Consider the following 286,771-nt stretch of genomic DNA (forward strand, 5'->3'; position numbering starts at 1 on the left):
CTCTCCGGCATGTCAGGAGGAGCTTTAAATTATATCATTATTCAAGCGCTCTTCTTATGTATTCCTGTCAGAAATCCAATACGCAAATTGCCTTTTATTAAGCTGAAGGATTGCTCTCTCACATAGCTGCGGCTGTTATGATCCCAGAGGATCTATACTGCAGGGTATGGATCTTGTCAGGTAGTCAGCATTGGAAGGTACAGATTCCGGTTTAAAGTTTGTGGAAATTAGGGAAGAAAATTGCAACAAGCCTTGATTAGACTCCCTTCGTCCCCCCAAACAACCCCCCCCCACCACCACCACCACCACCACCACCTACAGCCCTTCGTCTTCCAGTTGCTGTATTGACAATGGGGACCAAACTGCCTGAGGGTATTTTTATTCAGTAAGGGGGTGGGAGGTAAGGTGGGGGTGGGTGAAAGTGGCAGGCTATCTCATTTCCCCTGCCTGGAGGGGGCTCCGAACCAAACGCTCTTGTGTATGGCAAAGGCTTAGCTTGGGGGGGTCCCATGATACTATGGCCGTCACACCCTGTGGCCAGGTACAGGGGACAGGAAGCCCCGGCGTGTGATGAGATGTTGAGCACTGGAGTAGGAGTAAATTACCTCAATGACAAGGTCTGACACTGGGCCACCGACACTATTCCTGACCCCCCTAATAGTATTGTAATTCAACTCTATATATGCACATCATTTAAGATGTGTACATGCACAGGGCTGGGAAGCTTCATCTAGATAACAGGAATGATGGTTATCTCAGAGTCAATGCATTACTCTGCTCTGTATGTATGGGTTGCCCTCCAGGTAAAGTCTGTGGAAATTGCTCCCTTAGCCGTCCCTATGGTATTAGTTGCTTTAAAGCTTTAATATTCCCAGACTCATCTGAAAAAAAATTCCACTCCATACTGATACAGCCTGATGACCAGTCTTCCCCCTCCTTTACCACCAGCCCTCTAATCTTCACATCTCACCACACACACACTACACCCCTCCTCTCCCTGTCTATCTCGCAACGTGCATTAATTTCACCTGATCATGCTGCTCCACCCTTCATAGCCCACTCCATACCGCTGTCTTCCCACTCAAGGCTCCCCCACTTCTACACCCACTTCCTATTCCTTCCCAACCCCCCCCCCCCCCTTCCCCCACCCCCCACATCAGGATAGGCAGTGCATTATCTGAGCCACCCCGGCGTTTAGAGTAATGGACCCGATAGCGTGGGAGACAACACAAGCGAAATAAGGTTTCCCGCTGCCCGGCCAGGAGAGCACACCTGTACCCTGTAATGGATCCTTTCTGAGCAGTGGCCCTGAAGATATTCCCAGCCCCTGCGCGAGGTGGGAGAGGGGGAATAGAGACAGGGGCTGGGAAATTCATGAGCTGTCATTTGGTTGCCATTACAGTAGTGCTAATCAGCTTTGGAACTCCTCATAACTTTTCTACGAAAGAGATGGTGGGGGTGTTTGTGGGGGGGGGGGGGGTTACGGGCACTGTGGAGTGAGACGGAGGGAGAGGCAGAGAGGGAGCGGAGCGAGGCCCCATCTGTGCTACCGTGGGAGCGGTGGGCTTCTCAGCGCGTTCGCTGTAATCGTTTTCTTCTGATAATTAGCTGTAATTACCGTTGATGGTGCTCCGGGTGGCAGCTCCCCTGCGAGAGGGCTACCTTTGTTAGCGCGACGCGCGCAGGAGACGGGTTGCCACGGCGGGGCACGGTGCCCCCCCTGTCTCGCGCGGACACCGCGAATTGTCAGAGACAGCTGATGCAAATGCCGGATAAAAGATTTATGTTCTGTGGTTTGGGTAGCAGAATTCTTTTATTCTCGGCTGCGGGTAAGGCTGATTGTTTGTGAAAAGCGCCGCTGCAGTCCAGACGGTGTGGTTATCAGATGCCAGGCTGCGTTCAGGACTGCTCCTTCACCACTCTTTCCCTTTCTCAGTGTGCTCTACAGAAGTGTACTGCACTCTTTCTTTTGCAATCTCCTTCATTTATACTGTGTCAGTGTTGGAACTGATTCCAGCACTGCGATGCTACCCAAGCCGACCCCCCGCTTCACTTCATCTGGATCAGAACTGCAGACGTGGTGGTGCAGAGCACGCATCTGACCATCATCCACAAACCTATTCTTTCATATCACAAAGACAAAAAGTCATGGAAGCATATCTCTTCCATTCGTAGCTCCATACACTTTTTGTTAATTACAGTTCTATCTTGGACAGCTGTTTATCATTGCATTTTTTTTCAAAGGGAGGCTCCATTGTTGCCTTCTGTTAGTTTATCAGTTCAGTTATAATGACTCACACAGGCAAATTGCTAAAAATACAAGCAGACATCATGTGTGATGCCATTGTGGAGTAATTGGAGAGGAATGACAGACGCAATAATTTTGATTTCCAAGTTCTTTCAGATGGCCTTTGTCACCTCATCTGTGGCTACAATCTGGCTATGATTATTCGCAGGATAATCAGTTACAAATTGGGGGCTAATTTATCGCACTTATAATGGGGAAAATATGACTTATCCAGCTGGACTATATGTGCATTAATAGGATATAAACACACACACAGACACACACACACACACATACACTCACACACATGCACACAGTCCTGTTCCAGATATTTTCTTGTAAAACATTTTCCGCATGCAAGGATTTGTAATTATGGTCTGGCACAACGGTTCTAATAAACCTTTCCCAACGAGCCCTGGTTTCCGTGCTGGTGGAAGTACAAACCTGTGTTCACAAGAGCAATAAAAAGCTCTCCATTCAGTTTCACTCTGCGTGTTTATAAGCATCCTCATTCACTCTGTTTATCTGTACCATATCAATCTTTCCTCAGTGGGTCATGGTCACTGCTTTCCTCATTGCTTATTTTCAAACACAATCGTGTTTGGCACATATCGGTTCCTTTGGGACGACGCATAAAAACTGCTGGAATTGGCTGTTTATCATACCATCACTCCAAAAACAGCCTCCTTTTTTTTTCATTGTGTATGTATAAATTGTATTTATTTTATATAGTTCTGCAATACAGGATTTTTTTACATGCATTGTTTATTTTTCCTCAGGTAGTTAATTTAAGAGGAATAGCTTTTTATCAGAATAGATTAATCTTGAAATTGGAAGCGATATCTTTTTCTGCCATTACTGTGATCACATATTACAGTCTGCTTTATAGCAATCACTTCACTGAAAGGTACAGTGCTAAAGTTATACTGTGGAAGAAGGTGAATGGAACATGTAGTGGAAGCAGAAGTAACTGATTCATGAGAAGTAGCTCCTTTTCATCTTCTCTCACTTGTCTTTACCCCTGCAATAACATTCATACTCTTGAGGCTCAATCAGTGAGGTGCTCGTCTTGCAGGCTGAGCCGTAAGGCCTTAGTTCGAAGCCAGCTGTGTGATCTTCCAGCAACGGCCAGGAGCCTGCAGCAGTAGAACAAATTGGCTTTCTAGTGGGGTTTCCTCATCTCACCGATCTCAGGCACCCTGCAATTCATCAGGCACCTGCAAGTTGCTTATATAACATTGAGTGGAGCAGCGCCCATCCCCCAATGAGCACCCACTTCACTGGGGTGCACCGTGTAACTTGATGTTCGGAAAGTAATGTTGGCTGCATGTGAGCGTATCAGAGTATCGCATTCGTCTCTCTTCAGAGCTCCCGCGCTAGTGCGGAGGTTGTCACAGTGAGACAAGCCTAATGCGCAATTGCCATTTCTAAAACAGGGTCACATTCAGAGGAAAAATATCCATACTCCTTGTTTTTTGGATGCATTTAATTGTGTCCACCATGAATTTTAAATCAGATTTTTATGTTTAGTTTTTACTTCTACTCTTTGGCATATACAAAATTCAGTGTCCATTCATTCGTCGACAACATTAATTAAGTTGACAGAATGTCTCAGACAATAGGATAATATGTTTTAAAGATCTGAGTTGGATATACGCATGACATTATTTAAAACATGGTGTAATTTTGTTTCTTTGACAAATATACTGAACAGCACAATCCAGCCAATTACATTCAAAACAATCTCTCCCTCTTTCCTAATCTCTGAATTACCTTGGAATGTGTTTTGTTTAATATCACATTTGACCTAGTGGTGCACTCGCAGTTTTGTTATTATTATTCCTTGCTGGTGGATTTCCAGGCAAAAGAAATGTCCGAAGATGGAGGGTGTTTCACGTGTCAGACAATTCAATCACAGTAATAAAGACCTGAATTATTAATTCTATTTTCTCTTCAAACATAATTTAATAAGTCAGCCCCAAAAGAAACTGCCTAATGTCATCTTTATGAGACGCTAAAAGGGAAACATGACTTTGACCGGCACAGTGCTGTAATGAGCTGCAGGAGATTTAGAGGGAGAGCGGTGCAGCATGCTCAAAGTGGAAATCCCCAGTAGGGCTTCCAGTCTTAAAACATCTAGATATTCCAGGGGAGTGGCAATTAACATACTGTATCTTGTTTATCAATTCAAAATGGCTTCCGCCTCTATGTGAGTTTGCTTTGCCGTCCTTCTTTTGGTTGTGAGGGAAGTAGTAGCAGTAACTGTACTGTAGTAACTTCAATTATACCCTGGGATGGTAACCGGGCCCATTGGGCTGTGGGAGCACTGCAGAGAGATGTAGACCCCACAGTAAGATGTAACGTGCAACGAAGGCTATAACGACACTCAGATGCTCAGTGGATGCCAGATCAGACCCCATAATGCATCGCAGCAGGGAAATGGCTTGTTCAGAAATGGCTCATTGGAAAATCACAAACTGCCCTACATGTAGTACAGTGTCCCACATATTGCTGTCATATCTTTTATATCCCAACCCTGCATACAGTAAATAACAATACACCGAGACCAGCATACACACACACATACACCTGCACGCACATTGCACTATTGTCTCACCCTATGACACAATAAACAGAGGTCCACACACCACCACTCTATCTCCAAAGTCTTCCATACATATATGTCATGTGGAGCAAATACACATACACAAAATATAGCCTGCACCTCATACACACAGGTACTGCTCTACACTGTAGTTCTCATGCCTTTCCACACTTGCTTTCCCTTGCTGCCCCCCACACACATGACAATGCAGTGCTGATTCACAGTGGCAGGTGAACACCCGGGATGGTGGTTTTGCTGTTTGGCCTGGAGGCATTATCCAATTTTCAACTGTTCTCCATCCACCATGTCAAAGTTTATTTGGCGAGCAGGGAGGACACGTCACCGGCTATCAAGGTCTTTAGGCTTAGCACGGACAAGCGGCATCCCTATTGGTCTTTGGGCTGGGGGTAGGGAGGCCAGGGATCTAACAGCCGAAGTCTCCTGCACATGTGGTCCCAGTCCCCTGACACATTCAAAGTGTGCTATTTCAACAAGAAGGAGGACACCTCTGCTTCCCCATTGTCACAGACTTCAGTGATTGATTTTTACTGAGACGCATTTTCATTTATTCCCCTGACCAATAAGCATCATCAGAGCCGTGTCTCTCACAAGAGCCCGGGTTCTCTGCAGCCACCAGGTCCTCCCTGTAGAGGAGATAGCAGGTTGAGTAAGTCGGGGCAGAGGGAGCTGTGGGAAGGGGGGGGGGGGTTGGGGGGATGGTGAAAGGATGTGATCACCAGTCACACTCACCAACACACTCCCTCTGAGGCTATTCATTGCTAGCAAATCCACCCCCCCTCCTCCCCCATACTCTGCACACAGGCCTCACGCACACAGAAATGGCCATCACCCTGTGAAGACAGGGGAACAATGTAAGGGGGAGAGAAGATGAAAGCGAATTTTACAGGTGCACACTGCATTAGTTCAGGAACACATACCGTATTCTACTTGGAGTTTGTTATGTCTGGAGATGTTTGCCACTTAAGATGGCTTCACAGTGGACACAGTCAGTTCTCTCACATGGCCGTGGCTGAGGAAAGGACTGAAGAGAGGACATACAGCCAAGCTGCTCCATAAAATGCACTTCAGCAGTAACATGTCTGACATTTGATGAGGCAGCAGTAAAGACCTTGAGAGACAGCTCACTCTGTCACTCAACAGTGAAAGTAAACTCACCTCCCTACTTAATCTGCCTCTCAGCAAGGCACTGTGCCACCTGGTGGCCAAACCCTGCAACTGAGCCTCTACAAAGTCTGGAGGGAAGACTCTGTGGCGTCTCCATCTCTCAGCTGCCACAACCCAACCTCTGGCACTGCAATCTTGGCACTCCACAGAAATCACCACCTTCTCCTTCCAGCCCGGCCATTACGAGAGATCTGCCAGCCGCTTGTGTAAACCTCCAGAACGAGAGGAAGACACCCCTCTCTGGATTGCGGTTTGGGTAGGCTGGCCTGCATGGGCTGCTGGCTTCGTCCCAGAATGCCTCGGTGCAGTGACAGTGGTGGGAGAGGAGCTAGGGAGGGAGGAAGCCGCAGTGTTTTGACTGGAGTCAGACTCGTGACTCTGCAGTCCGGGCTCCAGTTGTCAGCTGGTTGTGAAATGGCCCCGCAGCCCGGCGGAGCTGAGTGAACAGAACCAGCACCGTGCCCTGAAGTCACCCTCCGGGCGGACCACACCCGAGTCCACTTCAGTCCAGTCCAAGCTCACTACAACCACAGAACAGTTTAGATGCTGTTTCCACCATGTAGGGAAGCCATGAGTGTGCAGCCCTAGTGTTGACGCCAGGAATTCTCTTTTTACCAACAATGATTCCAGCTTTGCCTCTTTTCTCAGACTAACTCAGATTCAGTTAGCCAGTGAGCTGTCCTATTTTTACAATGGTTGGTTGAAATGTCAGTTCAAACACCTCTGATGAAATGTTTGTTCAGTGCAAGAGAGGGCAAATGAACACCTTTGTGAGTTACGTGTGTGCGGAGCCAAAAGCTACCTCCACGTGTAAAAATACACAAACCTCTGGGGTAAATGCACATCTGCTCTGTGGAGAGGGTGATCTAGAGAGAGTGTGACTGGGAAAGGTCTGTGTTTGATGTTTACTGACTGCATCTCTGCTGCTTAATATGTTGGAGTCATGTTATAAAGCCATAACAAACAGCTGTAAAAAAAAATGTAAATGATAATATAACACCAGGGCCATTAAGAGGAGCCATCTCTTGAACGTGTATCTGTAATCAAGGCCTGGTGTTGTAAATCCCCTGCTGGTCCCAGATCAGCTGAGGTGCTTTCTCAATGGCCAAAGAAATATGGATTGACCGAGGTCAGGCTATCTCACTGTTCCAGTCTGAATGCAAAAGCGTATTGACCTAGGCATTAAACCGGACTGAACCGGCATCAGCTTTGACTACCACAGGGAGGTGAGTATGGACTCTCCCCAGCTGGGTTTCAGCCATGCGGAGTTAATGATTTCAGAAGGACAAATGATGAAAAACAAAAATGAAGTGACCCAGAAGCATTCATCACAGTCTTGTTTTACTTACCTGACTGAAATCACGTTGAGCTTCACAGTGGTTCTGTTTGAGTTCTAAGGAATTCTCTACAGTATAGTTTTAGACTGGATGTGTTTCTCTCTGTCTCCCTTTGTTTTTTATCCTCTTTGCACACTGGTGCTCACCCTGTGCTGTCCCCCACCCTGTGCTGTGCCCCACCCTGTACTGGCTTCAGGTCCTGCTGTTTTCTGCCACTGGGGGACTCTGTGCCGAACCAAAGACGAACCTGGGCCAAGTGAGCTGTATTACCAAAGCCAGCTGGTTGCTGTCCCCTATCCCTCACCCATAACCCCCCTCTTCCCTGTCAAAGCAACCTTATCATTGAGCTCCACTGTATCTCCTCAAAGAGACATTTTTAGGACCGTGACAGAAGGTCCTCTTGGCAGCTGTGACTCATTTTCTCCTCTCTCTCCCAATTTTACTGGAATGTTTTCCTTTCTACTTCTCTCTCCAACAGTCTTTCGGTCGATCGCATTTTTTCTTTTGTGGTGTTTTTAGTGTCAAAGGGGGGAGGGGGCAAAATATTCGAGCTGCTTGTAAGGTTTGGATTATTACATCAATTTTGCTAGGGCTTTTAAAATTCCTGCCACGGAGCAGGAATGCATTTCCTCTTGTGTGTCACTCTTTGATAGAAGCATACACGAGCCTTCTCGCAATAGGCGTGCTTAGACGATGAACTGCAAGCAATTATCACCTCTCCTCCAACACGCCTCACTTTCTCTTGTGCCTAAACTGCGATAATATTTGTTTTACCTTAAATGTCATAGCGCATGTCAAACGGCCAAGGGGAATTTACTGCGCTGACGAAACGCAGTTTCATCACCTAGCATGTATGGTCAGAAAATAATTTGACAGCGCGGTGTTTTGGTAAGAACGTATATCCCCTCCGTTTGAGCGGATCGGTTTCGCTGTGGCCATGACCGATTCCCAGAGCTCTGACAGAGCCTTCCTGACGTAAATCTCACCCAGCGAACATATGCCTCAGCCCTGGCTGTGGGACAATATACACAGGACATGAAGGAATAGCTTTTAAATGACTTCATGAATGAGACGTGCTCGCAATCTGGTGATAAAGTGAATTTAATGTTCATCATTACTGCCTTTGACTCTTTTACGCTGCATCTGCATCCAGCTTTCAGCGTGTTAAACGCTCACAGGACATGACATTGAAGCACCTCCCGAATGAGCCCTCCTGTGTTTTTACAGTACTGCATACACACTGTATCCCTCATGTATCTCTTACTTGGAACATGGTTCCACCATGACAACTGTGCACACTCCATTCAAATGTGCCATTGTGAATATTTTAAAAAAAGAGTTTCTGCATGTGGTGAGTGTAAGAGAGAGTCACTGCATCATCACTGTGTGTGTAAGAGAGAGAAGGAGTTTGTGTGTGTGTGTGTGTGTGTGTGTGTGTGTGTGTGTGCATGCAAAAAAGTGAGTATTTGAATCTGCAGTTTTACACACATTATAATTTATGAAGTCAAAAATGAAAAAAAATGCACTTTCACCTCTTATGTATCTTTCATACACTATTATAAACTGAAAGGCATAAAAAATTTTACTCCCCATAATTTTATGTGCGTATATCTTTCACAGACATATTAAAGCGCACACTTTTATTTAACAATTTAAGTATGAATATATGTAAATTGTGCCTGAGGTAGACTAACTTCCAGTATCAAACTACCCTTAAACAAAAGCCACAGTAGTGTGGGTGTCCATAGCTTTACAAATTTCACATGTCCTCCATGAGAAGCCATCAATGCTTGTATCTGACAAGGTACAGATTTCACAAGGACATTCATCTTCCTCTGCTGCATAATCTGTCAATAAGAGCAGTTCAGCCTGCATCCCGCATGTTGGTACTTGATACAGTCGATACATGTGTACTGATACACATGCTGATGCAGACCACTGAGTCTGTGCACTTTGTGTTTTTCTAGATATGAATCAGTCTCCTGGTGCACATTAATCTTCCAGCTATCAGCACACCTATAGCATGTTCCCTGCTCACCCCCGGCAGTTAATGCATTTGGGCCTGTGTGTCCAAAATGAAAGTTTCCCCCTGCTTTTTATACCAACAGTGCATAACCACCGGAGAGAACAGGTGACAGCAACACAGGCCCGCTACTAAAAGAGTAACATTGGAGCAAGGAGGATCACCAGTGACCATGTGGCAAGTAATGGCCATAATCAAGACGAAAGGCATTCAGACATCAGACTGAGAGCCTTCAGATATGTGCACAACACATGATAAAATCACTGCTTCAGAGCATAAAATTTGGCTTAAGGTACAACTTCAGATGGACATTTTTATAATGGTTTTTGTGGCTAAATACAAGCATCCATAATGTGCTTATTTGCAGCTACACCTGATGATTTCTCAAGCAAATATCCACACACATCCTTCTACATTATAGAAATTTTGATCTTTTTTGCATATCAGGATAAATTTTATTATCTTAACTTCTGTATGTCTGTTAACATCTAAGTCTAATCATCTAAAGATGTGCTGAATCAGTGCTTAAATAATACTAAACCGTCTTTTCTGTTATAAATTCCAATATTGAACATATCCCAATATCTGGGATTAAGCCACGGTGTTTGGGTTTAAACTAATTGTGACCTCTGACCTCTCTCTTCCTCCAACGGCTGTGGAGGAATGGTTTACAGTCTAATGGCTGTGAACCCAGACCTTCATATTTCATCCAGATGCTTTCTGACAGCGCGTTTCACCACCCATTTAAACTGCCTGCCGGAGCCAAGAGCTTGTGTTTCATAATGAGGTGCTTATAGCAATGTGGGAAATGGGAAACGGGAGAAACTGCAGGGAGGCGGCGGGGAAGGTGAGCCTCGAACCCGGGCTGCAAAGAAACCTGGGCCAGGAAGACCTGCAGGAGGAAGCCATAGATCCAGCACATCTGGCCGAGGTTGACAAGGGTTGCCTCGTTTTCCCTCTCGCTTCCTCCTCTGCTCCATCTTATTTGGATTTTTGACTATTGCTCAACATGGTATGGAGCAAAAAAGATTGCCTGCAACAATTGCATCCTTTGTGGAAATGATTGAAAAACCATCTCCAGATTTAGCTCTTGGCTACGCCCGTCGCTTCGCTGTTGGCAGACTCATCCCCCTTGCATTGTTTTGCCAGTGCAATTAGGGCATTCCTGCATTTTTCGCATGAAACTTTACATGATGTTGTGTTTGTTGTAATCCACAAATTAATTTCTGGCGCGGATGTAAATTCTGAGGGTAACCGAGTAACCCACAGATTGACAGGGCTGTCTTGCTGCTCGCTGTGGGAAACACAGACATGCACCTCTTCTCTTTGCCTCCCTCCTCCTCTCCCTCCATCCCTATGGGTTAGAAACATCTATACTTTCAGTCATTTTCACATATTTTACTAAGGCTAATATTCCAAGTTGTAAAAGTGTACATATATATAGAATGAGAGAATTATAGATAGGTAGATGGATAGATAGATACATACATACATACAAACATAGACACAGTTGCATAGATACAGACATATATAGACACAGATACATGGATGCATAGATACATAGATTTTAGATAAACATGTTCCAATATTCAATTCAGTGATTCACTGTTTTGCCCTCTTGTTTCTTTATCATTCAGTAACCATCACAATGTACTGGTGGAAATTATTACTTGCTGATGTGTAATTCATAAATAAGTCAGCATGTCCAGATCCAGGACTTTTTTTGTTCCAGACATAAAGCGCACTCGTGCCGTTCACCACGCTGACTTTGCCGCTTCGCTGCGACACACCCTCGTGTTAACATGTTTGGCATGTAAAGAGCAGAGAGCACGAGGCGAGCCTTTGTCCTTGAAAGTCCCTCATTGGCATATTTTCATATCTTCTCCTTCTCTCCATTTATCACATTAACTGTTAACTACTCCAGATGTTTTTTTTCCTCCTTTTTTTTACTCAAGCTAAATTGTTAATTGAATCTGGTCATAAAACAGCAGATGCTTTCGGGCCCAGAACACAGTGTCTCAGGGCGGGGAGACAAAATGAAGACCGTCGTATTCGGGCTCTGCCTGAGGATCGTCCGCTTAACCCATTCTCTGCCAAACCTTACACCAACGGCAACTGCGTGCATCTTCACTGTACTGTAGGGTTCCAGTGCTCTTGTGGTTCATGGCTCTGTGTCAGGCAGCTAGTCCTTAACCCTGAGAGCTAGGTGTACGGAGTAGATAGGAAAACATTTCGTGGGCCCTGAAAATATCTGAGGATCTTCACAATGGGAGAACAGCTATTCCCAGCCGAATAGGCTTAGATCTCTTCAAAGTCGGAGTGCAAACAGCTCCCCTTGCTCAATTTTCCAGTCTGCCGTAAAACGTGAGGAGCAAGCAGCAAGCCAAACCTGAAGCGCGCCGAGATCTCCCATGGAGCCTGAGTCTCAGCTCCACACTTGTCCTGAAGTGCCTTCACACCCACAGCCTTCCCGATGTGGGGGGAGAAAAAAAAAGAGAGGGGCCTGTTTATCCAGGCCTTGATTTACGCTTTCTGTTGATTTATTTTGGTTACAGCCCTGGAATGCCTTCATTTTCTGTTTGCGCCATAAATAAAACGAGGGTTTGATTATGAGCCCCAAATAGGGGTGTCGCGTTAAGCGTCGAGGCCGTTGGAGTGGCACTGCGGCCCGGCGCGTAATTGGGCCGACACGATCGCGGCGAAGGCGGCGGCAAGGGCCCCCGCGGATGCGCAAGACGCCGTGTGACCGCGCCGTGCTTTTCTGTGGCCCCTGGGCCCCAAGTAAATGGGCGTTCATTCCCCTCTCTCTCTGTCTCTCTCTCTCAGCCCCTCTTAAAAACGCCGTAAAATACGACGGCGTTTTCCACCAAAGCCGATGACACAAAGGAGCCTGCTCGGTTGTTTACCCAGAGGAATGCGGGCCTCATTTTTTGGTGGGGCGCACAAAAGACATGAGCTCACGTCAAGTGGGATTTTCCAAAGGATTAAAAAAAAAAACAACACCACCGCGAGCGCAAATCAACACACACGCTACATAAAATGCACAGATAACACTTTCCTAAAGAGGCGAAACCCAGGCGCGATGCCCGTTACGGAGCGAAAAAAATGAACTGAATGGCACACCGCCTGCAGCTGGGACATCCACAGACCCCCGCGCTACAGATACTAATGATATCGAATGAGTCAGCACTCGCGGTGTTCCCGAATCCTACGCCCGGTAAAAGAGTGAAATCAGATCTCCGCTCCACCATCACCTCTCGGTGGGAGAAACTGCAAGGCGAAGGAGTAGGAAAAACACGGGACCATGAGTACTTGTCAATTTCCATGACTGGTAATGGAGCGGCCCTGTTTACGCAGTCGAATTTCCCATGACAAATGCGGTCGGATCATCATTTGCGGTCGGGAAAGCAGTCCAGCTTTCTTTATAGGATAGCAAAAAAAAAAAAAAAATGCAACAAACCGAGTGTGCCATTATTCTTTTCTCGGCATATGTTTCCCATTTGCAGACACACTATGAGGCAGTTTTTTTTTTTCTTTTGGTTCTTTACAATGCCATTAGAAAACAATGTTCTTTGTTCATAGCATTTGCTCTAATTTTACAGCATTACAGATCCGTGCCCACGACTCAGTTCTCAGGTTCGTAATCACATTATTGGCCCGGGATATCTCCCTCTCTCCATGCTGTTTTATTTAAGGATGTTATTGTTGGCTGCGGCACAGGCCACAATCAGACCTTGGGTCCTTTTCCCAAGCGAGATAACCACCCACATGTCATACATCATCTGACCTGTCGGCGTGACACGTCACCTCTCCCACTTTTCTCTCAGTCTTTCAAGATGCTGCGCACGCTGGGAAGAGGGCCCGCTCTGAGGAGCGGCGCTGGAACAGAAACAGCAGGGAGAAAACCGACACACACACACACACACACACCAGAGCAGCCACACAGCGACTAGCTGTGACTTTACCACTGCAAATTGCCCTGATTTTTTTTACAAATTGAGTTTTAATGAAGTGGGTCCCTACATCCTATCACTCACATTCTCCCCATTTACATCTACTACCAGTACTGCTGATGCTACTTAATACTACTACAAATAACATTTATGATAAAATAATAATAGGCATTCTCACCATAGTAAGAATAACTGTACTAACTATATAATAATAATAAACAATACAGCAGGACTGAGAGATCAATGAAAAGTGCATTCCTCAATCAACACGTTTGTTTCTAACTTGACATTAGTTAATGTAATATTTGAATATTAGGAAGGTCCACAGCGCCCCCTACTGATGATAAAAATCTATCTCATTGCATTCCACTGATCTCAACACTTTCCATTTATATTCATGTGCTATATTTAAACACCGAGACACTTTGTTTGAAACTAGTGAATCCATATTATTTGTGTGTGTGTGTGTGTGTGTGTGTGTGTGTGTGTGCGTGTGTGTGTGTGTGTGTGCGCGCGCGCGTGTGTGCGTGTGTCTTAGAGACGCAGCATTGATGTTCCATCCTAATGCCCCTCGTGTGAGTACTGCTTCTTACCTGTAGAGGGTGTAAATGCTACAATGCTAAAAGTAAATTACAGATTGAATTTTCAGCTATAAGTTTTCAGACAGTGCAAAAAGAATTGCAATTGTATTCTGGACCGATTTTATCACCTTCAAAGGAAGAAATGAACTATGAATGACACACGCTCCCCCACCCAACACAGCATTATTTCCCCCCCAAAAAAGCTGTGATTTGTGCTGCTGTCTCAGACTTTGATAAGAATGTCAGTTAAGCTGTTATATTATTGTTTCAAAGCGTTTTACTCGTCATGTCTGAACGTTATTTTAAGAAAAGTTCTGCCGGCTCATATATCAAAGCAGAAGAGAATGAAATTCTGCCACATATTTTGTGGTGGACGTTTTGGATTGGAAAGCTTTTCTGACGGCAAGCAGCTCTCGTTACAAAAGTAACTTTGAAGTCTGGGAGACTGTTCTCGCTCTATATAAAACATGAACTTTACTGATGCTTTTGTTATCTTTCTGATTCGGACCTCCTATTAATCTTGGGACAGTACAAACAGTACAAATAATATTCAGAGGGAAAAAAAATCTTATTACATTTCTTCTATTTTATGATTTATGCTTTTTTTCAGTGCAAAATATTTTTTAAAAGCTTTACCATTCATTTTGCATATTGATCTGCAGCTCAGTAAATAGTGAAGAATATAGGCTATTTTAAAATTATTTTGTAACTTGTGAATGTGCACGCATGCATTTGCGGAAGAATGTATAGAGGGAGAAATAATATTCCATTATTGTCATAATAAATAATGTGGACTGCTGCAGACAGATTGCTGAGTCTTTCTGAGATGAGGTGGATGTTAGTGTGCGGAGTGAATGATGGAAAGGACAAGACTCTGATGGAAGAAAGCAGGACTCCATCTCCACTTGTATTGACAGCACTCAGCCCTCCGCTCTGCGCTCCGGCAGCTAAGTGTGTCTGAAAGCCATCGTTTACTACTTAAACCCCTCTCCGTGGCCTCAGCACTTTTGAATACTTCATCGTGGGGCCCCGGAACAGTTTTGTACAGGAGTGCCGTCAATCACCGGCAGGCCTCAGTGTCAAAAAGGCAAATCGTTTGTGAAGGATCGGATTACCGAATGCCTCCCCCCCCCCCGCCCAGCCCTCTCCCATCTCTACAATCACTTTATCCATAGGCTGCTTCATCGGACGCATGCTGGTAATTGAGTTGGCTCCCGGGGGCACGGTGCATTTGGGGATGTTAAGTGCTGTCTCTTGTCACACTGTGTTTTCTCTCTGATGGGCCACTTTTTTTGGGGGGGGCGGGGGGGGGGTCATCATGTGTTTTCCTCATTCTCACGTTTTTCTGTTTTTGTACATTTCAGAGACGTGTGGGTGAAGCTTTCTGTCGGGCTCCTCTCTCCCTCCCGGCAGAGATCCACCGAGTGGAGAGAGAGAGAGGCTTGTGACCGCACCCTCCCTCAATCCCAAACTGAACCCCCCGGCCCCAAAGTGCGCTGCACCTTTTTACGGAGAGTCGAGGCGACGCGGCTCTTGAGAAATGTACGGGGAATTGGAGCTGACACCCGGAAGCCCCCCACCACCACCCCCACAGTGCCTTGTGTTGATGTCTCGTGTCCATACGGAGATGGACGTGATTGATTCAGGACGACAATGTGCGCTGCCACAGCCATATTTTCAAGGCAGGGCCTCATTTTTCTGCCATGGTAGGTTTACGGACGAAGAATGAAGTTGTTGTTTGTGGCAGTTGTGGATTCTGCATGCACCATTATAGCTTTTTTGTATACTTTCTTTGGTGGTTACAAGAGAAGTCAATAATTTCATGACAACCTCAAAACAGCAAGTCTAGTAGTTAAAAAAGCAAGGGGCTAGCAATACTCCTATACTCCATTTTCTCTTTTCTAACTATGAACTAGAAGCCTGAGCCTCCGGACCTGCATGTTGAGAGTATCGCTTTGACCTGTACTGTGGATGTTTTATATATATATATATATTTTTTTTTTTTTTTTCCATAATCTCTGTATACACAAAAAAAATAATTTGCATTCCCTGCCTGCACAAGCAAATCTTTGCTCTCATAGATGTGTCACAGCAACAACCAGAGGTGAGGTCACAACCATACAAATTAAGATGGAGAGCTAGTGAAGAACTGGGAAGAAGCAAACCAGCTGTGCCTGATACGCCAGTCCAAGCTTCCACATTCCTTCACTAGTGGATGCTGGTAAAAGAGATTCAACCCTGACCTTTCTTTTGTCAGCAACAACACCACAGCTAAAAGTTGTAAGATGGCGATAGACCTCATTGCGCAGTCCAGACTCCCACATTGCAATTCAAATCCACCCAGCTGTGTCACCAAAGTTCAAAAAACCTTCAAGAAAGCAAAATGGTGGGAATTCAAAGAAGATCTTGAAGTAACAGTAGAAGACATCAAGTTGAACCCAGGAAACTACACTCACTTTGTTAACACAGTAAAGGAGACAGCAAGAAAACGCATCCCACAAAGGTGAAGAACAAAGGATATACCAAGTCTTTCCCTCAGCTTGGCTAGTACATACGACAACTACATCAACATATATAAAGCCAAGACTTTCTCTGGAGACACCACCGTGTCTAAGGAAGAACTAGCATCTAAACTGACAGAAGAGTAATCCATATAGTTGCAGGAAGTGTTTGAGAACACAAACCTGACCTACAACAGCAATAAAGCTTGGAAAGTCATAAAAATTCAATAATGGCCAAGAGAAAACTGCAACATAGCAATGCTGCAGTAATCCAGGCAATAACAGTTTCCCCCACTAACATCAAGACACCTCCATCCATATAGGGTCACGCTGTTAACATCTGGCCTTCTGAAGCACGAATATGTAATGTACAACACAGAAAGCCAAATAAAGTAGGGCAACACTTTCTAGACTGAGAGGTAAATATCCTGTATTACATATCCATCTTCCAGGCAGGCTAAGGTAATACGCCAATTGCTCCTGAGTGGCTAACCTGCAAAGAATCAATCCAAATGGAACTTAATCTTAATTTGAAATGTTTAAGGAGAAGATAATCAAAATCAAACCAAAAGGAGAGTGCTTAGTTGGACCGTTCAAGGTATTGTTTAACAGAAGGAGAGTGTGGATCATATAGCGCACGCTACTCAAATCCTAATAAGGAATTACAAATCAGATAGGCAGAGAGTGCTCCTCTTGAGTCTCATTCCCTCAGGCAATTATGGAGTGACTGCAGTTGCCTCGCCTGTACCTATTTAGCTGTCTGACATTGACGTGAGCTAAGTTAGTCTTGATTTATCATCCATTTGTTATCTGCAGCACAATTCATTATTTGTGCCATTTTTAATCCCGCTGTACGAGGACACAGAGGAGGGAAGATCTTAATTACAACTGCACTGATTCAAATCTGTCTTTTAGTTTCCTCCGACAGAGGCATGTGATGTGCAAACGCTTCTGAAGATTTGCTGTGATTAAAAAACCCACCTCGGCTCTAAACAAGTGAGAATGCTCCAACTCTCAAACAAAACATGCATTTCACAAAGGCTAATGAGGATGCTACCCTTACAGTAAATAGCAAAGTGGAACCCAAGGCACACAGAATGCATCATTGGCTTATTGCAGTTTCCTCTCTAATGAATTTTACTTTTCTCTGCAACTTTACTTTTACCCTCAAACAGTTGTTCAGTTTTATACCTTTGATAAAGAGATTTCTCTCCTTGTTTTTCATGTTGAAGTCATGAAGGCTGTTGTATTTCTGATGTATCAATTTTAAAGGGTGATTACAGAAAAATCTAGTTAAGAGGAACATTGCACTCGGCAATAACCTGTCAATTCAGTGTCTATGTATTCACAGATAACCATACAAAGTGATTAATACAGTAAAAAGATAAAAACTTAATCAATAAAAATTTAATTGAAATAAAAAACAATTGAATTGCTTTAATAATTGATAACAGGTTAATTAGATCAGTTCTGTTGTATTTGTTCAATAGATTACTTAAAGTAGTGACAGTTCAGACACTACTGGCAGTCGAAAAAAAATCCTTATGGCTGAGTCCTGACTCATATTCAGCTGTGCTTCTTTTGTGAATATAGAGGAGGTAGGACTTCCTATGAACCTGTTCAGTGTTGCTATGGTTCATGTCCTGGGCCATGAGAACAAAAATATTTTGTATAAAACTGTATGTTGAAACAAACGTTAAAACATTTACACATATGGCGATTCCGTCTATCAAGTTCAACCACCTACTTTATCAATTGTACAAAACGTGAAGAGAATGCCCCCAACGCCTGCTGGTTTCCGTACGCGCTGCATCAGTAAGGACTACATGTCCTACAATACTCGACGCACTCTGCGCCGATGACGTCTCAAGGACGTCTCCGTAGTAACCTGCCCGGCCCTCTGCAACCGCCGCTGAGTAGAGCCGGAGACTTTTTGAGGGAGTTGGGTGACTGGTTTTCGTGACAGAAATCCAAGTCCATCGGTGGTTTAAGCGGACTTGACAGCGGTTTACTGAGGCGGAGAGCCCCTCTCGTAGAGCCAGGATGCTGAATATGTGGAAAGTCAGAGAGTTGGTGGATAAAGCGTGAGTATTCTCGAAATTTTGCGAGACGAATTTATTTCTTGGTTATCGTAGAGGCCCCGGGTTGTACCTGACCGAGAGAGACACGTATCCAGCTTTTGACGTCACACATAGTGTTCTCAGCTGATACTAGCCCATCATGGCTAACTACCACCGAGTGTGTGGAGTTCAAAGCATGGGAATTAGTCTTACTTCCTTCTCCGACAATTTACCATTCTCTCTTTTCTGAGTCTTGTTCTAACTCCACTCTTAACATACAAATAAATACTCCGAACGTTACTTCCTCCAGGTCTTGCTTTCCAAACTATGGCAGCTACCTGGCTGGCTAGCTATATCATTTCCCTGTTTACCAGTGATTTCCGTGCTTCAAACCCTTAAAAGATTGTGAGCTGGCTAGTTGGCCCCTTTCACGTTGATCTAAAACGATGTCATGCAGCAAAAGCACTTCCCTGGCTGTTTCTCTTCTTTGATTGCCAAGGTGTTGATTAAACTAGGCCTTAGGCTGTCGCTATTATTTAGCCAGCTAGCATACCATGTCTGTTTTTCGTATTCCAACTATCCGTCTAGACCACGAGTATTTGTTTCTGGTTGTAAATATACACTACTTAATTTGCTGAATGCTGACTAGCTACTAATATTGTTGGCCAGTGAAGCTAGTTCCGGGTTTTAAACGAAACTTAACCGTTTTGCTCTGAGCTGTGTCAGGTCAGATTTGTTTGCAAGCCAGCTTCCGGGTTAGCCTGCGTGGTAGACAGCAGTGAGGTTCGCAGTCCAACTTAGGAAAATAAACACCAATTGTTCAAGTAGCTTGCTAGTCAACTTCTTTAGGTGTCATCATCCATGATTGCGAAGTCGAGGCCGATTTCACAAATGTACACCCTGATTTGTAATTTACGTGAGGACAAGCAACTGAGTAGTAGCTAGCTTAGCTAGCTGCTTTGTGGGAATTCTTCTGTCTTTGGGTTTCAAAAAATACGTGTACAGTGTTATTCTGCCTTCATTGATTGCTGTTGAGACCCGCCCAACTCATTTGATTGAGACAGCTATCATATCACAGTTTTCTTCTGTCCTTTCTGTTAAGGTAGTTAGCTAGCTAGGTGTTGTTGATGTATTGAGTAGAGCGATTTTTGTAGTTTCAGCTCAAGACTTCTTCGAAGGAAATGGTTTTGCAGCAAATGCAACCCGAGTAACACTCACAGTTTTGAGAGAACGTAGAACAGTGTTATCTTTATTATTGAGAAGTACCCGGGTGATAACTTGTGGTTGTGAGTAATTTATGCAATGGCATAATCTATTTCCTTGATGTGTCATTTCTCAAGTCAGGGAGGAGAGAATAAATTTGTTTCTGCCCGGAAGTTACGCATTTCAAAACTATATGAGATAACGCTAAAGGCCACTTAGTAAGTTTATTAAGCCATGTGGTAAGGACTCTATTTGAGGTCAGCACGTACACGTACACAAAGCCTGTTACCCATTGTGGATGAAAGTTGTTAACCAGGTTAAAACTGCTATCCACACAGGACAAGGCACCAGAACCCTGTGATTTGATCCAGCAGGGCTACAGCAACTTATTATAAAAACTTGCTGGAGTGAATGGTATGGTTAGGCTTGCATGCCATTCCCCTGAGCATGCAATATTTGTGTTTCTGCATGTGAGTTCGCTTGCTCAACTCTGAAGTGTTTTTGGCCTCCCTCTGAAGGTGAACTCTGTGGCTTGCTCATGATTAAAATGGCAGTGCCATTACATACTCCATACAGTAGCATGGAATCATATTCAGGGTAGTGGGTCAGTAACCTCAAAGTAGCCATTGTACCCTTGACAGGGTACATTGATGATGTGCCTGCTGTCTTGTGATCTTCTCCCTGCTTATTAGCCCTAGAGTTGGGTTGAGAGTGGACCTAAGTGAAGACACACTGGTGAGGTGTTATATGCATCAGATATGCATAACAAATACTTCTTGTGCGTTTCTGGTCATTCTTTAATGGGTAAAGACATGACACATTGAAGCAAAAGGAAATATTGTTTATCTATGTATGCTTTAAGATTCTGATTAGGTAATATAGCGGTGATACTTTGAAAACAGACCATTAGTATACATACATGTATTCTACCTACCTGTGTTGATGTATACAGGCTTTGGATTACGGCCTGGTTGCCCATTGTCCTGCACCTGAATTTATTCTGTCAGCGTTTTTGTCAGTTTGAAGTTTGCAGTGCATAGTTGCTGAAAAGCAGAGATTTGTTCTCTCTTCATTCATTGGATGCGGGGTGACAGGGAGGAGGCCACTGTGAATCAGGAGTGGGCATGAATCCCCCATAGCTTTCACCTCCTGTTGAATTAATGTCCCGCACCAGCAGAATCTCTTTTAGTTGGAATGAAGCTGGAAGGTACATAAACAGGCAGTATCTTGATATCACAGTATTGTAGAAGGTTCATGGCCTATGTGTGAAGAGTTCCGGTATGGAATATTGTTAGCCTACATATACTCTGTTCACTGGAAGGTTACGTGATATATGCCTGTGGGTTGGGCACTGTTGCTCTGCTCCTGAGCAAGGTACGTTATCTGAATCACTTCACTAAACCTCAGCTGCCTCACTGAGTCCCTGTCCTAGAATATGAACTGTCCTTTGTCTGCATTTTTCTGGAAAATAGAGTGCCGTGTTGACCAACTGATGCACCAGGCCCTGTTTAAATGCAGTGGCAGCCAGTTATGCAGCTCGGTGCTAATAAATGTGTAGCTAACTGCTACCTTTTGGCTAGCTTCCAGTAAATGCATCACAGGGTCATTACTCATTACACAAAAATAATGCTTTGGAACATCCAGGTTTCTCCTGCTTCTGTGAGTGATTTTCAGTGGAACTAACATGGGCACATATTAACATATTAGTGTCTCTCGAACTGTGAAGAGTTCAGTGATCAGATTTCCTCAGGAAATCTTGAGCACAGAGTGAAAGCCACCAGTCTATGATGACGGAGCCTCATGACCTTGAAAGCGCCCTGCTTTGGCATTGGTCTCATCAGGACATGCCTAAGAAGCAGCAGCTCTGGATCTTTTTGATTGTGCAAGAGATGCACAGTAGCTGGGTCTGCGGTGCAGTCAGGCATTAATCTAAACTCTAATGTTGAGGCGGGTAATTGTGAGTAGCTGTTATGTGCAGATTCTGAGTTTTTGTTGAGCCCTCATCTCCTCTACCCCCTGGTAAAGGCCTCTCTGTGCAGGCCTTTATTTATTATTTCAGATGCAGTGTGCCCACTGTGCCTGGGGTAAGTCTCCACTTTTTTTTTTTGCATAATCCTAGCTTTAAAATGCTTGCGCGAGTTCATAAGCAAAGCAACAGTGAGACGCCAGCCTTTGTCACTGAGATTGTCCTCTTGAATGGAAGCTGGTGTCCTTGGAAGCGACTGATGCACAGAGAAGTGGAAAAGAAGACATTTCTTTCTCTCTTCAGTCTGAACCGAAGCTCCGCAGCCTCCAGTGGGTCACAGCTCAGCAGCGGCCATAATGACGAAGCAGAGGATCGCTGGGTGGTGGTAAAATGGAGGGAACAGGCGGAATGGGCCTCCCTCCATAGCTTTCACCTCTGGCTGAATGCTCTTTTGATCCTGCTCTCTCACCGTGACCTCTGGGTGTAATGATGAGATGACTGAGAGCAGACTCTTTGCGGGACGTGATTGAAAGCTGCCAGTTGAATTTGCCTCAGGTCTGGCATGGTACCGAGGCATGGGGTTTGTTGGAGGCGTTGGGGGCTGAAGCTTCAAGAGACTAGGAAGAAAGGTGTAAAATCCTCACTCTGGCACAGTGGGAGAGGGCTTTGAAACCGCTCTTTGAACGTGGCAGGTGGAACCGAAACGGTCAAGCCGGGATTTTCCAGTTTCCCTGAAATCATCGGCAGGTCGCAGATTTTCCAGAATTCACGATGGGGAAATAAAAGCTCCGTTCTTTCGCTTAATTGTTATGCAAACTGCCCCCCCCCCCCCGGGAGTTAAAAGTGAGTCTGGTAGAGTTGTGTCGCTTCATTGTTAAAAAGTTCAGTCCTGCTCATCCCAGATTTGCCCTCGGAAACCTGTTCTCCCTGTTTGGCGGGTGCAGGTAGTGCGGAGAGCACACACAGTCTGGCCCGCCGTAATGGATGCTGTAGCTGACACCGCCAGCTAAGCACGCATGATTACAGCTGAATAGGGGTTGTCATCGATACAGCAGGCTGCTATCAGAGCTGGCCTCGCCGCTGCTCCCCACAGGCACAGAGGCTTTGAGAAACAGCGAGAAACAGAGGCACACCTTCATGGCTGCGCCGGGTTTAACACTTTTGACTCCTGTCTGCCGTCATTATGCCGTCTGCTGTCATTACGGCCTTCCCAGGCTGGTTTTTGCCGGTACATTCCGGTTGTTTTTGCGTTATTTTTCCATTTAACAGCTCAGACTGATTACTAGAGGAGTGTTTTGACTGGAGGAGAGTGCCTTCCTCACCGGCAGGAGATCTTCTATCTTGAAAAAGCCGTCTGCATCCTCCCTGCTGTTTTCAAGCAAATTCACTTCTTCTGTGTGATTTTCCCAGTTTGGTGTGATATAGAGGGTCTAGCCAAAACAGTGGAGACACCAAATGAAAAATGACTCCTATTATGAAGCGACGAAATCGCAATTAAAAAGGAGTCTGCATGTTTCATGTTAATGTCAATGTGATTTACCAGTATGTTTCTGCTATAAAAGAGGTCTTAAAATCACCATACTAATATGTGTTTCTGAAGTAGCATGAGGGAACCAACAGATTCTGAAAGCAGTAAAATTATGAAGTGGTGCCCGAATTGCAGGTGCGCGAATCACAAAAAACGGCAACATTATTTAATGTGTCAACAAGAACAGTGTCAAATCAGGGCGGCATATGCGAAACGAGGAAAAACTGCCTCAGGAAAGAGGAAGCAGCGGTTACAAGTTGAAGCTCACTGACAGGGATACACGTTCAACAGTAGTCGCTGAAAACCACAAACTGTTGGCCCTAGAAATTACCGCAGTTGAACTTGACTGAATTTACACCTCTGTGACCCAGTCTCAAGATAGACTGTATGTTGTGAGTTTCACAAAGTTAAAATTCATGGTAGGACAGCCATTGAGGAATTGCTTGTAAGCAAGGCCAGTGCGCAATAGTGCGTAACTGTGAGCTATGAGCACGAATCTTGGACTTCTTAGCACTGGAAGAAAGTAATGTGGTCTGATGAGTCTTTTTTCATACGTCTGGATGAGTTTATGTTTGGAGAAAGTCGAAGAAAGCCTTCAACCTACATTGCCTGTTCCCAACTCTCAAGCATGGTGGTAGACCTGTTATAGTACTGGCCGTCATCTCACGGGAGTCACTGTGTCCGATTATTACTCTGAAAGGTAGGATTACAGCCAAGGAATACAAAGCCATTTAGGTGACCAGGTGCAGATTTTGTTTCCTCAAAATGTTCCCATAGTCCAAGCTGACAATACCCCCATACACAATTCTAAATGGATTCAAGAGTGGTTTCATTAACACCAGAATGACACCAGAATCCCCTGTCTCTGGGTCTAACATCATTGAACATTTATGAGAAGTTCTGTAACAGAGTGCAGTCCTTCCCCTTCTCTAAGAAGTGGAGGCATACCTTATTGAAGAATGGTCAAATACCCCACTAGATGCAGTTCAAAACTTGTATAACAGCATTCCAAGAGGGATTGAAACTGTTCTGAAGGAAAAAAGGCAGCCCAACTCCTTTTGAATTGGTAAATATCCATAGGTTGTTTGGCGTTTCCATTATTTTGTCTACCCACTGTATGTTTTTCAACAGGGCAGTGCACAGACAGTAGCCTCACCTAACCTATGGAGCCACACGAAATTGTGGGATTCCTGTGTGGGAATGTGATGCAACAGTTGCTGCTCTCAGAAATGTGTTGTCATCGGCGAGCTTTAGCGTGGGAGAGCTGTGAATAATCCACCCCTGACCACACCCCCCCAAACTTGGCCACACCCTCTTCCCCCTCTGGAGCTCGACCAAATGAGCAAGTGAATTGTCGTGTCTGAGGAACGCAAAGGCGTGGCATTGACGCGCTTACCGTTAGTAGACAGTCATGCTGAGAAACTAAATCCAGTATTTCTCAACTGGTAGGTGTGGCGGTAGCCCCCTGTAAAGGAAGCCCTGACTGATACTGTCTCACCCATAATGTCAGCTGATAAACGGCCTCCCAAGGTCCTCACAGGGCCGATAATACCTGTTAATGATTTCCCCTGCTACTCCTGTTCACTGGCCTTTTGTTGGTATTGCGTATCATACTAGTGTGAGTTACATTGCCATATAAAATGTAGTTGAACAAGTGATCTTTTCTGTCACTCCAATTTGTTTTTCCTATTGCTTTTTACTCAGCGGTTTTTTTTTCTGTTGAAACCGTTTAGATAGATCTGTATGCATTTCCTGGCTATTCTGTTAATTGATTTCTTCTTGTAGCAGTTCCGATTATTACATTTTCCCCTCTGAACATCAGCGAGAGTAATAACAAGGCTGTTGGTGCATTTTCACCCGCCGGGGCTAACAAAAGCCTTTGTCGTAATCTGACCCAAACAGTCCGTTTCGGCTGGTCCGTAGCGTGAGACCTTGTGTTGAGGACTGTGACCTGTGCGCACGAGCGCTGCCCTGATTACAGCGATAAGCGAAGAGCCTTCGAAGCGACGCTCTCGTACCCTTCCTGACAGCTCTGAAGAGTTTCCCTTTCGCTTAAGCGACACATGAAAGCGGGCTTCTTCAAAAGCCCCCCCCGCCTCTTGGAAGTTGCGACTCCAGAACGCGAGACATCAGAGCAGGTGGAAGCGGCAGATATAAAGGGGAGTCGACCCGGGGCCCGATCTGCCGCGCAGCGCCCGAAAAAGCCGATGCCAGACGCAATTAACAAACAGCAGCGCGCCGCGCCGGAGTCTGTAAACACGCTTTGTTTGTTCGCAGCGCAAAAATCGAGCCTCCCTTTTTAGAACAGAAGCCACGACATGTCACACTGTTGTTTTTATTTTCCCTTGTATTTCTGTCAAGATCTGAGGCCCCCCCCCCCCAATATGCTTCATTTCTTATAATTCAACAAAGTACCAAGTGAGAGAAGACAGAAGAAATAGGCCCTTCTAGTTTGGAAACAAAGCAGGGGTGAAAAAATCTGTAAAAATTAGGCTACTCCTGAAAGTTACCCAGATACCCCCCCCTTTCTCGCTCTCGCTCCCCCCTGTGGTAAGTGACGTCCCCGGGCACAGAGCAGACACAGAGCTCTTCTCTGTCCGGCCGTCAGCATGTGAAGGCAGCCTTGTTCCCTGCCCCTGTGCTCTGTAGTTACAGGTGGGGTCTCGCAGGGTCTCAGCAGGGGAGAAGTGAAGAGAAGGAGCCGCTGTGCTTACGTGGCGGAGCAGAGCCGGTCCAGCCCTGTGTCTGAAGCAGCCTGAACCACAGGCATGCTGGGAGGCAGGAAGTCGGCTGTCCGTCGGTTAATGCACCTTTTGTTAAGCAGTACAGTTTACATTCGCTTTAGTCCTCTCCTAATGTGAAACGTGTTTTCTCAGTCTCTGCTTTTACTGTAGGAAGAAATTAGCCCTTTATGGATTATGCGCAGACTTTGAGGATTTCGAGGCTTATTTTTGAACTACGCCTCACCTTTAAATACACCAGTCAATATGAATCTGCCCTTTTTTAAAATATTTTTTCCTTTTTTTATCAGAACGTCACAGAGAGAGTGAGATCCTCTTACCTGTGTGATTTAATGACCGTGGGTGCAGTTCCAGATTGCGCAACCACTTGTTGGCTTTAGAGGAAATAAATCAAATGAAAGACAAGTTCAGTGTTTACACAGCGCTCTCTTTTGAGGGCATAAACACTCCACTTGTGAGTCTTTTGCCGTAACCAGAGCGTGGTTCGTAATCAAATCTTCACAATCTAATTGTAGAGGTACCAGAATTAAGTTGTGTTTGGGCATAATGTCAAGTAAAGCTCCCTGGAATATCTGTTCCAACGCTCCGCGCAAGATAATGTTATTGAGTCAATTTGAAATAATGTAACAAGTTTTTTTTTTTTTTTTTTTTCTCGAAGCGAGCGAACCTGTTAGGCCAGGTGAGGGCAATTCCACTGAAGGGCTGGGTGCTGCATAGTGTTTACAACAGGGCTGATGGCAGCTGGAACTGTGCTCATTAATCACCCCATCCCTCTGGACTTGCAGCGCTCTTTGAAACAGTTGGAGCACGCTTTCGAGTGCAGGGCAGAGGTTTAGCGGCTATCCCTGAGCGATACCTTGAGCATTAGAGGAGCTGGCATCCAAAAAAATGACTTCATTAAAAAGGCACCTGATAGCGACTTCATAGATTCGCACGTGGTGTGTTTATGTTATTTAGGCTACTAATGCTATTTTCATAGGAAACCTAAATTCAAATGGGAGATTTTCATACTGACGCCAATCTGCCAAAATGGCAAAAATGAAATTTGGATGTGGTGATATAGGACAGAGCTGTTCTGTGGAAGAGCACGGGTACTACACCGCTGTTTGATTCAAATGTAGTTGAATGATATCATCTTTGTACGTAAGTTAACAGGAAGAACCACTGCAGAACTGTGGCCAGTTGCTAATCTTACTCCAGATCTCTGTCTTTTCACATTGTGATGGCAGGACCATGTTGTACCGTGTTGAAATTATCTGGTAGTGGAAACGTATTATTAGATTAAGGCATCTGTATCGTAAAGCCTTGCGGATCTGTGCTGTGCCCACTCTAATCTTGTAAATAAATAGACAGGCTCTGGCTCGGTTAGCTGCACGCCTACAGTTAGTTCAGCAGGAGCGGTCCCCAGAAGCATGTGGAGCCTGGAGCCTAAATGGAAGGCAGCCTTTTTTTTAAGCTGCCCCCCTGAATTTCCATCCGCATCAAAGTGTGTTTTCATCCTCGCGTGGTGCGTTTCGCGGGATTCAAAGACGGCAGAGAAATCTCTGTCCCGTTCTCACACTGAGCGCAAAGTGAGCACGCCCTCACTTCACACCCCTGCCTAGCGGGGCCCTGCCTAATTAGGCGAGCCGCGAGCGGTTTGTCCCCCCCCTCCGAGGGTGGCGACTCTCTTTCGCGTGTCCACAGTGAGCCCGCGTGGGTTCCCGCCGGCCGGCTCGACACTGAGAGTCGCGGCGACTCACTGCGCCCGGTGCTGAAGTTCCCCACCCCCCCGACCCGGTGTCCGTTACCCCTGGCGGCTCAGAGGGAGTTTCGCCGCGGCGATTTCCTCCTGCGCGAGCCGTTATTCAGGGGTGGAACAATAGGAGCGGAGCCGGAGCTGAACAGATTTAGGAGAGCCCATTCACGGCAAAGCCGGCGCTTTACGAGGAGCCGTTAAGGGTAAGCCCTCGTTTGCGGGCTTGGCGCGGCCCCAGGGCGAGGCGGCGTCCCGTCGCGGTTGACGCGTTCGGCAGTGCCTCGCCCCCACTGTCGGATCCTTCGCACCTGAATGAATTTGTTTTCCTCTCGATGTCTCCTTAAGTGTTTAGCTGATTGAGCCACTGGTCCCTACGTGATCCTGTCTGCCGCGTCACAGACACCACCCTCCCCCTGCTTTTCTGTCCTGGAGGAGTCTACAAATGGACCGTTGGAAGTCTCTGGGGGAACCACAGGTTCAGCTGACCCCGTCTCAGGAATCTCTGAGCTTGCTTAATAATTCTTCTGCTTTGCGTGTTGAAGTGGCAGGAGCGTGGACTTTGATCCCCTACGCTGACCCTGTTTGGATCTACGCAAGGCTCTGCCTCGTGGCTCCCAGCGTTGCCATAGCAGAACACTTTAAGAAATGCAGAGTGCGGGAGTCTCCAGAGTGACCTTTTAACGCCACACGGAAAGTACCAGATACACCACCTGTGTTGGGCAATTTTGTTTTTTCAGACAGGCATCTGTCTGCACCTGACACCGCTTTGAATAACATCAAGTTAGCTACCTCAAATACTAGTCACAAGCATGTAAAACGGACTCTGGGAGAAAGAATTTTGTTTTTAGGGAACTGAAGCCTAAAGCTGGGCTTTAACCTGATGGTGCTTTACTGCCGTTCTCTGCGAGGATCCCTAAGATGGGCCCCGGCTCTCCTTGCTTGTGTCAGGAGAGTGAGGGAGGACAGTTTGGCTGGAGCCGGCGGTGAGATACACATTGCACCAGCCCTGGCTTTCGAATGGCGCTGCTCTGCGCACCAGGAGGCAGAAAAGCCTATTGTCAAGGGATGAAACAGGCGACGGGGTGAGCTGGTTACCGCTGCGCCAGACAGCCGGACGGCAGAGCGAGGAGGAACGCGCTCTCTCCGAGCTCCGCGAGGCGCGGGCGCACCGCCCCCCCGTAGGCGGAGCCGCGGCAGTCAGGTTGTAACGCGGTTGGCGCGAGGAGAGAGAGAGCTTACACGGGCCGGGCGGCGCGCGGTCCCCTGGGCCGCTACTCCCCAGGCTACCTCCGCCAGCGCTCCCCGCTTCTAATGATCATCAATGGCCGCTTTCATACGCTCTCTCGGCTGCCGCTGTCCCACCCCCACCCCCCCCCCCTCCTTCCACAGCCCGTCCCCGTCGTCATCTCCATGTGAAAGCGCGAGGGCCGGGAACGTCAGCTCCTCAGAAGTGCCAGGTAGCGGGCGGCTTTTTCGCGGGGCGGTGGTGGGGAAGGGGGAGGCGGGGGGTGGGTGTAGCGGTAGCGCGCTAGCTGGGGCGTTGTTTCATCTGCACTGCCTGCGCTTTTGTGGGACAGTGCTTTCTATGAATGCGTAAGTAGGCCGGTACCCGCAGCGAGCGGGAAGGAACATGAGAGAAACCACAGGCCCAGGAACAAAGAGGCATTCCACAGCTCAGGAGCGCATGGAGGGCGGCTGCCTGCCTTCTGTTTGGGGTTCCTCCTCTCCTCTGCTTTCTTTTTCTTTTTTTTTGTTTTGGTGGGGGGAGGTGGGGTGGGGGTGAGGAACAGTTCACCTCACTTTCTGAATATTTTTGTACACTGTGTATGTACTTTGAAATATGCACATGGTTTGTGCGGAATGTTCAGGCCAGTCGTTTTAAAAACCATCATTTATTATTTATCGGGCTGGGATTTTCTTGTAATCTTGGTCTCCCTTGCTGTGGAAGAAGTCGCTCTCTTGGTTCCTCTCTGTCTCTCTCGCTATCTCTCCTCCTCTCTCTCTCTCGGTCTCTTTCTCCTGCTCACAGTTGCGTTGAAACTCTTATCGCGGCATCCGCTGTTTTATTGTTGTCGTGTTATGTAAATGACTCCTACTGTTCAACTGCACCTGAACTTTCAGAGCAGCTCCATCCAAACGCGAGGCAAGAATCTAAGCACAAAGTCCAACACCGTTCATTATCTGTCCCGTGAAAACAGTGCTGCCTAAAACACATTAATCACAATGCACTTGGTTCAACTTTTTCTCGTGGTAAAATGTAATGAGTCCTTTGATCCGTTTGAGGAATTGAACATTGTTATTGTTGCCGCTATGGTATGAAAATCAAACCTGTCTGTGAGACAGAAGGCGTGAATACTGTGCCATTGTTCAAGCAGCTTGTTGCTGTAAATAAGGCCTGGGATTATTAGTGTGTGTGTGTGTGTGTGTGTGTGTGTGTGTGTGTGTGTGTGTGTGTGTGTGTGTGTGTGTGTGTGTGTGCGTGTGTGTGCGTGTGCGTGTGTGTGCGTGTGCGTGTGTGTGCGTGTGCGTGTGTGTGCGTGTGCGTGTGTGCGTGTGTGCGTGTGTGTGTGTGTGTGTGCACATGTGCGCGCGCATGTGCTGGTGTGCTAGTGGTAGCGGGATTTGTTTATAACACTAACATAGTTGTTCGACTGGTAAAAGCCTGTTGTTGCTGGGCATGCCACACTCTTAAACGATGGACGCAGAGCTTTTGGCTGTGAGGGCAGTGAATGAAATGGTGCTTGAGCTTTCAATGTCTTTGTGCTTTTCCACGCCGTACTTTCACTCAGCAGTGCAGAAGGTATCGCCTTTTATTTGCTTCTTTTTCATGGCTACTCACCTGGAATTTGGAAGTCTTATCATCATGCTTATCCATCATGCTTAAAGCATGTAGCATGCGTCTTTCTCACAAGCAAGGGGCCCTGACTGTAAACCTGCCTCACTGCACAGATGTGCACCTTGGACCCATATCTGAAATGGAAACATTGCCCTGGACCGCTGGCTGAGGTCTTAAGGAAAAGTGCAAGTGGCATGTGAATGCAATCTGCATTCAAGGTGTCGAGATCTGAGGTTTGGTTGTATGGACAGTTGTGCCACACCTTCCATTGTCAGGCAGAAAAGAACTCCTCAGTGTGGTCAGGAAATGGCGGGTATGGAGGGAGGAATTACATGGACATAAATTATGGGCTATAAACCACTCTTACTACATGAGGGTGGTGGAAAAACTACAATGTCTCATATAACCATGAAGTTCAGCATATAAGGCCTCAACAGGCGGGACGCTTCCATTGTGTAAGACCTTGAGGAACACAATTAGGCTATATTGTATGGTCCAACAGGTGGAATTTGGGAAGGAATGCCGTCTCTTGAAATGGCTGCACGTGTGGTAATATTCCCACCTCTTTGACTGCAGCTCTGTGAATGATAATGTTCCTCCAGCATCTCACTTTAGATCCATGCATATGGAGGAATGTGGCAACACATTTGCCTCACGCTCCATTACTTTCTAGGAGAAACTACAAATAAACACAGGTATCCATTTCAGCTGTCAGCAATGACATATTTGAAGAAAATAGAATGTCGTGATGAGCCCTTATCTGTACACACTGGAACCGAATCTCCTTCACTTTTCCAGTGCTCCTTTCAGAAGGTACCCTGTATACGTGTGTCATCCTTATTTGCTCTCAGACTGACACTTGCAGGGATTCTAAAAAATGTTCCGGTTTTAATAACTGTAGTCTTGATGTCCCTCGTGTCGCGTTGTTTGAGACCACCACGTCTACAGCAGAAGCCTGCTGTTGAAGACAGTTTTCCCTGGCCATCATGAAATCTTGATGGTCCAAGAGGATGATTGAAAATTGCATATTGCACTAATACAGTGAAGTCATATATGGTCACTTACTGCATTTCTCATTCTCAGTTCTGAAGCTTAATTATTGGTGCCACGGCTGACCGGCTTAGATGGGGTTATAAATTCTGCTCAGCCCTTTACAGTAAAAGACCTTGATGTATCACATGGTGGATGGTAGTGGCAGGTGTACAATTGTATACACCTGCTCTGTCTTCCCCTTTGAGCAGCTCTATCACAGCGCTTGCACACGCCTCTTCCTTCCAGGGCTCCTGGTTGTGCTTCCCTTCCTTCTTTCTTTTGGTTGCCCTGTGACTCACTCTGTTCCCTGCCAACACCAGCTCTCTGGTAACCTCTCTCATGTGTGACTGTGGACTGATAGTTGATTGAACAGTTGAGTAATAAGGATTTGCACATGTGCAGTGGAGACTCGTGCTTGCCGTAGTAATTGCTATCTGCTGTGAACAAATTATCCAATTTTGCTAGAAGGGAATTACCCAATTGACTTTTGTGTCTTGTGTAAAGAGTGGTGGTTTCGCGAAAATGTGCTTGCCATTTGCATTTCGTGTGAAAGGAGCCATAAATTACTTATTTAACTGGCACTATACTATTCTGCTCATTTATATTAGGTTAAGTGGACCACCGTTTAATTCAAGTTTAACCTTAACAACCGAGAAAAATGCGTATATACAGTGTAACTTGCTGAGTTGCGATTGGATCAAATTTTGATAATTAGTTCTTTTTAAGGCAGGAGAATTGCATTCATCCATTGTAGGCCTAGTGTAAGGAATGTGCATTGTATCTTGTTTAATACCTCAGCCTTCTCCATTACACTTGCGTTCGTTCACAGAAAGGCCCATCTTCTTTACAGATGGGCTGTAATTGAGGAAGTTGAAGTTCTCGATAAGAACGCGCCCATTACAGTTGAACTGGCTGTGCTGTTTTTAATTTGCTCGTGTTAATTTGATTTGTCTAATGGCAAGGCGGAGGAAGCTCTCTGGAGGTCCATTCACACACCCTCCGTGCCGTCAGGCCGTGAGCTCATGGCCAGGGGGCTTTTGAGGGCCTGACCTGTGAGCGGCCATCTGTGAGCATGCTGAGCAGTCTGGAAAACATGCTGACCTGCTGGCTCATGTCCACACAGCACCTCTCTGTATTGTACTGGGGTTTGGAAGGGTAGATATTCTCTCTCCTTCTCACTGCACCGTTTTCCCTGCCCCTTCTCTCCTGCCTCTCTGTTCTACATCCCTGCCATCCTTATCATCCACTAACCGCTGTTTTCTGTTTGCTTCCTGTCCCTGCTCCGGGCTCCTGTCCGGAGCTGTAGCCCAAGCGTCTCATCCTGTTTTCCGGTCCTGCTACCTCGCTGCCCTGCCCGTCAAAGCCAACTGCGTTCCAAGAACCGGACATCCTATGGGACATTCTTATAATCGCTCTGCTGTTAACTACTAATGTCTGTGAATCGTTAAATGTCTTAAATTACATTGTATAACTTGTCTTTAACTCTATCTGCCCAGTGCCGGCCAGAAGCAGATGGGCTCCCCCTCTGAGCCCGGTTCTGCTCAAGGTTTCTTCCTGATAGGGAGTTTTTCCTTGCCACTGTTGCCTTAGGCTTGCTCTCAGGGGGCCTCAGGCCTGGGAACAATGTAAAGCTGCTTGGTGACAACTTGTGTCATAAAAAGCGCTATACAAATAAAAATGAACTGAATTGAATTGAATATAAGTTCAGGAGCTACACGTGTATGCTCCTTCAGCTGTTTTCTGGTTGTACAATTAACGTTTCAGTGATGAGCTCAAATAAGCCTGTCGTAGTGGACCTACTGAACTAATGGATTTCAGATGGCATAGTAAATGGCTGTACTTTATATAGCTATGTAGTTATCAGTTTGGCGAACCATCAACGAATTCAGTGTTGTGTATCCGTGACCCCTGTAACCAGATGTTGTGAAAACTGGGCAGTGATCCTTGCTGACTGCAGATGTGGCCAGCAGTTATCACCCACAGTGTTGCCAACCATCCATGCGCCCCCTGGTGGCCGTGCAGACATCTGCAGGATGAACTGAGTTTCAGGCTTTGCTTGCGTGGCGAAGGGTTTCAGTCAGAGAGAATGCTTGGAACAGCTGGCTGACTTGCTCAGAACCCAGGCTGATGGCGCTGGTACCCTAAAAGAACAGTTGAAGGCAGCTGTTTTTTAAGGAGTACTGCTGAACATCGCAGTCCTCATTATCTCAGCAACAGAACACATTAAGCACTGCTGTTCCTTAGTACTGTCACTTGTGAAGGTGTCAAAGGTGTCTCAGTTCTGGCCCTCAGCGACTGTTTCACATTCCACTGAAACTTATTTTTCTTTCTGTCCTCAGACCACATTCCTCAGCCCAACGTCGTTGGTTTTTATCGATCACATTCCTCCGGCACGGTCACTGTTTTACACACACACACACACACACACACACACACACACACACACACACACACACACACACACACACACACACACAGACTCCAGATCAGCCATCGAGAGGCTGTTCCAGTGGATAATCACTTCCAGAGGTTTTCCTTGGAGCTGGACGCCCCACTCGCAGCTCCCCAAACATCTGGGCAGGCCGGGCGCCCTGTTTTTGCTGCGTTTACTGAGAGCGAGAGAGCGAAGCGGTTACTGCAGCTTTTCCTGTCTAAATAAGAATCGCGATTGAGAAAGTGCTCGCAGCTGCGGAGGAAGTGAGCGAGAGCAGGGTTGAGCAACCGGCCGTATCTGCCCGGTTTTATCAGGGAGAGGAGAGAGGTGATGTGGGGTCTACGTGGGTGTCGGCCCTCTCGGAATTACTCCACTCCTAGCGCCTTCCGCCATCTTGAAACCATCTGGCAGGCTGTTGCAGCGAGAGCTTTTATATTAGGTGATTGTAGCTTTGTAAAGTTCGTTACCCATCTCTTTTATGTTGTTTTTTCCCCTTTTACTCCCCAGGGAGAGAAGTAAAGGATATGGGATATACTCTGAACGGAATTAAATAAGCGTATTAAGGCTTTGGCGTCTCCCTCAGTGGTGTGTGGTGCTGTGAAAATGCTGAGTGTCATTTTGTGGTCTGAACCCGGGAGCGGCTGCCAAGTGACTCAGTGCGTTTCGCGAGTGCTGTTTATCTTGCACGCGTCCGTTTAACAAGGTGTTTATTTTTTCCCATTTTCCACCCGCCGCATTTCTGTCTGGCTGAAGTGTAGCCGCCCCCCCCTCCCCCCCCAGAGTTACTTTGCAGTCTGTCCTGTGACGGGCTGTTTTTACAGACGTGGTCAAGAGTGTCCAGTCCTCCTGACCCTGACAGGAAATCACTTAGTACAATGCTGAAACGCTTTCCATGTTCCGGGCTACACCAAACCGGTCGGGTCCGGTGCGCCGTGTTCTCTTCGGGGTTAAACTGACCGGAACCGTGTCCTCTGCTCCTGACCCGTTAATCCTTCATGAAGTCTACCGGTTTTGCTCCACTTGTTCCGTTTGTCAGCAGTCATGGGGGACGGAGTAACTGCAGCTGGAGCGATGAGCGGGAATCGGGAAAAGCATGGGAAAGGAAGACTGCCATTCCTGTTCTCCGCCTTCAGAATCTTCCGCTATAGCCTCATCTTGGATGATTGCCAGTCCTTTTTTTTTTGCTTTTTAATTTGCCTCTTTTTGGTTTTATCTCTTTCATTATGGCGTCCATGCATTCATGCCTGATGGGTCTCATTCTGCCTGCTCGTGTATGTCCTCACATCTGCATCGCTCTAAGGGGGGGGGGGGGAGACAGAAAGCTTCTCTTTGCTGTAGTCAGCCCATGAAGGGAGACCATATGCTGAACTTTCTCCCCCCAGCAGTTAAACGACTGTCATTGCAAACCCCCGTAGTGCAACTCTCTGGGTTCAAACTTCCGTGTCCAGCTGTCTCCCAGCACTTCCAATCTGAGTGACACTTCCAGGGAGGGAATGTAGGAGAAATGAGGCCTGACAGGAAATTGACAATGTCCATTACCAGCGCCCCAGATTCCGCGCGGAGCTGAGGCAGGAGGTTGTCCAGGCCTTCTCACCGCCGCTCTCTAATGGGCTGGAATACACTTCTGTCACTATCTAATCTGTTCACAAGTGCAACGGTGCTGGAACCGGACCCCGATGGCCCCAGACACACTGATAAAGCGCCCAGATGGGGCGCGAACCATTATATCTCAGAACAGCTTTCCCGGTGTGCTTAATTTCACCTTGCATTAATTCTCCATTTCAGGGATGGGTGTGTTACTCAATTTGCCCTGTTTTTTTTTTTTTCTTCTTCCCCTCTTTTCCCCCCCAGCACCAACGTGGTGATGAATTATTCAGAGATTGAGTCCAAGGTTCGAGAAGCCACCAACGACGACCCCTGGGGGCCTTCAGGACAGCTCATGGGGGAGATTGCCAAGTGAGTGCCGTCCAGGGGAGGGGATTTGAGTGGAGGCCATTGGGAGTGGGGTGTACTCTGGGTTCTGGGTTCATCTCTGGTGATGTTGGAGTCATCCTGTACAGACAGGCTCACTTCCTCATTTACCAGCTGATAACAGCCACTGATTATCAGAACATAAGCAGCTTTGCTCATGAAAAGGACTGTTACTGTTACTGTTCATGTGACTGCTCACAGTTAAATCACCACATATTTCAGATGTAATGTGCTGTTCCTTGCCTTAAGTAGGTATCTGTGTTGAAAAGCATTTTATTTAAGTACTCACAAGAGCTTATTTAAGAGCTTATTTGAAGGCCTTTATGTGGGCTGTCTAACACTCATACAGATCCCTGAATATAGTGCTCACTTCCCCTTTGGATTGTAGCCAGTTACATTTGCAAATTTAGCTGTTCGTGCTTTTTGAACACCATTGTTGATCACTTAAACTCATAAATTCAGATTCCAAATTCCTATCTATCACACAGATGTGGCCTAGTGCTGCGCCTCACTGTTTGAAGTCTAATCCTCGTGCTGACAGGCAGGAGGGGAAACTCATTCAAAGAGCTAAATCAAACGGAGCACCCTCAAATTTTAAGGAGTGTCTGCTTTTTGGTAAAAAATATGCATGAAGTGTTTCAGGACAGGCAGATGTGGGGGAAAAATGCCTGGCCTGGCCTGGATCTCACAGAGGGGTAGACACTAACATCTGGGTGAGAAATACATTGCAGAAGGAAGCTGTTCCTTGCTTTTCAGTACACATGCCTGCTAAACTGTACGGTAAGGAGCGAAGCTGGCATTGAGTCCTGTGATGTTTCGAACTTAATTTGCATTTAACACAGGATCATCCCTTCTTTGCACGAAAAGAGGTGGGTACAATTGGTAGTTCCGGTTGTAAGAGATGGGTTTTTCTGGCCGGATCGGCGTTTTGGCTCGCGTCCCCGGCGTAGCGACAGTGTTCTTTCCGTGACGTCTCGCGCGGCTCGGTTCCGGCTCGGCGCTCTCTCTCACACTGGCCTGAGCGCGATGTGCTAAGTCCTCTCTCCCCTGTCCCCCCTCAGGGCCACCTTCATGTACGAGCAGTTCCCAGAGGTGATGAACATGCTGTGGACCAGGATGCTGAAGGACAACAAGAAGAACTGGAGGAGAGTCTACAAGGTGCGACGCGCCCCCCCCCCCCCCCTTTCTCTGAGCTCGCCCCTCCACTTTAACCAGCCCCCACTGGCCCTCACCTCGGCCAGGGGGTGACAGGGTTTCGAATGAAAGGAGGGAACAGGACACTGCTAGCTGGATGAGCAGTCCTAAAATCAGCCTGTGTTAATGTACTTTAACAGGGAGCGGGGAGGTAGGCTTTTCCTCCCATTCCCACATGGGGATGGATGTAGTGTAAGAAACACAATGCTTCATACGGTCTGTTGGCTCATGTGAACCTGGTTTCTGTGGCAGGAAGTGTCTTCCTTTAATGCGCCCTGCTGTCGCTGGGACATTACCCACAGTGCATCTGACATACGGAACTCCAAGAGGGACTGGGTGCCATTTTAAATTTTTCTCCTCAGTGTAACTCGACAGAGTTCTCAGCCTTTTCTCCCTTAGCGGGGGGGGGCAAAACCGGAGCCCCACAGAACACGCCCGCTCACAGGGGACAGATCAATGGGCAAAGTAAAAGCTTCTGGGCTTGTAAACTGAGGGGGTTTTTTTTTTCCTTTTTTTTTCCCAAGGGTTGTTTGAACCTCCTTATTCTGCGTGACGGTATTGAATCGAGAGGTAGAGCAGGCGCGTGTTCTTTTGAAAAGAGGCGAAAAGCGGGCGCTCCAGAGATGAGGGAACGAGCATGCTGGTGAGGGAGACTCTCCCTCCCTCACTCGCCCGCTCATGGCGGCTCAAAGGGTGCTGCATATGCGGGGTGGGGGAGATTCTCCTGTTACCACACGCTCCGTGGAAAAACGCTGGATGGCATTACCACTCCAGTGGCCACCACTGGCAGCCTGTGCCAGCCCTTTAGAGGACCAGGCTTCTTAGCGTGAGGACAGAGGGCTTTGATATGCAATTGCGTTCAGCTGATGATAGGTGGCTGATGATGTAGCTGTCCGCCTACATTGGGGAGAAAAAGAGGAGAAAAGAGGACAGTAATAACATCCTGCACTCTGGTCTGTCTGTTCTCCATTTCCTAACGGGAAGCAAGCTGGGGACAGTGAGAGGGAGATGAGGCTGGGTTTGAATGGTCTTTAGTAAAAGTGTGCGTGTGGTGTTTTTTTTTTTTTTTTTGGGTAACATTTCCCTAATCTCTTCTCCCTCGCCCCCCCCCCCCCCCCCCCCCCACCCCCACCAGTCCTTACTGCTGCTGGCGTACCTCATCAGGAACGGGTCGGAGCGGGTCGTCACCAGCGCCAGAGAACACATCTACGACCTGCGCTCCATAGAGAACTATCACTTCATAGGCGAGTACCTGATCGCGTGTGTGTGTGTGTGTGTGTGTGTGTAGTGAGAGTTGGGGGGGCTCCAGGAGTGGCCTCCGCTGTCTGTCACTCTCCCGGCTCTCGCTCGCCCCCTCTCCCGCTGGCAGCCGTGGAGAGAGAGAGAGAGGGGGAGAGAGAGAGCGCATTCTCCTGCAGGGACCCCAGAGGATTAATTAGCGCAGACAGGAGAGCGACTGAGCACAGAAAACAGGAGAGCCAGCTCACTGCGAATGTATGGGTCTGTGTAAAGCGAGTGTGTGTGCGTGTGTCTGTTTGTGCGTGTGTCTGTTTGTGCGTGTGTCTGTTTGTGCGTGTGTCTGTTTGTGCGTGTGTCTGTTTGTGCGTGTGTCTGTTTGTGTGCAAGTGTGTGCGCGCGCGTGTGTCGAGGGAGGATACTTGTCCATATTCTAATTGATGCTAATTGCTAATTGGTGTCAGATCACTGGAACAGAACCGGTGTACAGGCTGAGGAGCGGAACCTAATGGTTCCGGCAGTGACCGCGAGGCACAAGGCCATGCTGGCTCTCTCCTCCTGCGCTCACACCCATAAGCCCCCGCTGGACAGAGCCAGAGCTATCACTTTGAAAAGGGAGTTATTTTCAGCGCCACATTTTTAACGTGGTGTATTTACACTGATATGATGAACAAAGGCTAGTTACATAAGGTTTGTGTACGAAACAAATAACATCCCCGGGCCTACTTTTGCGGACAATGGCCGCAGTGTTCGCCTCCACAGAGTAGCTTTAGCAGCCCGCGTTAAAGCCGCTTGGGGCTGCCGCAGCCAAAGGAAACCTCACAAGACCCAGTGAATGTGCTGAGTCACTCGGTTCTCCCCGGGCCCGACACAGCACAATACCGCGCCATTACTGCGGAATTTAATCCTTTTTAAGAAATCCCAGATTCGGCCCGCCGAGCCCCCCCGTGTGCCAAGATCAGTAGTGATACTATGCGAGCGTCTGCGAATCCGGCTCGGAGCGCGTGTGACGGTGAAGAGGCGGTGATGCGTGCGCTTTTCTCACTTCCTGTGTCCTCTTCCCCTGTCCAGACGAGAACGGGAAGGACCAGGGCATCAACGTGCGGCAGAAGGTGAAGGAGATGGTGGAGTTCGTGCAGGACGACGACAGGCTCCGGGAGGAGAGGAAGAAGGCCAAGAAGAACAAGGACAAATACATCGGGGTGTCCTCGGACAGCATGGGGGGGTTCAGATACAGTAAGTTCAGGTGGCCCTGGGGGGTTGGGGTGGGGAGGCGGTGATCAGAGAAGGGCACTGGGAACCCAGCAGGGAAAGAGGGTTGGGGGGGTCATTATGTACCAAATAAATAAAACAGGAGTCTGATCCCCCCACTTTAGAGTCATTACATTATTGTCACTTTGCAGATGCTCCTATCCAGAGTGTCTTACACAGGTTTACGGTTTTACATCACACGTTTATACAGTGGGACGTTTACTAAGGCAATTCTGGATTTAGTACCTTGCCAGAAGGCACAGCTGCAGCCCCCCAGCAGGGAATTGAACCAGCAACCTTTCAGTTATGAGACCCACTCCTTCCCGCCGCACCGCACTGCTGACCTTAAGGTCAGAGGTTCAGATCCCGATGGGTTCACACGTCCTGGGGCTGCGGCCGAAGTTGCTGAGCTGTCGTGCGAACCTGCCAAGTCTCTTCAGGTTACATATTTGCGGCGACACTGCGAAGGCGTTTAGAATTTTTGCGGCAAAGATGGATCTCGGCCAAGAGTTTCCGGTCATTCCTTGCAGGGGCAAAAATGAGTGCTTTTCATTCAAGGGGATGGTCCGTTGTCAGAGCAGAGCCAAAGGCCGCTACCCTGGCCAGGTATGGCAGCGGTAGAGCCTGGCTGTGGCCTCCCCGCTCCGAACGCAGCCGCATCTCCGATGGGTCCCGGCGTATCGCTCCCTAATCCTTTTGATTATTCGCCATCTCCCCGCGGACCTGCGCATCCACATGACTGATCTTTTGATTAGAGTTGTTTTGATACGCCGCGCTCGCGCTTTCATCTCCACCGCGCGACAGCATCCGTGGGATTTGTGACGTTCGCGTTCTTTAAAAAATCCCGTCCTGTCTTTTTTGTAACGGAACATATTTTTTAAATTAAGCGCCCTCAGATCTGAGATTCATCTATCTTATCAAGGGAGATGGAGGGTCCCCTGCCATTTCATTAATATTAAGGCTAATGCAGCGCATTGGAAATCTGTAGCATTTACACTTTTAAGCATACATGATTTATTTCTCTCTCCTTTCGTAGGACGCAATTATCAAAAGGAGGGAACAGTGTGAACTTAAGGCATCTTTGATTTTGGCGCTGCGATTCCTTCAGTTAATTAACCAGTCGGCTGTTTGGATTTGTCAGCTAATGATACGGCAGGCAGTTCTGAAGCCCCGTCCATCAAACGGGACAGAAACTCCGCAGATGGGGATCGTGTACTTTTTTGGAGTACTTTATTGGGTCGCGCTCGGAGTTAGGCCTGAGCGGGGGTCATTCAACGTCCCTCAAAAGTGATGTGTTCATTAGAATGGATGTGTCCTGTGTCTCTCTCAACACCCGTGGGACAGCAGTGAGTTGCAGTGGTCAGAGCCCAGGGTGCCTAATTGCTGGGTTGTGTGTCTGAGTGTCACTGCTGCCACAGTGCAGTTGGATGGTAAAAAAAAAAAAGTATCATTTAAGACGTCTAATTGAGAACTGCAGAAAGTGCTGTCCACACTGGAAGCAGAATCTGTTTAAATCTGTCTCCCGGACTCCCATAGCAGTCCAAAAGCATGAGCTGGAATTGATTGCTTTATGCAGACCGTCTCACCTGAGGGCAGCTTTGGCTGGCTTCTCAGCCCCAGGCTTAGAGGGGTTGCTGATCCAGCAACAGGGCACAGGTGTGATCTGTCTTGACTTTCCGACCTCACCTGCTGTATCTGCTTGCCCCCCCCCCCCCCCCCCCCTCCCCTCCTGAAGCAGGGGACCGGTACGACTCGGAGCCCAAGTCCAAGTGGGATGACGACTGGGAGAAGAACAAGGGTGCCTTCCCCTTCAGCGAGAAGCTGGGCGAGATCAGCGACAAGATCGGCAGCACCATCGACGACACCATCAACAAGTTCCGCAAGAAGGACCGGGACGACTCGCCGGACAGATTCAGGTACGGAGGGTGGGATTGGGGTGTCCTGCTATGGCCGAAGCCGAGTCGCCTGGGGGAGTAATCCGTCAGTGCTGGAGATTCCGCTCAGTGCTGGCTGGGGCCCACAGTTTTGCGCTGACCCAGATCAGTGCACTGTCTCCTGCACTGTCACAAAGCTCTGTCCCCTCTGGGCCCCCTTGGGTCCCTTGGTGGATACCAGGATTCAACAGGGAGAAGCAGAGATAAATACTCTGGGTGGAATTGGATGTTCAGAAATAAAGGAGCATTGCTATGGAAAGTCAAGCCCTTTGTCTGAATGGAGGGAGATTGTATGAGCGTGTGAATCACTTTGGTTCTGGCAGCTGTTGTGGGAGGGTGCAGAACTGACCAGCCAGGCCGTACAGCAACTGTTGTGGGAGGGTGCAGGACTGACCAGCCAGGCCGTACAATGTAGAGAGCTTAGAGGGGCTGACACCTCTGGTTTCTGTCGCCAGCGACAATGAGGAGGACCGAGACAGAGCGTCCCGGAACGGCCGGCCCGCAAAGTCGGAGTTCAAGGACGAGGAGGAGACGGTGACGACCAAGAGCATCCAGATCATGCAGGCCACGGAGACCACGGCCACCCGCAAACGAGGAGCCATCCCCTCCAGGACGGTAGACCTGGGGGCGGCCGCGCACTACACCGGGGACAAGGCCAGCCCGGACACCAATGCCAACAAGGTGGGGGACACCACAGGGAGGTTTGGAAGCACAGGGGGGGTCATTCTTTCACTTAGTATATACAGGCTATTGTTCCGTCCGATCTGATTGATCACAAGCTTCCCCTTGTCTGTCCTGGTTGCAGTTATTTGATAATATGTTGCTGGAGTGATATCATGAGAGTAGATGCAGCTGTCAAGTCTTGGAGCGGTTTTCCACGCAGTGTGGTCAGCTTAGAATAATCAAGTCCAGAAGGTATCTGGTCATGTCTGTCTGACTCAGATTTGGCTGAAAACCACAAAGCTGAAAATTCAGTCGTAAGTGTTTAAACATTAGTCTTAAAGTGACAGGTGTACACCGAACACATCTGTCCGCCTCATTGTCAGCGCGGACCGCACACTAATTCAGTCCTGCTCTCGCAACATTGTATTGAAGGTTTCTGCTGCCATCTTGTGGTGGCTGTTAGAAGTGAAGCCCGTAGGCGGCCTCTGAGCAGCCCATCGTTATTCACAAAACCGCACCGTTTCTCTCTCCTGTCTCCCGCTCTCAGGCCCAGACGACGGATGCGGGAGCCAGCCAGTCGTCTAGCGGCGGCCTGGCCGACCTGTTGATGGTGGACTCTGCGCCCAGTCAAACGGCGCCGACAGGTGAGAGGAATCTCAGGGTCGACCTGGGCGCCCCTCAGGGTGGAGAGCACCAGGTGGCGGTGGGTAGAACAGTGGACTCGTGAGCCCCAGTGCTGTCGTAACAGCCATTAGAGGCACCTTTTCCGAATTACTGCCGCAAATCCTCGCGGTATGTAATATATAATGAAAGTGCTCTGGGACAAGTCCGTCTGCTGGGAAACAAAGAATAGATTTACTGCGGAACACAGAATATCTGGTACAGATTCACTCAGGATAGAATTCGTTCCAGACGCGGAACGGCTGTCGACACGCCGTAGATCAAATATTTAAGCATTTGAAGTATGCGCCGGCGTGCGTGGGGGTTTGGAGTAACGGAAAAAACGGTGCCGCCCGGATCCGAGCCCTTTGGAAGGCTGAGATGCTCTACGGCTGGAGCGTTTCTGAGAGAGCGTGTGGCAGCGGGAGAGCCTGGCGATCCCTGGGCCTGTCCGCGGCGGCGCTGGTGGCTGAGGGCGCCAGATGGGGGCCGCGCATCTCGTGGCTAAGAGGGCCATTTAGCGGCGCGGGCCAGATGTTGCAGCCCCCCCCCCCCCAGCGGAGGCGGGAGTGCGGAGCAGATGTCGCCGGTCCCCACCTCGTCAGATCCTCGCCTCCGCCGGGGCGAACAGCTGGCCCACGTCTCCTCTCGTGTACCGCCAACCGCTCAGTGAGATCGTCCTGACCGGAGCCGCCGAGGGGGAGGGAGAGTCGGTCTGACCACGCCTGTGGTTAAGTGTGTGTGTGTGTGTGTGTGTGTGTGTGTGTGTATACAGTATCAGTACCAAGTTTGGACACAACTGATGAAAATAAAGGGAAAACTGCATTCAAAGATATCTTGATCTAAAGACTTATGCTTAAATGCATGAAATTTGTTTTTTAGACAAATATGAAGTGAAATTGATGCCTGTGTATAAATTTCTTTCCAAAAAATATATACATTTATTTTGAAGAATGAAAAATATAAGAGTTTTGATTTGTCACACTTTTGATTACTGTGTAACTCTATTTGTGTTATTTCATAGTTTTGATATCTTTACTATTACTCTAAAATGTGGAAAATAGTAAAAAAATAAAGTGTGTCCAAACTTTTGACTGGCACTGTATGTGTGTCAAATTTCACTGTCCAGTTATTGTCCAATAAGTAAATGCTACAGAAACGGTGCCTCCCTAGTTGAGGGTTTTAAGTAGGTTTTTATTGTGCGTAGCAGACAGCTGATTGCGTCGTAGCTAACCACTCTGGTGTCTCCCACAGGTGGATCTACAGACCTGATTGGCGGATTCGCAGACTTCTCCTCCCCAGCTGCCTCCGCCAGCCTCCCTTCGGCTGGTAGGTGTGAGGGCGTGTCGCCCGGGAGGGGGGTTGGGGCGGGGGGGGGATGGGGGGGTCGCGGTCCCTCGCTCGTGTGCAGCATGTCCCGTCCCCGCTCCCTCACGTACGCCTTTCCCAATTAAACTGCCTTCATGTGAGGGTCAGCATTTGTCCCCCCCACTGCATGAAAAGCGAGCACTCAAAACTCATTCATGGTAATGAAGCATAGTGGTTAAGGAGCAGGACTCGTGACCAAAAGGTTGCCTGTACTGCTGCTGGGCAAGGTACTTAACCCCCAAATGCCTCAGTAAACATCCAGCTGTATAAATGGATAGCGGCGTAACTGATGTAAGCCATGTCTGTTAAACGCTAATAATGTCGTAATGTAATGTAATGACAGGCAAGGCTACACACAGCCCGTTCTGAGGAAGGCTTTGAGGTAGCGAGGGGATGCGCAGGGGTGCCTGGGAAGGTCCCCTCCGCCCCGCGCGCCTGTTGCCTCCGTCTCGTAAAAAGCGCTGAAATATTGATGAGGCGGGGAGCTGTCCAGATGGAGACGCTACCTGCAGAGGGTAATGAGGACGGACACATTTCAGTTCCTGTTATGCATGATTCACCTCCCCCCCCCTGTCCTGCGCGAAGGGGAGCAGGAGAGAGGGGAGGGCGCCCGCCAGCGCCCATCTCCTCGCATCCGTCCCGAGCCGAGAGCGACACCGGCCCCGTGAATTCACAGCAGTCGCTGTGCTTTTCCTAAACATTGGCATTTTCCCCCTCTCTGTTCGAGGAGGGCAGAATTGGGAATCTGAGCAGCGCACATGAATGCCCTTTAGGCACCGCGCGCCTGCCGGTTCTGCTTTCAGTACTGGCTGGCTTTGGCTTCTCTGTCAGTTCTTTTCTCACACAGGCTTTGGTCCTCCCTTCAGGTGGCTGAGCTATCCCACAGTTCCTCAGGGAGGGCCCCATTCTCCCTCAGGCGGGAGCAGGGGAGGGTGGTGAAAGGAGCCCACGCTGAGGACTTGTGGGAAAGCACAGCCACGCTGTTGTCCTGGTAGAACGGCGCTGGGCTCCTCCTGCACAGGGTGGCGTCTCACTCCTCTGGTCCTGTCTCCTCTCAGCTCCGGCGCCCAGTGCGAGCAGCGATTTCGGGGACTGGAACGCGTTCTCCTCCAGCACGCCCGCCCAGCCCCTCAACCCCGCCGGGACGGACCTCTTCGCCGGCGTCGCCGCCCCCGCCGCCGTCCAGGCGAACACCTCGCCCTCTGCCGACCTCTTCGACCTGATGGGCCCCTCGCAGTCCACGCTCAGCTCCTCCCAAAGCCTCAACTTCTCCATGTCCAGTTCGCAGACCATAAGCAGTAGCACGGGCCTCCCGATGTCCAGATCACAGGTACTTTCCATGGGCGCACAGTGATGGCCTCATCTCACAGGGGAGAGGGTGGGCAGGCGCATGGTGATGACATCAACTGAGGGGAGATGGTTGGGCAGGCGCATAGTGATGACCTCATCTCTTAGAGAGGATGGCGGCATGTACCTGGTAGTGACCTCATTTCAAAGGGTTGACGGTGAACAAGTCCTCATGGACTGCGCTGATTACTTTTTTTCTTTTTCGGTGCAACTTGAAATGTTTGGAGTTTTAAACATGTTTGACCTTAATGATGTTCCTTACATACAGCACGTCCATTTTAGACAACATTTCTGTCGATGTTGCATTCTCTTTCCCTCCCCAGTTGTAATTAATGCAGTTCATCCCGGTATTTTGCGCTACGCGCTGTTTGCACAAGCGGAGGCCCATCCTGGCAGGGATTGGGAGGCCGCGGTTTTGAAAGGAATGAAAATGAAAGTGTGACGAGCGGAGGGTGGGAGGGGGGGGGGTGGGGGGGTTAAAACGCAGCAGTGGCACAACTTCCAGATGCGCCCCTCCCCGTATCCCAGCATCCCCCCCTGGGGAGGCTTGTCACTGAGGATGGCAGAAGGAGGAGGAACTACTCAGAGTCAGAAAACCATTAAACTGAAACAAAAGCCTTGTGCAAAGATGGTGTTTGCATGTAAAAGGCCTGACCTACTTTTAAATGGCAAGTTTTGTTTTTGTTCAGAAAAAGTTACCCCCCCCAACCCCCCATCCACCGCTCCTCCTTCACAGGCACACATACACGCATAAACACACACACACACCACTTAGTTCTAAAAAGGCATTGTTTGAAATGCCTTTTTGAATATAGTTCAGTGCGGGAAAAGTTTTTTGATGTTTTCAGAGTATTTTGATCAAGAACAATGCTTGATGAATCAGAATTCAACGCATTTACAGTCTGAGAAGCCACAGAATCTTCTCAGCGCAGAAGCATGTGACCACCGGATGGCTGAATAAGAGAGCTAGAATATACCTGTGGGCCCCCTCCTCTTTTCTCTTACCTTTCTCTCTCTCTCTCCCCCCTCCCTGTCTCTCTCTCTCTCTCTCTCTCTCCCCCTCCCTGTCTCTCTCTCTCTCTCTCTCAGCCTCTGCAGGGCCTCGGGGATCCCATAATGCCTCAACAGATCGGGGCCCAGAAACCCGGGGCCGGGGCCAAGCCCTCCATGCCGGCCACGTGGTCGGACTCCAGCGTCAACATCAGCCTGGACTTCCTGTCCCCGGGCATGCAGCCACCCAAGCCCGCCCAGCCCACCCTCAACATGATGCAGCAGCAGGGTGAGAGACTGCGGGGTGTGTGTGTGTGGGTGTGTGTGTGGGTGTGTGTGTGGGTGTGTGTGGGTGTGTGTGGGTGTGTGTGGGTGTGTGTGGGTGGGTGTGGGTGGGCGTGTGTGGGGGTGTGGGTGTGGGTGTGGCTTCCCTTCCCAGCCTCTCCATAAAACACTCTTATCTCCTCAAAACAGCTGCTATTGCCTTTCTCTCTGGGCCAGTGTGCCAAACCTGGCCTCACATGCATGAAAACCGATTACAGTGGCAGGCATGACAATCAAACAGTTAGACAATTAACCTGTTTTAAATGCAGTAGATTGGCTGTTGGAGGGTTTGAACTGATGAAAGACGCATTCTGATTTGTCACCAAACTAAAAAAAGGACAAAATTTTTATCCAGGCCACACTTTGATTGTGTCTGGGATGCTCCCTCGTGTCCTCCCCTTGAGATTCCCTCACAAATCTTCACGTGACCTGGTCGGTCCCCAAACTACGCCCCTCTCCTCCAATCCCATAATTCCTCCGAGGCGCGGACGACAGGGGGGACGTTCGGCGTCCCTCTCGTGGCATAAGGCCGAGCCGCCCGTCCAGAGGGGCCCCCGATGTGAACGGCGCGGAGATCTCCGCGGATTCCCCGGGGCCCCTCTGGACGCTCTGCAGCCGTCTGACGCCTCACGTGCCCGCCACCGCCACGGCCGCCTGCCTAAATAGAGCTGCCAGGTATTCCCCCGGCAGCGGGACACGCAGCTCGGCGGGGGACTCGGAGGGGGCGCTGGCAGGAAACCCTGGCCTCGCTCGGGGGACCCGGCTCTCTGAGAGCTCTCCAGCAGGAGCCATCTGGAAGCCTCTCCTCGCCCCTCTCTCTTTTCGCGTGCGTGCGCGGCCTCTGAGATCTGCGCAGACACCGAGGCGCTCCCCAGCGACTCCGTTTCGGATGTGTACCGGGGGGGTTAGGGGGGGTGTTCGTTTTATTTATCTTACTGTTTGATGTGGGGTTTTTTTGCCCCTGTTCTCTAATGTGATTTGGCACTTGCAATTTAGCAACAGCCTGAGAGAAACGCTCACTTGATGTGTAAGAATACAATACTAGGTACAACAGTGTGACATACAGCGGGTGAATTATATGGAAAAAAATATCAAAATGTTTAACATCCTTGTGTTGAAAAGAATGTGTTACGTTACTTCAGAAGACAGATATGTCTTTGAACTACCTCAGAGAAAATGGCGATCAGATTAATCTTACTGGTGAAATAATAATTACATGTGAAGAGAAGTAATAGAGGAACTCCAAACATTCAAGATGCAAAGCTTGAATCTGCCAGCAGTAGTCACAGCTGCTAGTGCTAAAACATCCTGTTTTTAAATGCTGTGGTCACTTTACAAAGTATTCGATGCTGTAGCAGTAATAGAAATCCCCATGTCGATTAAGTCTGTAATGTCCAAATGAGCTCACATATCAGCAGAGTAGGCAGTATTACATTACATTATAGTTGCGTAGCAGATGCTCTTATCCTGAGCAGCTTGTAGTTTACATGCTATCCATTTATGGACCAGGGTATTTACTGAGGCGGTTTGGGTTAAGTGCCTCGCCTAAGGGCACATTAGCAGGGGGAAATCAAACTGACAACCTTCGGGCTACATGCCGTGCTCCTTACTGCTACACCACACTGCAGGTATTATCACTACGCTCTGCAACCATTGAGCACCCGACTGTCCCATCCTGACGGGGCCGATGCTCCCAGACATGATCCCTGTCTGTACCGGTCCCTCAGTGGTGGAGTGAACTCCCCGCAGGGTTCAGGACAGCAGAATCACTGGCCATTTTCCGACACAGACCGAAGACCGACCTCTTCAGACTGCATCTCGGTTCCACCTCAGTCCCAACCCCCTAACACCCGCTGCTTGTATTACGTGCTGTTTGTTTTGCATGTATTATCGCGATGTGTTTTGGATTCTGTGATCTAGCGACTGATGTACGGTAGTATACTTGGCTCCCTGTGTCTAGACAGGTTGCACAAGTTAACTCATGGTAGGGCTTGAATGGTGTTATGCTCACGCTCACTGGTTTGGGAGTGTCGTTCACCTGGTCTGAAACTGTTGCTCATTCAACTTGAATGGACACGCTTCTGTTCTTCAGCACTGGAAGCCGCTCTAGATAAGAGCGTCTGTTAAACGAATGTAATGCAGTGTAATGTAATGTAATGTGTGGTAAGGTGACGCGCAGTATTTCAGTGTCCGGGCGTATGTGACCATGGCGGTTCTCAGAAGCCCTCACGGACCTTGTTCCTGTCTTTGTGTCCCCCCAGGTGTGCAGCCCCCCATCAACATGGTGGCACAGAGCTTCGCCGGAATGAACCTCAGCATGCAGCCGGCGCCCGCCCCCGCGCCCATCCGGCCGGCCGCCAGCCCCATGATGCCCGGCGGCACCGTGCCCGCGGGGATGCTGCCCAGCATGGCGACGGGCACGGCGGGGATGGGCTCCCTGGGCATGCCGCTCAACCAGGGCATGATGGGAATGAACATGAACATGGGCGTGCCATCGGCGGGCATGGGCCTCCCCGGTGGCATGGGCATGGGGATGCCGGCGATGGGCATGGGGGCGGGCATAACCCCCGCCATGGCGCCGCCCAAACAAGATGCCTTCGCCAATTTCGGCAACTTCGGCAAATGATGGGGGGGGGGGGAGAGACGGGATGAGGAGGGAGAGGGATGAGGAGGGAGCGAGAGGGCGATGAAGACGAGCAGGTTTCTGAGCGTACAACCATGAAGGATTCTTAGAGCTGCATACAAAGAGTACTTGAGAAATATCCAATGCCGCCAGGCCTCAGTTTCTTTTATATATTCAAATATACATGAATGTATGTATATTTAAATGGGTTGAAACCAAGGACATGTTTTGGTGGGGGGTGGGGTGGGAACGCACGTTGGCTGATTTTTGTATGGGGGCAAAACTGAGTGATTGCACATCCACGAAAGCGCGGGGTTCTCTGCTTTTTCTCCACTGTGGCAACCCAGTGTGTGAACATAGCAGTGGAATTCTGGCACTACCACTCCAAATATTAATGGCAAAAAAAAGATTCTTTCTCCTTCAATTTCCCTGCTTCTCTCCCTGTTTTTAACCTATCCGACTTCATGCCAGAGACGAACTTCTACTGTCCCTTCTTCTCATAAATCAAAATGGTCAGCTTGTAAATATCCCCGGGTGTGCAGACAAGTAAATTATTGCGTTAGAACTTTTTTGTAAGGTAAGAGTCTGAAGAGCAAGCTTCAGAAAGGACAGAGGTTATTTAATTTTTTATTGTGTTGTCATCTGAGACACAAACTATTGCAAACCACCTTTCTGCTATCTTGCTATGTTTAATCAAAAATACTTTATACTTTTGAGTCACAGTCGCGCTCTCGAAAGCGGGCTGTTAATATTAGAATGAACGTTTAAATTAATGAATGAATAAATACAAAAAAAAAAAATAATAATAATATGAAAGGCTGTTTTAACTACAGGCAACCGCTGTGGCCTTTTTTTTGAAGGGTTTATTTTTTTAAGTGAAAATGTGATTTTACATCCAAATATGACTGTAGAGTGTGGTGCTCCTCTCTCCGAGGGGCTGCTCTCTGACTGCTGCATGGGGTGCCTGGTGGAAAGTCGGCTGCCTTCTTTTCTTTACAAAAACGACCTTACTAAAGACAGACTCCAATGATGCAGTATTCGTCCGAGGCCATGTAAGATATGTCCAATAAAGTATACGGGCGCGCCTGTAAGCGTGCGTTTGAAATGTACGGCATGCGCACACACGCGTGCGCACGCTTTATAACCCTTTATAACGCCTATCCCTAGTACTTAGTCCTTGGTGAAATCATGCCGTTGGGAAACGATTGGGATATTTGGTTGCTCTTTTGTTGGAATAGATTTTATGCAAGCCTTGTTTAACCCAATGAGCTGTGTGGCACAGAGGGGGCCTTAGTGAAGAAGATGCTGAGGGGGCAGGGGGAGAGCGAGAGAGCGAGAGAGAGAGAGAGAGAGAGAGAGAGAGAGTCATGTGCGAAACGACCACCCCAAGAAAGCAAGGGAGGCACTTGGAGGGTGACGCCCACCCTCCCTCCCCCCCCTTCCCCCGCCGAAAACCCCCCTCCTGACCCCAGAAGCTTGAGAGGCCGGGAGTGTCTCACACTGTAGATACAGGAGCCGCTATGTAAAGACTTGAGGCACTCTGCAGCCTCGGTTGTGTGCACAGACTCAAAACGGTAGCCCTCTGTTTGATTCAGAGGCATTATAGATACATTCTAAATGACCAAATTTTATTTTATTATATTTTTTAAAAGAGTGACTATTCAAGAGGGGCTAGTTTTTTTTAATACTTAAAAATCATACGGTCTGAGATGAAGTCCATTGTGTGTGTGTGTGTGTGTACTGTTGGGATGGGGTGATGACTAACACTATTAGTTTCTACATGCGTGGGGGGGAGGGGGGTGGGGACGAAAACCAAGGCCACCTCTTTCCTAATAAAAAAAAAAACATAGAAATTTCTTTTCAATCCATTAAGTCTGTTTTGATTGTACTCATTATGATCTTTTATGTATATCATTAAACAGTTAATTAAAACATGGTTTTTCAGCTGGTTATTTGATGTTGCATTGCCAGAGAGCCTGGCTGTCTTTTCTGCAGACCCATAAGGAGAAGAGGCCGGCATGGTGCTTCAGCACGAGTTGTTGAGGCCATTGTCCTTGGCTCCTCAAGCAGAGTAATTGGAAACCAAGAAAGAGCTCTGTGAATGAGTACCGCGTTGCCCTATTTTCCAGCCAAACCCTTAACACTGTATTTTCTAATTAGCTCGAAATTAAGTCAATATTGGCTAACGAGGAGGGGGGAGGGTGGCTAACATGAAAGGGCTTCGTTAGCCGGGCGAGGGATGAAAAGGGCTGTAATGAATGCTCCTATGTGCTTTTAATGTGTCGCTAATTTTTATTCCTCTCAGACGCGGTGTGCCGCCCCCACCCCCGCAGCCCCCTCAGATGTGCCCATCTTCTGCCCCTGCTGTGCTGCCCCCCCCCCCCAAACCCTCACGCGTTCCCGAACCGCAGTGGCGCAGTTGCTTTTGCGGCCGACCGAACTTCAAGCCTTCGTTTTTATTGATGTTAAAGCGCGACGTCAGAGCGTGGAGCTAGACGCGAGCGGATCGCGGAGTCTTTTCTCGTTTGAGACAAGGGGTGTATGCGCAGCGGCTGTTGCTTCCCTAAGAAACATTCATTTAGGAGCTTGAGGGAGCTGTGTATAGAAAGTTTAAATAAAGCTAATGTCAGGTATCTGAATGGGTGCAGTCCTGTTAGAAATTGACACAGCCGTCTCTCTGAATGAGTGGACTTCTCAGTTACCAGGTTGACCCCAGTGTCACGCACCCATCCCCTGGCACCCAGAAACGACGACGCGGTGGGCCGCGCTTCCACGGCCCTGCTCTGATTTGACACGGTGAACAAACTGCTCTGCCGGGGTACCTGACAGCCTCCATATGCAGCGGCCTCCAGGAGACCGCGGCCCTGCAGATGTTCCGGGGCGGGGCACCAGCGGGGGGAGCATGGGCACGGGGACGCAGGGGACGTAAGGACTAAGAGGCGAAATCGGCCACAGCATATTGCGGAGCTGCAAGCTCATATTAGCGTACTGACGGCTCTGCTCTGTCGTTCAATCCCAGGTGCCCTGGGTCTGAGCTTTCTGGAGGGGGGAGCAGAGGGTTGATGGAATTTCAGAACAATCGCTCACGTCTCCATTTTGGGGGGGGGGGGGGGGGTGACAGAGGTAGCATCCTCACCATCCTCAGGGAAAACCCTGTCCGCTCCACCAGCATCTGCTTTCCCACGCCAGCTGGCCTCCTAATGAATACGCATCTGTTTTAAGGGTCCGAATTTCATCAATAATGGAATCGGTGCAGAGGGGCGGAGTCTCACGCCGCGCGTGGTGGCAGAAAGTGTCACTGTCACATGGCACTCGGGGAAGCAGGCCGAGCGTTGACATTCCACGCTAGGGCCTCACAAATCCGCTCTGTGCTACGTCCTCCTCCCATGGTGCATTGGGACCAGGGGCTCTTGCTGCACTGTGTGAATTACCCAGCCATCAGGGCTAGGGGGCGAACCTCTGGGACCAGGTCTCTTTCACTCACTTTCCCCTTCCATCTGTCTCCTCTGAGTGGCTTTGTGTCTGGAAGGACCGGGGCAACTGGGAAAACATGAGGGGGGGGCGCGCAGAACAATAAGCGGTCTTAATAAGAAATTAACCTCATTTTTTTTCATACGAGGAGAAGACATGTTTGACAGTAAGTAGGTCAAACTCGCTTGACATTTGGTGGCGGTTTGGCAGTCGTGCGTGCGGAGGAGCGCGCGCGCTCAAGTGGGCAGCAGCGGGCGGCGGCGACCTGTCACATTGTCACATTCGCGGGGGGTTCTGAATCGGCATGAAATTGGAGCCTTCGTGCAAGGACACGGTCACATCGCAGCCATGTGCAAACTAGTACCTCTGTTTGGTTACAATTATTGCGCTCAGAGGATGCCAAATATAATTCACTCCAACAACAGTAACATCTGTCCATGCTTTGGAGCTACGTTGGCAGCATTGTTTCAGCTTTTATAATTTCTGGGAAAAAAAAAAATGGTTGGAGCCCACAGATAATTTCTCCTCGTGGACTGTAAAGGTTTTATAACGTAGCGTAGTCCCTGTGCATTAAGGGAAGGAAGCACTTGAAGCATGACTGGAGCAGGAGAGTTAGCACGGGGCTTGAGGGAGCTCCAGTGATGTTCACTCTGAGAGGAGAGCTTGCAGGAGGAAAGCAGGCATCGTGCTGGGATTTATCTAACTGTTTAACTAAACATCCTCGCTGTAGCGCTCAGTGTGTGTAGGCCCTCACCTCAGAGGACCACTAACTCCCCTCGGTGGGCCGTGTAGCTCCTCATTGGAGGCTGAGAAACAGGCTGTGGACTGTCACCCTGGGCATTTATGACTCCGGGTTAGGGAATTACACACATCACTAGTATCTCCCAGCCGGGGAATAATGGCTGGTGTCAGTGGTCTCCCAGCAGTGGGAGAATGGAGTTTGGATTGTGTAAGAACCGTATGAGACATGAAGATTTATTGTTTTTTCCTATTTCATGGTGCTTAAGTGTGTAATGTACAGTGCGGAAGAGGTTTCTTAAGGTGTAACTCAGCTGCTGCTTGACAGTAATTTCACACCAACAGGCAATTCTCGCAGGGTTTCCAAAAAAAAAAAAAAAGCTGCATTTCATTGCAGTCAGTTGTATCTTCGACTCTGCTCTAGTCATAACAATGCAACTTTGCTGTTAAACATGCAGTCGCCAAATTAATTTAATTCCTGTCACATCTCATAGCAACTTCAACGCCTGTCAGTAGGTGCCACTTGTGTTTGTCACTGGGCGGGCTTTGGATGCATGACCGGCAGGCCGTGGGGGTCACCAGGTTACAGCGGGCGGAGCAGGGAGAGTGTGCCCTGTGGTGTTTCCTGCCGGACCCACGCTGGGACACATTCCCTGGCTTTGTCTCACCCCTTCCTGCCCTTACTCGGGTTATGAACTCGGCAGGGCAGGGGCACTCCACTGACCATCTGACCCCTGTTCCCACAGCACACTACACGCGAGGCACTGTCTAGCTGTCAGTGCGTCAGCCTTTACCGTCTTAGGCTATATTTAGCCTCATGGAAGGGTTTTGTAAATGTTTGGCTCTTAGCTTCTCACTCATGTAAGTGATAGGTACAACCTGCAGCCAGTGTTAGTCAAGGTGGAATTTTGGGGGTTCATGAGACAGTTCACTATAAATGAGTCCTCTTTTTTTTTAATTTAAAATTTGTTTTGCACTTAAAATAGATTTACAGACACATATACACAGATGCATACAGATCCACATGTTTAGAGTGCAGAAAACTGTTCCATTCATTCTGCACTGACCCAAGTTTAAGCATTAAGCCATTATTTGCGTTCTGAATCCATCTGAAATGAAGCCCCACGCGGTGTTCCTCGCACTGAGGATGTGAAGGTGCGGACAACAATGGAGCCCCGGAGCATGCGTGCCGCTGTTCGTCCCAGAGAAACCCCCCGAAGTTTCGAGGAGAAAGCGCAGGCTTTCAGAACTCCGAGACGCAGGATCTCGTGTGTTTATGGGTAATGTACGCATTAAAGAGTAATCACAATCAGAAATGTCAAAAACAATAACAGCGGCTGAGCGCCATTTGCGACTTCAAACTTGGGGGGGGTAAAAAAAAAGATTCAATAATTCATACTGCATTTTATGAAGTCCGTTGAGACCCCATTGTCATTTCTATCACAATAGGCAGAAAAAAAATGGAATTAAAGAGGACAGTTAAGAGCAACTCTTTTCCTTTCTTTTTTTTGTCTTTGACAAGAAACACAAATTGTATTTGCTAACTGAATCTTGAGGCTGAGGTATGGGTAGGAAAGGGCAAATGGCCAAACCGCTTACAGGCATATTTCATATCTTACATATGTGTACATTTTACATTTTCCTGTGATGTGCTGCCCTGTGTCTAAATGCATGCAGAATGCAGAATTGCTCTTTGTGTATGAACGCTTTGTGAATAGATTGAGATAAAGCTAGTGTAGTGACAGATAATTCTGGAACAGTGAGAGTGCACTGGTCATACTGCTCTGGCACTGTTCTGAACAGACTATGGCAGTAAGCAAACCAGGCTTCAAATGACTGAATCGGAGTGAAAAAAATCAGGTGACCTGAGTACAGTACTCATCTGCATGTCACAAGTATCAGTTTAAGACAAGCACTGCACAGAATGAGCAATCTTTAGATTGTGATTTAATCACCTGCTCTCTGTTGATCCAGATAATATAAGGTTCAGGGAATCTGACAATCACCTGCTCTGAACTGACCCACCTGAACAAACATGTAATCAGTAATTATTAAAGAGAACTTGTGAGGACTTGAAGTGCTGAAACCCTTGACATCTGTTTTACTGTCTCATAGCTGGTGCCGTGTTATTGTGAGAGTAGTCTCACTGTACAGTACGTGTGTCTGAACGAGGCAGACCTGACATATACCTGCTACGGGAGGCTATTATGAGAGTAAGTTTTGTTCTAATAAATATAGTATGAGGGATTTTTGAGACCTAACCTCCACTGAGTGAACTAAATTAGTGACCTGATGAACTTACATTTACTACAGCTCCATTAGTTTTGTCCTGTTTGAAAATTAATACAGAAATACTGAATCTTTGTGTCGGAGTCCAATTTAAAATGCAGTCTTCTTTCCTGCTAGGATGTAATTCCACAGAACACTAGCTCAGTAATCCACCCACTGACAAAAAAATGGCTTAGAATGTAGCAAGGTGAAAATGCATTATTTCTGGATAGTCCTGCTGTTTGAGAATGGCTTACCACAGAAATGAACCCATGCTGCCACCTATTGGATGATGTCTGCTACTGTAATATGATTTATTATTTCAAATATGGAAATAAAATCATGGCACATATAGGGCAGGGACATAACTATTTTAGGACACTAAGGTCAGGGCCTTATTAGTTGATGCCCTTTATTGGTTTGTTTCCTGTGAGAAAATAATTTCATTAAAACACAGCTGATTGGCTGTCACTGCACAGTTCCTGGGCTTATTTTGCCATTACTTTAACAGCATTATTGCTAAGAATGCCTGGCTCAAATGCCACACAATGTCCGGGAATAAATAACCCAGTGGCCTGGTAAGAGTAAATAATGCTGTGAGAAGACAGGAATTTGAACTATTTTATACCAGGACTATATTAGCATTGACCTCTTGCTGATTTTAGGTATATCTTTATAGCCATAGCCCGCAACTGTATGTTTGTGTATTAAACAGTGTAATGGCCTGAGACCGAGAAAGCAGGGAAACAAACTGAGCAGCAATTTAAAGTTTATTGTAGGCACTGAATGCTAATCTCCCTTCCCCTGATAACATAAAGATACAGCTGGAGCAGCAATGACTGGAGCCTAAGAACAAAATGGCCCCCAACATTTGACTTGTTGTAAGGGTGATGAGTAAACTCTCTCACAAAAAATGTGATCTAAACTTATCTTTAAGGTTAGATTACATGTCCTACTGCTGTCACACTGCCCACACTGCCCCAATATTGATGCAATCCAATTGTAAATCCATAAATGTGCACAGTTACTTGGTAACAAGTGTAATCTGAATGCCCAATCTGAGCCATGGTTAACTACTTCAGGTCTCAAAGTAAATGCTCCTCTGCTAAAGCCTGGCTTTTGTAATTTTATTTCAGTTAGTGCCAGAAATCTGTATTGTTGGCACAAAGTAAATTTTCACCATACTGGCAGACTGTTGGCTCATTTCACCATTTGCCTGTAAATACCCTGTTGGGTGCCATGCTCAGTTATAATACATATCTCGGTTTGGACAGCAGAAACAGAACATGAATCAATCAGATCATTTATTTTTTCATGACTCAGTGTTCTAAGGTTAGAAACATAAAAATCCCTGACGCAAGAACTACGATGCTGTTTGTACATAGGATGTGTGACTGTATATTAATGTCGTCGAATGCCTGAGCAGAAACACAGTGCCGCCCATCTGAGATGAACAGATTTATTCTACTAATGTAAGTTGACGAGCAGAACATTTTCTCCACGAATGAAGAGCTGGTTTATGTGGCGTGTGTGTACCCACTGATAGTCCACTTTGGGCTGTGACGCTTTTTCCCGAGGGCCTTTCTCAGTCCTGGAGCCCCGCCTCTCGGACACAGCCGTCCGCCCCTCGCCGCCACGATTCGGCGCTCCCTCTCCTGCCGGGGCCGACCTGGCGTCCGCCCTGACACCTTTCCGCGGAGACCGGCGCAAGTGAGGGGTGGGGGTGTCTCCTGCGGGTTCTTTCGGGGTGATCCCTTTTCCTTGAGCATGGCCAGAACTGCTCTTCTTCTGCTCGGCCCCGCAAGACTCTGGGCTGTCCTGCAGCTTCAGCCTGTCGAAGAGCTGAGAAACACCCAGACTCACAATATGAGCTGTAATTATGACTATAGGAGATGGCAACACTTACGGCGTGCACTTATATGTCAGCTGAGTAGTATACACCCTTAGACCGCACTCCTGAATGGTATCTCTGGCTACACATGACCTCATTCCTCCTCCAGTAACCTCACCTTCAGCCATTGCCAGTGACTCTCACCACCTTCCTGCCAGAGACCTATGACCACTTACACAGCAATTACTTAAACCTGTGAGCCCAGTTTTTAAAGTAGATCAAGATACTTTTTTATCATTCACGTTGTTCAATCTAACATAAGCTGGTTGGCTCAAACAAGGCACAGAACAACAGCCACAATATCTCAGGTGGTTAACTGGAAGATGTAAAAGTGTGGAGATAAAGAAGTGTGACCTCAGTAACTGGGCTTCCAGGTCTGATTCAATATTGTGGCATCCAGCAGAAACATCTGTAATATTGCTGTAAGAGTGCCTACTCCAGTGACCAAACGTGGGGGCTGACATGGTGCGTTCAGTGTATGGCCTGATGATGATGAATACTGAGAACAAAACGTGGTGTAATGACCAATACGCACCCTGGTCACAGTGAGAGCCCGGTCATGGTGCAGGGCCTCCCCTAGAAGTGGCTTCCTGTACGTCTCGTCCACGTCCACCATAGCCTTGTAGCCGTGGGAGCAGAGACACAGTCAGAGAGGACACGAGCGCGCGCGCACACACACACATTCTTAACAAGCAGGGGCAGAGAAGCCCATCTTACCATGTTCCAGAACTTGTCAAAGGCCACCACAAAGCCAGAGCACACACCACGGAGTCCCTTGAAGGTGCGGATGTGCACTTTGACCCGTATCCTCTCCTGGACACAGCGGTGCAGCTCTCCAAGCGGACTGCCTTTGTGCACTATACAGAGAGAGACCACCAGAGAGTTTATCACTATACAGACTATAAACTCTGCATTGATTATTATCCAACTACGGACACCCGATGGAAATTTCAGTTCTTTTTTTTAGATTAAAAAAAACTGTTAATATAGGCCTAATTTGCAATTACTGTTCTCTACTAGCAAATTAGATGAACCATACAAAAATGACAAAATCGTCATTCAAAACATTAAAATCGTAATCATAATTCAAGGGCAAAAACATTTAACTCCATAAAGCAATTGAAAGGAAAGCTTCACAAAACCGAGATGACGTGACAGAAAAGAACAAGCGCGCAGTGTCGTCATATTTACCCCCCAAACAAGGAACAGGTTAGTTGCTATAACGAACTAGCACTTAGATATCTACAAAGTCGAGCAACGTGATACTGCTGAAGTAGCTAGACAGCTAGCTGACGTTACCAAGCTAAAAACAAAATAGTCGTGGGGTTTAAGCTTTGACTGAGTGTTGCCATAGACTAGTCAAAGGCATGATATGCAGGGATGCCGATAGCTCCGTAACCAGTTGACACAGCAACATTGACAGTATGTAGCTACTCAGCTGCCTTGCTGATGTGACAGCTGATGTGACAGCTAACGTCAATCGCTACTTTTACGTACGGGGCATCCTTGTCAGGACATTTTTGGCTGCCTTCTGTTTTCGGGGAGGCCTCCTGTTACCGCTGCTCCCTGCTTCCTCTGACGGCACATTCACCATAAGCTTTTTCAGTCTCTCTATCCTCTCTGGGTCCGGAACACCTTTCTGCGCTTTCCTGAGCCGTTTCTCCACATTCTCTGGCTTGGCCCTTCCACGGCCTCCTTTAAGGAAGCTCTCATACTCGGCGATGTTGTTGAAGCACTTGATATTGGGGTAAGGCAAGGGAACTTGTGGGGAATACAACGCAAGCAATGGGTCAAACTGATCAGAACTAACGTCCAACTTCGAGTCTATCTCATCTTCTGCTTTCCGATCACTGCCCCCTTCCGCAGCAGTAGTCGGGCGGTCAGGAACGCTACTGGTTGATTCGATTTCTCCCGTTTGTCTTCCTAGACACTTCTTATCTCCAATTTCTCTTTCTCTTTCCTCCATGTTTAAAAGAACCGCAGCTGTGAATCATGGGAAACTTTCCCTCCCTCCACATTTTTTACTGCACCCAACTTGCCACTAGAGTTCACCAGAGGTCTCATAATGTTTAATGGTAAGCATACAGGGGAATTATGTATTTTCTCTCCCTTCGTACTAATACATGTTCTATATTTACCGAGGCAAATGCATTGTATGTTTTAAATAAACATATTTTTAAATGATTTTTTTTTTCTCGGACTCCGGAGCACATTATTTTGTTGTCTTTGTCTCGGAACCAACGTATCAGCGCTGTGTTCTAGTACGACTGTATTAGCAGAGGAACTGTAGCAAGTTGATGAATGAAGCCAGGCGATTTAGTCATTCTGGTGACATGGTGAAAGCATACTGCTCTCACAGCATAGACATTACATCTTGTAGGCGCTGTTACGAATGACAAATGTTAGCTTTCATATGTGGCTCATTCTGGTTCCCAAACGGAACCATAGCGAACTAGCTTGTAAACCTGAAACACAGCGAACAGTTCCCACGTGGGTGAGAACATTTGTTATGACTTGATATCGTACAGATGACGAGAACTGCTTGTATGTGTAGGGAGGGGTAACATCATTTTTAATTACTAGTACGTATCTTGCCAGTTAGCTAACGGTACATATTGGTACTTAATTAGCTGGCTAGCGGCTAACTACTTGTCGTTACGCTTGTCAGTTGATTGGTTGTTGTGATCGAACTGTTTGGGTAAGACATACAATATATGCGTAGCATGGGCACGTCACAAGGGGACAATATTTGTGCATCGTTGTAACAAGCTAAATTGAGTGTGGAACAACTGTGAAACAAGGTGCAGCGTTTAACTACCACGATATGCTTGTTTCCAGGAAGCCCATGTTGAGAAGTTTGTCACGTCCATTTCTCAACTGTAAGTCCTGTCCACAATTTGGTGCGCGGATAGCAAGGAGCAGTTACGAAATATTTGTTAGTTTCTGCACCAGCCCAGTCATGGCGAAGAGCAAGTTCGAGTACGTCCGCAACTTCGAGACCGACGACACATGTCTCCGGAACTGCTATATCGTCGTGCGCTTAGATGGACGCAACTTCCACAAGTGAGTTGCTGGCTGACGCAAGTTACAAAATCACTGACTACCCAGCAGCCCAGCTAGCAGTCCGAATCCTTTTGTACTTTGGTCGTTTTTTATTTATTTGCTCTGAAAAAGACCGATTTCTTAGTTCACAAGTTCCCCTGTTTCATGTTTTGAAGGCATGGTATTCATAACGTTAATGTTGCCAGGTAATAAACAGCCAATGAGCAGTGAAGTAACACTAAGACCTAAGGTCCTTTGATTTTACAGCTTTTGTTGGGTTATACCCAAGACCCAAGAACATATTGTCGCCCAAGAAAATTGCCTGACGAAATGAGTCCTAGTGCTTAGGGGGCCCTAATTTCTGTTTCTCTCTCTGAAGTTGCTGAGTTTGATGTTGTCTTGCAGGTTTGCTGACCAGCACAACTTTGCAAAGCCTAATGATGACCGGGCCCTGGACTTAATGACACAGAGCGCTCGCTCGGTGATGGAGGAGCTGGAGGACATCGTTATTGCATACGGACAGAGTGATGAGTACAGCTTCGTTTTCAAGAGGTCCTCCAACTGGTTTAAGAGGCGAGCCAGGTAAGTCTAGTCTCAGACTTTAACTGGTCTTTGCACACCTCATCTTGGCAAAGGTCCACCTGTTGCTGCCAGAAAGCGCACAGTTTCAACTCGTAGTACCACTTTGCGACATCACAGGGAGGCCCTCCATTCTGTAAAATTCTCTGGATTACATTATTACGTGACATTGTATACTTTGGTATAGCAGATTCCATTTTCCTGCGTTAGTTACATATCATACATTTTATATATTGTACCTTTGGACAGACTGAGAGTGCAACAGCAATGTCATAATCTAGGTTTCAAATATTAGTAACAGATCTGCTTCTCTAATAATTATGTCTTATTGCTGCTACTCTCTAAGAGTTTGTTTGATAATCCTTGGGTATGATCACTTTCAGCAAAGTAGCTGTAATCCTCATTAGCACCATCACTCTCATCAGTTTCACAGAGAATGCTGACCCACTGCAACTGATGTTCAAAAAGACATTCAGTTTCTCTATCAAGGCATTATGATGACTGCTGAAGAGGGGAAATAGGTGCCTAGAATTCAGAGAAAACTGTTACTGCTTGTGACAGAGTGCCGTCACTACGGTTGAGTATGCGCTCTCACTGCCATACCAACGAGCCAGGCTCTTTGGCGTCGCGGTCGAAGTCGCATGGTTGGTACCCCGTAGACCTGGGTTCGAGGCTGGGTAGGATGACTGCTCTCGCCCTTCGGTACAAATGGTGTTAGCGGTGGGATGGTTTGCTATGAGGCCATTGGAGGCGTGCCCAGTGTGTGTGAGCCGTACGTGAGCCAGGTTCGGTTGACCCCAGTGTGTGAGGGACCCCAGAGATGGGTGAAGCATGGCGTGAGGGACTCCAGAGGTGGGTGAAGCACCAGTAAGTGGGGTGCCCTGGGATGGGAGAAGTACGGTGGGGGATGTGCGAGGGACGCCTTGGTGCGTGAAGCGCGTGGGCGTGCTTCCCGAAGGGGACGGCAGTGTGACGGAGTGCCGTCACTACGGTTGAGTATGCGTTCTGACTGCCATACCAACGAGCCGGGCTCTTTGGCGTCGCGGTCGAAGTCGCATGGTTGGTACCCCGTAGACCCCGGTTCGAGGCTTGGTGGGGCATCTGCTCTCGCCCTTCGCTACACCACTGTACTTGAGAGACTGCTAGGATGTTTGTTCATGTTCACTCTCTCTCTCTCTCTCTCTCTCTCTCTGCGCAGTAAGCTGATGACACATGTGGCCTCCCAGTTCTCCTCCAGTTACGTTTTCTATTGGCGGGATTATTTTGGGGAGCAGCCACTGCTCTACCCTCCAGGGTTTGACGGCAGAGTGGTCTTGTATCCCAGCAACCGCAACCTGAGGGACTACCTGAGCTGGAGACAAGCGGACTGTGAGTGCTAACCTATCAACCTCCACAGGGATGGTAACAACACATTAGCGTTGCATGCTAGTTTCCAGAATGATTAATGCCGAAGTGCACTGAGAGGATTAGTTGCCTAGTAGGTGCATACTTTTTTCTCCACTGTTGTCTTTTTTTTTTTTGCAAATAATAATTTTTGTGTTTAAACATCCAGGTCATATTAATAACTTGTACAACACGGTGTTCTGGAGTTTGGTGCTAAAGGGCGGTCTCTCCACTACCCAGGCAGAAGACAGATTAAAGGTAAGAGGAGCCAATTAAAAAGTTTATGTCAGAGTCCCAGGTTTGCACACACGTAATTCAGCATAATCACTGCTTTCCCTTTCTTGCTGTAGGTTTGTGTGTATGTTAGAGCAGGCAGGCCGGTGCGGCCCTGCACGCATCATCTCTGCTGCTGTCAGGAGCTTTAAAGAGCATTGCAAATGAGGGCCCTGTAGCAGGTGCTGCAGAGAGACCACAGTAATTACAGCCTGAGATGCTTCACTCAAATGTCAGTTAGGTGGATCCATAATAATGTTGTAACTTGTGGTTTGCTCTGTTGTACGCAACTTTTTGCTGTTTCAGGGCACTATAGCAGGTGATAAAAATGAGATCTTGTTTTCGGAGTTCAACATAAACTACAATAATGAGCCCCCCCGCCACAGAAAAGGTACAGCACTCATTTGGGAAAAGGTGAGCAAGGAAACCCATTCGGAAATCAAATGTATAATGGTGGGTTTAGAGGAATGCATATTTGTCTCTCGGTAGCTCGTTATTAATCCACTTGTCCATTTTCCTTAGGTAGAAGAAACCACCACCAAACAGATCAAACTGCCAGCTGAAGAGAAAGAGGTGACGGTGACAAGGAGTCGAAAGAGAGTGACCGCACATCACTGTGACATTATCGGGGACCAGTTCTGGAAGGAACACCCAGAGATACTAGAGGATGACAGCTAGGCAATCACAGCTGACAAAGCACCCGCAGCAGCACAAACACAGTGTTGAGCTGGCTAATAGCAGCCCTGATCTGCACAGGGCCCAGAGTGGGTGGAGATGTTTTGCAGTGATTCCCAAAGGACAAATAGCTCTCATCAAGGATTTTGGACTGGTTGCAGTTTTACACCTTGCAGAGTCAGCTGTAGGAGGGGTTGCGCAAAGAAACTTTTCATGTTTTCATATGATTATGGAAACTCTATTCCCTTGTTACCTGCCAAGTCAACCTCAATAGATGTCCATTTTGACATTATCTCTGATAAATGTTAAATTGGCATGCTGTTATTTCCTGCAAATGGCCTTATTGTTATTTAGAATGCATTTATGCTTTTATTTGAAAAATGTTAATGTTTTATTGACATGTTTATTCCTTAAGGAAACAAATCATACAAGGTTAGAAAAGTTAAAATGCTTTCCAGTGTATCTGCACATGTGGTGATTCAGTAATTGCTCCTACCAAGACCAACTTATGTACTACGTATAATTAGGCAAATGAACAGGGATGTAGATAAAATATTCTTGATATTTTGGGATACACATTGACCTTTCAGTGTTTTTATTTTTTTAATTAAGGGTGAGTAATATTACATACAGGATGTTCCATAAATCCTGGCTCGTATGAAGATATATCTTTAACCCTGTTGCACATTGAATGATAAGAAATGGCTAATATGGGAGATGGTTACACTTTGGGGAAAAAAAATGCAAATTGGTCTTTTACTTTTTTTGCCGCTTCACTTACTGTAGCTTCATCGAAAACTTTGATATGCACATGCTCCTTTGGTGCATCATATTGGTAAATGCAAGTAGTACAGACATCTTATGGAAATAATGTTGTAGGTCAAACTGTAATGTGTTGCATTTGTGATTTTGATTTAAAGCGTAACCATGAGAGTTGACAAAAGCACTTTGGGTTAGTCTAGCCCTCCAGCGTAGCGACAGCTTGAAGGCGTTCTCCTCATAATTAGTCCACATTAGTTTATGTTTTGCTTCCTGATTTCTTAAAGGTTTTTACATCCAAAGGCTGCAGCCACCTCATTACCTATGCACCACCACCTTGCTGATTAATGAGATGGAGTAGGGCTTATGCAATAGTCAGTCACTTCAGCAAATGAATGATCAATTAAACTAATGACAAACATTTAATCAACATCCCAGATCAGCATGCTATTTTTCTTACATATGCGTGCATAAATGGTTTGTGATCAAGAAACAAAACAAGATTAACTGTCATTAGTCAAGTTGACTTGCTTCAAAATAGCAGTGGTGTAAGGTCCACGGTAAATGACAAATTGTAATGAGATGACACATTATTCTGTTACTATATTGTACAAACTACATCTTAATGATTGTGAGAGCAACCTCACAGCAGCAGCAAAAGCCTTGTCTTCAGGACGATGCATTTATCTGCACAAAGTATAATTGGACTGAGATGCAATAGTCTTGTGGTAATATTTCCAATGAACTTTAAAATTTTGTACAGTAACTGGCCATGAATCAGGATGAATTTTCTGTCTTATTACACAACATGAAATATTTCCATTTTGAACTCTAAATATGTCCAATTTGCTATACAGGAAAATGCTTCAGAATGTCATTAGTCTCAGAAAACAGTCTACCATACTCTTGTACCAGACCTCTGATTTAATATTTAACCCTTGCATAATCTGTGCATTTTCTTAAGGGTCATTGAAATCTGACCTTACCTCCTCTGCTTATAGGAGAGGGGGATGGATCTGTCACTGAATGCATTATTGTAGGCTGCATGGTGCATCATCATAATTTATTGACTGATTGACAGCAAGCAAAAGCTTCCACACACCTAAATGTGTTTATCACACTCATGACAGAGCCAAGAACAGGGGAGGATGATTCTATTACTGGGCAAAGAAGACAGTCTCAGTACAAGTGAATTGAGGAATGGAACTCGACCAAAGAAGAAATGTATATCTGCACTGGAGTCTTCAGCACATGGGGATCGATCACTTCTGGTTCTGAGTCCTTCACAGAGGGAGTGTACTTCCGCTGCCCTGTGCAATGCAGGAAACGATAAGAGCCCCTATGTCACAATCGGCAATCACTTCTAAGAGTTTGCGACCAGGGAAGTTGTGTGAGGCTAGCTGCTGTTCTCTTCCCTTCTGTTCACTAGCTACACTGTCTAATGCAGGTCTAGTCAATTAACTACAAATGCAAGGGGGGAAAAATGCAACAAGGAAGTCCTCCGACACAAATATCAACAGATGTTCCCCATTTAAACACAGCATGGTACTTGCAAGCCAGTGCAACCTACTGGTACATGTCAGAGTGATAAAGATGGAACAGATCTGATACGTGTTTGCTTGTGCATGTAAATCATGGGGACTCCTTTCTTACAGCTACATCTGTTCATATGGCATTACTCCTCTGATCGGAGCCTTAATTTTTATTTAAGGAATAAATTTGAAAGGCTGGAATGTTTCAAGGAAATTCAGTGACTGGCAGCAGGAGCAGTCTTCCAGTACATATGGAAAGCTGCTACCAAATGGCGGAGGGATTGTAGTCCTCCCACAGTGACAATCTGCTGACCCCTCTCCTGCGTACATCTACATTTTCTCACCTGTCTTTCAGGAGGTGGGGAAAGAATGGCAGGGTTATGCCAGCAGACACAATTGATTTAAGGTCTCTTTTTGGTAGCAAAGCATTTTTACCACTTGCACAAATTTGCTGTAGCACTTGTATTTATGACAGTCCTAGTTATCACAGCACTGTGATGGATTGACACATGTTTAGTTGTGGTCTGTTATGCTCTATATGTACCGTTGATCCTGTGACTGTATCAGATGCACTTTGTACTCTTGCTCTCTAAGTTGCTCTGGTTACATACAAAGTGGCTGAATGGGAATGTACCAGTCCACTGAAAGGATTATGGCATAAAAGTGTTGACATTATGTTGTCAATTATTTTCTATGTAATTATTTTCTAATATAATTATTTTCAAATTAAGACAACATTTACGGTATTGTACAGAATAATGTAAAGATAGGAAGTTTCTTCACCTGTGCTTAAGTAACTGTGCTGCTTTACTGACTAGTATTGTCTTTTGAATATTTACATGATTTTTCAAAAATTGTGCACACTACTTTTAAAGAAACTCCAAAAAAGCAATAATGATGCTGCTTCAGTTATGTGATTTATAGGTTTTTTAGGAGTTTGAAAGTCAAAATTTGACTGTATGCTTATACTGTTTGTCACTTCCAAGGCATAATCACCACAATGTCCCCCAGGCCACCAGGAGCTCTCTGATTGGCCCCCAGCCCACCAGCTCAGCTCCCATCATCCCTCAGTCCACATGCCTGCCTTCCTACCAGCCGCTGCCCTCCTCATCCACTAGGGTGCCAGAGTGGAGTGGGAGCTGTCCCAACATGGCCATGCCAGTCTATCTGCAGTCCAATAGAAGGAAAAGCAGTCCAACCATATTACATCCCTACCTAGGTGCTGCCCTGTTGTCTTCCTTCACCCAGCCCTGTGCCAGAGGCCTATGGAACACTAGCTTGTTAGTGTTCCATAAAGACACTGTCCTGCAAATGAACAGTGATCTTCACATCTTGCGTTTTCTCCTGTACCTGTCACAGCATACAGTTGAAGCTAGAGTCATATAGGTTCGAGAATGGTCATGACTGTGATGTCTGTAACTTTTGAAACGGGTCTACAGTACCAGTCTAAAGTTTAGACTCACCTACTCATAGAAGGGTTTTTCATTCTTTTCACTATTTTCCACATTTTAAATTAATAATAAAGATATCAAAACTATGAAATAACACAAATGAAATTATGCAGTGACCAAAAAAGTGTTAAGGAAATCAAAACATCTAAAATCTTATATTTTAGATTCTTCAAAGTAGCCAAAAACACTTTAAAACTTTTTTTTTTTTTGAAAGAAATGCATACATAGGCATTAACTTCACTATTTATATTTGTCTAAGAAACAGATTTCAAGCATTTAGGCATACGTCTTTTGGTCAAAATGTCTTTGAATGCATGTTTCCAAACATTTTACTGGTACTGTATATTTCACTGTATCAGGTATAATATTTTTATTTTAATTTTTATCCATTTAACCATTCCTTAACCAGGCAGGTCAGTACCCATTCTTACTTTCGATAACATCCTGGCCAAAGGGCATAATAACAGCAGTAAGCTGGAAGTACAGAAAACAGAGTGGTTAAAAATAGACATTTGCAAACAAGCAAATATCCAGAACACTATACATAGCGCACTATGTACAGGACCCTATACTGTATATGTGATACACCACTGAAACAGGTCAACAAGACAGAGAGTCTGACAGGATATTTGTGATTGCCTGTTTAAAAACAAATAGTAAGATTTCAGACTTTGAAATTTGTTCTGATCTCTATAGCTGCATCAAACTCGATCAAACTGCAGCCAAGATTATGTGAACTTTAGGAACATTTAATTGAATGTAATCAGCTGAACTCAAGCTGAATTTACAAAAAGAGGAAAGTTTTTGTCAGATAGGGGGGTATCAAACAGCAATCAAAGTACACATACAGGAACCAGTGTATCTGGGGTATTGTATGGAAGGATGGCCAGCTAACTAAAGAGTAAACTGAGTATTGTAAGGAGTGTGTTTTACAAATATGATAGCAGAGTAGCATAAAACACAAACGTCTGGAGAACACCCTAGAGGTGAATCTGCAAATAATGTTTCTGTCATCCGTGATGGGGAGAATAGTCATCTGCATTAAAGTGATTTGGCAAAAAGATTTTGGCATGACATACAGCTTTACTTTTGCAGAAGGTTTTGGTTTAGCTAGTGTTCAGCAGAAGGTGGAGGACAAAAAAAGATTTGATGGATATTCTGGAAATCATACTTATGCAAAAAAAAAAAAAAAAAAAAAAAAAAAAACATTTATTTATTTATTTATTTTACTGAGCAATACAGGACTTCTTTGCCTTTTTTCATTCTGCCAGCATCAACTGTATGCTAGATATATGTGCCTTTTATTCTTACCTGCTTGACTTAACCTCAGTTTAACTGTTTCCCCAGATTTTAAATATTTGAATTTTGATTAGTTTATACGCCTAATTACGGATATCAACTAAATCCATACAGATTATTCGGGAAATTAAGCGAGCAGGTTCTGATCGGGGTAATTTTACTGCAAAGTGAGTACTATATTGAACAGATCTGCTATGCTCAAAGTTTATGCAACAATTTTGTGTGAAAACAGCACTTTCAAATAATGCTTTCTCTCGGAGGACTAAACTGTGCCGTGAATAATTGTTAAAAGTATGGTAATTCATGGGTATTTATCTATGCTCGTATAAAGCATTTTTTAAGACACTCTTTTAGTGTAATACTCCGTGATTGATAAGGAAAGTTCTGCGCAATCACATGGCATCTAACAGCACTGTTGTGAAAATTCAGTATTTGTTTTTTGTTTTTAACAGTTTGCCTCATGTAAGAATATGTGAGAAATATGTACACTTACTGGAACGATCTCATTCAATTACTGAGCTGAAGCCGCCAGCCGGTCTCGGCAGCAAGCACCGGCTCTCCCAGATGTCTGAAAAGGGGGAGGTGCTACGGATGCTAAAGAGGACGAGGGGGATGCACTCGGTGCCCAGACGAGCGTATCTGTCGCTTCTGCGAAAGAGTGCGTTCAGCTGTCAATATTCACCCGCTGCCTCCATATCAGGAACAATGTACAGGCTATCGTGATCAAAAGTAGTCATTCACTGAATATCTGAAGCGCCGCTTTTGTTTGTATTTGCACATTCGGTGTGGTGCTCTGCATTTACAATGTGTAAGCGCGTGCATTTTAGCCACTGGACTGGCGTCTCAGGCGCAGTGAAATACTGTTTTTATCTTTATCTGATTTCTTTTCATCTCTGTTTGAAGTGCATGGTGTGTGGACAGCAAGTATATGTTGGTAAGTCCGGTCTTATATTGTTATCTTTAAGCGATGCAACGCACACGATGTAAGGAGAATTATGTACGTCCTACGAATGTGCATTGATTTTTTTGTCTCAGATATTGCAGAGTGAATCATTTAAATCTTAATGTCTAACATGGTCTAAGTATAGCAATAAGCATTATAGTGGTTTGGTGTTGCAGTCGCAAAATATTGCACTGTTTAAATGTTTATGAGCGTTTACTGGTAGTCCTAACCGATGTTGTGTTCGTATAAATGTACGCATAATCGAAGAATGCTAATTAGTAATATAGTCTGTCCTTACAAATAAGCATAGTTAACACAAGGGCGGTATCCCTGCCACTTAAAATGAAGTGTTTTCATTATAATTTTGGCATTTTCTTTTTTGGTAAGAAAGTGCACTTGTAAGAAGCAGGTATGAACTTTGGAGCGAGATGATCAGTTTCTAAAAAACAATATTTGTTTATATAATATAATTTAAAATATAATTTATATATGTGCTGAAATGTATATTCAAGCGATTATATATGTCTTCTTGGTTAAAAGCAACTTTGTAACTGTTATTGATTGGGTATCTTTATTCTTGCTTGTAGAGGATGGGTCGCAGTATCATCAGACGTTCAGACCTGACCATATAGAGCGATATGAAATTACGTATCCCACGTGGAAATCTCCGGCAAGAAACGTCACTTCTTCCACCGACAAGGTCAGTTTTTATCACGCCTGCAAGTGACAGATCTGTGAAATTATCCCTGGATGTTGTCTGATTCAGGAATTCCTCAGTTCTGTCTGCAACGTCTTGTTTAATACAAGCTGATCCTTGCAGTAAGGGAGGCAGGTTACAATTGGGAACGGTGACTTGATTTAAAGAGCCTGTGTGGCAGTGTCATCGGTCTCTGTGGCAGTCAGTGAAAGGAAAGCCTTGACACCCTGCTGTGCTGTTTTCTGCAGCACCTCCCAGAGGCTGAGGTCAGCATTACTGCAGAGGGAGAAGAGCTGGTTCTTCAGCTGCACAAGAATGAGTGAGTACTGGCATGTTTTCACACAACCCTCTCGGTCGGTTTGGTTTCGATCTGCACGTTTATTCACTCCAGATGGAGCCCAGTTTTATATAGTGATGAATGTCTTAGTTTTATGGCTGAGAACTGGCTTCTCAGACTGTGTGTTTTATAAAGTTGAGCAGTCTGAAACAATTTGCTGGACACCTGCTGTTTATTGTAAGTCTGTTAAGTTTCCCATCGTTTTAGGAATGAAGCACGTTTGATTGGGCCTTGATTGGTGAGAAAAAGCTGACTATGCAGAAAAGGATTCACATTTATGTCTTGCCTTGCAGCCCCCCAAAAATACCACCTTCTCATAAGGGTTTCGAAGTGACACTTGTGGCTAAAGGTGTTAAGCCTGGCACTAGATTATAAAATGAGGAAGTTGAGCGCATTACCATGCTGTTCCAGTTGGTTTGCAGCTGCTATTAAAACGCTGGATGCTGGCTGATGCTCATTCGTTTCAGGCTTATTGTTCCTCTGTGGAAACACCCAATCCCAGGATGCTGACAAAGTGAATGATTTGTGCCGTTCTGAAGTCAGTGGGGGGGGGGGGGGGGGGGGGGATCCAATGCGCCTGCCTCGGGGTGTAAATAAATCTCCCCCTCTAACCTCCGCTGTGCCGTTACTCCTGCCCTGCTGGAAACCAATGTTCATGCACAAGTTGCAGACCTGTGAATGAGTCCCTCAGCGGGCCGTGCGGGTGTGGGGGAGCACTCAGCTAGGCTCTGAGTTGCGATGACGGCATCATACAGCTGTGTGGGACTGTGCTGGCTGCTTGTTTGGAATATGTAGGTCAGTCCCTGTCATTTGCACACATTTAAAAGGTGCATACTGCACAAAATAAAGGCATAGCCTGAGGTGCTTCGAAGTCATTCTCAGGTCCACGATGGAAAATAGAGGGCACCAGTCTTATGTTCTTTAAAGTCATAGCATTTTGTTGGTACAGGATTCAATTTTGCATCATGTCAGAGTTGTTTTCTTTTCCGCATGGGCTTCCTCATTACTCTCACACCAGTATCTGAACATCTGTCGAGCACCGTCTTTACAGGAAGCAGAAAGGAGGAAGGAGATATTTTCTTTGAAATGTTTCCTGCTGATAACTTCTGAGGCGATACCCTCAACACTTCCGACACCACTCGATGGCATCTCCCAGAGCCCAACCAATCAAAGAGGGGCAGGGGTGGTCGGGGGATTGTACTTGTTTTCGGCTGATTGATGTCACCCCGCTGTATGTCAGAGTCGGAACTGTACGGTGCCCCTGTTCCTCCCATGATTCCTGCAATTCGGAGGGGATGTCCTGTTCCTGTCAGGGCTGAGGTGACCCAGGCAGAGGTCATCTCATGTGCCGGATCAAAAGCAGCACTATCTGCCCTGCAGCCACATCGCCATCTTCCTGTGTCTCTGTCTCTACACTTCCTGCCACCCCCACTCTCCCTCCGCATCCCCTGCGGGCAGCGTTCCCACACAGACTCAGCCCTCTCTCAGGCTGATAACGCTTTCCTTTATCCAGAACTGTCAGCACACACCAGGTACCTGTGGAGCTTAGAGTTGCAGTCTCTGTGTCTCTGTGCAGTCTCTGGTGTCACACCTCTTTATACCTTTGATATATTTGTTGAACATCTCAACATTTGTGTTGCTCAAACTCAGTGGGAAAATGATACAAGAAAATGTGATGAGCAGGAAATGTATCACTGCAATATGAGCTCACCAGATTTCACAAGCTTTGCCTTATAAGTAAAAGCACCCCATGCATCTTGACTGCAGTCCCTATGCTAGAAAGGTGAACAGAAAACAAAATACTGTTTTTTCTCTATCATTACAAAATTAACTACAAAAACAGCTGTCACTGTGACTGATCTTTTGAGATTACAATTTTGTTTGGTATTTATTGTCTATCAATATTAATTGATAGACTAATATTGTCAAAGAAAAATGCATGATTTTCAGTAGCTGAGGGAACAAATGGTAAATCGTGCAAAAACAGTTTCCGTTTTTCTTTTCTTTTGTGCGGGAGAAGCATGCTGGTAGGTTTATATAGATCTGCGGTCAGGCTGGTGGTAATCGACTCTGAGGCAGAAATCTAGCCAGTCCCCATAGAGCCGGGTGATGTCATTGAGTCAAAGAGATGTACATTTAGGAAAGAGGGGCGTGTCCCTTTGAAGGGGACCGGGATGGAGGGAGAGGCTGGCCATTATGAAATGAGCTTCACCTCTCCCATGATAATGAAATTGTTCTGAAAATCAATTTCCTTTGTCCATAAATCTGCCCTCGCTACCATTGTCATCAGTCTCTGAGTGACGCGTAAGGCAAAGTCATCCAAGCTGTGTGTGTGTGTGTGTGTGTGTGTGTCTGTCTGTCTGTGTGTGTGTGTGTCTGCTGTGTGTGTTGGTTTGGTGTCTTTCACTGGTTTGGAGAAAATGTAGTAGTTACATTACACATTTAGTCCCTTTTTATGCCAGTTTTGTGACCACCTGCATATGTTCCCCCCTTGTCAGAGTATTATGAAACCTTGTTTTTTCCATTACTTTTCTCTGAATGACTCAAGCAGTCCTAAAGTCATTTCAGAATGTATCACAATTCCATTCACTTTTGAAGAGATTTAGCTTTATGGTTTTATGATGTATAAAATTCAGAAGGAGGATTTTTCACAACCCATTGAATGGTATTTCACACCTCTAGGAAGCAGTACAAATCCTATAAATAGGTTGCATTATGAAAATAGTGTTTATGTTCCCTCAGTGTTGTCCTGGGTGCTGTACGCTGTTTGTATAGCTCAAAGATGATGGAGCTGGCTGTCTGTGACTGGCGCTGAAACTGCTCTTCTCATTCACTTCCTCTGCTGTGTCCAGGGCCAGTTCCCAGAATTATCAGGGTAGGTGGTCTCATAACACAAGCTTCGCGGAGTTGGTCCTCCGGCATGGAGATGGGACAGAAATCACTCTGGCCCATCACACGACAGGGAAAAAGCTGCCTGGCAACAGTGGAGTCGGTGTGGAAAAGATCACTGACTGTAATGGAATGTAACTTAAAAAAAAAAACTCAGCAAAAATCACCCACTTATGCGTAAGCGTTGTCACTCTAAATGCTTGACGTGGCAATGTTAATGTCACCCAGCAACAGAGGCATTGTGGTCCACTCTCCCTCTATTTGGGTCAATAAGAAGGATGGATCGAGTCCATGCTAATTAGATTTGCTAATGAATGCTTGGTAGTACAGGCACAACACTGTACCAGGCTCACTGGCCTGAGCCCAGATAGCATGCCAGCCACTCTTTTAAGTACAAATGCGCCCCTGGTAGACGGTTGGTTTTTACACAAGACAAGGCGGCAATTCATGGATTGCAGCACAGAGTAGCGCCTTTTCTCTTTTCTCTCTGTCTCTCTGTCTCCTTGCCTTCTGTGTCCCTCTCTCTCCTTCTCCCTCACTCTCTCTCTGTGTCCCCTCTTCTTCTGCATCCCTCTCTCCTCTTCTCGCTCGCTCTCTCTCTGTCTCCTCTCTCTCTCCCTCCATCCCCTGCGTTTCGTCCTCTCTGTCTCTCTTGGCTCAGGGCTCCGTATCACTGACACAGAGATGGGGAAAGCAGCTGTGAATCTGCAGACGCGTGTAGCCGGTGGCCATCTTCCAGGGCCCGGCGGATTCCGTCTCTGCTCTTCCTCCGGCCCCGCCACAGGCTGCAGGCTTTTATCCTAATGAATGGGCCGGCTCAAGACGGGCGGTAATCTGGTTTAGAGCCAAGCGGGGCCGTGCTGACTCAGGGACGATAGGCTGTGAGTGATTGGGGGGGGGGGATGGGGGGCGGACGGGGTCAAACTGGGGCGGGACCACAGCCCACGAGCTGCCCGGTCGTCCCCCCTCCCCTCCCCGTCCACCTGGCCGCACTTCCTCCAGATGCTCCGCGCATCGTCCTCCCGCTCCCCTGTGACCACCTACGCTGGCGAGGCCGTCTCCTCCGGATCAGTCAGCGCGTCCCTCCCACCCCCCCCCCCCCCCTCCCGGAGGACAGCGGAGACAAACACATGTCCAAGGACACTTCATCTGTCTCCCTCCCCAGCTCAGCTGCGTGGACGTGCCACGTCCACACGTCCAACACCCAACGGCAGATGCTTTATTAAAGTGAGCCCGCAAGTGCCAGCTCCTGTCTGATTTGGGCTGCAACACCTACATCTTATTGCTTTTTTTTTCTTCTTATTTTCCTCTCCCTTAGCACAGGTCTCTGTTTAATGACATTGTGATGACCCCACCATTGAGAATGGCTTTCAGATCTGTCAGAACTGTCTTACCAACTACAGTCGAGCACCCTCCATTGTTCCCCCTGACAGGATATGGGTATCTTTTACACTTTTATTTATTTTTTTTTACAGTGTGTGGTCTTTTCTTGTGTCGTCACCACCCCCACCCCCCACCGCATCCCCCACTTCCACACGACCGGCACCCCCACCACCCCCGGTCAATTACTCCCCCAGCTAGGATGAAGTCATTCGATAGCCTGAGAGAATGTGACCCACTGACCCCGGTGCATTAGCTCCCCTCTCCGCCACGGCTAAACAGGACCTTTGTTTCTGCAGCCGGTGGCAGAGCCATGTTTCAAACAGCGGGTAGTTAATCAGAGCATCTGTCTGGATTCACTCCAGCGCTCCACTTCTGCGCGGACAGTAAATGATCTTCATTGTGCCAAACGTACAGTAGCCGTGGCAGGAAGAGAAGGAAAAACTGGGGTCTGATGGGGCTGAGAGTTTAGTTTTGTAGTTTAACGATATTTCTCAAAAAACTTCACAGATGTCCCGTCCTGACACCCAGCTGCTGACATATTGCATTCCTAATAACGTTTGACCTGGTTTTGCCTAGGGGCTGCTGTTCCTAGAACAACAAACAGGACAGATGTACAGAAGAAATTATTTTTGCACTGGCAATAACAAACTTACTGCAATGGAATTGTGCTACAACAGGACTGGGCTAGTGCTGATGATAACAGGCAGAAAGATACCATTAATCATGTGAGGTCAGTGACAGTCTAGCTCCAGCGATTGCAGAATCTCGCATGAACTGTGCTTGCTTTTTTTGAGTTGCTAAATGTGACCTCAGCAATTTTACATAGCATAATCAGACGAAAATGATCAAGGACAGTGAGCAGACAAGTCCCTAGATCTGATTGATGTTACTTTTGCAGAGAGAACAAAGAAACTCATTTTCTTCACCAACAAGCAAGACGTCTCGGCTGTAGTGCACATTTGCACGTCATCCGATTTCCCAACATTCTTTAGAAAAACTAACACAGTTTTTTGACCTGTTTTTCATAATCATGTACAGCTCTTCAGCTATTTTGCAAGAGCGAATTTTGACATTGACTGCACTGTGCATTCTGTAAGACAAGAGGAACTGAAGCAACTCAAAGTAACAGTATCCAGCACACAGCGTAACTGTACTTTTGAACACATTAGGAAGGACAGCAGAGGCATTTCTAAGTATTCGTGAATAGTTCATTCTGAGAAGCTTACTTTATGGCTAGTCGTTCTGAGTTATCGTTGCAATCATTTTAGCTATTTTGACTCAGGCATCTTGATATTCTTTTGAACATGTGTGCCTGTGAACGAGAATAATTAGCCACATGTTCATTTAGGGTAAAGAAGCAAAGTCACCCTCATGGGACATCAATAGAAAGAATGGAACTTTGTTCACTGGGAAAAGAAGCATCGTCTCTGCTCTCTGGTTCACAACAGTGCAGGAAACCCCTTTAAGGCTTTGCTTCCTTTGTGCCGCCCTTGAAAACTACTCCAAGGTGCCATACAAACAGCGGGACAGTCCCAGCCCGTGGCTCCATTTGGCCGTCCGGCCTCCTGGGGATGCAGAGTGATTACCTTGCTGTTGTGGCTCGCTAAGTCCATGTTGTGTCTCTGTCTCCGAAGAGGCAGGAATTACAGGCCTCGCTCTCCCCTCGGATACTCTCCACAAAAGTGAGTCTGTTCTCTCGCAGCTGCCAGGCATGTGTAGATATGGACAGATATATGGAGGGCCTTCGGGGATGTGAGACATGGAAGTCTCAGTGGCTGTAACCACCCCCTACCGGCGGTTCACGACCTGCCTGCGGGAGGGAGGGGAGTAAATGATTGCTTTGGCTACATGAAAGCCAGTGCACCTCTTTAAAATGGAGTCAAATATCGGCCACTTAAATGCACCATTTTACTGAATATGTCAGGCAGGCACACCTTAAATAAGCAGTGCATCTGTCGTGCTCAGCTCCTCTGCTTGGATAAGAGAATATGTCCGATGCTCACAGTCATTAGCAGGATGCCTGCCACCCTGGCTTGCAGAGGCCTGCTCTCTGTCTTAATATAGAAAGCCTTGTGGAGTCTCTCTGTGTGATGTGGCACGGAGACCAGCAGTGGTTTTTTCTCTCCCTTGTGTTCACACATGAATATCTGTGGTCGCCTTCAGATTCTCAAACCGATGCCGAAGTGTGAATTCTCGTTGCTGTGCCTCCAAATTCAACGCCTCTATTTTTGCAGTGTAATTTGTGTTAAACCAATGTCTGCGAAGAAGCACAGTGACCCTTACTGCAGGAGGTTGTTTGCAGAGTAGTCGATCAATGCTGCCTTTCTCACTTCCGAACATTGGGTTGAGCTTCAGACGTGGCGCAGAGTTTTGAAAATGGGTGCGCGATCTCTGTCGAATTGGGAATGTGTGTGTGTACGTGTGGAGACCTTCACGAGAGTCTCATGAGCCTCAGCGCGTTGGCAGAGCGTGGCTCAGCAGCATTAGAAGCCCTGTAGCGCTCCTTCCCCCTATTCTTCCCTTGATCGTTTTCTCCCGTCTTCCTGCCTGTCTCTTTCCTGCCAATTTCCCCCTCAACTTTGTTCACCTTAATCCAAGAAAAAGAGGTGGGGGAAAGGAGGATGTAAAGCGTAGTCTCATCTCAGCAGAATTATCTGCTAAAATGAAAGGGTTTTAGTGTGGAGGAGAGAGGCCGCAGGCTGTCTGAAGAGCTTGACGCAGTGATTTGAGGAGTCATTTATCTAATATTTAAGATGTGCCCTTGCGCTAAGGCATGTCCACCTCTTAAAGGAAATTTCCCAGGCTCTCCGCGGCTGCGATATCTGCTCTGCGATCCGTCACTGTCCTCCTCTGACTGGCGAGTCTGGAGCTGTCCAATCCAATTACGGGCAGCGCTGAAGCCTACACCACAGCGCAGTGTAAGGGCATTACAACAATGCCACGCTCTGCAAATAAGCATAGTTAGCGCAGCATGACCATGCAGATTTCCCATTCTGACCCAAGGTCTGGTGTGTGTGTGCGTGTGTGTGTGTGTGTGTGTGTGTGTGTGTGTGTCTGTGTGTGTGTGTGCGTGTGTGTGTGTGTGCGTGTGTATGTGTGTCTGTGTTCGTGTGCATATGCATGTGGACCCACAGCAGGTATGTAGGCGTTGTACTGCACATACTGTACTATGGCATGGATCAAACGGTCACACAGCAAGCCGGTTTCCCATGGTGCACTGCAGACATCTCCATATGTGTATGTCGCTCAGTGTCTGGGTGGTGGCCGGCCAGAGCCTGGACTCTGTCCACTCGTGTGGGAGTTGCCAGTATAAACAGTGGGAGACACCCGGTCGACCGCTCCAGCAGAGATGAATCTCGGCATAGTTAAACGATTCTGTTCTCCCACACCCGAGGGAGAGAGAGAAAGAGAGAGTGTGTGTGTGTGTGTTTGTGTCCGCACACTGGACCACTGCCAGAATCATACAGCGGCACCAGACACATCAATACTTGGTCCTCTGTTTAGGAAAGACATATCCCCAGAGCTGGGAACAGCGGTCTACATTTACACACTCATCATATTCGCATTACATTCTTCAGTTACATGGGACTGTAATCATCTCCCATTCAGGCAAAACCAATAATAAGGCATCTTATCTTATCTTAAATAGTGATTATTATCAGATCATTTTTATGAAATAAAATTAGAAATGATGCGATGAGGCCGGGAACAAACAGACTAACATTCCCACAGCATTTGAACAATAAAGAAATAATGTGAAGCACAGCATTTTTTGCAACCGGCAGCCATCAGACTTTTGAGTTTGTAAAACAATCTGCATGTTCAGCCGTGGCCAGCATTTCATTATTATTCCCACATTTACGGTATGCTCAACCTCAGACCTCGTACTGTAATTCCAACGCTGCAGAGCTGAATCATGCATCAGCTGAGGAGGGTAGAGATGTTCGCTATTCTCTGAAGCAAACAGGAGCTTGAGGTCATGTTAGTATCAGTCAGACTGCCTCTTTGCTCCGAGTTCTTTCAGGTTGAGTGTTGGTCTGCCGCTGGGAGTCCCAAAGCAATAATGTATGAGAACAAGTGCCGTGGTAAGCAGGGGCAGGTAAAAGAACTGAACGCCTGTATGCTGCTTGCGTGTTCCCAATCGTGTTGTTTAATATAACATTTCAATCCTGCCAGTCTTTGTGAAGTTGCAGTGTAAAATGATCTGTGTATAAGACTACTTCGCCACAACTCAAGGGAGAGTGAGGCTTTGTGAGAATCCTAAAATTTGTGTGGCTATCGTGTGTTATCAGTGCCTTGCTAATCTGAACCAAACTTCTGTACAAAACAAACCAAGTTGTTGGACAGCAAAAAACTTCTATGTATTTATCTTCAGAAAAAAATAGGAGGCAAGGTGTCAAAACACAAGGGAAGAGAGCAAAATAAGAAACACTTTAGCTGGTAGGTACTTTCTATTCAATAGCTCAGAGTGAGAGTGAGAGTATTAGTATCATACATGCAACTGTTTTATCCTAATTATGTACTGTAGGTACCAGTATACCTTTCCAGTGTGGCACATGACAGTGTGCATGAAGCCTTGGTCACACTACAGTAAGAGATTTTCAGTTCACAGGATTGGTTTTGATATCAGAATCGTCACAGATGCTATAGTGGTATGATATTTTCAGCTTAGAGATCTCTGTGTAAACATAATGCCTCCATATACAGTACCCTCCACTCCGTAGTCTTTTTACTTCCTCCACAGCTATAAAATAACACAAAATATTTAAGGGATAGACTCTTTTAAAAAGATTTCAAGAGGAGAAAGGCTGGAGCCTGCCTGCTGATAGGCTGAACGTGCCAGGTCTGGGGCTGTTTCTGGGTTTGCTCTCGCTGCTCAGCCGACTGCCACAGCTTTAATGGCGGACGAGAGGCAAACACAGACTGATTGATTTGCTTTACGTTTTGCCGCCTGCGTTCCGGTCAAAATCGAATCGGGTAATTTACTTTGACGTTTCACAGTATCCCTCGGAAAGCCCTTTCCATTAGTCAGCAGTTGAGGTTTTCATCGGCGCGCGGCAGAGCGTTGGGATACGTTTGCCGTAAATGCAGCCGTTCGGTGCGATAAGGGACGCGGGGCCCACTTCGGCCGTTCCGATCCATCACAGGCCCGCGGTGAGCTGCTTCTCTCCCCCAGCAGCCGGATGACAGCGTCCCATTACTGAGGATGTTGAACACACGACTGCCACTTGCGAGCTCAAGCAGCTCTCAGAAGCTGTGTTAGAATGAATCTTTCATGAGCTGAGCCGCGCCAGAGAACCAGCTATCTGTCTCTGTACCTCTCTGGCATTTTCCTTCAGAGGAGAGCAGCTTCATCTTCTTGAGTTTCCCCTTTTTTAGAAAGGAAACGTCCTTCCTCTTTCATCACAGTTTTTTTTTCTTTTTTTGCAACAGTGCCCCCCTGCCTTCGCCCGTCTCTGGGGGCGAGCGGCACTCGCAAGGGATGAGCAGGACAAACAGGAGGATGGAGCCTAGAGCGTACGGCTCGAATCGAAACGCAATTAAAAATTGTATGGGCTGGCCACAGTGGCTGGCAACTGCAGAGTCTGTCAAAGCCAGCACACCATATGGGTTTGAAATCAGGGCGTGGTAGCGTGTTTCACCGCCTCAGCATTTAGCTGGGCTTATTCACCATGAGTGTTACCGAGCTTGGTCATTTTTACGCCAGCTTGCTCAGAGGTTTTGCAAACTTGTGTATGTCAGCACACACTGGTGACAGGTACACAGGCAGCATGTGCACTTACGGTTTTCGGGAATTGCGCTGCGTTAAATTTGAGTGTACGTGAGCCGAGTTTCAGCAATAATCAATCACAGAAACCACGTGAGGGATACTGTCAGGGCTAATTGCTTGTGTATTCTAGGCTTGAGAGAGCCTGTTCCACCCAGGAAAGGTTTGAGATGACCTTTTGCATGCTGGGGAGCTGTTTATCATGCTCTTGTATTGACTCACTTTATCACTGGTGTCAGTGTCTAAATCCAGTCTGGGCCCCCTTCACCCATGTTTCTCCTCTGTGTCTTGAAGGCAGCTGTTTGCCCCTGGATTTAAGGAGACGTGGTACAGCCCCAGCGGGGTGCAGCACACCTCTTCTCCCCCCAGCTCGGTAAGTACAGTGGGCCACTGATGGCTGGTTCTGGCAGCTGTCCTCATGGTCACAACATTACCTCTTATTTTAGTGGATACCAAAGGAATTCAGAACCTACTGGTGTGCGCTTTGGTTCAATCAGGCATCAAAACCTAGTATTTAAATGATTAATATATAGGACATTTATGTCTTTGGGCCTTACTGGCTTTGTTCATACATGCTTTGCTTTTTAAATTTTTTTTTTTTTTTCGCTTTTTTTGTTCCAGGAGAACTGTTTTTACCATGGTGTGGTCAGAGGTGACGAAGGCTCAAGTGTGGCTGTCAGCACTTGTGGAGGACTGAAGTAAGGGCACTGGCAGGAAGTGATGTCACACACGCACGGGTCCTCTGACACTAACCACACTCTCAACAGAGAGTTCTTTATCCTCCACAGTGATGGCGAGGGAAAACAGCCATTAAGAACCGAATTGCAGTCGATCCCGAGCTTGTGCTGTCGGACACATCGGGCGGGTCAGGCGCGGGCCACGGAGGGAGGGAGGCCATGAAAGGACAGTGGTACTTCCGAAAGGGACCCAGAGAAGAGGGCTGTAGCTGCTGTAGCTATCCGAGCGTGGTCTCCGTTAACCCCGAGGGCTCTGCGTAAAAAGCAGCGGATCGATTCCCGTCCCCTACTCCTCTGGAGCTGCCATTTCCTCTCAGAGGTCCTCTGCGTCTGTGGGGAGAGCAGGCGGAAAAAAACTCAAAACATCAACATCTGCAGGAGAATTAGAACAGCTCCAGACTAATATACATCCTCCGGAATAGAGCGGTGGAGAAAGAGCGTGTGGGGATTCCATTAGGGAGGGAGGGAGGGAGGGAGGGTGCAGACCTCAGTGGCTGGAGGCTGGAGAGGACAGAGGAGCGCGTGCAGATGCCTTTCACAGCTGCAGCTCACAGTTATTTCAATTATATGTGTGTGTCATTCAATGTGAGTATTTGTGTGTGTGTGTGTGTGTGTGTGTTTGTTGCTCTGTTGAAGATCTATAGACAATATGTCAATGGACCTTTCCACCGTGTATATGTTTATATGTGTTTCAGTGTTTTCGTGTGCATTTTGCGTGTGTGTGTGGGTGCGTGTGTGTGTGTGTGTGTGGGTGTGTGTGTGTGTGTGGGTGTGTGTGTGTGTGTGCGTGTGTGTGTGTGTGTGCATGCACAGAGTAGCAGCGGATCATGCTGCTCTGTGATTAGGACAGAGCTGACACACTCGCTCGCGTGTAAACATGGAGGAGCCATCTGGAAGATGCTGTTCCTCAGAAAGACCTTTTTGGCGGCCAGTATCTCTGCAGCTGATGTTCATACTGTATACAAGCAGACATGTGTCTATCTCATTCAGTGTTTTAACCAGTCATTTTACATACGGATCAGAATGTAGAGCACGTTTGACCAGTGCATCCTGTTTTCTTCTGTATGCTCCTGCTGGCTGTGTCCACATGCACAGCATCTGCATGCTCACCCCACGTCCGCCAAATGGGCCAGTGCTGGAGGAGAACATATGGAAAGTTCCCATACAGCCAGGGAGCCAGTGATGGGTTTTCATGCTTCACCTTTATTGATACTACAGGAGAAGGCTCCCCTTTAACCACATACATTCCACACGTGTGCAAAATGACAATTACAGTTTAAATGAGGCTGATAATGAGAGAATTCTCTGTGGAAAGTTTGGTAATTGGAAGTTAAGCCAGTATCCTGTAAATACACTTTGAACACATTCACCGCTTGTCAAATTTACAGTATATTGCTGATTTTTTTGTATTTTCATATTTAAAGTTCAGTTTGGGGATAGGTGGTTTTGCAGGTACTTTGAGGCTCCTCCTTCACATAAAGGAATGCTTTTTGTCTGGCATTTTTGTATAACTGTGTGTCTGCTGAACTTGCTAGGAAAGAAAGAAAGATAGAGAAAGAAAGAAAGAAAGATAGAGAAAGAAGAGCACCGCCATTATTATCTGATGTTCTCTTTTAGAAATGCTTGGCTCTGCCTTCCAGATGGGGTTTATGGACCACATCTATTGTATGTGCCCTAAATATGTGTCATTGCATATATGAATAAATAACTTCTCCATACCCCAGAGGCACTCTGCAGTCCAAACTATATGGCAGTTGTTCTCCTTTTAACGAAAACTAAAGCATGGACTGTCACGTTTACTAAAAGTTAAACTGCTATGTATAGCTGTGGAAGACACAGACACAGACATGTGTTGGTCAGCTTACTTGAGTGTAATTTTTTATGCTTCAAAGTATCATTCTTTGACCAGTCACCAGGCTTAACAGCAGTACTTTGGTGTTCGTTTTGGTTTGTTGCGGGGGGGTTCCGGATAGGGATAGATCTTATTCAAGGCCTTGTTATATGAGACACTGTTATGGTTGGTTTTTATATGGTGGGTCTGAGATGTTCCGGAACAGCTGACTTAAATAGAATTGCCTGAATAGATCTGTGGAGGAGTCGGCCTAAACCTGCGGCCTGTCTGTCGTCGCCAGGGGCATGATCACGGTCAACAGCAGCGTGAGCTACCTCATCGAGCCGCTGCCCAATCGGACGGAGACGCAGGAGCACGCAGTCTACCGCGCGGAGAGCCTGAAGCTGAGGAGGGGGACCTGCGGGCATCGCCATGGCAGCCAGGCGGATGGACTGGATGATCTCATCAGCGGGATGGCACAGTCGCACCACGGTGGCAGGGTAGGGTCTCGGATTGGCTGGTGGAAGAGGGCAGGGAGAGAGGAGGGGGTTCAGACCTGCCTCAGAAAGCTCACTAACATTAGCTGAGCTTGTTAATTAGCTTATTAGCAAAGTTATGACATTTCAACTGTAGTAGCATCTGTCACTCTTCGTTTGATATGCTGAAGTGCATACCTAACCTGACATAAAGATCCCTCCATAACTCCATAACCTACTAACCTGACATAAAGAACCTAAATGATGTGAGTCTCTTTTTACAGGAAAAGAGGGATGCCAGCCAGAACATGAAATACGTGGAGCTCATGGTGGTCGCTGATAATGCAGAGGTAAGATGGTGGCCATAGTCCTTAAGGGCGTGTAATCAGAAGGTTTTCCTGTGAGAAAGATAGCCACGGCCAGACTTCCTCAGCAAACACCAAGCCATATCAATGGATAATGTTTAAAACTGATACCATAAGCCACCCTGGTGAAGGTGTCTCCTGAAGCTAATTTGTGTCAAAATGAAAAAGCACAAACCTGAAAGGGTAATTGCAAATGGACATTGCTAAGTGCTATACTCAATTCCAGTGTTTTTTTTTCTCACTCTTGGCACTTTTTTGTGGCAATTTGCATAGCTTCATCGTGCGTCATTTGCACACTTTATGGCAGATGTGTCAGTACCCTCAATAGAACTGGCTGTGATTCCAACCACACTGCCAAGTTCTGTAAATTGTAAGTACTGTGGACAGAGGCTCCGGGTCTTAGAGTCTAATGGCACAGTGAAACAGATTGGAATCATTGTGCATTATCATGGGAACCCCTATTTAAGCCTTTTAACTCCCAGAGGCTATAGCGTCTTGGGTTGCAAACATGCAGTACAGACAATAGCCTCTAGCGCACACATGATATATAATGGTTCACACTATTTCCTGTTTGTTGGTTTTTAAAAAAATAACCAAATAAAAATAACAGACTTTAACTTCATTACATGCCAGCAAGCCTCCCCTGGTAGTAACAATAGTCATCGTAAATATCTTAATCATTGTAACAACATTTACATTTACATTTACATTTATTCATTTGACAGACGCTTTTATCCAAAGTGACTTATAAGTGAGGTAGAGTACAACACAAGCGAAAAACCATACGAACTCAACAATATTAGAAGCACTGCACAACCAGGTTTCAGTGATTGGCCAGGCACAGTACAAACTAGCAGGTAAAGACTGCAGGGCATGCTCAACCAACCAATGGCATATGACGACTCTGAAAGACATTTAGTAACAAAATAAAGCAAAATGCAAGTTTCCTGAATGAGTCACCTATTTACCAGTTGATAAAATAAACAGCCAAACTCACAAAAAGGGGGTTATAAGTCTTTGCGGCTGATGACTCACATAGCATCATCAGGGCTAATAATGGCTCCCCGGTGGCCTCGTCCTGTATCCTGCTCTGATCACGGCAGGGCTAGTTTGCATGTGAACCGGGGGCTTAGATGCTCCCTCTCCCTCAGAGAGGTGACGTGCAGGTGTGATGCGCTTCCTGTCCCCGCCGCAGTTCCAGAAGCACGGCCGTGACTACGAGAGGACCAAGATGAAGCTGCTGGAGGCGGCGAACTACGTGGACAAGGTGAGAGACGGTCTCGGAGTGGGCGGCGTGGACCCACTTCCTCTCATAGTTATTTACATCCAGCGACCGACGTGCTCATATACATGGCATTTCACACCTAAGATATATATTTGGGTGTGAAATGATATGTGTCAACATAGATATGTCATCAAAACTATAGGGTATGTCCATTTTCTTTGTTGCTTGTGAGTGAACCAGATGTCAATGTAAAGTACGAATGTAAGAAACAAAGTCCACTTTCTTTTACTAATTGAGTATGTGGCGTGGCTTGATAAGAGGATATTTTTATTTTCCCATAAAACTTATATTTTACACGAATGTTTTATTTTCCCAACAATAAGTGAATATATTTGAATTCACAGTGTTCTTGGTCTTTTCATTCAAATTTGTTAAATCAAATATCATGGTGATGGATACCTCGTTCTTCAATTATATCTCTTGTTCTTCAAAATCAGAACTGAATATTAAATGGGACAGCATTTACCTATTATTTAGCTCCTCTCTCTTTTGCTGCTGTTAGCAAATGTGGCCACTGTCGGCTTTCTCTACACCCTCTGGCTGTTGGTTACTCTATACTGACATCAGTTATTGGTGTGTTTTGAAAATCCTCTCATATTGTCCTAACAGCACAGCCCTTCCCCCCAGTGTGTTTAGTGTGTGAATGTTTGTGTCTCTGCACTCAGTACTACAAGGCCCTGAACATCCGCGTGGCCCTGATCGGACTGGAGATCTGGACGGACCAGGACAAGATCAGCGTGACCGACAATCCCTACAGCACTCTGGGTGCCTTCCTGGCCTGGAGACGCAAGCAGCTACCACACCTGCCCAACGACAACGCCCAGCTTGTCACGTCAGTCCCGCAGTCCAGCAGTCCGCACTGCTCCAGTTCTCTGCATCTCTCTCACTCTCTCTGTCTCTGTCTCTGTCTCTCTCTCTCTGTCTCCTCCTCTCTCTCCCTCTCTCTCTGTCTCCCCCTCTCTGTCTCTCTCTCTCTGACTCAGTTCAATTTCAATTCAATTCAAAATGCTTTATTGGCATGACATATTTTAAAATACATATTGCCAAAGCATAATAATAACAACAATCAGTCATAACAATAACAAATGACAATACAGAAAAAAGAACATTACTAATAACAGTACAGTGGAACATATTCTGAACTATGTCTAGTGAGCTATATTCTGTTTAAAATTAGAATAAAGAGTCACTGTTGTCTCTCATCCTGTGGCAGGTAGTCACGTATTTTGCAGCCAAATTTACACAACGCCCCTTCTCTCCAAGAAGGATTTGTAATATCTGTGTTTCGGGCAGGGTTGGGAAGTTTGGGTATTGTAATTGAAATTTTGGAAAATAGGTTTCTCGAATTAGTTTGTATTTCTCACATTCTGTGAGAAAATGCAGCTCTGTCTCGACCTGCTGTTGGTTGCAGTGTCACTCTTTATCTCTCTCTCTCCGCCTCCCTCCCTCTCTGTCTCTCTGTCTCTCTCTCTCTCTCATTTTTTAGTGATCACAGGGTGATATCGTTTTATATTGTCTGGGTGAGGATTTTTCATAAGGGTTGTTGTTTACAGTCCTAAGTATGCGGTGTTGAAGAAAAGAATTGATTGTTGGGCTGAATTATTTTATTTGGACAAACCAAGACACCAATAAGGTTGTCTTGGAAACATAGAATTACAGGGAATGGGGTTAACTGGTCCTTTATTTGTGCTCAATAGTTTACTTTCAGCCAGGCTGCAAGTTGAATTTGCTTAGTGGTCATTAATTCTTGGGAGTTATGTGGGACTGAAGAGTGTCTTTGTGAGGTCTCTGAGGAGGGTGTCTGAAAGCTTCATTTTTAAGATTTCTTGGTGGTCACTGTGACATGTATTTCTGTCATGTCATTATATTTAATGATGTGTATATATTCTTATTTTTTCTGTTTTGTGTTCTTTTTTCTTTAGGTGTTAGCTTTTAGTTCTTACAGCTTTGTTTTTTTTAGTTGGTAAATGGAAACGTATGTTGAGCCCCTTGCCCCCTTGCCCTAAATGACCTTTGTGTCCTTACAGGGGAATATCCTTCCAGGGCACAACCATCGGGCTGGCGCCTCTCAAAGCCATGTGCTCCGAGTACCAGTCAGGGGGTGTCAACTCGGTAAGACAGCCTCGCCAAACCCAGCCACAGGAAAACAAGAGGCGTGTTTATGTTCTGCTGTACTGCCGTCCAGAATGGATCACTTATACTACCTCCATAACTCTTTTTTATATCTTCACTGTTGTGTATATTGAGATTAATGTTGCTGTTTTTTACACCAACCCAAATGTTTTGCCTAAAATAAAAAAGAAATATATGAGAAATATAACGCCTTGCTAGCCCACTTTGTCATCCGGACTCCCTCCAATGTTTTGCAGTCATGTCTTGTCCCCTTTCTCGCCTGTTCCAGGACCACTCAGACAGCGCTGTGGGGGTGGCCGCCACCATGGCCCACGAGATGGGGCACAATTTCGGGATGAACCACGACAGCGCTGGATGCTGCCTCACCAAGCCGGACGATGGAGGTTGCATCATGGCGGCCGCAACAGGGTACGAGTGTGACTGAGTTGTGCTTCATATACGCTGTGACCCGTGATGACAAGCACCGAAATACGTCTTGAAATTACATTACATTGTTGTCCTTTAGCAGATGCTCTTACCCAGAGCGACTTACATATGCTACAATTTTTACGTTATCCATTTATACAGTTGGATATTTACTGAGGCAACTGTAGTTTAAGTACCTTGCCCAAGGGTATAAGCAACCTTTTGGTTACAAGCCCTACATCTTACCACTATGCTACACTGCCACCTTCTCACACACCAGTCATGCTTTTTATATGGATGAAATGGAATGTGGTTATTGTGACACCAGGCCAAATGAACTGAAATGTGTGCAGTTTTGTTAGCGTGTTAACAGGTTAATGTGGTGCTGTGCGTCTCTCTCTCTGCAGTCACCCCTTCCCACGCGTGTTCAACCACTGCAACCTGAAGGAGCTGCAGCGCTACCTGACGTCAGGCGGGGGGAAGTGCCTCTTCAACCCCCCCAACACGCGGGCCATGTACGGGGGCCAGCGCTGCGGCAACGGCTACCTGGAGGAGGGGGAGGAGTGCGACTGTGGGGAGGTGGAGGTCAGGGGTCACCTCAGATTTGACACGTCTACATTACATTACATTACATCACATAATTTAGCAAATGCTTTTACCCAGAGCGACTTCCAAATAAGGGCATCACTGTGATAAGAGTGGTTATTGCAAAGCATTACAAGAGGTTAGTAAGATACTGAGTTAAGTGCTAAACTATTGTAGAGCACTTTTTTTTAGAAAACAGGGATAGATAGGATCGACAGAGGTAGACAGAGAGGAAGGTACACTAGAGATACAGCTTGAAAAGATGAAAAGATGATGTCTAGGCAGGCGTGTGCCTAATGGCTGATGAGATGCTAATATGCCACATTAGTTTCTTATCTCCCAGTTTCTTTTTTTGGATGTTGCCTTTCTAGGAGTGCTCCAGTCCATGCTGCAACGCCAATAACTGCACCCTGAAGGTGGGCGCTGAGTGCGCCCACGGAGTTTGCTGCCACAACTGCAAGGTGCGGCCCACCTCCCAGACTCCTTTCCGCATGCACACGGGCTCAGAGCTCCGAAGGCCCCAGTGTCTTGTGCTTGTAATTTCACGAGTGCCTCACATCCCGCTGCCATTTTCACCGCCGTGCCCCCTCTCCCGTTTGCTCTCTTCACTCCCTCAGCTGAAGAGCCCCGGGGTTTTGTGCCGCCCGCCCTCGGGGTCATGTGACCTGGCGGAGTACTGCGACGGGAAGTCGGAGTCCTGCCCTGCTAATTTCTACCTGGTGGACGGGACCTCCTGTGCCAGGGGCCGGGCCTACTGCTACACCGGCATGTGCCTGACCCTGGAACAGCAGTGTCTGTCACTCTGGGGACACGGTAAGGACAGGGCAAAGCAGTGATGGAAGGGACGAGCTGACAGAATCGGCAACTGCTTCCAAAATTTAAACAATGTCCTGCCAGCGCATAACTTGGCGGACGGCATATCTGCCGTCCTAGTGCTTTACAATCATGCATATTTTTTTTACTGCACCCCAATTACTTTGTTCCTGTTAGTATCCATAATTTTATTACATTACATTTTGGCAACTTAAACAGCTTACATTTTAGCCGTTTGTACCAAAGGGCATATGCTAGACATTCTACTGAAGCTATTTAAATTAAGCAACATTAGCTTGCCTGAGGGTATGATTGCAGTGCCTAGCCTAGAATTTGAACACGCTGTACTATCAAATTGACCATTGGCTACACCACACTGCTGTCCTTATTATGAACACTTGGCTTATACTCTGTGCCTCAGAGTAGTGTATTCACTTGAACAGTGTTTTTTACTGTTCTTTTCAGAGGCAGTGTGTTAGCTCAGAGTCTGGGAAGAGAAAAGGAGGCCCAGGTGGGGCTATCATGAGTTACCAGTGACTGATTCAAACGAATCATAGCATTTGGTAATGGAGAGCTGGGTCTTCTGATTGGTTTATGTGAAGTAGTTACTTGACAGTGCAAGATGGCTCCACTGATTATGGGGTTCATGAAGCTTCAGTCTTCTCATGTCTGTGGGTGTCTGACGCTACCGAAGTGGAACATGTGGCAAACGCTTCTTTCTGTCTGTCCCAGATGCGCGGCCCGCCCCTGACCTTTGTTTTAAGAAGGTGAATGAAGCGGGGGACCCCTATGGGAACTGTGGCAAAGACCTCATGGGGAAGTACAGGGGCTGCAAAGACAGGTGAGAAACAGTCCCTTCAGCTCAGCGCTCATTACAACAGCCTGGTGTCAGAAACTAGCCTTAGTTAAAGACACTGTAATACAGTGCAACTGATAATCATCATACACAATGCATCAGTGTTACATTGTATTTCCCATGAGATAAACCACACAGATGCTTACACATAGGAATGTGTATGTGTAAGCATGTGTAAGTACATTCACAGTCGCATTGATACACTTACATGTATGACATACACACAGATATACGTACAAAGAGATATTCTCAATCACATTAACACACACCAACGAAATGAAATGCTGATACCCACATATTCCCGTATTTTGGACCCTATGCCAACCTCTCTGAGCTCGTTCCAGAACCGAACACCACCCTCTGCTCCTGTACTAGGGATGCCAAATGTGGCAAGATCCAGTGCCTGAGTGCTGCCACCAAACCCATAGAGACCAACGCCGTCTCCATCGACACCAACGTGCACCTGGGCGACCGAAAGATCCTCTGCAGGGGCACCCACGTGTACCGGCCCGGCCAAGAGGATGACAACCAGGGGGACACGCTGGACCCGGGCCTGGTGATGACCGGAACCAAGTGTGGGGAGAACGGGGTGAGCGCAGGAATGAACTCTTTGATTTAAAAGCAGTCCTGTTTTGAGTGTGTTCATTGCGCTGGCCTACGCGCTGCACCCGCAGTGTGGAATTGTCCGTGTGGCCTATGAAATGTGAGCGTTTCTGTTGTGACATGTCTGCTTGCCCTTGAGCATGTTTGTGTGCCAGGTGGTTCGGTCAGCGAGAGAGTGGTGGGGTGTGGCGTGATGCCGCAGTGCTTTACTGGCAGGTGACCATCCACACCTCCACCTCTCACGTTCTCTCTCTCTCTCCCCCTCCCCCTCCCTCTCCCTCCGTCCTCCCTCCTTTGCCTTCTGTCTCTTTCCCTCCTCCCTGCCTCTCCTTCCCCCCCCTTCTCTCTCTCGCCCTCCCCCCTCCCTCTCCCCGTGTTCTCCCCTCCTTCTCTTTCATTCTCTCCCCTCTACCTCTCCCTCTCCTCCCCCCCCCTTTCTTTCTCTATCTCACCCCCACGCTCTCCCCATCCTCCCCCCCCTCCTCCCTCTCTTCCCCTCCTCCACAGATCTGTTTTGGCGGAGAGTGCCGGAACGCTTCCTTCCTGCGAGCGGATGAGTGCAACGCCAAGTGCCATGGTCACGGGGTAGGGGAGCATCTCTGGGTAGCAGCGGGTAGCTGGCAGGCCCATTCCGCAGTACCGTCACAGTCTTCACACCCCCGTCACCCGGCGTCACCTGAGCCAGATTCATTAGCCACGCCTGGCGTCCGTCTCAAAAAGGAACAACACTTAAACTCCCCACAGTCGCTCAGCATAATGTCACATATACCCGGGGCTTCTCAAAACAGGTTATGATTTTATTGACGCAAACAAATCCTCCAGAAGATTAGCTGACATGTGCTATGTGAGAAAGAACAAAGAGGAACTTGAGATCAGTGTGTGTTTTTAGAGATGCTGAGTTTTGCTAGGTCATTACTGAAATGCATATGGATGTTTTGGGGCTCGCTGATTAATTCCGCATTTTCTTCCTACTCAGTTTTGCAACAATAATCACAACTGCCACTGCAACATCGGCTGGGCGCCACCCTTCTGTGACCAGATGGGGACAGGTGGCAGCGTGGACAGCGGACCCGTCATCAGTCAAAGTAAGACGCCTGTACACTGCGTCTTACTCTCTGTCCTCGCAGTACTTGAACAAATCGTCATGTAAATGCCACCAGCGCTATCATATGAACGCATTGGATAACAGTCAGATATAAAGCACATCAGATTATGTGTTGACCCTGTGTCTCGGTGTTGCATGTTTCTGCAGGCAGCCTACTTCCTGTCCTCTTGCTCCTCCCCCTGCTTCTGTTCCTGGGATTGGCCGCTGTGGCACTGTGGTGTTGTTACAAGCACCGGTCCCGCCCCGAGAAGAGCCCCGCCCCTCCACCACCACCAATGTGCGTCAGATGTTTCACTGTTATGCCAGTCTCTTTCTATCTAGCGAGTGTGCGAGGCCGCCTCTCCGCAGGGCCACCCTGACACTGACTGCTTGTCTTTCCCGGCAGGCCCGCCCCTGCAGATGTCAAAGCTTCTGCTCACGGTCATGCCAACCCCACCTTCAAGCTGAAGAGGCAGGACTCCGACAGGCTGGTAAATGAGCCGCTTTCGTGTTGCAAATGTCATATGGAAATGCGAGGAAAGAGAACCGTGTGAACAGCCTCCCCCCCCCCTCCCCCCTCCTCTCCGCAGGCCGGCGCTCGGCAAAGCCCGTCCTGCCCCCCCCGGGCGCGCCACTCCATCGTGCGCCCCACCGTAAAGCCCCCTCCTGTCCCGGCATATGCGGTGCAGCAGCAGGGCCAACAGCCCGACCCGCCCAAGCCGCCCCCCGGCCCCAAGCCCTCCCTCCCCACCCCGCCGAAACCGCGGCCAGCCCCGCCGAGCAGACCCCCACCCCCCTGCCCCTCTCCCAGACCCGGCCAGGTAAGAGAGAGACAGCTATTGAACTTGAAGTAGAGATCAAAATCTTGAGAAGGATTAATCCTCCATTTTTTGCCATTCGTGTTGCTGAATTAACAAGTGTACCGATTAACTAAATAATCCATGTCCATTGGCAGGTAATCCACTATCTTGAAATTATAGCTCACGTGGTAGCATTCTGTAAGCATCACATGACAGAATTCAACCAAGAAGGCAGAGATTTAGTAAATGTAACCATTACAGTGACAACACTTTTAACTTGAAGAGGTAACTATTGAATGTATTGCATATTGCATGAGCTGTGGGTGCAGAGTGCGACAAAGGCTAGTCAACAAACTGTTCAGAAAATCGAAATGTTTAATGAGCATTTAAACCGCAGCCTGCACCAATTAACTGATCTTCACCCTGTTCACACGCCTGGGTTGCAGGTGCTGAGAACAAAGGGCAGAGAAACTCACATCATCAAATAATCTGAACACGGGTGAAAGCTGTACAGTTTTGCAGGGTCAAGTGCTACAACTGGATACAGTTGAGAGAAAGGGAATTTGCTTCATATTGATATGGGTTGTTCAGACAATGAATTTCTTGATTGTGTACACGCAGAATAGAAATAGGTTAAAAGAAATGACTAGTTCAAAAGTAAAATTTCAGCTAGATAGCCGTCCTTGGAGAGAAAGGTCAGCCTGATGTGACAGTGTTGATTTCTTTGATTTGTCTTTTCGAAATCAGTTAGTTTAACTTCAAGACTAAATTATAAACCTCCCTCTCATATTCTTCTTTCATTTTTTTTTCAAGGAGTTGCAGCGTAAAACCAGTCCTCAGGTATCTACACATTCGACTCAGAGCAGCGAGCCCACACTGAACCACAAGAGACCGATGATGCCCCCTACAGGACATATACCCAATGTCAGGTAGTCAAACCGCCAGCAAACACACAAATATTCAACAGATTCAGTGTCCTCAAAAGACACAGGGCCTAAAAACCATTATAAGTCTATTTACAGGTGATTGACAGCCCACTGCAGGGAACCACTGAACTGCAGGGAAGTCAGTTTAGTTTGCAGGGAAATGCAATTTAGTTTATCATCGATCATTCCACCATCCTATCTCATCGACTAAAATGTTATGTTGAATGTGCTCTCTGTCCATGTTTTAGGTTTCAGAATGAAGTGAGCGGGAACAGCTGAACAGCAGAATTGAGCCCCACGGAATTATGGGTACTGGCTGTTGTACCAGGTACACAGAAGACATCCCACCACAGAATGCAGAGTGATAATTCCACTGTAGAACAGGGGAGACTCCACGGCTATAGTGCTATACCTGCCTTATTTACTTGAAATCAGAGGTTGTGTATACCTGTGTTGTTTAATGTTTGCTAAAATCTCAAGATTTTTTTCATAAAATGGTACCAATCTCAGTTTGTCATATGCTGGCACATTGTGTGGTGAAAGTGACATTTGAGTCTATTTATTCTCGAGGCATTCAAAAATGACTAAAAGAAAAGTGATATATATATACATATATATACCAGTATTGTGTTTCCATAAAGCATGAGTCTGTATAAGTGTCTTATATTAAGAAAAAACAGTGCGTAGATAATGATTGCACGAAGAAGTAACTTGAGGAGCTGCCCTGTATGGATTTATACAGGGAAGTCTAGACACATGGAGTCCCCATGCATGCAGTATACTGTAGTCTGAGGTGAGAGACCAGGCTCCTTCCTGCTTACTAGCAATACCTTGCCGGCTGTGATATTGAAGGGAAATGTTTTTTATTTTCATCTCGCATGATTTTTGTCGATGTTTTATTTTCTATTAAACCAGCTGTCATGTCCTTGGTCAGCTGTGCTGCCCGTTCAAACCAGCCCTGAACTGCAGGACTGTTCAGGCGCAGGACTGATTGAGGTGCTAAACTTTTGAGTTTCGGTGCATTATTTGTCCCCGCTGTGGACAGCGTTTTGCTTGCACTTGCGGTGCTACTTATGTCCAGCAGTGGGCACCAGACATCCACTATCTGCTAGGGTGTTACTGCTTTCCAATTTATGGCTGGAAGACTCTGGGCAATGTACCTTTCAGATAATGGTGACCAAAAAACTAAAGGGGAGAGACAGGACTTGTTGTTTTTCTTTTTTTCATATTTATCCTAAAATTGTTTTTGATTGTTTTGCAATCTCTGTTTTAATCATAATTATTAAGTTCAACCAAACCTTGTACTGATGAAACATATTTGAGGCAGTCATATTAGACATAATTACGTAAAAAAAAAGAAACAGCTGCTAATGGGAAATCCGTAATACAATTAGTGGGGTTTGTCAACCGTAAATATAAACGTAAGTTTGGTGCTTCCCCTATTTGGAGCAGCTATCACATCGCCAGAATCGGGTACACCAGAATCACCGGAAGGGAACGAAACTGGGATGTTACCAGTGACTGAAAAGGTTGAAAGCAGCAGAGATCAGCTGGGCCAAAGGGACTTCCAGCTCAGAGCAAACCAATGTGCCAAACAGCTGCACAACACACAACTGCCCTGCGTTTTCATTTGTAACAGAAAAGTCATTTTCCCGAGAATTTCTCTTGAAACGTGTCTTCCGTGGGTTCGTTGCTATTTTACATTTAATAAGCTTTGGCAGTCGTTTCAGTTTATGTTTTGTTTTTTTGTTTTTTTGTGGTTGACACGCACATTTGTCACGAAATGGAAATGGACAAAAAAAGCTGTCCAGGTGCAGTACTTGGAAAACAAGGAGAAGTGCACTGTGTGTCACAGGAAAACACACAGTTAGACCGAGACAAAAGGGAGACTAGACAGTGCACGTGGTTCTGTTGATATCACATCTTCCATGCAACTCCATGTACGCAGAGCTGTCATGTGCTGTCATCGCTAATGTGAAATAGACACAATGTTGTTTCCGAATGTCATATTCCGTAGCGTTGGAATCCTTGAACAAAATAGTGAATATATTACATACATATATATGTAATTGGTGCTGACAGTTAAACACATAGATCGATAGATAGATATAGACAGATAGATAGATAGATACATAGATAGATAGTGTCCTCCACCCTGAGTAGGAAAACATTAAACATGCACAAAAAAATGTGATAATTTTTTCTGCTTAATTTTTAAGTTCCACTTAATCTTCATAACTTTAACCTTGACAACATTGTGAAGAATATGTAATTTTCACAAATCATGATCATCATAATTTTATTCCAGAAAACTTAAGGGTCAGATTTGTTCAGACCCTTATTATTTGTACTTTATTTCTCCCACTCATAACTTTAATGAGGTACTGGCACTTCAATGTTCAATTGGACTGAATTATGCAAATTGAGATGATTAGTTCAGCATATTTACTTTGTGTTCAGTTAATCATTTCCTAATCATTGTCATCCTGTAATGTACATTATCAGCCAAGTCTGTCATTGTTGGCCAAATTGTCTTGGTACATGTTGGAGTTCATACTCCCTTTATCTCCAAGACCAGTACATACAGAACAACCCAAGACACGAGAAACACCCTTTTTCCTTTTTTCACCCTTTTTTCGTGGTATGCGTTTGTTTGCAACATCAGCTTCACCTTTTCATGCCAAACATGAAGCTAAGTTTGTCCAAAAGGCTGAATTTTACAGTACATCTCATCTGACCATGAGACATGGTTGCAGTTTCCATTCAAGTTTTTCTTTCACCGCATGTTTTTTGTTCCTATTTAGTCAGTGGTATTAATAAATATGGAGGGCACTATAGGTGTTTGCGCGCGCGTGTGTGTGTGCGTGTATGTGTGTGCGCGTGTATGTGTGTGTTTGTCTGCATGCGTGTGTGTGTGTTTAACTGTCAACTTTCAAATTTGTGATCAATTATATGTGGTGGTTGGCATCAACTGACTCAGTCTGAAGAGCATTGTGTCAGTTTGGGAAAATGTTACTATCACTATTTATTTTTATGATTGACTATGTGTAGGAGTGCATCATAAAAAACAGCATTGTTTAAACTGATGAGCTCTTGACCTATGCAAAACAGGCTGTATGATGCATTGTGCCTTCTTCTATATTTAAATAAGAATAAACTGTTTAAAATTATTTCAAAAGATTTGCTCTCCTATTTTTCTTTCTTTTGTCATTTTGGACAGTCTGTGTTTGATGAGACAGATGTAATCTGATGTGAAAACACTGGTCAAGAGTGTCATGTTCAAAAACAAAGATTCATCACTCATCGTATCTAATCCTACATCTGAATGAAGTGTTGGTGGTTTGTGTCACAGAGGAAACTGTACTGTGTGTTTCTGCTGCTTGCAACCATCACAGCCCTTTGGGGGCTATTTTCTTAGTTATATTAAAGTTATTAATAGCAATAAGATCGATGTTTTGACTGAATCATGCAGGTTACAGCTTTTTTTCTAAAGTGACTGTTCTTACATTGCTAGCTACTGCAAGTAATATTCTGGATATTAGAAAACATAAGACATTAAAGAAAACAACAGTCTTTAGCAAAGTGTAGCTCAGATTTGTTGAACTTTATAGTACTTGGATTGGCTGAGTGGGCTCAGTGGATAGGAACAGAGAGACCCATCCGAATTAATTAAAGATTAGTGAATCTGCATGGCAGCAGCACAAAAAACAAATCAAATTAACTACAGTATGTTCAACAAGGGGATCCCTACTATCATCTATTCACGGTTGCCCAGGCAAGCGGCTCTGTCAATAACTCCTCTCTAGATACCCTAACATAGATCTCTTTATTAAATGAACCCTCGTATTATATTTCTTCTCATTAAAAAAAAACTTGCCATACATCACTGTTAAATGAAACCTGTTTAATATCACAACCCAGTTATTATCAGCAATTATGTATGCACAGCAAGGGTGATTTTGTAACTGGACCTCTCAGTAATTAGTAATGATCAAATTTCACAGATCCAGCCTCTGGAGAAATCTGGGGAATAAGAAGAAAAGCCATGTAAGTATTTAGCATTACACATCTGTCTATAAACTGAAAGACAGAGACAACTGAGCGCTCAGTAATAAGCTCAGTAAAACAGAGCAGGTCTGCAGATGTTCTGCAGGGGTCCTCTAAAACATTGACCCACTGAGCTATGGGCCGCCCAGACCCGGGACTTCCTCCTTGGTGTTCTCATCCATGAGTTTAAGCTGGTCCAGGAGGGGTGGGCTTTGGGGAGCCGTGCCACTATAAATGCTCTCCAGGGCTGAGCCAACAGTCTCAGAGACGGAGCTGCCTGTGATATACACCTGATCTAGGCCAGACGGCATGTCCTGGTGGTCCTCGTAATGCTCACAGCAGCCCAGGTTAGCCATGGGGCTGGTGTGCTCTGGGAAGCTGTAAGTGCTGTGGGTGTAGAAGGCAAATAGCTGAGAACCAAAACCAGACTAATTTTCAGGAAATCGGTCATATTTTAGAATTCTTCACATTCAACAAAACCAAGCAGGACCAGCTAATTTGACGAGCACAGTTAAAAACCCACAAACTGGCCCCTGCTCTATGGATCATAGTGCGGCGCGTGATAAAAACAATTCTAATATCTCTTTTAAGACGGCCCAATGGAAAGATGGTAACAGTCTAATGTTAAGATGCTGAAAGTTAGTTCTGCTAGTGCTGACACAAATACATTACGCTCAGCTGGTACTGAGATGAAATAATCACCTTGATGGGCGAAACTGAGACCCTGAATTGAAGAGGAACGGTGGGGAGCTGGGGGCAGGGAAGTGGCTGGCAGGGTGTGGCAGAGGGGCTGTGGGATACGTGTGAGGGTGGGAGATGTTGGCTGGGGTTAACTGGAGGCCTTTGGTGCAGGCGGACAGGCTGGGAGAGGGCAGATCTCTGGGCAGCTCCATGGCTGGGATGTAATATGGCTGGACCATGGCTTCCTCCGCAAAGGGAAAAGGCACCATAGTCTCGGTCAGTGGAGTGAAAAAGGGCTCAGGATAGGTGGGCAGAAAGACTGGTGTGGCCATGCCGGGACAGCCACCACTCCACTCTGGCACCCTAGATGATGACGGAGGCGGTGGCTGGCAGGAAGGCAGGAATGTGGGCTGAGGGATGATGGGAGCTGAGCTGGGGGTCTGGAGGCCAATCAGAGAGCTCCTGGTGGCCTGGGGGACAGTGTGCTCATTATGTCCTGAAAGTGACAAACAGTATAAGCATATTAGTGCCTATCAGTACAGTGAAACATAAGCTTTCAACTGTTTATACATCAGTAAATTCTGTTTTTTGCCTTGGAATTCCTTTAAAATGCTACTTCACACAATTTTACAATAATACTGAACAGAACCACTACAATGTGTAACCCAGAGTAGCTAAGTTAATATTCAAAGTTTACAGCTTTCCTTTCATAATATCATTGGGCCCTATCCAGGAAACAAATAACATAATTACTTTATCCTTCTTCAAACACGAATGTTTGGGCAGTGGTTGTCTCTAGATTTTTTTGTAAAAAGGGCGGGGGGGGGGGGGGGGGGGGGGGCAGTTTGTGAGTTATTGTACATGGTCTGTGTGATTACAGCATGTTATTTATGGTGTGTTTATGGCCTGTAGGCAGTGGATGGTGTGTCTCAAATATATATTCCCTTAGCCATAAGTCACACTGTGTAGCATCCACTGTCCTTATAGGACCTGCAGCCAGAGAGTGTGATGTGTTTACTTGTATTCAGAGTGTGTGGTGTAAGTGTAATGTATCTGCTGTCAGTGGGTGGTGTATGTCTCAGGTGTGTGTACCCTCAGTGTGTAGCGTGTGTCCAAGGCATTTACCTGTATTGAGAGTATGTGGGGCTGGGAAGTAGTATGGTGGCTGGACCCTGACTTCCTCCTCAAAGGGCATGGGCACCATTGTTCCTGCTAGTGGAGTGAAAAAGGGCTCAGGATAGGTGGGCAGAAAGACTGGCATGGCCATGCCGGGACAGTCTCCGCTCCACTCTGGCAACCTAGTGGATGAGGAGGGCACTGGCTGGTAGGAAGGCAGGCATGTGGACTGAGGGATGATGGGAGCTGAGCTGGTGGGCTGGGGGCCAATCAGAGAGCTCCTGGTGGCCTGGGGGAGAGTGTGCTCATTATGCCCTGAAAGTGACAAACAGTTTTCCGTTATGTTCAAAAGCCATATCTCTGCAGTCAGACCAAACCATTTAGGTTTTCAGAGTAAATGGAAGTTTGGCATCCATCGAGGCTTATTTATCAGCCATTTATTGATTTTTCTGAAATGACTTTAAATGCTACTACACATAAATTACAAGTGCCACATAATAATATTCACCGCACACAGGAATGCAATAAGCTATAAACTTAGGTTGCTAAATTAATACTCAAGAATCAGAACTATGTTTTATGAGATTAAACTTTTCTGTAGTCCTCTGCAGTACAACTGGCAGAACGTTTAGCTTTAACACATGTGAATGTTTGCATAATGGGTTTATCTACAGTCACAGTGGGATGGTAGTTTGTGCATGTGTGAATGTATGTCTGTCTGTGGTCTGAGTGATTGGAGTGTTATTTTAAGATGTGTACTTAAAGTATTTTGTGTGTGCCTGTATAAAATGTGTGCTGTTCACCTGTAGTCAGAGTATATGAGGTATATGAGACTAAATTTAGGTGTAGCCAGTATGTGATGTGCTCAAATATTTGTCTACAGTTAGAATCTCCTTTCCTGTAATCAACGTGAGTCTACTAGTAATCAGACTATGTTCCCCTGTTGTCAACATGTGGTATGTAACAGTTGGGTTTACCTGCATCCAGAGTGTGTGGTATAATGTGTGAGTGTAAAGTATCTGCAGGCAGTGGATGGTGTGTCTCAGGTCTGTGTACCATGAGTGTGTAGTGTGTGTCCCAGACGTTTACCTGTATTCAGAGTGTTTGGAGCTGGGATGTAGTATGGTGGCTGGACCCTGACTTCCTCTTCAAAGGGCATGGGCACCATTGTTCCTGCTAGTGGAGTGAAAAAGGGCTCAGGATAGGTGGGCAGAAAGACTGGCATGGCCATGCCGGGACAGTCTCCGCTCCACTCTGGCAACCTAGTGGATGAGGACGGCAATGGCTGGTAGGAAGGCAGACATGTGGACTGAGGGATGATGGGAGCTGAGGTGGGGGTGTGGGGGCCAATCGGAGAGCACCTGGTGGCCTGGGGGACACTGTGCTCATTATGTCCTGAAAGTGACAAACAGTATATGCATATTAGTGCTTTTAAGCACAGTTCTAAGACCAAACACCTGCAGCTACATCATTTGTTACATTAAACATTAATGTGAACGCAGTGGCATGTACTGCAGATCAGCATTGGGTTTTGAAATAGTGTCTCTGGATTCAGAAAGATCCTTTTAGCATTTTAATTCTGGCAGCGTTCTCCTGTATTCAGAGTGGTCTGCATGAGGTAAACGGGGTGTGTTTACCTGCAGTTTGCAGTATGGAGCTGTGGTTGCTAGCCATGGCGGTGGGGATGTACATGGAGCATGCTGCAGCAATGGTCCCATTCACTGCAGACGTAGAAACAGGAATCTGGGGGGCACCAGGCACGGTAGCCTCCCCCACGGCACGGCGGTCTCGCTTTCTCTTCCGAGGCACTGGTTTATACTCCCAATCTTTTAAAAAATGCCAGGATTAAGGGGAATCAAAACTTCAGTGTATTCATAAAAAGATTGCACTGCACTTGGTAAAGCAATGCAGCATTAATATGAAAATGATTTCATCTATTATTCATGCTCTACCATTATAGGAAAGATAATGTCACCAGTATAATGTGGAACTTCAGCACTCAGAACAGACAACAGAAGATACCAGGTAATTTTGAGTGATGCCATCATCATTAAAGAAGCAAACGTTGCTACAATTTACACAAATGCTCCTGTACATTTGCAGACACACAAACCTAGACAGACATACACGTACACATCTTTACCCACCACCCACAAACCAGTAAAACTAATATTAATTGGGAACCACATCATGGATGGCAATCTGACATTGAAGGTGAGTATTAAAATGATTTCCACTGCCACCTTGTTTCATACTTGCAAAAAACACAGCCAGTAATAGCAGCTGAATGATGGATAAGCCAAGCATGCTGTTTTAGCCCCCGACAACTCACATCAGGTGGGGGCTACGGTGATGTACTTGTACCGTGTTGTTTTCTTGATTCATCTGTCCTCTAGTAGAGTTGTAAATATGATAAATTGTTCTATTCACATTACAATGGTCCCAAGCAGAGATTTTATATGAGAATAAGCTTTGTGTCCTCTGATATAATTACATCATTTGATTTTCTTTCCCAGCTCTAAGTGTGATGACGTACTGTAGTTTTACAGGGGAGGGGAAAGACAACAGATTGTCTCTGTGAAAAACAATCCCTCTGCTGTTTAATGACAGCTTTCCATATTCACTGGGAAACAGTCTGCTGGCAGTCACTGACTATATCTACAAATCAGTTTTATTCCTCAAGTTTAAATTAAACTCTCGAGTGGAGCACTGCAGAAGTGAAAATCAGAAAGACGCAACTCTTAAAAAGGACTGCCTGTGGTTCAAACTCTAAACAGATGCCACATCTGTTGCTATACATTGATAACTCTCTGACATGTGAAAGACACTTATGATGGTTTGTGCACTGTGTTGTGTTTAAGTTTACCAGGGAACTCCTGCTCATGTTTGACTTTGAGTTTGAAGGCTTCCTCATAGTACGGCATCTTCTGTTCCTCTGAAAGCTTTCGCCACTCTTCTCCCATTTGGATGCTGATCTCCTGGCTGGTGGCAGTTGGGTTGGCTCTTGTCAATTCAGGTCTATGGATTCTTGCCCAGACCAAAAAAGCATTCATTGGTCGCCTAATTTTACCATCTTTGTCCCTACCCAGAGGAAATTCACCATTTTCTAAAGAAAAAAGTCAAGAGACAGGCAAAATATATACTTTTGTGAATTGATAACTTACATTTTACAGTTATTAGCTACACTGTGATTTGTTTATAAGTGAACCAAAGGAGATTTATATTGATTTATGTAGATCTACAAATAGGCCTACAAAGTCAGCCTGTGAGAGATTTAGATGTACGTGTAGCTAGTTAACAAGCACATAGCTTCAGACAACTTCTCTGGTTACTATCTCTTAGTAGAAGCCATGACAGACATACCAGCCTCAGATGACGAGACATTACCTGCTTCAGCTGGAATCAGAGTTAAGTTTACTCCTTCTGTTTTTATTTTAACATGGGATTCAACGAGCAAGCGACCATCGTCCGCTGCAAACTCCGGAACGGGCCTGAAGTTTTTATTTACTCTGGCTCCATCTCTTGGTTGATTTCGATCGTATTTACTGTCAGTTGGCGACGTTGTATGAGGCCTTCGCCATCCTCCACTTTCCATGACTCTGGATGCGCTGTTTTAAGGCGCTAGCAAAACCATCCGTTCTGCCATTCGTTTACGAAGATGCATGACTTAAACGGGTAAACTGCCCTGAATCTTTAAATAAACACAAAGGGCGCGCGAGAGCGTTTCTTTGCCAAAATTGTTCTACAGACCCCGACGGAGGCTGTATGGTACTGTGTATCATAGGGTGTGTTGCTAAATTCACACTGACCACTTTTAGCGTGAAGCGTAGAGATGTCTCAACACAACACTAAGATTGGGTCTGAAATTATTTTGTAATTTATCTCGAGTTAGTGTTACCAAGATAGCTAAATCCGTTTAAGATCGAAGGAGCTAAAATGATAGCCACACGTTTGCAACCTGTTTCCATTACTGTAGATCTCATTGACAAGGAAGAAGCAGATAATAGTTGTTACGTACTGCTAGTTCAACCACTTTGGAATGCCAGAGATATTTGTAAATAAACTTGGCATTCGCAGTACAGCTCTGTGCATTCGTATATTATTTTTGAGCAGGTAGTTGTTTCGAATTCTGCAACAGTCCAGTCGAAATCTAATTTGTTCGACCTAACAGTCATCTTGAGAAGTTCCTTCGTTGCGTGTGAATGCTGTAAACCCACTCTGACTATATGAACGTGCCTACTTCAGAACGATTCTTTTTTCAGTTTAATTATTGGAAATCACAAGCGTATTTCACTTATCTTCTTTAAAACACACGCACATACACAATACGTTTTACTTGCGCAGGGGAGAATAGGCCTGCTTAGAACTATAGAGATTAGATTTTTACAATTATTCACCCACATTTTAACCCCAAAATTAAAATAAATATTTCACATTAATTGTCTAGACGCAACCAGAATTTGCACTACTTCAGTGTAGCCTGAAATATTGTGGACCAGGGCAGAAATCAGGTCATGCGTTGTGTGAGAAAGGTCAGGGAGGATCCAGTGCAGAATGATGTGTTCAGCCTGGTCTTCCATGTTTTGTGTTTGGTTTTACCATGGGTTAGCTTTCTGTGATATTTAGTTGAGTTGGGTTATTTCATGAAAGGTATAGACTGAAAAAGATGACCATATACATAATAAGAACATTATAATGAAAAGAGTGGCGAAAGGAGTCAATCTTGTCTTGGGAAGTGGCATCTGAGTTTTATTGACGTGTATCTCCCTCATTCATCTTGAGTTGGAAGAAGTAAGATGGTTCACACAGAGACGTCCTTCAATCAACACTTTTGTGGTCCTCGGTGAGAGCCAGCAATGAATCACCTAGGAAAATCAATTAGGAAAGAGTGCGATCCTGTTTAAATATCACCTCTTACTTTAATGATTGGCGATTTTTAATCTGGATTATTTGATGACCCGCGCAGACACTGTAATACAATGGCTGTGCATGAAACACACTATTTTAAATTGCTTAATCACATTGTCTACTTGTCTTTTTTTTTTTTTTTTTTTTTTTAAATTCTCACCTTATCCATGTCATATTGTGGGGTTAAACCAGCCATACATTTTTGGATTTACTTCAGCTATATATAGTTATACTATATGCTCCCACACACAATCACATGAGAAAAAAGGTTTAACAAAGCCGGTTAATTGTGTTGTAAGATAATATCTTACACTCAGGACTCCAAATCAATGTCTAATAATCTTTAATGAATAGAGAATTCAAAAAGGAAACTGATGTACCATGTTTAAAATCAAAGTTGTGGTTGTGTTTTAGCACTTGAAGAAGCGGCCAGCACCGCTTTCGCATGCCCTAGCCTTTTGTTGTTAGTCCGCTAGCGTTTCGTGAACGACTAATTCGCTTTCCTATGAAATTATATGACAACCAATAGTAATGGCACATGATTTGATTGACATTCCCTTTACCAATAGGAGCTGCAAAAAAGGACAGGAAATGCTTGCCGGAAGGTCATGCTCAGATTTCCCTTATTTTTCTGTAATGGCGGAGCACGTAGAGGGAGACGGTGTTGGATTGAACGACAACAGGTGAGGCTTTAGATGGCGATTAAGCACACTCGAACCTCAAATACAGAAACTATTCAAAAATTTACCCCCAAATATTTATCCCGGAGTTTTTTTTTAATCCCGTGCGATAGCTCCGGATTGGCTAGCATGCTAACGCTCTTGCAAATGAGGCAGCGTATTGTGTTTGCATAGCTCGGTGGCTAACGTTAGCTAGCTAGTCAGCTAGCTGGATGTTTTGGGGGAAACAGTGTGAGTTTATTCAGCTAGCAAGATCTCTTATAGGAAGATGCGGTCCCACAATTAATATAGCTAGACAGCTGATTTCCAGATTTAAGTTAGCTTGCTTAATTTGCGGCTTTGGATCGTAGGTCGTGGTGTACCATTTGAATGAATGGCTTTTCCCTTGTTATGCTAGTGAACAAGCTAATCAGCTAGCTGTCTGATTGTAGTAGGTATGTCGTCATGTGTTAGTGTAAGAACATTGTTTGCTGGTGTACAAGCTAGATGACTGTTTGTCTAAGTTGGTTACAAATGAATTAGGTCATCAGTAACAATTTCCACTAGTTTTTTTTTAAAAATGAAAGTCTACAAATTTGCTTGCCCGTTTGGCTCGCTACCGAGGCCTGCCTCTTCGCCGGTTTGGCCAGCCATCTAACTGTTCACAAGAGGTAGATTCACCTCAAGTAATGATTGTACTAGGCACTAATTTTGTAGCAATATATGTAACACTAGCTAGTATGTTATATAGACCACATTTTTCAAACTGATGTAATTGTAAAGAGGGGTCCGAAAATGTGATAGCTTGCTACGTCATTGAACCTTTACGTGGTTGAAACAGTTATCCTGTTTTGCCTACAATGAAATGTGCTGCGAGGAATGCCACATGTAAATACGATTAGGTAACTAATATTAAGGTTTTTAGCAAGAGTAGCTACCTAACTGCAGGTTTTCTCCCATAGGGAACTCTTTGAGCACACATATTGTAATATGTGAACCATGATGGCATTCTGTGCTTGCCCCAACTTAGCTGCCCGTGTTAGCGTTTTCCTGACGACTTTTCTCACGTCGATAGAACAAATGAATACAGTGCATTTCTGTGGACGGGCAGGGGTGGAGCTAGGTGACCTGGTCTTCATCACTAATGACTGGGCTAGTGTTGGGTTGTGAGAGAGTTGTCCTTATTAATCAGAATGCGAATCCCTGCATTGCAGAGTTTTTGATTTGAGTAAGGTGATACAGGTATGTATTTGAAATGGCTGTGGTGTCAGATTGCCACATTTCAGGGTCATGATTTGCCATAATGCGAGTTGAATACAATTTTGGCCCGTTCTGTGCTCTTTATTCACATTTCGTTGCTTAGCACCCTGTACTGCGTTCGCCTCTAAAACAGCACTGTGTCCGCCGTTAAGTGTCCACCTGCGTACGGCCATGCTCTGTGTGTGCACCTGTCTGTCCTCTCTGTTGTAACGGTCAGTCCCTCTCCCGCAGGATGACACAGCAGCAAACGTTGCGTTTCCGTGGCCCCGCCCCCGCTCCCAACCCCGTGATGCGTGGCCCCCCGCCACTGATGAGACCCCCTCCTCCCCCCTTTGCCATGATGAGGGGCCCGCCGCCTCCGCCGCGCCCGCCTTTCGGACGTCCGCCCTTTGACCCTAGCATGCCACCCATCCCCCCACCCGGAGGCATACCCCCACCACTTGGACCCCCACACCTACAGGTACTGCACCCCGGGGCGGGGAATTTACAGCTTATAGTCTGTAGCACCAAGCGCTAATGACACCCAGGGCTTTAGAGTATCAGAGTATTAGAATTAGAATGTAATGCTCTCTGAACATTGAAAGCAGCAGTTGACATTCCCTTAAAAAGCTACAGCTTGCCAAAGGGAGTCTGGATCAGTGATTAAAGCAACAAGCAGTAGTGCTAGCATACTCATGTTCTTTGACCCGATAAATTATTTGTCAGGGTCTGTAAGGAGATACCAAACAGTTCTTACCAACTCAGATATGTGCAGAGAATTCAGAGTGGTGGTAGTGTGTCACTGTCCTAAAGGGGTGAACGGTGACATCCAACAGTGTGGCCTCGTCGCCCTGTCCGTGTCTTGGCATGGCTAGTCCCTGCTGAGTCAGAAGATGGAAAACTAAAGCGGGGTCTTGTTACACTGTTACAGCAACACAGTGTTACCACCACGCGCTAAGAGGTGATGTGCTGAGGGCAAGGCAAGTTGATAATGACAGCGATAGCCATAGCTTGTATGTTCTGATTTGGTCTTTATCCTGTCGTCAACATTCCCTTTTCTGTGGCCTCTCAAGTCTGCCAGTCACATGTCTGTCTTTGGCTGTCGTCTCCCTGTCGCCATGTTTACACGTTCTTGCTGGCTCTCCCCTGCAGAGGCCACCGTTCATGCCACCGCCGATGGGCAGCATGCCCCCTCCGCCGGGCATGATGTTCCCCCCGGGAATGCCGCCCGTGCCCACCCCTGGCACCCCCGCCCTGCCTCCCACCGAGGAGATTTGGGTGGAGAACAAGACGCCGGAAGGAAAGGTACACATCTGCACCCCTGATGAAAGTATCTACACGAGAGCAGTCATCTGCTGCTGTAGAGCGTAACTCCACATTGCACTGTGCCACAAAAATAAATCAAGTTATATAGTAGTAGCTAATAGCCAGGAAGGTGAGGATATGAGGGCGATTGGGATGCTGCTCTTTAGCATTTTATTTGAATTATTCGAGGGTGAACAGAGTCTTTTCCTACAATGTAGTGATGGTATTAGATGTGTAACGTAAGGTTTATGCACCAGCGTGGAACTGGGGCACCACTGATCCAAGTCCCCCTTTCCCCCTGTAGGTGTACTACTACAACGCGCGGACGCGGGAGTCGGCCTGGAGCAAGCCGGACGGAGTGAAGGTGATCCAGCAGTCGGAGCTCAACCCCTTGATGGTGACCCAGGCGGCGGCGGCTGCAGCCTCCTCCGCCAGCCTGCCGGCGGCCAGCACGGCGGCCTCCCCCATCTCCACCCAGGCCCCCTCCCCCGGCCTCACCGCGAGCCCCACCTCCAGCACCACCTCCTCCCCGGCTATGTCCCAGCCCATCTCCAGTGAGTACCAGTGACCCTGTGCGACTCCCCGATGGCCCTGGGGTTATTGTTTGTCATTAAATAGTTCAAGGTTAAATATTTGAGTTAATTGTTCCCTGCTCCCAAATAGGGTATTTGAACAACAAATTCATCTTAATTTCATTTAGTCAAATACCAGTTTTTATTGTTAATTGAATGGGGTGATTTTAACAGAAACGGAAAGCTGAAGCTTTACTTGGCTTCACATGTATCTCTCTGCCAGCACAAACGCCCTTTGGACTTTCCTTAACTTAATATCTGAGAATGGGCACATCATTCCAGATCATTTCTTTCTAGAGCTCATACAAACCTCACAGAGCTGCAATGATCTTTACATGTGGTGTGGTCTGAATCGGAGATGGGCTACCATTATGTATCCCCTAAAGGAGGATAATAGTCCTGTAATGTCATTGTAATTGCTGTCAGACCTGTGTAAGGTATTTCTTAAACGGCATTCTCACTGCGGTATTCTGTTGTATTGCTCTAAAGGAAGGCTCTCAGTCTGAGTTCAGGGGTTCCCTGTTGACAATTACAGAGGAGGATTCTATTTTCACTGTTGCCACAAAGCAAGCGGATGTGCCAGATTCCACATGAAGGTGCCAGACTGTGAAGGTGTCACAAAGCAGGAGAATGACAAATCTTGGCTCCTTTTTTCAGCATGGTATCAAGAGTCACACAGGTGGCAGTATGGGAGGCTGTCATGTCAGTTTCAGCTGCCAATATGCAGTTTGAGATGCCAGAATTCCTCCCACGGAAGTTCTTAAAATATGCATATAGGTATATGTGTATTTTGGAGCTGTAGTTGTGAAACTGCCTATTTCTGGCAGTCTGCTTGATGCAGGACACCCAGAGCGTTTGAATGGAGGGCAGTGGTTTGTCTGCTGTTGGTTTCCAGCCTCTCACACTGATGTTCCGCTCCCTCTCCCGCTCCCCAGCCCCGGCAGTGGCGGAGATGGCGCCCGTGGTGACCTCCCCCTCCAGCGTGGGAGTGGCCCCCGTGCCGGCCGTCAGCATCCCCGCGGCGACGGCCACCGTGACGCCGGTGCAGGCGCTGCCACAGACGCTGCCGCAGAGCCTCCCGGCGGCCCTGCCCCACGCCGTGCCGCAGCCCGCCGCCTCCATCCCCGCCTTCCCGCCCGTCATGGTGCCGCCCTTCCGAGTGCCTCTGCCAGGCATGCCCATCCCGCTGCCCGGTAGGTCCGCCCCCGACCCCTTCCGCGGCACCACCGTTTCTCCCCCCCGCCTGCCCCCCCCCTCCCCCATTGGCCGTCACTCTCAGCCCCTCCCCTCTCCGTTCACCTCTCTCCGTGACGTCTTCCATGCATTTTGTCTCCTGTCGTCATTTCTTGTGCGCGTCTACATCCCTCCCCCCCGGTTTGTTAAAAGTGGACTGTCCTCAGATAGAATCTGACATCAGTGTGTGAATTAAGTTAGTCTGCTTTAAGACAGTTTAATCAACAGAGTGAGAACCAGCAAAGGGGGCAGTGATAGGCCCACAGCAGGATCCTCAATTCAACCTGCAGCCATGTAGCAGTATCCAAACAGGAACTGGAGACAGAAATGAATTGAAGGATTAGAATGGGTGGTGATCTGTAGGGGGAGGTGCAGTGTCTAGCATAAGGGAACATGAACATTTTTTTTTTATTCCCAGGACATTTGCTTGTTCTGGTTTATGATAATTGTGATAATTGGCCCTGCCACTCACCACTTGGTCTGTAGGGGTCTGTAATATGTCCTGGCCTCACTTGTTGTAGATCAGTTACTAGGGTGTGGTTTTAGGGATTATGTTCCATGTTATGTACACTGTCACTTCAACAGCTGCATGATGTGAACAGTGAAGAGCTGGAATTAGCCTCCGGATGCCAGTTAGCACTGTGTTCGAGTGTAGTTGGTTTGGAATCTGCCAGGAGAGCTGGTTGACATCTCCAGTCCTACGTGCACATCCACACTGTGAGCCTAGTGTTCTAACCATGCTGTGCCATGTATCATCATGTCATATTCAGCCCGAGCATACATTTCATGAATGGGAGGGATAATTAGGCAGCTATCCACTGCTTCTGTTCTGATTTATTTCTTGCCCACATTTGGTATCATAATCTGACCTTTTTTTACTTGAGGAAATTTTCAGTTCTTCATCAGGGGAATTCATTCTGTGTTTTCAGTGAGCAACAGAAAGTCAGTGAAACGGCTAAACAAGGAAGAGAGGACGTAAAGTGACCTGTAGATGGCAGTATTGTAGCATTTAGAGTTTTATCAGGACAAAAATGGAGAGGAATCGGGGCCTATGTTACGGTCACTGTCTTTGGGTTTGTTTGTAACGTTTTCTTCCAGGCAGCGGTAGAAACCAGGTCACAAAACGCAATAAAGCAGTCTTCAGTTCCTTTCTACACCCCGTAGGATGTTAGTTTATTAGTTTAGAAATGGCAAGCGTTACACAAATTAACAACTTTAATCCCTTTTACTAATATTTTATGCTGCTTTCAGAGAGCCCGCATTTCCCTTATGCTGTCATTTAAAAATGAATTCATTGAATTTATGCTGAAGAGACAAAATCCATATGAAATGAACCCACCTTTGTCCTGTGAAACTGTGCCAAGCCTGTGGACTGAAATGTGCTGTGAGAGATATGTTGAGTTTCAGAGCACTTTGTTTACCTTAAGCCCAGGCCCAGTGTCTCACCTGGCAGCCAGGTGCACAGAACCCTCCCAGTAGCATTGTCTGACCTGTCTTGGCAGCTGACGTCTCTCTTTTTTTCTGTATCCAATATGCTTGCTTGTCCGTTCTTGCAGGTGTAGCAATGATGCAGATAGTCAGCTGTCCCTATATAAAGACAATCGCTCCCAACAAGAACGGTAATTCTTTCAAACATCTCCAGTCAGTTTTCTTTGTTAGTTGGCATGTTAGTGAATGTTGTGAAACTGCTCTTTCCATTGTTTTATTTATTTATTTTTTTTTTTTTGCCCACACACAGTTACACATAATCGTTACCAGTTGGCACCAGGGGGGCTTGTTTCTTTTCTTCTCCTTGCCTTTTTCCTTAAAATTTGTTGGGAAGCCGGTCGCCCAGCTGAATAGCCGATCTTTTTTCTGTCCGCGGCATCTTAGATCTATCTCCGACAAGCAACAGTGTAGATTTGTCTCTGATGTGCTTCGCCTTGTCAGACGTGTTGTATCACCGTGGTTTTGGTGGTCTTGGTCAGTGTTTGCTAGGAAACATGGTTGGGTAATGCAGAGGGAATTTTGTCAAAACTACAGGATCGATGATCCTACTATTCTTAAGATAACTACCCTGTGTTGTCAGCGTTTTACTGAAGAGGGCTACGATTTTGTCACAGCAACTCTAAGCAAATTTCTGATACAGGACTCAGCAAGAGGTAAATCACGGTAATACACATGTGGTGTAGCATGGCAGTTTGAGCAGAATGGGGTTCAAATGGTTTCACTACATATATTGCCAAATTGGCTGTAATGTTTCCAGGTAAAAAAAAAATCCCTGTCCATGCACGGCTTTATACCCCATAGCCTTTCCGGCCAGATTCTTTTACAAATAGATTCCAACCTATTCAGGGATGTAAGACGTTTGGGCTGGTTAGGATCGTAATGGTTTGCAAATTAAAAAAATAAAGGACGATAAGATCAGTGCGCTCTGTAGTTTTCCACAAAGGCTGTTTCATAAACCGGGTTTTCAGTGGAAAATTTCACCCTGCCTAGTTGGCATGTTTATGCGAAGCACTCTCAAGATGGGGGTTGGCACTTACCTTAGATACTTAATCTGTTTTGGATGTTACAGAGAAGCAGTACTACAGTATTAGCAAGAGCTCTTCCTTTCACAAGTTGGGCCTACCTTTATATTTCAACTCACTGCATGCATATCAAAAGCTGAGCAATCAAGCAATCCTTAGTAAGGAGAAATGGGTCAAAAAATTTTATTGCTCACAGTGTATACTTGTATTCTTAACTTTCTAGGCTTCTTTAGTGCCTGTGACAAAGTTGTAGCCTTATTAATGACCTCTCGACCACACGCACAGTTATACCTGATAGCTTGGCTTTCTGGATGACAACACTGAGTGTTGTATTTAATAAACACGATTTCAGTACATATGAAATCGGTTAACTAAACATTTTGACAACATTGCATTGCAGTGGTAGTATTGTTTCACATGAATTCGGTCTCTGTAGCGTGAAGCACAAAAAGCGTGGTGGAGGCAGTGCAGTCGACACACCGTTTCTCTTACAGTTTACATTTCAAATTGATTACAAACCTTATATTTCGGTGGTATTTTTTTTTAAATTTGAGGTCACCTTCGGGGTTTGTTTAGTGTTGACCGCTTACTGTGCAGGTGGTACACGGTTCTTTGTAATTGACAATTAGTGAGATTTGATTCGTTCCATCAGTCATGAGAAATTCAGCACCGCGTGAGCGTCATTTCCATGGAGCGGTCAGGTATTTTGTGTTTGTGTATGTGTATCCTTTGTTCTGTTCTTTTGCTCTTTTAGTGATAGCTTTAATCATGTGTTAAGTAACTCTTCTCTTGTGGCATGCATTAGTGTGGTACTAACATCTTATCAAAGTTTCTCACTGTATATTCTTTTTATTTTGTTCTACGTCACAAATAACCAAACATGGGAGCTTGTAGCTTGGCGTCCTACATGAGTTTCAGTCACACTCATGATAAGAATGGAAGAAACTGGGGTGTACGTAACCTTGGGGTTTAACGCAAACTGCAAGCCCATGTCGAACAGTGATTCATGTGAAGGAGAGTTGAACATCTAGTCCGAAATTCCACAGTTGAGCTAAACCTACACTCCCCTTACCGAGGGAGCAAGTTACTCCTGATCCTTAAACAGTGCAGTCTCATCTAAAGGAAACAGACAGGCCTATCTACTTGACTCATGTGAAGCATTGCACATGTGTAAAGTCCTCAGTCTCTTAGAGTCACTCTTAAAGGACACTGCTGTCCTCCAAACACAAAACATGCAAATGAACAAAAGCTAGGACTAGAGTGGGTTTTATGTGAACGCTACCTGCACATTTATTTTCAGAACTGTAGGTGGTGTTTGAATCTAACCATGTTGAGGCAACACTCCTAGTCCTTATGGTGGGTGTAGAGGAGCAAGGCTCGGGTTAGCTGGGGAATTCATACTTGAGCTTGGCACTATCTCAGCAGCACGGGTCGACTCTTAACACAAGCTTTCTCTTGTGTGTGTGTGTGTTTGGCCTGTACCAGGGTTGTTGCCAGGGATGGCCCCTCCCCTAGTTCCCATGATGCACCCGCAGATGGCCATCGCAGCGGCGCCCGCCGCGCTCTCCGGAGCCCTGTCGCTCTCAGAGTGGTCTGAGTACAAGACTGCCGACGGGAAGACCTACTACTACAACAACCGCACGCTGGAGTCCACCTGGGACAAGCCGGACGATCTGAAGGAGAAAGGTGGGTGGGGCTGCAGGTTGGCAGCTCAGCAGGTCCTCTGGGTTCTGTAATGCAGAGGTGCACCGATTCATTCCTACACTATTACCCCAACATGATTTGTCCAAAGTGTGTACAGTAACCCTTGAGACACTGTGACACAGGCTGGTGCCAAGTTGTGGACAGAGTTTATAGTTGCTTCAGTGTGATTTATTTTTTTTTTTCCTGATGCTGACAGATAAGTCAAAGCTCACAGTACTACAACCAGTAGAGCTTAGTCGTCTGTTGCCTGTGTGTGTTCCAGATAAGGATGTGGAGAAGGGAAAGGACTCCAAGCTCTCCATGGAAGACACTGAGCTCATGGACATGGAGGATGGGGAGCCCAAAGTGGAGCCTTCCAAGGAGATCAAAGAGGTGAGGGCCACCCGGAGCCCTCCACTGCTTACACCTGTGTGGCCACACTGTTGGGAGTGCAGCCCGGAAGGATACTGTAATAGAATGCGTACTTGCTGTGGCTGACGTTTTCTTTTCCCCTGAACCATCAGGAGCTCAAGGAGGAGGAGATGACAGAAGAGGAGAGAGCCGCTCAGAAAGCCAAACCGGTGGCCACCACCCCCATCCCAGGGACGCCCTGGTATGCCCCCGCTGGTGGTTAGGAACCCCTGCATCTACATGCCATTTCCTGGAAGCAAGCTCCCTGTTAAGACATTACATGATGTACATTCCAGGGCTTCCATACTGACCTCTTCCATCTCCTCATACATGTATATTAACTCATTCTCACTGTTATTTTTAACAGTTTTGTAAGACCCCTTAAGCTCTATAAGTTATATAACCTGTTTTCATGCTGTTATTTTGGATTTTTTTTTTTAATAGTATGACGTGCACATTATAAAAACAGCAGTCACACTGTGTTTTTAACACCGGTATTTTTGAAACTAGATCTAGTGACTGATATATGGTTGTATAGTTGGCTTCCCTTGTCTAGGCAGGTTGCACAAGTGGTAGGGCTTGAATAGTGTTATGCTCACACTCACTGGTCTGGGAGTGTTATCAGCCTGGTCTGACACTGTTGCTCATTCAACTTGAATGGATACACCTCTGTCTTTTGTGCTGGAAGTCGCTCTGGATAAGAGTGTCTGCTAAATGCGTGTAATATAATGTAAAACTGAAATGCCGAAAAGCATGACTGGCTGACGCATCTTTGTACGCACAGGTGCGTCGTGTGGACTGGTGACGACCGCGTCTTCTTCTACAACCCCACCACCCGCCTGTCCATGTGGGAGCGGCCGGAGGAGCTGGTGGGCCGGGCCGACGTCGACAAGAGCATCCAAGAGCCGCCCCACAAGAAGGGCTTAGAGGACAGCCGTAAACTGGGTGAGTCCCTCCCCTGCCTCCCAGGAGCTGCCTACTTTTTTTTTTTTATTTAACCTGTCTTATAGTTTTCATTGACGTCATCCTTAGACCATAAACCGCTCATGTATTTGAAATGTGTGCATGGTGAATTAATAGGTGCCGAACAGCAAGAAGCCTAAATTAGGTTGTTGTTCAATGGTTCATTAAGCAATCAGGGACTGCCATGCATAACAGTTAAGGGCTTGCATGTTTTTATGGTTGAAACCCATACAACACTGTTTGTACAATTTTTTTTTTTCAATGAAATGAAAGGTTTTGTGGGGAAACCGTAACAGACACACGTAGGCACCAGCTGAAAGAGCAGTGCCAGTATGTGCCATGTATGTTTTTTCTAACCGGTGTCATCCTTCACTGTGAGCGGGGACTGCTTTTCAGCTGCTGTCTGAAACAGCCGTTTGCCCTTGAGCCTGTCCGTGAGAGGCCCTCCTGACACTGTTGCCTTGACCCCACTACAGGCATCAGCAAAGAGGAGCTGGAAGCAGCTGCAGAGGAAGCTCTAGAAGACGAGCCGATCAAGGCTAAGAAGAGAAAGTAAGTCCCTGCTCCCACGGCCCACCGCGAGGCCAGGCTCATACAGAAGCCGATTGATTCCGTTTTTTTTTTTGGAATGGATGCAGAGCATGTTGTGGTGTTCTTCTGGCATCCAAGAATGTTCTCTACTTAAAGTTGGGCGGAAAAAAGACACCTCAGTGTTTAAAATTTTATACGCCGCCAGCCAAATGTTGATGTGCACTATATTTTAAGATTTGTCAGCTACCAGGAACTTGATTGTGACAACTGTCCCAGCCTGCGTTACGTATATCCTACTAATATTTCCCAGTCATGGGAGGTGATTATGTTATGCAACTCCCTGCTATCCAGGACGCCCAATCAAACAGTGTTTCCCGTCAGAGCCTGCTTCTCCCCGTCCCAAACGGTGGTCTTGTTGCACAGAGGAGTATTTTTCAGGGAGCACCCGTAGAACTGGGGAGACCAGCATGGGCCTCCGAGGTAACTGCTTGAACCTTCCTTCTAGCCCATCAGAATCCACCACCTTTCTGTGGAACTGCAGAGGTGCAGCAGAGTTTATAGCTACATTGTGATTATGGTACAGAGAAAACATCTCAGCGGACGATTTTTATGTTGCGGTTGGTTAACCGTAGATGCCCCAGGCCAGCCAGGCCGTTTCCCTGTCACTAAAGGAACATTTTGACTCCTGCATTCCCAGCTGGTAGAGTAGCGCAGAATGGCAGAAGTTCATCCATTGCTCCGATCATCACGGCAGCCAATCGAAGCAGTGGATGAATTGATCCTTGTCTGATATAGCCCACACATAGGCCCACCTCTGTCAGAACATCTGGTTAGAGTTCACGGAGCTGCCTCCTAAATAAGACCATGCCCCCCATCCCCTGCCCCAGAGCCCCCCCCAATGTCTCCATTCTGCACGGAAACCCTGATGTGCGCCTGTCCTTTGCAGGAAGGACGAAGTCAAAGAGGTGGACTCGGAAAAAGAGGCGGCCATGGAAGCGGAGATCAAGGCTGCCCGAGAGAGGGCAGTCGTGCCCCTGGAGGCGCGAATGAAACAGTTCAGGGACATGCTGCTGGAGAGAGGGGTAAAACACTTCAATCCAACTGCCATACTGTAACCAGCTCTGTAATGTTAGACACATAAATCTAAATGGAACCCAGCAAAGGTACAATCTTCAGTTTATATTCATTACCTCTTCTTTGGCTCTTTCCTCTCCTCTTTGCTCCTCCTCTTCCCGTTTTATTTTTGTCGTTTTCCACCCCCTCCGCTTCTCTTGGTTTGATTTTGGTTTCCGTTTCTCTCCCTCTCCATCCATGTTTGTTTTGATTCAAATGTTTCGTTAGTATTTTGTTTTTGGTGCAAAGTAAGGTTCTAGATTAGAGGATCAGAGTGATGAAATGGTATTTTATTAATGAAATGTAAACAGTTAATCCATTGAACTTTAATTTAGTAAGGTTCAACGTGTGACATCAAGCACTAGCCCCCACCATGCTGGGTGACAGATTGAGGTCCAGAACCGTTAAGAGAACTTAAGTGTTTTGGGTGATGATACAGCTGATGATACAGTTCCTCAGAAGTAATACTGTAACAGTGCTATGCTTTAAATTATTTTTTATTTTTTAGAAAAAAATAAATAGGTCCCATATGTTGTGAATACGACTTTATTGAAATTTTGTTGATGCTAAATTTCCTCTGTACATTGCTACCTAATTTATCTTAGCTGCCTTACATTAGAGAAAGTACATTCATTTTGTTCAGTCAGCTTCTATTCCTTTATTCTTTTAAATATGTCTTCCCATGTAGCATTTAAGCAAGATAATAACACCTTCCTGTAATTGAACATGAATAGGTTATAATATGCAGTAAAATCCATACAGATACCACTTTTGCACATATGAATTGAACAATCACCATTAGGCATTAAAGGAGTTCAGTGTATTACCAAGTTAGCCAGCCAGTCACTCTTACAATTACACTATTAAAATAATCCAGGCTAGTCAGCAAGACAGAGCAATAGCATATTGGTTTTTTAACATGTGTTTTTACTCACCAGTTAGCTAGTTGGGTAGCTGTGGTTAGCTAGCTGTTGAAGTGTATACAGTGTTGCCATGTAAATCTATATGAGCTTTCGTCTATTCTCCATGAACATAAATGTTTTGAAGTGAAGATTTTGTTTTCATTTCATCTTGAGAACACATTGGGCAGTAGAAGTAATTTGTAAAATGAACATTCATGAACGTGAACCTTCAAAGATGCTCTCATCGAGGGTAGACAAGAAAGCGGTGTAAGAGACTGGTTCATAACTTATTTTGCACCAAATACAGTATAATTTTTGTAATCCTCAAGGCACTTCATTCTGGTGAATGAGGACTGCAGTGAAACAAAGGCTATTGAGACTATTGTGAAATTGGTGTAGATATAGTGGAAATTTAGTCTACCTCCAACTTATCTAACCATTCAGGGTGTTGTAATTGTATAGATAATATGGGGAGATATTATAAATATTTAAGATTAATATAAATGAGTTTGATCTGTAATTGTAATCTGCAAAGTTTTCTTAGATATTTGTAAACTGTTACTCCTCCATATGTGAGCCAGATTCTAACATGTCATATTTTATATGTTGATGCATGCAAATTCATTTATCAAATATGAAGAATTTACAGAAATTGTCTGTAATTAATAGGGTGACAGTTTGTTTATGACCTGTCATGTGTTCATGTATTTGTTTAATTGTGTGTGTGTGTGCGTGCGTGCATGCGTGCGTGCGTGTGCTGCAGGGATGGTTAATGCAGCCTGTATTCAGTTTCCCCTCATGCATGCCTAGTACCACTACCAGTATTTCCTTAATACATCTCAGTACAAAGGGCATGCAGTATATATTCACCTTGTGGTGCCTCAGGTGTTTGCATACAGATTTCTCCATCAGCGCCTGTGAAACAGTCCCCGTGTCTCTCCGTTTTAAATATTCCCACCGGCCCAAGTAATCAGACCTGTTGCATTGGCGGCGTGGCCGCTGTGACATTTGATTTTCGAGTTGTCAATAGCCCCGCCCTGAAAAGCGAGACCCCATCAAGCCCGTAGCCGAAAGGTTGCCACCCTTTGTATCCATGTCCCAGAGCAGAGATGAAAGGCGTTCTCTCCCCCCCCCCCCCCCCCAAATCAAAAGCCCCCAAACATCAAGGCCAGGCCCTCCTGGCGAGGGCACTCTCTGCTGTTTGTACTTTGGAAATGGCGCGCGGCGGTTGGTGCTTTTAACGGGCGGGTTGTGGAGAAAGCTTCTCTCTGCCTAATTGCGCCGCTCCTGTCTGTGCCAATTAGCTCCGGGGAGAGGCTAGGGCCGCCTCCCCCCTCCTCCCGGGGGCTGGGGGGTCATTCATTAGAGATGATGGGCTCGGTGATGAAACAGGCCCCGGCGCCAACCCGAGCCGCGCTCCACAGGCGGGAGGGGAGAGAGGCGCTCGCCTGCTGCACTGACTGCTTGTTCTAATTGCCTAATTAAGCCGTGCTTTACACACCTCTCCCTCTGCCTCCCTCTCCCCCCCCTCCCCACCCCCCACTCCCACCCCTTCCCCACCTCCAGGTCTCAGCCTTCTCAACGTGGGAAAAAGAGTTGCATAAGATAGTGTTTGATCCACGATATCTGCTGCTTAACCCTAAGGAGAGAAAGCAGGTAAGCTGGCACGTTGCAAGCTATGCGTCACATCAAGGTTTTTGAAGCATGCATGCAGTGAACATTTTTTCTAGAACATTAGCCAGTTGAACCAGGCTAAAATGTGTTTTAGTGAACGCATTTGTGTACTAGGACACTTATCCTTCATTGTTTCACAGTAATGTGCTGATCTGCAACATGAGTGCTCACCATTGTGTTACTCAGAGGCATATGTTTTGAATGGCTTGTGTGGTAGCGTCTACTTTTCTGTCTGAATTCCTTTAACGTCAGAAGAGCAGTTGAATAATTCATTCTAAACCACTGAGCAATGCTCCCAAACATTACTCCTGAGATGCTGGAGAGAGATACTGAAGGAGTCTGGGAAAAGACAGAGAGTGAGAAACACATGAAGAGTGGGTAGATGTCTCCCACTGGGATGATATTACAGTCTATATTCACATTCAGCAAGCAGAAGTGCAAACTAGTGGACTAAGCCCTTTAGTTTGGTCGGGATACAGTGTTAGGATACTGAAGAGTTTTGGAGACTGTTGTAGGTTTGCTCCGCCATTGCATAAGATTCCTCACCTGCAACAAAATTGCTCCACAATGCCACAATAGCCTCCAGCTATGTTATGTGATATGCCGTGGGCTGTAGATTCAGCGCTGCTCAGTCTAGCAGATGAACTCTTAATCAACCCCTGCAGGTGTTTGACCAGTATGTGAAGACCAGGGCAGAGGAGGAGAGGAAGGAGAAGAAAAATAAGATCATGCAGGCCAAGGAGGAATTCAGGAAGATGATGGAGGAGGCCAAGCTGAACATCAGGTGAGCCGGGAAGATGACCTGCCTTCATGCTGTAGTCATTCTAATGTTTATAATCAAAGCTTCTGTAAACTGCAGTGAGCTGTGTGAGCAATCTGTGTGAGCAATCTTCCTCATATTATTGGACTTCAGAACATAAACTGAGCAACATAGATGGCTGAATGACATTTTGAGACCTTTTATTTACTGTCACTACTGGTTTTTCTGAATGTTTCTTGGTCACCTATAAAACGGCGTGTTCCCGGTAATATTTTTTCCTCAGGACGACGTTCAGCGAGTTTGCCTCAAAGCACAGCAAGGACTCGCGCTTTAAGGCCATCGAGAAGATGAAGGACCGGGAGGCGATTTTCACAGAATTCATGAATGCACTCAGGAAGAAGGAGAAGGAGGACTCCAAGAGCAGAGGAGAGAAGGTGAGAGACGGAGGGAGAGGATGAGGGCCGGGGAGAGGCAGAGGGAGGGGATTTGTGGCGGTTGAAGTGTGTGAAAGGCATGGAGGAGCTGTAGCTTGTACTGCAGAAATGGAAATGGTGGATAAAAGAAATAAAACCTGCTCTACGGGTCACAGCTCTATGCCAATTTATCCCCAGAATCACTCATAAGTGCATCATACAAGTTCAGATTTTATAGAACCATGCAGGAATAACAGATCAGGCACAACAAAACCGATACATCTCAAAGTGGCCTCTAAATGAATGAGCTTGAAATGTTCACAATTTAAATACTGTCTCTGCAGTCACAGGTATAACATGTAAGCGCTCCTGCCTGCATGTCTTTACTGGTAAAATGGTTCGTCTGCCTTTTGTAGCTCGGACTTCAGGCTACGTTTTCTCTCTGTCGTACGGAGGAATAACAGCTGTAGAGAGCTAAATGATTGCCGCTCGCAATGTAAGGTCACCCATAAAAGATTAATGACTGTGAAATGTCACTTGCCAAGAGAGAGGCGGTCGGGTAGGGAGAGGGTCTTGGGGGAGGGGCTGCCTGCAGGGGGCTTGTCCACCCGCCCCTCTCCTCGATCTCGGTGACGTGGGCACCGCCGCTCTCCTGGGCACAATTAATCACCCTCACGTTCAGCCACAGGCTATTAACAGAGCAGAGGTGGCCTACACCTGGTTTAAGGAAGCCAGCAGGTTTCACATGGTACTCATACAATTAAGGGTCCTTCAGCCATTTATCAGATAATGAAAGTGGGTTAATCCAGTAGATCATTCAAGAGCCAACAGTTTGTTTAAAGCACTTATGAAAACATATAAAATATGCAAAAGCCCTGTCATCCCTATCATTTCCAGTTATATTAATTGTTGGCTTAATATATCATAGACACAATTACTTATTCATGAGATGCAAATCAACAAATCTTAAATTATCAAAAATAGGTTGAAGCTGAAAAGTTTGTAGAGCTTCTTGACCTCCATAAATTGGCCCGTGCAATCACTGGCTCACCGGTTGGTTTCCCCTTTCAAACGAAGGTGAAGCAGGACTTCTTCGAGCTGCTCTCCGACCACCACGTCGACGGTCAGCTGCGCTGGAGCAAAGTGAAGGACAAGCTGGAGAGCGACCCCCGCTACAAGGCCGTGGAGAGCTCGGCCATGAGAGAGGAGCTCTTCAAGCAGTTTGTGGACAAGCAGGCCAAGGTGCGGTTCTCACACGCGACGACACGGCCTCGTTTGGCATCACTTTGCAGGAAGCGGGTGTGGTAATGAGTGGATTCATGTCACATAGCCCTCATATTCAGAACTCCACTGTAGCACCACGTGTGCGTGTGGTCTGATCCCAGAACACTGAATCCCCGCCAGACCACAGACAGACCCTGACCCCGACGGGCGGGTGGTGTGGTGCGGCTGGGCGTTCGGGAGGGCGGGCGGGGCGGGCGGGGCAGGTGTGGGCGGGACTCGCTGAGCGACCGTGTGCGTTTCTGTGTGCCGGCGCAGAACCTGGACTCGGAGAAGGAGAAGGAGCTGGAGCGGCAGGCCCGGGTGGAGGCCAGCCTGCGGGAGCGGGAGAGGGAGGTGCAGAAGGCCCGCTCCGAGCAGACCAAGGAGATCGACCGCGAGCGCGAGCAGCACAAACGCGAGGAGGCCGTGCAGCACTTCAGGGCTTTAATGTCCGACATGGTGAGCGCGCTCGCCAACCCCGCTGTCCTCATTCACCCAGACCACGTCTTTATCACACGACACTGCCCTTCTTCTCACACAAAAGACACCTGTAGAAGCCTGTAAAACACAGGACACCGCCTTCACATACAGACTGCTAACACCTAGGAAAATGGCATTTGAGTTTTCAATGCAACGTTTCAGCTCCATAAACAGCCTTTTGCCTCATAGCGCCCTGGTCTTTTATACCCCAGCCAGTGCTTCTGCTGCCCATTCCATCCAATGGGTCCAGATGAAGGTAGTTAATACTGGGGATAGATGCACCAGCTGAGTGCCAGTGAATTATTATCTTGAAAATACAGCCAGATATGAATAATATGAATTTGAAGAAAACCAACTTTTACACTGGTTGTTTCACTATTAGATTTTAACAGTAGTCTCATGTTTATGGAAGATATACACAGACTGTAGCCCTTTTATGAATGCCTTTCTCCAAAAACAGAATGGGATTTGAAAATCTTTAAATGTACAGGTCAGAGCTGTTTGTTTTTGCATATAGGATTGTGTCAAAGATAAACTGTGTTTATAATTACTGAGTACATAACACCCTCATTCATTAAGTTTTGTGCGTTTTAAATATCAATTTGCCTCTCCCTGCTGGTATAAAGTCGCATGACGTCTCCCCTCTCTGTCATGTATTTATGGATGACCCTTAACGGGCAGTTCCCCAGCTCGGTGGAGTGTGGTCCCCATGGTTACCTGACCACAGGTGCCAGTCCCCCATTATTAACGCTGTCCGGGCTCCAGGTCCCGCTGAGGCCAAGCTGTGCCGTTAAATTTTAACAAGGGTGTGGATAAATATGAAGGACACTTTTCAGTGCAGAACAATGTATCCGAGTCGGTAGCGGTCAGCCTGAGTTTTTGGTTCAGCATTATTATTGTTGCAGGTACTGGACCTATGTAGGCCTTGCTGCTATATGTGTTGCCTAATGAGAGTTGCAATAAGACAATAACTGTGAGAGATGACAGTAACTGGGATGCGACTGTTGACGTGATGTGACTGTAGTTTAAGTATTAGTCACTTGCAGACAGTCGGTGCGTGCGTTGTTGATCACAGGCAGGTTGCGGGGGGGTCTCGCTGGTTCCGTGTGTTGTTCAGTCCGTGACCGTGGGCCTCGGACCGCAGGGCCTCGGCTAACGCGGCTGCGTGTGTGTGTGCGTGCGCGCGCGCGCGTGACAGGTGCGGTCGTCGGACGCCTCGTGGTCAGACACGCGGCGGAACCTGCGGAAGGACCACCGCTGGGAGTCGGCCTCGCTGCTGGAGCGGGACGAGAAGGAGAAGCTCTTCAACGAGCACATCGAGGCGCTGGCCAAGAAGAAGAAGGAGCACTTCCGCCAGCTGCTGGACGAGACCACCTCGGTGAGACGCGCCCGCCGCAGCGTAGCGAACAGGCGCCTCAGCATCTTCTGTGCAGTGATCGTTATTCACTGACCAAACATACACTGTATGGACAAAAGTATTCGGACGCCTGACCATTACACTGTAATGACATTGTATTCAAATACATATACTTTAATATGGAGTTGGTCCCCCTTTTGCAGCTATAACAGCTTCCACTCTTCTGGGAAGGCTTTCCACAAAATTTTGGAGTGTTTCTGTGGGAAGTTGTGCCCATTCATTCTATAGAGCATTTATGAGGTCAGGCACTGATGTTGGACGAGAAGGCCTGGCTCACAATCTCCGTTCCAGTTCATCCCAAAGGTGCTCGATGGGGTTGAGGTCAGGGCTCTGTGCGGGCCAGTCAAGTTCTTCCACACCGAACTCATCAAACCATGTCTTTATAGTCCTTGCTTTGTGCACTGGGGCACAGTCATGTTGGAATAGAAAAGGGCCTTCCCCAGGCTGTTGCCACAAAGTTGGAAGCATAGCATTGTCCAAAATGTCTTGGTATGCTGAAGAATTAAGATTGCCCTTCACTGGAGATAAGGGACCTAGCCCAAACCCTGAAAAACAGGTGTGGCCAAATACTTTTGTCCATATAGTGTATGTCTGAGTGTTCCTGTAGAGTTTGTGTGCCTGATGGAATGGCTCCTGTTATGGTTTATGTCAATATAAACCCCAAGGAAATTGTAAGGATGAACTTGCACACATTTTCCTAACCTCCCCTGGTGAGGCTGTCAGGTTTGCATGTGACGGGGTTTGTTTGAAATAGTCGTTGATTGTTTCTAGGAAACTTGAATGAATTCGTAGTAACATTTAAATGTCAATTGGTCAACTGTTTGCCAGTCAGAGAACAGCTGTTGGTAAATGGTAATTGAAAGATAAATTACCGGTGTGTGTTATAGATCAGCCATGTTTGCCCTTCAAAAGGTCTTTGCCTGAAGGTGTACAAATGCGCTTATCCTCAGATCACGCTAACGACGACATGGAAGGAGGTGAAAAAGACCATCAAAGAAGACCCTCGCTGTATCAAGTTCTCTAGCAGCGACCGGGTAAGACTAATATGATGATCTGACAGTTCATTACCTCAGTCTCTATGAGCTCTGAGATTGGCTGCTTTAGTAGTAATGCTTCACTTGTTTGACCTTTACCTGCTTTATTCTCACAGAAAAAGCAAAGGGAGTTTGAAGACTACATCAAAGACAAGTACATCACAGCCAAAGCAGACTTCAGAACACTTCTAAAAGAGACAAAGTTCATCACATACAGGTATGGGCACACTCTAGCCTCAGTCGCACCAATCAGGACACCCTGTGTCTCTCTGAAGATAATCAAAGCACGGCACTCTTTCAATCAGTGCTGTAACTAAGCAACACACGCTTTAACTGGCACCCAGGATTGTTTTGGTTGGATAAACATTAATACGTTGAATATCCGGACATATTTTTAACTTGTCAGCTTGGAGGTGGCACACCTTCAGAATTTGAGGCTAAGAACACTGGTTTGAATATGTAACGGTGGAAGAATTTTATTGAATCCATCCTTTATGCTGGGAAATACTTGACTGCATGTCTACTTCATAGTAATTGGACTACAGGGAGCGAGGGACACTTAAGCCTGTTACTACATACTTAATAATGTCCCTTGCCAGTGACCTGTACCGGTGTTTATTCACTGAACTGGCAGAAGCAGTACTTTATTTAAGTTACACAAAGATACAACAGCCTTGCAACTGCAACTGTCTGGACACAGGTGCACTTCCCAGGCCAACAACCACAAAATGTTTGTGTGAGGGTGACTAATGCTTTAAAATTATTCAGGATCCAAAATTAATTTTTACCTTCCCCACCCCCCCTTTTGTCACTGCCACAAACACGGCTGCCGCCACCACCACCGTCCCCAAACGTCGTCCTCAGATCCCGGAAGTTGATACAGGAGTCGGACCAGCACCTCAAAGACATTGAAAAGGTCCTGCAGAACGATAAGCGGTACCTGGTCCTGGAGTGCGTTCCCGAGGAGCGGCGTAAGCTCATCATGTCCTACATCGAGGACCTGGACCGCAGGGGTCCGCCGCCACCCCCCACCGCTTCGGAACCCACGCGCCGCTCCACCAAGTAACGGAGACCCCACCCCCCCCACGGCCCGGGAGCCCCTGCATGAGCCAATCAGCAGACATGTCCTAGCACAGTATTAACTGTAATATCGTGTCATAACATGGAGTATCCTAGTCGCCAGCCACTGGGCTTCAAGGCCTGTGAACTCTTGAACCTATGAACTCCGACGGTGGTCTCTGAGGGATATATCCGTATGCATCTGTGGTTTAACTTGATGGTTCTGCAACTTGTAAGATACTTTTTTTTTATAGATGATGATTGAATATATATATTTAAATATATATATTCAGGTTGTACGTGTGACGGAGATGGTTGTGCAAATGGTGCCGACAGCCTTCTGAGAGTCGACATGACAATGATACACAATAGTTTGAATGTTTAAATGTTTCTAAAGTTGAGTTTAATTTTGCCGTTGCTATGTTTCTGTACAAGTTTACTGGAATAAAGGCAACCTCCCACTCTTTTTTACAAGCATGTACAAACTAACAGGTTTATTCCATGCCACTAAAAAACGCTCTCTCTCAGCTGTATTTGTCATGCTGGGTGATCTGCTGCCTCCTGGTAATATTCCAAAGATATACTGGAAGCCAGTTTTTTTCATGATACAGCTAATTCCCATTAATGTCAAGAGAAAATGGTGTCCTCCAGAGAGTAGTTTACCTTATATATAAATATATTTAAGGAAAATGAAGCGTAACCACATCGGGTTGTAAGGGACTGAGTTCCACTTTATTATACAGTTCAACTTTACAAAATACACAGTACACATATTCCCAGACACCATAACATAACAGCGAGGAATTGACAGACAGCCATAAATTTCAAGAAATAGTTGGAACATTACACGCACACACTCATTTTTAAAAATGGCAATTTACAATGTTCTCTGACATCCTCTGCTCTGTCACAGCTGAGGACATAGTCCGTTTACTGTACAGCCATTTTTAGAATATTTTGACAGTTATTAGCATTAATATTCTTGTAGAGTGAATAGGATACAAATTCAGGTCTACATACCATTATGGAGTGTACATTGTCTCGATTTTCTCAGAACACTATTGAATCTTTTGGGAAGACCGGAACATGAAATTTTATACAAAAGTATTCCCTTTTGTGTTCAATATCCTACATGTATCACATTGAAATGCTTCACGAAGTACAGCTGAATCAAAAAATTCAACAAGGACAGTCTTTCAGTACCACTTTCATAACGGGTAGACTGGATCATGGATGCCGTTGGGATGAACTACAGCTCTACGAGGTCGCTTCGTTGTTGCTGCTGTTTGGTTTGTCCGAATTCTGCTGGAGCGAGGGGGAGGTACCGGCGGCCGCTGGTGGTCCTAAGCGTGTCCCTGTTTGGCCTCGGCGGACTCCTGGTGCTCCCAGGGCACCGGGTCGTTCTCCTCGGTCAGCGAGCCCGTCTCGCGCTCGTGCCAGAACTGCTCCACGTCGGGCAGGACGACGCCCTCCTTGTTGCCGGGGCTGTTGGGCTCGGCGCAGCCGGGTTCGGGGTCCCTCTCGGCCGAGGGCTCCTCCGCCCGGCCCTGCCTGTGCTGGGGGGGAGGCGGGGGGTGCCCTCCCCCGGTCTCCGGCCTGGGGCTGGGCGAGCGGGGCGCCGTGGGCGTGTGCGGGCCCAGCTTGTTTTTGGGCGGGTGCTTGCGGAGCGTGAGGCGCCGCCACAGGCCCTTGTAGCCCTCGCGGAACTCCTCGGACAGCGACAGGACGATGAGCGGGTTGACGAGCGAGATGGAGAAGGCCAGGAGCTGGGCGGAGAGGCCGAGCGGCGGCGGGGGGGCGGGCCCGCCGGCCTGCGCCGCGTGGTGCGCCCACACCCACGACACCCACTGCGGCAGCCACATGGTCGCCGTGGTGACGGTCAGGCCGAAGAGCATCAGCGTCAGCTTGCGCGAGCGGATCTGGGTCCGCAGGTTCTGGGTCTTGCTGCCCCTTCGCTGGCAGCGCCCGTACGCCCGCCAGAAAAAGAGCAGGGCGAAGCTGAGGGGCGCGCAGTACGCCACCAGGGGGTACACCTTGACGTACACGGTCATGAAGCGGTGAGCGCTGGGGGGCTCGTCCTGGACGCACACCAGTCCCTTCCCCTCCTGCCTCAAAATGGCAAACATCCAGTGCGGGACGGGCACCGCGCAGGCCAGAAGCCAGCAGCCCAGGAGGATGACCAGGATGGTTCTGTAGTGGATGTTCACCTGCTTGGTGGGGTTGCTCACGTACCTGTAGCACGCCTTGGCCATTATGGCGATGGTGAAGCTCTTGGCGGCCATGCAGGAGTGCAGGAACCAGTCGCACGCCTTGCACAGGAACCAGCCGAGTATCCAGCCGGCTCTGGAGTAGGAGACAGCCTTGAAGGGGACGGCGAAGGCCAGCACCATGCTGTCGGCTAGGATCAGGTTGAGAATCAGCGAGTTGATGAGAGAGAGCTTCCCCTTGCGAGCGTTGGTGACGAGAACCCCGATGGCCGTGACGTTTCCCGTAAACCCTAGGACGCAAATGACCCCGAGAATCACCGGTATTAGGACTTTTAGCTCCTGGGAATCCAAGTTGTGATATGTACCCCCGTCGAAAAACGACTGTTGATCAACTGAGCGGTTCCCATCGCTGATGTTCAGATTTTGCAATTTATCCATCGCGAAGAGACAAGGTGCGAGTAATATAAAACGGAGAATGTCTATGCGAGTTATCAAATATATCGAAGTTGATAAACGTAGAGTTCAACTACGACACATTTGAATGTGGTGCCTTCAATCGATCCGGTCGCTGTTATGCTGCTGTCTCAATGACGGTCTTATCTGCGGAGATGACAGCGCGATGCGGTGTGCGTATTTATAAAGGCACCGTTTGAGTGACAGGTGTCTGCCCCAGCTGACTGGAGGTGTTTTCTTTCGCCTGTGGGGACTGCTTCACGGGGCCAATTAAAATAATTCCAGCTATCAAACAGAATTATAACGGTTTTACAGCTCAGAAATTCATATCCTAGAAGTTTTACCTTTCAACCCCTTTTCATTTCAAAAAGAATGACATTTTAATCATGTCAGGGTAACAAAAATTGGAGGATAAGCGTATTGACATATGGAGTGATTTCCATTTAGGCTACTCTGGAGGGTATTTGTCTGGAATGATGTTTTTTGTCTTTGCCTTAATATAGAGCGTTAACATATTTGGGCATTAACCCCTGTAAACTGATGTTTAAACCTTTATTTCCATTAGTGTTTCTTAAGTGCTTTGCTTCCCAGATTGTTTATTTTCACGTTCACGTTCCACGTTAGTGAAAACGTAATTTTTCGGCATTTTTAGTGGGCTTTCGGAAAATATAACTAAATCGCATCTTTTAATAATCATTCTTCTCAATTTCGCCCCGTGAGCGCGTCGTTATGAATGCCAAATTGAAAAATGACCGCTTCGTGGCTGCAAAACTGTAGGCTAATGTGTGTGCGCGCGTTCTCGTGTTTGTTTACTGATATTAGTTCAGGGCAGCGGCGCGCAAATCCACTGACCTTTACGTCATCCTCATGGGCTGATGATGTACGCCGATAATTATTGAGAGGCATCAGTGGATCTGCGCGGCGCAATCCGGATACTATTGTCTGTCAGACTAGAAGGCAGAGTGATGTGAATTTAATGAACTACTCTGCTTTTCACATGGTGGCGCTGTTACCTCACTTTTATGTGGATTTTCCAGCATTGATTCTCTTCACGATCAGATTCCTAAATTGCACGAGCACCAGTGAACAATCAAGTGGATGCTCAAGTGCACGCAGAGTTTAAGCAGAGATCTTTAGAGACCTTACCTGCTAGCTGGTGTGGTTTAACGTTATGAATGTATTTTCTATACTTTATATAGAGCATTCATGGTAGACACCGTAGCCACCGTAGCTGTGCATCGGATTTAAGTCAGCATTTGAATCAAATCAGTTTAATCTGATTTAATACCGTTGCGGGTTAAAATCAGATCAACCTGATGTAATTACGAAAAGGTCAATAGTTATTGGTATGCGCTGGCTCAGAAATTGATTGATTTACAGAAACTGATTTGAAAAATTGAATGCAGCTTCCCATGTGGTAAACTTCAGGGGCCTACTTACACCATTTCAAGCGCCAATAGAACTTAAATATTTAACATATGGCTACCTATCATAAAGAAATTCATAAAGAGGGTCAGTGCAGTGTTTTTTTTCGCAGCATTGTGGTCTACAAGTGGAAGAAAAATGTGATCTTTTAGAGCATTGATATCCCACCCGAAGACAACCCGATTGTGCACCGTGGAAGTTAAAGCTTCAAGGCACCGATGCGTCTCTTCTGCGGCCAAGTATAACGCAGGGCGGTCGCAACTTCAGTCTCTGGAGCGATGGAATTATTTCTTTATGTTCCTAATGTTAGGTAGTCCCAAACTAAATATGTAACAAGTAAAATCCCTGCCTGTACAATAGATGCCTTCACAATAAATCCCCGACACCGTAAATCTCTAACACGCTGTTTCTTTGTGCGGGCGCACCCAGATGTGACCATCAATGAATCTGCAGTCTACGCTGAATTGGTAAATGTGAACAAACAGTAAATTTTTTGCCAAACAGAATTTCAGAGGAGGAAATATTTTGTCAGGGTTATGCCTGTATTATCCTATATATATACATTTATATATCTATATACATTTACTTGCTGCTTTCTGCAGACAGTCTCTGGCCTGACTGTAACACAGATACGATAGTGCATTAAGTTACTGGGCTACACCAATAGAGTGAGACTTGCATACTCAAGCATGCAGAGCATGCTGCCATCGCCTTTGATGGAAATTATGACTATTCATCAGCTACTGGAGCAGAGTATGCAAATATGTTTAAACTGTACGAAATAGATGGAGGAGAGCTAATGTAATTCAACGTGATTCAATTTTGCTCTGTCATTAAAAAAAAGAAGACGTAATTGCCCTTGCGTGACAGATTTTACTAATGAAACCGCTTCGCTAAGAAGCTAAAATGGCAGGTGATTTGTCTGGGGGAAACGGGTCGCCCACACACCCGTGATCACGGAGCAGCTGCTTTAAAACCAACTACTGATCAACCTGCCGGGTGAACCAGCGCGTCGCCTCCCCGCCGCTGGTATTAGTCAATGATGGTGGGATCTCAAGCAATGCATTAACAGTGTCTAGCCTCTCCGATCATTTTACAGACAGGCATTAATCATTCCTCCAGTGTAGATATCAATCTTGTGAGCAAATGTTTTTACAGTTCAGTTTCAAACAGCCTTGTTTTCACCTGAATCTGTTTCGTAGGTGTTAGTGTTGCTTAGGAAAGAATGGTGTGACGTTGCATGTGCAGGGTCGTACAGGAGTAACTCCTTTTGGAAGCCATCGAAACCAACAGTGTGTGCTCATTATGTGATTCACATTTTGCATCTCTAACATTTTGTACTTCTATCAATGATACAGCAGTATGATGTTTGTCAGAAAATCCGTGCGCAAATTCTATGCTGGGGAGTAAGGAAACGTTGGCTGTTGTGCTCTTGGTAAGCTTTGGAACAGGATAAGGAATACAGACATGTTGCAGTGTGACTCTAGACCCCTTTAGGTTTGGTGAAAAAAAGACACAAACAACATGGTGAGATTCAACTTATGCAACTTTTTTTTTACTTCAATGAATTCTAGTAAGCATAAAGACTGCATGACAATTAAATGCATTTAAATACATTCTGAGCTATAAAACTTTGTTTCATTAAGAAGTTTACAACATAAGTTGTTTAGAAGACATTACATTTTAAAGGAATTGTACCTAAAATTCCCTGATATCATAGAACCTTTGTCACTGGTTAGGCTACATCATGATACCGCTCTCATTCTCACGACCCCCTTTCTGGCCAGCGCTCAGAGAAAATGTCCACCTGTCAACGCGTCTCCGTGTCTCTTCGCGACCAAATTCCCGTCTCCAGCCACGAATGGAACTAGATTCTGTCTCGACATTTTGTCTGTCTCCGGGTGTCCTTGAAGCAGGAAGCCAAAACAGAAAGGACGAAACTCTGAGGGGTGGGAGGAGCATTGGGACAGACTCTACAGGGGACTTTTTTTTTTTTGCAAGACAGAATGACAAATTGTTCCCTTCAACCAATCACACATCATGCTCAGACCCAGGATGCTAACAGAGAACATAAGGGCGTGGCAGGAGGAAGGGAGTGAGGTCCTCCTCTCACACTGCACCACACATCTCTGCAGCCCCGGCTGCTTCTGTTGGTTTGACACTTCTGGAGGAGGTGGGCGCTTTGCCAACGTGCCTTTAAAACAGCGCCATCTCCTGGCAGGTGAGGGGCTAGCCTGGAGCGTCCTGGAACGGCTGGAAACCAGAAGCGGCAGCACACGACACAGCTCTAGTCACGGAAGTGTCATGACAGAGAGTGACCCAAACTAACTAAAACACAGACGATAACTGAGCGATGAACAGGAGTACAAAAAACACAAGTAATGGATCACCACCAATGCTAATTCAGCTTTACTTTCCAGTATGTTTTATGGCTGTTCTGATTTTCTGTCAGTTCGAATCAGGTGTTACTGCAATCTTGCATGTGGTTTAAAGCAAACTATGGTAAACTGAAATTCTACAGAACAAATGTATGTTGATCACAAACATTCCGGTACTTTCTGGAAAGCTTGAAGCGGGTACTCATTATAATGCTCCTCTGACATGAAACGATGTTTCTTTTTCCACATATTCTCAAAAAACATTCACTCCCCAATGCTTTCCACAAAAATTCCAAAATCACTGACCTCTTCAGGAACACACAGAGAAAGGGTAGTGGTCCCCACCTCCCCCCCCTTACACACCCCTTAGCTGGACCACTCCATGCACAGTGTCACTGTCTGTAGCCTGACGTCCGGTGAGCTCCACAACAGGGTGAACAATTACCGAAGCCTTTCGCAGCCTTTTGTGTGTTCCATATACCAAAACAAGGCACCACAGCTTCTTAATTTAAATATCGAGAGCAAAATAAAGAAAACAAACAAAAAAAAAAGTCAAATAAAAAAGACCGCTGGCCAAAGGAAGTCAATAATCTTCTCCAACGCCTCGTTTCAGTGTGCTGATAGGAGCCCAGGGAACACGCCTTGGATTCCATTCAAAAAGGGGAGAGATTCTCAGGCAATGCAGAGAAATCTTCAAAGTCTTCCCGTCCCTGCTTCTCATTTTCTTTGACGAAGATGAAGCGGTCAATGCATGTCAAGTGTCAATTCTGTGGAGGAACACAGACAGAGGACAGCGTGTCCATGTGTCTGAAGTGAGAGCACCTCACCTCTCCAAATGTGAGGGATAAAGGTGGCACTATGGAGGGACAGAACGGTTGTGGTGGGGGGAGGTTGCAGTTCTTAGGTTTAAACAGCATTTTTTAAACCTTCTTGTTACCAAGCATCTGTAGAATGCCTTCCTTTTTTCATCCCTCCTGTTTCATCCATCTTTATGTGTCTTGAGAAAATCCAGAGCTGAATACTGCTACATTGTTATTTGGCCTCTCCCAGGAACACGAACCAGCCCTCGCCTAGTGCATAAACAAAGAATGCACCTTCATGTATCAACATGAATAAATAAAATAAATAGTAAATGTCCAAGGGAGTGAGGGGGAGGAGGGGAGGGGGGTTTGTGCAGGACACCTTCATCACCGTGGAAACGTCCCCACACTGTCAGTCCCTTCGCGTTTACATTTCACAACACAATCTGTCCTCGTGGAACGCAAATTAAAAAAAAAGAAAAAGAAAAGCTTCTCCCAGCATTGCTGTGCGTAGACCTACAGCAAGCGGCTTCAAGGGAGGGCATTTCAAAGAGAAAGAAAACCGAGGGTCTCTCCGACAGGCGGCCACCGTGGTCTCGGGGGGAGGCTGGGGGTGGTGGTGGAGGGGGGGTGGGGCCATGCTAGTTGACCTTGTCCTGGAATATGTAGAGGTTGTTGGTGGCCGCCACGGCGATGATGTTCTCATGGGGGTGCCAGGCGGTGTGCAGGATTTTCTTGCTGAAGTCCAGGCTGTCCACGCTGATCTCGTCCTTGCGCCGCTTGCCGCCGACGCAAACCTTGCGCGGCTTGAGCACCGCCCGCGGCTTGCTGTTCTCGCGGGACGCCTCCAGGGTCACGTCCCGCTTCGTATTGCGGTCAAACATTCGGAAGAAGTTGTTGTAGGAGCCCGTCATGATCACGCTGGCCGAGTCAGGGAAGACAACGAGAAAAAGAGCCAGGTGATAAGATTAGTGATTTGTGTTCTGTTTATTACATTATACATTACTGCCATGTTAACATTACATGTTATCTGTTTCTACAGCTGGATATTTACTGAGGCAATTCCAGGTTAAACACCTTGCCCAAGGGTACAGCAGCAGTGCCCCAGCAGGGAATCAATCCCGTAACCTTTCGCTTACAGGTCCTGCTCCTTACCACTATGCTACACTGCCACTCCGTACCTCAAACTTGACTTACACTGTCCCATGTGTGCGAAGACAAAAGGTGGTCTGAACATACTAAGTCATCATTTGCTTTAGTAAACATCGGCCTCAAGAGGTGACCTTCCTTACCTGTCAGATCCATTCCAGACACATTCAAACTTGTCAAAGATGCAGTCGTTTTCATACAGTGAGCAGAGCTTGCTCCTCAGGTAGTCGTGCACCTGGAGAGAAGAAGAGCGGGACTTTACAAATGTGATGAGCACACAAGGTAAAAACTGTAGGACGAGGTGAGGTGCGACTCTTGTGCAATCTGTCACAAATAACAACCAGACACGTCTTTGCCTCGCGTGCAGGGTTGAGTCTCTGCACCAACACGTGATTCTGTCACAGTGGGGATGGCGTATGGCGTATGTGGCGCTGCGTGTGGTTCAACTCAACTTGTCAATTTGCAGCACAAATGACTTGGCTAACGGCCAGAGGAGACGCATCGATCACCGGGACCTGACCAGCAGCCCCTGCTAATAACTGCCCCCCAGCAGCATACAGCTCACATCAGGCCGGGTTAATGATGACATATTCGCTCTGGGCCTGACCTCATCTGACCCCACCCCCGTCGCGCTGCGCAAACCAGACAGTGTGGGACGTGACACCTGGGCGACTTCACAGCAGGCCGCTCCCCCCTTAAGGCCACGACAATGGAGACAGAGACGGATGCATGTTCTCTTTCAACAAAACTGGTTATGAGAACTGATGTCGGCCATTTGTTAGGAAATGACAGCTTGGCTGCTGATTTGACTCTTTGGCTGTGACTGAGTCCCGTGTTCTGTGTGTCGGGGTTTGTGTTTGCGTGCGGGGGCAGGGGTATGGGTGATATGGGACAGGAATTCGGCACCTGGTAGGTCTCCAGAGGCTTGCTCTCCATGTTGAGGTCCCACACCTTCACCGTGAGGTAGTCCCGTGTCATCAGGTACCGCCCACTGTGGCTGAACTTCACGTCTGAGATGGAGGAGATGATCTCGGAGAAGAAGGAGCGATTGCTGGGGTCCTCCGGCTCTTCAAAAACTGTGGGACATTCAAACAGAAGAAGTCATTTAGCAAAGCTAGGTGGCTAGCTTATGGTTTCAGGTATCTGTGGAAAGAGTACATCCTTGCTTGACTTATTGACACAAGTGAGCAGGGTTCTATGAACTCCAAAATGGGTGGCGGTTCCATGTGCTATTTTACTCTCTGATTTGAACCAGGGCAAGGTAAACTCACTGATTTGTAATCACTGATTTGCTACAGTGTAACACAGGTGTTACACAAGTCAGGACATGGCACAGTAGTTCCACCAATTATGAGGTTATTTCATTCTCGCTCTGCTATCTCTGCAAGATTTAGTCCTCTTCCATGCAGGATACACCCTGAGTCTACCTCCACCTGACAGCTTGTTTCTCCCTGAACCAGGATTTAATAACTAGAGACATTTAGCAGTAGCTCCCTAAATTACATTTTTTTAAGAGAGGTGTTAAGAAATAGTTCACAAAGCAAGCAACAACACCAACACAACCTCAGCTGTGAATAGCTTTCTTCTCAAAAAGCAAACTGTATTCTCTGCGGAATTAACTACACATGCTGAAGACAGAACTGGCGCCAACCTTACAGAGAGGATAGCAGCTCATCTGGGGAATAATGAGCTAGTCAGTCTGAGAGGATGCCCTTAAAGAGACTCCTTTCTTCATCCGTGGCTGTATATTACAGCCCTGCTTTATTCAACAAATCAAACAGTGGCCACTCAACAGTCAAACCAAATGTAACCGAATCGTTTTTGACATGTGAATGAAATGCAGAGAAACAACTGATTCCAGTGGCTCTGGCCACACGCAAAAGCATCAGCAGGGTGGCAACAGATTTCTGGGCCCACCCACCCACCCGCGGCTTCCCCCCACGGTTTCCCCCCGCCTCACTCGTGAGGCGTCAAGGGAGAGAATAATTAGTCCACAAGAGGCTGTGGAGTTCCGCTGCTCGCCACACCGGGCGCCGCGGCGGGGGGAGCCCCGCGGAGCAGCGCTCAGCAAAGACTGGAACAAAGATGCTATCCCAGAATCCACCTGGACACATCCACACTCCCAGGTTTATTGGCGTGGGCGGAAAAGCAAAACAATACAATATGTCATAGGACCCTGGGGATTGTAACTCGGATTGTAAAATGGAACATGTATATTCACATTCAGGGAGGAAGCGTACTAACATTGCTTAAACTGTCAGTAGTACTAATACATTTGTCATTTCAAGGGTGCAGACACCTCTTTCCTCTATGAGGTGTTCAAAATTTGGTTAAACAATATATGAAAAGATAAACATATACATATAATATACATGTTTTTTTTCAAAAGGGTAATTTGTTAAAAAGCAAGGATAAATACTCCTGCAAATGTGCTAGTGAAGCCGGGTGAACCATTTATTAACAGAGGGATATTTACAAGGGTGGCTGATGCTGCTTCACTGAATAAATTTCCAGGCTTAAATGTCAATGTATTCAGTCTTGTGAAAACTGGTGGCGTTTATGATGTCAGAGAGTCTCAGGCATCACACGTATTAATGTTTGTTTATCTGTTAAGCCATATGGGAGCGGGGTGGGGTGGGGGGGAAGCATACTGGGGGCTCATTTCTGCAGCTTCTCATTTAGTTATTAGTATCTATGATCTTATGACCCATGATAGATTATAAACATTAATATGGCCTGGTTAAAATATACTTTTGACTCTTTTGGGTGTTGTTAATTAAAAGCCATAACATTTGATTACATACGCCATGCAATGGCTGTTCCAAATTGGCAACTTGCTATTGCACATAAGAACTGTGGCTCTAGAATCTTCACAACATGAGCTTCTGCTGTAAGAGTCCACTCATAGAGGCACTCACACTTGGAGTGGTTGTCGCAGAGAGCCGACGCCCTCATGTCACACAGCCGTATGGAGCCCTTGCTGCTGCTGTAGACGAAGGTGTTGCACTGGTTGGGGTGGAACTCTGCGGCCGTGATCACCTCCGTCAGCTCCTCCATGTTAGCAGGCTTGATGTCCACGATGTCTGTGAAGGTTGGGGCTCAGGAATAACAATCTCATGCAAGCTGCAGTTCGATCATAAAGTCTACAGATACTTACATTACATTACTGGCATTCAGCAGAAATTCTTACCCAAAGCAACTTACATAGATTACAATTTTTACATGTTATCCATTCATACAGGTGGATATTTTACTGAGGTAATTCTGGATTAAGTACCTTGCCCAAGGGTACAACAGCAGCGCCCCAGCAGAGAATCAAGCAGGCAACCTTTTGATTATAAGTCCTTACCACTATGCTAATCTGCCACCCAAATACTTAACAGTCCCGTCCAATAAGCAAAGAGGAAGAAATAACACGGAGCTCACTGCACAGAAAAGCCACTGTAACCCACAGGACGGGGCTCATCGGAAGCAAAGACAAATCGGAAAACAAAGAAAGCCACGTGACTGTCGCAAGGAACGAAAGTCAAACAAATGATACCCGCCATGAGTGATGCATTGAAACGTTTAAGCAAATAAGATGTTCGACGCGTGCCTTTGCGCCACTTAAAGCTCAGCCATCCATTAAGCTGTCGATAAAGCTCTCGGGCGCGATCCGCAGAAACCTTCAAAGTGGAAATCAATGGCGATCAAACGGGGATGCGTGTCTGCTTTATAACACACGCCAATCAGATTTTTATGACAAACTGTACGACAGCAGGGGTCATTAAATCCAGCTGTCTGAGGAAATATACAGTACCATTCAAAAGTTTGGACACACTTTTCTTTCTTTACTTTTACTATTTTTCACATTGCAGAATACTAGTAAAGATGTCAAATCTGTGAAATGACACAAATGGAATTATGCAGTGACCAAAAAAGTGGTCACTATCTTATATTTTAGATTCTTCAAAATAGCTGAAAAATATTTTTTTATTATGAAAAAATTTGGGTAGAAATTCATACATTTGTGTCAACTTCACTGTTTATATTTGTCTAAGAAACAAAAGAAACAAAAAGTCTTTAGATCAAAATGTCTTTGACTGCATGGTTCCCAATCTCTTAATCAGGTCTGTCCAAACTTTTGACTGGTAGTGTAAGTAGAATGTATTGTAAAAGCAGATATTACACTGTTAATGACTGCAGCTCATATTTTTCCATCCCTCCTTATCTACTGCAGAAAAGACAGTGTGTGCGGTTAAGCAGTCTCTCTCCCATGGTGATCTGACTGACTGTGTAGAAATGGCCCTTCTGGAAGGATACTGAAGCTTCTGTTGGTGATCTCCAGGTTCCAGAGGTTAATTCTCAGGTCGTCGGTGGACATGTAGGTCTCGTAGTCGCTGTTGACGGAGATGGAGTTGATGTGGTACGTGTGGGCGTTGGAGAAGATGCGCCGGGGCGTGGCCTCCACCATGAGGTCCATAGGCCGCAACACGGGGACCTGGGAGGGGACGAAGCAGAGAGGTATGGAGAACAGTACATTAAACATTGCCAGGATTCTGTAGTATGTTTATACACCTGATATGCCCTTTCAGTGCCCAAAAAATGCAGTCATGTGGAACTAATCTTTGCAGACTCTGAAACAGGTGGGGGTTGTAATGGGAAGCGCTTTGCTCTCAGCGGGACTAAATGGCTAAAAACAATGATAAATTGCAAGTCATTGCAGCCAGCGCATATAACCCAGGAGGGCAGTTATGAAGAGGCACAACAGTCTAGCACTGTGTGTAATGAAGTCTGCTCTGTACTCTCAGTTCAGTGGTGAATTTAAATCACATGGTCTTCTTGATTAAGGACAAAGTGCTCCCTCTAAAAGAAGCAGGAAGTGTCCCCTGGTATTATCATTCAGCACAGGGGGAATGTATTTGGAAGCACAGGCTACGTAAAGCTATGCAAACTATATGCTGTGCTTTACATTGAACAGGTTGACAGTGAGGGTGATTTAATTTAATGTGGGGAGTGTTTACACTGTGTTCATATGTATAAATACTTTTTATCAGCTATATCAAAGAAATGCACAACATTCTGGGAAACTGGAGTGACCCTTTTATAAAATATTACCTTTCTTCTTGATTTCATCCTCTAAATAAAGCATGGCATAGTGGTGATGTGTCAATGGCAGCTACTCCAGCCACTGTGATATTGTACTGTGATCACTTCCATACAGAGAGAGTGGGAATGGACGGAAACACACCAAAGTTTCCTTTTTAGGTCATTGTCAGCACAATACACAAAACACATCCACCCCTCAAATGATTTGCTACGTGTAGCAAGCCCTGTTAAATGAGTTACTGATTTATTTATCACACGTGGAGCCTTGTCTTCGAGCTAATGTGTTAGCATCTTTTAGCAGCAATATATCCAGGTCCATGCAGTGGCTATCACTCATCTGACTGGAAAAACGCATTTTAATTGGGGACTTAATAGTTTATAAAGGGTGTTAATTAAGATGTGTGCTGTGTGATATTATGGTGTTAATTAGAAGGAGAACGCGTTAAGGACCGGTTTTGCTGACAGCCTATTTCTCTATTGTACTCTCATGAATTGGGGGTTGTGTGAGCATATTGAGAAATGCTTTGCAGGTGAATATTATTGTAGCCTCAGATAATAATAGGCCATCTTTCTACACCTTATTTATAAATCACTGAAATCACTGAAAACCTAGAAATAATCCATTCTTAGGAATGACACATCGGATAAATGAGGTTGCTTGTGAATTGTTCTCATGCAAACTACTACTGTACAAACGTGTGAGAAAGAAGCAATAACTATTTTATGAATAATTTATAGTGTTCCAATAAGCTTCTCTAAATGTGACTCCGAAGGGTGAAGGCATAATTCCAATTCATGTTATTAATATTTAATAATACAGCAATATGTAATAATAAATGTAATATTAATATTACATATATGGACAACTTCCAGTGAGAAGCATTCATTATTATAGCCAGTGGCAAAGACAGGTTACAATGTCAGAGAAGAGAGATTACAATGAATGGCTGACTCTCACAGCCTGTGACCTATAGCTGCCCGGGTGCAACTGCTGAAGCATGGGGGAGATCAATACCCCTATCAGGACCCACTCATTAGAGGTAACAGTCCTTCACTAATGTGAGTCCACCCAACTACGCCATGACCAGAGACGGGACACGTACGTACCCTGCAAGCACCAGGCTTATTTCGAGACAAAGCGAATGTTGCACACTTCCCTACAACCACCCCCACTTAGCCGCCATTCATCTGGGAGTGACACGCATGTTCCCTGCCACCCTCCTCCCCCCCCCCCATCTCGCAAAGTAATTCATTAGGAGCTCGCATTAAGACGCGCCGGAACGAGGGGGAGAGAGAGGGGAGGCGATAACCCTGACAGAGGTTTTTTTTAACAGGCGTGCTAAACAAGCAGATGCATCCCAGCAGCACCCCGCTGCTTGCAGAAGTTAGCACAAACCCCCCAACCAACCCCCCCCCCCCCCCCCCCCACCTCTCTCCCTTTCAGCCTGCGCTGAGTGATAAATGCCTCTCGCCTTTCCCTCCTTACATACATTTCACGCTCCAAATGGGATTGCCGCGCTCCTCGAGTCGTAACCCCTGTGTCTCTAATGATCTTCCAACCCCAGCCGGAGAATGGGATCCGAGGCAGGGGGAGAAGCGCAAATTAAACCCATCATGGACAGGGAGTGAGAAAAAAAGGCGCCCCTGAACAGTAATAGATACACAATGAATGGTCACATCAATGGAGCCCCCTCCATATCACAATAAAAAATGGGGTGGGGGGGGTGCACACTCGCGTATACGTGTATACGGAAAGCGAGGAGGGCTCGCTAATGCTGTTCACGGCCATCACCTCGGCGCGCGGTCCTATCACTCACGCGCTCACAGGTTGGCTGGCAGTCTTTGGCCAGCCGTCTGAGGCGAGCATGGACCATCAGTCTGCCCCCGCCGCCTAACGCGGTAAATGTGATTATTATATATGAATTTGACCGACCGGCCATTCCTCTTCGGTAAGCTGAGGCAATCCAGTGCTACGCGGCAGAGGGAGTAGTGGATTTAGGCAAACCCATGGAGCCCGAGGCCTGTGAATACCTGTCTCCATGTCCCCCAAGAGGCCAGCCCACCAAAATGAAGGCCTCTATGAGGGGATTTAATTAAGCTCCTGGGCAGAGGGAAGTCATTCTGTGAGTTGACGGTAGCCATGCAGTGCCATATTAGTTAAGGTATATGGACACAAGATTGTAGCTCGATTCCCAGATGGGAAAGAACTTCTGTACCTTAAAACCAAGCTGCAGTTCTATGCCTAAGTAGCTCTGGTACTCAGGTACTCATTTTACTCAGGATAAAGGGGTAATAATGTGCCTGAAATTACCCCCACTCCCTTGAGTGCAAGGACTGTTTCAGTGAAATCAAAGCAAAAAATACACTCTAAGTGGAACTGTGAAGCACTACCAACCCAACGGTACAAATGGACTACTGAATAATAATAAGAATAATGATTGATGTTTGTTCAGAAAAGCGTCAGCATGATATTAACTCCAACATAAATGGCCCAGTGCAACGATAACTGATCCTTTTTATGTATATAGCAAAATTCTAAACATATTAATTCTTACATAAATAGAGTTACAGCAAAAGCAGACAGAATCCTAAAATTTCAAAAATTGCCATTTACTCCTGTTCCAATGACCGTGGAATATTTAGTTACATGTGAACACATGTACAAGAGCATGCATTCTGACTCTGTCTGTATCGGAGGAAGCCGCACACAAAGGACGGCACAGTAAAAGGCCAGTGAAAGCCCTGTCTCTCTCAACACTCAGACGAGGGACTCTGACAGCTCATTTAAATGAAATTACCTTCCAGAGTTACACCTCTCCGCCATGTCATTGCGATTGATTTTTAACCATGTATAATGAAAGGGTCAATTTGGGCACAGCGTGGAAAAACTACATGTGCATTAAGGAGGAAAATGATGGATGCGGGCCTACTGCTGCTGCCGAGGTCGATACATCGACTACCTCTGCTCTGGACTGCACTTCAACCAATACAATGTTTACTACAGCGGTTGATTAGGCCATTTACTGCATGGAGGGAGAGAAAGGCTATCATTTCTAAAAGCTCGGCCTGCTCTACTGAATTAATATGTATGACTTTATTCCTTTGCATTCCTAATCTCAGTCACCAGCACAGCAAGGTTTGATCCTGCAAAGAAAAATTCCTAAATAGAATAATGTTTATTTATTTATTATTTAATTTATTTATATAAGGGACCATGTACAAAATACATTAATCTCAAAAAGAGGAAAGATGCTTTGTACCAGATTTAGCTACTAGCTAATTTCCATCTGCAGTCCCTGCAGTGGTAGAACAACATATCTCCCTTTTTCCATCAGTAATCTTGTTATTGAAATGTGCAGGGTGTGAGCAATATTTTGTTGGGGGGAGTCAAATGTCCAATACACTGCAAGTGAATTTGAATAGTAAATGATGAGCATTTAAATCATATGTACTGCATGTCTGAGTCATATGTAGAATGCATAATTCTACACATTTGAACTCAAAACAACATTTTCAGAGAATCCATCTTGTGAGTCTATTTCTTGTCTTTGAAAGGTTACTTGTGCACATGTGTGAAGCAGACACGCACCGCAGAGACCATTTCCCAGGTGTTCTGAGGATCACCTGGATCTTTTCCATTCAAGTCCTGCCTTCCCACCTAACAGTCCAGGGCCTACCCTTCACAGCTGGCTACGAACCCAAGGTCACGCTTATCTCAGAGCTGATAAACATCACAGAGCCGTGGGGCGGAATAGGAGCCAGTCTCCCACACAGCACAGCTTCTGCTGAAACCTTGATGAGCGATGGGATTCAGGCAGCTGCAGTGCCACAAGTGTTGTTAAGGCTTCCGGCGGCAGGATTTCTGATCCAGCCTCTCTCGCCTGGCCTCGGACAGATGGCCCACCCACGCGTCCGGCTGCTTAAGCACGGCTCATCGCCTGCCCTGGGCTCCTAGCTTTCCCCCTTACGGCCCCCAGACACCTGATCTGTAACCTGGAGACCACCGTTTCCACCGGACTTTATCCCCCACCACCTTCCCTTTTACCAGCAGGTAGAAGAGCACTTTAGCTTTCATCTCTGCGCCCCTATGGGAGCTGGAAGGATTAGCGCGCGAGCTCACGAATGCTGGCTCGCTCCAGATGCCACCGGCTACTCCGCTCGGGGGTAGATCTCGGCATCATGTCTCTTACCCGCAGCGTCGTGATGGTGGCCGGGTCCCGGATCCTGCCATCCTCGTCCTTGAGGTTGTAGCCCTCGGGTCTCTTGTCTCTCTCGCTGATCTTCCAGAGCTTCACAGTTTTGTCTGCGGGGACAGCACCCCCACAGGGGGCGACAGCGTGTTATGATAAAGCGGGGGTGGGGGGTGAGGGGGGGGTGGTAGCAGTTTGAAACGTTGAGTTTTGGAAGCAACCTGGCGTGCCACTGTTAAGACGCCAGAAGGCAGAACAAATCCGGCCGCGTGACATAAATCAGACAGATGCTCCAGCTGTTTTTAATGAGTTGCTTTTAAATCTTACTCAGTCTAACCCTTCCTTCCCTAACTCAGCAAGCCAAAAGACGCCCTCACACATGCATATATAATTTCACTTAGCTTGTCAGGGAGAACAAATCCATCATTCCTTCAAGCTCACCTGTACATTGATCGTTTTGTATAATTACACAGATGGTGAAAACTGAATTTGGCTGCAAGGTGTACCTCTATATTGATGTACAGGTGATGTGGTGTAGTGCATTACAGTGGCCGGTGGACCAGAAACACGAGGGGGGTTTAATCTGATAGGACACTACTTAGACTTTTAAAAAAGGCACTAAAACCTGAATTGGCCTAGACAGTAAACAGCTGCAAAACAGTTAATATGAACGTATGAAAGCAATATAACGTTATACAATTGATCCAAACGATCCATTTATCGGAATCAGAAATAAAGGCGGGAGCAAAACAACATGGCTGCCGGGGCGTACCGTTGGTGGAGAGGAGGAAATAGGCGGCATTCTGCTGCGGCAGCCAGCGGATCTTGTTGATCTTCTCCTCGATCTCCAGGCTCTTCAGGTAGTCGAACTCGGGCTCATGGCTTTGAAAGGTGCTGTAAACATTGTACTCGCCTCTCCTGTGCGGCTGGTTCTTACTCTGCGGGATCGGCACAACGACAGAGGCGCCCATTACGCCACGTGCGTCTCACAGCCATTTCATTTCGCGTTTCTGAAGCGAATTTGTGAGCGACAGGGGAGAAAAATTCTAATGATGTGGAACAAAGAGCTGGGAATAAGCAGGAGATATGAAAGGGAAACAGCAGATAAAGCTCAAACAGCAGCAGCCTCAACACATGCCTCATTTGCCAGCTCTTCTGTTACCAGGACACAGAGACGGCGGCGGTTAACATCTCTATAATGAGGCGGTGTCTTAAAACAGGCGGAGAGGTTGCACCTCGGGAAGCGCCTGAATCAATATGAAGCAAAGAGATAGCAAAATGGGTGGTAAAGGCAAGCGTGAAGACAGCTTTTTCTCTCAGCGGGGAGACGGCACTGCGCTGCAAGGAGGGGGGTGAGGGGTGGGGTGGGGTGGGGTGGGGGCGCAGTGCAGGCTTGCCCGTCTGCGTTGGGATTATCAGATGGCAGCGGAGCGCCTTCAAAGGCGAGGGAAGATTAACCAAAAAAAAGCAGGTTCTGACTTCTGGACTGTTAGTTTTGTGAGTGATGGGCAATGCCAGTCATTTCTCCTACCTCCTGCTCTCTCTGGAACACCACCACTCGTCCTCCCTTGTCCCCAGTGGCCAAGAGTTCTCCTGTGGAGTTGAACTCAACAGTGGAGATGATGTCAGCTGAAATTGAAACAGAGAGAAATGTGTTAACCAAGAGGGTAAAAGGCTCATTGATATACTATTGCTGCAGATACCCAGAAAAGACAAGAAACCTGACAGCTTATACCATAATATATCATATATTACACAATAATTCTGATACCCGAGTCCGTATATCCATGTATATTACATTACATTCATTTAGCAGACACTCTTATTCAGAGGGACTTCCAGCATAAAAGAACAGAAGTGTATCCAGTTAAAGTTAAATGATCAACAGTGTCAGATCAGGTTAACAACATTCCCAGACCAGTGAGTGTGAGCATAACCCGATTCAAGCCCCACTACAACTTAACATTGGCAACCTGACTAGACAGCCTAGAAGCTAAGTATACACGCTATTATACATACATCATGTAAACTATATTCAAGGCTGAGTATGATATCAGCAGCATCATGATTGCCTGGGGAATGGAGGTAAAAAGATAAAAAGGAAATAGGAGGTTTGGAAGACAGAGTGCAAATCTGTTACGATGCAACTTCAGTACAAACCAAGATGATGGAATGGTGCGCCACAAATGACAGCCATGGGAAGGCATTTGAGCATTTAAGAACAGCTTCAGAGCCAAGGAAAAGCCGATCAGTCTCGGGGAGCGCCTCGTCTGCACATTTAGGCAACTAAAAGCATTGTCATCTCGTGTGTGTCGAGCAGGCATGTGTGGGCGGAGAGCACGCTGCAGTCTTCACAATAAGCCCGCTCTAATTCAGCTGCACAGCGCCTTCGCGCTCACCAGCCTTTCTCTCTCTGTTTCATTGATACGCAAATCTCCCTCACCATTCTCCCCAGCTCCCGTCCCCGTCCCAGAAATTAAGATTTTCTGGTGCTGTTTGCCACACAAGGTCCCAGTTAATACACTGGCAATTTTTCCAAAACCAAGCCATTTGTATGCCAATACATATTGATGATTTAGAGTTGATTTAGAGTTGAATTAGTTGTTCATTCTTAGTGTTAAGCCTAGACAAAGCCTACCACTGGTTCAGGTCATGGCTAAACGATAAAACCCTGAAGTATATTTTTTCAGCCAAACAAGATAACTTTATTAGAGCAAGACTCATCTCTGTTCCTTTAGATCCATAGCTGCAAGAGTGACAGAAGTGACAACACACACGTTAGCCACCGGGATGATTTCACATGCACTCCAGTCTAGGTCTTTTTTCTTTTAGAGCGTTATAATGGGCATCCCATGTGGTTTTTGTGTGACTTGTATTCAGGTATTTCTTTACATTTTACAAAAGGATCAACACTGACATATCAAACTGTAACTTTTGTTTATGATGCACATCAGTTTATTGTTCAAAGGGGACCTTGAATTTAAATGGATATTGTTAGGTTAGGCTGAGCTACAGTTTTCTTTCAGCATGGTTTTTAACAAAATTTCATTCCATTTTTCTCTTCAAACGCAACTTTTTCACGGTGCTATCATTTCAGTCCACTTGCTGCATCGCATTGAGAGAAAAGGCGAGCCGCAGCACTAGTGACCTAGATATTTGAAAAACGTGTTAAAAGTCTTAATCACTGTAACTGCTGGATGTATGTGCAACCCCCCCCCCCCCCCCCCCAATGAATCCCATCCCCCATGTAACAAAACTAGGGCAAAATCTGCTGTTTAATTAATGCTCCCCTACATAAAGGAATGTGTCAGATCTGCGTCTGAATGGAAGTCCCTGGCAGGCGGCTCACTGTCTGTCTGAACAGGCTCCCGTATCAATGTCACGCCCTCTGTATCAGAGGGCTTTTCTCTAGAACAGCCCCCCCCACCCGCCCACCCTTTTTTTCCAGAGAGCAGGCTACCCGACCCGTCAGAAATGAAAAGCCTCAACAGAGATGCACAGAGAGGTCTTAATCTTTCCCCAAATGTATTGGTTTGTTTTAACCGCATGTAGTCTCCCCCACAGACAGCCCCGACTCCACACAAGGTATTCCCCTTCGCACATGCCAGGAACTCTGTGTTTGCACAGAATCTCCCTGCATCATGTGCCGATTCAACCTTACATTCATTTGATATATGGGGAGGGAAAATAATCGGTTTGATGCATTTTGCTAAGCCCCGAATTTCCAGGAAATCCTTTCACTCTGTCAGATCGCCTAATCATGTCATTCCCGTAGATGTATCGCAAGAAACAGCCTGTCACGCTGAAGAGATTCACACACAATCTCCAGAAGGCACAGACTCACATTAAACAACCACTCAACCAGAGATGAAAGGTGAGGGTCCCGAATTATCTCGGTCCACGGCACTGAAAGAGCATCATTGCCATGGTTTGATCTGGTCAGAGAGACTGCGTTTCGGAACGGCGGGCTCATCGATTCAAATTCGTCGGCAGCCCCCGCGGGAGATCAGCCTCCCAGATAGATTTACACTCATCTGCACCCGCGCCGACCGATACCTACCTTTCAAACATTTCCCTTTGTCTTCCTCAAAGAGATGCATCTGTTTCGGTGGCACTCAGGACGCGCTATATCGCTATTGCGGTCTTTTCAGAAACGAGGTCAAACACATGGTATCTGTCGCGACTCTTCACCCCTCGCGTGACGCCTCCCCACCGCACAGCCCCAACACAGCGCACCCGCCTTGAGCCCCAGGTCCGCACACAATCAATGAGCCCCGCTTTAAATAACGAATGCCAAAGAAGGCAAACAAACAAACAAGGCTTTTTGAATATTTATCTCTTTTTTTTTGTCTCTGGGGAAGTGCGTCAGAGAGAGGGAGGAGGAGGAGGGCTGCTTTTTTTTTTTTTTACCCACACAGCCTCTACGGGCTTAGCGCTGGCTGCATGGAGAATTTTAAGAAAAGCGTTTCCATGGAGACCCCTCCTTCATTGTAGGGAGCCGTGTGAGGCACTCGCAAAGATTTTATTCTCACTGTTGGAACAGGAAGCACATTGGGTGCATTCAAGCTTCTCCCGCTAAGCACAGGCCACTAAAGGTGCAGCAATTATTCAGCAGCATTGAGATGAATGTGCTTGTGCGCACTGTGCTTGAATTACTGTACAATTACGTATTTGTATAATCTGTGAAAAGAAAACAGCTGAACCTCAAGACTGTAAGTTATTTTGTCCTCTCGGTTTATAGACATTATGTAACAGAATTTATTTTAAATTTGTCTTCAACCCCCATTTAGCCAAATATTACACATAAGCTGTCCCTCAACTTCATTTGGATATTAATATCTGGGGGTGGGGTGGGGGGGCGGGGAGGCGGGGCTTAAAGAGACACATTTCAGTCGAAATATTGCAACTCCTCAGAAAACAAGGCAGGCAAAATAGCTCCCCTTTGTACAGAATACATCACTTTGTCTCTTTGAAGACAAGAACAATTTGATATGGTACACGGCTAACAATGGAACTGACTGGCATTCTTATTAAAAGGAGCTTTTGTGTCTGTTTTAATGGCAGCTCTTTTGGCCTGTAATAAGACATTTATTCTCATCTTTTCACAATGTAGTCAATTTTAGCATTTTTCCATCAGAACGCATGGTGCATTATGTGCCATGTCTTGTTGTTAGGTAGGCAGCTCTAATGTGGTACCTTCTGTGCTGTACCTGTGTGTAGGACCTTTGTCTCGGTGCTCTTGTGACATGCACTTTATGTATCGCACCATGACAGTCTTGTACTTCACTCGGTTAATGGGACGGGTGAAAGCAAATGCAGTTAAAACAGGGTGTTCAAAAGGTGCCGTTGTTGCAGAGAGACACGTGCCGTCTGGTCCAGAGCCCTATCACACAGGAGCATTGTCCACTTTCACACTGACATCAACAGGCTCGCCACGCAGCCCTCGTACCCCACGCCTCCTCAGTTGTGCCCCTGACTGCTCCCCCTCAGTGGCGGCCATGTTATCTCCGCGGAATTTTAGCGTGTTGACGCCCCAGGCTCAGAGACGACAGACGCGTTCAGCCAACGCGCTCATCAGACACCGTGTCGGGCAAACTACAGAGCGGGGAACGACACAGCATGGGGCCGGTGGGGGTGGGGGGAGTGGTATGGGGGGAGCACACGTCTGAATCAGACTCAGATTCGTTATTGAAAGCGAATTTGAAATTCTTTTTCCCAAGCAAGAAATGTGCTGACCTAATTAGGCCCCAAGAGTATCCATCTGCAGCTCTTTCCTGCATCTCCTTGTTACCAGCTCATGAGAAAATTTCTACAAAGCTAATTGAAAAAAAATGCTAAAAAAAAAGCTTTTGGAGAAAATATGTAAACATAAACAAGAAAATATATTCTGACACCGTTATTTTAGGCCGCACTGTGGTACACCTGTGCGCTCCTGTTCTGACACAAAGAGCGCAGTTTTGCAGCTGTGTCCTGAATGTGGGAAATGATGCCATTCTGCACCTGTGTCTCGTCTGCCCTTTGACCCTTGCTCAAAATTTTCCCCTGCGTAAATTACCCCTCAGAGTGCCTGAGCACTGGTCATTCCTAAGCTCAGAGCATTATGTGAATTGCTTTTTTATTAACACAGAGCATCAAGAGTACACCCTGGACACTCCAACTGAAGGCCCACATCCCCAGAGCCTTCTATTAGCCAGATGAAATAACAGCTAGAGCTAGGCTTTGGTGGAATCTGGTGGAATAGAGCCCCATGTCATTTTTTTGTCCTGCCGTCATGCAACTGATTTAGCTGACTCTTCACTTGTAAAATAAATAATCCTCCATGCTTCTTAGAGCTCTCCTGACGGTTCTCAGAGTCTGGATAAGTGAGTCAGAGTGAATTTATCAAGGTTCCCACGAGCACCTTTACATACACATACAAGTCAAGTCACAAAGGATTTACACTGTTTTGATAGCGACAGTAAATATTACACCTGCTTTTCAATACTGCTACTTAATCACAAATTCTTGTGCTCCAATTAGCAGATTTCATGTTTTCCTTAACACGAATGCCACGAGTCTTCTTGCAGACATTTTCCCTCATGGCTCCCTGCTCTGCTCAGCTTGGTTATCGGTTACACAAAGAGACACGCGCTGAAGTGCGGCGTCTCCCTTCGCGCTGCTTCTCCCGAGAACTCAATTCATCTTTATCAAATTAATATTCTTTTAAGAGCAGAAGGCTTCCAGAGCGCAGCGCTGTGAAGGAGCCATCAGTCACCGGTGTGAATCCAAGGTAAACCGCTTAGCAAGTCGGAGCGTTATTTTATTTCAGAGCCGGTTTTCGAACCCGCTCTCATTATTATCACATTAACTCGCAGCGCCGCTGAAAGGAAGCGTTAATTAATGGCTCCGCTTTTCGCGAGTGAGCGCTCTCAGCTTTGTTCCCGTCCTGCCTCAGTGAAGGGGAACAGGAGACTCGGAGCGGGGTCACAGCGAGATTCCTCAGCACGGCACGGCCGCATCTCTACGAGGTGCGAGGCAGCACCCGTCCGCGCAACTCAGAAAACCACCGGCCGCTTCGCAGGAGACAACAATAAAAGAGAAGATAAGACCGATACAGGATTTTTCAAGAATATCAAAAAGCCACCGTGAACAAACAATGAACTAAACTGTAGAGCCCCGATAAGGACTCTGCAGCATCCGCCTGCAGGATTGCGCTGAGGGAATCGGCGTGGGAGATAACCGCGGATATCCCGAGGCGCGTTACACTCGGCTGCAGAGCGTTGTTTGCGCCCATGTCGGTGAAAAAGACGCCGGTTCGCATTTTGGAGAGGATTTTGTAGCAGCGCGAGGAGGCTTTGTGTGTGTCGCGCACAATTTGCATCCCCTAATGCGGGCGCGGTAGATAAGCCACTAGACCAAATCCGTAAGAAAAAGAAAAAAAAAGTCAATAAATCCAAGAGCCAGCCAGATTTGAAACGGCCGGGGTCAGAGGTCGGAGCGCTGTATGAAAGTGCGGCGCCCTGATAACAGAAATCCATCTTGGCCAATAATGTGGAGACGGGATCATCACTCAGGTAGAGCAGAATGGGTTATCCCACCCCCTCCTCACCACCATCACTCGCATCACAAGCGTACACGCTCATATTAAACATGCATGAGGGAAGCCGCGCGGACCCTGCATCGCCGTGGCAACCTGACGGAACGCCGCCCTGGGACCACTTCCACTCTGTCACCCACTGCCGGGGAGATTGCATATCCCCTGGGTCCTTCGCATACGCAATGTGTGCGAGATGGAATCTGAAATTTGAATAGGGAGGATGCAGATGTCTGTCCGTTTGGTGCCGAGGGATGGGGATTGGGGTGAAAAGGGCAGCGTGGAGAAATAAAAGAGGAGGAATGACTGGAATGCACAGATATGAGACAGAGGACCTCCATTCCAAACCTGCATGTATCGTTTACAGAGCCCCTGTTAATGCTTATGAAAATGAGCTAAAAATATACAGAACCCACATTCAAAAGTCAGCAACAGGTCCTAATTCGTCAATCTAACACCTGTCTAGGACATGCAGTCTGGTTGCTGGGTTAGCAAGTAATGGCAGGGGGCCGGTAATAGCTAGCTCCAATAACCAGGTTAATACACCGCTGGACGCTCCTGTTACAATACCAGCATATGCCTGATCCAAGTTATATCCCCTTCATATGGTTATGTAATATGGAGAGAGAGAAAAAGGTCAAATCTGCACAAAGCCACTTGCATAAGTGCCATTACATGTAAGATCAGAAAAACTGGCAGCCTATTGCAATTTAACAGCTTGTTAGCATTCAGCATGGAGCGAAGGTTACAGCACTTCTGCAGAATTTAGTTACAGGACTGATACGGGCAGAGTCAGAGTGCTCACAACTTATTCTGTGTGTCCTTTTCTAACGTAAGGCAAGGGAGCCATGAGACAGTGAGGAGAAGTTAACAAAAGCTTATTAACAGTTTAGGTTTCCCCTGGCAAACATAAGCCCTGAAGATGGTTTGAATGACTGTGACCGAAAACAAATGTTTTCTGAAACTGCACAGTTAAGTTAATAGTACACTTTTGTGTACTATTTATCTAAGGTGGCTTCTTTTGCAGTCTCTTTTTTACATTTCACAGATATTGTAGTTTCAGTTCAAAAAGGGGCAGTATTGCAGCGATTGAGACAACATGTCTGGCTCAAAACTACCCATGAACCCCGTAGCCCTCTGGTACCAGTGCCCTGACCGATCATCCATAGTGCTGCTCCTGGCAGCGGTCAGGGACTTTTCAGCAGTGGAATTTCCCCCTCGCCTTCTGTTCCTCCCCGCTGCTGTAATTGCCTTAAACATCCAAGTTAATCCCGCATTCTGCCACCAGCATCAACAACATCCCATAACGCCCTTTCAGTCAGGGCTATTTCTGAACACGCCGGGGTGGTTCGAGCCCTGCAGCGCGGCCACAGCTCCGCTCATCGAGTGCGCCACGGCAACTGTACTGCGACACGCCGGGGGGGTCATTTCATGGAAACGCCAATCAATTCATTTGATTTGTATGAGCGTCAGGGCTGTGCCTCTTCTGAGAGCGGGAAAGAGAAGCAATGCTCCTCGATTCATCGTGTGTTTTGGAGACGAAGCGGCACGTCGGGGGAAATAAATAACTGAACCCCCCCCTCACAGAACAATCAGCTGAGGTTGCCTATTGTCGTGCCAGCGAGATTACATTCCGACCTCGACACAGAGCCCGCCTTGATCTAAATGCCCGCATCTGCTGAGTCTGCATGCACTTTAATAAGGGGGCCCACCTGCCGATAACCACCGTCACCCAGCAGGCCTGGCATTACATCCATTCGGGGCTCCGCCGCTCAAGAACGGCTTTATAGGAAAAAAAGCTAATTAACCCTATTTCTTGGAAAAACGCCCTGTGGAAATGTGACACCGAACGGATCACAAATCACAGAGAAAAAGCCCGGCCCCCCGGGATACGAGGGACTACAGAGAGCCGCTATTTGGACGGTTTTCACACTTCATTAACAGATGCATAATTTAGCCAGAGACGGGATGAAGGCCCACAGCGCAGAGAGCCCGGCGCTGACAGAATCCCCGAGGGGGGGAGAGCATTACCAGTCACACAGGTTCTGAGCCCTCTCATATGAAAACCTCTCTCCCCTCTAAAGGTGCAGCCATTGGCTCACACTTGGAGGCGGGGCCAATTCGTCCATCGCCTTGACATTTCGAAACGTGTCGATAACAGAGACAGAGACGTCTTTCTGCCAGAGAGCATTGCGCCGTGAGCCCGATGAATGGGTGCCGTGTGGGGAGGCTGATAAGTCCCTGGCATCAAAAGGGCCTCAGTTCCCGGGGACTGAGACTGACTAATGAAGACAGCGCATCAAAGACGTGTCCCCGCACAAAGAGCAGAGTGCGGGAACGTGCCGCTGCTGTCTCTGTCCTGATATGAGCCCCGCGCCCAAATTAGTACACGCACTTTGAATTCGGTTCCTTATTTACACTTCTGAAGAGCGGACACATTTAGAAGACCATGAAAAGGCAGTCCGCTGCAATTCCCTTTTTGGAAATTGTCAAGGTGATTACAGGAGTCAGAACAGACATCGCTCCTGCTGGCTAGCATGGTAATAACACACACGCCACCAAAAAATAAAAGGGTGGAAATTATGACATGACCAGGCAGAAACGTCTATAGGCCGTTCAAATGAGTACCCATCAAAATGGCCTTTTCATCACAGTGCAAACACTTAATGAACTTAGCAGACAATAAAAGCAGCTGGTGAATATCTCATGCGCCCAAACGTTGCAGCCCGCCCTCCCCCCTCCCCCCTCCTCTCGCACTGTAGCGATGCACAAAATTTTAAGAGGATTTTCTTGTGAATAATGAATGTGGCCCGCGGGGTTTCTGAAATATTTCTTTTCATGATAAAATCCTAAAGTGTGGCCGGAGGGTGTTTGTCTTGGTAGAGACAGTAGCAGTGGCCTGTTCATCTCCCCATGCCTGTTAGTAATAACGACCCTGACTCTGGTGGATAATTGCCCATGGAGACTGAACACAGGCAGCTGACAATGTCAGGGTTGCCCAGGTGGGCTTACTCCAGAGTGCTTCTGAGCGACACTAACAAAGCAGGAGACAGCTCAATAAAACAACAGGGCACTCTTGCCCTGTTGTTTTATTGAGCTACAAAATGCCAGAAAAGGCTTGTCAAATGTAAAGATTTCAATTTCAAATGTTTTGACGGCAGCTTCGCAACCAGAAAATCCCGGCACACGTGCCGCAACGACTGGCGTGACCGCGAAGGAGCGAAGCTAAAATGCTGCTCAATCAGAAATTTGAGCCACGCAATTAGACGGAGCGAGCAGAACGCGGCAGTTTTCAGGAAGATGGTAATGATGTCGAGAGAGAATGAGATAGGCCATTAATTTTTCATTTATCGCACGATTCCTTCTAATTGTCTGGCATGAACTGAACAAAGAGGAGCACAAGTGTTCACCTCTGTCTTTCAAGGAAGGCCAATTCCAGTCCAGCTTCTCGGGATCCTTTTTGGATATTAAAAAAAAACCCTACTGTATCCCTTTCCACTCTTTATTACCTCTAAGCTAATGACGGAGCAGTTAGCCAAATGTTGCACGGGTCCTGGAGCATTTAAATCTGCTTCAGAGCTACCGTAAACCACGACCGCATTTAAATCAAAGCCCATTTTCTAGATGAAGAGAATTACCAGCTAAGCATATGGGGCTGCCTTTTTTTATGTGTACCAGTGATATTGGCCTTGAACAGGGGAGGGATTTGGAATACTCTGTCGCCGCAGTGCGGATTCAATTGCTGCAAAGCAAGCGATTCCTCAGGCAGTCGGAGAGCAGTGATTCATGCTCAGGTTTAGCGGAGGGGAGATATTGGGAATGGCCAGATGAGGAAGGAGCACAGCTTTCTACTGCAGAAAGTGTAACAGCAGTTACAGGCGAATGGGTGACTAAAACCCCATAAACACCCAGCGTTTGAGGTCAGTCATCCAATATGTCTGCTATCATGGTGCATTAAAGGGTTTTGCTGAGACATAAAGGTACATCGGAGTTCAGTGGAAGAAGGCAGTCTTACCTTTCATTTAGGGAAAAGTACATGTAAATATATGGTAAAATATAAAATCTGAAATAAATATTGTAATATATCTAAGAATAAAAATTCATTTCGCAAAACATTCCCGTATGTAGCTCAGTGCAAGAATGTACGGTATTCCTTAAATCCATTATTTTAGACATATTTTTCTCTTCACAAGGTTACAGAGCTGAACAGATACTAACAGCAACCCATTACCATAAATGGCAGATATATATGACAACATTTTGCAAACAAGAGCCCAGTTACACCTCTGGGAACCAAAAAAATATAATCAGTCAATATGAGTGTCACAGAACACTATGGCAGGAACCATTTGGTAAGCAAATGCCTCAAATGAAGATTAAGATGTGCTGTACCTATGCAGTCCGAGCCGCAGTGCTCATGTGAGCTAATTTGGTGCCATACAATTTCTATTTAGGAAGGTGTCATTTGGAGAGGGACATCTGCCGTGTGCAAATGAGGAGAATGTAATGTGTCCCGTGCCACCAGACTGTCACCGCCACTGCTGAGTGAGAGGAATGCATGTGAACCGAACTCCAGTGGACATTTGTCTCTATTATGAGGAACATCTGCAAGCCCCCCTTTTTCCAGTTTGGCTTTTATTGGCGAATTACAGATGTAGAAGTCACAGGAGCAGAGACGGCGTTGTCTGGCGCAGGTGGGAAGGGGGGGGGGCGCACAGGTGTTCTCCTGATTTCTGTTGTGATGGATAGCGTTTAACCACAGCTGGGGTGACAGAGCAGCTGTGATGGAGCAGGGTTATGAGGCTCTACAGTCACTGTACTGTAATGCCCCTTTATAGGGTGGCTATTAATACATATTATATATCATGTATGAATATATGATCATAATAGGATATGCACACGTGTTTACTTTTTAACACCCTGAACATAATCAGATTAAATCCAGGAACTTTTACTTGGGTAATTCACCAAGCAATTTATATTTTTCCATTAGGTCGCAAATGCTACTCCAGCCAAAAGCAATACAGAGGCCTGGGGATGTGCTATGATTCAGTCTAAAACATGGGTCTAAAACATCAGTCTTGGGACACTGGCATTTCAAGGGCAAGCAACCTCCTGATGGGAATTTGATGAATGTGTCCGTTCCAGAATGTAATTAACATTGAATTATTTAATCACACTTCACAAGTAGAGACTATTTACACCTGATTAAACTTTACTATCTTTGTGATCTCAGGAAGACTTCATTGTACATTCTTCTTTCCATTTATTTCCACAGTGAACTACTTCTGCACAGGTGTATTAAACTAACATTACATTACATTATTGGCATATTTATCAGATGCTCTTAATCAGAGTGACTTACATCAATTACAGGTTTTTACAATGTTATCCATTTATGGAGCTGGATATTTACTGAGGCAATTGCGGGTCAAGTACCTTGCCCAAGGGTACAGCAGCAGAATCGAACCGACTCGAACCGGTACGAGTCCTGCTCCTTAACCACTATGCTGCACTGCCGCCCCCAATAATGTCATATTCATTTCATATTCACTTGACACAAAGGGCTGGTGCTCACAGGATGTTCTGACCCACAGTCTCTCCATATTTCTGTGTGCATCAGCAGCATGGATTCCAATCATCGACCATGATACAATGACTGATGGCACGGCAGGTCAATGCATTTATACCCTACCTGACATTACAGCATCCCTGACTCAGCTGAATGTACTGACAGTCAGCAGAAAGAATCTGCCAAATGCTATGGTAGGTATAATGAGCCCCAGACTCCAGTACCATGGCGATAACAATGCTGAACAGTTTTTGAAATGAAGTAATTAAAATGTGACTGCTACCCAGCATTCTCTGTTCAGCGTTCTGCTCTGGACAAGAAGCTGTATGGGTAACAGGAAAGGGTCAGGGTGGGAAAAAAGGGGTCAGAGTGGGAGCAAATTAAATACCAGTGACAGACTACTGAGAGTTGGGGATTGGTCCTACTGTTGAAATCTATCCCTGGCAAAAGAATAGAGAGACGGAGTGTGGCCAGAACAGTATGTGAGATCTCTACGGTTATCCTGTCATAGTGAGACATGTCACATGCCTTATTTGGATTTTTCAGATGAAGGCTTTGTAAAATGTGACTGCTGTGAGCAAATATTTCCCCTTAGTCTACTTAGTACGTTGCAATTCTAAAGCCTTCACTGTGCAGTCCACCTTCAGTGAATTAACCCTAGAGGGCAACCAAGAAGAGGCTACAACTCAATTAACAGAATTCTGCCTTATTGAGCCTGACCATAATGGTGTACAGAGAGAAAGCACAAAGAACCTCATATTCCTTTGAGGCAGAAGAACTAATAGAATCTGGGAAACTGGAAAGAATCACACAATTTAAAGCAATTATCCCCTCCCCCACCCACTTCTACCATCACCCTAACACATACATACACACACACACACACACACACACACAAGTACACACCCACTTAAAACCCCTCCCCTGATTTATTGCCTGAAAAGAGGGAGTTAATTTAGCAAGTATTCTGCCTGTGCATTATTAGTTCTGGGACACAATAAACTACTGTTGGGACTACCAAATTACCTTCCAAAATCCAATAAGGAGAGCAGCACACCCAGAGTAGACTGGACTGATTGAATAGTATTGTTCACAGAATACTAATAACAAATGGCAGGACCATCAAACTGATGTGCTATTTATCCACTGCTGCTTTCGTACCAGCTTTTCTGCTTTATTTTCACTATAATGACAGATATGGAAGTTGATGCAGTGATTATGACAAGGGACCACACAAGCCACTCTAAGCAGTTCGATGTGCAAGAAAATACTCTGTTAGAACACTGTAATGATAATAATAAGAGTAATAATCATTATTTTCATCATAGTGCCCCATTACAAGGAAGAAGTTGACATAGCTGGCCTGGGACAAAATAACACGATATCCAGAACCATGGGTAAGCACACAGCGCTCCAAAAATAAAATGGTTCTGTCCTGAATACATGCAGCCTTTTACCTTAGCCTTCAGAACTGGCTCTCTTTGTGTTTTGTGGGAATTATATGTGTCCATTATGACCTCTCTGAAATGCCACTTGTCTTAATGGCTCCATAATAGGCACTCAGGTGGACGGTAGTTCTTTCAGCGAGAGGCTGACGTTACGTTTCGAAAGCCCCAGTGTGAGGAGCTCTCGCCAGGGTGAGGGAGGATCAGTGGGGGGTTTGACGGATCATGCGGGCAGAGGGCCCACTGCACAGGCTGGAACCACTACTGCTGACCATGAACTCCTCGCTGGGAGTCCCTCTGTGCCTTACTGGAAGCCTAAGGAGGTCTGGCCATCTGTCTGTCTGTAGATATGCCATGTATTCCTCAAAATCTTTTCATGTATTGTTTCAGCAGGATTTAACCACCTGTTTCAGAGTGTCCGCCAATCCAAATATCGCAGGTGTCTGATAACGGTCCTGCTCCTGGGGTTACAGCTATTTCAGACAGGTGCAAAGTAGGCGGTAGGAGGCTCTGCAGGTAGGAGGAGAGCTCCTTCTCCCACACACACACACACAAACACACACATGCACACACATTTAGACACACACGCATACACACACACTTTCTGGAGCCATCTGTGCCTCTGAACCCCCCACCAGCTGACTCCTCCTAGAGAGCACTTCCAGGGGCAGCTCTTGCTGAATCTTTGGCTTTCACTACTAGCACGTCCACCAGTTTGATGCCTAGAGGTGACACTTCGTCATGTCACTTACAGAACCCCAAATGTCTACACGACTGAACCTTCGAGGACTCGGCTGCACATTACCCAGAGGACGGTGGTGGCCTCAGTGCTTTTGGGAAAAGAGTCTGCGCTTGCTGGGAGCTGAGCAGACTGAAGCGCTGATTAGAGTGGTTATTTATAGCTGTTGATACCCTCAGATCCCCTGCACGTCCCCTTTCGTGCTGTCAGCCCGGCCGGCACGCACTCTCCTGACACACACACACACACACACACACACACACACACACACACACAAATAGCGGTGCCTGTTCCTCCTTGCACTACACTGAGGGAACACCAGTCATTTTCCACCCATGGCTGTTTCCATTTATGGCTTTTAAATATTTAACAGTGCTCCACTTGGTTAATCCAATGGGAGAAACATCCATTGTGCTCTCTCTAAGGCCTCCCGTACTAAGCAGCAGCGACTGCCATGGGGACCAAGCTGACCAAGCAGACCCTCACCGGGACTAATGAGCACCAAGTCTGCAGGCACAGAGGTAGAGGGCTTTGGCTCTAAGGGAAGGAGAAGGAAGTTTGGTGGAAAAGGGGATGTCAGCAATCTTCCCGCAAATGAACCTGCATGTCGGATCTCTTTCCGCCAGGAACCCCCTCACTCCCACGCGGCGCTGTTCTTATTCTAATTCTGGGTCAGAGTTCCAGCGGTACCTGAAGGGTACATCAACCTACCTGTCAGCCCGAGTGGGGGGGGCCGTGGGAGGTAATCACCACGGACGGGTACAGCTGTCATACATTCCTCCACCCCGTGGAAAATTGCCTCTCCTTCTCAGCTCAACAGGAGGGGGGCGGCTGTCATACCCCCGCAGAAGCCCCGTGAAGCCTAAGTGAGGCACGGATAAAAAAAACGCCCCTGCCCCACCATTAAAAATCCGAACAGTAACAGGCTCACGCTCAGGTTTGCCTGAAGAGGGCCTAATTTCCACTCCATTGTGCCCCTAACAGGGGGACCCTTGAGCGAGAGCGTGGCTCGGTGAAGTGGTGATGAGATGTGGATCGAGAGAGAAAGAGAGAGAGAGAGAGAGAGAGAGAGCTCTCGACTCAGCCTCCACAAGCAGGCTCTAATGTGTTTAGGTCCTTTACCGGGGGAGGGAGAGACAGACAGCGTGGCTGGTGAAATACGAGGCGTGGCAATCAGCCGTTAATAAAAGTAATAAAAAAGCCAGTGGGAGTGAGTGGAGGGTGTGGCTGTGGGGGGGAGACCCTCCCTGTGGCCGGCCATATGGAGGGCAGTTTTCATTTCCTGTGCTCCAGTAAATTGAAGCATGCATGTGTTTGCTGCATGGAGACCTTCCCCGTGGCCTGTCTTTCCCCAAGGTAAGACCAACGCTGGGTGCTGGTAATAAACAGCAGCTGGAGTCAGGTCCTTCAGGCGGAGCGGCAGTGTGGTTCTTAGAGAGCAGAGATGGGGCACAGATGTCTCACAGATATATTCTGCTTCGGTGGCCCTTGGCTCTCCTCCAAGCAGCTCTGGGACAGCCTGGTTAGAGACCTGGTCCGATGGCGTTAAGGAACACACACCAGACCAGCACACTCAGGGATTCTGACCATGGGTGATGACTGTACCCCATGTTGGCATTCTCATGGATCCTAATCACAGGTGATGGCCACACTGTGAGAGGCTGAAGTATGCAACGCCTCAAATGGCCACCTAAATAGCTTGTTTCTGTTTTTCTTCCTTTCTGCTAATGCCTTCCATTGCTGTGTGGGGCTCTATTATATCACACTGGTCAAGCCGGTCAAACATCTACTTTTTCTTAATCCGCATGTCTTGAGGCGGCTAGTTTGTTTTTCCAATGGGCTAATGTGATTAGCGCTCAGTAGGGTTTCACTTCACGCCAACAGACTTAAAGTTCCTCACAAAGAAGATGAACTGAGAAGTATTCCAAAGACACCCACAGACAGAACAATCTGCTGCACACTTTCCACCTTCTCCTTTCCTATTAATACATTCTCCAGTCAGCTGACACTTAAGTAAGAGCACTGTGTGAAAGGAAAGGAAGTTGGGCATTGCAGGAATCTTTCCCTGAATTTCATCAGTCTATGTGTATGTACGGCACTCTCCAGGGAGATGAGGTATTTCCTGACCATTGTTCAGTCATCACGGAGTCCCTGGTCAGGCGCAACTCTGATCCCACCGATGGGGAGAACAAAGGACAGCAGTTACACAGTCTTCCTGTGATGTTGCTGGGCCCCAGCTTACTGACCGGGGGAATGTCAAGGACCCAGAGTTCCAGCACAAAGGACAAGGGGAGAGCAGGGCAGGTGACCCCCGGACCAACACATACGGAATAAAACTGGGAGTTCCTCTACCCACTGACCCCTTCTCCCCCTGAAGGTTTCAGGTTATTTGTGGCTTTCAGGAAGGTGAAACAGAGCGCATTAGAGGTGTGGACCTTCTGAACAAAGCCGGCATACAATTTCAGCTAGGGCAGGCATGCGAACAACACAATTTAGACAGTATGTACAGTAAGATGCCAGAGCGCAAACATCATATGGGATAATACCCCATGGCTTTATCAGAAGTTTGCCTGATCCGATGCATCTGTGTAGCGCTGATTGAAAACACATGCCCGGAAACACAGAGGCACAAACAGCCACAAGCACTTACCGACTCAAGCACCTCTCAATTATTGACAAATGTATGCAAATGCATGCAGATGCAAACATATACCAGTGGGAGAGGAAAGTGTGCCGGCACACAGAGTAACATGTAGATGCACTTGAACACAAGCATCCGTTCCAGAGACACTAGGAAACAGCCATTAACACCCCTTCCACACACATCCTTATTTACACTCACATTTCAAACAGGCTCTTTACAGCATAGTCAGCATGAAACCAGTTATTAAATATTGTCATATTTAATAATACTCGAACATGCAAGTATTTAGTGCAATATGAAGCTATTTTTAAACATAAAAGTAATTTTTTTCACAAAGACATTTTGACTTCGAAACCCAGTTCCAAAAAATACACAATATCCAGCTGAATCCGTCTGCTATTTTGATTTATGACCACTGTTCCCTTGTTGAGCCTGGTGAAGCCTTTATTTACCCAAGGATCCCTCTACCTCTTCACACCCGCCTCTCCCTTCAATTTATAATGTATCCCCAGTGGAGCCATCCCTATTCTGGTTTCGAGCAGGAGCTGCCGGAGGTTCTCCCAGTATGGACCTCCATCTGTCAGGCTGTTTTCTTCCTTCACCCTCAACCAGAAGCCCTGCTGTGGAGCCGTTCCTGGGGGTTCCTCGTACTGAACGCTGACCTGTCCTGACTGTGGGAATGGCCTGCACTGTATTTCCCCTGCCTACCGCACCCCTCCAAGCAGAACGGATTGTGCCGGAGAGCTTCCCTGGAACAAATGTTCCTCTAGACCGCTGCCCCTGGTTGACACTCCGTTGATGACCCTCCAGGGTATTCGATATGGCCCCCCGCATTGCTCACAGTCGCTGGTTTGTCTACAGCGGTGCTATAAGCAGGCTATGCAGATATGGAGCGGCTTCATCGTCTTTCATATGAGCTGGATGGCTCATACTTTTCGTCGAGCCTGCTGGATCAGCTGATCCACATACAATAAGGATCGATGGACCGTAGAGGGGTCACCGCTGACTTGTGATTGGAAACCACGTGCCAGGTTTAACCCATCCCTTCACATTCAAACACCACCCTGAGGTTTACACAAGCTGATCAAGCCCGATGATGCAAAAAAGTTTTGCCCGCTTTTGCACTGATTTCCAGTTCTTTAGTTAAAATAATATGAATCAATTCGTACTCCACCAGGGACCTACAATCCTTTTGCAAATAGGAGCTCCATTCGGGCTGGACGCACAGAGGAAAAAATAATAAAACAGGCACAAAAACCAAACAGCCACTCTGCAGTGACGCTCTTGGCCGGCTCCCCCTGGGTGTGCGCATTCCTGGAGTCAAACCATCCACAGCCGGACAGGCAACCAAAATGCCTGAAGCTGGAAATGCAATGTCACCGGTTATGGGCGGGGCTCCCGGCCTGCCCGCAGGACCAGAACAGGCCATGGTTCCCTCTGTGAGCCGGACGTGTACCCAGCGTGTGTAAAGCACAGAAATTCTCCCTCCTTGAGCACGTACCCTAGCGTTAGTCACATGCCCTCAGACATGAAGGTCAACAAAACTGCTGGAGGCATTTAGCCTAGATCAGAGCTGAGAATTAGGGGCCTTTTTAATGTTACTTGTAGAACCACAGTGATCCTTTTATTGGTTTCTGTACTCCAGTACCCAAGACAATAACATGCCCTTATCAAGGCCCTTTAAGCTATTTACACAGAGGAGCAATGTCGGAGAATGGTTGGCTACTCTGCAACTGTGTCTAGGGGTTTGTGGGGTCATACTGAGGCTGTGATACATCTGCCCCCACTCTAAACCTGTTACCCTCCAGCAAGGAGAGGGCAAGGGCAATCGGTTCCTGTGCAAGTTTGCTTTGAAAGAGTCAAATGAAGGAAAAGGTTTAATGTGTGTCTTAATATGTTTCAAGGCTACAGAATTCCTGTTGGGATCTCAGTGTTTGACAATGGTTTTGTTTCAGTCATTTGCAAGATTTCAGCTCCATTCATACCGATTTAAAATCAGTTAATCCACAGACTATTGCCTAAATCTATTGCTAGCAGAAGGCTGCCTGTAATTAAGCATAGATGCAATTAAGTGCCAGCCTTCAGAAGTGCACTCATACAGACAGATGAAAGATTCACTCTATGGAAAAATTACCTTTTTTTACAACAGTAGGAGATGATAACTCCCTCACGTTCTGCATTCAGACTTCATCACTAAAATGGCTGTTCTTTCCAGGGTTGCTTCAATTTCCTGATTGTAGATTTATCGTTCAGTTACAGCTCAATCAGCAGAATTTGCGGTTTGCAATGAACTCCTGAGTGATTCGATCTAGAACGGCACAGTGTGAAAGGGAGCTTTGGGTACAACTCTAACCTTTCCGGGGTGATGCTAGGACTGTTTCCCTCATTCATATTCAGTATCTGCTTGATTTGACTTGTGTTCAGCCAGTAAAAGACTCGGCGCAGTCTATTTGCCAGCAGACTGTGCCGCATTCTGCCTTAACAGGCCATAAATAAAGGTCCCTCTACTCAAGCACTGCATCTATGCTCACAGTGTAATTTGTTTTAGTGCTTCTCTTCCTGGCCTTTTCTCAAGAAAACATAAAATTTTAGGAAATATATGTGATCCAAAGATGGCCCATCTGCTTAGAACTAATTTGAGCTTAGAAATTTGTCCTGTTTTCCAGAACTAAGAAACGTGATGCTCAAGCAGAATAAAACATAAATCTGTGTCAGTGCTCATGTTTTGGGAATAATATAAATATTAATGAGTGGAAGTCTATACCAGGGAAATTAAAGCGGGGGGAGATGCCTTATGAGGAACATTAGAAATGCCTCCAGACACTGCAGAATCCTTCAGAAAAAAGCCCTGAGGTTTTGCAAAGGTCATGTGCACTGCGCCTCCAAGCAAGCGACTGATTGCCTTTGCCAAACGCTCCCATTTTAAAGTGGTTTAGAGATCCATAAATCAATGGCTAGGAAATGCACACTGCTGGATGAGTGGGAGGGCTTCAACTCTCTGAGGGGCTGTTTCCTGATTGGAGGAAGGACTCAGCGAGTGATAATGTAACACAAGCGCTGATGGGTTGCCCAGTCAACACCTGGCTATTGTAAAACTGCCATCTCAACAATGACAAGGAATTAATAAATATTTTATTATCATTACTTAATTTAATATAACTTTCCGTTAGTATCTACTATGGGCAGTTTGGACAAATGTGCCCTTTATCTTAAAATTCAGCGGTTTAAAAAGTGATCATGAATACCTAGTTATGCTGGTTCTGGGATATAGGGAGGAAAAGCAGGGTTGAACTCCGACAGCATGCCCCATTCTCCATCCATGATGCCACTTTATTTCCCAGCAAGCTTTGCAAAGCATATGCTGCAAAGGGGGAGGATCAAAGCCACCGAGCCACAACATCAGCGCTGTGGATAGCCCAGCACAATACCGTGGTAACATAACATAAGACTCTGCATGGACTAGTTTCAGCACTCCATGCCTGAAATGTGCACTAAATCAAGGTGTCTTACTGTGAGACCAAATGTTAAAAGTGCAAAGGATTGCCTGCCCAAAATTAAAATAATAACAAACAATCTGAATCAATGGCAATTATGTTATGTTGGGTTATCTACTGCAGCTGACTAAAATGCAGCCAGAGTAAAGAATTCATATGAACATAGAAAACAATGCATACTGTCAGTAGAGCAACCCCATTCAAATGAGTTAAACCATCCTCGCCTCTGAAAGCTGTAAACACCCTTCTGCCTCCTAAAGCTGGGGCCATTTCTAAACTATACATGCAACCTGACCAGAGATGTGTGACAGTTCTTTGGCTTGGTCCTCATCGTGATTTGATCAGGTCAGTCAGCAGAGACAGAGCCCCGGGTCCTTGGAAATACGACCCATGCCTCTTTTATCCAACGTTTGCAGTAAATCCAGCCTATCCCTGTGTGCCTGCCTCTCCCTGTGCCATGAGCGCAATGAGGAGGCCTCATAATGCACAAGGTAAAGGGGGGGGGGGGGGGGGGGGGGGGTGTGTGGGGGGGGGGGCTGAACTGTTCACTGCATGGATGGAAGAAAGAGCATCACCCGAACAATTAACTCCATGTTGCTTGCAGGGAAAGTGGGGAGGCAGGGGGCTCCCAGAAGCTAGGGGGAGGGGTCTGTTGGCGGGTCAGTGGGTGAAATGAGGTTATTCACACGGAAACACAGAAGGTCTACTGGCGAGGAGAAGAGTCTCCACCCGGGTGATAAATCAACAGCGTTCAGCCTGCAGGAAAGGGGGGCAGGGCAGTTAGCGGACAGGGAGGCTGGGGCGCTACCAGGGAAGAGGAAAAGGGGAAGGAGAAGAAGGAAGGGAAGGAGAAAATGGGCTAGCGGGTGTCGGTCCCTGTCCAGATACGCATCTCTGCTGCAACAGCAAAACCTGAGATGCTAAGCGACACCACTTGTAATTGACTTTGAGGGATAGGGGGACCTTCTGTGCTTTCACCCCAGTATCCCAGTGATGCTCTCTCTCCACTGCCTCATTAACTAAACGGATGTGGATGTCCCCTAAGAACCTAAATGTGCAAGTACTGTAAAGACCTGTGGGCATGCAACTGTAAACAAGGCCAACAGATGCAGGTAACACTTATTATGCCAGTACACACTCTTATTCATGGCTTTGGCTCAAAAGAAGGAGAAACTGTGTGGGTTCTCTTATCTCGTCATGCATTTCAAACCCTGCTGACCTCACTCCAAGGCTCCCATTGTCTTTTCTGCATCCTTAATGTGTATCTATAAATCTTCCCTGTTAGAACAAGGACTTGACAAATAATTAGATCAGTCAATCCCTTGGCTCTAGCCAGCCGAGTACAGCCCTGCCCAAATTAGGATCAATTAAACAGTTAATAGATCAGGTGGAACAGTTCTCAGAAAAAAATCTGTGACTATGGAGATGAATCAGTGGTTTCTGCCAGGTTCAGACGGAAGCAGTCCCAGCCGGGCATTGTTTGACTTTCCAACCCACAACTTTTCTAGACAAGATTCAATTTCAGCCATGGTAAGTTTTGGATGTGCAGATACAGCACACAGCCATGATAGGGCCTCAAATCAATGTGCATCAATGAAACACACAAGGCCAATGTTACATAACGGTCTGGTCCTGGAGGGGGTAACAGTCTGGAAAACGTAAGTGGAGAATCGGGGCTGAATTTTTTTTTTTCAGGCAGCTGAATTTAGACAGTGCAAACAGCCCACTTCCAAGGAGCTCCAGCAAACTGTAGCTTTAGGCTTCATTTGCCCCCGTGACGGGCTCGCTGGGACGGACAGCTCCAAAAGCACAGCCTTCCACAGCGGTCCCGGGCTCAGGAGTTTCCTCCGGCACCTGTCAGCTCTCTGCCGAGGCAGCGAGCTTTCGTTTCAACACCCTGCTTGGCGCACCAGCCTCTGACCCTCACCCAATCGATAGCCCGCCTGTCCACAGGACGGTCCTACAGAGATAAGCAACACAATAACGCAACTCGCTTTTAACAACAAGGTCAGAGGAACCCATCAGAGAAAGCTCTCCCTGCCAGAGAAATAAGCATCGTTGCTCCTCGACAGCTACAGGGAATCTGTGGAGGGTTTTATTTTTTTTTAGAAAGAGAAAGAAACCGCGAAGCGCTTTATTTGAGAATGCAGCAGCGAGCGTCACCCCAGCCTGCCTGGGTTTTTCCAGAATAATCTGGGATTTGCTCCACGTTTCCCCTCCCCTTTCACAGCGGCTCACTCTCCCCAGACAGCTGGCTTTGTCTGTGCTGGAGTGCCCTCACTTTAAGTTTGGAGGGGGGAAAGCCTGCACCCCGCTCTGTAATCCATTATCTAAGCTCTCACAGGCCTTGGCTCTCAATTAATTGTGCCCGGTTTAGGTTTACGTGAAAATCGTATGGACATCCATATTGCCGTTTAGGAGCCGGCGAAGGATTAGCAATGCAAATGTAGTGTGCTGGCACACACTATTTTAGTTTCAAAGTTTGCTTTGTAATACAGAACAAAGACAAGACAGGTGTAAGGAATGAAGTATAAAATGAAAAGTAGTTTATGAATGCAGCTGAGTTTGAGATGTTTATCTTTTAAGACGCCTATTTTTTTTCTTTGCTGTTTGTGATTACTGGAATGCACATTCCATTCGTTTTTGCTGGGCTTCTATCTCTTGCAGGGGCGTTGTAAACTAAATCTGCTTTCCACCTGACAGTGCAGTAGGTGACCTGGGGAAATTCGCATTAAGACCAGAGAGGAGATCAGACACGCCTGCTGCTCTGTCTGCCTAATACACGCTCGCATGTCACAGTAGTGTATCGCTATCCCCCCGTGCACCAGCTGGCCTTCCACCGTAAGGACTGACTCACAGTTTGAAAACAACTATGCTAATCTCTCAAAGAGGGGTGGTGAGTAAGAAGCTCAATTCGCAACTGTGGGACTTGTGCCATAAGCCAGCGCTCAAGTATTACGACCAGGTAGGGTCCATGTGCGCTGTGCGCGTTAAGGCAGCTCTTCCAGGAACCGGTAACTGTCGTGGCTTTGTAATGAATCGGCTTGCGTAACAACGACCGAATTTTCATCAGTGCGTACACTTGTTTTTCTTTCTCAATCACCTGATCACGGTATCAGCGCCTCAGATATGTTCATCATGGACACACCGATCTTATCTTGTTAACCGATACTAATTGAGACCATATGCTTATTTCCCCACCTGCAAGACACCTGAGATTTCGCGCACCGTGCCCCTTCCCCACCCCTTTTGAGAAGATGAGCCTGACCGCACCTTCAAAAAATTATCGATCCCACACACATGAATTTAAAGGTTATATAACCACACTGAATTTCCAGTAACAAGAAAATTATACCCACGATTTTAAAATTATTTCCTGTGCTCCTTAGCCGTCTGGCACCATACATATTGATCAGGAAAGGGCCTCGCTGTGCAGCTGGGGACAGGGCTCGGCCCGAGTATACAACTGTCAAATGAGTCCCGTTTACTGACATACAGTATTAGCGATTTCAGCTCTGTCAAACATAGTTACGCGCATCCCTTTCTTCATTGAACCCTTTAAACTCAATTTCGCATTAAATGTATCATAATTTAAAGAATGTCTTTCAAATACCTTCAGTTGCATAGTTGTGGTCGCGAAGGAAGCTGTTGTTGATTTTACGGGTGTCAATGTCTTCCTCCATTTATGATGGCGTAACTTCGGAAGCCTAAAGCAGACAGACGAGTATCCATGGTCCTGAACCTTCGCTTCAGCAGAGGGTCCGCGGCAGCAGCGGGCTGTTCGTCATGATTCAGACCTCACCGCGGACACAACAGGGCGACAAATCGGCAGATATACTGCAGGTCCTGACCGTCCGCTCCGGGGAGGACTACGCAATCACGGCCACTTCCCACAGTGCCTAACAGCGCACAGGTCTGTAACACCGATTTAGCTGTGCGCCTCGACTGGGCGGCAACGACTTAATTTCGTATCTAAAAAGATCAATGTCACGTCGTTCACCGGTGGGTGTCGGTCTGGCTGTATCAACTAGTCTCCCGCTGTATTCCGGAGCAACTGCACGAAACGAATGTGAAGAGCCGATATGCTACAGAATTAAATGAGAGTGTCGCGTATTTGTCGCCCCCCACGGTGTGCTGCAATAAATGTTCTTGGCTTAAGGTTCTGGTCGGGGCAAAGATTTTCCAACTGCAGCAGCGAGGGGACCGGAAAAATGCGTCAGGCTGGTAGTCTGCTACAATCCCCAGTCCTGCTTCCCCCCTTCTCGCATCGATGTCCGCTTCTCTCCGGTGGTTGCGTTAGCGCTCAGATGAGTGCTGCGTGAGAGACTTCTGTTGCTGCTACAGTGCTATACTGCATTAGGGCAGGCTCCTCCCATACAGACTGCCGCTGTCCGACTGCGTCAGCGTCACTGTGAAGCACACACATGCGGCGCGCCGGGAAGCTGCGGCGCAGAGGAGCGGGTGGCATATTCAACGCTGCGAGCCAGGAAAACCGAGACCAGACGCTAACGGGCAACAGCAGCATGCTCCCATACGATACTTTCACGCATCGACACATAAACCCGTAATATAACAAATGACAGCAGCATCCTTCCTTTGAGCCAACGGGCAATGTAACATTGCTGTTCATGGACTGCCACATTAAAATCAATATGGATATTGAAACTGCCGTGATCAGTTGCATTCTGCCTCGTTCTATATTTCATTCAGAAATTTCAGAAATCTCACTCAACCGGCATTCTGCAAGAGCGGCCCCAGCACCCCGCTGTGGTTTATCACGAATTCTGCTGTTTAGAGAAGACTGGAATAAAATGGGCAACTTTTTCCATTTTTTTCAGTTTGGTTCTGACAGTAATGTCCCTACATATGTATATTTCCTTGAACATTTAAATATTTTACTGAATTGATGAAGTTTCCAACTGATTCATTTCAAAATGTTTTTTTGGTTCAGCACTGGGTAAGTTCAATATGGGGGTATGTGGAATAAAATACACTATGCATCTATACTTTTCACAATTTGGAAAATGTTTTCACACCGAATTGTCTGTAGATAGCATTTGCTTCTAAAATTACACCCTGTCATGCCAATACATTACAGCTATGTTTAAACAAGTAAGAAACTGCATCTTTTATCATTAGAGGAAAATTGTCCAAACAGCTGGAACTAAAACTGTTGAAGAACTTGTTAAATTTAAAGACGACTCAATTTGTCAGATTACAGGGGATAAGGGATGATATTTGATCCTATGCAGTCCCCCATCTGAAAATGGTGCTAGCGATAGAGATTCACACACAGAAAAGCACATATCATATTTAGTGGCTGGGGTCCAACCTCAATTCTTGGAGGTTTTCCTCATGTGGGGGAATCATTCAGCACAACAGTGATGTCCCTTTCATCAGCTGAGCCTCTTGCTTCAATGGTGGGAACCGGATTACTGTAGCCTTACTATGTCAGGGTTTTCCTTCTCTTTGTACCATAGCTCGTTTTGTACTGCTCTCCTGTTCACACTCTTTAAAAGCAAGTCAAGTATTTCAGGAGCCCCCTCCCACAAATAAGAATACAAATGGAAAATCACTTCACAAAACAGCATAGGCTGGCTGTCATGTTTGACCTAAGACCCCGTATTAAAGTTGAGAGAGGCACTACCTTACAAAAAATACAGCCTCACCTCTCTTTTCTTCTTCTCCAATGTAATAGGCATTATACAGTGGATCTTAAATGGGTAAAATCACCATTAAAGTAGTTCCCTGTTATGAAGAACACAATGCTGTCAGCATCATCAGGAGACTGCTGTACTGTGTAGCTCCATATGTAGATGGCACCACATGATTAATCTTGTACTTGGTTGCCTGGCAACAGGGGGTGGTTCATCTAACCCACAGGCTCAACTTAGCCCAATCTCCCCTGTGCCCCACCACCAAACCCCCCCCCCCCCCCCCCCCCCCCCCCCCCCCCACCACCCGCCAAGTTTGCACGGAGACACATATCTCTCCCAAAAATCATCAGACGCCAACACAAGATAAAACAGTCAGCCCAACTGAGGAACAGGAACGGATTAAATATTAATAACCATATTCAGGAGGGCTGAGCGCAGAGTGCCTCACCAATAAAAAATACATACAGTAGCTCCACCAAATCCCTAAGGAAAAAAGTGGTTTTGCATCACATGAACAAAGCATCCATTTAAACTGTGTTTTACAATACACTGTATATGAATATTATATCACAGCGAACCACACTGCACTTTCACCTTTTGAGATAGTTTGAAACCAAGATCCCAAGTTACATATTTAGTCTTTATCAGACTACATGCAATAATAAATAAAAAATAAATAACAATTACTGAATGGTAGGTGGCTAACCAACACCAAAACAGCTTAGCTTGCTTTGTGGAGCAATTCATTCTGAACTGCACAAAAGGAGCAATGCCTATGAGAAATGTGTTTTGGAATATTATTACAGTACCTTTTTAAGAAGATAGACTGTTTTCTGGAAACAAGCTGCCTTCAGCCAAAGCAACGATAGATGTATTCCCACTGAAAGGGTTTGATACAAACATGCATGAGGATACTGACTATTTTCAAGGCGAGGTTTCACCTGTTAAAATTTGTGTTGCATACCCCTTTAAGCACTTCAGAAAGACAACAGACAGAGGCTGATGAATCTGATTTGGAGCCTTGCTGTCACCGCTTAATTCTGGAAAGGATTGATTTACACGCTGTGTTTAATATCTGTCTCCACAGGGGCCTTCTCTGACACACTCGTTTTCCCATTCTAAAGCCCTCTGCATATTTGCCCTCTTAATCTACCTGATGCCATTGTCCGCTCGGGCACGCTTTTCCGAATCAAAGCCCTGAATTTTTTAAAAAAAGAGGTGCGCCGTGCGATTCTTAAATGCATTAGCCACCTTATCCACCGGCCCATTTGCAAATGAATCCCCCCCCCCACCCCCCCATTAAGGTCGCCAGGCATCTGTCTGTGATGTCGCGCAGCCAGTCCTGCCATACATTATTGAAACATTCTCTCCCCCCCCACCCCCACAGCGTACGCTATTTAACACTCCACCGCCCTTGTACCTCCATCAGAATAAATTTAAGACATCATCTATACTGCCCATAATATGGGTTACTAGAGCATCGGGGCTCCGCCACATCGCGAACTGGTTGAATATTCACACAGTCTTCTGTTCTCCAATCGAAGTCTAATGAAACTGTCTCTGCCTCCACCTCTGCCTCAAATCCCTCTGATGGAGCGGTAAGGCCCTTTTTTTCCCCTGAAACTAATCTTGATTATGGTTTAAACTGAGTATCGAGCAGGACGTCTGTTTTTGGTCAGGCCGGCTTAGCAGAGGCCTGTGATAAACCCGTTGCAGTAGCTGCAAGGATGAGCGACAAAAGGAGGGAATTAAAACGCCACTGATTTTCACCACAATCACTGAACTGGAGAAGCGTGCTATTAGAGGGATACAGCATTAGAATGCAGGTTTGAGTTCAGATAGGTTACCTTTATATGGCTAATCTTACAGCCGTTTCTAGGAGCAAGCAGCTTCCATGAGTAATAACTCCCATTTTTACTCCACCCTCTACACAGTAGACAATGTTGATACTCTGAGTGATCGTGGAAATTGATATAACCTGTCCCTGACTATTTATGAGTTCATCTCAACAATTTTTCTCTCTATTTTTTCATACAGAATTAGTATACAATACCATCAAAAGTCAAAACAGTCTTTCCATTTTATGCTGTGTTTTATGTGGGATCATTCTAGACTCTGGTTTTCCTGACAGCTGACAGATCTCTCCTCTCCATACAGTCACATCAGCCAATCAATAAATGAAATTTCAGTTAAAGGTCATTTCTACCCAGTAAAGGTAATCCCAAAGGTCCACTGTCCTACAGGCTAGTAAACTAATGCTTCTCTTATCCACCCCTACAGAATTATTCTGGAATGGATACTATTCCTTCCCTGCTGACCATGCTGCTACAAGGAGCATTCTCATTCTGCAATGAGAACATGCTAGCGATGCTACGTTGCAGGTTTTCCTACACTTTAGAGTGACTGTCTTAGATTAAATAGCATCTCCACCAGACATAGGTTCCCCTCTCTGTATATGCTCTACCCTTTAAATGTGCATTTGTGTAGCATGTTCAGTAGAAGCAGCGCAAAGCAAACACTAGATGACACTACCAGCTTTAGTGGCCAGGCTCTGAGATATGCAGCGTTTAAAGTGGAAATGTGGATGCTCGGTGGGACAGTTACGCCGAAAGAGCGAGAGAGGGGGAGCGAGAGAGGAAGGGGGCAGAAAATTTTTAGTCTGTAATTAAAGCAGTTGGAGAAAGACGCCAGGAGCCAGGGATTGAGATCAATGGTGCTGCCTTAATTAAAACTCCTCCTCCCAGCTCGTCCTCCCTCTCGCAGCAGCAAAACGGGTCCATCAGTGCCCCGAAAAAGCTGCTCAGAGATGAGGCTTTTCACTTGAGTCTCCTCACAGGGGGGAGGAGATGAGGGCTGGACAGGGTCCCTTCAGCGCTGTATAACAACTGTATAACAACAGTCGTCTGCACTCCCTTCCTAAGCCTTTCTGGACAGCTGCTAGCACGGGGCAGATTATGGGTCCACTGCAATGATCACTTATTTTATTTTCAGATGCCCTTATGCAGAGTGTATCACATCACTTCTATCCTTTTACTCAGCAAAATATTCATCAAAGCAATTCAGATTAAGTTCCCTGGATACAACAGCAGTGCCTAATTAGACTCTAACCACCAATGTATTCTGCTGGACTTTTATTTTGATATCTTATTTAATACTGACATTATGATCAGATCTAGTTATTTGCATCGGTGTATGGTAATTGGTTAACCTAGGGCTGCACACCATGGGGTGTGCTAAATAAGGAAGAAGCTCTTCAAAGGAACGTAGCTGTTGGTGGATGTGCCCTTCCTCTGTTATTTTACTCCGCCATTTACACATTCATTTTTGTAGGATTGAAATCATTTTCGTGGTGCATTTGGCTTTTCTGATGTTCCTTGAGCAAGATGGCATGCAACTCAACCGATCGGATGTAAAGCTGTAAAGAGCACATGGGCTCGGCTCACAGAGGGGATGGATGATGCTCCTATAGTGGGACCACACACCCCCACACACATCTGCCCCGAGGCTCAGTCTACTCCACAGTAGCAGAGTGCAAAGAGTAAGCACTGCCCCTCCCCATTACAGTCCTGCAGAGGACAGTGGCTAAGGAATATTCCTGACTGCTCCCCTATGTACCCAGCCCATTCATGTAATGCATTGTGGTATTGATCTCCCCCTCTGTCTCTCAGTGCCCAGAAACACAGTGCTCTGCATCCCCTGCCAGCCTGCCAACGCAGAGAGAGGAGAGATGGGCCGGTCCCCAATGATTTTAATTGCAGTGGCGCACCAGGAATTGGTGGGTTTCTGCAAGGCTGCAGTGCAAAATACCCTCCACTCTAATTACACATTTGTACATTCAGTTATCCTGGCAGTTATTTCTCAACCATCACTTTCAGGCAATTCCAGTCATTTTCTCAGCATTCAAACCTGAACTCTCTTCTTATTTCAGCAGAAAAAACGGTATAAGTCAGCGGCTGGTGTCCCTGGAACGGCATTTAAAAACCCAGAGTGTCTCCTGCCACAGGAACAGCGAGCCTCAGCGCTGAAGGGCTTCAGTCTGTTTGTCACAAATAGGATTTACGACGCCGCCCATCTGCCGGGTGGCTGAGCAAGGGGGGAGTTCACCCGGAAACGGAGACCTTGGAAGACGGAGACCGAGGCCAACCTTTCCAATCAGCCCGAGCGCCCGGGGTCCCGTCTGCGAGAAATAAATGTCCCGTCCCCGCCCACCCCGACTTGACATCACTCGGCTGGCGGGGCGCGCGGAGCGCGGCGTTACCTCCGTGTGCTTAAACATGACCCGCGTGTGAACCGACAGACTATTACACGGATACACTCCCCTCCAGAGCCGCTGATGTCTGGGCAGTAAAACATAGCTCCGGCCACGCAGGAGGGGTCCTGTAATGAGAGACAAGGGAATACGCAGAGGCGAAAATACGATGTGGGGGGTGAGAATATTCCAGTAATAGTGGAGATATACACAGTGTGGAGAATGTTCTGGTAACAGTGGGGAAAAAGACAGAATGGAGAATATTCTGGAAATGCTGGAACAAATGAGAAGACCGCAGGCATTTAATTTAGTGAGGCACTTTATGATTGAAACAACAGAGGTAGGAACCAAGATACTGTGAGAGGCAGGACGGCAAATTCTGTAGCTTGAAACAGAAGCCACATGGGGGTGGGGAAACATGAACAGAAAGAGGGAGAGAGAGAGAGAAGGAAACTCTGGGGGAGGTTCATGGGAGATAGAGAGACAAGAAGAGATGCAAAGAAAGAGGGGGGAAGAGAGTGAGATAGAGAGGCAGCTAACAAGATGAATGCGTAGTTTTAGCAGAGGGGATTAGACCCAGCCTGGGGGGGGAAGATAATCTAATAGCACTTCTTAAATCATGATGACTACTGCAATTTTCCCTCTCACCAGGCCTTGGACCTGAAATAGACACCTGCAATAATATTGCAACTGCTAAATAAATAAATGCATTAGAATGCAGGCCATCACTCCACTCACTGTGTAAGGGGAGGGGCCCGAGGGGACAGGCACTTAGTAAATGGACTGTGCTTTGGGTTTTATTACTAGCGGCTGTTTTGCGCAAACACTGAGGAAATTATGATTCCAGGCTCCCCTGTCAATACAGTTCACTCTAAGCATAATCCAAATTTAAGAGACATACATCACCTTCATAATATAATAGGCACAGCTCTGTAACTGCATCTGGGAATAATATTACATGCTGATGTTGTTGGACTGGTGTCTTAAAGGCCATACATACCATGACATGTTCGCATATTTGCTGTAAACCTTACGTACACTTAAGGACACACTGCTGTTTGTATATACTGATCTTCAGAATCCAAGCAACAAATTATTGATTGGAGATGGATATTTTCAAAGGCAATGCAGTCAAAGTCAATGATGATTTGAGAGACCTTAAATGGAAGTCTACATCAGAGTACTTGGAATGATTTCATATTTCATATGACAATAATAGTGATCACAATTTCAATATTGCCACAGTCCTGACGAAGTGAAATGCATTATGGATGTAGGATTCATGGATTCATTGGAAAAGGTTTGAGTAAGTCATTAGTGCAACACTTCCCCTCCTTTCTTTGTGACAAAAATGAGTTAAAAGGGGTAAGGTGCATTTTTGTGCTCGTCTGGTTTCAATATGTCTAAATGTATCTGAATAGGTGACTTCAATCTATAGTTTTTATTTGGATTCAGATACATCACATTTACAAGGCACAGCCGCTTTACCATATTCAAACACAAATTTGGCTCAGACACCCGGTAAATGCTCCACATATGCAATCTTTCACAGGATACGAAATCCAGCATCAGAACTATTATTTCAGCACTTGAATTCAATTCTGCATTTTTTGGTACTGAATAGAGTAATTTTTGGATTGTGCTCTGCCTTTGTTCTATTATTCAGGCTATGAAGAGGCTTTAAAATAGAGTGAAAATGGTTTCTTTAGTACATGAAATGCTTTATATCCCAGATCTTCTTTATTTGACAAAAATTCTGACTATCTGACTATCTGATATATGTTGAACCTGCAGCCAGGCCATTTTTTTTTCCTTCTCACCTGACAAATAAGTTTTCTCTGTCATTATTAATTTATGTCTTTTGGCATCAATTTTATGCATATATCCACCATTCCTACCCTCTACACCAGCAATGAATAAAATATTGATGACTATATACGAATGCTAAGGTTTGCAGATTGTTATTCTGACAGCCCTCTGGGAAAGTGCTGCGTGTGCATGTTTGTTGTTCTGGAGATGGGGCACGAAATGGGTTTCATCTCGTGAAAATTAAGCTGAACCCGTGCCGCCGCAGAATCGGCTGGGCGACTGGCAGGGCTACCTCAAACCCATAACTGCAGCACAGAGGACTTTGGCAGGCATTGTAAAAAAAAAAAAAGATCTCCTGGTCTCAGTTGTCCGCCACATCTTTCCAGGCCTCCCCAGGCAATAAGCATTTTGAAATTAGGATGCCCTCCTCATCTGATTATCCGGAGCTGCAATGCTTGTACATATGCCCTCTGCAAATTATGGATTGTGAGAGAGGCACTCTTCATAATGAAAGAAACTATGACAATTTGCCAGATAGAAGTGTAGAACCATTGGCAAATTACTGAACGTGCTCTGAAACAAAGTATGTTGTCTGTTAAAGCCTTTGATCAGTGCAGTTACGTACTTTCACTTCTTTACTCATAATGGTTTTGTTTCACATTTCTAGTTTGTGTTCGTCTATCAGACCTTCAGTCTAGCACCCCATGCTTCAGACTGTTTTATTTAACGGTGTTAACATACGGACCACTTTCCTACCAAAACACTGTTTTCGCAAAGGAATCAAATCCAACAACTGTACAAATGAATATCATTGACAACGTCAGTCTCTAAAATGGTCATTCAGGAAATGTACTTTAACTAGCGTTTAGCATGCTAGTTTCGCTCCCAGGCCAAATAATTAAAGTTTTTTTTTTGCAATGGATCATTAAATACACCATGGCAACATTAATAGAGAGATGTAAGTCCTGTAAGGCCTTATGATATACACCAATAAGGACTCTGTCAAGAAAAATAAAGCATTCCTGCATACGTTATTTTGATAGATAAAGATAGAGAAAAAAATCACAAGTATCTAGCCTTGGTTTTTGAAACCAGACACAGATCCTTCTGTACGCAAACCACTGCACTGCTCTGGGCGATGCGCTCTGACACCTCCCGAGCTGGTTGCTAGGAAACTGCTTGTGAAGCGGAATTGCTATAGAGCACAACAGCTGTTTACGTAATCAGATCATTAAGACCTTTAAATGCAATAATTGATTTCATATTTGCCGCAGCCAAGCATTTGAAACACCTATTTGAACAAGGGGGTTAATAAATACCGAGACCTTTGGAATACATCGTTACTTATTTACAAGTATAAGAGGCAATTACATTATAATGATGTCACACACAGAACCTTGATGGTTTCATTCATTAAAAAGGTCTCTGGTGGCTTTTATCAGCATTTGATTTTATTGAAGTGCAATTCATATAGCTACACACATGCATGCATATATTACATTCAAGAGAAACCGTGAATGTGTCACATACTGAATAGAAAATGATGTAAAGCTTCATATAAAGACGAGACGACGCGTGATCATGCCTCGACACTTCAGCACCTTGGAGAGTTCTGACTTCGCCGTTCTAAATTACCCGCAATAGACCCCGCGCCTCCAGGCAAAATGCAACAGCTTTTAAAATTAGTTCCATCAACTTCATTGCATCGACGCAAGGCTCCTTAAATACTGTCGAAGCCTTCCTTCGCATAAATGTAAGAACAAAAAATAACTATAAATCTGCAAAATAATTTATAGCCTAACAATTAGAGATGACAGAGTGCTTATCATAAATAACACACTTAGGCTATTGTACTCTAATAGTACAGCCTATTTAGAAGAGCTAAATGGTTAATTTACATAATTCGATGATAAATAATAAACCGTGAATACATTATTTCCTTAGATTGAGCTTGTTCCAGAATGAATGATGCCGATTTTAGCATTTCAGTCGAGGCATAACTGCATAAGAAACAAATACCGAAAAGCACAAAAGCAAGAAAACAATAACGAACATGAACAACAGAACAAGAAAAGTAGGCTAGAAAAGCAATCTCTCCTGCTTTTGCCCAGAAACCTATTTTTTCGAGGTGCTGCAGTTTACTGCTACAACTGCGTTCCGCGTTTTATTTTGAGGATGATTTCCACGCAGCAACGAACTATCGCCATCTATGGGACTTGACTGAAAATACAAACGACATAAAACGGTTATCTTTAAACCTAAATATAGTGTGAATTTCAGCACAGTGTTCGTGCTGTGGGATTCTCCAAATCCCAAATCAGTCGTGCGTTGAAAGCAATGTAAACATTTGCTTAAACCGTGTTAAAGTCAGGGGAGTTTTCAGTAAATACGCTGCATATTTGTTCCCGCACATTCCCGACGGGACCGTTTGTATACAAACAGCGGGCCTCCTTGTCGGCCACACTGCCGGTTGTGTCAGCTCGGGCACAATGGCACGGGGTCATGTCGCTGAGCGGACACGGACATGCACCGTAAGCACATCCCGAGATGAGCGCTTTTGTTTTGTTTGAACCTTGTGGCCGGAATATTTGCTACGGCAACAGATTGGTCGAAGCGCTGGGTATCAATGGCTTTGGCTCCAAATTTATAGACAACACCGATCACGATGATCTGACGTTCTGTTACGAGCTGCATACATTCCACGAAACGCCAACTCATTGCAAAATGTAGAGTACACGTACATCTGTAGCTGTTTCGTTGGATCAAAAGGGGGAAATCCGTGTTTGAAAACAGGACATAATCAAGGTTTTGTTTCACATCCAATACACGCATGATGTGTATTTAAACATGGGTACCCCGAGAGGTGACCAGTTCTCTTCTGTCTCCCTCACATTCAGGTTCTGAGTTCCTAAAATAGAGAACACGCCCCTCCTTAAATCCCCCCAACCCCAAAATGCCAATAAAATCCCTTTTGACAGAGCAACTGCCAGTGGAGATCACAGAGACCCCGCTTCTTGCTACCCACAGGGGCTGCAAGCTGGCCTCAGATAAAGACACCTCACCCCCGAGCACTGGGACCCGGCCACTGTTTAAAAAAAAAAAATGCTACAGAGCAGACTTTGTGACTACAGAAATATGAATCCTGATTAATTATTGATCTGCTGTGATCTAAAATGAATTAGTCAACAGAGAAATCAATCCAAGTCAGCCACCATCTCCACAGAATGTAACAGCCGAGCCGCAGCGGCATCACCTCCCGTTGTCCGAATGCATCCAGACAGATATCTGATTGCACGGCCTACCCCCATACCCCCCCCCCCCCCCCCCCCCCCCCCCCCCCCCCCCCCCCCCCCCCCCGTGTTCCTGGCTGTGATGAAACAAAAGCCCTGTCAATTGCACTTTCTGTTGATTCAGATTCCCGCAACATTTTCATTATTGACCGTGTTAGAAAACACTGATAAAAAAAAATACTGACAGAAAAAATTCTTTTGCCGTTACAAGAATATTGCCCTCAGATGATTCGAGAGCTTAGGCATTGTGGGTAGGAGCCGTGTTCACGATCTGCAGTGGGACAGACTTGAGTAACCGCAGGGGGACACAGAGACAGGGAGCGCGTGGCAGAGACCAGCCGGGTTCTGAATGAACTGGCCTCTCTGGCTCACTGACACTGGACAGAGACGCTGAATGGGACTCGGCAGCACCATATGGCCGGCTCCGGTGCTGGCAGGGCGAGGCAGCCCGTTGTGTTTGTATCAAGCAGAGAGAGAAATCCAGGACGGACTTGGCAGCGTGGGATCAGAGGAAGGGGGGGAGAGAGGTTTGGTCTGCGCCTCTGAGCGCGTCTGACAGACAGGACATGATGGGACCCCCCTGCCCCCGTGCTGTCCCTCGGTGCCTCTGAGCTGGCGGCGTACTGGATAATGTGGCATCAGGTCACCGTGACAACATGCATCACACAGTTACCATATGCCTTTCTCTCACATCATAGACAAACTTGCTTTTCTTGATTTGCAGAATGTCTTGTTTGTGCTGTTGAATCTGAGCAATGATAAGCAGATAACGTTGAGCAGATGAGCAGATAATGTACCAGTCATGTGGGGCCTTTATCTAACATATTAACAAATACCCATATCCAAGATAATCTACTGATCTTGCAATCTGACATATTTCCAATACTGCATGATCTTATACACCTGTGTGTTTAATAAGTGCAATACACGTTGTTTGCTAAGGGGGCAACAACAGTTACATTGAAGGTGTGATTCTACCATTCTCTACAGCCCTCCTCTCAAAAACCGTAGCTACTGAAAAGTATAGGTACCAACAAATACATTCAACAGGCCCTAGAAACACTCCATAACTTCCAAATTCAAGGCAAATTCTATCTAAGGCATTAAGCGATCATGTTCTTGGTGTGTCGCAATCACATTCCCTGCATCTCTTCCAACTGTTGAACACTGAGCATCTTCAGCGCATGGTCACCTGTATTCGGTCCATTCAAACAACTGATCTGGTTACTGTATAAAAAGGTTTGAAATGAACAAAAACAAGAACAGGGTGTACCCCTGTTGAACGTAACCCTTGTTGGTCCCCCAAAACAGTATACTGGCATTCTCCACAATGGTAATCCCCATCGCATGCTTGTAGCTCTGCCTCTGCCCTTGGGTCCTCGGTTTGAATTGCTCACAGAGCCTCACGCTTAACTCTGTTTGCCCAGCCTTCCAGATGGACATTTTGTCTAAATCCCCCCCGGTTCATCCCACAGCGTAAGACGCTGATCTCATTTCAGCTCACAGCGACTAAAGCAGGCTGGAATTTTGATGGAGTGGGTCCATGGGCATGTGCGTGTATGGAGGAGCTGACCGTAAACACTAGAACGGAATGGAGTTTATTACGCCCCCTCAGGGGAAATCAGATTGCTATCAGCGGCATAGATAAAAAAAAAAAAGAAGAAAACATTACAACAGACATCACAGTGAGGCACTGCAAAAAGGACATTATATAGCCTGATGTAGCTGAACAATGGACAAAGAACATAATTTGAAAAACGAATGTTTATTGCCTTAAACACAGAACATGAAACAAAATTGTCCTAGAATATGTTCTTGTAGCTATGCTGTGTGTGTGTGTGTGTGTGTGTGTGTGTGTGTGTATTATAATCTTACAGCATTATATGAATCTGGAAATGAATGTGAACATGGCAGAATATGATATGCAGAGGTGGGGCTTAGCTGTTTCACACTTCGCAAAGTAATTATGGTCCCACTGCATCCATAACCACAACAGAACAGTCAAAGTCAAAGTACAGTCACAGTGAAAGTACTCAATGTTTCGCTGTCATTCTTAACACAAACACTCACACACACTGCATAAGACATGCGCATGAACTGTATCACTTTAAACAGGAGGATCAACACAGGGATCATTACTGAGAAAAATGAAGGGTAGGAAATATAAAGGACTGCACACCCAATCAGATGTAGGGAGAATGAATAGATGGCCAAATAGAGACTGAACATGTAGAATGGGTGTTAGGGTTAACAGCCTCACTCTTTCAATAAGTGCTAAGGGATCTTTAATAGCCAGAGTCAAGACCTCGGCTTACTGTTCCATCTGATAGATGGCACCTCCTACAGCACAGTGTCATTTTTACTGTGCGATCACGTTGGCTTTTCTTGGTGCAGAGGTGCCCTCTACTGGCCTGCCACTTCCAGCAGCAACCCAGTTTTCCCCAGAGATCCGAGTACTAACCAGACCCATCCCCATTTAGCCTCAGTCCCTAATCATGACACAGATAGAGTGGTATGGCTGCTGGCTCATGGGCAGAGAAGCACACTTACTCTGAATCACCATGGCCTCCATTTATTTCCTCACTGGGGGGCAGACCTCACATGATAAGCAAACATGAATGCGGATACACACGCGCACACACACACACACACACACGCGCGTGCATGCATGCAGCCCATTTGCACACATCTGCTCACTGGAGTGACAAGGCAGAGATCCGCTGCCTCCCCTAGGGGGGGGGGGGGGGGGGGTCCGAGAGGGGGAATTGTGTTCACTTCAGCGGGCAGAGCCGAGTCCCATGCTGCTCTTCACAGCTGACTTCACCCCCGCTCCGTCCACCGCTGTCAAACGCTGCATCCTGTTTCGGGGAGAGACGCTGGGGCGAGAACGGGCGCACCCACCACAGGGAGCTCCCTCTGTCTCCCAGCCACGCCTGTCATCACTACAGCCCGTCACTTCCAGCGAATTCGGCCGATGGACATATTAACATGGCTCAGAAATACATAAAGTGGTTCTCAGCATCACGTGTAAACCCTAAAGATACAAACAACCCCTTTTTCCTCACTGCCTGAAACTCACAAGAATCAATGGGTAATAGCCCACCAGCATAATGTTTATATGGACAAATGTACTCCATGGACAGAATTAATTAGGCCAAATATTGTCTTACAGCACCACCATCTGGACAAGTCATAATATTACAATTGCCTTTCATATAATGCACAAAGATGCGTACCTGCACTGCATATCTAAATGCATTCATGGCCAGGAAATGGCTGTGTAGCATACTATAGTGTTACAAGGCTGGGAACCCAAATGTTTCTGGCTCTGTTCCATGTTGGGGTACTGCTGTTTGCAGCCTTGGACAAGGTACTTAACCTGAATTGCTTCTGTAAAGATGCCAGCTGTATAAATGGATAATATGTTAAAATTGTATGCCGTGTAAGTCCCTCTGGATGAGAATATCTTCTAAGCAACAGTAATGTAATGTCTGGAATTCATTCATTAACTCCATTCAGTCTCCCAGAGGATGAGATTAATGGTGTTTTTCTACTTGATGTGCCATTTCTCTGGCAGGATTGGTACGAAAAAAATGAATATGGATTCATTCTTTTTGTGAACAAATCTGGTTAATATGCACACCCAGACAAAGGTCTGAGTACAATTATTATCATGATGATGTCATGACCCTGAGGTCTACAGTGAAGCCTGAGCCACACGTGGTCTGGTTACGCTGGCCGAGAGCTGAAAACAGCACACAGCAGCAGTTCCTGGCAGGCAGGGAAAACAGTGGGAGAGCCGGGTCAGAAAGGTGGCATTGCGCGGCTATATTCGCAGCCGATGTGAAAGTGAGTGTGTGACCTTTTTTGCCTCTTCATTGTCCCTGCTGTCAGCCTGTTTCAGCTGATGCAGCTGTTGGACTTTTGTGGCAAGGCAAGCAGAACGAAACACCTGAATCACACACACACACACACACACACACACACACACACACACACACACACACACACACACACACGCACACACGCACGCACACACACACACACACACACATACACACACAGGAACACATGAACACATATATGAACACACATACACACACACACACACACACACACACACACACACACACACACACACACACACTTGAACACACACATGCACACACTTTGTTCATCAATGCCAGACTCTGGGCTTCTGAGCACCATGTAACAGTTATTAATGCTGCTGTGATAATTGTAAGCGCTGAACGATATTTTCGCAGCTTTTGATGTATGAACTTCAGAGGAAAGCCAGTTTAAACAGAGCCCTGATAACAAAACTGTTTACAATGCCTAATTGATTCAGGAGGAGCTGCCTGTAGTAGGAACAGACTGTAAATATCTCCAGCACCACGGTGGCAGGAAATTAAATCATGATCCTCCAGTAAGTCATTAAAAGAAAGCACTTTCTAACTGCAGCTTGGACAAAAGGAAAAAAAATCTATTCTATATGTCTACAGCCAGAAGGCTCCTTATGATTTGTCACATATGTGGATTAAAAAGAGAAACATTTTGTGTTTTAATGCAGAGCCGAACGCTTAACATAATTACCTTCATCACAGCAGCGTACCAGCATTTATAAACACAGCCAGGGCATCCTGGGAGATGATTTGAATTTTAAAGCCTAAAAAGCCTCTGAATGAATGTTCTGCTTTTCCCTGCTCTTGCCATATCCCAACGGTTTCTAATAGGCATAGAGATATCTCCAGTGCATCTCTGAAGATGCCACAGTACAATTCAATCAAGAGAAGTGCATTTGTTAAAGGAGACCTAAGAGTATTTGTTAAGCAGCTCGTACAGTGACGGCCTCCATTATGTAGATACACGACAGCTGTGTTAACAGCCTCCAGTGTGCCCCATGCAGTAATCACTCACAAGCTCAGGGAAACTCTCTAGCTCTGATGTTTCTCCTGACCCAAATTCTCCCTCATCACGTAAGCTCTAAATGTCCTGCCACCGACCCGGGCTGCAGCCTTGTGTAACTCGCCCGTTTAGCCCAAGCAGGGGGTCTCACTGCTGGCCAGGAATCGATCGGCCGCTCTGGAAACGGGACGAAATCAATGAGACGCGTCGGGGCGCGGCCCCTAGCGTGCGCGAGGGGGGGGAGGTGGGGGTGGGGGGTGGTCTGGTGGGGAGGAGCGAGGGCCAGTCCACACACATCAGTGGGGGAGGAAGAGCAGCCCCACACAGACTGGTGCCAGGGTGGTAGGCAGGCACCCGCAGGCTTGGCTAGTCTCCCCCGACATGTCCACCAACAGTTGAAACTGAACATGTAAAGTGCTGAGGACTTTCCAGCACTGCAATGATACACTACATTACACTACATTACATTATTGGCATTTAGCAGACGCTCTTATCCAGAGTGACTTAAATGGGTTACAATTTTTACATGTAGTCCATTTATACAGCTGGATAGTTACTGAGGCAATTCTGGGTTGAGTACCTTGCCCAGGGGTAGAATGGCAGAACCCCAGTGCGGAATTAAACCAGCAACCTTTTGAGTCCTGCTCCTTACTGCTATGCTACACTACCGCCAGAATTACAGAGATACAGGTCTAAGAGAAAGAAATAGCGAAGGAGATTAGTTAGCGATATAAGGCAGGATCAATCAGCCTCCTTTTGGAACGGAACGGAATGTGGCCCAGAGAAACAGCCATATGGCACTATCAGCGTAGATGGTGGTGTCTATCTCCAGTCAATATGGGCCCGTATCATAAAACTTGCACCTGTACTGCGGCCTTTCTCAGCTTCTCCCCCCGGAGGACTGCAGCTGACGCCGTAATCCTTCAGCTGCGAGCTCAAAGGTGTGGCGGCAGAGGATCCGGGTGAAAAGACGCAGTCGTCTTCCGTGACCACAGCTGACCGGGGGACGCAATCAAACACATACTGAAGAGACGGTGGAAGCTTTCAAGCGCGATTCCTCTGGTGCCGCGAATTTGGACAGGCAAAACGAAATCAAATTCTCCCAATTATCCCCTTAATGATCTCTAGCAAGCGACACGGGCCGCAGAGCGAAGCTCATCAAAAATGCAGCAGACAGTAGATGGGCAGCGTTTGAAAATGGATTCATATTTCTGATCTCTAGGCCCGGCTGTGTTTTTTTTTCCTCCCTCCTTCTTTCTCTCCCTCTCTCTCTCTCTCTCTCTCACTCTCTCTCTCTCTGAGTTTGTCTAATCTAATGACTGCTGTAAGGGTATGGAAAAAAAACAACACCCCTCGGTTTATCTTCCAAGAAAAGCCCCCCCCCCCCCCCCCCTCCCGCAGAAGCTGGCGAGGGAACAGCCGGATCTGATTGGAGCAGGGATGAATGCCCCGCGAGAGCCTGGCAAGACCCTCTCATTTTCACATCATCAATACTAATGGAACCCTAACAAAGTATCGCTATGACAACCCACATGACCACCCACCCCACCCCCTCCCGCTTTCCTTTTGAGGGCTCAGTGGCAGGGCCCATAGGGGGTAGCCCGGTCCGGCTGACCTCAGACCAGTTTTCTGCCACCCGTTCGAGCTAATGTTTTCCCAGGTGGCTCTACTGGCTCTGACAGCCCTCGCTATTTCAGAGTCTTGAAAACACATACTCTATTTAGCCCCGTGTCAGATTGACCGCAAATTCAAAAGACGCAGACTGAAACGCAGCTCTTCTGGCCTGCTGAAATGATAACTTTAACAGCGGTGCCCATGTTTTGTGGTTCCTTGTTTTTTTTTTTGGGTCGTTAGGCAAAACGAAAACATTGCGGCTAGCTATAAACGGAGACGGGAGTTCACGCTGATGTGGCGCAGGGCTAAATTAAACAGGCATTCCACATCATGGGTGTCATCAAGAGCTCCAGCGGCTGCCTGCAGGCACCACCTACATTGCTATTCATTATTTCGAGGTTTATTTTTAACAGTATCTGCTCGTACAGTCCCATCCCTGCTCCCCTCTCCGCTCTCCCTCACTCTCCATCCCTGCTTATTTCAGCTGCAGCAGCCAGTTTCACCTCTCAGTCAATAAAACCTTGTGCAGCGTTTTTTTTAATCAGCAATGCACTGTGTTAAAGAGTATTGCGAGAAAGTTTATAGTTTTTTTTTATTTGTTTTAGGGACATGGATGGACATTTAAATATTCTATTCATTTCATTTCATTTCATTTCAAATGTTGCGAATTATTGTGTCACTCCCTAATAACAAAAGCTTAATAACAAAAGCTGAGCTCATAATTCACAAATATAATTCACCCCGTCTTGTCTTTGCCAATATAGTAATGAATCGCAATAGCATGACATTAAAAAACGATGGAATGGAAATTAGGAAGAGAGCTGAAAAACAGCTTTTACAGTTTGAAGCATTATTTCCTCCCTTGACATAAGGATGTTATTGCCGACCTGGATACCGCCACGACTCACTCCTGAAATAACATAAAAATAGTGCCATTAGCTTGAAAGTAACTCCTACTTTCTTTTAGCACATCGAGACTCTCTCATGGCTCTCCCCAGTGCAGGCTCCCTCAAAAACTGACTCGGATCTCACCGCATGAAGCCTGGAATGAAAAATACATGCTTTTTTCCCCTTTAAAAATGTACATCATTTATTATTTCTTAACATTACTTGACAGCTATTGGCAAGTAACTGACATCTTGTTAACATCCCTAGTTTATTGTTATGTTTGTTTCCTTGGGAAATGCTCTGGCCTTGACCCTATTTTGTCACCAGACTCACTCCTCCCACCCTGCCTCTAAACACACATCACATATGCGTGTCTCTCCCTCCCTGCCTGGAAACATGTCCCAGATGCACAAATCGCCTCGATTGCCCAGAATCCCACTCAGCCATCCAAGGATAATCTTTAACAGCAGAGGGGGAAAAATCTGAACACAGAAACTAAAAAAAAACAAAATCAAAACAACAGCATCGTCACACAGTGGACGTCACACGAGGGATTACAAGACTGCGGTTCAATTACAAAGACAACTGCGTAAACCGCTTTTCAAGCAGATTAAACCGCAGTGAATGACACAAACATCCAAACAGCAGAGTGAGCGTAGGCCACACACGCATTTTTCCGGGGAAATTCCCCATTTCTTCTGGGCGCAATCAGGGCCACAAAATGAGCGAAGTCGGGCTAGCTGGGATTGCACTGGCCCGGTCACACCGAGAACACAAATGCGCAGTTGAAAAACTAATAACTACAGGACACCCACCCACACACACGTGGAGACATGCACACACACACTCCCAGCAAGGAATAAATCATGACTTGAAGTCGTGATTTGTGAAACATTTCGGTAGCATGTAGCACTATGTCCCACTCTTAGACTTTCTGGCAAGTTTGTCTGTCTGACAGAATAATCCCCCCCCCCAGCTCTCACAATGTGTTACACAACATAACAGCAGAGTGAGCTCTGCCTCAGATTCAGAGGGACCTGTCTGAGCTTCACCCACCCGCCACCTCTGCTAATGAGCCTGCAGCTCTCCACAGACACCAGTGACCCTCTCCAGAGGAACATGAAAGCTATGAGGCAGCACAGAGGACACGGACGCCCCACCTCTCGGGCACAGCCACCAGAGGAGCTTCTGACGATGCGAAAAATGAGTCAGACCGCAAATGTCTGCACCCCACATCCAGATATGAGCGAAACCAGGCTGTTTGCTGGTGGCTAAGCCGCTCCACCAGCACTGCTGCATGCGAGTTTGATGCATTTAGTCCGGGCTTTCAGATGCGCAGAGCGCTAAAATCTCAACTGATTCAATTACACAGTAATTACTTCCCTCTGCAGGTGCCGGCAGAGAGACTGTGTGGACCCAGGGTGCACTGGGGCTCCTCGAGCGCCGTCTCCGCCTCTCTCTGATCTCAGCACGGCGAGCCTCTCCCGTCTCCCGCGAACCCGTTCACTGGAGCGACAGAGAGACGCAGACTGGGGCTCTGGGACTGAAGAAAGCGGATGAGAGGTTTGAGGCCGCTCTACATCTTCGGCTCGCTGAGAGCCGATTAAATAAATTTGGGGGGAGGGAAGCACAGAGGGAGAGGAGAGAGAGAGAGAGAGAGAGAGAGAGAGAGAGAGAGAGAGAGAGAGAGAGAGAGAGAGAGAGAGAGAGAGAGAGAGAGGAGGAGGAGGAGTCAGGTGGAGAGCATGTGAGCCTGGGGCAGAAGGTGACCTCAGGGCATGGACCTGCATCCAGTGCCCAGGCCGCTCAGAGTGCACCTCACAGTGCATTACATACTCACCCTGCAGGCCTCTTTGCCAGGGAAGCTTCTAGCACATCACATACTTGGACATTATATTATTGTCATTTAACAGAAATTCTTGTCCAGAGCGACTTACATAGGTTACAAATCTCCTTTACATGTTATCCATTTGAACAGCTGGATAATTACTGAGGCAATTTTGGGTTGACTACCTTGCCTAAGTGTACAGCAGCTGTGCCCCAGCAGGGAATCGAACTAGCAACCTTACAATTATGAGTGCTGACACTATGCTACACCGTCACCTTTCAATATACCACAGTCTGTTTGTACCTAGGCCATTCTGATTCAGAGCTTTGAATATGCAGCAGGATTCAAATGTGGCCATGAGCTCAGTGTACTGGCAGCTAGGTCTCCATATTTCTGCCTCTGTGACAGACCGGGAGCACACCTGGAGAGCACCTCTGTCCTTGGTGCTGAAACATTTCCCATGACTTCAGGCATGGTGACGCACTCTTGCTGCACAGGGTAAAAATAGTGTAGTAGAGGTGACTACAGCTCTATTTTAGTATCCGCAAAAGTGTAGGTTATTCAACTGCCCCGCCTCCCACACATGCCCACACACACACACAGACATATGCACACACACACACACACACACACACACACACACACACACATACACACACTCGTGTGCACGTACATTCATCACTCCAGCGGACAGCAGGAGGGACTCTCATGGGCCCTCCTCCATAGCCCTGTCCCAGCTGCGGGACGTCCTCACAATTCACCACAGGTGAAAATAGATCTGCCAGCAAAGGCCTCCTCACTCATTTTCTCTGCCTCCCAATCACCACCCTGTCCAACCGCTCAACTAATGGAGGCTGCTATTAAAAGTCAGACGCCGCGCGGCAAACTGAACTGACGCCACCGCTACATAAAATCCCAACCCCTTGCCCGCTCATGACCGGGTTTATTAGAGCCTAAATTTACATTTGGCATGTCCACATGGGAATCGATGGAGGCTGTTTAAAAAGAACGTGGCAGGAATACCGGCAACATCAAATAAGCGAAAAAATGGCTGCAAATTTGCAGATCACTTGCAGATGTCCACGCAGAGGTAATTAAGAGGAATAGAAGCTCTGATTTCTAATTAGAATATTCAGTGTTAATCATGCATTAGTGAGCAGTTATCACCTGTCAGCTCCCCAATGTCATCTCACCTTCAGTGGAGGCTTCCTGTGCATACTGCTCTCTCTCTCCCCCCCCCCACCCCCTTTTTAGCGAGCAGATCAAGCCTACAACACCGTGAAGAGCCACTGAAAGAGGGGGATAGAAATAGACGTGACCTCTTTCAGTGGTAAAAATTTTCACCGGTACGGCTGAAAAACCCTTGTTTCTCGGGGCTCCTCATCTTTTTACTCCAGCTTTTTTTTTGGGTTGTTATTGCGAAGGACCACAAACCACACAGAAAGAGCCTGACCCCCTCACCTCCCCCCTGCTCCTGCACACATTCAGACGTGTTCGTAATTCCCAAGGGCAAGTAGCCTCTTCCCACAAAGACACACTGCCGGTCCTCGGGTGACACATCACCATAAATCCCCCCCCCAACCCCACCAGTACTGCCGCCGCCGTCACCACCACACCCTGCTATAGCAGGCTGCACACTGACACACACTTAATTAATGATATGGCACTCTCTCTCTCTCCCTGTCTTCCCTCTCCCCCTCAACAACACTTTGCTCAGCTAAAAATACAATCTGCTCTCAAAGAGAGGGGAAGGGCTGGTGGTTACCTCTGGAAACAAGGCCCGGGTAAAACACACAGCAGGCCCATTTAAGGGGACAGATGTCCACCCACTGATATATTTCCCAAACGGGTCTCGTTCCGTGGCCCGCGTAAATACGATGTCATCTGGCGTGAGGTCTTCTTCTTCTTCCAAGGGCTGCTCTTATCAAATGTTCGAGGCCACCTCATTGGTTGGAAAAAAAAGACAACAGGGGCTTCTTATCCTGACAGGGCCTCGGGGTTACCAGGCGAATATCACTGATGGCAGAGACATTTGGACTGCGTGTAAATACAGATAACATAGGCCAGCTTTTTTTTTCTTTCTGGTGTTAAGTGAAGGATAAAAGAACACTAGTGTCAGCTGACATATTCTGCCTGTGTCAGGAGGAGCTGGAGACAAAGCAGAAATTGTGTAGTTGTTCCTTTCAGTTCCCAAACTGTTCAGACCCAGACGCAGGCTCCAGGGGCAGAAAGCAATGAAAGGCAAGCAAATGGACTGGGAAAAGAAAAAAAACAAGGCCTTTCTGCCGAGAGACACTGCTATTTAACAAATGAGTTATCGAAGGGGGGGAAAACAGCATGAGGGCCGCGGCTGGCTAATACCCATCCTCCCACCGTGAGGGGCCTTGAGCTCGATTTCATCTCGGAAGCGCCAGGTCACACAGAGCAACACGTAACTCGGGCTGGAAACTCCTGAGGCAAGGCAGAGAACAACAGGGAGAAAGCACGGAAAATTGAGCGTGTACAGCCGTGGCAGCGGCCTTTAGTCTATCTGAAGTATGGTGTCACGTTGCCATATGTGCGTTTATGTGGGTGTGTGTGCCTGTATCAGTGGACAGCCCTACACTGTGTGCATGCAGAGGGGATAGCATTACCTATGGCCTGTATGTGTGTGGAGAGGATGGTGTTAGCTCTAGCCTGTGTGAGTGTGCATGCGTGTGTACAGTATGTGTGTGTACTGTGTGTGCCTGTGTGTAGGGCTCAGCTGGATGCAGCCCCAGGGCTCAGGAGTCTGGCAATGCTCCCCAGAGTGGGTCATGACCACTGACTGACTGGCCCAGCCCCCCCCCCCCCCCCCCCCCCCCCCCCCCCCCCTCCCCAGGGAAGTGGACTCGGGGTTCCAGGACATCTACCCGAGCAGTCAAAATCACAGGCAACTCTGATGTTCTCATATTGGGACCAGATGGGACCAAAGAGCTTATCCAGTTAATGCCCAAACCTTTTTGGTTAGATTTGATAGCCTTCACATTGAATTAGCACAGTGGTGAATTAATTCAACCACAAGAAAACACACACGTAGCAACACAATAGGGCTTCTCAAAATGGCATATAGCATTATATTTCCTCTTATTGACAGGGATTATAATAAATTATCCAAGACTATTTTTCAAAAATATCCTAAGATTTCATCAGACATATGAAAAATGAGTACATACTCATCATCATAAAAAAATATATATATCTATACAAAAAATAATCATCATGTTAGATACACTGTAACAGTGGTTATATGATATAAAAGGTGTTATAGATACTCATTCAAGATGTGTCTGCTGAATATCACTAATGTTAGCTAGTTAATGAGGTTATTTTCAGCATTTTATTTGCTGATGTAAAATCGGAATTATGAATCTGCCTAATCAAAGCCCAGCAGGGGTTTCTGTTCACCAAAAAGTATCAAGGAAGTTTATTGGTCCAGCCAATAATAACCACCTTTGTGAGCTAGGCTAGTCATCACCAAGCCCTTTGCAGTGCTGAATGGATTTTCTAACCCAGAACCATGTCATATCAAGACAATCACAGTTTTAGACCTGCAGCCGAAAGCTTTCACTTTCACACTTGGACAGTGGACTGGACCCAGGTGGATCAAACTGCTATTAATCTCCAAATGTGAAAGGCCCTTTAGTCTCCCAGGGCCAGAAGCAAAGATATCAGGATAAGGATGTCAGTTGTATCTGAACTAAGGAGGGGGTGGGGTGGGCAGAGGAGGGAGAGAGCGAGTTCTCTCCTGTAACCCTCTCCTAGCAAGCACACAATAGTCCTCCCAGAATCACAGTCTCAGAGAACACAGCATTGTCAGAGATAATGCCAGCCCATCCATCCTCTCGCGGTGATGTTTCACACAGCAAATCTCCATTTCAGGTCTAAATTTTCCAACGAATGCTGCTTTTGTAATATGCTGATTAAAAAGACTGTGTATGTCTGACCATGAGAGCCTCTCTCTCAAGCAGCCGTGTGTGTGTCCTTACAAAGGCCCTTTCTATAACCAAAGAAAAGCTCTATACTTCACCATGAATTGTGTAAGAGGAGAAAGAAAGGAGAGAGAGAGAGAGAGAGAGTAGTCGGCATAAATAAATGATGAATCCTCTTTGGGAGAACACATATTTTGTCTGCAGAAATGTATTTGTAATGCAGTCTTTTTGCAACCCGCTGAAACAGTTACACAGACCTCCATGAGGTGGGGGGGGGGGGGGGGGGGGGGGCTATCAGAGGTAACTTCATTACAATGACAGAATGTGCTCAGAAAGTAAATATCTCTCTGGGACTGTTAAGAACAAATAACTTAGTCAGGTCTGTTCATTAGAACAGTCAACTTTTCACAGGAAAAAAACCAAGGGATCTGAATACGCTCGTTGTTGTCTTCCAAAACTTTCTGTTGATGCATGAAAATAAATTCAGCAGCCAGAGGCAAAATACATTAGGAGAGGCAAAAAAAAAAAATGAGACGTCAAAAATAAAAGAAGTGAAATGCCAAGGGCTTCAGCCCAAAACAGCGGCCTGCCAGCACCAGAGACAAATTGAGCTGTGATAGAAAAGCCAGCCTAAATAAGCCACATTAAGTCTATACCTACACTTTGTAAAGCAATCCATCACAACACGCTCATGGCCATTCCCGAGCGGCTGTCTCAAAGCCGTCTGGCAGAATCCCTCCAGTCCACTCCATTCCACTTCAGCTCTATCTCCCCCCTTTCCCTGCTCTTCTCTGTCTTTCCATCACCTCCGCTCCTCCTGGTTCAATGCCAGAGTCAGCAAATATAAACTCGGTGGTTAAAGGCTGGCTACTGTTTGCTTGTTGTGATTGCTGTACTGGAGATAAGCGTTTTCAGTTTTTGTTCATGTTTAATTAACCAATGTTTATTAACGCATGTTAAAAAAAAAAAAGTTTTACACCAGGGCAATATGTGGAAAAGAGGATTTTAAAACCGAGCAGCACTCAGTGAAGATTGGGGAATTTTCTCTCCATAACAGCAGCAGAATGCTGGGAAGGTGCAGATGTGTCACCTCTATTAACAGTAAGCTGGAGGTGTCAAAAAAGCTTTCATGGATCTATGAATGGTGTGTAGGCAGAAAATCCCAGTGTAGAGTATGACAGTAGGAAAACACAATTGCCCATTGACATTCTGGACACAGAAGTACCGGAGGCGTTAACAAGATCGAAGTGACAGTTTGTGTGGCATCGATCTACCACCCTCAGTGCCTGCGCTCAGTGTAGGCAGCAGTGGAGTTTCACTCTTCACTGCAATGAGACAGGGGCGGGGGGGGTTGGGGTCACAGAAAAGGACACGCAAGGTCATCCATGTGTGCCTGTGGACGGGAGGATGGCTCTGGAGAACGTTCTCACTTCATCGCTCTCACTGCACTGAGTAACACCAAAGCGCCTGGCATAAACAGCCCCCCTCCTGAATTCTGCTGTAATTCCTGGGCTGTGCTGAGGGTGACTGTTTGCAGAGAACCGCCTCAGAAGAGAATTAGCCCTCCACTGGAGAACAGCATTTGTAACACTGTGAGACACTGCTGAGGGAGTTAAAAATTGGAGACCTGTTGCCCCTCTGAGCACTGACTACAAGATCCAGCTGAATGCCTGTACTACCAGAATGAGACAATGGGGCTGATTCTGAGTGGTTGCACTGTATATCCAGGAGGTCCACCACAGAAAACATCTTTTCTAATTGCAGTTTTATTAACTGTTTCCAAGTTTTCATAAAATAAATCTTTGTTTTCAAGTATTACACAGTGACATTTACACTTTGCTGAGTCGAAATGCTTAGCTAGGTGCCACTTATTTTGTTCATACAATGTTGTAAACTCCCAGAGCAGAGCTGTAGGCATTTTCCCCTTTTGAACCTTAAAACAGATATGCCGTTTTCCCCCATCATAGCCTGCCGCGTCCTGGCATCCCTGACCGACCCTGACCGGCTATAAGAAGAGACACTTGTTTACAATCTAAGATTGGACCTCTTATTGAATCACTCACCTGGATTTATATTTATTCGCGCCCAGACAGTAAAGACATCTGCTGAACATTAGCCAGGGCTTTTGGCAGCCTGCAGACTGGCTGAGGGCAATTTCAGTGGCTGCAGTCTCAGCAGATGTCGGACAGAAATCTTAACCAGCCGAAGGCTTCTCTCAAACCCGACGATCTCCTCCACCTCCGCCGGCATCTTGGGGGGCTGCCACTCCCCGCTGCAACGCATCGCCTTCCCAAGCTGCCTCTAAAACTCCTGGGAAATGGAGTAATGCAATGTGGTACGCACCGAGTGACGCCTCTCCTTGCCCTGCCAAACACTTACCGACTGGGTGAAGGGAGCATGCGCTGTTCCCCTACAGCAATTTATACGTGCCTTCCCACTCTCAATATGTAGCGGAGCGCTTAACATACTGTATCTTCAAATGTGATGTAACACTTTCTATTAATCAGGCAATTTACCAAAGTATCTAAATTGCAAATGTTGTGTAAACACATCCTGCTCCAAAGTAAATCATATGGAGTGTTTATGATTTAATTAATGATTTTTAATTATGATATAATTACACAGGCTACTTGAATAAACTAGAGCCATGTCCCTAACCATAACATTAACCTCTGCAAGGAATAACTGCTTGATCTAACTGGGGGCAATTCATAATAAATGGTGGTCATATAACATGTATTTAAAGTAGTGGTAGGAAAAACATATGGGGATATGTGAAACTAGGTTTTATACCAACGCAGAGGAGAGAAGGTATAATGAATCTTGTCACCTCTAGTTACTACATCCTGTTCTGGAACAAGCAACTAGGATGGCCTGTGCTACCTTCAATCCACAAGGGGTCCTATTAATTTATAAAAATCTGGAGAGTGAGAACTTGTTACTTAGCCCAATGCCAACCTTAACCCTAACTCCAAATGCGACATAAACCATCTCTGCACCTGTACAACTGTGTGTGGGTGAACAGGTCTTACTCATACAGCATAATATATTTAAACAATACAATATAATATAAAATTAATAGGAAGTATGAACAAATATTCTTATATGCATCCAGTATCCAAAATCCAAACTGCATTTTACTGTGTTAGCACCAATTCCAGATCATTTTAGAATATTATTTCCTGCATATGACCCTTATTTTTGACAAAATTGTTTTTATATTTCGAGTATGAAAGAAAAATCTGAATAGAAACCTTTCAGATTAAAATAATAATCATGCACTGTGTGTGATCTGATCAACAGCTGTATATGTGAGATTGTTCAGAATCAAAGTGGGCTGAATATCTGATTTGAATGTAAAGTGACTGAGGAAAATGAAAATATAAAAAGTGCAATTCTGCTTAAACAGAAGCTAAGAATTTAGATGTAGCACTCAAAAGACTTTGTTAATAAGGTGTGGTTACATGTGAGAATTCTCCCTCCCCACTGACGTTTTCTGCTCTCTCCTGACTCGACTTTCTTCTTCATCTGACCAACAACCTCTCTTTCCCACCTCCTTGTCTCCCTCTTTTCCCCTGCTGCACCCATCACTCTGCCCATTCTCTCCTCCCCTCTGCTCCTGCTCTGTCCTTTCTGAGGCTGGAGTCGCCAGCACTGCTGACAGTGCTGAAAAGTGCTCCAGACAACCAGGGCCTGTCAGCTTATCCTGTCCCTCATTAACCCCATCTGACTGCGGCTCTCCGCTGGCCTGGGGTCGGGGGAGCCCATCATCCACTTTACCGCACTAACCTGACTTCCACACGAGCCTCGCTGCCCAGCATCGTCCCCAGACGCCGTCTACTCGACCAATAAAACATTGTGCCCTATCTCCCAAGCTCTATCCTCAGCTTCACACGCCCATTATGTGGGACGTCCGAGTTCCAATCAAGGATGGATGGAGGCAACAAAACCCAGAGGACACTGGAATGTTCCAGACCAAACAACAAAGTGTGAGCTGACTTGGAGCACAGCAGTTGCCCCCTTGAGCTTGGAACTTCACCAGTACTGCTACAGTTACACCCAAGCTGTTAGCTATCATGAAAAATAAAAAGTTGACGGTTGAAATACACCCTCCATCAAACTAAGCCACCCCCAAAAGCCAAACTACCACCAGGCCTGGCCATTTTCCAGGGGAAACATTTGAAAGACATTCCTATTGCAAACAGTTCCCCTTCGTCGCGTCTTCGCAGTTGGGAGACGGGTCTTTTGGCAGAGGACGCGTGCGGCATACTTGTTTTTTAGTCCCATTTGTTCAACTGCGGTCCCACCTAAAGCTCGCGGGGGCCGCATGCCTGCCCGCCGATGATTGATGAAAGGACCAGACGTCCCGCATGTCTGAAACAGCGGCGCTTGTTTTTCCCTGACACAAACACATAGCAGCGAAGAAATCATCACCTTTTAAGACTTAATCCATCAGGGTTCAGGTGACGCGTCAGATTCATTACGCTCAAAAAAAACCCCCGAGACAACACACATACAGATCGTGCTCCAGAGAACGGGCGAGAGAGCCGGGCAGAAACGCTCAGGCTTCACAGTGAATTATCTGCATTCAACAGGGCCCCCAGAAGCAGCCAGTGCAGCTCTGAGCTAATGACTGAAACAGCACGCCTGCCTAGCACCTCAATGGCCACCTCGAGGAGCACCTTTTCAGCGGCTGGCTCTGCATGTCAGAGCTGTCAGACGCTGAGATATTACACATTCCTCCCCTCCCGCCTGAACGGGGATTCAGTTGCTCATTGATCCGCAGCCCTTGAAAGCCGTATAAACCCCCTTGCAAGACAGCAGAGTAACAAACTGGCACGCTTCCTCGGGTATGTGCAGCAGGGCGTGGCTGCTTCTCCTCTGCTGGCCTGTCGGTAAAAGGCTGCGAGAGGAGATGAGGGCGTGGATGGGGGTGGGGTCACTCTTGACCAATGGAAAAGGCTGATGGGCTCAGATGCGGCACCCCTCCTCACCCAGCCTCAGAGGCTGCAAAATCAATTCTCTGGGAAAATGGCGCCAGTGCGAACATTTCTAACTCTGAGGCAGGCGCAACAGCAAGCCCTGTCTGTGAGTGGCAGATGTCTGCCCTGCTGCCACTGTCACCTTCATTGAAAGAGTCGCTCCCTGGCCTGCTGTACCTTGAGGAGCCTGCCCCTCCCCTGACCTGTGTTCTGTGGTTGCTCTCAGTCAGCTCCCTTAATAACACCTCCACACCATTGGCTAGGTGAGGCCAGGCCTGCAGTCACACATAAATTCAGTGGCTGCCCTCCCATCACGCTTCATTTGCTTTCTGCGCAATGCCAAGGGTGCACTTCATTAGCCCTGTGCGGGGAAGGCCAAACATCACCCCTGTGATTTTTCACCACTTCAGACAGACAGCTCGGATGGTCCAATACCTGCCCTTGCACTTTCTCCCTGGTTCGTCTTGACGGTCTTGGCCCCAGCTGTCTTCTGGTGACCACTCAGTTTAATTAACACCATTCGTTCGTGCTTTCCTTTCATCCTGAACATCACTGCTCTTTCTATAGCTGTCTGTCTGAAGGCCACGCTGCAAAAGTGACAGCGATTTTAAGAATCTGACTCAGAAATTGATATACGAGACTGAAATAAACACCAAACTAGACTGTAACTGCGCTACACTGCCTTTGGTATGCCAATAAAACATAAAAAAGGTTTCCAGACCATATCCAAACAAGTCAGGGAGTCAGAAAAACATCATTCTACCACCTTTATGTGCGCAAGGGTAGTAATTAATATTGCATCATTAGTCCCTTCTTTGGAATGTGGGTTCAAAAATATGAGAGAAAAACAAGTAAAAGGAAACCCCCCCCCCTGCACCCCACACACTCCTCCCACAATGGTAGAGTCTTCGTTGTGAAGGGCCCCTGGGGCAAGGGGGTGAATAATTCAAGCAGAATCACAGACAGCGCTAGCTCCGCAGCTCTGACCTATTAAATCCTGTTAGAGATTGTCGACCCTGTGCAGCTCGCCATTCATTAGAGGAGACGGTCGCCCACTCCTTCCTAATGCCCTTAAAAGGCCCTCACCTGAACACGTCTAACAACCCAAGCCTCTGAAAAGGACAGACACGGACTGAATAGCAACAACACCTCAGTAACAAAGTCGGGGGAAGGAGCCCAATTAACGACTCTACGCCCAGGCTCCCTTCCTGCACATAACAAAGAATTCATATAATTTCAACTAACACATTTTTTTTTCCTTTATTATCCTTTACTATGGATTTGCTTACTACTGTGCATGACACTGTGATGAGATGCCAGAATACAAAATGATGTTTCACCTGGAATCAGAGTATGCTAATCCTATGCTTATCAGAGTATGCTGACCATGTAACTTGGTCAAAGCAATAGCAGAAGACAATCCATTTTATATTAAGTACAAGTGACTTTTCCCCTGGCACCAACTGTAACAAACATGGCTGACAATGTACATTTTGAATTTTAAAATTTTCCCATTCTTTCATTAATTTCTGTTACGTGCATGGCTGATTTTCGTCTGTGCACACAAATATATGTCAAGGAACATGCAAGTTAATTGGTCAGTGATGTAATTTCAAATGCTGCATAAGAAAAAGCCATGTGGTTTGGGATTAATTAGCCTGAACTACTGATTTGGTTGAAATATGCTAATCATTTTCTATATGTTTGCACCAAGAAGGATTCTGAGGTTGTTAGGGATATAAAGGGGTACAAAGATTAAAGGGTACTGGGGTTAAGTATAGGTCTGAATTACAACTGATCAGGAGTGAGAGTTTTCCTTTGAAATAGTCATTTCATGAAAGGAAACGAAACTTTGTTGTTGTGGAATAAGTTCAAAAGAACCAGTCAGTGTTTATAAATTCACATCCACCTGGCTGTCACTGATTATTTGACTCCCATGGAAAAGACTCCTATCCAACAATATAAAGTAAGTGTACTTTGTTCAGAATTATGTAGCTGCTAGGCAAGTGCGGTGTTTGAACAAGCATATTTTTCAATATAGTAACTCCAAACCACAGAATTGTTAAGCTTCCTGCTCAAAAGACCCAGGACCTTCATCACAGGAACAGCTACTCAAACTAGTCTAGTACTGCTACTACTACATGTAATGTTTTTTGTACTACGACTGCTGCTGCAGCTACTACTACTAGTAGTACCGCTACTAATAACAATATCACAATGTTCTACTGTGGTGGAAGTCGCTCTGGATAAGAGCTTCTGCTAAATGCATGTAATGTAATATTCCAAAAGATGTCAAGTTCCACAAACCTATTATCTTAATTTCAAATTGCCGAAAAAAATGTATCTAATGCTAAAGAATCTAAATAAATCAATGTACCTGTTTAGGTTAATTTGGCGTGTTATTTAACCTAACTTGATCTGCGTAGCTCGACTTGAAGGAGCAGAGAAGCCAGGGAGTGAAGTTTCGTGCAGAGACCATAACGAGGAGCACGGGCTCCGGGCAAGACTCGTGACGTTTCCCTTCTTACGCGTCGAACTGCCTGCTAGGTTGTGTTCTCTGTCCCATAGCAAGTATGGCGATTTCCTGTTGTTAGTCCGGAGCGTGCTGTGGGTCTTCAACAATTATAAAATACAAATCTGAAAGTGGAAGTTGCATTTTTGTTTTCGTTTACTTCACGTTACGCCCGCGGCAGGAAGAGCTGAAAGAGGGAGACCGTTTCCCCCTTGCATAAATAAACTGTGCTCTCAGGGGCTTGTATGTGGAGAATGACAAGCATGTCACCCACCACCCACTTAATGGACCCTTTAAGCTACACAGGGCTCAGTGCTTTCAGCGCAACTGGAGTGGGAACATTGACTTGTGTTGGAACTTACCTTAGGCGATGCGTACATGTATGTACCACCGCGGACCACGAATAAATCCCTGAAAATGCTAAAGCAGCGTCGGTTCAAATCAGTAACTTTTCTCTGGCCATTTCAAAGAGCTCTGCAAAGGAAAACATCCCTGTACCCACTTCCTGTGAAACGCATTCAATAGTGACTGAAACGTTACTTTCCGAGCTAGTACTAGATTACCCCCTCTCCGGTTTACAGAACTTCCACGGTTCCAGACTTAAAAATAACACACATACAGGCGCGAAGCAACCGTCATCATCCCACTGAAACACAGATGTTTCGTAGTCAAAGCCTACAAGCTTTTATCTGGTCACCGGGAAAGCCTGTGATCATCACATGCAGGCTTACACGTCGTTTCAAATTGCACTGCGTCTGCTAACCACTCAGCAGCCGTTTACAAAACAAACACGCCGGGACAGAGAAGCGGCAGTTCGGGTGTACGTGTAGAGCAGACACCAGATGAGACTGTTTGTGCACTTCTCTATCCCAGGTTCCTGCCCCCCCTCATCCTTCAAAACACAAACACATTGACTGCATGTTCCGACCCCCCATCCCCATGCCACACACAGCCCCGCACAGCGATCACCGCGTCCCTACCTTCTGTGTGGCAACTGGAGGACAGTATGGTGCTCGGAGGTCGGAAGAGGTAAGGCAGGTAACGGGAAAAGCATTTCATCTTTTTTTCCAGTTTTTTTTTATTATTATTATTTTGTTGTTGTTGTTGCTAGCAGCAGAGCCTTACTGACTAGTCCACATCCGAGCTGCCGATGACAGAGACAGAGCAATAAAGAGAGGGAGAGCTCCCTGTTGTCCGGGAGCTAACGCAGCATCACTTTTATTCAGCGTGAATATCCTTCCGTTACTGCAGTCGCGGCGAGGGGAGAGGGGCGATCTCCGCGCGAGGCTGCTCCCACGTTCACCATGCTTCCTTCCCCCCTGTCGCCAGCAGGACGACGAGGTTGTTCTTTTTTTCCAGGATTCAGAGGGGAGGGGGTGGGCTGATGGAGGAAGGGGAAGAAGGGGGGTTGTCTTTTTCTAGCAGTATATAATCTGCTGTGTCGTTGCCTACGATGGGTTGAGAATGAAGTGGCTGTTGCCGCCGCTGTCTCAGCTGTGGAGAAGTTTAATGTCCCAGTAAATACTAGCACACTCCCTTCCTCCCTCCCCTCTTTCCCACTCTGGCTGTCTTTTGCACGCGCGCACGCGTACACACACACACACACACACACATACACACAAACTCATCCATCGCCGGTCTCATCTGCAGACTCAGCAATGGCCAGTTGTACAAATCACATAAACCGGCATAATGTTACACCATCTCTAATCCTTCGTCATGTCTGTTCATTAACAGCTACAAATGCACCGACACCAATAGCAATAATATTATTCCCTTTCTTCTTGTTGGTGGTTTTGGAGCTGTTGTTAGTCAATGTTTTGGTTTACCACAAGTATTTCTGTTAAATGCAAACACATTAAAAAACAAATTAAGACTTTGAATACCATGCACTTCCCAGAGGTGATGTCATGCAGAAGTCCAAATCTTAACAATGGGTATGCTAACCACTGCCATTTCTGTTGCTTGTATCTATAAAGTGGTTCTTAAATAAGAAACATTGGCAATTTTTAAAAAATCTTAGATCACTATACATTCCTCCATGTTGTAGTATTCCATTATGACAATGCCCTCTGCATGGTAGAGTTTGATGTTCCAAATCAATGAAACACCTCTAAATATAAAGAGGAGGTGAGAAGATTCACCATCACTTTGGATGGTCATTCTGTGTCAACAACCACAGAGGGAGGCTTATTTTATTATTATCCAGACTTTGTATTATCAGGACCCAACAACAGTTTGCTTGGCTGTCTAAACTACCCCAAAATGTCCACATCAGCTGTGAGGTACTTGGAAGAAAAAAAAGCATCCACCCCATCCACAAACATCAGAATTTAAAAGACAATATCTGCATGTACCACTGAAACTGATTGGCTGGGACATCAAGCAGGTTTACATCATTGTTCAGAAAAACCGATCTGGATCACCTGTGAATGGAGTAAGTGTACAGCAACTGATCAGCGTTAAGCATGCGGGCTGTGGGCTGTGATCTCTGTAATCCCGGGATCATTCAGATTAAAGTCGCAGTGAGCCGCTCCCGCGGGGTCGCTAGGTAAGCAGTGAAGAAAAGGGACGTCAATCAGCGAGTAAGTTATTCAATAAAGCGAGCCGACCTGTAAAGAGACGGCGCCCGCAGAGCTTTTTTGGTGTCGGAGGCTTATTTAAATCTGTTTGGCTAATACACTCCAAAGCTGAAAGCACCTGTTAGTCTGTCGCCGCGTTGAAAAGCTTGCTTAGATGTAATGCCTCTCTCTCTCTGTCCCGCTGAGAGATCTGTAAGCCTCTTCTCTTCTTTCGTCGGGGAGTAGTTTGATTACATGCCTTCTCATTTTTTTTCCTACACATTTGAATACAACCATTATAGTGAAAGGACTGACACATTAATGACCGAATGTTGGCCTTAAATTTAATGCAGTTTCATTTTGCAGTGAAAAAAGACATTTGTCTTATAGTGGCCAGTGCCACAGTTTTGCTGCTCTGATTTTATGACCAATAAAATACATTTGAATTGATGACTATATAGTCAGACAAAGCAATTCATTCTGGGCACAACTAAGAGTGGGCCACTCAAAGCTATGCCTGGCAGTGCAGCTCACCCTTTAGCCTTAGTTTAGCTTACTGAGTGCCCTCTTCACTGTGCAATGGACCGGGTCCAAACATCCTCTCACACACGCAGCTTACGCTGAGGCTACCGGGCATTTTCGCTTTTTGCAGCCCGGTGTCATTATTAAGTGACACAGTTCAAAGTTACCCAGCCATGAAATAAAGAACGCTCAGCAATCCAGCACACAAGTTGCTAGCTGTCAGGACAGACAGAGGGGGGAAACGGCAACAATGACAACACGGAGCCAGGGGCCCGGCCAGCTGCCAGTGTTTGTGAGTATTACTGGCAGAATCTAAAATAGAACACAGCAACAAAGGCTGCGGAAGGGCCCTGCGCATAGATGGTTTGTCCTATGTGTGCTGCGTCACAGTAATGCCCCTTCTGTTCAGCCCTGAACCACCTGTTTATGGCACTCAGGGGGGGAGCTGTGTCAGTGGCTGCTCCTTTTGCAGGTCTGACCTAGTTTTTGGGAAACTCGTAAATGTTGTTCCAGAACGCTCTGATGCCGGGTACAACCAGACATGGTAGTCGGGGGGGGGGGAGCCTCGTTCTGTGGAGGACAGCATCGGACCTGACAGCATCTTCAGCGGATTCTTAATAACCTAACTGGAAACTCCAGGGGCTATTCCTGCCTTGTTGATGTTTGACTTTCAATTTTAAGCAAGCGTTACTAATTTTTCAAAGCCAACGCGGCCATTAACCATTTATGTCTGATCGTCAAACTCAGTTTCGTGTACTGACAAAAAAATGAATGCTAGCTTAAATTCAGCAGTGAGATTTAAGGACAAAGTACAAATGAGGAAGGTGGAATCTGGGCCTTTTTATAACACTGATATTCACTGGCAAGCAGACAGGGCCGTTTGGAATTGACACCATGGAGTGGAGGGCCCCCCCACTTCATAATGAATGTACAAGGGCTTTCTCAGACACTAGGATGACCAAGGTGACGCTCGGATTTGGTCCGGCTTTCATGGTTATTGAGAGCATCATCTTTATGCTCACACCCCCCTTACAGGCACCCTGAATCACAGCTTTGCGCTTTTGCATACCACCCTTCCTTACAGATGCGTTCTTCTTCCTCATTTGGACAGATGAGTTCCCTGACTCATGGGATTCTCCCAGAAGGCCCTGCGAAGCGAGCAGCCACCCGATGATGTCATGTCTGCATTAGCTAGGCCATGGAGGAGCTGGGTGTGGAAATATGTGGGAGGTAATGGCCACGCACAGTCCGCAGAGGGACTATGAATGCACAATACCTTGGCAAGGGCTCTGCCACAACTCGTTTAGTTTTGTTTTGATTGTCTGACAGTTACAGTTTACAATGTAAGCGGTACTGTTTAAGGCAGATCCAAATTGTACATGTACACATATAGACCAGCTTCTCTGAAACAGAAATATATATAGCACTTTATGTCTGTGCATATAAGCCTGTATGAGAGAAACAGAGACAGACAGACAGACAGACAGAGAGTAGAAGCACATTGTAAAAAATAAGACACCACAAAAACCACTGTGAATATGACAGGCAGTAGATGTGACCAGTCCTAACTGCACATTATTTGCACCCACAGCATTCTCCCTGTTACCTGAATTACATTTGGCACATTTTGGATAATTGCTGTACGCAAAAAAAAACCCTTTACGTGTTGTTTATTGCACCACCTAGCGGTAGAATTTTACATTACAGCAAAGGACCTGAATCTTTCTTTGTCACAGATTTGATGCAAAACGCAAGAAAATAAAGAAACACAAAATTCATTTGCACTCTTTTCACGCATTTTTTATTAGGTAATAACATCATAGAGGCAGCAATATAAACAATTCAAACTCGAATTTTATTTGGGTGACTGAAGACATTTGTGATTAAAATAATCATTACTCAGGAACCTATAATACAGAAAATATACAGTATTAATAAATTGTCTCATTTAATTTATCCTGAATGTGCCTATTTTACTTGACAAATATTATCATTCCAAAATTATCATTCCAAATGTGTCTCCTTAATCACTATAATCAATAATTCAAAAACACTCCCATTATAATATTTGTATTCCATTTTAGAGAACAATGATTTAAAGTATTTTTATCACTACCTTATAATTATTCCTTTTAGTAGCATATGCTCTTAACAGAGCAACTTATGCAACCTAAATATGAGATAATACCCGTTTATGTTTCTTATAATAGTTATACTCCAGCTAAATGCCTTGCTCACTGCAGCAGTATAAAAATTAGAACACATACCCTCCTGGTTGTAAGCCAAAATCTGATTGACAACACAACAAGATGACCACTACACGGCAATTCCAGTGATGTGGGGGCATTTGATATACAACAGAAATGTAAATTCTTTATACCAAACTCCCCCGGACCAGTTCTGCCGCCGCAGACCCGCGCAGTATGGGTTTAATGCCACAGAAATCAATAAAAAGGGTCCTGGGTTTTTCGGGAGCAGGTGCCATCTGTCTGTTTCCCCGGCTTATCAGCATATCAAAGCCCTGACTTCCTCTCCCCTCCTGCCTCCCACACTGCCACACAATGAGCCTGAGTCACGGCTATGAGCCTTCACAGAGCGCTTTTTTTAAAGAAGCACTAAACCCCTCCATGAATATTTATGAGGAGAAGGGTTTCTATATTTAGAGAGATAGACAGAGATATATTACGCTGGGAGAAACAGGAGGACATATAGGTGGGTGGAAATATACAGGGAGAAGCGAGCCCTGAGCGTTCACGTTTTACATGTGAGAATGGCAGTGATTCACCATGCGGCGCATGTAGACTGCGGGCGTTTCACAACTGCGCCCCCAAGTTCACCTGTGCCTGTACGTGAGCTGGCGGTAGATATCGCCTCCATGTGCTTTTTTTTTTCTTAAAAACGCTCAGTCACCTCGGTCTGAGAACGCGGTTGTGTGGAAAGCCGCGCGGCGTCTTTTCTCGTGAGAATAGCTCAAGGCCTAGGTTGCCTCTGCGGGGGATTCCGACGCAATCGGCGCCCGGAGGATATCCACCCGGTGTGAGATTCCCCCATCACTGCATCCACCCTCCTGCACCACCGACCGCAAGCTGCCACCGTGCTATAAGGCCACGCACTGTGCTTGATGTAGAAAATCACGTGTCACGTCTTTTTAAAGGAAGGCCAGATCAGGGGTGGATTACTGGCACTGGCATTTAACTACATTCCCAAAATATATGAAAACTACTGTGCTCATAGGTGGATCAATACCTGTTTATTCATGTTATCAACTATTATATCAAGTCAATTGTGTCGTTTTGGGCGCACAGCATCATTTGAAGTGAGAAGGATAGATCAATTCATATCTCCATGGTAACATCTTGACGTTCAATAGAGAACCACAAATACTCTTGCTTAGTGTGAGGCATTAATACATGCCTGGAGGTTGCAGGAAACCAGAAGGAACTGGATTAAACTCCAATTCGACAATTCTACCTAGCAACTTATTTTATCTTGCACGTGTTTAATATGATGGTCTGTTCATTTTGAATCACACTTGTTTTTAGCTGAGAGGAAAGGCATGGGCAGGTATTTTTAGTATAATTCTCTGACAATCCACAACATTTACAACTACCTTCAAACAATGTATCTGCATGCTATCCTCAACTGGGCTCGTAACCCGAAGATTGCAAGTCTCATTCCCACATGGGTCAATGCTGTCGTGTCTTTGACCAATGAAGATCACCTGATTCATTTCAAAAGATTCGTAAAAATAGTCAATGTAAGATATATAATTCAACCAGGGGCAAGGGTCTGTTAAGCTAATAATGCAAATAAACTCAAGATTCAAATAGATGACCATGAAAAAGTCCAGTGCTATGATACACACCCATGCATGTAAGCACACATGCAAGCTGATTAAATTAATATAGTATTATAAATAATAATATTATAATAATATTATAAGTAATACTGTTTATTTAATAAATTCTAATTACCTGAATACGTGATAAGGGGTCTTTTGAAGCTTTTGAAGAACTTGATACCATTGTCTTAATCAAGTTATATATACATCTATATCTGCACTTTTATCAGTATAGCCAGCAGGTAAATCCATTTACATCTGGGGTTTTATGTTCAGCTTACTTGTATCAGTTATAACAAATACTTCACTTATATAACGTATTTCAGGGCCATTATACCAAAGAACAACTTCGTAATAGATTAAAGTTCTCTTAATAGATTAAACATCTGTCCTTCAGAACAATAATACAAATCAAGCGATATTTTTGTACTGCAATGTACCACATTACCTTTTTTTCAGAGGCAATACCTCTAAACGATATAACCTTGCAAATCTTGCATCATCTTTACTTAACGAAAAGTATAGAAGGTTGAAATAATGAGTTTTATTAATATTCATGTATTCATATTTATATATTTTTCCTCAGCCTTGCTTCGGTCACTCACAACAGGGGATTTTGTTTTATTTAAACGCGTATTTTATATAACACAGTGTAAGATATCTCTATTTGTAGTATTTAACGATTTTAATATATGCTTGTAGGACGAACTACACGAACATTAAATAGTCGCACCAACAGCCGAGATGCAGGAGCCTGGGATATCACCCTCTCTCGCACAGCTTCAACAGGCTTTCGACTATGGCCGCTTCCACACACTTACGCAACCCCACACTCAAGGCGAAGAGGGGGCGCATAAGTCTGGTTTCTATAGTTACAAGCCAACCAATGCCACACCACATTCATACTTCAATTTCCCCCGACAACAACTTCAAAATATAATGATCGTGACTACACAGACATGAATAGCCTATAGTAATTCACTATAAACTGTCATCGATGCAAAATCGCGTTTAATGATCCAATATTCCTCATTGGTAATCAAATGTGTTAAATGTATTTTTGCATTCTTTTGGTTCATGTGAACGCACGCTCACACATGTATGGCAAAAAATATTCACTGCTGAGACTTATTGTAAAAAAAAAAAAAAAAAAAAAAAAGCAGAGAAAGGGTAGTCGATCATAATGACACGTAACGAAGTGACTTCTTACCTTCTGTGACATTTACCTCCGCGGCACCTTTCACCTGTGCGAAACACCAGCGCGTGTCCTCCGTATTTCCTCCGCGACCTGTACAGAACCAAGTCGAAGCCCGATATTACAGCTCTGTCTCACAACCGCACCGAATTCTGTATTCCATCTCAGAAAATCTATTTTGGTGACATACCGGGTATCATATTCCCTGTTGTCGCTCACCGGCGTGTCCGTTTTTAATAGTGATGCCCCAAAACCAGATGCAGTTACAACTTGATACAACACCTTGGTTTGTTCCGGTGAGGAGGAGGAGCCGATATGAAACGATGTTGCCAGCCTGTCTAAACTATTTAAATGCTGCTTCAAAATGGCGAAAAAAACCGCGATAAAATCTGCCCACCTTCCTTGATTGATTCATCCGTCACAGCTCGTTCAAAACGCTGATCTGGACATCCTGCTCGGTGGCATCCATTAAGCAGTTGCATCAGTTTGGTAGCGTTTATTCAGTCATCATGCAGCTTCTCAGTTCGCTCGTGTTAACATCAATAGCCTATATAGTGAGCCGTTAATATTAAACATTATAAACAACTAATATATATTTATAATTCGTTTATGTGTGGAACTGTGTGGCGTAAACGTGGAATAGCTAGGCGAACTTAAATCTCAGGTGGAGTTTCTCTTGGTTGTGTGACAAGTCAAGATGTCCTAAAAATGATTTCAGCCAGCCATAGAGTACATCTTCAATGCTCAAGGTTATATTTTCTGTGTTGACGAAGTTTTTTTTTTTTTTAAAAATTAGCTACTACCGAATTTGCCAGATGTGTGCGAGACATCACATATTAGACACCTCTAATAAAAAACAACTAAAAACAAATGAGTGTAGACTATTTATCTCCGCTCTCTCTTTAGATCATTAAATAAACGCGTCCAAAAATAAAATTTCATACTGAACAGGAATGTTCAGAGGATGTAGAATAATCTAGAAATGTTGGGGTTACCACCCCCTGAGGCATAGAGAAAACCATGATTACACAAAATTGCACACTGATTAATAATAATACAAATGCAAACAGAATATCCAACAGTTGTGAATATCCAGGTCAGGACATGTATTTTTAAAGTCTTATTCAGACAAGGCAATGTTTAATTGCCTGTCACCATCTAAAATCAAGATCTTTACTAAAATCTATCGACACCTTTACACAGTAGCACATGAACATGAAAATGTTTGCATCGTTTTCACACTGCACCGGTTTGTGAAAATATCATTGTTAGGGAAAGAAGCTAAACAACACACACACACATCCGGCAGCAGCTAAGTAGATAGCTAAATTTAGCTACAACAGGGATTGAGATTCTCTGGCACGGTGTCAGCTGAGGACATGGTGTGAAGAAGTGAATGCACACAAAGTGACTTGACCTGTGACCTTTTACACCTCACACTGGGAAAAAAAGACTGGAGAAGACAGGAGGCTAGAAAAAAACCACTTGTGTCGAAAACCACACGGTGAAATTTCGGGAGTTCTTTCCCCTCGGTGACACAGGGCTTGAAAGTCGGGGGTGGAAGCTGCGGCCTGTGAGAGAAGGACAGATGTTATTTGGGGACTGTGCAGCCTCACGCACAGCAAGCCAGGCCTCTCCCCTGCCGCTTCCACATTGAGCGGTTGCCGTGCTGATAGGAGGAAGCTGCAGCCTGCTCTTTGTTAATCAGCATGGCTGTGCCCCCTGGGAGCTCCCATCTCTCCCAGCACAACAGAACCCAAACTATGACCAGGGCCAATACTGTGGCTCACAAAATATAGCTTGGGCCACAAGCATAGAATTGAACTGCTTTTTTACTTTATTATCAGTGTGTAGAACAGAAACACACTGGTGTAGAGTACAGAAACAGGTGGTACTGTATTTATGTAGAATGGAGTGTAGGAAATATTTATAAACATCATTTCTACCATATATATATATATATATATATATATATATATATATATATATATATATATATATTACCTTGCTAAATGGCAAATTGCTTAATCAATCTCAGCTGACTAACCTCCTTTAACAAGTACTAATTACTGCCACCCACTGGGTAATTGTGGCATTACCTTGTACTGAAACTACGCATGTAACTTTGCTTGGCTGCAGCCGATTTCTTTTTTTATTTTTTATTTATTTATTTATTTTCTCCCGCTGGTGGAAAGTAATTATGGAAGATGACGAAGATGATGAAGACAATGAGGAAGAAAGAGCGCAATTACGTAAAATTACTATAAAAAATGCACTGTAGCCTTGAAGACTGGCTGCTGTTTATGTACTGTTTGCCGCGGAGTTGGAGGATGAGGGACCAGTCGAAGTTCCATTTGACGCAACCATGCATATGTGAACACGACATAGGTCTGTGGAATGGCACAGGGACGGCAGTGTTCCACGCACCGGCGTTTATACATCAGAAAAGACAAGTAGGCTGAGATGTTCAGGGTAGGAGCACAGTGAAGGCCAGCTCATTGTTAGCATTGCTTCCCGCAGTGGTGAAGTACCTCTCTCGATGAGGACAACAGTGTCACCTTTCATCACCCTCTGAAAACTCATCCCTCAAAATAAGATTGGTAAGGACTGAGATGGCACCTCTAGTACAGGTACAGTTGGTGGGTTGTCGTCATTATGATTCAGAATGGACTTCTTGCACCTGGGGTTTTTGTTTGAAATGATAGGGACAGGTCTATATTGCCTTAGTTTAAAATTATGTTTATATCTACCATGCTGTGTTGCCTTCCAGGTCTTATGTTACTGTTGTGCTAAGTCCTATTTGTATTCTGCTGTTCGAACGCTCTTTATATCACCCTGGAGAAGGGCATCTGATAAATAAATTATGCTTCTAACTGCAGCCCTGGCGAAATGGAACTGCAGTACGTCTTTAACGGCGCTAGAGGGAGCAAATTCACTTAGATTTTTTTTCTCTTAAAGATTAGAGGTATGATCCTTTCGAAGTGCTTTTCTTCAGTTCCAAGTGACAGGATAGAAAGTGAGATTCAGTAGAGGTTCCACTGGTTTTGCGAAGAGGCTGAGGACAGTAAAGAGATATTTTATTTATTTTTTTCCTCACCAATCAAATACATTTTTATATTATTCAAAGCAAAATATTGGTAACTGTGCACTTACAAAATTATACCTGAAATGCTGGAACAAGCACAGTGGTAAAGGAGAATGGTGGCCTCACAGTTGTGCCTATCTTTCATGGTTTGTCACACTTATAATTGGCTCAGACAGTAGCTCCTAGGTTTTTTCATCCAAATACAGATGAGGTGAAAAGAAGCTTGGGTGGCTTTAATAACTAAGTAATAAATTAAGTAAATCCATTGGAAATGGGTTGAATGTTCCAATCTTTTCTAAATGAAATTAAGCTAACTAAGCATTATCCCCACAGCTTGTTTTGCAATTCTTATTGCCTTTGTCCAGATGCCAAAAAAAATTATTTCAAGCTCCAGTCAGATACACATTTTTGGGGTAATCGTTTGGGTAAATTATTGATAATATTTCAGACAGCACAAGAAAATGAGAGCTGTAAAATGTCAATTTACATATTTCAATACAACCTCAGTTGAGGCAAAGGCTACTTCCAATAACTGTCCCACAGGAATGTAATACCTTGGTCATGAATTATTGCTGCAGTTACACTGGCACCATGCTGGGAAGTCCTGGTTTCAGAGTGCGCGGAGGGAGCATCCAGACCTAAGAACTGAGTTCCAGGAGCTGAGCTCCGACCGGCAACCCTTGGAATTCAGTTCTCAAGGCTGAGAGCTCACGGCACTCGTTACCTCATGTTTATTCTTCTGTGAGAGCCGCCTTCAGGTGTACCCATCAAGGTTTATTGTTTATTCCAACCTAAAGGAAATGCATATGCTGTTGTTTAATGCTGCGTGAACATATAATTGGATTTTTTTTAATCCACTTTGGCGCCTGCGTTGATGATAGCAACACAAACTAAAATACCCCTCTCCCTGTTTTGCATATCATTTCAGGGACATTGCTACAGTACCAGCCATATCTGGTGTTACACAGGTTGAGAGTGCAGTGCTATGGGAGAACATCTAGTCACAAGGTATATCTTAATATGACACTTGCAGGTTTTAAAGGTTTTAGGACAATGGAAATAACACAATATGAAAACAAGTTGTAAATAGGACAATGGAAATAACACAATATGAAAACAAGTTGTAAATAAACAGTGATCACAATGTACATTGTAATGATAATGGATTTTTTAATTTGTCATGGAACCCTCCAAGAATGGCATGAAAGACTCCAACTCGGCCACTGCCATCTTTGTGTCACTACCATCAGCTGTGTGCTTGAGTGGTGGATATGTTCGCAGCATTACTCTTAATGCTATGCTTTTGCAGGCGTTTGTTAAAGGGAGTATAGTGCATAGGCTGCCTAACTGAAACTACCACAATGCAAATACTTGTACCAGATTGTTATCATGGAAAGTGTGATACCAAGAGAGAGCTAGCCAATCAAGTGATAAGGGAGGAGCCCCCCCCCCCCCAAGACACAAACTCCGACTAGTGAATCTAACTAATATGGGATACCCTGATAACAGATAGCTAACAACTGCAGAAATGAAATGTAGATTAACAATTAATAGTAGCCTTTGTTTTAAAACTACTTCCAGGACTTAACACTGTGTCAATGGAAGTAGGTCACCACGTAGACTGTTTAATGCCACAGGACTGTATGCAGAATATCAAATCCATTGTTGTGATCTGAGGTTAAAAAAAAGCACAGCTGCACTCTCGTGTGTCTCCTACAGCTGCTGTTTGACTTAAGACAAACCTCAGAAGAACCAGGGGCTCTGATAAGAGACAAAGACAAGATATTTAGCAACAATAGCAGAGGCAGAAGCTTTACTAGTAATGGTAAAAGTGTGACTCCCTTTCAATAATCCAGTACACAGTCCAATTAACCAATATCAGCAAAAAGCTTAGTGTACACTAGAAACTGATTTACGAATAAGAACAAATAAAGGAGTAAAGGAATCTGCATAAACTGCATAGATGATCATAGATGATCTGCATAGATATAGATCACAGAAATATTAGCTTTATTTTGTCGGATGGATACAATTTTCTATATAACTCAAATGTAAGTGAGCATAAAACTCATCTAAAATAACAGGTTATTTTATTTTCATCTCATATGTGTAATATGCATACATGTAGGGCAGGTTAGATTGTTGGCTTTATAGGCACACCAAAACTAATTCAGTTGTTGAAGATAAAAACAAGTAGGTGTTGCTACCGGTGTAATAACACGGTAATTTAGCTTCATTTAAAAGTTTAATTTAAAACTAGTACACTTAATTAATGCAAATCAATAAAAAAAATCTTAATTTTATGTATAAAACACATTTCACATATTACAACATATTATGAGACAACAGATGCCAAGTAAATACTTTACATTTTTATTTTCACATTGACAGTGAAGTTACTCATGATTTTATTTTTTCCTCCACTCGTTTAATTGTACTTTCGTCTCCCTCTAAATCATTACCACAGGGCTATGCAATTCATTTACAGACTAGTTGAATCTGAAGACACAGTTATTTGAGATTTATCCATCAGTACTATATACAGTTGAGAAATATAAGAAAGAAAAAGAAAGGCAGAAAGAAAGAGAGAGAGAGAGAGAAGTCGGCGGTGAAATTGTCTTACGTTTTTTTTATCCTACTGGTTTAAGAAGGAACCGGTTTCTTCTCACTTGCATTGGCGTACACACCTTTTACCAAACCGTGCACACACATTAAAACGGAAAGTCCCAGTTTGATCCCTTTACCGACTGAAAGTCGACCTACTCTTGGACTAGGGGTTTGTTGAGGTCCACAAATGTCCTTGGCTGGGCATTAGCTCAGCAGACGTGATGGTGCTGCAGGAGACTACAGTACACACGGATACATCCAATAGCACATATGCGTTTAAAAATTATTCAGTGCTCTATCTGCGCCGGCTTGCAGTCTGCATCATGTCAGAAAACCCCAGCCGACGGTGCAAGAGGAAGTGTTGGTCAAGTTTTGTATGCAGCGTTTCCGCTCTGCAAACTCCGTAAGTCGCGCTGGGGAAATCCTGAACCCCACCACCAATCTACTGATAAAACCAACTGTTTTTCGAGCGCCGGATCTCATCGACGATAACCACGAGTATCACAGGTAGCACTGCGTAATTTTTTCTTATTTTCATGATCGAAACTGATATCAGATAATCTGTTGTTTTAGGTTTTGTCGGGTCATTTTCCCCCTACATCTCCAACGTGCACAGGGGCAATTTGTGCACAGGCAGAACTTAAATAAAAATAAATAAGTAAATGAAATAAAACATCTAAAAATGTTAGATTAAAATTGTTGTTTATTAAAAAAAGTTGTACTGTAATATGAAAAGAGTAATATAAATGATCTATCGTAGATAGAGAGATAGATGGACATGTATTATTGTTACATTACCCTATTATGGTGGTGCCTTAAGCGCGGCGTAAAACAAATTAGTCCCAGATATGAACCAGCTTTACGGGTGCTTGGCTGAAAACGCCTGCAAAACGGCGTGGAGACCCTCTTACCCATTGCTAATCCTATGGTATTCAGAATAGTAGAAAAGTGTTTATGAAGTAACTTTTTGGAGTAATATTTTCATTCAATGTGTGCTCTTACTGAAAGTAAAAGAAAAAAATGGAAAAAAATATTTTGAAATATTTAACATTGACTTACATCCCAGTACAGTATTCACATGCATTTATAGTGGAAAGTGCTGGGCAAAAAAATGCATGAACATCAAACATGCTTACGATAATATTTTAACGCTGAGCTGTTTAATACTAAATTCATAACAGCCGATGTATTTCAAGTTTGTTTCTTTATTTATTTATTTATTTCATTTTTGTGCAATGACATCTTCTCTCATATCTTTTCCTGAATGTAAATATGTACACAAGATTAATGTGTTGTTTCTGTTTACGATGTTGCCAATGCAATGATTCATAACAAAATGTCATTTGTTAATGTTACTTGACCTGACACATGTAACTTTGGTCTTAGTGGGTTAACGTTTAAGACTCAAAACCTATTCGTTTTTGCATTGTAACTACCACTCTTATGTTGGACTTGTCTTCCAAACAAATTTAGATCAATCTTACCGTTGTGGCCTTTTTCAAAGATGAAATTGTAAAGATTTAGGCAAGTAGATAATCTTGTCTTAACTCTTGTGGCATTACTGAGTTTGGTTAACACTTTCCTTTGAATGAAGACATTGATCCACCTTGTTTGGCATCTGGTGTGCATGTTTTGTTTTGCATTCAGGAAACCACATCTGGTTTGCAAAAGGGCCTCCTGTACAGCACCTGGGTAGGTCTGCTGATGCAGCTATTGTGGGTGACCCCCGTTTACAGTGTGACTCCTTAACAGTCTTTGTGTGTGTGTGTGTGTGTGTGTGTGTGTGTCTGTCTGACCCCCGTTTACAGTGTGACTCCACAACAGTCTTTGTGTGGTGTGTGTGTGTGTCTGTCTGTCTGTGTGTTGCTTTTTGTGTGTGTGTGTGTGTGTGTGTGTGTGTCTGTGTGTGTGTGTGTATATCTGTGTGTTGCTTTTTGTGTGTGTGTCTGTGTGTGAGCGCACACATCTGTGTGCGCATGCATTTGTTTGCGTGTATTTGAGTGTGACCTCACTGGCTCTCAGACTGTCAGCCAGGTACCCTCTCGCCCTGTACAGTAGAGCAACAGAAAGAGGCTGCTCAGAACAGATGTCTCCACAGCCTTGTGGAGGCTGTGCTCCACTCAAGCATTCACTCCTCTCAGTCATCTGACCTCACATGACAAAAACTATTTGAGTCATATCCCATCAGGTGATGTGCCAGTGACCTACTGTGTACTCTAGTGGGGACAAGAGTAGAAGACTCACTAGCGTGGACTTTTCATGCATTTGCGGTTTTGGATCATATCAGATCATATCAGATCATTGATAAAATACAGCAAGTCATTTTAGGAATGGCAGGCAAACTGGAGAAATGTTGTCTCATCAAGTGAAAATTCAGTAAGGCCAGTATGATAAATAGATAATCCTTGACAATGTATGCTCTGTATAGGGACGTTAACAGATACAACAACATGTGATCAAAATAAGGAATTTAAACCAAAAATAAAGGAACTGAGGAATATTGATTTGAGGAACAACCCAATATAAGGATTTATTTTCAGTGATCTGCCTTTAAAAAGCTATTTCAAGGTTAAACAATTTTCTCAGGCAGCCTTACACATAATGACGTGATCTTTTCAGTGGTGCATATTGTAAGAATCCAAACAAATCGAAATTAAAAACTGTGGGCTTGAATAAAGAAGTCTTTGGTGCATTAGTTAACACAGATGAGGTATGCTGACATTTAAAACAGAGAGAAGGTGCCAGAATGTCATGAACCCTGAGATGACAATAATTACCCCACAGAAAATTACAGGGACTAGGAAAAGCAAAGAACATATTCAACAAGTAAAGGTTATGCCATGTTTTCCAGGGTTACATTTATGACATCTGTGGAAGTTTTTACATGTAACATACCATAGACATACAGGGTTTGTTTTAACTCAAAAACAGATAACAAGGAGCAAGTGCTAAATCATGATTTAAAAACAACAAGCAAGTGATTATCAAAATGGAAAGTAATTTAAAAACTGAGGGCAATTTAAGAATGTATAGACATACAGGGGAAGCATTTTCAGGAGCTCTCAAAGGGAGCAAAGAGTAAAATTCACCTGTGTGCTCAGACCCTCGTGATCCATCTAGTGAAAGGTGGAAGGTTTACTAAGATTTCTGGGTCCTATCCATATCACTATCTCCTTTGCTCAGTTCCAGTTTTCCAAAAATTTGAAACAGAAGACGAGCATAAAGAATGACCCCTTGGGGTAAAAATGCTCTGCAGACCCACTGCTTGTATCCTGCCACCTACTAGTGGTTCTGCATTTACCCCCTGTAAGCAGCTCCCTGTCTGTTACGCCTACATAATCACAAGGACAATGAATAGCATACGCCGTGTTTGAAGCATTAATACCTGTCATTTTTATGAATCTGCCAGATATAGTCAAATTAGTTTCCGCCTTCTGGTAAAATGGCATTGTGTTTATGGTTGTCAGGAGGGAGGAGAGAGAGAAGGGTGTGCGCAGAATGAACTTCTGTTCACAGCAAATGGTTTATGATGTTCTTCCTCTCTTGCATACACTGCATTAGGGACTTGCTTGAACTTGTCAGAATCAGAGGGTGGTATATGGCATTGTTGTCTGAGAGTGGTCTGAATTGGAAGTTTGTGCAGTGTGCATAGTAAAAGAACTGAAAGAGGGATAAGATTTATGTTTTTGTGAATTGTCTAAAAGGTGTGACCATTTTAGGCCTTTTAACTAATGCTCAATTTACGTCCCTTTCCCCTAAAAAGCTGCTTCCATTCATCATGGCTTTTCCAGTAAATTGTTTCACTGAGACAAATCGATTTACTATTACATAACAGACTTGGTGATGGAGAGGGGATGACTTTTACAGCATGTGCATGTAGATAATTATTATCATCTAACAGGTTAGTGAAGTCTGGGGCATGCAAATCCCCATGTGTGTTGCTAACACTGCACAAACTAGTTCTTTGTGTAGATTAAGTATACCGAAAAAGATAAGAGAGGAGGGCAGGTGCTGTGTCCAGGTCTTGTGGGTGTTGGTCTTCCCTTTCTTTAAATCAAATGTTGTTTAATGTTCGGTTATGGATAGAGAACTTGGCTGTTGAACAACCACTACATCTTGCATCTGTGAATCCTTTCACCTCTCTTTCTTTCTTTAATGGGGTCATTTTAAAGCTTTACACGTTTGTTTAATCTTCTGGCAATCCTATATAAAACTAGTATGTGATAGTTGCGTATTGCACTCTGAAATATATTTCATGGTATCCACAGTAACAATTCTACCTCATTTACCATCTTGTTTAATTATTATGGGGATGTCAGACATCAGGTCATTTAAAGCTTTTAATTTTTGACTGAAATTTGGCATTGTTACTTGTGTACTTGTTTAGATCATGACTTCATTTTCAATTATTTTGGATTTGGGTCAGCCTGAGTGTACTAAGAGGTTTGAACACAGACAAAGCTCACCTGGCTGCACAAAAAATATATATTTGTAAAGAATTTCTGGAGAGCTACCAATATGTCAGAGTCATTTATAGTAGTGTCAGGGACAAAGGATAAACCTTTGGTAAGTAGTGTAATGTGTGCTGAGTCTCACCAAAGAAATTTACTGTTGGAGCTGCCAAGCATTATACCGGCCTGGCTCTTGTCCTCTGGGCTCCTCTTCAGATTATTGTTTATCTCTTTTCTACTGGATCTTGTTCAAGATCCTGTCGCCCATCTTATGTTTGCCTTTTCCTGAAGGAAGCACTCACAGGCCATGTGTGTTTTCAATTTTTGTCCCAAAATTGCCTTTTTTTTTGTTGTCCATTAAAAGCTGTGCATCTGCACTTTGTCATTGGGACATCTGATGGTGTCTTGTGTCTCCCTGTTGGGATCTCAGGGACAAACTGTGTGTACTGGTTTTATGATCCTGTGCTTGGTCATAGCATAGCACAGAATAACCATTCTGTTCCACCCTGATACCAGACAGTAGTGCAACAACAGTAACAGTTCCACTAACAACCATCAGATATATTCTACCTGAGACAAAAACATGGCCAAGCAGCTAATGCTAGCTGGCACAAATGGCTGTATCTGCGATGTGGGTTAACACATTTGGCCTCATTGTGTCATATAGTATGTTCTGCTCCCTCTGCAGGTCCTTTGTGGTTGGTGCATGCCTCAGGCAACCTTTGGTGGTAGAAGAAAGGAAAAAGCTTTTTTTTGGAACTGCAGAAACTTCCAAGCCTGCGCTGAATACAGTTTATGGTTATCATACACTTATAAAAAAGTATATAAAAAAGTACTTGTGTTTCATTTTTATTGTGTAAATGAGTCATGCAAGATATGATCAAAGCTATTTGCCATTTAATGCAAGGTCAGGTATATTCAATGTCCCGACCAAGCCTGTATGACAACTGATAGTAATGTTTGTGTAGAGCACTGTATTCATAGTTAAACTGAAAATTTGAAACATGTCCTTCTCTTGTGAAATGAACAGATGTAACTGTAAAATTTACCAGTGTTCCTTATGAAACATATAATAAAGATACCATTATCAGTGCTGAATACTTTGATGTGTGAGTTTTATTACCCCGCCACAATTAGAGCTGAGGTTATGTGGTCACTCTCGGCTGAGAATCAATCCAGCTGGCTGTCTGTCTGCCTGTGGTAACTGGAAAAGGTATGGATGGATTTTGAGGGAACACCTGCCTAATGTACAAGGACCAGTCCATTAGATTCTGTTGAGGATCCTAATTTGTAGGGCAAGGATACACGCTGCCTAATAAAATGATCTGTTAATCACACAAACTTTTTTGCATAGTGATTGCAACTCACAATGCTTTCTGTTCATTTCTGTAGGGTGGATCCAGCTGGCACCAGCTCAGCAATAGCATTAAAGATGCCTCCCGGAGGTGCGAGGTGGTGGATTTGCCTCCTCATGCTGTAATGAAATGGAGGGTTCCTTCCAGGGCTTTGTATCTCAGCTGCCTGTGTCACAAACAAATGGTCCTGGATTTCCAGTTTATCCCTTTTATGGTGATCCAGATCAACTTGTAAGCTTTGGGTTTTCTCAATAACAGCTAACAAATAAGCTACCAATAGTTACTAGCCAGCTTTAACTTTATGACAGTAATTACTTGATTCATTTTAGGTTTTCCCATTACAGTCAAGGAAATAAACATTGGTTTACTTATATGCTGTTATGTGCGCTTGCTAGGTAGCTTAATGTTTGGTAACTAGCTAGCTAACAAATTATGTCTTGTTTACTGTAACATTATACCTGCAACTAGTCAACAGTGACTACCTCATCAGCATTACAGCTTTTAACTAGTGGAACACCCTTGAACTCACAACATACGGCTTGCTACATACAAATTAATGTATCAGGTACATTGTATCTGTATTGGGTAACATTGTGCTCCTGGACTATCATAGGTGGAGCCAGCAGCAGGGGATGATCGAGTGGAAATATCTGATAAACAAGAGGAAGACCCCATGTGCGGTGGTAGTATGGGGTTGGATCTAAAGGTTTGTAAGGAGGAGCCAAACACTACAGATTATTGTGTAGACAAACAACACATTTGAGCTTGTTCACTTAAAAGCCCTTAAGATAATTTCCCTATCATTATCCCCTATCAAGTGCTCTACATGGAATTTCATTTCAATAAGTCATTACAATTAATTTTTTTAAGAAGACAGGCATTATTATTAATTTAATTATATTTTTTTCATACCAATGTAAAAGTCAGCCAGCACTTTGAAATATTTAAGGATAAAGTATAAAAGAAAAAATGCAGTTCATGGAGGCTTTTTTATTTTTAAGGAAAGGTGTTGCATATGAAGAAAAGCATTGCGTGCCTTGTAAAGATAAACAATGAACATATTGAAGACACCTGATCTGTGAGCATTGTCTTTCAACTTCATTCTAAGAATCTGGCTACAACCATTTTAAACATCATTTCAGCTGATCAACCTTCTTTTCTCCATTCATGGATAATTCCTTCTGTACAGGCAATGACAGAAGTCTTGTTTCTACTTCTTTCACAGGAGAGGTGTATGTATTTATTATGGATCAACAAACAGTGATTTGTCTGTAGGTATACACATTAAGTGCTTGTAAATGTATTATAATTTCCATTTAAAATGAGATGGTGCTGCAAAATAGATTGATGATTGAATATGTAGCCATATATGTTGCATAAGACTACGCAGACAACACTCAACAGTCAGCTCTGATATATAGTTATGTGTAGCTAAATGAGTTATAGTATACATGCTAATCTTGCAACAGCTTCCCTGAATATCCCATGAGTATACTTTAGAGAGTTGTAATACAGAAAGTAGAAATCCAATGTGAATATTCACTTTTATTATGTACTTTGAAACAAACAAACAACGGAGGTTCTGGCAAATACATGTATATTCAGATTATATATTTTAATGGGAAAGAAATCCATAAACCCACGCAGTAGAGATAGAATGACTTACAGTTGACTTTCCCACTAAATACGCTCCCTTATATCACACTATACAGGTGCAGCCCACGGCAATGCTCTCCACCACCGTCCTATACAGAGGAATACACTTCTTCTTCTTCCTGATTCTCTTGGTAAGCTTGTCACATAGTCGCCTGCGCACGGGTATCTTTGTGTAGATGAGCACGCTGGTCATGGTGCGGTCCTCCTGCATGGTGAAGGGGTTGATGCAACCCACGCAAGAGCACTTGGCCTCGGGAATGTCCACCGGTATCCGGTTCTCATCGTGGTTGATTCTGAATTTGCCGTGAAAACAATAGGCTATGACAACACGCCAATGCTTCAAAAGAAAGTTAAGCTGATGTGATATTGGGATTTTCGCCTTTTATTTATTATTTCTATAGTTAACGCTATAGTAGATTAATAGTTTACATATTTTAATAATGAATCATATAAACTACAGCAGCAACTGCTTTTGGTGTTGTGGTGGATGGACATATTGCATGCGAGTATTAAAAATAAGGTGGGGATCAAACTGTTGTATAATTTATACTCACCTGTATGACCAGGGAGACAGACTCCTACTGTTGGACATCCAGAGCTGCCGGTCCACCACACATTTGTTTTTGGAAAGCGCGGAGTTATTCCTCACTTGTGACACCATCTCTTCAATGCTTTTTTCAAAGTCCTCCTCCCATACCACCTGTAGGACTCCCGCATCGACACCTGCCATTATGGGGTCGGGTGAACTATTTTGTGAGGTGGAATTATGTGGCAAATTTTTGTTCCTGACCCGGCCGTGTTTTCGTCGCGCCCCCTTTCCGTCTTTGCGCTTTTCCTTTGACTCCGTCTGCGCCACAAGGACTGCCATCATGCAAATCATAAATGCAACAAACACCTAGAATAGAACAAAACAACAGCGTGCTGTTTTAATCGGCAGCCACTAATATTACAGTTACAGATACAGTTACGATTGATGGGATACAATGCGCCTGTGACAATATCTGGTTAATCTATTCACATAGATAAACACATAATTTATATATAGATGCTTAATATGGTTTAATTAAAGCGACATGGCAGGAGGGCCAGATGATTTCATCATAATTAATGCAACTGCTTTACTAAACGACTTTGAGTCCGTGCACTTACCTTGCGTTTGCATGAACTGACCATGGTCACTCAATGGAAACCGCAGGAAAAATTTAACTACTGATCTTGAATTTAGTAAATCTGAAATATGTCACTGTTAATCAATCACTGACCACTTAATCTTTCCCCTGAAAATGTGGTTATCCTCGAAAAATTCAAAGCAGTCAAAATTCAAAATATTCTGTCTGCACGTGTCCAACAGCTACACGCTCCGTGCCACTGCTGTAAAAACAATCTTGTACAGCACTGAGCGGTAAAGATGAGGAGAAATAATAAAACATAATCCCACAGATCACGTGAGCACTGACAAACAAACCTCTCAGTTCAGCGCGTCTCAGACACTTTGCACGAAAGGAATGTCTTTATTCTTTCTTTTACGGCTCCCTCTTTGATTTATAACTTATTCATTGCCATGTTGACAGCTTGCACGCTTCTCAGACCAGGTACACAAGCTATGATAATCGACCACAAACCTATCGTACCGTAGGTGGCTATAAACTTTTCAGCCAGTCTGGTTTTAAAGAGAGATGTCGTTGATGACAGTGAATGATTTCAGCAAAAAATTTATCCAGACAACATTCTGTTATGTTGAGCTGTGTTACCGTGAAACATCGTAGTTGACTGGCATAAACATATTCTAATGTCTTTTGAATATGTAAAGAAATGAATGATAGGCGAAAAGACTTTAAGACTTTTAAGATACACAGAAGAATTTGTAATGTTCATTCATTTATTACGTAAATCTCATAATTGCAATGGTAATGGTTTCTTGACTCTGGTCTTTGTGTCACTGTGCGTTTGTCTGGTGAAAGTTCCTTTTCCTTTTTGGCCTCTTTCAATTAAATGCAAACCCACCACAAAGTACAGACAATAATGCTCTACTGGGGTAAACAAATTTCAGGAAACGCCCTTTGAAAGAAAATCTAACCCGGTAGAGTGACTGTTGTGTTGCCATAATCCATCCCGGGTCTGTGTCTGTCACCCCTTTCATTTCAAAATCCATATTTGAAAGACTCTGTTGACTCAGTGTTGTAAAAGCACACCTGCTCAAGGTTCACATCTATGAAATGGGTGTTTTCATGTCCCGTACTTTTTAACTTCTGAAGACGGCCCCCTCCCTCAGGCACTCAGTGACCACAATAAATGCCACCACACATTTTGTACTTTCATTGAGCGAACGCTCTACAAAAGTAATTCAACAAAAGCGTCGGTCCCAGACAATTAAGATATGGCCTATATTTTGAATGAGTTGGCTCCTTTGCGCAACTTCTGAATGAAGAGGAACGATCAGCTCATGCTCCCATCCATTCATAAGTTTCAGAAGCACTTAGTGCTTTCACGCGAATGAAGACAATGTAGTACCGGGTTTCCACTCTAATAACCAAGGAATACGATTTAAACGATTTTATAAAGGTTCTTTTTAGGTTAGCCTATTGTCAGGCCTGCGTTGGGCAGAAATAACCCGAGCTGAGGGAAATACTGCATGACAGGAAGATGATACTTTGCCTAGAAGTGTGTTCTCAAATTTAGCTGCTCTAGGGACAGAACGATGTAGTCGTGTGACACATTACAGTTACGCATGAAAGCTACCCCATCATATACTGTATGCTACGATTGGCTCTTGAGTCCCAATTTGCATTTCTCTCCATGTTTCGGTATCACTAGTTATTCTTGACAAAGTATTCTCAAAAACCGATTGTAAGATAAATTCAATTGTCATTTCGTAGACTATTTTAATAACAGGCACTGTTGTGTGAACGTTTTCACGTCCAAGTTTACTTTTTTAAAAAGTTGTGGCAGTAACTTCGATGTGAGCGGAGCCCTGACTGAGCGCTAATTCCATGAATTTCTAGTCTTTTGCAGCTTGCCAGAGAATTTCAAGTCTTTGTATCTCAGCCTGCTAGCCTAGTTAGGCTACCTGGTGTGACTAAAATGTTAAGTCCACATTTTTGCTTGCTACATAAGATCAGCCGTTCACAGGTTGATATACCCACAGAAAAACATGAAAATGCCACATTAATGTCATTTACATTATTGCCATTTGTTATCACGGTTCACAATTCAGACATATGCTGCTGCCAAGCATGTGACTGTATATACTACTTCTAGATCTCTAGATTCACAGCCGAAGGACAAGAGGAGCGATATTTCAGATCTCGTTCAGATGTGGTTGTTCTCGCGGGAACTCGATGTCGACTAATGTGAGCGGAAGTACATACGTTCTCTCTTTTCCGGCGGCCATTGTGGAGTGATCGGCAGGGTAAGATCTGCTGGCAAATGTGAAGCGTAGTGATATCTTTTTTCATCCTTGTTGAAATCGGGACATAATACTCTGGATTCAAACGATTTCTTTACCGGGCCCCCTGTTTAATGTGTTGCTGGCATTATTTTCCATCAGATTAACGTTTTAACACCAGATCTCCAGGCAGCGTTCTGTCTTGGCCTATATGGCAACAATATTCCAGGTCCGGTGTGGTGGCATGGACTTAATGTACAGTTGCAAATGCACCAAAAACAGTAGGATCTAATGGGCTACTTAGTCGAGAAATTATTTGACCGAACAGTCCTACGGTACTTAATGCTATCTAGCTAGCTACATAACAGTCTCGTACCAGCTAAGAGAGTAACTACAAAACCTGTTAGCTAGTGCGATGGTTTGCTAGCCGATGTAAGATGGCAGGCAGTTATCTGGATCGTTTTGGCACTTGAAGGCAGTAGGATTTGAGAAATTATTGATTCAGGAGAGAGTATAGTGATACACCTTTACCTGGCTTTCATGGTGTAATGGTTTCACTAGTTTGCGATCTACAAGTTAATGGACACTGAGTGGATCTGATCAGTTTTGTAGAAAGGTTTGGAGTTTTTTTTTTTTGCTAGCTAGGAACAGTATACCTACCCAGCAAGGAATCTGTAACAGGATTTATTAGAATTTGTAAAGGTTATTTTGTTTCGGAGACGGTTAAAGGTCCCCTTTTGTGGCAGTTATTCATCAAAGCTCTCTTCATAGTAGACATATGAACCACGTGTTGTAATTTACGAATGTGTACTGTCCGCGAAGTCTTGCATGAATCCTGTGTGTTTTACCACATAAATCTAACCTGCTTTCAATGTTCATTCTGTCTTTGACATTAGCCATCATGAAGCTGAATCCGTTTGTGACGTCATCCCGTCGCAAGAACCGCAAGAGGCACTTCAATGCCCCGTCTCACATCCGCAGAAAGATCATGTCCTCTCCCCTCTCCAAGGAGCTTAGGCAGAAGTACAACGTGAGGTCCATGCCCATCCGTAAGGATGACGAGGTCCAGGTAGGACCCATTCCCTAAACCAGCTCCTTGTGTCTTGCTTTATGACCTTTGATCACGCAGTGTTGGCTTTGTAACCTGTTCAGTGTAACGACATTATTGTCATTTGGCAGACACACTTGTCCTGAGAAACTTACCTAGGTTAACATTTTTGCATGTTATCCATTTATACAGCTGGATATTTACTGAGGCAGTTCTGGCTTAAGTACCTTGCCTAAGGGTGCCCCAGTGGGGTATCAAACTGGCACCCTTTCAGTTATGAGCTCTGCTCCAGGGTACTTAACCCACAGTTGTCTCAGTAAATATCCAGCTGTATAAGTGGATGACATTGTAAAAAACTAACCAATGTAAGTCGCTCTGGATAGGAGCATCTGCTAAATGCCAGTAACACAGTGTAATGCTCCTTGCCACTATGCTACACTGCAGCTCCTAATTTGACTGCGGGGATTGCAGTATGTGGCAGAACCCGTGGATATGCAGAAAGATATGTTTGTTTTTTTTTTTTCATATTTGAAGCCCATCTTCATTGTTCCTTTTTTTAATGGCCAAGGCAGTCATACATGTTGTAAAAGCTTTGTAATTGGATTGTGTGGTGTGCGTTGCAGGTTGTCCGGGGACATTACAAAGGCCAGCAGATTGGCAAAGTTGTGCAGGTCTACAGGAAGAAGTACGTCATCTACATCGAGCGTGTGCAGCGTGAGAAGGCCAACGGCACAACCGTGCATGTTGGTATCCACCCTAGCAAGGTAAGGCCCTCCACTTTTCGGCCATTGTGCAAAACTAGGGATGGGATGGAACTGCTCAGTACACTGTGACATGTAAAAGAAAAAAAAACATAAAATAGAACTATAAAAATAGAATCATAGAATAATTTGATAACACATTTAATCATACTTATTGCAGGATGTGACAGTTTATGATCTGCAAAATGGCTGCCTCCACAAAGTTATGTGTAATTATAAAATGCAGGACCTGAAGACATCATTTATCCTAGTAATCACACAAACTCTGATGTGTTCATTCATTTATTCATCCTAAAACCAATAAGAATAGATATTTTGTGTTTTGAAATTGTCAAATGTCAAGCATATGACCTGCATAAGTTTAATTCATTCGGTGGTAGGGTCTCTGTAGAATGGCATGTTTAAGTTTTGTTGCATGACAATTCATTGTTTAGTCAATGATGATTTTTGGAAGGTGCACATGTTTAGTGTGCAAGTCAAACGGTTGACTTCTAACCTTTGTTACTACACTTTAGAGACCTGCTTGTTATTGTCTTTGAAGAGATGTGTGGTCTAAATATGGTTTGTGTTTTACATGTATCCATTCATTGCATTCACAGTTGATACTGTCTTTTGTATTGTGGCTGTAGAGAAGTGTCTACTGTTGACATGTTTGGAATAACCATGTGGGAGCAAGTTGACAATCTTTTTGCAAGAAAGTTGCAAGATGCATTTTGGCACATTCGTCTGCCAAAACCCCTCTAGGATACGAATGTAAATTTTTGCAGAAAATAATGTAAAGTCAGTGTGTGTATTGGTAGAAATGGTGTTAACTAGCAGTGTTAACCGGCTTTTAGATCAGCTTGGAAGCTGGTGTCCGTACATGTATCGTACGAAAATTATGGTTGGTTTTTGCTCTGCAGTATGGCAGTTCCAGCCTTGTGGTATTTCTTTGCTAATCCTGCAGGAGTCAAGGTTGTGTAGAGTTTTAAGACTAGAGGATTGCCTTGTGTGCCTTTAATCATGGATGTTGTGTATCACACGCTCATGGGGGTCTGTCAACAGTTATGGTCAGTTTATGCAGTTTGTGATAAACTGCCTTAATAAACCTGTTATGAAAGGAGTGTAGTCACTATTAAAGAAATTGGTTTCTTGAATGAAAATGTCAACAGAATATACAAGGTAGTGTGGAAAAATGACAGGCATTCAGAAGATATACTAGAAAGGAAAGTTTGAGGCAATGGCGTAGCATAGCTGTAGCTAGTAGGTATATGCTTCAGTCAAGAGACTGGCTGCATTAGCACGCCCTTTGTGACATTAGTTGCATGTGCTAGAATGTTCAGATTCTAAATGTTCTCTTTGTGAATGAGAATTTTTTTTGGTGTACCATTATACATATCTCAAACCACAAGCAACACAATTCCATAGTAGCTGAGGTTATTGCCATGTTTTGTAAGTGTAGCTGAAAAGCTGTATGTGTTACATACAGTGACAGGATGGAATAAGGAATAGTAAAAGCTAACTTAAAGCAGCCTCTGAATTGCAAGGAGTAGAGAGATGTTGACTTAAACCCTTAGCACTGCGTATATGAATTGAGATGTTAGAAGTGAGTTGTATCTTAATATGATCAGCAGTTCAATAGGCTTTTGTTTCCTTGGAAGGCTGGTGAATTCCTCTGAATTATCTGATACAAGTTCAATGTTCATAGTTCTTTCAAGGGAGGCACTAGATGGGGTGGGGGTTCATAGTGTGAAAGAATGGTACAGTGAGTTGATTTGTTGACTACTTATGCTTGAAGTTCCCTGTTCATTAGAAATGTACGGTTTGCCCATTATTTGACCATTTATTTCAATAGGTACTAAAAGGATACATGAAGACACACAGGACTTGGGTATGAACGATCCCAACATTTCTACGTGTTTTTCTTACAGGTCGTGATCACAAGGCTGAAGCTTGACAAGGACCGCAAAAAGATCCTGGAACGCAAGGCCAAGTCACGACAGGACGGCAAGGAGAAGGGAAAATACAAGGAGGAGACCATCGAAAAAATGCAGGAGTGAAAAAAATCCACCTTTTGTTAGCCACAATAAAAGACTGTAAAAAAAAAAAAAAAATGCTGTCGTCTTTTGTTTTTGGAGGTTTATGTGTTTGTCCCATTCTGTGTTGCTCATCCAATAAACCAAATGGTTTCATGGAAGAGGTGAAATATCTTGGTGACTGTCTAGTTTGGTAAGGAAGGTTATGTATCAGTATGTTGTGCACTTGCTTAAATAGCTTTGCAGAGGTAACGGCAGATGTTGGTGATGGTGAGGTTTGAATGGTCACAGCCCTTTTTACTATCCCGGCCAAAATTGCAGTGTATTGATGCAAGTCTGTATGAAAGTTTTCAGAGCATTTGCAGATGTCTAATCAGCCTGCCCAGATGTCAGGACGTTGTGGAAAGAGATGTGTTATGTCTTCTGCAGTGAGTGTCTTGCTGACTGCTCTGTTAACTACAGATGAAATTTATCAGTTGTGATTGGGCCGTGGATCAGAAAGGTTTTATCACAGGTGCACAATGTGCAAGGATGAAACATTAATGCCTTTGTTATGTGGGCCAAAGAAACTGGATGGAACTAGAGAGCATAGGTGTCCAATATGCACATTGTGAAATTGTTTCTAATTAGTTTTTTTAGCATCTTGCTTTGAAAGTTGTGGTCAGAACATTGCCTTTGTGGTGCTATTAGCTATATGGGTGAAAATGCAAATGACTTAAGCTTGTTTGGAAAGGGAAAATTTTGCAATAACCTTAAGTCTCCTTGATGAAAGAAAACACCTGAAATAAAAATTTCTCACCTGTGTGGTAGTACAGGGATATATACATGACATTACATCCTATTTGGGCTGAAAGAAAAGCGTGGTTATGGGGCTGTGGGATAGTTTTTATTCAAACCAGATTCCCCCACTAAAATATTTGTAAGTACATTTTAAGTGCTTCCTTTATTTTTGTCTCCAAACTAATGTTAACAGGCTAACAGTTTGCCTTATTGCCATTGCTCTGTTCCAGAACTTATTTCCCAGGTGTTATGTTTTTAGCACAGAGAACTGTCTTGTCCTGTTGATCTTATATGCAAGACAATCATACAAATCCAACCACTTTCTAAAGGCACTGTTACACAGCATATTCCAGAAAATAAATGCAGAAGTTGTCAGGATGTCATTGACCAGCAAGTCCGTAAATAATGATTTTCCACTATGTCATAATTCTAGGGCAGAACGATCATGTTCTGTGTTCTGGTACAGGATCATCACCCAAATGACTGGGGACAGTTTAGCAGACCAGTAGTAAACCTTGGGCAGTTATAACACATCTCAGTACTTAACTATAAGGCAAATAATTTTTAAATTAATATGGAAATTCACTTAGGTAATTGAAGGCTATCTAGAATAAACCTGGCTGATACAACATCGGTATCATACATGTCATTGCAGCCTCTGACCTTCAACTTAAAAGTTCCCTATACACTGTTCTCCACACCAGCCCATCTTTATGGCATTAAACTTTTCTCACAAAATGAATTATATTTTGACACATTAGAGTCACACTATAGTGTTGTCTGCTGTTGTGTGTGTTGGATGGTAGATACTGAAACAGCAACCCTATCCGTGCTACACAGTCCTTCATGGTACAGGACTCTAATGTTACAGCTAGGCGGAACGGGGCTATCCGTCTATCGTTTCCAACGCGTCATGTGATGCTCGCTTCCTGGTCGGCTTCGGAGTTATGTGTAAACTGGCTGGCTCGTAAGTTAGCCGGCTTGCTGCTTGTTTTAGGAGCTTGCATAGTCAGCTAGTTAGCAGCATTGCAAGTTGATGTGAACCTGACCAAAGAAAGAACTTTTTCCTCGATTTACTTCAAAGAAGCTTGGAGGATGGCAGACCTTACTTTTGTTATATCAATATCAGTGATGACCGCGTTTTGGGGTATCGTTGGAGGGTTTGTGCCGTTGCTCATTCCCAAAGGACCTAACAGGGGGTGAGTAGAAGACCAGCTAGCTAACATGAGCTTTGTGACATTTTTTTTTCTGTCGGTCAAGAATCGCCGAAATGTTAGCGTTTTTGTTCAACTGTATAACCATCTGACAGAACTGTGAGGAGTAGCAAACAGAATCGACGGCGGAAATGCAACCTACTTTCACTATTTAGTTAAAGTTTGTCAGTTTGTAGGTAGCTAACTGGCTATCACCACTGTGTACCACTGTGACGCAATGTAATTGTTCGCTGTAAAATCGACCACCTAACTTTACCTAGCTTTTTGACAGATCAGACGCCTCATAGCATAGAATATACGTGGCTAGTTAGTTTATGTGTGTTTTTGATAAAGCTATTACCTTCACACCATGTGCACCGTCTACTTGTATTTTTATCTGTGTTGTACACTACAGATGTTTACCCCTAATGCTGGATATTAAGCCAACATCACTATCTGTTTAGTTGCAGCTGGACACAAATCACGTTATTTGTATCTAACGTTAATAATCCAAGCTGTCATCCCGTGTCTCAGATGTCAGGAACATTCTGTTCATATTCTGCCAAAACATACATATTCAGCCCTCTTGGCCGTCAGTTTTTTTCTGGATTTAATAGCTAGTAGCAAAGGGTTTTTGGATTAAAAAAAACTTTCCTGTCTTGATTAGCCATCGTTAGCTAGCTAGCCTACGTGAATATTAGTAAGAGATGCAAGTAACAGATGTGTCATTAAAGTTCCTCCTTCTCATGTTTCTAATTTCTGTTGCAGTTCCCGTTTATATTCAGAGAGGGTCTGAACACTAAACATGTGACCCCATCAGAGCTTTAATGGTTCAAAGAAGTTATAATGTCAATTTAACCAGATAGCCATAGAAATACAGTAGCATCGCGCGCATCTTGGTTGTTAATATTGCGTTTAGACTGTTAGCCTCTCTTGTATACTTGTGTACTTTCCCCAAAAATCTCAGGATTAGCGTATATTACAGTTCAAAACGGGATTCTTGAAATGGCCATAACACTTTAAAGACGTTCTGTTTTGTGTTCTAGCAGAATATTGAGGCAAATACAAACTGCTTTTTGCCTAGCTAGCTTTCTGTCCATTCTTGTATTGTATTTTCCACGGTGCTAAAAGGACTCTCCCTCTCTCTCTCTCCCACAGAGTCATTGTTACCATGTTGGTGCTGACAGCAATTTGCTGCTATTTGTTGTAAGTATTACTGTTCTAGGGAATGCTCTTACAAATACCTGCGGGGCACCCCCTTCTCACCATTCATTCTTCATGTGTCACAAGTTGAACGCACAGCATCCCAATGCTAAAGTTTGCCACAGTTAAATCATTTTGACTGTAGGTGGTTCGTGCAACAGTGCAGCACAGCAAAGCAGGGCAGTGCAGAATGGAGAGAGCAGCAGCAGGCAGTAGCCTCTGGCCGTTTCCATGGCCATCGATCGCTCGATGCCACAGCTGAGTACAGGCTTCCCAGGAAAATAGTTTTTTTGTCATCACCTAATCAATCATGTAGCACAGCGACAATGGGGCATATATCGACCTAACTCATCTGTCATGTGGGAAATTAACAGGGAAGTGAGACTGAGATTGGGCAGGCCTGCAGTAGTCATTTTGACCTTGTGAAATAAAAATTAAGCAAGTGTGATGGCCAGTCGGGGTACAGTTGTGTACAGTCAATCACGTTTCTCGTGACATTTTGAATGACCGTGTTTTGCATATTAATTAACCGTGCGCAATTATTGTTGCGTGTTATATCATCAAATTGACACTGGGGGGCAGTAAATACTTGAAAATGCATTTTCCCTCGCTTCCTTTGGTTGTTATTAATAGAAAGAACAAGCTAAAGCTTGATTCTGTCTGTGTACATCAATATAGTTGTTTGTGTGTGTGTGTGTGTGTGTGTGTGTGTGTGTGTGTGTGTGTAGATCTTAAAAATAAACATAAAAGTATTTATTATATTCCATCAATATGAGCTGACAGTAGACTAGTTACAATCTACTTGGAAAGAGACATCTACGAAGGAACATTTTGTTACAAAGTGTGTCAGCTAGAGTAATAAGTTCAGCTGGATGCCTTAGAGGTCTGGAAAAGGCATAAATAAACAGGAATGCTTTTTATGTCATTGAGAATCACAAGAGTAGGGCCTACATTTTATGTTTCTCGGGTGCCTCTTTGTCTGCTCAGCTTGGTCAAAATGCCGGTTATATGTATGAGTGAGCACTGGCTTGCAGAAAAGGGTTTTCGTTTAGCCAGACATGGAAACCAATTTAAACATAGGTTACAGTCATGTGTTTTACAGTACACATACCTTTTTATGAAGGTTTGAAATTTGTGCATACTCTGTTAAAACTGTGGCATTGCATAATGGACTCCCAAAATGGCACACCCCCACAAAAGAAAAGGGACTCTTGCACATTGTCAGCAACAGGCGTTACTTGTTTTTAATGTCATGTTCAAAGCATGTATGAGTAATTGAACCAGTTGCCTTTGGTGCTCCGAGTGTGCAATGTTCCTTTCTTTTTTGCCTAATTATTGTTGCCAGTCCGGATGAGTTTTGTAATCTTCAGCTCAAAACTCAGGCAAATTTTTACAACTTTTTTCAACTCTGCGGTGTTCAGGTGTAAAACAGGAAGTTTGTATGCTCTGCAGTGGCATTGCTACCAAATTAAAGCAGCAACATTCCTGCCATATTTCTGCCAGCTGCTAGCAATGCTATCAGTTGCTTCAACATCAAGGTAACATTCAGCACAACAGAACATGCTGTGTTTTAGCCGGGCCAACACCTTACTGTGAAGAGTGAAGGATTAATCTACTTGCTACAGCATTAACGAAAACCAATTAAGAAAGGTCTGTCGCTTAGCCTAGCGTTGAATATAGATTTCTGTTATTTGGCTCTACAGCTGGTTGATTGCTATCCTGGCCCAACTGAACCCTCTGTTTGGACCAGCTTTGAGCAACGACACCATCTGGTACCTGCAGTACCACTGGCCCTAGGGGTTCTCCTACTGCAGGTAAGACGTGATTGGATCAATCTGTGTTTCTGATTACTTCAAAACGCTTAAAATGACAGAAGCATCAGCATTAAATAAGACTTCAGAGTGAGAGAAAATACATACCTCAGCCTGCATATGTTGGCTTCTGATGTTTTCATTTTATGCTACTGGCACTGAGAATCTGTACAGACACTCTGTGTTTGAGGAGGCTGACTTTGGAAAGGCCTCATACAGAAGTCTTTCATGTTATAATGGTAATTGCTTATAATTGCTATGGAATTCTTTTTAAGAGATGTGATTTATCTCCAGCACGCTGGCTGGGAGTGGCCCTCATAGGCTGGGGAAAGTGAAACGGGCCTGTAGGGAGAGCTCGGTCTGATCCTGCACTGCCCAGAGACTGGCAGGACTCCTCTCCCTGGGCTTCCATCTCGGGGTTGCAAGGCGCTGAACTGCAGCGGTATGCTCTGGATAAGATCTCTTCCGTCAAAGCAGGGGGGGAGAGGCGGAAAAACAAAAGCGAAAATTGTAATCAGTTTAGATGCACAATGTTTAATTCAGGCCCATTGTGTGGCAGTTTTTATTCCTTTCTGCTGAGTAATAGCCGTTATAATTGGGTGAAAGGGCTGGCGCGCAGCCCAGGGCCCCGGGCAGAGCCGAGCAGACAGTGCGGTGCAGGGCACCAGTCCTCCAGACTGTCCCAGCTGCCCTTGCTCTTGGCCCCCAAAGCAGGTCACAAGGCCCCTCCCTCTGACGGAACCCCGCTGCTCATTGTTCTGGAATGTAGAGATTTATTTCACTTTGCTCTGGCCGCATTGTGTTTGATTGGAACAGCGATGGCTGTGCTGTACCTGGGCGGAAACGCACGCAGACTGAAATCCAGCCTGAGAAGAAGCCCTGTCTCCACAGCAAGCCTTGTTTACCCGCTCCTGGAAACTAAATGGTTGACACACTGCAGCCAAGATTAATTTTTCTGTTTCATTTTTTTGTTCTTTCTCGCAGAGCAAGACCCCATGTTGACCAGTAGGCTGCGCTCTCAATCCTTTCCACAGAAACCAAACATTCCTTTTTGCCTTAAAAAAAGAGCTGCGTGACTTCATTGTAGAAGAGATGAGAGTAAATGACCATGGAGGTAGTTTGCTCAATTTAATCCCGAAAGGATTTAGAATAAAATCTCCTTGAGATGTACAAGATTACTTAATGCAGAATCTCTCGATTTTTTTTTTTTTGTTTTTTTTTTTGGATCTTGTTGACTGTGTTCCTGTCTGTCTCCTGCGTGAATGGCGTGCCTAAAGATGAAACCACTCTGATGGATTTTCCAAAAAAACGATCTGTTGCCATCAGTGCACATTGCTCTGGCCCTTTCAGGAGAAGTTAAATATTTATTCCATTTAATCAATGTGTTCCTTTGTGGTATCTCCATGTCCCTGCTTTTGTGTGATGGCATTGTGTTTCCACATTAAACGGTTTTCAAACCAACGCTGTTTTGTTTTTAGTTTGGTCTACATACAAGTAACGGTTAGGGAGATGGAAAGTTAACTTTGCAATGGATAAAACAGTGCGAGGAGCCAGTGGCACTGTGTAAATAGAACTGATTCTGAAACAGTGCTAGTGAATGCTGATTAGAAAGAACCTGAAATGCCTGGTAAATTAGTGTGTGACCTTTTCAAAACTTGCATATAACAAATTCTAGGTCTTTTCAGGCTGTCAGAGTTACAGATCAGTTAAAAATGCTATCATCAGTTATTAAACTAGAAGTGGCCCCTTTTAATGTGTGTCTGTAAATGGAAGACACAACCTCCGAAATGGCTTAATCATTGGCTTCAGAAAAGAGTGAAATGGTGTTTAAAAAGGAACAGTCCTTCAAGGCTAGTATCCCATTATCAGGGCCCTGTGAACATTTGTTCATAAATAGAAGCCAGTCAAATTTATTACATTGGAAAGCTGCATGAGTGTTGAGTGTTCACTTTGGCTCAACAATCAAGAGCATTCATCTTGAGCTGCTTAATCTGGAGACATTTAGTTCTTAAAGTGTCTAGTTTAGTTTAGTGGCCACAAAGTCAAATTATCTTAATGACTAATGTGACATTACTAATTTGCATAAACAAATAAGATTATATCGAGAGAAATGCCATTGTTACCAATGCAACATTGCAAAAGATGTTATAATGAGTTGAAACATTGATTAAACATTTAGAAGTTTTCCGGGGGGGTTGAGATTCTGTCACTGTAATCCAACTGTCTCCACCTAATCCATCTGTTGTGTATACTCTGATTGGCATTGTTTGGCCATATTGAGAAATGCATACTCGTTGGGGGGGGGTGTTCAGTAGGTTAGTGTTGTTTAAACTCAATGAGCAGTAAATAAATCTGACAAAAGAATCATACAACAGTCGTGGCAAATTCTAAATTCTGATACCAAAGTCCCTTCGTCTTTGTCAACATTTTCCTGTGGTCTCCTCCTCTCTCCACAAGACATGCAGGCATGGTTTCCCAGATATTTTGATTGGCTCAGGAGCCCAGCATAAGGAGGACTTGCCCTGTTTAGTGTGGACAGCATTTGTATTTACACTTCCAAATCAGGGCAGCCTCTAGCCTTTTTTTTATTCCAGTGAGAATTAATTCACTTTAAAGTTCAGCATGACCATTTTTTTTTGCATTAAAGGGAATGTGGTTAATTGCATTAAAGTTCAAGGTTCCAAAGCATCTACAGGAATTAAGAGAACCACTCCAGAAAACGGGATGGCAGCTGGCCTGGTAGGTTGGAGGCAGCCAGGTCTGGAGTGGCGGACAGTTTATTAGTAAGGCTGCTGTTGGTTTCTGTAAGGGTGAAACCTTGTGTTTGTGCCAGGGAAAACAGGGTGCCGAGCCGACTGCGTGCTGCATTGAACGGTGCCTTTGCCCTTCGCCTGATCCACCTGAAAGAAATGCATCACTGAGAGGCCTTGTCGCTTCAGGTAGGACAGCTACACAAGAGGGCCCCCTCTGTTCAATCAGTGGAGAGCACCTGCAGCTGTGTCACAGCAGCTCAGCCTGCCTGTCTCATTAATACAGACTAACATGTTACAAACAGACACACATACGTAAAGCGAAAGCACATATAGTATTATGTTTGAGGAATTACAGGAAGCTGAGAACCACCACAAAGAACCGCCAGTATTTGCGTCATTTCCCCACAGGAGGAATTTTTTTAGTATTTATTGGTATTTTTTTTGCATACATGTTTTGACAAACCTATGACAGTTGAAGAAACGGTGGTAACAATGTATAAGTTGGCAAAATGTGAATATGGGAAGGGTTTTATAATTTGGATTGCACACAACCTGATGGAAGTTCTCAGAGCAAAGAGGACCTGACAGCGAGGCATTTTTTAGGAGGTAATTATGGTTACAATACGGGGAAGGCTTTTTTCATTTGTATGGAGCACAACTTATTTGACACAAGTATAGATGGAGAAAGAATTGGAAACAACATATAGTGTTTATATATAGATGCATATTTCTAGGCTTGCATTTTGATGCTGTTTAATAAATTGTGCAGGATGTAATCAGTTTGCAGAACTTCTCAGAAAAAAAAGTAAATGCTCATTTCCTGATTTTATCACGAATTAGAGTCCCAGGAGTGACGTGATGAGGTAGGATTTACTCAGTGTGTTTTTTGTATAACTGCAGAGGCATTCCATTACACCACTGTTTTCCATGCTCCTCGAAAATGCTGTAGTCAGGCGTCACATTACACTCCCAAGTATTCCGTAGAGACAAATATGATTATCCCGCAAGTGATATTGGACACAGTACACAGGCTGCACAATATATCTTATCTCAAAGCAACGTGATTGCATAATTTACTATAATAATATCAGAAGATTGCGAGACGTTCCCATGCACCTCACGGGCTGATTTACGGTATACGGTGCAGTTAAATAACAGGGTTTTCACCGTGATTGAGGAGTGCAAAAAAAGCACCGTTTTAGGGGTAATCCCGAAGACGGGTTGTAATTGGTCGCTGATAGAGCACGTGAAGAGGTAGTCACGCGCTTTCCAGGAACCCGTCAGGAAGAAGATAAACAAAACAAACCAGAGAGAGAGGGGCAGCGTGGACTCCATAGAAATAGCAAAAATACCCAAACAGAGCGGCTAACGCGGAGCTAAACACAGTTTTGATGACCCGATGGGGAGTCTGAAGGTGAGTAGTGCGATTATTCAGTAGTCTCAGAACTTGCCGTTTGATAGTTTGCTGAAGATCTAGAAATTTCTTCCTCTTTTAGCTAGCTAGCTGGACTAGCTGTATCTACCTAAATAAACAAATTAGCTAGCAAGCTAGCTAGCACTTTAGCCCTACTCTGAAGCGAGGGGAGGAACGCAGAGGCCATAGTTATTCAGAAACAGGATTTAGTTCCGAGTGAAACCAGACCTGATTTTTCGCTAAGTAACTCATGCCATCAGGATGACACCTCTGTTTTAACATTAATTTAGGCTGACGCATATTTCATTGTGTTTGGCTCGTTTGATTGTCAGTGTCGTTTTATTTGACGAGGTGGTTTGCGAGCTAGCAAGACTTCACATATATATATTTCCCTTTTATGAACTAACCATTAGCTAACGATCTTAGTATTTTGCAAGCCATTTAGTCGGATACTAATTAGCTTCATCAACTTTTGTAGCCTAAACGGCTATTACCGTGGATGATTTTGCATAGGTAGCTAGCAATGCGAAATAACTCATGGTTATAACTAGCTAACTAACCAGCAAATTGATCCTATAGGGATGTAGCAAACTGATAACTAGCCAGTAAACTGATTCCAAGATAAAGCTTTATTGAAAAATACACTATGAAAAATCTAGGCTACTACTGGCGACTACAACAATTGCTGTTACAACCATTTGCTGGATGTGTTTGCTTGATATTTCGATTGTTCGCCAGCTTCGTTTTATTACCTAAATATTAAACATTTGATTCGGTATTGCTGTGAGAACTTAAGTTTTTGAGTTTTAGTTAACTTAACTGTCTTGGTAGTCACCTACTTCGCTAACGTTAGTTGAACATATTTTGCTGGCTGCCTGGTTGTGTGATTCTGGGCGTTTCGTGCAAGTAGAATTTAATATAACTAGTTAGCCAGCTAACGCCAACTAGTTACCTAGACTGGCTAGTCAGAGAAACCGGATTATAGTTGTTAGGTAGATTGCTAACTAACTGTAATAGATGGAATCGTGTGATTTTATTATTTACTGAAAATAACACCAGTTGTTATCTGTGAAGGGTACACGCCCCCTTACCAGTGATGTGTTTTCGTATGACAGCAGCGAGTTAGCTGGCTAAGGAGGTTGATTATGCGATGACTGCCGTTGGGAAAACATAGTTATGCTAGTTAGCTATTTAATTTTGATCGACTGGGTAATGGCACGACATGCAATTCTTATGACCTGAAGGTCGCTAAAATTAAGGTAACACTGAGATGGCATTGCCTGGGATTTCTCATCGGGATATACAGTATCTACTTAGGTGGCTAAGTTGTAATTTGTGTTTTGGCCGCAAGTTTTTCTGTGTTTTCTGCTCATAGGACGAATTGTGTGTGTGTTTTCAACTATTTACGTAATCTGAAAAGGCCCTTAAAATCCTGTTTATGTAGTCTACCTCAGCCCATCACGAAATGGGTGGGTATGAGTTGTCAAATTCTTGTCCTCTGATGGACAGATAGCTCGTCCATTCCTTCTCTTGAGAAGGCGGGTGTTGGTGCGCTTCGTCCAATAGAAGAAGAGGAATGCGTAGGCGTTGATGATGTCAGTAATTGAGGTTAGGTTGAAGCTTCGGTTTGTTTGTGTTGGAGGCCATGTTGAGTTCAGGGCTGCGGGGGAGTGTTAGTAGGTCAGACCCGAATAGGAACGTGGTTTTGCCCAAAATCAGATGTATTGGCTTAATTTAGATGGCACTTATTCCCATCTGGTGCTTGGTGTGAGAAAAGATGCGTGCCCGCTCACCGAGGCGTGTGTGTGTGGTGGAGAAAATACCGCAGTCACTCACAGCAGCAAATGTTGTGTAGGTCACATTCATTTACCGAAGTATATAACGTGAGTTATCCAGTCGAGCCAGCCTACGAAGCTAGGTATAGCCACAGTACACTGATGGCGTTAATTTTCTTAACAGTTATGCTTTCCATCCGAGCAAGGAGCGTCAGAACAATATTAGTGTTGGGAAGTGATTATGATTTATCAAATTGAGTTAGCTCCAAAACGAGTTAAGCCCAGTTAAATAATTCAGATCTGTATTGGGAAAGGACAGAATGGTTGTGAAAAACGGTAACTTTCCGTAGGGTGCTGTCCAATCAGCGCTCGTTGTTGATGTCTGTTTATATTGAAACTGCTTTGCATATGCATATTAACAAAATAACGTTTGTAGTATATTATAGTTTTTTGCGGAAGTCGCTGTAACATTCCATTAATTTAATTAATAATATTTTTCGGGTTGTCCTTCGTGAGTCAAATAATAAATTAAGGACTATATTGCCACAGATGAATGCAGTGTTTCAAATGGTCTCACAAGCTGGTTAGCACTGTTCAGATTAAAGGAGAAGCGCTGACAAAACCGTAACCAACCCTGCGTTTAAGAGTCAGTGAAACTGAAGCTTTCTTAATAATTAAGACACCTCTGAAAAGGTTGTGCATGACTCACTTGGCACTCACTTTAGCAGGCCTAATAGGTGGTCAGAGGCCCATGGTTAAGAGACATTAATTTGTTACTATTCCAGGAAGTCAAGTTCACCCTGCAGCACAGTGAGATGTGACAAAAGGTGCAGAAAATGTAACCAGTAGAATGAGGAACACAAGCTTGCTTGCACTTGCTTGACTGCCACATCGGTTGTTTCACTACCGCCTGTGCAAATAGTTGAGGCGTGCACAGGCGGTGCTGTTTTTCCATTGATTATTTGTGTAGCAGGTCTGACAGCACAGCTGAGGACAACAGAGTTCGTAACTGAGATAATGAGCACACAGAGGCGGAGAAATCGAACGCACCGTGTGTTTCGGTCGCTTGGTGGGTGCACAGTGGGCATTTCTTGTTCCATAAGGGACAAGTGAGCGTCAAAGCAATCCTTGGAGTTGGGGGTGGCTTTTGCATATTTTTCTCAGTCAAGCGCACAGTGTTCACATAGTAAAGCATGATGAGGCGGCAGCAAGACCCAGCTGGTAACTGAAGGTGGAGAACAGGGCTGTAGTTAGTTTAAACTAGCGTCGTTAGTTTGATAGTGTGTTTTGGTTCGTGTGCAGCGTCATTAGAGATCACGATGCGAGATCGCAGCCCATGGTACAGGAGCACGTGGAGCGACCCTGTGTTGATGCACAGGGACGTAGCCCGCTAGCGTTTATGCCAGCGCTGTACAAGTCAGTTCTGGATGATGCGCTTATCTCGCTGCGGCTCAGAGCCTGAATATGCAAGGGCCTGCAAGAATGAGCAAAGGAAAACATTCCAGGGCCTCGCATCTTATGTAAGGGCAGCCTCTCGGTGGCTCGGCGCGCTGAGATACTCCTGAGTAACATACCTGGCAGCGCCACGCACGACTGGGGAATGCTGCGCCGAGGTCCTGCGGAGGAGAGGAAAACAAAGCGCGCTCTGAAGCGCTTCCTGTTGATAAGCGAAACCACCGCGCAGCCTTATCTCCCTGGCTGATGCAGCACTGCAAAGCCCAGCAAGTCATCGCTAGAGGCATCTTGCTTCAGGGGCTGTGCGCTGGGCCAAGAAAGGCCTGCTGCCATTTCTGCTGTTTGTGTTTGCGTGCCCGAAGAAAATTGCGATTATTCTTTTTTTTTTTTTTTCATGATAGGTTTCACTGGAAAATTACAGATAAAAACATTTTAGCAGTTAACCTGACTGGCAGTGTTCCAAAATAGACAGTTGTCCTATATTGGGCAATAAGCATCGGCGTTAACTTGTGGAATTGTGCAGTTCATCAAATGTTAACGGTCGGTTTTGTTTTGTGTAGAATGGCAGGTGAAGAAGGCCCTGATTCAGCTGTGTTCACAAGCAATCAGCAGCTCCCGCGGTGCGGGTTAATGCTGGGATGAATGGATAATCTCCGTCAAATCATTTAAAGGCAGATGGTGGTTGTCTCTGAGATTTGATTGATTCGCTCTCTCATCTGCCTTGAATATAATTGACATTTGTGCAGTATTGATGCTCGATGCTCAGCTGCATCATGTTTAGAACTCGGCCAAAGCGTGAACTGCGAACAGGAGCACGGTCTGCAGCTTAACTCACCTTGTTTCAAGCTGTCAGACCCTCCCCCCTTCCCCGACGGTCTTACAAACACCTTTCAGGGAGAAGTTTCGGGTGTCCTGGGACCTCCCCAGTGTTACATTCTAACAAACAGCCACCTCGTACTCAGGCTAAATGTGGAGCCGGCCAATCGGAGCGAAGCGTCTCTGTAGCATGGACACCAGCGGCGGGGGCACTCCCTCCCGTCGTGTCCCTACTGACCAAACCTGTCCTTCTGCCCCGCCTGCATGCTCTGCCTCACACAATAACACCCTGTGCCGCGGACGCATCCAGTTTCACAAAAACCAAAATTGTAATTAGAAACCTAACGCAAGGTGACTACACACAGAGCAGCGAGGGGTTGGTCATGTTCATCTTGTGTCTGTGCTGAAACTGTACTCTGAGACTTTTTATAAGCCCTCCCACCACCTCCAGCTGAGCGATTGACTTTTGAATCAGGCCTAGCTATTCAAAGCAGGTTCCATTAGAAGGGTGGTTGGTTGTTTCCTATTGCAAAGATATATTGATGTGCAGTCTGAGGGATTATGAGTACGCAGCACAACTCAGCCAGAGCTTGACAGTAATGGCGTGTCTGCTGAGTGAAATGCCACAGTGGCACTGGGGTTTCCCCGAGCAGCACAGTGCGGAAGCACAAACCCGTGTGTCATGGAGCTAACAGCAGGGTGGTCTCCCTGAATTAGAAGCGGCTGGAGGGCAAAGGCCATCCTCTGTCCTTCATTACTGAGTGCAGAGTGTCGCTCTGCGTCCTGCCCTGCGCTCTGCCCGGCGAAGGTCGCCTGTCGTGGCAGCACACGGCGTGAGAGCGCCGTGTTATCGGAGCGAGCTTCCTCCTTTTGTCAAATCACTTCTCCGTCGAGGTGAGGTTAGCATTGATCCTGTCATAAAGCCGCCCTCTGTGGGAAAGCCGCGGCTCCCGGCAATGTCAGCGGCACGTCAGGAAGCAGGAATCGTCCCTGCGTCTGATCGGGATTCGAAGGCGGCGACAGCGTGACTAATCCTGCGCGGGGGCCGCGGGGGCTGTGGGGGGCCCGCCGTGACGACAGCAGCTCCGAGAGATAGCAATCTGCGTCCCGTTTGACGTCATGGTCCGGATGCAGTGTGCCATCACTTCCTGAAACCCAGGACTGTGGATGTCTCACCCGCTGTGTGTGTGTGTGTGTGTGTGTGTGTGCGCGGGCCAGAGGTGGGGAGAGGACAGACTATGCTGTAAACTGTAAATCTCCCTTTCTCTCAGGGGACCTTCAGACACTGGTGTTTCCTGTGATGTGTGGAGGTTTCTCACTGACCGTTCACAGCCTGAAAACTCTCAGCTGCTTGAATGGGCTGCTTGCTCACATTTTGTACATCCACGGAGCTGGGTCCTTACGGGGGCAATCCAGGTGCCCTTGCTGAAGACCACGTCCAGCGTTGCCGCCCAGCAGTTGCAATTGATCGCTGTGCAGTAAACACACTCGCTAGGCCAACGCTGTAGCAGAACACTGAGCAGGTGTGCCGGATCTGCTGAGAAGTGAAACTCTCCGGTCTTCGGCTGCGCTCTCCTGCGGCCACGAGGGTTAGGAGGGGCTGCCGAGTCACGTGTCGAACCGCTCCCGTCGCCGCGACGGGAGCCATGGCGACCCGCACGCGCAGCGCGAGGCGACCCCGCCCCTCACCGGAGCATGACTGCAGATTTCCGTCGCCCGGGGAGACGCCGGCCTTTCGGCCCGGCAGACGGGGCGGCATTTGCATGTATGTCAACACGCGCCGTGGTTACGGAGGGTTGGTGATGGTGCGTGTGGAAGTTTACTCTGAAGTAGTGGCGGGGAAGAGGAAAGCGCAGGTGGTTGTGTGTCTTGTGTCATTCATTCATCGAGGAGTCCGGGCTCTCTGTGGACGGAGGTGAGCTGGGACACTGACGTTGGGCACGCTCCACCCCCAGTTTCTCCCAGCTAGGCTATTTTGGTACGTGCATTCTCTCTGTCCCTGTCCTTCCCTCGGTCCTCAGTGTCTGATCTCTCCCTCTCTCCGCGAGGCTCGCTCAGTGCGGATCTGTCCTCTCTGCCCGCAGGTTGGTCTCTGATCTCGCAGTGTTGTTTTGAAGGTTTGGAAACCCCGAGCGCACAATCCTTCCCTTTCTCCTCCTCCACCGTGCCCTTCCACCGCTAGCCTTGGCTAGCCCTGGCAGAATAAGGAGGAGGCTGGGCTGTGTCCTTCAGTGCTTCTCTTCCTGCTGCATTCACTCGGCGCTCTCTCATCTGCAGTGTGTGTAGCAGGGCAGCTCTGTCACTGTGGTTCAGGGATGTATTTTCGTGGCTGGTGCCGCAGTCCGGGGGAGCAGCGTTAAGCGCCTGCCCGAACTGTAGGGCACTTTCGCAGGAGCCAGGGCAGTACCGGGCAAGACTTTAGGACCCGTTAATACAGTCCTTTTTCTGGTGTATCAGAAATGAAGACTCACATTTGCATTTTCACGAGGTGTGGCTTGGTGGGGGAGCGAGGCTACAGCACAGACATTGCAGTGTTTGGAGCAGCGTTCTCTGTGAAAAAAGCAGGCAGCAGTCTGGGATGCCGGCCATTTAGATTAAGGAGAGAAAGTAAATCGCCCCCGAGAATAAAAGATGAATTATTTCTGGGATCAAGGAATTTCAAAAATGTTCACTAAACCATTGAAAGAGAAACAGAAAGGACAGGAGTGTACACTCAGCAGCAAAGCATGCGGTTTGCTGAAAGGTCTTTACATTGCAAGCGGTTGGAGCCTTCGAGAAAGTCGAGTAACAAGTAAGACTGTTTTTTAAAGGCCGTGAACTCGTATTCATCGGGGTGGAGAGAAGAGATCTTTCGCAGAATCCAACACCAGAATGTTGGCCTTCGGCTAACGGGCTGCCAGGGCCTGTAAGGGATTAATGTGTCAGATAATTACAACCCTCGTGCTGCAGCAGGCATAATTGCAATGCCAATATTTTGAGAAACTAACTGTTGGGGGGTTTGGGGAGCACTGTATCAGTGATTTCCAGTTTCAGTTCTGTGTTGAGGGTCAGGGGCTTCAGTGGTGGAGCCTAAAAGCCTGAAAGTCAGAGATCAGAAACCTGATGACTCAAATGGTGCCAAGCTGGTACCAGTTAGAGGTGAATCACTAGAGGCATTGGTGAGCAACCTACTCAGAGTAACCATGCCCTCATTCATGTTCCCATTAAGAGTGGGTCTGTTGCGCTCACGTATAGCGGTTCTGCTGATCTTGTCTAATGTTTCTCTCTAGCATGTTCTATCATAAAGATGAGGCTATAAGATTAGCGGTTAATTTTGAGCATATGGACTTTGAGCATATGTCAGTAAAATGTAGGTGGCATCCCTCCCGTCTCCCAGGTTTAGCGTATTCATCCCGATTATTCACGCGTGAAGTAATGCATATGCACTAGGAGCAACAGGTGTGCTGTGTCTGTACGTTAGATGAACCATTCTCAAATACGGAATTTAGCATTTACGCTGCAGCGATCCATCGAAATGGCATACTGCCTCATGAAGGGGTGCTTTGAGTCACTGAGAACGGCTGCCGGGTCAAGACGGCGGTCTGTGTGCCGGGCCAGTCTGCAGTCCGAGAGCGGCGAAGGCGAAGAGGGAGGTGATAAATATCGGCTCTGACTCAACAGGCACGCCGGGAGGATGTGACGTCACCCCTGCCAGAGAGATCCGCGCGATGTGGGACGGGCTTTTGTTTTCGCTCCACGCCGCAGCCGGGGCCAATACTATTATTTATTTCCAGGCATATGTCAATGATTTGTTATGCAGAGAGCGTCTGCTTTCTCAGCCCCTTTATTTGGGGCTGGGAGATGGCAGCAGTAAAAGAGGAGACAGGGGCCGATAAAAATAGCCCAGCGTTCAGCGCCGGGTCTGCGTTGCATCACGCTAATACCCCTGGCCGCGGGGACCGGAGTATTCCTTCACGTGGCTTTGAGACACTTCTGTATGGACGGCTTTTCATAACAAAGTTCGGCGGCTGTTAGTCTAGCGTGACGGACAGGCCCGGAACGGTCCTCTTTCGCTGACGTTCCGTCATGTGAAGCGCTGCCGCGGTGGCGAATCGCAATTAATCACCGCAAGCCGCGGGCCTTCACGCGAATTAAAAGGAACGACGGCTCTTGACAGGTACTTGCACACGCTGTCGAACGGTCGGTCCGCAATTGTGATTTGTGGGTTGCTGTTTCTCCCTGTTTTTTTTTTGGGGAGAGTTAGGATGCCACGCAGGCTAATGACTGAGTTAAAATAAAAAAAAAAAAAACAGCAGTATTTTGTATAAGCCAAGTCATACAGTGTGCACGCAGTCTAAAGATGCTGATTTTGAAATTGTGGGAACATTGTTTCACTTGTCTCTCTCTCTCTCTCTCCCTCTCTCTCTCCTTCTCTTCCCCCCCCATCCCCTTCTCCCCAACAGAGAACAATCAACACAGGAGGACAAAACAAAAACGTGTGGATCGGCCTGTGAAGGCTTGTGGGTGCGAAGAAGAACGTCGCTTTTGTGAGGAAATTCGTCGCTTTCTGTCGGTATTGAACAAAGCTGGAAACGACTGGACGCGAAAGACGGCTGAAAAGTTTCCGGTTAGACACAGAGGATCTGTGCTTGGCAATGCCTCTGGTAAGGGACAGGGCGGCGGCGCGCGTCGTCCGCGTGAATATCTCTGTTTGTTTGTCTCCTCACTATCAGCGTCCGAGAGCGCGGCCCATCCCACAATGTAACTGTGCCTGCAAGACTTGCATATTTCTCTGATGATGGGGCTATTTAGATACACAAAAGCAGTTCTTCAGATCGTGCAACAGCCAGTAGGATGCTGAGGATATTTCAGACTTTAAAGTATGTGCCCTTCACAGCGGGTAAGTATCTTTGTGCAAAAAAAAAAAAAAGTGTCTTTAATCTCTTATCATCGATTTCTCCACTTCTGAAATTTATAACGGGGGTTAACGAGTTCTGACTGCTGGGCAGTGCTGATAGTACTTATGCTTGGTTTAAGTTCTTGCATTTAACGAGAGGGAAATTCTTATGTAAATTTGGTATGTGGAAGGCGGTTTGATGGTGGTTTAGATGGGAATGACTCCTGGAATCCTTGCATGAGAACCGTCATGAAACGGCTTTGTCAGCAACCAACTCCAAATAATGGAGGAGAGAGTAGCATTTATGAAATAGATGGTGCTGCATTGATGTTGCGGTTGAAAAATGGCAAAGCTTCCTCCGTGATTATCATCCACAAAAATCTGAATGAAAATCTCTATCGTGCGTACAGCGATACATAAAGAAGTCCTTAATGCAAAACTGTATAGATAATATAACAGGGGTATGTATGCTGTGATTGATATTATCGTACTGCAAAAGCAACACAACTAAGCTCTCACTCACAAAGTGACAAGAAAATGCTGACTGCAAAGAAAACGTGTTTGGACGTCTTGCACCCGCCGTGGTTGGAAGGAGAAGTCACTGCTCTGTGGAAATTTCTATATTTCTGTCATACTATCTTCAAATCACGAAAGATCAGTTCATGCACTAGGAGACATTAGGAGATCTGCATATGTGCACAGTCTAAATTAGAAGAACATCAGCATCATCCAAGGGGATACTTAAATGCAGAAACTAAAACATTGCTTACTTCCGATAGTTTCAGCACAGGATTGCTCTGTGCTAAGCAGGTTGGAGCGCTTAGTACAAAAAAGAAGAATTAATTGTAAAATGTAAATATAGCAAGCACTTAACTGTCTCGCGGGACTAAACAGTTCCTGAGGTAGCACTAGTTTAATGCAGGCGTAAGCAGCTGTGGTCGCGCCGTAGTTTCTGTTTTTAGTTTTCTCTTAATTGCATAACTGCATCCACTATTACGCTAAATGAATGCAAGTGACCGTGTGCTTGAGCTTGCTTGAATGGGGCAATGTTGAGTACCTCCGGCACGCGGTCTCCCGCGTTCGTTTAGGGTGATAATTGATCCGGTCCGATAAAGACCACTTACGCGTGTGCGGTCGTGAGGCTGAATGGGGATTGCAGTCTCCCGTATCTCTGGAACAGCGGGCATTTGTTGTGTCAATAAAATGTGACCGGTTGGTTGCCTCCCAGCTGCAGAGAGATGGTATGGGGTGACTGAAGCGATGAAGCAAGGCGTGGCTCACACAGTTGTGTTAAACCAAAGATAATTTCCAACATTAACTATTTCTCCACGAGTTTGGGACAAATAAAGGTGACAATATCTTACTATAGTGTTACGATTTTTGGATACAAATGTAGGGTGGCAGTGTAGCATAGTGGTTAAGGAGCAGGACTCGTAACCGAAAGGTTGCCGGTTCGATCCCCACTGGGACACTGCTGCTGTACCCTTGGGCAAGGTACTTAACCCACAATTGCCTCAGTAAATATCCAGCTGTATAAATGGATAACATTGTAAAGAACTGTAACCTATGTAAGTCGCTTTGGATAAAAGCGTCTGCTAAATGAATAAATGTAAATGTAGTGACTGGCGGTTGCATTTGGAACGATTTGAAGATGTCTTGGATACTGGGTGAGTATTACAATGTCAACATGTCAATACCAGTTAGTGCAAAATCAAACCAGGTTGAGGTGACAGCCCTACCTTTTATCTTACAGTAACCTCTGTCATACAAATTTTTCAGGTTCACTGAAAGTGTGTGCAGAGACGTGTAATATAAGCCTTTAATGAGCCACTGCAACTCCACGCAGTGCTGCACCTGACTTCTCCAAAGGTAATGATGGGTGAGATTTCCTTATCAGGTTACCAGGTTATCATGGCGTTGTCTGGCAGCGCTTTGCCCCAAATTCTAGGCTACAGTGATCGGACTCGGAGACAATGCGTTTGCTCAGTAAAATGATCCGAGGGTCAACAATCTGCCGTCCTCTCAGCAACGAAGAGCGAGCAGGTTGTTCTGCGGTGAATTTGTGGTGAAGCGCACGTAATAAAGCTGACGCTCTGCATGTTTCAGCCGATTCGTTCGACACAAACATTTTGAGCCACACCCCTTTTTTGATCTGCATAGTTTCTCTTTGCAGGGAAATTCCAAACTGATAATGAAAGTCCAGCATTTTATGGCAGCTATCAAGTAATAATGTGAGTGGCAAGGTAACGAATTGCCCCCTTAAAATCCAGAACCTGACAGTGGTCCAGCTGATGACTCAGGCTGGCCTTGCTACCAGCCAGGGCTTTTTGTTAGAGAGAAATGCAAAAACCCTGTTGAAAAGGGTTGTTTTTGTCTGATGTCTGAAATACAGTCAGAATTATGAAGAAAAGCCTCTTGCAAACGTTTCAGTGTGTGGTTTGTGTATTGTGGCAGGCTCACTATGAGTGAACTGATTCTCAAATCAAGTGACAAGCCAGGAGGCTAAAATTTAACTAAAGATGACCCTCGCTAACCCTTTCAATTAAATATGAAGTGTTTAAGATGGAAGGCCATCTTCTCGCTCAATTACAATGGTAGGAATCCAGGCACAGGACCCAGTTTGGAATGCTCCATCATAAAATGTAAAATGATAATAACTGACCCCGACTGAGCTATGTGACAGATATGAAAGAGACGGTACACGTGTAGTTATGGCATCATCAAAAGTCAGGTGTGCTGAACTGAAAACATTGTGACCATCTCACATCCTTGCAGAAACGTATGGATTTCAGTTTTCACTTCAAACAGTGGTGGTGATTATGCTGCGCTGTTCCAGTGTTTGCAGCTGGCTGAAGCTCAGTGTTACAGTTTGTGATGATGTCAGCAGACCGTACTGACTGCAGATTTCCCCCCCTTTGCCTCCACAGCCGAGCATCAGTGGGATGGATCCTCCTTTTGGGGATGCCTTTGACAACTACACCTTTACTGACCAGGCACTGACCAGTACAGATCTGCTGGCGAGCAGCTCGGACCCTGACTTCATGTACGAATTGGTGAGTGTGCATCCAGCCCCCCAGCTCCGGCCTCACCCCCCCCCCACCCTCCCCACCCCAAACTGCTGCCCCGTGAGGCCTCCCGGTGTTCCACAGAGGCCACCTGGCTCCCACAGGGACCGGCTAGCGGAGGCCATTGTCTCGCCTCTCTCATGGCGGCGGATTTTTCCTCTGGCTCAACCTGCCTCTGTGGCAACCGATGACCTCAACAGACAGGTCATCGGCCAAAAAGCTTTGGGGACGGGAGCCGGCTTTGTGTGTGGCATTCTGGCTTGGAGTGCTGTCGGGCCCATATTGTCCCCTCGTAACCTCCCGTGTACCAGGAACAAGTACAGATTTACTATGGGTGTGCCAAGCAGTTATAGAAGAACGAGGCTTTGTCATCTGCATAATGCGCTGTCTATCACTGACTTGTATAACCCAATCAAAAGACTTTGCTCTCCACAATAATACAGTATTATTAGTTCAAAGTAGTGAATCCCTGTTAAAACATAATAGCTTCACCAGTTGTGGGGGTCAAGAAGCCTCATTCTCCCAGTTCTCAGTCTCCCTAGAGTACTCTGCGAAAAATCAGTATTCAGTCGGTTCTTTGAAATGCAGAAAAGTAAATTGGTAGTGAATTGTCTGGTCAAATCAGCCTCCAGAAACCGTCTTGGGAACCATTGTTAATCAAGCTGAAATGTAGTTGTGAAATTTGTGGTCTCTGGTATGTCATTGAATGAAAGTTCTATCATTTATATAGCGTTGTCTGTAAAAACATTACCGGCTCCTCTGATTTTCTGTACTTCCAACAGAATTGTGCTCTTTTTGCAGCTATCTAACAAGCTGGTGGAGAAAAATGGCTCTTTGCATATTTATATCCCTGAACCTGCTGGCAGAGTGCCAAGTTTGGTCTAAGACAGAGCTTTAAATGGGCTTGAGTGAAAATCTGATGCTTTTCTGTTTTACTAAGTGTCTCCCTCTCCCCCTCCAGGACAGAGACATGACTTGCCGGCAGAGCCCAAGGGCGGACATCTTCTCGTTCGGAGACTGCAAGGAGATCGAGAGCATCGAGCACTTGACGGAGATCCTGGACACCGACCCCACCTACAACTCCAACTTCGAGCAGTGGGACACGTACTGGGAGGACCTGACCAAGTACACCAAGCTGACCAGCTGCGACATCTGGGGGACGAAGGAGGTGGACTTCCTGGGGCTGGACGACTTCTCCAGCCCCTACCAGGACGAGGAGGTGATCGGGAGGACGCCCACGCTGGCGCAGCTCAACAGCGAGGACTCGCAGCCCGTGTGCGAGACGCTCTACCACCCAGACCTGCTGCAGAGCCAGAAGCAGCACAGCGGCCCGCCCCCGTCCCACGGCAAGAAGCCGGCCAGCAGGCAGGCCGCCCCCAGCTCGTCCTCGGCCAGAAGCCTGCTCCCGGACTACGCCGAGGGCTCCCAGAAGGCCACCCGGCCCGTTCCCTCCAGCACAGAGACCATGTCCAAGGCCCAGGCTCCGGGGCTCAAGGCGACGGCCCCGCCCACGGGCGGCAAGGACTACGTGCGCAAGGCCAAGGTGCGCATCAGCGGCCTGCACCGGCCCGTGACAGACGCCACGCTGCTGCAGGCCAACATCACCGTCAGCTCGCCCTTCGCCGACGGCCCCGCCGCGGCCGCCGTGTCCGCCCCCGTCGCTCCGGCCGCCGCCCCCGCCATCGCGCCGGCCGGCGGCGGCGCAGTTGCCGCCGCCTCCCCCTGCACTGAGAAGAAAGTGGACAAGCCCCGGCTGGAGGTGGCCCCCGTTCAGGAAAGTGGCTCGGCCCAGGCAACGGGCTGCCAGCTCTTCCCCGTGGCGGGAGGCAGCCAGGGCCTCCTCCACACCAACGCCCTGGGGGGCGACACTCCCAGGGAGAAGGAGGAGGAGCACAACTACTCCCTGTTCGTGACCCAGGGAAAGCTGGCCGGAAAGGTGGAGCCGGACATGGAGGAGGAAGAGGAGGAGGAGGAAGAGGAGGAGGCGGCGGAGGAGGCGGAGCTGGACGACGAAGACCATGACGAGGGCTTTGGCAGCGAGCACGAACTCTCGGAGAACGAAGAGGAAGAGGAGGATGAGGAAGAGGACTACGAGGATGACAAGGATGATGACATAAGCGACAGTTTCTCCGAGCCAGGTAAAAAAAATCTAACAAAGTCATATGTGAAGATTTTTAGTACATTGGTTTTTAAATATTTATTTCATGCCAGTTTGTTTAAGATAATGAAAAACTCTCTTTACACCGATGCATGTTTCCATTAAAATATTTTACCTTTGATGTTTGCTATTAGTGGGCAGTTTTTTCCCCATTCAGTGTCCATTTGTAGTGATATTGCAGATAGGAACCTGTGCATAGGGTCTTTGTCTTGGCAGGGATTTTAGAATTAAAAGCATGCTGCAGCTATCTCTCTGGAATATCTGTGCAGCGTTTTGGTGTAAGTGTTTTGATTCATTAAATATTTGACTGGTAATGAAAATGTCTGGACGCCACCCAAGGGTGGGATGTTTAGTTTATAGAGAAAGCTGGTGTTTTCTCCCGTTTCTGTCTATTGAAGTTAAATTTGCGGGGTGATGTGTCTAATGGGTTACTGGCTGAGCTGAGGAGATAATGGAAAGGTCGAGTGAGTCAGCCTTGCGCTCTGGCTGTGGAGAGACGGTGGAGCCGAGCACGTTTGTTCTGATGTGCAGAACAGATACGGCCATTTGTGTTACTATACATTACTTTCACTGTTTGCCCGGACCCACGTTCTCTCACGACGGCAGTGTCTCAGTTATAATGACAGGGATGTGCTGGCATTTGAGGCCGATGTCAGGAGGTATTTTTTTTTTACCTGTGGAATGCCGCGGAACCAATACTCTGTCTTCATTTCGTTAAATCAAGATGGCCAGCAGTGCCCACGAGAGGGATGGCCTATTCATTAAAGGCTGCAGTTGTGCTCTGGAGTGTAAAGTGGGGCAGCCAGAGCCTTTGAAACGGGTTTTTGAATGGACGGGCTCGCAAAGCGCAGAGCGCGGCATGGCAGAGGTTGACTCCCTGCTCGTCGCCCTGTGTGATCCTGGGGTGCCGGGTGACAGCTGTCACTGCGGCCCAGAGGGCCCACGGCGTTAGCTGTGACTGTGTGATTGACGTCAGACACGCGCTACGGCAACGTGCACCAGATACAACTCCGTGCCGTTTCCCATCCTTCGACGGAGACGGCACCCCTTTCCCCCTTTCCTGCTCCTTCGTTTTTCTGATATTAACCTTACGTGTTCTGTCTGAAAGCTTTGGCGACGTAAACGTTTTGAAAATAAATGAATGTGTTTTTAAATAAATGTAGTCAAGACCCGTCTATCTGTTCTGAAGACCCTCATTTGGTTCCCGCTAACATTATAGAACAAATTACCTTCCTAATTTAGAAGCCAATCAAATCTGGCTTATCGTGCAAGTGAAATGGGACCGCACATTAAGCTACAAAAGGGACTTTCAAAGCCGGTAACAAAAGACTTTTGTGGACTGTGTTAACAAGATGAGATGTGCTTTGAAGGACCTAATCAGTTTGCAAGATGACACCGGCATTCATTTATGCATGTGCTCTTTGTGAAAAAGCATTGTAACTGTACGCATGAGCCCCAACAATGCAGCACCTCGTGACAAACGGGCGTATTCGTGTCCGTTCGACGTCCATCACTGCTCTGTCTGGAGAAGCCGCAGATAAAAGGACGGTTCGGTTGTATGATTTTTCACTCTGCAGTGCATTGAAATTGAGGTCGCCGGTGGTGATGTAAGATGTGATGTTACAAGCAGTAGGAAGTGTTTGCGTGCGTGTGAATCTGTGTGCGGCACTGTAAGTGACGCGTGTCTCTCCCTCACCCTCCCCCCTCCCTCCCCCTCTTTCCATCTCCCTGTCTCTCCCTCTCACTCTGTCACTGACTCTCTTTACTTCTTTCCCCCTTCATTATCCTCCCTCTCTCCCTCTTTCTGTCTTTTTCTCCTCCTCGCTCTCTCTCTCTCTCCCTCCCTCTGTTTTTCTCCCTCTCTCTCTATTTCTCTCCCCCTCGTTTGCCCTGTCTCTCCCTCCCTCCCTCCCTCTCTCTGTCTCTCTCTCTCCCTCCCTCCCTCCCTCTCTGTCTCTCTCTCTCCCTCCCTCTCTCTCTGTCTCTGTCTCTCTCTCTCCCTCCCTCCCTCTCTCTCTCTCTGTCTCTCTCTCCCTCCCTCCCTCTCTCTCTCTGCTCTCTTTTCTCCAGGTTGTGATAACGATGTTGTGGAGGATGTGAAAGGCTTGACGGCGGGGTTCTCTCGGAAGAGGGGCAAGCGCCGGTACTTCTGGGAGTACAGCGAGCAGCTCACCCCCTCCAAGCAGGAGCGCATGCTGAAGCCCTCTGAGTGGGACCGGGACACACTGCCTAGCAACATGTACCAGAAGAATGGACTGCACCACGGTGAGTAGCTGGAGGGGGGCTCGGGGGGGGGGGGGGCGGGACGCTGCGTAGCTGGACTGTCATACATACCCTAATTACAGTTTAATATGTGCCATTTACACTCACACGCTCCTCAATCTAAAGCGCATAGATCTATACGCAGAAATCCAGCATTCCTGATGTAGCCTCAGTGCAGTTAAGCCACAGCATTACTGATGCAGCTTAGCCCTTGAGTCACTCAGATCTGTGGGACTTTTCTCCTGACGCTCGTTGTGTTTGGCGCGCTTGTGTTTGGGGAGCAGGGAAGCACACGGTGAAGAAGTCCCGGCGCACGGACGTGGAGGACCTCACCCCCAACCCGCGCAAGCTGCTGCAGATCGGGAACGAGCTCCGCAAGCTCAACAAGGTGATCAGCGACCTGACGCCCGTCAGCGAGCTGCCGCTGACCGCCCGGCCCCGCTCCCGCAAGGAGAAGAACAAGCTGGCCTCCAGGTAGGACTGCGTTCCCCTCCCGGAAAACCCCTCTGTCCCCCTACACATACATCCACCCGCCTTTCTGCTAAATCTGTCTGCTGTCTAGCTGTTTCCGCCCTGCCTGGTAAACCCCCTGCTTTCTCTGTAAAGCACCTGCCAGTCCATGTACCCCCAATGAGAATGTTATGATCGGACCAGTGATTTCCAGTTTGTGCATTTTTTTTTATATAAGTGACTGTTTTTTCTCTCTATATATATATATATATATATAAAATATAAAATCGTTGTACTGTATATGTGTTTTGGTAGCTCTATATTTGTCCGCTTGTATGTCTGCCTGTCCATACATTGATCTCTATATCTCCCAGTGTGTCTTTATTGACCAGTATCTCCATGCCTGTCCATCTGTTTTTGTAGTCTTATGTGAGCATTAGAAATGTTTACAGGACATCAGTAAGTTGATTTTGTCTGTTTACCCAGGCAGTCATCTGTATTTGTTTAGCTATCTTCATTCCTGCTGTTTCCCAACACCACGGTTCTCTCCCCAGGGCCTGCAGACTGAAAAAGAAAGCGCAGTATGAAGCCAACAAAGTCAAGCTCTGGGGCCTCAACACAGAATACGGTAAAAAAAAAAAAAAAACGCTCGAAAATGCAAAGCAAAACAAAGCGGAAAACCCCGGTTCCTTCGAGTGTTTTAATGTCATTAATTCAAGATTTGTTCTGGCAGCCTATTTATTTCTCATGGCCGTATCTTAGAACACCCGCCGAGACGCTCGTGAGAAAACAGAATACGTTTCCTGTTCAGTTTCGGTTTTCACACACTTCTTACCAACGGCTGCACAGATACTGTTTTAGGGTTTATTTAGGTGGACATATACAGACAGGAATGGCTGAGTGTATGCAATGTGAGTGTTTGTACAGAAAGAGTACTAATAAGTATTAGCGGTAATAGGAGACGGAGGTCTCACAAGGTGTTGTGCTTGTTGTTCTGCTTGCTGCTGTGCAGATCGACTTCTGTTTGTGATCAACGGGATTAAAGAGGAAATTGTGAACAGAGTGCAGGATCTGACAGATGACAAGGGAACAAGCATGGCTGAAAAACTTGACCGACTTATCAGCGAAACCCTAGGTAAATAATGTTAATTTTATTCGACATGTTTCAGTGCAACAGCAGCAGAATGTGCTGATAAACAGTTGATAGTTACAACATGTCATAATGGAGCAGGAGTCAGTATGAAATTTTATAATCTGTGTGGTGATTCGCTGCACCGCTATGAATGTTAGTAATCTGAAGTAAAACACTGAATTTAAAACTGGAAATTGAGATGCAGGAGACTCTCCATTTTAATAAGAAAGTTACCCTCACAATCTCTATGCATTTACTCCTACCGGCGTTAGGGCCAAGCGCTGCCTTAACCACACGCACCTGTTTTTGTGTTTTGCAGTGAAGTCACCTGTTGCCGGGCAGACGTCGGATTTTGTGAACCAGATTTTGGAGAACACAGCCGGGGGGGACCCCACGGGGGGTCTGGTGGGGCTCCGCGTCCCCACATCGAAGGTTTAGGGAGGCGCTCTGGAGGCCCCTGGAGCAGAGGAGTCCCATCCACCACCATCCCTGTCCCAACACTGTAACACCGTTCTGTTCTGCATGTCCAGTTGACGCGTGTGAATATATATACTAGTTGTGTGTATTTATATTTATATAATGCACATGATGTACAACAACAAATGACATCAAACAGTAGTACTGCATACAGGATTTCTGCATCAGTTTGTGTGTTACTCGCCATTTGTGCATGTGACTAGTCAACCTCATCTAGGATCCTCCAGTTGCAAGTGTGAGGCCAATGTATGAGAATCCGTACCTTCTGGCGTTTTTGTTTTGTTTTTTTTTTTAATCCTTTGCGAAAGCAAGCAAACAAGCGAATATCAGTTCTCGCTGTAGGTGATTCTCGTAGCGTCCGCAGGGTTATCCGTGCGATGGCCAGAGCATAAGAGAAGCCGCAGCAAGAGAAGCAGAAGTACGCAGAAGGAGAGTTGGGTGTTAACTGGATGGGGCTTTAAAACAGTGGCAGGCCGGGGTCGTGGATCCGGCCGAGAAGCCGAAGCGGTGGAGGATGATGGCGGAGTAGGCGAGTGGTATTTTTATGTTTGTACACTATGGTTTGGTCGTTCTGCAAGACCGTGTCCTGAAGGTCGCTCACTCACTGAGGTGGGACGAATTTATGGGGACAGAAGAGGTGGCCTAGCGAGGGGTTATTTTGAACTAGATGCGGATGACAAAATTATTCCTCCACGTGCTTTTGTTGAAATCCCTTAATGTTCAGATGCCATGGGCTTTGTGGTTAGAGACGGGATGGGAAAAGTGGGGGAAAAACCTAAATTTAGTTCGCAACTTCATATGTGTGTGTAACAAAAAAAACAAACAAGTAATACTCATTGTGCCTTGTATTTAAGATGAGATGAATTCAAAATCAAAGAAAGCGTACTTTTTCACAGAGCAAGAGTGAGAATTGTTGGAAAGGGGGGTGACTTGTGGATTTGTAATGTATTTTAGCTCTTTAAGATTTTCTGAATGTACATAGGAACACGTGGAAAATGTAGATATATGCCACAGAGTCGGTGCATTGTATTATAAGATGGCTCTACTTTGGTTTTTGGTACTTGGCTGTGGGGAGGGGGGGGACGATTAAAAAAAAAAAAAAGACAAAAAAAAAGAGAAATATTTGCACACTATATTTTGATTGTGTTTTGTACCAAAGACGAATGCAACAAAAATGGCAAATAGCCAGTTTTAGTAAGGTTTTGCACAGCTTACCTGACACCGTATTGAATGTAGAAAAAAAGTGGTAGGGTCAGGGATATTCAATGAACTGTGAATTTTGCTTGGGTCCAATTATCTACAGAAGGAAGCATTCATTCACAATTTCAGTTTGCTGTTCCTCTTGTTGGCTTTTGAAGTAGGCGGAGTTTGGGATTTTATCCTTGCATAGATCGCTGCAGTATACACTCTACTGCCTTCTCTCCTTTTTTTGATGGACAGAAATAGGAAAGGGTATGAAGCATTTAAACTTACAATTTTATTTAGCATGTTTGTAAAATATTAGCAGAAATAACCAAAAGATAGTGTTTATTTAGTTAATTTATTTAAAGTATACATACATATAATACATGCTATATGATATGTATGTGTAGAATGTATGGTATTTATGTACACACAATTACATAGATATGTGTATATATGCATATATTCATACATACTCATATATACATACTTCTAAGTTGCCACTTGTCAATGTAATGTATGATTAAGCATGATAACTTTCTAAAAGTCTATCTACTTCATATTTAAAAAGTAAAAAGTTGAAAAACAGAAAATGATCAATTTTATATATTTTTGTACAGGTAGTCCTTTCCTTGTTTGTTGATGTTGCAAAATGATTCCATTTGAAATATATTTAATGTGATGAAAAGCTTTCTCTGAGAGTTTGCACTGTTTAGGAGCCTGAGGTTATCTTCTGTGTTTTCAGTACTGACATTTTTTGTTAGAGCTCTGGTCCATGTGAAAGGCGGGGTTAGATATTATTCTGGTTTCTCTTGGCCCACTGTTGGTAAACACTGATGTAGAGGGTAGTCCATCTGTGTGTTATGGTGAGCGATCACGGAGTGGGACTTTCTCATGTGTGGCAGCAAAGATACACAGACCAATATCAAACACGCACCATAGTGCTTTGCTGTTACAAGGCAATGCACATTCACTTTGACTTGGAATAATGAATTTGCTGACTCAGCAACAGCTGAATTTATCACATTGTGTAATTAACACAAATAAAATAAATTCATTAATACCACGTTTGTAAATGTATTATTACTGTATTATTACTATAAGCTAAAGATACATCACAATATAGATTTCAATAGCCCCCAGAGTCTAATAAGACTAAGGGAAAGTAATGAGAAAGAGGCCTGAAACATGCTGCAAATTAAAGAAAAGGGTGTAAATGTACTTTGGCATCAGTTATTTCATTGGATTGATGATCTTTTGAATTGGGGTTAGAGGTTGAGTGATGCTCTGCATCTTTGGTTCCTCCAGAAAATATTATGTTGTTGTCAGTAGGTCTAGATGGCAGAAGTCACTACTATTGAGTTGTTATTTTTAAAATTGGTAACAGCAACTTTGTGTATCTTAATCAGTTGTGATCTGTGTTTACAATCGATGTTGTTCAGATGGAATCATTGAAAAGTGGTATTCATTATGACCAGAATGAACTTGATCAGATTATGGCCTCTATTCATTCTAACCACAATAAGCTTTGTCCTTGACCGTGAGCAGCGAATTTATTAAAGTGCTACTTTTTCATTTCTTACAATTTTTTTGTCGCTGTTAATGTTAGCAGTTGTCACACTTGTGATGCTGCATAATTGGCAAAAGAGCAACATCTGCCTAATTTCAATGCTAAGGATGAGGATATTGGGGTTATATTGGGGTTATATTGAATAGAGACCTAAATTAAATTAAGCCCTGATAATTACTGTCTAGTTAACATGTAAACTGGTGTGTTGCCACGTGACTCTCCACTGAGAACAATGCCAGTCAAGAATTAGTTTACAAGGTTTAGTTTAGTTAACAGTTTTAATTTAGCTCACGAAATACTGCATGCCACTTAAACCACCTCCTCAGATATGCTGACATAAAAGTTGATTCAATCAAATAAGAATCTGCAAGAACAACAAAGAAACAACAGAAAATATTTATTTTTTCAAAGCCAAGTTCCTGCTTTGCCAAAAAATGTCTACAGACTGGCCAGAATTCCCAAATAATGACCAGTAAGTATTTTTTTGCTGAAGTCACCAGAGCTAATTTCCTTTGGAAAATAATAATTAAAAAAAAAAAACCTTAAAGGCGTAACTGAATGTGTAAAATGGAGACTTGATCGGAACGCCAATGCCAGTACAATCTGCTGATGATCCTTAAAAGAACCAGAGCAATCTCAACACGCGTCCTGCTGAAGAGAAAAGGGGGAAAAATGGCACCCTCTATAAGAGGAGCTGCTTCTTTCCCTTTCAGCATGTTTGCTTGCTGCTATGACTCAGTCCTTTTTTTCCTTTTCAGTCAAAAAAAGCTGCACTTGGGCTGGTCCAGCCAGAATCAGCTATATTTATTTGAAGAAAAGAAATGAGCGTTTTTTTTTTTTTTTTTCTCCTCCTCTCCACGGTTCAGGAGCTTGTGGAAACGCTGTACTTTGATATTTAAGAAGGGAGGCAGGGGGGCTTTCTCAGAAACCAGACTAATATTTAAATGTGAAGAATTTATTTTGAAATCATTGTCATTACAATTATCGATGTTATTATTTCTTTAAACAGTAGTCTAGTCGAGATGGTCTTTTCCATCCATGGTTTGTCTGTACTGCAGTGTTTCACTTTTGTAAATAGAAAAAAAAATAAGCTGATATTTACCTTCCTAAATGTTGAGTTTGTATAGAACATTCAATATATTACATTTAAGAGGAAACAAAAGCACTTTGTTCAAAAAAAGAAAAATACAAAAAGAGTCGCGATTTTTGTATATTCCTTCCATTTGCTGCTAAACCTGGCTAGTCAGAGTGCTGCAGTGGGAGTTTGACTTGGACCACCAGACGCGGACAGAGCGAAGTCTAGAGAGGGCAGCCAACCTTTTGATTACAAGGTTTCAATGTTCTGATGACTCATGTCATGAATCTTTTGCCTTCAGTAGAGATTTCCTATGGAAACCTGATTCTGCTTGGGGTTTTCTTCAGGTTGATGTACAGTGTAGACACGTCTCTTCTGGACGTTTCCAGATAATATTGTTATTATCATTTTTTTTTATTCATTTGTTTCGTTTTATTGGGAAAAAATCAACAATGTCCGGATGTATTCACAAAAAGCTCCTGTCTTGTGAATGGTTCAAAAGAAAAAAAACGAAATATCTCTGTACTGTATGTAAAGCCGTTGGCATTGGGAAACCCATCGGAAGACCTTTGCCTTGCCAACCGTCCATTCATTCACAAAAGATGGCCAAGTGTAGGTGTAAACCCGTGTCGCTACAGCGACACATCCTGGCTTTCGTAGTACTGTCTACAACTGAAGCACTTCAGCCTGGTGATTCACTCAAAAACAACGATAGCTCTGTTCAAACTGTCTAAACATCAACGTCAAAAGTTGACTACATGGGGATTTGATATTGTGAAATTGTATGTGAAATATATCTGCTGTGGACTGTGTGGCAGTACCTCTACTGCCATCCTTCCAGCACTCGTAAAGTGTTCACGCGGGTTTTCACATTTAACATGATCAACGCAAGCTGTGCGGCTTTACATTTTAACCAGGGGACTCTGTGGCATTTTAAACAGTCTAGAAAGTGGTTGTAATTCAATGCCAGTAACGTTACTTTCTGCTTATTCTGTCGACCTTAAGAAGAAAAAACATAAATACACAGTTAAGACGTAGTTGAAACATATATTCTCTTTAGTTTCATTCAAGATAAAAAGTATCCTTAACAGAGAACACAGGAGATGTGTATATGTTCAAATATTTTTTTATCTGTATTATAATTTTGGCATGCTTACAGTACATAGCTCAGTTTTAGTGTATGTGATAACAATGCTGTTAATGGTGCACTATGCAGATTTTACTCTTGTGAGTAAGGCAGTATGTTGCTTTAGGTTTCAGCTTTCCAAATATAAGAAACAGGGACGTTTACTTGTTTGCTTCATAGACATTTACTCTGGTCCTATGGATATTAATTTGGTCGATCCTGTAGATTTCTGACCAGGTCAGGGGGGCTTCTGAAAGTGGTCCCAGGCAGGTGTGACTTGACTTTACTGTGTTTCTCCTAAACTGAGGGCCTGAAGTGTCTCAGACTGTGTGATAAGTATTTCATTGAGGTAAGCCTCATATGATGCTCGCATATGTCTTAATGTTAATTATTAAACTTGCTCTCTTCAGCTTTTTATAACCAATGGAATGCTATAGTTTATTTTTGGACTTATCATTTCATAGACCTTGAATATGGGCGAAGTCTTTACGTACCACATTTAATCACCACTGTAGAACTCTCTATTATCAAATGAGATGCAGGTCTTGTCTTGTGTGAATGTGTGTACAGGTGTGACATTTTGCGGGTTGCTTAATGCATACATGCTGTTGCTCAGAAATTCCTGAAATCTGCCACAGATAGTATTTATTACACTACATGTCATAACTTGCAGAATTTATACCTACTTGTATCCCCACTTTACTGAGACAGCTGTTTGACGGGTTGCCTAAAGACTTGCTTATACCCTGTGACTGCATAAGTTGTACGTCTAGCATTTTCTGTAGAAATGAATATAATAGAGTTTAGGTTTGGGGAAAAAAACAGTGAATGCTCTGAACGCATTTAGCTTTGTGCATGAGCCCTTCAGCTTAGCTGATGGATGTGGTACGATTTCAGAATTGCTGAGCAATGGAAATAACTCCAACCTGTACCATACACATATTTGTATCAGTGAGGTCTCATTGAGCATGCCCATTTCACCTTAACGAGCTCAAGAAAAAAAGGCAAGTCACTCTCCTTACGCTATATCCAAGTCCTATTCAAGTTCCTATTTGTTCCATTGTTTATTAGCTGTCTCTGTCAAAATGAAAACTACAAAAACAAAAATTTTAGCCACCAGAAAATGCCCATGATGCATTGCGGTGGTTTTCACAAAATATCCAATCTATTTTTAATACAATGCCTGCTCTATCAGGTGCCTTACTTAAGCAAATGAGAATTTAAACTTGATCTATTCTTCAGAGTTTGACCTTTTTTTATAACTTCAAGTATAAGCTGATGTTAGCCCGCCATGCCAAGAACTTTAACTTCTTTTGTTGCTCTCTTTCTCTCAATTGGACAGTTTGACCAGTGTGCTGGCTCAACGCTCCCCTGAAAATTGTTTGTCTGCGTCAGACACAGTTTTCTTCGTGTTGAGCCTAAAGCTGAATGTAGTCTTCCTTGAAGGGATTCGATACATAATAAGGAAAATGTTCAAACACAAAGACATGACCAGTGTAACATTAGGTGAGGCTATCCAAAGAGTGCTGCATTTATGATTCGAATGAATTTAAAACTTGTTTCTCATTAAATTTTCTGTATGTTCTTTTGGTTAACTTATTTTTTTCTGTAAGCAGATTTTTTTTTATTTCTTTTTGTATTTATGGTCTGAATCTGTAATATATTGCACACGTTTGAATTTTTTGGATGAATTTTTGCCTTAGTATTCACTCCTCTCTTTCCTTCATATCTTCCTTTAGTGTGCTTTCTCTTGTGCTTTTTCTTTAAGAAAACCAGAAAATGAATATTTAACTGTCACTGAGGTAAAGAGTTCATGTTGACATACAGTAAGGAGAGCCAGGACTAAAATCAACTGAGCTATTTGGTGATTTCTTCCTGAGGAGGCAAAACCTCTTGTTTCATTTCCCTTCATCAATCTAAGTTGATATGCCTCAATTCTGCGTTTTTGTTGCTGGGTAAATACTTTAATCGGTCTTGAATTTCCAGCTGAAGAAGAATATCTTTAGCAGTTTGTCAAGGCAAATGTGATTTTCTCCAAGAAACACAGGAGGTTAATTGTTCCCCTGTTTTGGGGGACGAAGCAGATGTACAAATAGCTCTTTTTATTTTGGTCCTTGGTGGTGTACTACAGGTTCACAGAATGGACTGTGTTCTTCAGGCATTGTGAAACAGTGATGCCCAGGTGTCAGCTGTGGCCCAAATCGGCTTCGCAAATACTTCCAGAAGCGCAGTGATATTACTAAATACTGCTTTGGCTCAAAAGAAACAGAAAGCCGCTCATTAATTCATGAGAAAATTCAGCGTTGTAGTGGATAGGAAAAAAAATGTTTTGCCACCCACATATTGGACATGCTTTCAGTTAAGTGGGAGTTTCTGTGTAATGCAGTGGATTGGTTTAAATTTTGGAAAAGTGCACCTGGAAAAATATTTGAACGATCAGATGAATTGCATTTCTACATCCAAGCTTAGTGTGTGTTCAGACCGTTGCTGTTCAGGTGACAGTCAACTGAGCATCATTGTAAATTGGCAGGGTTGAAGCTAATGAAGCCGCTGAGGTTTCAGTGCCATGACTATGGCCGGTAGCAGCCAACCCATTCACTAGATCGGTTTCTCTGTGGAGGGTAACAGAAGCTTCGTTTTACACTTTGGTAAGACAGAGGTCGATTTAGGTCACAGCGATGCCTGGTCACAGAACTGTCTGCCCTTCACAGGGTATTTCCTCTTGTACCTGACACCTACAGAATCGCACCACTTGACCACCTGTACAGAATATAACAAAAACACTCTTTCCTTGTACCACAAACCCATTACACTGCAATGAATTACATTTCCTTCTAGACTTGAGGCAAAGCCAAAAGAATTTGAGTGAGAGCAATTGGTATTAGAAAAAAAACAACTGTTTGAAAGAATAATATTGCAGATACTTGAGAAATCCATACAACGGGCAACTTGGACATTTAAAGGTGTCTCACTCTATCTAAAAACTAAAAAAATCAATGCCCTTGCTGCAATGCTTCTAATGTTGTATGGTATAGTACTAGAGGACTAGCATGGGGTCTTTAGGTAGCTAGTACTGTGTATGTACTCCCCAAGTGTAATATTGTGTCACAGTAGGAAGGCTGTATTTCATTGCCAAGTGCTCTGTAATAGATCTTTTGGTGACATTTTTAAGCGAATCTGCAGAATTGTGTCCTGCTGAAACTAACAGTAACTTGCTCCTATTAGTCATGTCTATATTTGTAGCCCACATATATGCCTGTTCAACACAATATCTAAACAGATGTTATATTTATGTTGTTTAATTGTTGTGCTGCATTTATACTTTTGACTCTGTCTCTAAATGTTTTGTTTAATTTCTTTTGAGGCACAGTTTGTTGGAGAAATTCACTGGATTATAAGCAGTGTATATGTATAGATGTGAAGTAGGGCAGGTTTCAATCTCAAGCGATCTGAAAGATGCATTTATTGTGTAATTGTGCCTCTTGTTTTTATTTTACTTTTTATTATTATTGTTATTATAATTATTTCACAGCATTGTATCAGCCAGGTGTTGGTACTACAGTTGCTTGTAACCTTGATAGTCTCATTATATTATTGATTTTAATAAAAAAAAATGCATTAGAGATAATGTGTTTTTGGATTCTTTCTGACTTCCATACATTGAGTTCACACACTGATTCTTGTTCTGTTTCATTCAAATGATTTCACTCAGGCACTTTAAAGCCATCTAAAGACCAAGAATTTAACACACCATAAATGGAAAAATAAACGCTAGACTGAGCAAGAGTTAAGATCTCAGATATTTGCTTCAACAAAATAAGCAGCTACTACTAAACACAATGTCATTTTGACAGTCACCCTTGAGAGCATTAGACTACCTGTAAAGTAATGGCTGAAAGCCAAAGTTTCCCTCATACATAACCAAGATGTGAAGCATGACTCTTTTTTTGACATACAGTATGGCTCCAAAACAGCTCAGGGGAAGGTGGGCGAGTGGGTAAATAAATAAAGCATGATAATCAGTGGGAAACATTTTCCCTTCCCTCAAGGCAAAATTCTCCCAGAGGTTTGGAGAAGGATGCTGAGTTAGAAGGGGGCCACAGAGATCTTCTGGCTCTGAGTAGGAGAAGATTAATTAAATGGCATTTTCTTCCTTTCATTGTGCTAGGATTAGCTGGCTGGCCTGAGAGTGGAATGAATGTGCACCTCCTCTTTTCTCTCTTTCTCTCTCTTGCACTCTGTGTGTGTCTCTTTCTGTAAGGCTATTCTAGGAATGATGCCAGTTTCGTTTCCTGATTGCACTCTTAGACGTACATGACATCATTTACCTCGGACTTAACACATGAATTAAAAGCTAAAACAAACCCAAACTCAAGATCCAGATCACATTTTAATGACGCTACATAATGTCCTGCCACACCGATCTGAACACAAGCAGAGCAGGGTTCATTTCAGGTGCATTTATATCTGAAATACAAAGCAATATCTTTCAGTTTTGCAACACTGCAAAGAGCAAACCTGGGCTCACCAGCTCTGGTTCAGCTTCATTTCTGAAATTAACCAGACTTTTAAAAGGAAAAGCAATAAACCAATTAGACTTTTTAATTATAGAGTATACACTTACGTACACACTTATGTTTTGACTTTTGCAGCATAAAACATACACACTTACAAAGACATAATTGATGCGGTTAGGCTGAAACGCAATGTCGTCTGTGGCAAGGCTATCATCAAGGGGGGTACGTAAGACTGGTTTAAACAATGAACAGTCGTATTGAGAACACCCAAAGCAAGTAACATGTATAGTCTTTATGTGTGTAAAAACTGCAAGTAAGGTCACAGGAAATCAATGAATTCCTACAGTCTCTGCTTCTTAGCAACAAAGCACACATTCCTCAAAACCAGTCTGGAGTAACTGTGTATCTAAAAACAATCCGTGAATACCATTGAAATATGATATTTTACAGAGCACTGATCCGTTTAAGGACGAAAAAATCATGACTAGGCGACCCGTGCATTATTTGGTAAACGCCATAACCCTGTAGCCATGCTGTATCAATCAGAGAAGTAAGTTAAAACGCATTATTGACTTGTACCAACTTTGTTTGGTCTCGCCGCTTGCCGTATCTTACTCGCAATGATGGCGACCAGTCAGGATGTCCACGTCCGAATTTGTGGGCAAGAAATAATTAAATACGACTTGGAAATAAAAGCTCTCATTCAGGTGGGAATTAATTGTGCATTGTGACATTTAATATTCATAATTAATTATTCCTTTCGATTGTCAGAAATGTCTCCCCAACTAAAGAGGAGCACTACTTCAGATCAAAAAAGCCGGTAACTAAGCTAACGTTAGCTATGCAGCTTCCTTTGTACACGGCTGCCGAACGATTATTTGCCTACCTAGTTAGCTAACGTTAGCAACCTACTAGATGAAGCACTAGACGATGAGGATATGGGCACGATGTTAATGTCAACTGCTCAACTCATTTAGTCAGGTAAACTGTGAGTAGCTAGGTAGCAAATAGCAGGACCGTAGCAAAATATGTGATCTAGCCAGCTAGCATGCACACTTATTTAGCAACACATCCATTTTGCTTGCATCTGAGATGAAAATGGATTTTACTGGTAGTGTGCCGGCTACGAGCCATCTCATTTTAAGTACTTGGAAAACTGGTTACCCAGCTAACAGTATAATTTTAAACAAAAGGACGTATACCTCAAAACAGGATATCAGCGAATGTACCGGACCGCAGAACGAGCTGACGGATTTGAACTCCAAGGTGAAGGAGAAATTCAGTCATCTCAGACTGAGGATTCAGGTGAGAAGACATTTTAAATGTTTTCAAAGTTATATTCCACTATTTTCACTGTCGCTCGAATTTCCACTATTATTTTAATATTTACCTTTGTGTCGAGTTGACGTTATCGCTACCAGCGGTCCAGCCATGTCCTTTTGTCTTGTGTGGACATGGCTTGGGAATGGTCTGAGTTGCACTAGGAGTAGCTTCCGAACTTTCCCCCGTTACAGGATTTGGAGCAAATGGCTAAGGAGCAGGACAAGGAGTCAGACAAGCTGGCAATACTGAGTGAGGCTGAAGGCCACCGAAAACAGATGCTGAGGTGAGGGTGGAGGACCAAGCAGGGGTGTGTAGCTCTTGGAGTCGTGGTTTGAGAACCTTGAGAACCTTAACTAGTGGAAGGCCTAATCTAGAGTGCACATAATTGCTACTCCAGACCAGCCATGGCACACATACCACCAAAACTTTGGTTTGAATTATATGTCAAGGGGATAATTTGTGTTGAATGCAACCACAGGGGGCAGTGAAAGCATAACGTGGAGTGGGTGAATGTTAGTGAATGTTGGTAAAGTGCATTTAACTTATCTTACAGAGAGCGGAGTCTGCTGTTTTCTTTGGGCTGACCATTTTCAATCATGTATGTTGTGTTAGTATACAGAATTGGCCAGTTTGCCTTGTGACTGGAGTTCAGATACATTTAAATGCAGAGGTGGGAACCCCGGCTTCAGAAAGTAAAAGTCCTGCCATGTATTTGTTCTAGCCATTCACTAAACAAGGTGATTTCACTAATTAGTTCCTCTACCTGGTTGAAGAATTGTGCTAATTAAATTCAGCTGGTGTAGTGCATGGGTGGAACAAATACGTGGCAGGACTTTTACTTTCTGAAGCCAGGGTTTTCCACCTCTGTGGAATGTTTTCCACCTCTTCCACCTCTTCACCTCTGTGAAATGTTATCTCCTATGGTGTTGGCACAGTCAGACGTTTAGTTATAGAAATTGCTGGAAATTCTCCATGCAACCACCCCAACATCAGCCAATGTGAAAAATGTCTTCCTTTGTGGTTAATGAGTATTTTGGATTAAGATAACCTGAATGGGTGATCTTTTCTGTGTCGTAGATTGGCCACTTTCTGCACAAAGGGCTACAGTTTTACTTGCAGTTAAGGGAGTGCTTTGTAGTTTGGGTCATTCCATGAATATTTGTGCACTTTCCTGCTTGATAGACTTTATGTAATTTTTTTTTTCCCTGGTTTATGCAGCAATCAGACTGCGTGGAGAAAGGCTAACCTTGCCTGCAAGCTCTCCATTGATAACCAAGAGAAGGAAGAGCTGCTTCACAGCGGAGATACTTCAGTGAGACATCGGTAAAGACAAATGTGCACTGTCTCACAGCCACATCTGATGCTTCCAGTTTCACTTTCCTTTCCTGTAGCCTACTAACCTGTAGCAGTCATTTTTAAATCTACAGTTCTAATAATGTGCTTGAGATAATGTGCACCACAGCACAGGGGAATAATAGCTTAGTAATAAAAGACTCTGTAAAGAGAGCTGAGCAGTGTGGGAGGGGCTCCAGTGTGATGTGCCCTTTGTTCTTCCAATCAGAAAGACGACCAAAGAGAGCCTGGTCCAGACCACCAGTGATATCACAGAGAGTTTGATGAGCATCAGCCGAATGATGTCACAGCAGGTACAGCAGAGTGAGGAGACCATGAGCACACTTGGTAAGTGGAGCCCCCTAGGGGTCATGGAAAGAAATACCTGTCAGTGAAAGCATTTGAGGTGGGGGCAGGTCTGCATATTGTGTCAATGTTTGTGAAGAGCTGTGTGCTCAGCAGCATAATTTACTGAATCAGCATCTATTGTGGTAATTAGTAAAAATGGATAAAGCATGGATAATTGCTTTGGATAAAGCAAACAAGGGTACTGGAACCTCAAAGGCCCCGTGATACTTGGGCAGAGAGCTTTGTTGATTTCATGTGTTTGATCATGTGACTTTTCTTTTGACTTTTTCTTTGAAATAAATCACAAGAGCATAATTGAAATGCTGCTTGCAACATCTCCTTTTTTCTTGTATTGCTTATTGGCTTCTGTCCATTCTTATGAGCAGACACTGACCTTAAAGATGAAAAGATCTATCTTTAAAGTCTGTCTTTCCAGATAGGAAACAAATTGCAGATGAACCTGTTTGGTTGCACTTCCAAACACCTTGAGGGAGATGGAGAAAAAGCTGTTGTTATTGCTTTCCTCCTCTGTAGCCACCTCTTCAAGAACGGTGATGGAAACCAACGAGGAGTTTAAAGCCATGACAGGGACCATTCAGTTGGGGCGGAAGCTCATCACAAAGTACAACCGGCGAGAATTCACAGACAAACTGCTCATCTTCCTGGCGCTAGCGCTCTTTCTGGGTACCGTACTCTACATTCTGAAGAAAAGACTATTCCCCTTCCTCTAGGGGGAATTGAGCACAAGCTATCAAACAAAAAAAAGCATTTTGTTTGAGGTACTACTTTTTATGGTAAAATTATCTTGAATAAATGCCTCTGAGGCATTGAGTTTTTTTTTTTTTCCTCCAGTTTTGTGGACTTTGGTGAGGTTGTCTCGCATGAGACGGATCGAGGACCAGCGTGTTTGCGTCACGTGTGGACAGCTGTGATCATGTGACCCAGGGAGATTCATATAGGAGGTTCCTCCTCTGCCATGTGACTGATTGTGGTTCCCATTATTATGTTTTTAGAGTCATGTATTAGCGTTAGCGGATACATGAGTCGGTTGCCCACATCCTTCTGTAGTTATGTGATGAGATCACGTTTTGTAAGGCATTGCTGTAGCACTGCCCAGATGGAAGTGCGTGACCAATTGTTGCCTTTTATTTTCAGTAATCAAGATATGCTATCTTACCTTCCACTACTCCTCACTTGGTAGCCTGCTACATTCCATGTCAGGGTAAAGATGCAATATTATGGCCAGGGACTCAGTGGCTTCAGTCATTCACTTATGTTAGATATATACGTGGAAAGCTGATGTTCTCTGACAGGGCAATCAGCATGGATAATGAAAAATCAGGTAATATTGATTAGATTATGATTAACTGGTAGCTTATGAATGGTAGAATATTAATTGGTGGTAGTTGAGATAGCTAATTGTTTGAATAATGAATCTTAATGTTGTCAGCATTTGCATATTTGCATGCTGTATGCATGTAATGCTAATAATGCACTTAAAACAGTATTTTAAATGAATGGTATTTTATGGAAAAAGTACAGAGCCTTTTAACCATTGAACTGTCTGTCACAGAGTGTGACTTGACTGTATCAGTTCCTCTTTTTGCCTCTGTCTTAAATAGTGCTGTTTTTTTTTTTTTTTTTTTTCAGAAGAGACTGATTGGAAATCATTGTCATTAGTCATTTGCCTTTTGTGTGTCATTAATGTGGTAATTGAAAAGGGTTCAAAGATTTAATAATAAAGAATCCTTGTTCCCACAATATTGCCTGGTCTGAATTTCACATGCATGCCAAGCCATATGTTGAAATTCCACTGTGTGATTCCTCATTGCCGTATGAGGCTCATAATATCATATCCCCACACATCATTTATTTTACCAAAGAATGTGAGCTTTACCTGAAGGCTGAGCCAAGCTACAGCCCTGTCCAAACCTTAACCGAACGCCTGCTATGGGCTAAAAATCAGTGTGTAATGACAATGGTGATATCCCATCTTATTGGTGGCCCTTGTGAGTGAAGGTCCTGCTACACTGTTGTTGCTGTGCTGGGTTAATGTAACTGGGCAGATGGCCGTTCTGTCCTCCGCTGCTGCAGGGGCGGAGGTGGGGTGGCTGGGGCGAAGCAGGAGTTTGAATCAGAATGGACTTTGGCATTAATCACATCGCTGGTGATACAGAAGCATGCGTCCCTGTCTTTCTTCAGATAAGACCCGGAAAAGCTGATTATTCTGCCTTTTTTCCCCTCCTCTCTCCCTTTGTTTCCACTGTGGGCTGCGGGCTACGGGAGGTATTTTTAGAATGGACTGTCCGCGCTATCTGACTTGTTCTTTTCAACACCTTGGAAGAGCGGGCAGGCATTGTAGTGGCGTGACCTTTCTCTCCACCTTCGCATTTCCTGACATTTCATTGCAAAAATGAGGCATGTTTGCATTTTGCCGCTCTGTCAGCCCAGCTCAGCTGCATTTGTGGTCTCGCTTTCCATGGACTTTGGGAGAACATGGCATCTATTACAGGGTTTCATGCTTACGGTTCGAAGAGGAAAGGAGAATACTTTGTGAGATTATGTGCGGACAGGCAAAACTAAGAGATGCCTAAGTACAGTCACACAGATTTTAAGTGGTGGGAACTGCAATTCCAAGAGCGTGCTGTATTGTTCTCATGGACACTTTCCTTGATGTGGAATCTTTGACCCCAAACCAAGGGTCCTGCTCTCTTCAGTTAAGAGAATTACTACATTGATTTATGTGTTTTCAATGTCAGGCAAGGCTGTTGGCACTGGGATAGACGGTGTATTTATTGCTCGGGCTCCTAATCAAGCAGTCCTGACTCCTGCTGCAGTTGTGTTGGCTGTCTGAAACGGGCTAACCTTGTGCTGAGGTCCCTGTGACAGTTGTTGGTCGCGGCACCATGCATTATCTCTGCCCTTTTCAGAAACCTCTGGGTAGTGTCAGTATTGCGCTTTCAGAATGCCTGTTAGAAATGTTGGCGAAGGTTTACACGACCGAATTTTGGTTTCCTTAGAGCAGCTTTCTTTACATTTGTAACTTGGTGGAACCTTTCTTAAGTGTACAGTCCACGGCCCGTAGTACTTCCCAAAGGCCGCAGGACAGCCGTGCCCAGAGATTGGTTTTAACCCGTGATTAATGGGTTGACGAACGCTATTAGCCGAAACGCACATACGTCTCCCCGGCGTTAGCGTGTTTGACGTTAATTAAACGCGCTTTATGCTGACGGGGTTGTCAAATCAACCTCGTTTAACCAGCTAAAACATCTTAAAGGTCATAGCCCTTTTCAGAACGTGTAGTTAGTCAATTAAGGCATTATCGCGACCTCGGATTTACTTTTTTGTTCAGCACTCGTGAAGTGCACCTGGAGCATATATCAGGGGACAGGAACTTAGTCAAATCCTTAAATAGGGCCATGCGTACGGAGAAGGGAATAACACCAGAAGTGCAGTGTATTTTGGTTACGCTCAAACGGTTTCTAAATTTTCGGAGTCGTGAACATTGCGTGATGAACTCCTGACAAGCTTTTTATACAATATCAAGTGGCCATATGGGTGAAAAATAAAAATTTATTACGTTTTACAACCTTGTGCGCATCAGTCTAACAGTTTAAATGAAGTACTGTAATAGCCACTTTAGTACATTAACCTGACACTAAACATACGAGACATCTTACACGTATGGGACACTGACGTGGGCACAAACGGTGCATGTAGCCTGTCCAATTTAAAGAGTTACAGTGTATCAGGTTTACTGGATTGACTTTAAATTTCAAATAGAAGTGATGTAGTGTCCTGACACTCAGTATAGAAAACACATGCCGCATGTAAGGAAAGGGTTCACAAACTTGACGGCAACTTGTTGGATAATAAATGCTCTCTACTCAGCTGAATTTTGATCTTTGGATACTTACTCTTTCCGTTTTCAGCATAAGTTTCCCATGCGTCCATATCTTTATTTCTAGACTGCTGCATGTCTACTGTTTTATATCTACTGTCTAATGTTTTTGGACTTTGAGTTGCGTTGCTAACGTGAAGGAAGTGTATAAAAATATTTTCCATAAGGAAAAAAGCCCAAAGCTGCACAGTGATTCCTATCTCCCTATAAAAATGTATTTAACGCGGAACATTTTTTTTTAAATTTTGAATCTACCGAAATGTGCACTCTATTGATGCAAGTAGCCTATTTTAACCGTTTTTAAAACGGTTATAAAAATACTGATATACGCAAAAAGTGCACCTGTCTTCCCATCGCCCGATAGTAATAGATCGAAAGAAAACTACAGGGACGGCATTTTCATTCTGAGGCAGAGGTCATATCATAGTCCTGTTCACAGATTCAAGGCATCAGCCGTTCCTGCCAATGAACTTGACTCTTAACAGACCACTGCGTATCCAGCTCTGATTGTCCAGTTTTAAATATACACTATTGTATATTCCCGTTTTTGTTCTCCCCCAAAACTTCAGATTCATTTTCTTATGTGTAATGACGTTGACATTCAGAAATGATATGACTTATTATAATTGTATAATTAAATTGTGTAAGGTAAACTCAGAGGTTGGGCCGATTTCATACGACTTTCTGAGGTCTTCTCAGTTATACAGCTATTTGCCCTATAAATAGCCTACAATAGCATCCTCGGCTATGTACTGCGTGGTTACAATTTTTCGTTAAGTTCACTGCACTCGATGTTGTTTAAGAAAAAAATCGCCCTTGCATGGGCCAGTTGGATAGCCTATATATAAACAGCATCTTTGTCGGCTATATTGCCAGTACGACACCGTATTTGGCAGTATGGCCGACAGGATTGCTGTTTATATATCCTGGCGCCGAAACGTTTCAGTCATATTACTGGTCCAATTAGTATTTTACAGATGCCAATTCTGGTTTTATCATCATGACTGCGTAAAAATACTGTTTTGGTGTGATGGAATTTGCGTTGTTTTCTTGTCGTGTGAAAATATAGGCTATTACAAATCCCTTTGTATATTTATAACTAATATTTTCTTAATAATAGCCTATGAACAATTGTCATTATCAGCAAAATACAAATTGTCCGCAATCTCTGGCGATGTTGGACCACTAGTGTATGATTCATGTAGACATAAAACGGTCAAAGAGATTTAAGACAAATTTGATGGTTGAACTGATGTACGCTTGAATCAGCTTTAATATATACTTTGCAACTCAATATCTGTTGGCTAATAGTTGTTACAGCAAAGCAACTCTACACAGTAATAAACTATTCATCTTCAACAGGTGGAGAAACGTTGAGATTTCATAGTTTTTAACCTTTCAATTAGCTGTTTGCATTGCATGTATGTGTGTCTGAATACGCAGGCGAACCCTAACCCAAAAGCTCTGCGCATAAAATTTAGCATATGGACTATGATATTATTGATGATTTACCACAATTGTTTTATCAGTGGGGTCCACCTGGGTGAGTCAATTGCCCGCCCAGAAACGCAGCTAAATTCGTTCGTCTCTGTTAGTGATGTGGGTTAGTGTAGTATTTTGCCTTCTCCGAATTTAGGTCATGGGTTTCTACGGCAGTCCTGTGAAAAGTATTTGAATAGCATTAAAATCAGGCCATTTATTTAATGACCGTGGACTCCTCTTGTAGGACACCCAGGGAAAACCCCCAATAATATATATGTGAATATAAATATAAATATGTGAATGCGTGTTAAATCAGATGAACAAGAGACCTTTTAAAGTGTGTCCTGGAAACCCTAACCCATTTGCTGTATTCTGACCCTGCCGCATAAGGTTGTTAGTTATCATTTGTTATATTTCAGGCTGGTGATATGCTCTGTAGCGACGCGATTCCAATGTCGCCCGGTCGAGATGGCATGTGATAATTTATAATACAACCTATTGGCAATATACAAGAAAGAGCTCTAAATTTTAGTTTTGTGTCATCCAGCCTTCTATATAGCTACTGATAAATGAAATAAAAAACTGATAAAAAGGATCCAATATTGAAATAACCATGTAAAATTCGCAACTTTAATTTTTCATTTTTTGTTTATTTTATTGTTAGTTTCAGGAAAATGGTCGATCGATCCTTGGTCATTTCTTTGGCATAAACGTTCTCGTCGTGTTTTATATGCATGGGTCATTTAAAGGTAGTCCAGTTAAATCTGTTAATAAAAGCATGCGCTATGAGAAATTACCAACCCACCTTTTCCGTGTTGTTCGAAATCGTCCTATGTCGCATGTTATTTGTAAATGTTTAGGCTCTGTTTTGCCAAAATGTTAAAATTAAATATTTTCGGTTTTATTTTCTTCTGAACAACAAGTCCCTTCTTGCTTCACATGCACTTGTATTCATAAATAGCCTAAATTGGATCGTTGCTATAAATTAAATATATAACTGTTGTAACGTAATTTTTAAATACCTATAAATTATTGTTAGTGTTTCCTGAATGTTTAAATAAAATATTTTCGTCTGATGATTAATGTCAATAAATTCATAAAGTGAATAAAGTGCTAACATTGCCACATGGACGAGCCACACAAATTATCCGTATAGTCTTTACTGTTTTCACAGTAATAAAAGGTATTTTACCCCATCATTGTTATTGGCAGTACTCATTTAAGTGTGGTGATTTTTAAAAGAACCACCTAATTCTTCACTTTTTCCAGATTTCTAGTTTTCCTATATTACGAGACGGAAAGACAATGTAAACTGTGGCACTACAAGCTTTATTTACATATACATTAGGTTAGCTGACTTAATTCTATCATGTATGATCTTTGGCTTGGCCGGGCCATTTTTCTCTCCCTTTATTTATAATATCTTCGGAGCCATTCGAAACAACTTGATATAGGTGAAATATTGCCATATGCACATTTTAAAACATTTAATGATCCCAGTTCAATGGCACTAGAAAAACTGAAAAACTTCTGAACGATACGAAAAATATTTTCTCACGTCACGATTTATTATTTCAATCCATATACGTGGTTGTTTAAATAAACCACGACCAAACATTTCTATAACATAAGCAACATTAATAAACGATATAAACAACTGCATATTTAAGAAGATCACGTTGCCATATATGTCAAAAAGATGAAATGAAAATGTTAAATATGGAAAAGAGATACTATAATATTCAGCTTCTCGTCCCGTTAAAATGCAATGACACAATTGCTTACAAAAGAGTTACGTGTCATTAACTTCCCAAAGTAACATGGAAGACAAAACCTAATTGAACGTTTTCTTTCAGTTTAAGGTTTTTTTTCTTCTTCTTTTGGCGTGTTGACATACTCAGCGGATGGAGCATCCAACACACTCATGCTTGGAGCACGCGCCTTTTCCGCAGGGCGTATTTTGAGAAGTGTGATTTCTAAAAATGATGCTAATTATATAGAGCTTACACGTGCCAGCTGAAAGACAAAGATCGTCACAACGGTTAGTCGCATGCAGGTCTCAAGATAAAGCTGTCATATTACAAATGTATTTCGCGTTGAGTGCATATAAATTTTGACCCCTTTTTTCACCAGGCTCTGATTCCATGCAGCGATGACACTCCGTTGCTAGACTGGAACTGGGTCTGAACGTTACTGAGGTCCCCAACGCCGAAGTTCATATAGTTGCTGCCGGCTGAGGATGATTGGATGGTTTGCATTGCGGCTGTGGGGTAGTTGCACGCATAGTTTGTATTACAACCCGGACTGGAGTAGTTGCTGAAGGCCGGGTATGTGTTGTAAGTGTAGTGATTAATGCCGACGTTGTATGAAGTGCTGTATGAGGACGTGTCTCCGAGGCAAGGCTTCCCGTCCCGAACCAGAACAGGGACAGATATGCGTCTCGGCGGCGGGATTCCGACCATCTCCAAAGTCTGGTCTTGCCGCTGCCTCTTGCACTTGTACCGCCGGTTTTGGAACCAGATCTTCACCTGCGTGGATGTTAGTTTTAACACATTGGCCAGGTGATCTCTCTCAGGAGCGGACAGGTACTTCTGCTGTTTGAATCTCCGTTCTAGCTCGTACACCTGGGCCTGGGAGAAGAGCACGCGGGGCTTTCTCCTCTTTCTCTGTCTCGGGCGTTCCGCGTCCTCGGTCTTTGCTTCGTCTGCCGGTTCACTTTGAGAGTAGGCCTCTGTTTCAAACAAACGTTTAAGATTATTGCTATTGTTTAGTTTGATATCACAACATATCGAGGAAACGTTATGAATATAAATTATTGTCACAGCAAAAAAATAAATAAATAAATAAATAATAATAATAATACATGCTGAAATGGAAGCAGTCAATTTATTGAATACATATGTATCATTGGAAGTATTTTACTTTAAATTATCATCAATATGATACGTTTCAAGCAGCTATTAGCCACATAGAATATTTTATATCACAGTTTCAACCTTATTGTCAGCATTGGTCACTCCTTAGCCACGCCAAGTCACTTAACGTGGGATACATCATTTAACCAAGTCACGGTTTCATTCTCACGTGCTTAGGACTTCGGATGTACATGAAATTAAATAAAATGCTGAGAAAAATGGAGGATGAAGTTGGAAAACCCGTTCAAATGAGTTAAGCAATAGGGGAAATTTGTATTAGGCGTTTAGAATTCAATGCATCCCACGTTCAACACAAATAAATACATATTCGCGTCATGATTTTCAGCGGAACAGAATAAAATATTTAGTTTGACAGGCGTTACATTTGTCCTTGTGTGCCGTGCTGTACGGGTTTCCTGCTGGTTAAGGCCTGATTTATGCGCTCTTGTTTAGTTCGCCCTTAACGCTGAAAAACGGTTTATATAATATTCCTATAATCGCCAGGTTCTGTTGTTCATGACAGTAACAACACAGACTGAAATGGTAAAACTTGTTGTGTTCAATCTTGGTGGTGGCAAACTACAAAGAGTATTTAGTTAGGCCCACCGCATAGCATGAGGATTGAATTTGGCCTGTAGCTGCGTTATTACCATTTATTTTTTAAGAACGGAAACAGTTTATGTGAACTCCAAATCTTTTTGAGTTTTCGGTTTTATTTAAAAGTCTGTGTGTGTCTCTGTGTGTATTGTATATTGTATATTGTATTGTATAAACGTATATACAGTTATTCGATGTCATCTTTAAATTCTGTTCAACAGTAAGATTTAAAATTCGTTTGGAGCATCTTCATAACACATAAGTAAATACACCTGATGAGAGGCAAATAACCATAAAACAGTCATCACCTTTTCTTTGTTTTTCTTCAAAACCATTGTCCGTCTTTGTGTCTTTGATGATGTCCATTTCCAAGAAATTTTTGCCATAAAAGGCAGCCGTGAAGTTGAGAGAAGAAGTTTTGTTGGCCTTCAGTTCTGGGACATCGTCGCTGAACAGAGAGGTTCCGGGAGTCATCTCCACGAACGGCTCCTGTTTGAACTTTGCCAGCATGCAGGAAGAGGTGGGCAGCGCAGTATCAAGCCGTGGCGATATTTCCAGAGAGGCCATTTCGCCTTGGTTCTGCTCCAGATTCAAAATATCCTTTACTGAAAAGGGAGTAGAAGTTAGAGGGTTGGGAAACATGGCCAATGGAAACGTATGTTATTACTTGCCAACGAACTGATTAACCTGTTGCACGAATAAACCCCCTCCACGAAAATTCACCAAACTGAAGCGCTCTCTTGTGGGACAAGGAGGCTCTTGAGAAAAGTGTTCATCTTTACAGCAAACCTTGCCTCTGGCTTGTGGAGGGCTATGATAGTGCAGTTACGTACAGGGATCCGGGGAAGGAGGGGCTTCGGTGCCTTGTAAACCTCACGTTGTCCTTTATTGGCTGTCACGGTTCCGGTGTCACTGAGGATTCAGAATGGCAGGTAACCTTAAAAGTCCATGGATGAAAATGCAATCAAAGGAGCGTGGGACTCACACACGGACACGCTTGTATTTTATATCAGGACCCCAAACCCACGTCCTAGTAACTGTGCCCACCAATTTAAATTAAATAACGTTTCTTTGGAAGTAACATCTTCACAGTAAAACGACGCTGACCGCTTTACTCTTACAGTATACAACTTGACGCTTTACTTTTATATGTGCTTCATTTGTAACGAAAAGAGGAAATATAGCACAGGTTTAGTGTCAAGAGCATGCCCCTAGGCAATTGGGGCGGCTGGCACAAAGCCAGATACCGTCGACAAACAGTGGACGGCAGCTTGAACGTCCAGAAGCGAGTCGTGGTGGGGGTGTCACGTTAATTGTTTTCAAGCTGTGTTAGTTCCCAGATAAAGCATCTGAAGCAGGGATTGGAAGCGTCAAATTAAAAATCGAGATACCAATGCCCATCTACCTAGGGATGGTCACGAGGCCTTCTAAGGTCTGTCCTTTCGTCTTAGTGAACCTTAGTAAAAGTGTACGCAGCACCAGGTTTGTGTCGGTTTGGGGAGTAAAAACGGGCGACAGACCCAGAACTGACGGGTGTCTGTGTACGTTTTGGGGGTGACATGAGAGTTAGTTTATTCAGGAGGGGAAACGGAGCAGACAATGGTCGTGGACGACAAGGAGGTCTTCGCCAGGAGACAACAGGTTGGAGTTGCACAGGAACCCGAAACCAGCGGCAACACAACTCAACTGTCTCCCACTGAAAGATTCCGGTGCCACTGGTTTAATTATCAAGATGTGTTAACAGATCATAACAAACCAACACCCACCCACGCGGGACAGCCGGCGAGTAAGTGCGCCATATGTCAACGTCTTTAAATAATTTTCTTAATACTTGAAAGCCCGTCATATGATTTTCTTTGTATCACCTCTTGCCGTCCCCTGCTTCATTAAGGGACAATTTGGCTGACCTAAGGAAGCGCAGGAATTACTAAATGGCTTTATAATATCCAGCACAGCGATGTAATATCGATAAATGCAGTGAAAAATGTCTGAAACGAATCTCGATTTTAACTTGTTTGTTTCAAAAGGGTTTTTTTTATTGTAAAGCAAATTTCTTAAACATTAAACACATTTTCCCACACAGACACACACTGTTTCCGTGAATTATACACAAGCGTACGAGAGCAAATATTATAGCAACACTACAGAAGAGAAACACTTGGGAGAGATGTTACACTTCTGTTTATGTTTTTTTATATATATTTATACGCTCAATATTTCAGTTGAGATGTACTTCACGAATATGAGCGTCATCACGTTGTATTTGAAGAGCTAAAATGCAATAAATATCAACTATTGTGGCACTCCTGGGCATTTTTTTCCAGATATGTAAATTGCATTCAAGAATCTGCTGCGGGAGAGTGTGACGTTATGCAATATCTAATTTGAGAGGTGAGCTAAACTGGCATTAGACGTGTCATTAATGCTTGTGGAGACGGCCTTGGTAGACAGACGGCATTATCGTCGGTTTTATCTCCAACAGTGTATCACGTTTAGCGCTGTAGTGGAGTAAATGGCTCTTTTGCCTCCGCCCCAGCGATGGTGTTTAGTTTTAAAGAATATTTGCGAGCTGTAGCGCTGGGACGGACCGCGCTGATGAATGGACACGAGCACTTTTTAGGAAGAGAGAGTCAACACGCCGGGTCCAGCGCAGCAATAATTGGTGAAATAAAGTAAACACGCAGTAGAGCTCATGGAAACTGCTTTTTGTCAAGATGATTAATGGATTTATTTTTCCCCCTTTTTCTTTCACGTAACACACGAGGGCTGCTTTCCTGTCAAACGTTATGTCCAAATGCAGATATAGGAATGAGTGTAATTTAAAATTATTAATTTTTTGCACGTTGTTTAAAAAGAAAAATGATTTTTGATAGTCTGTTAAATAAAATTTGATGTTATTATGATTATGAATCGTTAATTATATATTCTAATAAACATAAGGATTATGTTTATTAGAATGCAACCGCAATACAATACAAATAATGATATATTTACCAGTATATAACCAGTCAGGGTTTTTTATTAGTGGTCTTTGGCGGTCACTGTATGACAGGCTGTTTCTGTTTTACCGTTATTGTAGTTTTATCTTTGATTATTCCAGAATGCACAAAGGAATTTGTGTAAATTTTATACAGATTTTTTAAATCATAATTTGTTTCCCATTATTTGGAGATGAGAAAAGCAAGATTTATGTTATTCATTAGCACCGCACATAAAGACAAAACTCTTTCAACAGTAAAGGCAGAAACTGCACCCCGCTATCTTTATACACAGATTTCTGCGCGAATTGCAAGCAATTACAAAAATTAAACATGGCGGGACAAAAGAAACCATTTTTGGCAAACACGGTTCACAGGAATACACCAACGCAGGAGCAGTAGGTCACTGGAGTGGTCCGTCTTTCTGCAGCACGTTTTTAACGCAGATAAAGAGAGAGATAAGGATTCTTAAAAACTTCCTGCTGGACGGCTTGCCGTGGACATTATCGGGCGAGGGGCCGAAATGGACTGAGGTATGTTATCTGAGCTCGTCTGCAACCGTTCCTGCCGCAGCAGCTCAGCATCCCGGCCAGACGCCATGCGTCTCACCAGGACTGGCGTCCTTCCGTTCTCCCTCCGCCCTGTCAATCATCTGGTCCCTCCGCAGCCAGTGCTTTACACCTCCTAATGGAAACTAATTAGAGCGGACCAATATAGCAGCAAGAGGTGACAAAAATTAATCAGCGAATTACGTTAGCCGCTGCCTCGCCGTTGCCATTTTAAAGATTTTGAAGGCCTGCCTTAATTAACTCAAATATTCTGGCTCTGCGTATTTAATAGGTGGACCTTTACGCTTTATAATTTGCTTTAATTATTCATACGAAATTAGCGGCTCTGAATGACTACTTCACCGTTTGTAACGCAATATAAAAACGCTTCGTTCGCGTATTTTTAGTCATAGATTTGTTAGAGTTGCAGTCTTGCATTTAGCGCAAACCACAATTTAATAAAACTTCAAATATTGTAAGGCTCAAAATGTCTACACGATATACTGAATCTTTTCCTTAAAGTCATAAAAATAACCATGTTTCTTCGTATTTAGGTTGTTATTCGAATTCAGCAAGTACGCTAAATGCTAAACACAGAGAAATATTTTCCTCGCCTCAACAACAGTAGACTGAATACATGAATCAAATATTGAAACAGGTTAACAAGAGGGATAACAATTCAGAAATTATTATGTATACAGTATATATGATTATTTTGGGGCATTTTTTTATCTTAAAAGAGCCAATTTGGCTTAGTAATTTAGATTTTTTACCTTGAAGACTGAAACGGACCGTCCCACCTAGTTTTAATGAAAAAGACCTTATTCATGAAGTGTATAATCACAGTGCATATAAAATAAATTAATCAATACGTTTTTAAAAAAAAAAAAAAAAAAAAACTAGGTTGCATATTGGTTAATAGAACATACAGATATGCATATATAGTTTCATGACTGCGATTGTTATCACATTTTAAAATTATCACAGAAATTTACGAAAAAAGGTCAGCAGCTAGTTATACCCTCCAAAATGTGCCTTTACTGTTTGAGATAGTTTCCGTCTGCTCTGTTGACCTTTTTGTAAATTTTACAAAATTTAATAATATTATTTATTATTTATGAATAATATCAATAAAGATTAAATAGTATTTAATATAAAAAGTATATAAAGTATAAAACGTTTTTATATGCTGAATAATATTAACATATGCTAAATGCTAGCTTAAAGAAATACAGTCAAACAACCTTGACTGTGAGTACAGTCGAATCAATTTATATTGTCTGATCATGAAGGATTGTAATCATAATTCTATAATTCTTCCTCTTCTTCTTCTTATAGTAAATGAAAGATACCATTCCATTATAATAGCCTATCTACGGTACAATGACAAGAGGATATGTCATATAACCTACGCACCGGTTCGACCGTTTGATCCGACGCGGGTGCTTGACCTAATACACCCCAGTCAGTGTACAAGTTTGTCGGAACCTTGGTCACTAATAACAGCCTGTTACGAATTGGCCTGTTGTTCAGTTTAAGGAAATAGGCTGGCATCTTACCATTTAATTATGTTTGACTTAAAAGCTGTAGGTGAAAGGTTGGAAGCATTGTATAGCAGCAACTACCGATGCGTTGAAAAATAGCCTACTCAAAGGCATAAACTTGTTCAGACGGTGAATGCAGCGTGTGACAAAATTGCTGTAACTTTCTGCGTTACTTTACAATATTATCGTGATCATTATAAATCCTGCATTGTTGTGTGTTTTCTCCGCCTTAATTTTAGACTACTGTGGTCTAGCGGTAGTCCCCTAGTCTCAACTGTTGACTGTCAAAAGTCCAAGGACGGACTGTGCGATACTACGTAGCCTATTCCCCACCAGGTGTTCTTCCCACACATTCACATAAATTAGTTCACGAAAAAAGCTTATGAAAGCCTTGGATAATATTACATTGGATGCAATTGTTTCTATGATGGTGCGGTGGCCAAGAACCCGTTTTAAACACCAACTGCTTTACCCTCTCAGTGTCAGTCCTATGGGGATATTGACCTTGTTTAAACAACGTCTTCCCGTAAAGATAATTGATACTTTCCAAAGTCCACGTGAACCGGCGTCATTATAACAGCACAATATTGATTTATATAATATGCATGTGGTGTCGTGGTGTCGAGCGTTGATTTTGTTCATCCTACTTAACGCGACTGTCCTCAAAATGGTCCTATTTATACACGTCGCTCTGTTGCTGAGCTTGCTGTCGTGTTGCACCACCTTGTGGTCAGTATGGCAATTGCAGCAAGACCAGCGGCTGAGTCCCATCTATCTAGTAGTCTTCCTACTGTATTTATTTTCTTTCTTTCTTTCTTTCTTTCCTCTGTTTCCACGGGGCATTAAAGGAGGTAACACAGGTGAAATTCCTTAGCAGCATCACCATGGTTGAAGACTACAGGCAAATTGTCATTGACCTCAATAAGTGAACTTCAAAAAACTGAATCTTCTATTTTCCATTGTAGAGTCCATTAAGAAATTTAAGGCTGCTGGGCGCACTAGCAGTCCTGCCAGGAAGTGAATGCAAAAGCCCCATAAAGAGCAGGGAGATAAGCGGTTTTGGAGTCAACTGTGAATCCAGAGGTAATGTGGCATTCCTGGCCAGGTTACGAGGAAGAAGCCACTTTTGAAGAAATATCCCAAAAAGGGTTGACTTGAATTTGCAGACCACACCTGCAACTGAAGCAGATCTTATGGTCTGATGAAATGAAAACTGAGCTTGTCAAACCGGCCAAAATCAGATGTTCTGAGATGATAGCATCTGTATCAACAATAAAAAAAAATCATGAACTTACAACAAAAGAAATGTTCTCAACTAAATTTTGCAGACATCTATCCTATCATAAATTTGTGGTTCAAACTCAGAAAACCAGTTCACAGAAAGGCCTAACAAACCTACAACAAATTCTGTCTGGATAAATGGTCAAAAATCCCGCTTGGAAATGGCAAAACCTCATAAAACAGTATTAGATGCATATTGTCATTGTTAAGGTAAATCATACTGGAGGAGGATGTACAGCATATTAACACTAATGTTTACTAGAATGAAACTCATTATCTGTGAGCAATATTACATTACACTGCTTCCATTCAGTTTCATGTGTTGTATGATTTTGCTCCTGCTTTCAGGGATATCAATAAATGTTGATGGGACTGTATGAATGTATGTTTCTCCGTGCCTTTTAAAAATTCCTGGCTAAAGGGTTTTTGACATACTTATGGTATGCTCATTTTCCCCAATACATGCTTTATCGCAAGAGCAAATTATCATATAAATATCATTTTGGTCTTGCAGGGTGTTAGGCTCTAGATTTCTATTTTCTTGCCTTGAGTTGTATAAATAGTAATTAATACAATAACCACACTAAAGTTGCCCACTATTGTGTGACCAGTAAGAAGTTTGGTTTACTTTCCTTTGGATTTAATTGCTTTATTTCTTGTACTTCTTTCCCTTTTTAAATGTCACATAACATTTGTCGTTAAAATGTTATTTAAAAATGAATCACTTTGTAATATTTGCCAGTGTTTAGAACAATACTATTAATATTTTGTAACCATGGCTATGCCTTTTGTTTGTATATAAGGATGACCATTAAAAAAGGCCACTACTCCAACAGTTCACTCAAGGGATCTTTATGAATTTTGGTTAGAATGTGTAGATGAGGTTTGAAAGAATTTTTCTCTTTAATTAACTGCCTGTGTTTGGGATCAGTCTTTGTTGGTTCATAAAAACAAATCTTTAACTTGTCTGAACATCTCGCGATTGTATTTTTCTAACGGTGTGCACAATGGCGCCCCCTTGGTCTGCACACCTAAAAAACAAGAGATTTACTCTTACTTAAAATTCCTTTAGCGCTCTTTGTTGTTCACTTGATATGTCATTTGCAGTGTTTTTCAGCATCTAACTCTGTAATTCTACAGTATGTTTCAGTCCTACCTTTAGGGAGAGAAACAACTTTTAGCATAAAACCCACCTTTTGATTAAATCTATTGTATAGAATGCAAGTCTTTCAAAAAAAATTATTTTCCATGAACATCCCTTAAAACCTTCGTGAATCTAAATACTGTTCAGAGTGACTGATTGGTGGTGTGAGAACAAAAGACAGTCCAAGTTCCAGGTTCCAAGCACTGTTTTTGAATGTGTTCAGTCTGGCTTTGGTGACGAATGATGTCTTGCTTGATTCTGGGACCTAGTCCACAGGCTGCCCCTGCAAGTCTGCCTCCTTTGGTGTAATTTGTCTGGTGTCTGTTTGTGCTGTTTTGAAGTCAAACTGGCCAAGAGTGTCTTTGTCCAAAAAAGGCATATTATGCACAGACTGTACGTACTGTATATATACAGCTGTATCTACCAAAAAGGCAACTTAATCAAGTGCATTTTTTTTTTGTTTTGCTCAAATGAGTGAAAATATGTAAAAATCATATACCTGTACTAAGAACATTGCACAGGGCCACAGCATGTATTTCATGAAAATCACAGTAATCAAATTTGTTTACACCTGTGAATATATAAAAATAAAGTCCTCTGTTAACTTTGTCTTGTCTGGAAGTAAAGATAAAGCTTCAAATGTTGTATGTTTTCATGGGGGCATGAAAGGGGGGTAAACACAGAAGAAATGCATTAGAAGCATGCAATATGTTGGCCAAAGTCAAGACATTGCCAGCAACGGGTTATGGACCTCAAGAAGATGGGTGATGCCAAATGATAAGTTCACTAAGGGTGAACTACTCTGCAAAGAAAATATTATTACTATGTGCTGTGAAAAATTTGGCTCGGGAGGCAAGCTCACAGCAAAGGCAATGGCTGTACATTTAAGAGACAGAGTGGCATCGGCAGGATACAGCATAATGTCTCAAAAACTACCTTTTTAATGTCTGCTGCATTACTGGTATTCATGGCGGAGCTGCGAGAGAGAAGCCTTACCACAAATAAGTGGTTTCAATTTGCCAAACTGCAACACTTGGAATGAGGTTTTATGGTCAAATGAAACAAAAACCGAAGTTCACAGACACGCTTATCAGCACTGAATGTTGAAGAGGTAAAGCTTGTGTTGTGAGGAACATCGCTCCCTT

At 45.0% G+C, this 286,771-nt stretch overlaps 13 protein-coding genes across 16 annotated transcripts; 8 read left to right on the forward strand and 5 right to left on the reverse strand.

Annotated features, from left to right (window-relative positions):
* The first annotated feature begins 18,387 nt into the window (after positions 1–18,387).
* Positions 18,388–51,013, forward strand: clint1a (clathrin interactor 1a). The gene is made up of 12 exons (XM_036548928.1): positions 18,388–18,556; positions 35,862–35,966; positions 37,043–37,139; positions 38,311–38,419; positions 39,483–39,647; positions 41,398–41,578; positions 42,052–42,277; positions 42,807–42,903; positions 44,174–44,248; positions 45,346–45,617; positions 46,724–46,913; positions 49,210–51,013. The coding sequence occupies exons 1-12, from the start codon at positions 18,516–18,518 to the stop codon at positions 49,572–49,574; spliced, it is 1,923 nt and encodes a 640-aa protein (XP_036404821.1). The 5' UTR covers positions 18,388–18,515; the 3' UTR covers positions 49,575–51,013.
* A 6,266-nt stretch (positions 51,014–57,279) lies between these two features.
* lsm11 (LSM11, U7 small nuclear RNA associated) lies at positions 57,280–59,905 on the reverse strand. Its single transcript, XM_036548478.1, has 4 exons — positions 59,437–59,905; positions 58,657–58,796; positions 58,475–58,558; positions 57,280–57,890 (listed from the first exon to the last, which is right to left on the reverse strand). The coding sequence occupies exons 1-4, from the start codon at positions 59,903–59,905 to the stop codon at positions 57,516–57,518; spliced, it is 1,068 nt and encodes a 355-aa protein (XP_036404371.1). The 3' UTR covers positions 57,280–57,515.
* Positions 59,906–60,233: 328 nt separating this feature from the next.
* Positions 60,234–64,144, forward strand: thg1l (tRNA-histidine guanylyltransferase 1-like). The gene is made up of 7 exons (XM_036548870.1): positions 60,234–60,433; positions 60,778–61,002; positions 61,387–61,563; positions 62,759–62,928; positions 63,113–63,201; positions 63,523–63,630; positions 63,739–64,144. The coding sequence occupies exons 2-7, from the start codon at positions 60,785–60,787 to the stop codon at positions 63,892–63,894; spliced, it is 918 nt and encodes a 305-aa protein (XP_036404763.1). The 5' UTR covers positions 60,234–60,433; positions 60,778–60,784; the 3' UTR covers positions 63,895–64,144.
* A 5,405-nt stretch (positions 64,145–69,549) lies between these two features.
* Positions 69,550–96,693, forward strand: adam19b (ADAM metallopeptidase domain 19b). Its single transcript, XM_036547791.1, has 23 exons — positions 69,550–69,866; positions 70,463–70,575; positions 70,821–70,891; positions 81,243–81,321; positions 81,570–81,646; positions 83,818–84,016; positions 84,277–84,342; positions 85,553–85,624; positions 86,308–86,474; positions 87,670–87,754; positions 88,044–88,183; positions 88,588–88,765; positions 89,137–89,226; positions 89,383–89,578; positions 90,311–90,419; positions 90,810–91,023; positions 91,545–91,622; positions 92,014–92,122; positions 92,290–92,419; positions 92,528–92,612; positions 92,712–92,942; positions 93,735–93,850; positions 94,096–96,693. Exons 1-23 carry the CDS (start codon positions 69,737–69,739, stop codon positions 94,124–94,126), a joined length of 2,766 nt encoding a protein of 921 aa, XP_036403684.1. The 5' UTR covers positions 69,550–69,736; the 3' UTR covers positions 94,127–96,693.
* Positions 96,694–105,216: 8,523 nt separating this feature from the next.
* LOC118791026 (transcription elongation regulator 1-like) lies at positions 105,217–126,300 on the forward strand. 2 transcript variants are annotated; one of them, XM_036548239.1, is made up of 21 exons: positions 105,217–105,282; positions 106,750–106,978; positions 107,650–107,802; positions 108,107–108,356; positions 109,310–109,567; positions 111,164–111,226; positions 113,603–113,803; positions 114,084–114,193; positions 114,325–114,413; positions 114,996–115,156; positions 115,651–115,726; positions 116,652–116,787; positions 119,287–119,376; positions 120,060–120,178; positions 120,438–120,588; positions 121,645–121,809; positions 122,107–122,289; positions 123,509–123,688; positions 124,678–124,761; positions 124,878–124,978; positions 125,626–126,300. In XM_036548239.1, exons 1-21 carry the CDS (start codon positions 105,236–105,238, stop codon positions 125,825–125,827), a joined length of 3,048 nt encoding a protein of 1,015 aa, XP_036404132.1. In that variant the 5' UTR covers positions 105,217–105,235; the 3' UTR covers positions 125,828–126,300. The 2 variants fall into 2 exon arrangements, with proteins under 2 accessions (XP_036404132.1, XP_036404133.1); XM_036548240.1 differs by lacking the exon at positions 111,164–111,226 and having other exon boundaries at positions 125,626–125,827.
* An 819-nt stretch (positions 126,301–127,119) lies between these two features.
* LOC118790616 (G-protein coupled receptor 151-like) lies at positions 127,120–128,465 on the reverse strand. Its single transcript, XM_036547589.1, has one exon. The coding sequence runs from the start codon at positions 128,463–128,465 to the stop codon at positions 127,164–127,166; it is 1,302 nt and encodes a 433-aa protein (XP_036403482.1). The 3' UTR covers positions 127,120–127,163.
* A 5,206-nt stretch (positions 128,466–133,671) lies between these two features.
* LOC118790878 (serine/threonine-protein phosphatase 2A 55 kDa regulatory subunit B beta isoform) lies at positions 133,672–201,993 on the reverse strand. Of its 3 annotated transcripts, none has more exons than XM_036547999.1 (9): positions 201,642–201,993; positions 145,042–145,139; positions 144,283–144,448; positions 143,511–143,623; positions 138,535–138,712; positions 137,151–137,315; positions 135,139–135,308; positions 134,376–134,467; positions 133,672–134,004 (listed from the first exon to the last, which is right to left on the reverse strand). In XM_036547999.1, the coding sequence occupies exons 1-9, from the start codon at positions 201,718–201,720 to the stop codon at positions 133,725–133,727; spliced, it is 1,341 nt and encodes a 446-aa protein (XP_036403892.1). In that variant the 5' UTR covers positions 201,721–201,993; the 3' UTR covers positions 133,672–133,724. The 3 variants fall into 3 exon arrangements, with proteins under 3 accessions (XP_036403892.1, XP_036403893.1, XP_036403894.1); XM_036548000.1 differs by lacking the exon at positions 201,642–201,993 and adding an exon at positions 168,591–169,351; XM_036548001.1 differs by lacking the exon at positions 201,642–201,993 and adding an exon at positions 147,571–147,803.
* Positions 201,994–221,977: 19,984 nt separating this feature from the next.
* Positions 221,978–222,814, reverse strand: LOC118790719 (interleukin-17B-like). The gene is made up of 2 exons (XM_036547708.1): positions 222,489–222,814; positions 221,978–222,227 (listed from the first exon to the last, which is right to left on the reverse strand). The coding sequence occupies exons 1-2, from the start codon at positions 222,812–222,814 to the stop codon at positions 221,978–221,980; spliced, it is 576 nt and encodes a 191-aa protein (XP_036403601.1).
* A 2,456-nt stretch (positions 222,815–225,270) lies between these two features.
* Positions 225,271–229,221, forward strand: LOC118791035 (60S ribosomal protein L26-like). The gene is made up of 4 exons (XM_036548251.1): positions 225,271–225,343; positions 226,216–226,388; positions 226,991–227,131; positions 229,039–229,221. The coding sequence occupies exons 2-4, from the start codon at positions 226,221–226,223 to the stop codon at positions 229,165–229,167; spliced, it is 438 nt and encodes a 145-aa protein (XP_036404144.1). The 5' UTR covers positions 225,271–225,343; positions 226,216–226,220; the 3' UTR covers positions 229,168–229,221.
* Positions 229,222–230,866: 1,645 nt separating this feature from the next.
* On the forward strand, positions 230,867–235,336 carry LOC118791469 (V-type proton ATPase subunit e 1-like). Its single transcript, XM_036548839.1, has 4 exons — positions 230,867–231,122; positions 232,275–232,322; positions 234,023–234,133; positions 235,115–235,336. Exons 1-3 carry the CDS (start codon positions 231,019–231,021, stop codon positions 234,114–234,116), a joined length of 246 nt encoding a protein of 81 aa, XP_036404732.1. The 5' UTR covers positions 230,867–231,018; the 3' UTR covers positions 234,117–234,133; positions 235,115–235,336.
* Positions 235,337–238,186: 2,850 nt separating this feature from the next.
* LOC118790944 (CREB3 regulatory factor-like) lies at positions 238,187–256,812 on the forward strand. Its single transcript, XM_036548090.1, has 9 exons — positions 238,187–238,297; positions 246,786–246,986; positions 250,147–250,272; positions 251,246–252,422; positions 254,513–254,707; positions 254,989–255,178; positions 255,709–255,782; positions 256,167–256,289; positions 256,606–256,812. Exons 2-9 carry the CDS (start codon positions 246,978–246,980, stop codon positions 256,722–256,724), a joined length of 2,013 nt encoding a protein of 670 aa, XP_036403983.1. The 5' UTR covers positions 238,187–238,297; positions 246,786–246,977; the 3' UTR covers positions 256,725–256,812.
* Positions 256,813–266,850: 10,038 nt separating this feature from the next.
* Positions 266,851–270,478, forward strand: LOC118791477 (vesicle transport protein SEC20-like). Its single transcript, XM_036548846.1, has 6 exons — positions 266,851–266,940; positions 267,446–267,538; positions 267,748–267,839; positions 268,775–268,879; positions 269,118–269,236; positions 269,771–270,478. Exons 1-6 carry the CDS (start codon positions 266,854–266,856, stop codon positions 269,965–269,967), a joined length of 693 nt encoding a protein of 230 aa, XP_036404739.1. The 5' UTR covers positions 266,851–266,853; the 3' UTR covers positions 269,968–270,478.
* A 6,267-nt stretch (positions 270,479–276,745) lies between these two features.
* Positions 276,746–278,773, reverse strand: nkx2.5 (NK2 homeobox 5). Its single transcript, XM_036549142.1, has 2 exons — positions 278,423–278,773; positions 276,746–277,348 (listed from the first exon to the last, which is right to left on the reverse strand). The coding sequence occupies exons 1-2, from the start codon at positions 278,771–278,773 to the stop codon at positions 276,746–276,748; spliced, it is 954 nt and encodes a 317-aa protein (XP_036405035.1).
* Positions 278,774–286,771: the final 7,998 nt, after the last annotated feature.

Source organism: Megalops cyprinoides, chromosome 16 (genome assembly GCF_013368585.1).
Source record: "Megalops cyprinoides isolate fMegCyp1 chromosome 16, fMegCyp1.pri, whole genome shotgun sequence".
NCBI classification, from domain to species: domain Eukaryota; kingdom Metazoa; phylum Chordata; class Actinopteri; order Elopiformes; family Megalopidae; genus Megalops; species Megalops cyprinoides.

Excerpts from the sequence above, each read along its gene's own strand:
- nkx2.5 (XM_036549142.1), bottom strand. The coding sequence starts at position 278,773 with ATGTTTCCCAACCCTCTAACTTCTACTCCCTTTTCAGTAAAGGATATT. Across the intron at positions 277,349-278,422 it reads AAGGTGATGACTGTTTTATG|GCCTACTCTCAAAGTGAACC; the intron begins GTTATTTGCCTC and ends TTTGAAACAGAG.
- LOC118790878 (XM_036547999.1), bottom strand. The coding sequence starts at position 201,720 with ATGAAATGCTTTTCCCGTTACCTGCCTTACCTCTTCCGACCTCCGAGC. Across the intron at positions 144,449-145,041 it reads TGTTCCAGAGAGAGCAGGAG|AGTAAGAACCAGCCGCACAG; the intron begins GTAGGAGAAATG and ends CCGATCCCGCAG. Across the intron at positions 135,309-137,150 it reads CTGCGACAACCACTCCAAGT|TTTTTGAAGAGCCGGAGGAC; the intron begins GTGAGTGCCTCT and ends AATGTCCCACAG.
- LOC118790944 (XM_036548090.1), top strand. Across the intron at positions 254,708-254,988 it reads GAAGAATGGACTGCACCACG|GGAAGCACACGGTGAAGAAG; the intron begins GTGAGTAGCTGG and ends TTTGGGGAGCAG. Across the intron at positions 256,290-256,605 it reads ACTTATCAGCGAAACCCTAG|TGAAGTCACCTGTTGCCGGG; the intron begins GTAAATAATGTT and ends TGTGTTTTGCAG.
- lsm11 (XM_036548478.1), bottom strand. The coding sequence starts at position 59,905 with ATGGAGGAAAGAGAAAGAGAAATTGGAGATAAGAAGTGTCTAGGAAGA. Across the intron at positions 58,797-59,436 it reads TGTCCTGACAAGGATGCCCC|TGCACAAAGGCAGTCCGCTT; the intron begins GTACGTAAAAGT and ends CTCTCTGTATAG. Across the intron at positions 57,891-58,474 it reads GGGCTCTCACTGTGACCAGG|CTCTTCGACAGGCTGAAGCT; the intron begins GTGCGTATTGGT and ends GGTGTTTCTCAG.
- adam19b (XM_036547791.1), top strand. The coding sequence starts at position 69,737 with ATGTGTAAGCGCGTGCATTTTAGCCACTGGACTGGCGTCTCAGGCGCA. Across the intron at positions 86,475-87,669 it reads GACAACGCCCAGCTTGTCAC|GGGAATATCCTTCCAGGGCA; the intron begins GTCAGTCCCGCA and ends GTGTCCTTACAG. Across the intron at positions 92,943-93,734 it reads CCTCTCCCAGACCCGGCCAG|GAGTTGCAGCGTAAAACCAG; the intron begins GTAAGAGAGAGA and ends TTTTTTTTCAAG.
- LOC118790616 (XM_036547589.1), bottom strand. The coding sequence starts at position 128,465 with ATGGATAAATTGCAAAATCTGAACATCAGCGATGGGAACCGCTCAGTT.
- thg1l (XM_036548870.1), top strand. The coding sequence starts at position 60,785 with ATGTTGAGAAGTTTGTCACGTCCATTTCTCAACTGTAAGTCCTGTCCA. Across the intron at positions 61,564-62,758 it reads TGGTTTAAGAGGCGAGCCAG|TAAGCTGATGACACATGTGG; the intron begins GTAAGTCTAGTC and ends CTCTCTGCGCAG. Across the intron at positions 63,202-63,522 it reads AGGCAGAAGACAGATTAAAG|GGCACTATAGCAGGTGATAA; the intron begins GTAAGAGGAGCC and ends TTGCTGTTTCAG.
- LOC118791035 (XM_036548251.1), top strand. The coding sequence starts at position 226,221 with ATGAAGCTGAATCCGTTTGTGACGTCATCCCGTCGCAAGAACCGCAAG. Across the intron at positions 226,389-226,990 it reads GTAAGGATGACGAGGTCCAG|GTTGTCCGGGGACATTACAA; the intron begins GTAGGACCCATT and ends TGTGCGTTGCAG. Across the intron at positions 227,132-229,038 it reads TTGGTATCCACCCTAGCAAG|GTCGTGATCACAAGGCTGAA; the intron begins GTAAGGCCCTCC and ends TTTTTCTTACAG.
- clint1a (XM_036548928.1), top strand. The coding sequence starts at position 18,516 with ATGCTGAATATGTGGAAAGTCAGAGAGTTGGTGGATAAAGC. Across the intron at positions 41,579-42,051 it reads GACTCGCCGGACAGATTCAG|CGACAATGAGGAGGACCGAG; the intron begins GTACGGAGGGTG and ends TTCTGTCGCCAG. Across the intron at positions 46,914-49,209 it reads CAACATGATGCAGCAGCAGG|GTGTGCAGCCCCCCATCAAC; the intron begins GTGAGAGACTGC and ends GTGTCCCCCCAG.
- LOC118791026 (XM_036548239.1), top strand. The coding sequence starts at position 105,236 with ATGGCGGAGCACGTAGAGGGAGACGGTGTTGGATTGAACGACAACAG. Across the intron at positions 109,568-111,163 it reads CATGCCCATCCCGCTGCCCG|GTGTAGCAATGATGCAGATA; the intron begins GTAGGTCCGCCC and ends CCGTTCTTGCAG. Across the intron at positions 120,589-121,644 it reads CCAAGAGCAGAGGAGAGAAG|GTGAAGCAGGACTTCTTCGA; the intron begins GTGAGAGACGGA and ends TTTCAAACGAAG.
- LOC118790719 (XM_036547708.1), bottom strand. The coding sequence starts at position 222,814 with ATGATTTGCATGATGGCAGTCCTTGTGGCGCAGACGGAGTCAAAGGAA. Across the intron at positions 222,228-222,488 it reads CTGTCTCCCTGGTCATACAG|AATCAACCACGATGAGAACC; the intron begins GTGAGTATAAAT and ends CGGCAAATTCAG.
- LOC118791469 (XM_036548839.1), top strand. The coding sequence starts at position 231,019 with ATGGCAGACCTTACTTTTGTTATATCAATATCAGTGATGACCGCGTTT. Across the intron at positions 231,123-232,274 it reads CCCAAAGGACCTAACAGGGG|AGTCATTGTTACCATGTTGG; the intron begins GTGAGTAGAAGA and ends TCTCTCCCACAG. Across the intron at positions 232,323-234,022 it reads GCAATTTGCTGCTATTTGTT|CTGGTTGATTGCTATCCTGG; the intron begins GTAAGTATTACT and ends TTGGCTCTACAG.
- LOC118791477 (XM_036548846.1), top strand. The coding sequence starts at position 266,854 with ATGATGGCGACCAGTCAGGATGTCCACGTCCGAATTTGTGGGCAAGAA. Across the intron at positions 267,539-267,747 it reads ATCTCAGACTGAGGATTCAG|GATTTGGAGCAAATGGCTAA; the intron begins GTGAGAAGACAT and ends CCCCCGTTACAG. Across the intron at positions 267,840-268,774 it reads CACCGAAAACAGATGCTGAG|CAATCAGACTGCGTGGAGAA; the intron begins GTGAGGGTGGAG and ends TGGTTTATGCAG.